The sequence below is a fragment of the Engystomops pustulosus genome, chromosome 2, assembly GCF_040894005.1.
Source record: "Engystomops pustulosus chromosome 2, aEngPut4.maternal, whole genome shotgun sequence".
Lineage (NCBI taxonomy): Eukaryota > Metazoa > Chordata > Amphibia > Anura > Leptodactylidae > Engystomops > Engystomops pustulosus.
Window position 1 is genome coordinate 254,153,475 of NC_092412.1, and position 288,358 is coordinate 254,441,832.

General features: G+C 43.1%; 4 protein-coding genes and 1 long non-coding RNA gene across 14 annotated transcripts in view; 2 read left to right on the plus strand and 3 right to left on the minus strand.

The window, feature by feature from the left end:
• Positions 1-4,070: 4,070 nt before the first annotated feature.
• Positions 4,071-69,405, plus strand: STYXL2 (serine/threonine/tyrosine interacting like 2). Its single transcript, XM_072138891.1, has 6 exons — positions 4,071-4,211; positions 16,361-16,492; positions 40,014-40,108; positions 56,223-56,454; positions 62,434-62,651; positions 65,216-69,405. Exons 2-6 carry the CDS (start codon positions 16,380-16,382, stop codon positions 67,936-67,938), a joined length of 3,381 nt encoding a protein of 1,126 aa, XP_071994992.1. The 5' UTR covers positions 4,071-4,211; positions 16,361-16,379; the 3' UTR covers positions 67,939-69,405.
• LOC140119651 (uncharacterized) lies at positions 32,381-98,111 on the minus strand. 6 transcript variants are annotated; one of them, XR_011853412.1, is made up of 4 exons: positions 95,457-95,517; positions 91,012-91,105; positions 62,555-62,643; positions 32,381-32,578 (listed from the first exon to the last, which is right to left on the minus strand). It is a non-coding gene; the product is annotated as an uncharacterized lncRNA (long non-coding RNA). The 6 variants fall into 6 exon arrangements; XR_011853411.1 differs by lacking the exons at positions 32,381-32,578; positions 95,457-95,517 and adding exons at positions 40,006-40,151; positions 98,001-98,111; XR_011853414.1 differs by lacking the exons at positions 32,381-32,578; positions 95,457-95,517 and adding exons at positions 40,006-40,151; positions 97,321-97,431.
• On the plus strand, positions 95,626-181,851 carry POU2F1 (POU class 2 homeobox 1). Of its 4 annotated transcripts, XM_072138892.1 has the most exons (16): positions 95,626-95,715; positions 148,880-148,942; positions 149,047-149,147; positions 151,923-151,976; positions 159,818-159,934; positions 165,817-165,996; positions 166,072-166,198; positions 167,229-167,323; positions 168,489-168,662; positions 170,102-170,243; positions 170,817-170,962; positions 172,577-172,756; positions 173,821-173,932; positions 175,276-175,603; positions 176,716-176,804; positions 177,696-181,851. In XM_072138892.1, exons 1-16 carry the CDS (start codon positions 95,661-95,663, stop codon positions 177,995-177,997), a joined length of 2,265 nt encoding a protein of 754 aa, XP_071994993.1. In that variant the 5' UTR covers positions 95,626-95,660; the 3' UTR covers positions 177,998-181,851. The 4 variants fall into 4 exon arrangements, with proteins under 4 accessions (XP_071994993.1, XP_071994995.1, XP_071994994.1 ...); XM_072138894.1 differs by lacking the exon at positions 159,818-159,934; XM_072138893.1 differs by lacking the exon at positions 151,923-151,976.
• Positions 181,852-189,933: 8,082 nt separating this feature from the next.
• CD247 (CD247 molecule) lies at positions 189,934-278,405 on the minus strand. Of its 2 annotated transcripts, none has more exons than XM_072138898.1 (9): positions 278,345-278,405; positions 277,458-277,608; positions 214,226-214,329; positions 213,767-213,817; positions 212,205-212,276; positions 199,798-199,827; positions 199,156-199,209; positions 192,155-192,196; positions 189,934-191,973 (listed from the first exon to the last, which is right to left on the minus strand). In XM_072138898.1, the coding sequence occupies exons 2-9, from the start codon at positions 277,510-277,512 to the stop codon at positions 191,914-191,916; spliced, it is 468 nt and encodes a 155-aa protein (XP_071994999.1). In that variant the 5' UTR covers positions 277,513-277,608; positions 278,345-278,405; the 3' UTR covers positions 189,934-191,913. The 2 variants fall into 2 exon arrangements, with proteins under 2 accessions (XP_071994999.1, XP_071994998.1); XM_072138897.1 differs by having other exon boundaries at positions 199,798-199,830.
• Positions 278,406-286,403: 7,998 nt separating this feature from the next.
• CREG1 (cellular repressor of E1A stimulated genes 1) overlaps positions 286,404-288,358 on the minus strand; it is a 7,881-nt gene continuing 5,926 nt past the window's right edge. Inside the window, exon 4 of the mRNA XM_072138899.1 lies at positions 286,404-287,669. Coding sequence (XP_071995000.1) covers position 287,669 — 1 coding nt within the window. The 3' untranslated portion in view covers positions 286,404-287,668. The remainder of the gene's footprint in view (positions 287,670-288,358) is intronic.

Here is a 288,358-nt window from a genome sequence, read left to right on the forward strand (position 1 = left end):
GGTTCTGGTTGTGTTTCTATGTAGAAATATTGCTTCTGCTGCTGTATGTATGTAGTGAGATTGGTTCTGGTGCTGTATGTATGTAGTGAGATTGGTTCTGCTGCTGTATGCATGTAGTGAGATTGGTTCTGGTGCTGTTGCCATGTAATACATTTATTTATTTTATAGTTTCGATGCACCAAGTTTTGCTATATTTATGTTTTTAACATGAAGCATCAGGTCATTTAAAAAACGGTAGTGTTTTGTCGCAGCCACAATCTCTTTACAGCCCAGGACCCGTCATAGTCTTAATCTAATGTATACAATGGGGCAGATGTATCAAGCTGTCTAAGAGTAAGAATGTTCTTAGTTTCCCATGGTAACCAATCACAGCTCAGCTTTCATTTTATCAGTACTCATGAATATTTTAAAGGGAAAGACAGCTTGATAAATCTGCCCCAATGTGTTGTAGTATAAGATGGGAAATTAATGTGGACACAGAAAGACTGTTCTATAGAAGCAGCAGGGGGCGCTATTCTAACATTCCTTGAATATCTGAGGATAGAAATTTAAATTAGGGTGAATTTATCCATAAGCACTATTGTACATGAGATGACACCTTTAATTATTTTAGGGGGTGTGGTCTACTTTTAGAATGTGATACATGTATCATTTACAGTTTGAAGCTTCATCCTCTTCATTCCTCTTGGGTTTTCCGGATCCCAGGTCCTCTCTATATGATGTGCAGTGTCAGCAGATTTAGGTGGAGACCCCCTTTAAGTGAACTTCTTGTATAGTAACTGATCTGCAGCTTCCAAGGAAAACGTGAAGGGTCGCCCTCATTTACATAGGAGAAAACACTTAACCCGCTGGCGAAATTTATGCAAAGCAGAATTAAATATGCAAATATATGCAGAATTATTTAAATGCTTCCCCCTTCTCACTGCTCACAGCATAACCTTATAATATAAGGGTCAAACAATAGAACTAAACTGAGCACCGCACCCAGCTTTCCAGGCATCCTGGATTGTGATTCACATTAGGCAGGCCTGGCAAAGCTGGGTGACATATAATATTGCTGACATCACCTTTATCTCCTGAGTGATCAATGTCATCATCCTAATAGTTTACCCAACTTTTCCAGAATCCTAAATGTCAAACCTGCCTACAAATGAGCTGATCTATAGTTTCTATGCCACTCATAGACTCGTGCACAGACCTAAACTAGAAAACTAAATGATTACCACCCAGCTTTTCCGGACTCCTGATTGGTAAAAAAGCACTAAAAAGTAACCTGTAGTTCTAATAGGGACAGTAGTGAACATGTCTAAAGGAACATAGGAATTGCCACCCAACTTTCTCAGGTACCTGAAAGGCAAATCTATCTAGAAATACAGTCGTAGCCCCGAGCACAACTTCACTTTATGTGTAGTAGAAAATGGGATTAACAGCAACTACCAAAAACACAATCCCATTACACGAGCTGCTCCTCTTGCTATAAAAACTGCACTAAATGTGAATATAACAAAAAATCCTTAAAAAAAAAATCTCTCTTATCTCTTATTTTTAGAAATTTTTATACCTCAAAAAAGGTGAAAGTATAAAAAAAATAACCTATTGTAAAATGTTCATTTCCCTGCGATGTCCCTGCTTATTCCTGGGCCGCACAGTGTGACCTTATTACAGGGAGATAACTGATTACAGGGGAGAGGTCCCAGTGATTGCTGCTCCTTATCACCGCTCACACATCACTTGTTGTATCCCGGGATTGTGGGGGAGGGGCACTGCCACTATTTATATCTAATAATGCTGCTACCAGACACTATGGTTCTGAGACCACCAAAGACCCCGACTCATGTCCCAGGGCTCTGTAATATACAGGGACTGGTGGTCAACATAATTCCAATTGCTATAAAGATGAACAGAAATGTTCTTATTACCCCTACATGTAAATGGAAAATATAATATAATACTGCCCCCTATGTAAAAGAATATAACTACTATAATACTGCCCCCTATGTACAGGAATATAACTACTATAATACTGCCCCCTATGCACAAGAATATAACTACTATAATACTGCCTCCTATGTACAAGAATATAACTACTATAATACTGCCCCCTATGTACAAGAATATAACTACTATAATACTGCCCCCTATGTACAAGAATATAACTACTATAATACTGCCCCCTATGTACAAGAATATATCTACTATAATACTGCCCCCTATGTACAGATATATAACTGCTATAATACTACCCCCTATGTACAGGAATATAACTACTATAATACTGCCCCCTATGTACAGATATATAACTGCTATAATACTGCCCCCTATGTACAGGAATATAACTACTATAATACTGCCCCCTATGTACAAGAATATAACTACTATAATACTACCCCCTATGTACAAGAATATAACTACTATAATACTGCCCCCTATGTACAAGAATATAACTACTATAATACTACCCCCTGTGTACAAGAATATAACTACTATAATACTGCCCCCTATGTACAAGAATATAACTACTATATTACTGTTCCCTAGGTACAAGAATATAACTACTATAATACTGCCCCCTATGTACAGGAATATAACTACTATAATACTGCCCCCTATGTACAAGAATATAACTACTATAATACTGCCCCTATGTACAGGAATACAACTACTATAATACTGCCCCTATGTACAAGAATATAACTACTATAATACTGCCCCCTATGTACAGGAATATAACTACTATAATACTGCCCTCTATGTACAAGAATATAACTACTATAATACTGCCCCCCTATGTACAAGAATATAACTACTATAATACTGCCCTCTATGTACAAGAATATAACTACTATAATACTGCCCCCTATGTACAAGAATATAACTACTATAATACTGCCCCCTACGTACAGGAATATAACTACTATAATACTGCCCTGTATGTACAGGAATATAACTACTATAATACTGCCCCCTATGTACAAGAATATAACTACTATAATACTGCCCTGTATGTACAAGAATATAACTACTATAATACTGCCCCCCTATGTACAAGAATATAACTACTATAATACTGCCCTCTATGTACAAGAATATAACTACTATAATACTGCCCCCTATGTACAAGAATATAACTACTATAATACTGCCCCCTATGTACAAGAATATAACTACTATAATACTGCCCCCCTATGTACAAGAATATAACTACTATAATACTGCCCCCTACGTACAGGAATATAACTACTATAATACTGCCCTCTATGTTAAGGTATAAAACTACTATAATACTGCCCCCTATGTACAGGAATATAACTACTATAATACTGCCCCCTATGTACAGGAATATAACTACTATAATACTGCCCCCTATGTACAGGAATATAACTACTATAATACTGCCCTCTATGTACAAGAATATAACTACTATAATACTGCCCCCCTATGTACAAGAATATAACTACTATAATACTGCCCCCCTATGTACAAGAATATAACTACTATAATACTGCCCTGTATGTACAGGAATATAACTACTATAATACTGCCTCCTATGTACAGGAATATAACTACTATAATACTGCCCCCTATGTACAAGAATATAACTACTATAATACTGCCCCCTATGTACAGGAATATAACTACTATAATACTGCCCCCTATGTACAAGAATATAACTACTATAATACTGCCCCCTATGTACAAGAATATAACTACTATAATCCTGCCCCCTATGTACAGGAATATAACTACTATAATACTGCTCCCTATGTACAATAATATAACTACTATAATACTGCCCCCTATGTACAGGAATATAACTACTATAACACTGCCCCCTATGTACAAGAATATAACTACTATAATACTGCCCCCTATGTACAAGAATATAACTACTATAATACTGCCCCCTATGTACAGGGATATAACTACTATAATACTGCCCCCTATGTACAAGAATATAACTACTATAATACTGCCCCCTATGTACAGGGATATAACTACTATAATACTGCCTGGAGTTGTGCTGTGTATATAGTCTGTGCCCCCTCCCCCGTGGTCTCCGGTCCCTGGCATTCCTTGTGAGGACACATATCGGCAGCCAATGCCGGGCTGATACTAAATTTAGAAGCCACAGTTGGAAGTTTGGTGTGAGGGTCTCCGGGTCCTTCGTGTGTGAGTCGACACTTCTAGTCCAGGGTCTTCACAGATTGCAGGTAAGTGTTCCTGTGGTGGGGTCTGTCCATGCTGAGGAGTGGTGCCCGCCCTGTGATGGCAGCTCCTGAGGGTACATGGATTATAATGCAGTGTGATGAAGGCCCCGTCCTCCTCCTCGCTTGGCTGCTCGTAGCCCGGCCACCTGTCTCCGGCCCTCAGAGTCTTGTCACCCCCAGCTGCCCGGGTTGTCACAGTCTCCGCTCCTCAGTCCCAGACCTCGGCCGCAGTTTATATCGTCCTTATATTTGATGAGGTTGGCGCGACGCCTGCCCCATCTGATTGGAATTGGCGCCAGGTTTTGGTTTATCGCGGGGGCCCCTGAGATCTGGATAATGATACAGAATAACGCAACAATGTATCATCTTCAATGTGAGGCTTTTTTGCAAGCGTAGTCGTAGTCATGGTGACTTTTCTGCCAAAAAAAGTTACAAAGTAGCAAACAATCTGTCATCTTCTATGAGAGAAGATGTCATCACATAATTATTACACATTTGGGTATGATGCAATGCTATGACCCTGTGACATTACTATGAGCATATCTAGGGGAGATGACTGTATATTAGATCAGTGGTTGGGGCCAGCCTCGCACTGTGGCACTATGCTGCTGTAACTATGGGCGACTGCTGTGTGTATCCCGTATAAAATAGAGCGCAGTATTATACAACCGTTATTACAGTTATATCGTTTGTGTATTACGATTTCTATTGTTTTATATCTCTAAGGATAGATTTCATTTTTAATGTTCTATATAATATATTACATTAATGTATTCAGTTGTGATATTACACACAGTGATGTCACAGTACAGGGGATAATACACACAGTGATGTCACAGTACAGGGATAATACACACAGTGATGTCACAGTACAGGGATAATACACACAGTGATGTCACAGTACAGGGGATAATACACACAGTGATGTCACAGTACAGGGATAATACACACAGTGATGTCACAGTACAGGGAGAATACACACAGTGATGTCACAGTACAGGTATAATACACACAGTGATGTCACAGTACAGGGGATAATACACACAGTGATGTCACAGTACAGGGAGAATACACACAGTGATGTCACAGTACAGGTATAATACACACAGTGATGTCACAGTACAGGGAGAATACACACAGTGATGTCACAGTACAGGGATAACACACACAGTAATGTCACAGTACAGAGATAATACACACAGTGATGTCACAGTACAGGGATAATACACACAGTGATGTCACAGTACAGGGATAATACACACAGCGAGGTCACAGTACAGGGATAATACACACAGTGATGTCACAGTACAGGGATAATACACACAGTGATGTCACAGTACAGGGATAATACACACAGTGATGTCACAGTACAGGGATAATACACACAGTGATGTCACAGTACAGGGATGTCACAGTACAGGGATAATACACACAGTGATGTCACAGTACAGGGATAATACACACAGTGATGTCATAGTACAGGGGATAATGTACACAGTGATGTCACAGTACAGGGATAATACACACAGTGATGTCACAGTACAGGGATAATACACACAGTGATGTCACAGTACAGGGATAATACACACAGTGATGTCACAGTACAGAGATAATACACACAGTGATGTCACAGTACAGGGATAATACACACAGTGATGTCACAGTACAGGGATAATACACACAGTGATGTCATAGTACAGGGATAATATACGCAGTGATGTCACAGTACAGGGATAATATACGCAGTGATGTCACAGTACAGGGATAATACACACAGTGATGTCACAGTACAGGGATAATACATACAGTGATGTCACAGTACAGGGATAATACACACAGTGATGTCACAGTACAGGGAAAATACACAGTGATGTCACAGTACAGGGATAATACACACAGCGATGTCACAGTACAGAGATAATACACACAGTGATGTCACAGTACAGGGGTAATACACACAGTGATGTCACAGTACAGGGGTAATACACACAGTGATGTCACAGTACAGAGATAATATACACAGTGATGTCATAGTACAGGGATAATACACACAGTGATGTCACAGTACAGGGATAATACACAGTGATGTCACAGTACAGGGGTAAAACACAGAGTGATGTCACAGTGCAGGGATAATACACACAGTGATGTCACAGTACAGAGATAATACACACAGTGATGTCACAGTACAGGGATAATACACACAGTGATGTCACAGTACAGGGATAATACACACAGTGATGTCACAGTACAGGGATAATACACACAGTGATGTCACTGTACAGGGTATTATACACACAGTGATGTCACAGTACAGAGATAATACACACAGTGATGTCACAGTACAGGGATAATACACACAGTGATGTCACAGTACAGGGATAATACACACAGTGATGTCACAGTACAGGGATAATACACACAGCGATGTCACAGTACAGGATAATACACACAGTGATGTCACAGTACAGGGGATAATACACACAGTGATGTCACAGTACAGAGATAATACACACAGTGATGTCACAGTACAGGGATAATACACACAGCGATGTCACAGTACAGGGATAATACACACAGTGATGTCACAGTACAGGGATAATACACACAGTGATGTCACAGTACAGGGATAATACACACAGTGATGTCACTGTACAGGGTATTATACACACAGTGATGTCACAGTACAGAGATAATACACACAGTGATGTCACAGTACAGGGATAATACACACAGTGATGTCACAGTACAGGGATAATACACACAGTGATGTCACAGTACAGGGATAATACACACAGCGATGTCACAGTACAGGATAATACACACAGTGATGTCACAGTACAGGGGATAATACACACAGTGATGTCACAGTACAGAGATAATACACACAGTGATGTCACAGTACAGGGATAATACACACAGCGATGTCACAGTACAGGGATAATACACACAGTGATGTCACAGTACAGGGATAATACACACAGTGATGTCACAGTACAGGGATGATTGTGCTGTGACTTTTTGCTGCTTATCTCACCCCAGATATCTTCAGCCTCCTACAGCACATCTCCACACTGTACCCTTATAAATACCACAGTCTTACTGTATAATGACCCCTGCATAACATCTATGCCCACACTGTGCCCCCCCCCCCCCCCCCCCCCTCTGTATATAAATTTTAATAGATACTTTACACTTGAATAAATTAACTAGAACAATATAAATTGTGGGCACTAAATTAATGAATATGTGTTGAAAGTTTAAAAACATAAACCCCTTTGCTGTATATACATACATATATATATATATACAGTATATAAAGAAGTCATAATCAACAATTTAGCTATTGCCACAATCTCTCAAACTACAAAATTAAATGTTATCCCATATGGTGAAAAAAAAGTCAATCATTGCTTTTAACTACCCATAAATACATGGGGAAAAGTGATAAAAGGTTTTAAAACATAAGAAAAACTTTATACATTATGTATGTCTGTGATCGTACTGACCCAAAGAATAAAGGGGAGGTTTCATTTGGACCGTATTGGGAAAGTTGTAAAAATCAAGGGGTATATTAATCAAAAGTGTCTGAGAGCAAAATTGTTTCAGTTGCTCATATCAACCAATCAGAACTCAGCTTTCATTTTATAAAGGCCTGTAGGAAAATGAAAGCTGAGCTCTAATTGGTTGGCATGAGCAACTAGAACAAATTTGCTCTTAGACACTTCTGATAAATTTCTCCCCCAAATACAAGTAAACTATGGGGTAGATTTATCAGAAGTGCGTGGGGTACTATTTTGGTTGCTAATCAGCCAATCAGAGCTTAGGTTTCATTTTAGAAACTGCTGTGGGAAAATGAAAGCTGAGCTCTCATTGGTTGCCATGGGTAAGGCTGGTGGCACACGCGGCGCTTTGAACCCGTTTTTGGGCCGTTTTTAAGCAGTCCGTTGAAAAACGCATGCGTTTTTGACCCGCTTTAATTAAGATATTGGTAAAACCGGTCAATAACACATGCTTTTTTTTTAACAGACTGCTTAAAAACGGCCCAAAAACGGGTTCAAAGCGCCACGTGTGCCGCCAGCCTAACCAGGACAGTTCCGTATATAGAAACTTCTGATAAATCTCCTCCATAGATGCAATTTCACTGCATTTTTTAAATTTTTTTTCAGGCTTCCCAATACATTGCATGGAATATTTAATGGTGCAGTTACTTAGTACCAACCTTGTAAATGAGGAAAAGTGTGACAAATAAAAAGCGTAAAAGTTAGAGAGGGGTTAATGTTGGACCCTGGCGTTACATAAAGTACCTGAGGTGAGGAGGTGACGGCGGGCGGCAGCGCTATTAGTGCGGGAGGGGATTGTTTACCCGAGTAAATGTGGTTTCTATGAAGGCAGAGAGCGGGATCAGCAGCGGACACTGCCTGGAAACACCGCAGCCCCTAGCAACGCGCACCTAAAAATGTGCGGGTAAAAATATCCATGGCCACCCCCACCCCCCCTTCCCAAACCACTGATAGCGGCTGCCTTACTACATGGTTATATACATCCTAGAAGCTGCTCATAGAGACTGGTCATTTACCGGATCTACAAGCCGTTCACTGGCAGGATACAGACAATGGGGCTCATTTACTAAGGGTGATGTCACACGTGGTGTTTTTGGGCCGTTTTTAGTTAGTGCGTTTTAGTAAGTACGCATCCATTTTAAAAAAAAAAACTTTTGTCCGTTTTAATTGTGCAAATTTGGAAAACCGGACAAAAACGCATGCGTTTTTTTTACGATCTGAAAATACACTAACTAAAAACCCAAAACGCCCTAAGGGTCCGCGGAGGGCATTTTCATCGGGTTTCCCGTCGATTTCCGTTTTGCGCCGCATTGTTTTGCACGCGATCGGATTTTGGCGCATCGGCGCCAGCTTGCACGCGACGGGGGGGCGTGGCCGTCGGACGATCTGACGGATTCGGACAACGCGCAAGATTTAACATTTAGAATTGTGTCGCAAGACACGCACTTACAAGCACCGGAAAGAAGAAGGTGAACTCCGGCGGAACTGAGCGTAGAAGCGACGGACGCACGATCTTCATGAATCGCACCAGACTTCATCCTCGTTGGACCGTCCGAATCGGGGATCGCGACAGGACCGGGTAAGTAAATTTGCCCCATAGAAACTCTTCTATAAGATACTTCCACACTCCGCAAGGTCCACCAACACAGGATACAGGCTGCCATAGACAGCTGCGGCTACCCTGATACCCCGAAAATAAGACCTAGCGGCCGTCACTGCTGCGGCTCCCCCCACGCCGCACATACATATTAGTAGATCTTTTAGCTGCTGCAAGAAGTTGTGAATTACTGGGATAAAATCACCGGCCGTTACATCGAAAATGCGCTACAAGCAGCTACAAGAAGGGCTCATCCAAGGAAAGTGCTAAACGTAAGAGACCGGGGCTAATGATTCTAAAAAAAATGGAGTCACAAGAAATTCTGGATGAAATTCAGGGTTTGGAGAGATATGGGAATGTTAGAGAAGCTGTTGATATGATGGTATATAAATAATGTTGCTTTTTGTTCATAAACACCAGGATCGGTAAATGTACCAGAGATTGTTGTACATGGAGACAGAGGCACAAGACTTTCTGGATGGAAGTCAGATGTTTATGCTGATGTCTGTGATGGCAGGATACAGTATAGTAATACAGGCAGACCCCGGGTTATGTACAAGATAGGTTCCATACTGTAGGTCTGTTCTGAAGTTGAATTTGTATGTAAGTGGAAACTGTGGGGCTCATTTACAAAGGGCTCCGCGGCCGCACTTTCATCGGGTTTCCCGACTTTTTTCGTTTTGCGTCAAATTCCGCTGGGATTTTGGCGCACGCCATCGGATTTCGGCGCAATCGTGCGACGGAAATCAGGGGTTTGGCCGACGGAAAACCCGACGGATTCGGAAAAACCGCGGAATTTAAAAAAACGAAGGGGCAGATTTACTTACCCGGTCCGTTCGCGATCCAGCGGCGCGTTCTCTGCGCTGGATGCGGGTCCGGCCGGGATTCACTAAGGTAGTTCCTCCGCCGTCCACCAGGTGGCGCTGCTGCGCTGAAGTTCCCCGGAGGCGCGCTGGAATGCCCTGAAATTCACCGGCCTATACCTGATGAAGGTAAGTGTAATTTTCGCGACACATTTTTTTTCTTAAATGCGGCGGTTTTTCCGAATCCGTCGGGTTTTCGTTCGGCCACGCCCCCCGATTTCCGTCGCGTGCATGCCAGCGCCGATGCGCCACACTCCGATCGCGTGCGCCAAAATCCCGGGGCAATTCAGGGAGAATCGGCGCAAATCGGAAATATTCGGGTAACACGTCGGGATAACGCGAATCGGGCCCTTAGTAAATGACCCCCGAAGTGTGTTGCAAAATCAAGCACTCACATGCACCGAGAAGAACGAGGTAAACTCCGGCGGACCTCGGCGCAGCAGCAACACCTGGTGGACATCGGGCACACGACCTTAGTGAATCGGAGAACGCTCCGGTGGATCGCAACAGGACCGGGTAAGTAAATGTGCCCATGTATATTTTATAATTGTAGGTCCAGACAATATAGTTTTTTTGCCCCAGTAACAATTGGAGTTTCAAATTCTTTTGCTGTAACGGGACCAAGGATTATCCATAAAGCTTCATTACAGACACCTTACAGCTGATCATTGCAGCCTGAGACTATAGTCACATCCAGAGAGGTCACCGTGGGCAGAGGGGTCCGTCTGTAACTAGGGGTCGTCTATAAGTCGGGTGTCCTTAAGTAGGGGACTGCCTGTAAATGTACATTTTTTGTTCAATAATAAATGTGAATTCTTTTATATAGAAAAATAAAATATCCCCTCGTAATAAGACCTGATGCGTCTTAAGGAACAAAAATTAATACAAGACACTTATTTTTGTGGAAGCGCGGTAGTATAGTATAGTCATGTATTTCCCTTATACTATTATAAGGATCTACTATCCAAGTGGGGCAGCAGTATGTGCTGCAGTTTCTTGACCCATTTTCATAGTCATCACTTAAAGGGATTTGGAATTACATCTGTGGAAGGGTCTGAGTGAGAAGAGGAAGGACCCAGAATGTGACTCAATCTCTAAATGAAAAGCAGAAAACATCCCCTTATACAGAACTGTCTGTGCACCTCTTCTACCCCATGTCTGACATGTAACGGTATGGAAGAACCCAATCTGTAGACTATATTCTGCTGCTACATAACCAGGCATGACTGCTGTATCTTCAGTATTATACTGCACAAAGAAGGACCTTCCAGAATCACATGGTACTTGGGTCCTTCAGCTGTAGATGTCATGACTACATAGATTAAAGGGGTCGTCCACTTTCAGAAAATATTTGATATGGTTTGTGTAAGGAAAAGTTATACAATTTTCCAATATACTTTCTGTATAAATTCCTTACAGATTTTGAGATCTCTTTTTGCTATAGAAAGTTTCTTGTGCGATACTAACGGCTCATGACTTTTCCTTACACAAACCATATCAAATATTTGCTGAAAGTGGACGACCCCTTTTAGTGTATTACTGTTTTCTGTTCTGTTGTGACACATTTGTATGTTGTCTGGTGCTATGCTCACTCGCTAGGGCGTTGGACTGGAGCTCATAGTGTGCGAGCATGTACAAAGAGCCAATAACCAAGGTAATTATCAGCGCTCTACTCCTCAGACAAGTTATTAAACTTTGGATAAAGTTCATAAGTAGTCTACAGTCAGGAGCAGAGGAAGTTCCAGGGTACCTCCTGCTTTGAAAACCCCAAATCATGGCTCCGCAGGGGACTCAGAGCCACTCCTGTGCCCGATGTCCACAATGGCTCCTATATGAGTTCGGGTAGACAAATAGAACAGGTCACCTAGTTATGTGGTAAAGAAATATTTATCAAGCTACTCACAAAATATCCTTAAAAACACACAAAATGTCTTTGCAGACCTTAGGAACTTTGCCCAAACCAAGTTTCGCCTCTTCTAGCATCCTCTGCGGCATCAAAGGGGATTGCGCCAAAGGAAGCTGGAAGAGGCAAAACTCGCATCCGGCCAGATACATCAAGAGGCTTTAACCAGATCCATAGTTTTGCACAGGGCCGTAGTTTTACACAGGTGCGGGATGGGAACGCCCCGAGTCATCCCCCTCCACCGGCCAGTCACAAGTTTAATCGCAAATTATTGCACTGCGCAAGAATTTGCTATTAATTCACTGCTTCACCTGTGTAGAAGGAGTGATAAATCTCCTCCAATGTATCTAACCGGACTCATATCTGAGCTTTTGTGGACAATGGGCACAGGATTGGATTTACTTCTACTGAGGAGCCACTGTTTTAGGTTTCCAAAGCAGGAGAGACCCTCTACCTTCCTCTACTCCTGATTGTAGAGGGCTGGTGAGAAATCCCAATCTCTGGTAGAGTAACTAACAACTTTTAGCACTGATGCTCACCTCGGTTATAGCCAATTCCTTGGGGCTTTTAGAGTGAGCCCCTTTTAGTTGCTCCATCCATTTGGCTGACCCCAAAACTATGTCTAAAGAGCCACCCATGGAGAGGTTAAGTGGGATTCATACTGCACCAATTTACCCGCTGGTTGCCATTGTTTTCTGTGAGGGGGGGGGGGGTCATAAACCTGGCCTTGGCCAACGCAATAGAGTGCAAGAGTCTGCATGTATATGACCCTAGTGCAGGGGGAAGGAGTCACCATTACTGTAGCATAACCCAAAAAAACATCCATTCCCCCATCACACTACACGACAAAGGACCCCCAGAGCAACACAAGACATTTCAGTTATCAATCTGAATGAGGATAATGCAGGTGAGGCTTGTGTTTTTCTTCTAAAGGGTTTTTTTAATGCTTCTCTGGTGCCCCCGCATTGTCATATTCCCCCCAGCGTTGTGAAATGATGGCAGCCGCCTCCCTTACAGCCCGTTGTCTGCTTCGGCAGCAGTTATAGCAAATGGCAGTCCTGCGGTAAGCGTTACCAGGGGCCGCATTACATTGCTATTCACATTCCGCCTGCTGTGCTGTGTCGCTGACGCTTCCCTATGGGGGAGATTGAGTCCGCCGCTCGGCCCTGACAAGTATTTATGAATCCTCTCTGCCCTGTTTTCCTCTGACATTCCCTCTACGGTCGTTCGGCGAACACAGAACGAGGCGTTCGACTCAGAACAGCTTGACTTAACATCCCAGAGCTGGAGACGAGTCCCCGCAACGTGACGCTTTGAAGACTGTCCTCTCTGTCTCTTCAGCGGCTCTTCAGATGTCTCGACAAAGCGCGGCCTCTCGCTGGAGCGGCGCCGATCGCCTCTTAAAAAGCCCTGCGGCAGGAAACGCGTTGTGTCACCGCTGAATATCTCATGACTGGCTCGGGGTTGAAATAGAAGTGAACTTCAAACTAAAAAATGAAAAGCCTTGTCTGGTCTGTGTAAGAGGAGCCAACGCCAGGCGAGGGACCTGCTGCAGCTCCCAAGATTGTGGATGAAAAATAAAGAGTATGAAATGACAAAACAAAGGGAAGGAACATCGGAGCCGCAGTAATCGGCGAATTAGAGAGCTACGGACTTGTTACAAAAATGTAAATAGGAAAAAAGGTAGGGAAGGGATGATACACAGAGGTGTGAACAGGGGGGCGAATAAGAAAAAATTAAATAAAATGACTTTACTTAATGTCCCTTTAGGTGCCGACAACTCTGTGACACTGATAACTGTCATCAGAATAACTCAATGGGGCTTATTTACTAAGGGCCCGCGGGATTGCGATTCCGTCAGGTTTCGCGAATATTTCCGAGATTGGCGCCAGCATGCACGCGGCAGAAATCGGGGGGCGTGGCCGTCGGACAACCCAACGGATTCGGACAAACCGAATTTTAAAAAGAATTGTGTCGCAAGATCAAGCACTTACATGCATCAGGAAGAAGCAGGTGAACTTTGGCGGACCTCAGCGCAGAAGCGACGGATGCACTAACTCGGGCGCACGGGCTTAGTGAATCGCGGCAGTTCCGAATCCTTGTCGGACAACACACCGCGGGATCGCGGCAGGACCGGGTAAGTAAATGTGCCACAATGTGTCTGCAAGGAAATAGAATCCTAAGAATCATCAATATCATATTAATGCGCTGAATTAATAATAAATTAATAGGATCCGTCAACAGCCATCAGTATCCATCATACAACACCCCAGGCACAATAGGGCTCATTTACTAAAGCCCCTTCCACACTTGCGTTGCAGATCGCGTCAGAGTCTGATCAGGATAGATCAGTGTTTGGTCAGTGAAAAACTGACATTTTTCTTCAGAGTGCAATCAGTTTTCAGTCAGAGTTTGTTCAGTGTCTCAGTTTTTCACACGCATTTTCAATGCAATTTCAATGCGTTTTTCACGAGCAGATAATGCGTGTGAAAAGGACTCAGGACTGAGATTGATCTTTTCAATGGCAATTGATGCGTGATTTGTGCCGAATTGCCCCGGGTTTTTGGCGCACACGATCGGATTGTGCCGCATCGGCGTTGGCTTGCACGCAACAGAAATTGGGGGGCGCGGCCGTCGGACAACCAGACGGCTTCGGAAAAAACGCGGAATTTAAAAACTAATTGTGTCACAAGATCAAGCACTCACAAGCACCAGGAAGAAGAAGGTGAACTCTGGCGGACCTCCACGCAGCAGCGACTCATGCAGGAACTGGGGCGCACGATCTTAGTGAATCACGGCAGTTCCGAATCCTCATCGGACAACGCACCGCGGGATCGCGACAGGACCGGGTAAGTAAATGTGCCCCAATGTGTCTGCAAGGAAATAGAATCCTAAGAATCATCAATATCATCATAAGTATAATAATTATCAACTATCAGTATCATTAATTAGCAAAATCAGTTATAATTCTTAAAGATTTTGGCTAATTACCATAATTTTCCTCGAACCTTTAATCATTCTCAATTACCACGATCAATAATTATTATCAGAGCCCATTATCAGCATCATTAATTAACATCAATTATCAGTTACCATATCATTATCCTCGGCATCAACAATAACGATCAATTATTATCCTCAATTAAGTGAATTACTAATATGAATTATCATGTACAATTAACGTAATCAAGTTTTGTTATCAGTTATCAACAATTAGTATCCTCAATTATCATCAATTATTGTCCTCAGTCATCAAAGGGAATCACTATTAAATATCATGCCCAATTCACATAATAAAAACCCAGAAATAATAATTATTATTATTATCAATCATCATTATCAATCCACTGATTATCCTCCTCAATTATCCAAACTAATAAAAATGATCAATTGCCATTCTCAATTACTATAATTAACACTATCTATTATCAATTATCGGTACCACCTTTGATCATCGACATGAATAACCATCATCAAATATCATCCTTAATCATAATACTGATTCACCATCAATTATCGAAGCACATAATCAATAATCAGTATACCTTGTAAACAATAATCATCACTCGTTAGTATTGTCTTTGTTCATGAACAATGGCCACCCTCGATGGGAAAAATGAATTACCCCCATCAATAAATTTGCACAATCATCAAATACCATAATCAATACCTGTTTTCATCCTCAATCCTCATCAATAATCATTATCAAATATCTCTCCCAGTCATCAGTAATCATCATTATCCAAAACATCACCATACAATTATCATCATGATCCTCATTCATTTCTGATTGTTGTCAGTGTATAGAGACCTCTGATGTCTATCACAACATCTTAGGTAACAGATGGGTCTGTGGGACCCCATCAGAACTGTATGGGGGGGGGGGTCTTCACTTTCTAGCTGAGCAACATGAATGCAAAAGCAGAAAAGAATTGCAATGCCACCTATAACCACAAGATGGTGGTGTAATTCATGTGATCAATCAGAATATTCACCCACTTTCTTTATGGCACTGTTGTGAATCTGAAGCCCCTCCCTTTGCAGCTTTTCTGGGGCCATTTAACAGTATTTTACTACTAAATGTTATTCTGTGGCCCCCATCAGATGCTGTTAGACTTCCAGCAGGCAGCATGATGGGAGTTGTAGTTTTGCGGACGCTGGAGGCTGCACTGTTTATCAATATGGATACATTTCGTACACATAAACTTTCCTTTATTCCTTTTCAGGTCTCTACAGTGACCCTCCATGGCTTCCGGCCAAGACCAAGACAGTGAGCAGGTGGTCCCTGATGAAAATGAAGACGTCAATGATGTTTTGGCCGTCCAGGCCCGATACCTGCGCAGCCCTTCCCCCAGCAAGTGAGTAACCTGGACCACTGCAAAATGTAAAAATATTAGTGGGACACTTATGGGCAATGAATCTTGATGGCATGGCCCAAGGGGTATCTTGGACAAGAGATAATTCACACGTTGCAGGCTTGGAACAGTACGAGTATTACGTGTTATTATAGAGAGATTCCTATTACGCAATATTTCAATAATTTTTGTAGATCTCTGCTAGCTGTCAATGAATAGAAACACTCTTGTTTTATTCAAGAGGCTGGAGATATATTCTGACTTAAATATAAGAATGTTTATTAGAGTTTTATCCTCCTGTGATGACCTGTAACAGAGTCATAGACATATTTTTGTGCAGCAAACACCCCGAAAACCTGCCCCATCAATTATTGCCCCAAAAAGTACAATTGTTCCTCCTGTGTGCCAGTGTAGAGTCCTAGCTGCTGTGAATTGAAGCAAAACTTCTGCTGTGAAAAGCATTCTGTCTGGCTCTAGATGTAAACATGAATGTTCTTGTCCACTGACAGCAAGCAGAGATATGTCCAACTAGTTAAATCTGTTACTTCTAGCTTCTCACGACCCCCTGCAGACTGCCCACGCATCCCCTCAGCTTTAAGCAATGATATATATTGTGGATATATATTCTGTCTTTTTACGTGCTGCCACGCCGCAAAAAAAGTGTAGTTTAACTAAAAAAATCACTAGAAAAACGGAGCTGCAGACCCCAAAAACAGTGTTTGCTTTCAGAAAATGGCTTGTGACCAACCCAAAAAAAAAGTTGCTGCTTGCCAACAACCTCCTATGCCCATCTTGTACATATTGGGCAGGTATGGTTACTAAGTGGAGCTTAGCAACAGTCAACATGGCCGCCATTACAGGGTCGCTTAAAATTATTTGACCCTTAAGATAGAAATTTCTTGTTTTCATACCAGGAACTTGGATTAAGTGTACTATGTGTGGAAAATGATATGTTGGGTAAAACAGACTCGGCCGACATATGTGGAAACTAATAAACACATAAAATGGAGGCACTGGCCTCAACAGCCAATCAGATTTCAACTTCCATCTTATTAGAGCAAGTTTGATCATGTAAGCCATGATCTGATTGGTCACTCTGGGCTATACATGCAGCACATCATGTTGACCGTAGTTTTCACTATTCAAGGCTCAATGGAGGCAAATTTAACCCTGTATAAGTGATGGCTGGAAGTTGTAGTTCTACAGCAGTCATAAAACATCCCAATATGTAACACAGGATAAACAGTGCTTGAAAATGTTTTCCACAAAAGCAAAAATAACTTCGTTACAATGGAATCTATGGGGCCACTCATATGTATGCAAATGTATTCACGAATATGCAAAACGGCCGTGACTGTGTCTCAGTGGCATAGCTTTGCATGTATAATTCTTAATTTGCATATGCTAATTACAGCGGGTGTTATATAAGGGGAGACAGAGATATATTTAGGTATTTGATGGCATCTGCACAATGATTCATTAACCTCTCTGTGGTTGGAAATATGTCCTAAAAATATATAATAAACTGGAAAAAATTAAAATCTGAACCTTTTCATATTAATATGGAAACAAACCTGCCTTTAATAGTAGTTATATTCCTGTACATAGGGGGCAGTATTATAGTAATTATATTCTTGTACATAGGGGGCAGTATTATAGTAGTTATATTCTTGTACATAGGGGGCAGTATTATAGTAGTTATATTCCTGTACATAGGGGGCAGTATTATAGTAGTTATATTCCTGTACATAGGGGGCAGTATTATAGTAGTTATATTCTTGTACATAGGGGGCAGTATTATAGTAGTTATATTCCTGTACATAGGGGGCAGTATTATAGTAGTTATATTCCTGTACATAGGGGGAAGTATTATAGTAGTTATATTCTTGTACACATGGGGCAGTATTATAGTAGTTATATTCTTGTACATAGGGGGCAGTATTATAGTAGTTATATTCTTGTACATAGGGGGAAGTATTATAGTAGTTATATTCTTGTACATTGGGGGCAGTATTATAGTAGTTATATTCTTGTACATACGGGGCAGTATTATAGTAGATATATTCCTGTACATAGGGGGCAGTATTATAGTAGTTATATTCTTGTACATACGGGGCAGTATTATAGTAGATATATTCCTGTACATAGGGGGCAGTATTATTGTAGTTATATTCCTGTACATAGGGGGCAGTATTATAATAGTTATATTCTTGTACATAGGAGGCAGTATTATAGTAGTTATATTATAGTACATAGGGGCAGTATTATAGTAGTTATATTCTTGTACATAGAGGGCAGTATTATAGTTGTTATATTCCTGTACATAGGGGACAGTATTATAGTAGTTATATTCCTGTACATAGGGGGCAGTATTATAGTAGTTATATTCTTGTACATAGGGGGCAGTATTATAGTAGTTATATTCTTGTACATAGAGGGCAGTATTATAGTAGTTATATTCTTGTACATAGGGGGCAGTATTATAGTAGTTATATTCCTGTACATAGGGGACAGTATTATAGTAGTTATATTCTTGTACATAGGGGGCAGTATTATAGTAGTTATATTCCTGTACATAGGGGGCAGTATTATAGTAGTTATATTCTTGTACATAGGGGACAGTATTATAGTAGTTATATTCTTGTGCATAGGGGACAGTATTATAGTAGTTATATTCTTGTGCATAGGGGACAGTATTATAGTAGTTATATTCTTGTGCATAGGGGACAGTATTATAGTAGTTATATTCTTGTACACATGGGGCAGTATTATAGTAGTTATATTCTTGTACACATGGGGCAGTATTATAGTAGTTATATTCTTGTACATAGGGGGAAGTATTATAGTAGTTATATTCTTGTACACATGGGGCAGTATTATAGTCATTATATTCTTGTACATAGGGGGCAGTATTATAGAAGTTATATTCTTGTACATAGGGGGAAGTATTATAGTAGTTATATTCTTGTACATTGGGGGCAGTATTATAGTAGTTATATTCTTGTACATACGGGGCAGTATTATAGTAGTAATATTCCTGTACATAGGGGGCAGTATTATAGTAGTTGAATTCCTGTACATAGGGGGCAGTATTATAGTAGATATATTCCTGTACATAGGGGGCAGTATTATTGTAGTTATATTCCTGTACATAGGGGGCAGTATTATAGTAGTTATATTCTTGTACATAGGGGGCAGTATTATAGTAGTTATATTCCTGTACATAGGGGACAGTATTATAGTAGTTATATTCTTGTACATAGGGGGCAGTATTATAGTAGTTATATTCCTGTACATAGGGGGCAGTATTATAGTAGTTATATTCTTGTACATAGGGGACAGTATTATAGTAGTTATATTCTTGTGCATAGGGGACAGTATTATAGTAGTTATATTCTTGTGCATAGGGGACAGTATTATAGTAGTTATATTCTTGTACACATGGGGCAGTATTATAGTAGTTATATTCTTGTACACATGGGGCAGTATTATAGTAGTTATATTCCTGTACATAGGGGGCAGTATTATAGTAGTTATATTCTTGTACATAGGGGACAGTATTATAGTAGTTATATGCTTGTGCATAGGGGACAGTATTATAGTAGTTATATTCTTGTGCATAGGGGACAGTATTATAGTAGTTATATTCTTGTACACATGGGGCAGTATTATAGTAGTTATATTCTTGTACACATGGGGCAGTATTATAGTAGTTATATTCTTGTACATAGGGGGAAGTATTATAGTAGTTATATTCTTGTACACATGGGGCAGTATTATAGTAGTTATATTCTTGTACATAGGGGGCAGTATTATAGTAGTTATATTCTTGTAAATAGGGGGAAGTATTATAGTAGTTATATTCTTGTACATAGGGAGCAGTATTATAGTAGTTATATTCTTGTACATTGGGGGCAGTATTATAGTAGTTATATTCTTGTACATACGGGGCAGTATTATAGTAGTAATATTCCTGTACATAGGGGGCAGTATTATAGTAGTTGAATTCCTGTACATAGGGGGCAGTATTATAGTAGATATATTCCTGTACATAGGGGGCAGTATTATTGTAGTTATATTCCTGTACATAGGGGGCAGTATTATAGTAGTTATATTCTTGTACATAGGGGGCAGTATTATAGTAGTTATATTCCTGTACATAGGGGACAGTATTATAGTATTTATATTCTTGTACATAGGGGGCAGTATTATAGTAGTTATATTCCTGTACATAGGGGGCAGTATTATAGTAGTTATATTCTTGTACATAGGGGACAGTATTATAGTAGTTATATTCTTGTGCATAGGGGACAGTATTATAGTAGTTATATTCTTGTGCATAGGGGACAGTATTATAGTAGTTATATTCTTGTGCATAGGGGACAGTATTATAGTAGTTATATTCTTGTGCATAGGGGACAGTATTATAGTAGTTATATTCTTGTACACATGGGGCAGTATTATAGTAGTTATATTCTTGTACACATGGGGCAGTATTATAGTAGTTATATTCTTGTACATAGGGGGAAGTATTATAGTAGTTATATTCTTGTACACATGGGGCAGTATTATAGTAGTTATATTCTTGTACACATGGGGCAGTATTATAGTAGTTATATTCTTGTACATAGGGGGAAGTATTATAGTAGTTATATTCTTGTACACATGGGGCAGTATTATAGTAGTTATATTCTTGTACATAGGGGGCAGTATTATAGTAGTTATATTCTTGTACATAGGGGGAAGTATTATAGTAGTTATATTCTTGTACATTGGGGGCAGTATTATAGTAGTTATATTCTTGTACATACGGGGCAGTATTATAGTAGTAATATTCCTGTACATAGGGGGCAGTATTATAGTAGTTGAATTCCTGTACATAGGGGGCAGTATTATAGTAGATATATTCCTGTACATAGGGGGCAGTATTATTGTAGTTATATTCCTGTACATAGGGGGCAGTATTATAGTAGTTATATTCTTGTACATAGGAGGCAGTATTATAGTAGTTATATTCCTGTACATAGGGGGTAGTATTATTGTAGTTATATTCTTGCACATAGGGGGCAGTATTATAGTAGTTTTATTCTTGTACATAGGGGGCAGTATTATAGTAGTTATATTCTTGTACATGGGGGCAGTATTATAGTAGTTATATTCTTGTACATAGGGGGCAGTATTATAGTAGTTATAGTCCTGTACATAGGGGGCAGTATTATAGTATTTATATTCTTGTACATAGGGGGCAGTATTATAGTAGTTATATTCTTGTACATAGGGGGCAGTATTATAGTAGTTATATTCTTGTACATAGGGGGCAGTATTATAGTAGTTATATTCTTGTACATAGGGGGTAGTATTATAGTAGTTATATTCCTGTACATAGAGGGCAGTATTATAGTAGTTATATTCCTGTACATAGGGAGAAGTATTATAGTAGTTATATTCTTGTACATAGGGGGCAGTATTATAGTAGTTATATTCTTGTACATAGGTGGCAGTATTATAGTAGTTATATTCCTGTACATAGGGGGCAGTATTATAGTAGTTATATTCCTGTACATAGGGGCAGTATTATAGTAGTTATATTCTTGTACATAGGGGGCAGTATTATAGTAGTTATATTCCTGTACATAGGGGGTAGTATTATTGTAGTTATATTCTTGCACATAGGGGGCAGTATTATAGTAGTTTTATTCTTGTACATAGGGGGCAGTATTATAGTAGTTATATTCTTGTACATGGGGGCAGTATTATAGTAGTTATATTCTTGTACATAGGGGGCAGTATTATAGTAGTTATAGTCCTGTACATAGGGGGCAGTATTATAGTATTTATATTCTTGTACATAGGGGGCAGTATTATAGTAGTTATATTCTTGTACATAGGGGGCAGTATTATAGTAGTTATATTCTTGTACATAGGAGGCAGTATTATAGTAGTTATATTCTTGTACATAGGGGGTAGTATTATAGTAGTTATATTCCTGTACATAGAGGGCAGTATTATAGTAGTTATATTCCTGTACATAGGGAGAAGTATTATAGTAGTTATATTCTTGTACATAGGGGGCAGTATTATAGTAGTTATATTCTTGTACATAGGTGGCAGTATTATAGTAGTTATATTCCTGTACATAGGGAGAAGTATTATAGTAGTTATATTCTTGTACATAGGGGGCAGTATTATAGTAGTTATATTCTTGTACATAGGGGGCAGTATTATAGTAGTTATATTCTTGTACATAGGGGGCAGTATTATAGTAGTTATATTCCTGTACATAGGGAGAAGTATTATAGTAGTTATATTCTTGTACATAGGGGGCAGTATTATAGTAGTTATATTCTTGTACATAGGGGGCAGTATTATAGTAGTTATATTCTTGTACATAGGGGGCAGTATTATAGTAGTTATATTCCTGTACATAGGGGGCAGTATTATAGTAGTTATATTCTTGTACATAGGGGGCAGTATTATAGTAGTTATATTCTTGTACATAGGGGCAGTATTATAGTAGCTATATTCCTGTACATAGGGGGCAGTATTATAGTAGTTATATTCCTGTACATAGGGGGCAGTATTATAGTAGTTATATTCTTGTACATAGGGGGCAGTATTATAGTAGTTATATTCTTGTACATAGGGGGCAGTATTATAGTAGTTATATTCTTGTACATAGGGGGCAGTATTATAGTAGTTATATTCCTGTACATAGGGGGCAGTATTATAGTAGTTATATTCTTGTACATAGGGGGCAGTATTATAGTAGTTATATTCTTGTACATAGGGGCAGTATTATAGTAGCTATATTCCTGTACATAGGGGGCAGTATTATAGTAGTTATATTCCTGTACATAGGGGGCAGTATTATAGTAGTTATATTCTTGTACATAGGGGGCAGTATTATAGTAGTTATATTCTTGTACATAGGGGGTAGTATTATGGTAGTTATATTCATGTACATAGGGGGCAGTATTATGGTAGTTATATTCATGGACATAGGGGGCAGTATTATAGTATTTATATTCTTGTACATAGGGGGCAGTATTATAGTAGTTATATTCTTGTACATAGGGGGCAGTATTATAGTAGTTATATTCTTGTACATAGGAGGCAGGGTTATAGTAGTTATATTCCTGTACATAGGGGGCAGTATTATAGTAGTTATATTCATGTACATAGGGGCAGTATTATAGTAGTTATATTCTTGTACATAGGGGCAGTATTATAGTAGTTATATACTTGTACATAGGGGGCAGTATTATAGTACAGTCATCGCACAGGAGATTCCCTTTACAAATAGACATACTCAGTACCTGGGAGGGGGAGGGGTGCTCAGTAGTGTCTGGATTTTATATTAAAACCAAGACAGCTCAGTAGGGTGGAAGGAGAGATAAGGAAAATGAAAATGTATGTCGCCATCCACTCCAGGCAGAGACCTCTCACAATCGAAGTGTAATCCTGCAGTCGGGAGACTTTGTTTTTCCTTTTTCTCCCTTGTTACTTTGCAGGTTATAGTTTTTATGTTGAAGTAGAAGCTTCACCATAAAGGGATAATTTCAGGTCCACATTTCCTACCAAACCTCTGATCATTCTGTATAGAAGCCTATAGAGCTTTTGTGAAGACATACAATGACCGCTGGGATTGTTGCATAACATCATAGCACCTTACATAGTGTTAGGGGTAACATATAGCGTCTCCTTTGACTGGTAGAGGGCTGAACAGTCAGTACTAACATATTGCTGCCCAGAACCCCGTAAAACATGGATATTCTAAGCTGAAAGCAGCTCGTCATTTATATAGAATCACAGGAACCAGTGATACATTATATCTACAATATATATATTAATATATGTACATTCAATATGAATATAACAGGGAGTCAGTACAATCTGTACATCTATCCCTTAAAGGGAGAGGCAGTTAGACATATAAAACTGAGCATATGTCATCAACAGGTAGGAAAAGTAAGGCAGTACTATCTGTGCTTATATAAATAACAGGGAGAGACAAGTAGGCAGTACTATCGGTACATATACAGAGAAGCAAATGGAGAGGTACCTACAACATCAACAGGTACAAATAGTACGTACTATCTAAACCTATATCACTTATAGAAGGATGTAGTTCTATCTGTGCTTACAAATAGGACTGGGAGGTAATACTATTTGCACTAACATTATGTACAGTGGAGACAGGGAGGCAGTACTATCTGTGGTTATTTTATGCAAAGGGAGAGACAGTAATATATATTCCTCTATTATCAATATGAAGAGACAAGTAAGCAGTACTATCTGTACCTACCTCATCAAAAGGGAGAAAGAGACAGTACTATCTGTGCTTATATACCTGAAATTACTGTGGAGCAGTAACATTCTTGCTAACATTATGGGAAGAAAAATGGAGACAACGCTATTTGTGGTTATATTGTGTACAAAAAGAGACATAAAAACAACACTACCTGTGCTAAGATTATGTTCAGCAACAGACAGGTGGCAGTACTATCTGTGCTTTTTATGTGAAGTCGTATAGTCGTATATTTCCCTGTATTATTAATATCAGGAGGAAAGTAGGCAGTACTAGCTGTACTACAAGGGAGATAGAAGGAGCTGTCAAATGTGTGCTAATAGTATGTAAGGGGAGAAACAGGCAGACATCACTATTTGAGCCAAAACTGTGTACAAAAAGAGTTAGAAAAATAGCACTATCTGTGCTAACATCATGATCATGAATAGACAGTACTATCTGTACCAGCATCATTATCATAAGAGGAAACAGAATTATCATTACAGACAGGAAGGCAGTACTAACTGTGCCTCCATCATGTACATGAATAGACTGTACTATCTGTGCAAGGATCATTATCATAAGAGGAAGCTGAATTATCTGTACATACAGGAAGGCGGTACTAACTGTGCCTTCATCATGTACATGAATAGACAGTACTATCTGTGCCAGCATCATTATCATACTAGGAAGCAGAATTATCTGTACAGACAGGAAGACAGTACTATCTGTGCCTTATCATGTACATGGAAAACACTTAGGCAGTACTGCCAGAGCTTACGTCATTTACATGGTGAAACAGGGACATAGTAATACCTGTTCTTTTACATAATTCAATTTTCCAGTAGAAACAAGGGGGTAGTAATATCTGTACCTTATTGTTCAGATTGTGTATTGGTAGACATTGCAATATATGGGCTAATTTCACTCAAAGTTGTGATCATTACAAGAGATTAGCACAACATTTACAACTTCTACCATGACACAAGAATTCCATCATTCTGGCAGTGTGACCCGATGGCGCCTGAGATGTCCTGGTAAAAGTCGCAGGGTGGTGGACGTCCATTCATCATGTCAAAATTACATTAAAAAGAGGCTCCAGCCATGTAGAAGCGAGGAGTCTGCTGCGGTCTCCATCCTTGCTCCAGAGTCAGTGTTTATTGCCGCAGATTATTGCAGTCACTAGCGCTGATTGTTTAACATCAAGCGGGAATGTTCCTAGTTCACATAACTCACAAGTAAAGGTTACCGCCACTATTATGTCTGCACTGAAGTTTTATGTGAGGAGGTGGAAGATACAATTGAACCATAAAGCATTGCTGCAGGCATTCTACTTGAAGGTTGGAGTGTTTGAAGCTGCAGAAAACTCATTCCATATGGAATGTGTGTGTGATACTGCCCCCTAGTGAGCAGAAATGGGAAGTGCCCATGCAAATCCTGCCCTTCATCACTCATTAGTATCAGATGTTACATTGTAGCCTCCAGTATAGATATAACAAGAGGATACAAATCATGTATCACATGGATAAAAGATACAATATCCTTTACATGGATATAAATGTATCGCTACGTAGTCGTGTAACTGAATAAGAAGCTGCAGAAGAACTTTCCACACAGGAGGAGACTGAAAGGCAGTAATATCTGAGCTTACATCATTAATAGGTAGAGCGGAGGAAGAAGTTCTTTATGTGCTGCAGATGAGGGGATCCAACATTCAAGTTCTGGTTTACCCACACGACCCAGACATACTGCCATCCCAACAGCCAGGGGTGTCCAATCAAAGCCATGGGTGGTAATTTGCCGGATTAGCTGATTGGCAATTTACCTGGATTGGCTGTTCGGAATCTACATAATTTACATAAGTAGGCATAGAGACAGTGATATCTGTACCCACCTCATTCATACAGAACAACATATGCGTGCACAGGTTCCTTTGAGCGTGCATGAGCACTGCACCAATCAGCTCCTGGGGCGGCGTCCAGTCACCGCATATATTCTATTTCCTCCAAGTCTTTTGGCTCTTGATTATCTTTTGTGCTTTTGCTGTGATTCTGACCTATTACTTGAAACTTTGGACTATTATACTGCCTTAAGATTTTGTATTCGCCTCAATCGTGAATTTTTTTTTTTTTTAATTTTACCTAACCTCGCTATTTGCCAGTCTGTCTCTCATTTGTTTGTCTTACTGTTCTGTTGCACAAATCTAGGGTAGGCACCGTCGCCCAGTTGTTGCAGGGACTGATAATGTGGGAAGCAGAGAGATCGCACTTCTTCTGTGTCTTAAAGAGAACCTGTCATCAGGAGCTCTTAGTGGCTCCCCCGCCCCCCATAGAGAATAGTGTACACATTGCCACACAGTTTTTATAGCAAAGCTTGCTTTTCTGAAAAAAAAAATGATAAGTTAGATCAAAGTTTACTTTTCTCTATGCAGAGCAGTGTCCCTAGTCCCCTGGGAGTGGCCAGTGTGGAGCGCAACCCCCCCCCCCACCCTCAGGAAAACTCTCCGTCATGCATCTATTTGAAATTAAGAAACCTCCCATGTCCCCCATATCTTCTCCCTATGTCACTTCCCCCCTCAGGATGTCACACATGTCTGCCCAATCCTCACTGGCCCCTTCCAGGGGACTAGGGACACAGCTCTCCATACAGAAAGGTAAACTTTCATCTAACTTATACTACAGAAGTATTACTATCTACATGGAAGGATAGTGAAAAAAGTATTATCTGTGCCTACATAATTTACATGGAAAGAGAGGTAAATAGTACTATCTGTGCCTACATAATTTACATGGAAAGAGAGATAAATAGTACTGTCGGTGCCTACATTATTTACATGGAAGGATAGGGAAATAGTACTATCTGTGCCTATATTATTTACATGGAAAGAGAGGTAAATAGTACTATCTGTGCCTACATTATTTATATGGAAAGAGAGGTAAATAGTACTATCTGTGCCTACATTATTTAAACGGAAAGGAAGGGAAGCATAACTATCTGTGCTTACATTACTTACTAGAGGACAGTACTATCTGTGCCAACAATTTACACAGAAAGACTGGAAAACCATACAATTCAGGCCAACATTATTTTATGATCTGTGCTCTCATCATGTTCCGGGGCAAGGAAGGGAAATGGTACTAATTTGTAACAATGTTAAAAAAAAGACAAGAATGCAGCAATAGTTGTGCCTTTATAATTTACAGGGAGGCAGTACTATCTGTGCTTACATCATTTACATTGTGGAGATACGATTGGAACTGTGGGAAGGCGGTGAAATACTAAACTAGATGAAGTTCTAAATGTGGAAAGGTTTTAACATGGGATAAATTAGTTATTTAATGTAGAGACAAGACATCGGTACTATCTGTGCCTTCAACATTTAAATGGTAAGAAAATATAAAATCTCTGTTTTTCTCATAGTGGACAGAAAGCAAACATCACACGATTACTGTAAAATCATTAGTGGTTATAATGGGCATCAACCATTGACTACCAGAAAGTAGGACTATCCCTTTAAGAAGAGACTGTGCAGCACAGTCACATGTGAGGCATCTATTTTTAATACCATGATATCAGCAGTGAATGTGAGGAATGAGTCACTGCTGTCAGTCACCGCACTATTTTAATGCTGCGCCTTCACCACCGCACTGCGACTTTAACACAGCAGTTAAAATAACAAAGCGATTTGCTCGCGGCGAGATATAGAAATTATGTATGCAAATATATGCATATTATTCACAGCAAATGTATTCAAATGAGAGCGGTACATGCAAAGATATGCAACTTAGATATGCAAAAATCTACCTAATTAACCTATTTAACTTATGGTGAGTGGATGGGGAAGTGTTTCATATGCAGAAATATGCTGGTCAGGGGCATTTACATATGCAGGGAAATTTACATATGCATGGAGGAACACTCATTTGCATATATAAACACTGGCATAATTTTACATAGATTATTGTGTGCCGCACTGTAATCATCCTGTCCTTAAAGGTCGCTCGCTGATTTACATTTTTAATAAATGAGCGACTGTAGTATTATCCTTCTATCTATAATATCTATTTATTATTCATATCTGCAGTCACTCTACATCTATCTGATAATCATCTATCATCTATCTTTCTATAATAATCTAATTATTATCTATCTTTCTATAATATCTAATTATTATCTATCTTTCTATAATAATCTAATTATTATCTATCTTTCTATAATATCTAATTATTATCTATCTTTCTATTGATCTATATCATATCTAACCATCTTATATCCATCACCTGTCTATCTATATAAAGATATTTCCTTTGATCTATTTCTCTTGTATAAATATCACACCTGTAGTGTTGATGCCGCCTGCATTGGGGACGCCCTAATCATAAATTACACACAAGCCCCTGCGCCCATCTATGCCAGGAGGGAACCTGCAAAGACTTCAGTGATTCTTTATTTTGCCAGATTTATGATGTGACCATAATTCAAGAGGGGGAAATGTCATTTTACTGCAGTAACTTTGTATCCCATATCTATCTATCTATCTATCTCCCTATCTATCTATCTATCTATCTATCTATCTATCTATCTCATATCTATCTATCTATCTCTCTATCTGTCTCCTATCTATCTATCTATCTATCTATCTATCTATCTATCTATCTATCTGTCTCCTATCTATCTATCTCCTATCTATCTCCTATCTATCTATCTATCTCATATCTATCTATCTATCTATCTCTCTATCTGTCTCCTATCTATCTATCTATCTATCTATCTATCTGTCTCCTATCTATCTATCTATCTCCTATCTATCTCCTATCTATCTATCTATCTATCTATCTCATATCTATCTATCTATATATCTATCTATCTATCTCCTATCTATCTCCTATCTATCTATCTATCTATCTATCTATCTCATATCTATCTATCTATCTCTCTATCTGTCTCCTATCTATCTATCTATCTATCTGTCTCCTATCTATCTATCTCCTATCTATCTATCTATCTATCTATCTATCTATCTATCTATCTAATATCTATCTATCTATCTATCTCATATCTATCTCCTATCTATCTATCTATCTATCTATCTATCTATCTATCTATCTATCTATCTATCTGTCTCCTATCTATCTATCTCCTATCTATCTCCTATCTATCTATCTATCTCCTATCTATCTATCTCCTATCTATCTCTCTCTCTCTCTCTCTCTATCTATCTACTATCTATCTATCTCCTATCTATCTATCTATCTCCTATCTATCTATCTATCTCCTATCCATCTATCTATCTATCTATCTCCTATCTATATATCTCCTATCTATCTATCTATCTATCTATCTATCTATCTATCTATCTCCTATCTATCTATCTCCTATCTATCTATCTATCTATCTATCTCCTATCTATCTCCTATCTCCTATCTATCTATCTATCTATCTATCTATCTCATATCTATCTAGAGGATAAAAGAAAAACAGCAGTCCTCCAAACAGATGGGGATGTAGAATGTATCATAGTTTGTGCGCCAGAATTCTGGCATATAAGCTTTGAAATTAACTTAACTTAATTAACTGCGCCAATTTCTTCCCCCTACGCCACCTTCACACCAAGTGGTGCGCCAGAGTGTGATAAAGGGTGTATCAGCAACAGTCTATTCATCCTCGAAAGAGACTGTTGCTGAAACGTTTCATAGAATAATGTAAAGTTCTGCACCTGGGGGCTAATAATCCAGATACAACATATGTCCTTGGGGGAGTAAATCTGAGAGAGTCCCAGGACCTGGGTGACAAGTAGATCATAGATTAAATAACAGCACAATGTCAATCAGCTGCCTCTAAAGCCAGTAGGATCTTGTCATATATCAGCAGTGGTATGGACTCTGGGGATAGGGATGTAATATTACCGCTGTACAAGGCATTGGTTCCGCTCACCTGGAATATGCCGTCCAGTTCTGGGCACCGGTCCATAACAAGGAGGCTCTGGAGAGGTTACAAAAATGATACAGGGGTATGGAGGGTCTCAGTCCTCAAGAGACGACTAAGAGGGAACATGATTCATTGATATAAATATATGAATGGTCCATACAGGAAAGTTGTTCCAGGTTCAATCACAGTAAAAGGCAAGGGGGCTGTAAGCTTATTTACTATAAGAACTGTGAGTCTGTGGAATAGCCGAGCTCAGGCGCTGGACACAGCAGGGAGAGGAGAAAGACTCAAGAAGGGTCTAGATGCCTCCTTACAGCAAAATAACACTGACAGTTATGTTATAATATAGAATTGTTTCCCTTAAATCCCTTCCTCATCCAATGGATATGTATCTTTTTTTGGTCAATCGTACAATCTGTAACTTTGTAACTTTTTAGCCACAAATCAGTGAATCTATAGCCTGTGGCACAGATTAAGGTCCCATATCTGGGTGATCGGTGGGCGGGGGGTTAACACTCAGCGTTTTTTTTAGTAAAACCCCCCCTGCCCCCTGGTTCTGTGATTGGTTCTGGTCCTAGGACCACAGTATTGCAGCTCAGTTCTAGCAGACAGCCATCCAGTTTTACAGCAGTTACAGTAAAGTGCAGCTCACGTGTATCCATAGGGATGAGGTTTCCATCACTGAGGGTGATGTGTGTATTTATATGGAGGGGTCAGATCTATGTAAACCCCGTGGGTCGGAACGCGTCGCCATGCTCTGACCTCTATGAATAGATTATGTCCTGGGCATCGTGTACATTGTTCTGGATATAAATGGAAGATGAAATAAATGTCGGACATTTTATGTATCCGGAGCTTTTTTCACTTTTCTTCTCCTTCTTTGTCCCTTTCACCAATTTCCAAACACTCATTTTATGGTCTGGAGACATAAACATCAGCGCGTAGAAGGTGAGGACTAAAACGTGTCTGACAGGGGGGGCACATACTTATCTCTTATATCCGTATTGTAATCAGCCCCATTAATCCCTGTCCCTGGTGGGATCAGCGTCTCCCCCTGGTCACACTTTCTGATGGCGGCCATAACACAGCAGATGCTTCATGGTCGATATCTCTACAGCCCTCAGGGAAGGATCCGCTCACCACACGGACACTGGACAGGACTTCCTGAGAGGTTCTGGATGTGCAGATCTATTATGTATCAGTATCATATCTATCTCCTATCTATCTATCTATCTATCTATCTATCTATCTCCTATCTATCTATCTATCTATCTATCTATCTATCCATCTATCTATCTATCTCCTATCTATCTATCTCCTATCTATCTCCTATCTATCTATCTATCTATCTCCTATCTATCTATCTATCTATCTCCTATCTATCTATCTATCTATCTATCTATCTATCTATCTATCTATCTCCTATCTATCTATCTATCTATCTATCTATCTATCTATCTATCTCCTATCTATCTATCTATCTCCTATCTATCTCCTATCTATCTATCTATCTCCTATCTATCTCCTATCTATCTATCTATCTCATATAAATCTAATTATCCAGTATTGAAAAAATATACACAGCTCAGTGTTTAACCCAAATTACTAACTACTAGATATTAGATTTAGAAATAACATGCTAACAATAAAAATTGAACATATGAATGTTCCAGAGTTTTTTATTTTACATAACTTTTCTAAAATTCAATTTTTGTTCGTTTATATATTTTTCCATATTATTTTTGTCACATTTGTGCACCATAAAAAATAATGATGCAAACACAATGCACACGGTATCATTTTCAGCAGCTTTTCTTTGATACATTCCAGGCTTTGGGCCCCACATGAACTTGTTTCAATATCCTCTAATGATCCTGGAAATAACAATAATAATTATAGTAATAATTGACACTTCTCTATATCCCATTTCTAAAATTCCAAATGGAAAAATTAATCCCTGTATTTTTTTTATGAATGTTTTATTTTATGCAGAAACATTACAATTAGTAATTGAGGTCCTTGAATATTTTGTTCTTTTTTATTTTTAAGTTACATTGTAAAAAGTTTTTCTTCAATGAAAAGTTTTAATAAAATCATTTTTTAAAAATAGTTTTTCCCATTTGTTCATCGTATCCAGTCCTAATTCCACATCCGCAGAATCTCACGGCGTCGTATAAGCCCCTCTTGTAATTTCTGCCTTTCTTGGCGGCTCGCGTTGGACAGAACGATATAAAACTGCTGTTATTTGCCGTTACAATGTGTCAGCGCCGAGTGGCTGATGTATCACCGGCCGCTGATGGATATTTCTCACACTTTTCTAGTTAAAAATCCTTAGGATTAGGCTTGGACTAAAAAATACACAACAACACAACACTACATGACATTAATACTCGACAATCCTTAGCATTTACCAAATACTCTAGGATTTCGGTTTCTTTTTCTCTATTTATACCTATTTATACATTTTTATATATAATCTACTTATTTGTTATTCTTAAATATCACATTTCTGTGTAAAGCTGAAATATTCCTCGAACCGTGAAATAGAAAGCATAAAATCTAATAAAATTTAAAAAACGACTTTTTTTTTTAATTTTATATTGTTTCCAATTATCTCTAAAATTGCTAAAATTAAATTTCACTTTCATGTTCTATATTTGAAATATATTTATTTTATTTATTCATTTTTCTTTTTTATACTGTATGTATCTTTTATCCTATACTGTATGTATCTTTTTTAAAAAAAAAAAAATTCCTTTTCTTTTTTGGTTTTTGCAAATTTTTTTGCGACTTCTCTGGCCGCACACTGGTTTCCCTGCTTTGCACCAAATTCATCTTCGAGCTGCGCCTGCTGGATGATGTTGGCGCTTGATGTATCACTGATACATCAAAGAAAAATGGGCAAATACACTCCAGTCCCCATCAGTTTTAGGAGACTGTTTTGTACAGGTTGCGCCAAATATTGCGCAAGATTCAGAAAAAAAGAGTAAAAACTTGTGCAAAAAATTCTCAATTATCTAAGTGAAAATAGGCAATAGATAAATCAAAGAGCAGGAGTACTAAAAAAAAAAAAAAAAAGCAGGTACAAGTTGCAAGACTAAGATACATCTACCTGCTCCTATATGATTTTTTATTATAATATTTCACTCTTATTTTCTATATTTCTATTATATTTTATATATTACATATTTATTACTATATTAAGCAAAATATTTATTTTTATTAGTCTTTTCTATTATATTATATCCTAATAATTATTAATTATTATTATTATTATGATCACCACCTAATTTAGATATTTTTTTTCCATATGCTATTTTTATTCTATATTTTGTCATTTAAAAAAATTATTATATATTTTATATATATATATATATTATTTTCAATATAATATATTAACATATAAATATTTTGACAACTTCAAAAGAATTATCTTAATCCAAAAAACACGTAAATAAGTAGAAAATGCTGCAGTTTTTGTAGGACTAATAAAACAATAATAGTATTACTTAAAATATATAAAATATAGTAATAATATAAAAATCATAAAAAATCCTATTAGTTATGTTTTTTTTTAAATTACAACCCAAGTGGAAGATTTCTTACAGCAAAGCAAAAAACAAACCAAAAAAAAAAAAAAATATGTGGCATTTTCTGCCCTTTAATTCTCTTCTGGGCTAAAAACGCAAGATGAGGCGTCCATCTCCGAACTCCCAGAATGCTTTGTGAATGACATGAAAAACACAAGGCTTGATGATCCTTCCCTCTCGACCTGTATCCAGATGGCTACCCTGGTATCGATCCGCTGGTAATATATAACATGATGAATGTGGAGGCTATTTCTGTCACCTTGGATACGGAAACCACCGGCGCTCGCTGATTGAATCCCCTGCCATTATTTTCACTGCAGAAACAGGTTTTATTTTTTGGGGGGATTTTTTTTTTTTTTTTATATTTATCCTTCTGATATGTTTTTGTACCAAGGTTGCATATATCAGCGAGCAGTTTGGCGGTCGTATAATTGGGATTTTTTTGGATTATTGCTGGGGGGGGGGGGACCGTGAAATAAATAAATACATTACAATAGCAAAGAAAAAAATGATGAAAACAGGAGAATTATTACCGGCTAATGGAGTTGGGTTCTATTTTTTTTTTTAGTCAGAAGCCGGAAGGTTAACCCTTTACCGAAAGTAGCACCGATAACAGTCACAGATATGGACATGTCTGGATATGTGTAGATATATCTTATAAAACACAGGGTACAGGCGGATTTTTTTATCATATAAGACCCTACGTGGTGGATACATTATAAAAAGGAAGAAATATTTCAGAAACATAAGACATTGTAAAATGATGAATAAAAAAATGATACAAAAGTAAGATAATTATGAGATGGATTGTAGATAGATACATACAATGTAGACAATATATCGATATGAGAGAAACAGATAGACAGTAGATACTTAGATGTGAGGAGGAAGGATTGCATTCTGAAAGAGAAAGAAACAAAGAGAAGAAAAAAAGAACAAAAAAGGTAGGAGAGAAAGCAAGAAAGAGATAATAGTAATAATAATAATAATTCCTTTATTTATATAGCGCACACAGATTACGTAGCGCTGCGCAGAGCTTTGCCAAAGAGAGAAAGAAAGGAAAGAAAGAAAGATGTACAGGAGAGAAAGAAATGAAAGGTAGGAGAGAAAAAATAAAGAGAGAGTGAGAAATCAAAAGAAATGAGTGAGACAAAGAGAGAGAAGAGGAGAGAAAGAAAAAAGAAAGAAAGGCAGGAAAAGAGAAAGAAGACGAAAGAAAGGCCAGAAAGGATAGATAAATAAATGACAGGAATAGAAAGGGAGGAAGGAAGGAAGGAAGGAAAAAAGATAGATATATAGGAGAGAGAGAAAAGAAAGGTAGGAGAGAAGGAAATAAAGAGAGTGAGAGATCAAAAGAAAGGAGAGAAAGAGAAAGGAGACAAAGAAAGAAAGAGAAAGAAAGAAGGAAAGGAGAGAAAGAAAGGAGAGAAAGACAAAGAAGGAAAGAAAGAAAGAAAGAGGAGAGAAAGAAAGGAGAGAAATGATAGATAAATAAATGACAGGAATAGATGAAGGAAGGAAGGAAGGAAGGAAAAAAGATAGATATATTCGAGAGAGATAAAAGAAAGGTAGGAGAGAAGGAAATAAAGAGAGTGAGAGATCAAAAGAAAGGAGAGAAAGAGAAAGGAGACAAAGAAAGAAAGAAAGAAAGAAAGAGAAAGAACGAAAGAAAGAAAGAAAGAAAGAAAGAGAGAAAGCAGGGAGACAAAGAAAAAGAGAAAGGAGAGAAAGAAAGGAGAGAAATGATAGATAGATAAAGAAAGAAAAAAAAAGAAACAAAGGAGAGAAAGAAAGAAAGAAAGAAATTGGGATAAGTACAGAGAGGAAATGGATATGACCAAAGTTCTTTTTTTACATTTGGAATAGATAGAAGAGTTTAATAAGAGCTAAAATGTAACAAAATAAGAGAAAAAGATTTGTAGAAAAATAACTAAATGAGATAAATTTAAAGATAAGTGGAAATATAACAATTTTGATATTTACGAGATAGAATACAGAACAATAGTTTATAGATACAGATACAGAGATAGATATAGAGATAGATATAAGATACAGACACTACGTGTTGGTGGATATTTCTGACCTCCGCAGACAATAAGCCGCGAGATCTTCTATTTCTTATTTTCTTGCAGCTTTTTCCTGATGATAAACGTGATTGGCCATTGTGACTTTTAACTGTAAAGCAAAGAAATGTTGCCATGGTAACTGCTAATGCAATGGAGGGGGCAAAGTCACTGCTGACCACGGGACTTGTTGGCTGCGGCTTTCATCTATCATCCTGAGGTCTGTGTATAACATGTCACAGGTGTCCCTGAGCTCATACCTGGTCCTGTCTCTGCTGCACTCACCTGCTGCCAGGGGCTTGGGGTTTGCTTTGTGGCTGCTGCAAAGTATAAACAAGCTCCTCGAAGATGATCCCCTTTGTGTGTTGGATCAACACTATAAGAACTAACTGTTAAGCCGCCATCATGGCCCGAGGCAGGACATCAAAAATACAGGACCAAAATAAAGACAAATAACCACACCCCACCCACAAAAGACCCCCAAGATGGATACAGACCCCAGACCTCCTGTATTATAAGGACCAAACCCCAAAATATAGACCCCAGTCCAGAACCTCTAAATACAGACCCCAGACCAGAACTGCTAAATACAGACCCCAGACCATAACCTCTAAATACAGACCCCAGACCAGAACCTCTAAATACAGACCCCCGACCATAACCTCTAAATACAGACCACAGACCATAACCTCTAAATACAGACCCCAGACCAGAACTGCTAAATACAGACCCCAGACCAAATTCCAACATATAGGACCCAGAAGAGAACCTCTAGATACAGACCCCAGGTCAAACTCCAAAAATCTGATCCTCAAACAGGACCTCTAAATACAGATCCCAGCCCAAGTTGCAACATACAGACCCCAGACCAGAACCTCTAAATACATTTTCCAGTCTACTCTTCAAAATACAGACCCCAGGCCAAACTCCAAAATGCAGACCCAAGACCAGAACCTCTGAATACAGACCCCAGACCAGAACCTCTAAATACAGACCCCAGACCATAACCTCTAAATACAGACCCCAGACCATAACCTCTAAATACAGACCCCAGACCATAACCTCTAAATACAGACCCCAGACCAGAACCTCTAAATACAGACCCCAGACCATAACCTCTAAATACAGACCCCAGACCAGAACCTCTAAATACAGACCCCAGACCAGAACCTCTAAATACAGACCCCAGACCAGAACCTCTAAATACAGACCCCAGACCATAACCTCTAAATACAGACCCCAGACCATAACCTTTAAATACAGACCCCAGACCATAACCTCTAAATACAGACCCCAGACCATAACCTCTAAATACAGACCCCAGACCATAACCTCTAAATACAGACCCCAGACCATAACCTCTAAATACAGACCCCAGACCATAACCTCTAAATACAGACCCCAGACCATAACCTCTAAATACAGACCCCAGACCATAACCTCTAAATACAGACCCCAGACCATAACCTCTAAATACAGACCCCAGACCATAACCTCTAAATACAGACCCCAGACCATAACCTCTAAATACAGACCCCAGACCATAACCTCTAAATACAGACCCCAGAACATAACCTCTAAATACAGACCCCAGACCATAACCTCTAAATACAGACCCCCGACCATAACCTCTAAATACAGACCCCAGACCATAACCTCTAAATACAGACCCCAGACCATAACCTCTAAATACAGACCCCAGACCAGAACCTCTAAATACAGACCCCAGACCAGAACCTCTAAATACAGACCCCAGACCAGAACCTCTAAATACAGACCCCAGACCATAACCTCTAAATACAGACCCCAGAACATAACCTCTAAATACAGACCCCAGACCATAACCTCTAAATACAGACCCCCGACCATAACCTCTAAATACAGACCCCAGAGCATAACCTCTAAATACAGACCCCAGACCAGAACCTCTAAATACAGACCCCAGACCAGAACCTCTAAATACAGACCCCAGACCAGAACCTCTAAATACAGACCCCAGACCAGAACCTCTAAATACAGACCTCAGACCAGAACCTCTAAATACAGACCCCAGACCAGAACCTCTAAATACAGACCCCAGACCAGAACCTCTAAATACAGACCCCAGACCAGAACCTCTAAATACAGACCCCAGACCAGAACCTCTAAATACAGACCCCAGACCATAACCTCTAAATACAGACCCCAGACCAGAACCTCTAAATACAGACCCCAGACCAGAACCTCTAAATACAGACCCCAGACCAGAACCTCTAAATACAGACCTCAGACCAGAACCTCTAAATACAGACCACAGACCAGAACCTCTAAATACAGACCCCAGACCAGAACCTCTAAATACAGATCCCAGACCATAACCTCTAAATACAGACCCCAGACCAGAACCTCTAAATACAGACCCCAGACCAGAACCTCTAAATACAGACCCCAGACCAGAACCTCTAAATACAGACCCCAGACCAGAACCTATAAATACAGACCCCAGACCATAACCTCTAAATACAGACCCCAGAGCATAACCTCTAAATACAGACCCCAGACCAGAACCTCTAAATACAGACCCCAGACCAGAACCTCTAAATACAGACCCCAGACCAGAACCTCTAAATACAGACCCCAGACCATAACCTCTAAATACAGACCCCAGACCATAACCTCTAAATACAGACCCCAGACCATAACCTCTAAATACAGACCCCAGACCATAACCTCTAAATACAGACCCCAGACCATAACCTCTAAATACAGACCCCAGACCAGAACCTCTAAATACAGACCCCTGACCATAACTTTGAAATACAGTCTCCAAACCAAATGGCAAAAAACAGACATGTGAACTTTGGACTATGAAGATTGCAAAGAAAAACAAAAACACAACCCGACCCCCTACATAATTACAGAAATGCCTAATACCCCCAACCTTTTCCTACATTAACCCTCCATACCTGACCCCATAGTTTAAAAAGGGATGACCAGCAAAAAAAAAGATAAAATGCGTTCATATGATATTGGCACGAAAACACATAAAGTATTTCAAAACGTTGATGTGTCACATGAGTTTTTTATTGTCCGGAAGCTTCTCAGGGACAGTCTCCTCTCAGCACTCACACTGCTCCTGACATTCCTATTACAGCTTATATTATAATATTGGAATTCATAGATTTTTATGGTCTAGAAGCCTCACATGATCTTCTTCATACCAGGCACCGAATACTGGAGCATGGATATACAGGCAGTCCTTGGGTTACGTTCTGTATGTTTGTTCTTAAGTTGAATTTGTATGTAAGTTGGATCTGTATATTTTATCATTGTAACTACAGACCAAAATTTTTGGTCTCTGTGACAATTGTATTTTTAAAAATTTTGGATTGTCATAAGAACCAGGATTAACAATAAAGCTTAATTGCTGACACATTTAATAACTGTTACAGCTGATTATTGTAGCCTCGGGCTAAAGTACAGTAATTACCAATATCCAGAGGTCCGTTTGTAACTAGGGGTCGTCTGTAAGTCGGGTGTTCTTAAGTAGGGGACCGCCTGTATCTATATACCTCTATCTACTCCTTTATATCTCTACAGTCTCAGGACATTATTTTGTATTTTCCTGTAAATTCCACTGGTTTTCTAAAACAGTTCCCTTGCGTTTGTACCTGCAGCTTCTCCATGGTGTCAGACGCCTACACCGAGAGCATCTTCATGGAGCCGATCCACCTGTCATCCGCTATCGCCGCCAAGAAGATCATCAGCGAAGGTAACGTCATGCAGGACCCTGGGGTATCAGGACCAACGAGCATCTACATAGCGGAGAAACCTATAGTCTATCATATAGCATGGATGTGTAGGACTGAGATAGATAGAAAGAAAGATAAATGATAGATACACGGGGTACGGAAAGTAGTCAGACCACTTTATATTTTTCAATCTTTGTTTCATTGCAGCCAATTGGTAAGATCAAAAATGTTCTTTCTTTGCTCATTAATGTGCCCTCTGCCCCCCCAGTAATGTGCCCTCTGCCCCCCAGTAATGTGCACTCTGCCCCCGCACCAGTAATGTGAACTCTGCCCCCCAGTAATGTGCCCTCTGCCTCCCAGTAATGTGCACTCTGCCCCCGCACCAGTAATGTGAACTCTGCCCCCCAGTAATGTGCCCTCTGCCTCCCAGTAATTTGCCCTGTGCCCCTCACTAATGTGCACTCTACCCTACAGTAATGTGCCCTCTGCCTCCCAGTAATGTGCCCTCTGCCCCCCAGTAATGTGCCCTCTGCCCCCCAGTAATGTGCCCTCTGCCCCCCAGTAATGTGCCCTCTGCCCCCAGTAATGTGCCCTCTGCCTCCCAGTAATGTGCACTCTGCCCCCCAGTAATGTGCACTCTGCCCCCCAGTAATGTGCCCTCTGCCCCCCAGTAATGTGCCCTCTGCCCCCCAGTAATGTGCCCTCTGCCCCCCAGTAATGTGCCCTCTGCCCCCCCCCCAGTAATGTGCACTCTGCCCCCCAGTAATGTGCACTCTGCCCCCCAGTAATGTGCACTCTGCCCCCCAGTAATGTGCACTCTGCCTCCCAGTAATGTGCACTCTGCTCCCCGTAATGTGCCCTCTGCCTCCCAGTAATGTGCCCTCTGCCCCCCAGTAATGTGCACTCTGTCCCCCAGTAATGTGCCCTCTGCCCCCGAGTAATATGCCCTCTGTCCCCCAGTAATGTGCCCTGTCCCCCAGTAATGTGCCCTCTGTCCCCCAGTAATGTGCCCTCTGTCCCACCCAGTAATGTGCCCTCTGTCCCACCCAGTAATGTGCCCTCTGCCCCCAGTAATGTGCACTCTGCCCCCCAGTAATGTGCACTCTGCCCCACAGTAATGTGCCCTGTGCCCCCCAGTAATGTGCCCTCTGTCCCCCAGTAATGTGCCCTCTGTCCCCCAGTAATGTGCCCTCTGTCCCCCAGTAATGTGCCCTCTGTCCCCCTGTAATGTGCACTCTGCCCTCCAGCATTGTGCACTCTGCCCCCCCCCAGTATTGTGCCCTCTTCCCCCCAGTATTGTGCCCTCTGCCCCCCAGTAATGTGCACTCTGCTCCCCTGTAATGTGCACTCTGCCCCCCCGGTAATGAGCACTCTGCCCGCCGGTAATGTGAAATCCTACCCCTAGTAATGTGCCCTCTGCCCCCCCCCCCAGTAATGTGCACTCTTCTCCCCTGTATTGTGCCCTCTGCCCCCCAGTAATGTGCACTCTGCCCCCCCAGTAATGTGCCCTCTGCCCCCCAGTAATGTGCACTCTGCCCCCCCAGTAATGTGCGCTCTGCCTCCCCCAGTAATGTGCACTCTGCCCCCCCCCAGTAATGTGCGCTCTGCCTCCCCCAGTAATGTGCACTCTGCCCCCCCCCCAGTAATGTGCACTCTGCCCCCCAGTAATGTGCGCTCTGCCTCCCCCAGTAATGTGCACTCTGCCCCCCCCCCCCAGTAATGTGCACTCTGCCCCACCCCCCAGTAATGTGCACTCTACCATCTTGACAGTGAAAAAGTAGAAATGTAGATATTTTTGTTAATTTATTAAAAAAGAAAAACTGAAATATCATATGGTCATAAGTATTCAGACCCTTCAAAGGGGCAAAGCGCACATTACTGGGGGGGCACATTACATGGGGACAGAGGGCACATTACTGGGGGGGCAGAGTGCACATTACTGGGGGACGGAGGGCACATTACTGGGAGGCAGAGGGCACATTACTGGGGGGCAGAGGGCACATTACTGGGAGGCAGAGGGCACATTACTGGGGGGGCACAGTGCACATTACTGGGGGGGGCACAGTGCACATTACTGGGGGGGGCAGAGTACACATTACTGGGGGGGCAGAGTGCACATTACTGGGGGGCAGAGTGCACATTACTGGGGGGGCAGAGTGCACATTACAGGGGGGGCAGAGTGTACATTACTGGGTGGGGCAGAGTGTACATTACTGGGGGGCAGAGTGCACATTATTGGGGGGTAGAGGGCACATTACTGGGGGCAGAGTGCACATTACTGGGGGGGGCAGAGTGCACATTATTGGGGGGCAGAGTGTACATTACTGGGGGGCAGAGTGCACATTACTGGGGGGGCAGAGTGCACATTATTGGGGGGGGGGGGCAAAGTGTACATTACTGGGGGGCACTGGGCACATTTATAAGCAAAAAAAGTTAGATTTTTTATCTTACTAATTAGCTGCAATGAAACAAAGATTGAAACATTTAAAGGGGTCTGACTACTTTCCGTACCCGCTGTATATTACATACAGAGATCAATGGATAGGAGATAGATAGGAGATAGATAGATAGATAGATAGATAGATAGATAGATAGATAGATAGATAGATATGAGATAGATAGATAGGAGATAGATAGATAGGAGATAGATAGGAGATAGATAGATAGATAGATAGATAGATAGATAGATAGATAGATAGATAGATAGATGATAGATAGATAGATAGATAGATAGATAGATAGATAGGAGATAGATAGATAGATAGATAGATAGATAGGAGATAGATAGATAGATAGATAGATAGGAGATAGATAGATAGATAGATAGATAGATAGATAGATAGGAGATAGATAGATAGATAGATAGATAGGAGATATGAGATAGATAGGAGATAGATAGATAGATAGGAGATAGATAGATAGATAGATAGGAGATATGAGATAGATAGATAGATAGATAGATAGGAGATAGATAGATAGATAGATAGATAGATAGATAGGAGATAGATAGGAGATAGATAGGAGATAGATAGATAGATAGATATGAGATAGATAGATATGAGATAGATAGATATGAGATAGATGGATAGATAGATAGATAGATAGGAGATAGATAGGAGATAGATGGATAGATAGATAGATACATACATACATACATACATACATACATAGGAGATAGGAGATAGATTGTAGATATAGACAGATTTTATAAAACTCTCTCCAAAATCAGCAGTTCTTCCTTTTTGCCCCACTTTCTCTCCCTGGTCTTATCGGTGCCTCCCCACCCCCTTCATGGCAGACAGTAATTTATTCTCTCAGGGGGGCAGATTCCTTCCTGACCTCTCCCTTAGCAATTGAGTTAATTTTGGAGGTCGCTCGCCCCTGCAGTGTAATTTGTGGCAGGTAACCAGCGCTACCAGTGAGTGTGAGAAAGGCATGTGTAATGTCCCCTCCTCACAACTTTCTGCTGACTTCATGTTCAGTTCAATAAAGATTATAAATCTACAGGAAACACTACATTCTCCATCAACAGAATAATATAATCTTCATTTCTAACAAGCATGTGTTACACTCCAGAGCTGCATTCATAATTCTGCAGGCTTCAGATGTAATCTCTCAGCATTCTCTTCTTGCATTATTGATATACAGAAATGTCATTTATATACCAGACACTACAGAGTCATGTAATGTTATACAAAGTAACTGGGGCAACTCCACAGGACTGTGAGTGCAGGATAAGTACTGATCTTGAATTACATCCTGTATTATACTCCAGAGCTGCACTCACTATTCTGCTGCTGGTGTAGTCACTATGTACATACATGACATTACTTATCCTGTACTGATCTTGAATTACATCCTGTATTATACTCCAGAGCTGCACTCACTATTCTGCTGCTGGTGTAGTCACTGTGTACATACATGACATTACTTATCCTGTACTGATCCTGAGTTACATCCTGTATTATACCCCAGAGCTGCACTCACTATTCTGCTGCTGGTGCAGTCACTGTGTACATACATGACATTACTTATCCTGTACTGATCCTGAGTTACATCCTGTATAATACTCCAGAGCTGCACTCACTATTCTGCTGCTGGTGCAGTCACTGTGTACATACATGACATTACTTATCCTGTACTGATCCTGAGTTACATGCTGTATTATACTCCAGAGCTGCACTCACTATTCTGCTGCTGGTGCAGTCACTGTACATACATGACATTACTTATCCTGTACTGATCCTGAGTTACATCCTGTATTATACTCCAGAGCTGCACTCACTATTCTGCTGCTGGTGCAGTCACTGTGTACATACATGACATTACTTATCCTGTACTGATCCTGAGTTACATCCTGTATTATACCCCAGAGCTGCACTCACTATTCTGCTGCTGGTACAGTCACTGTGTACATACATGACATTACTTATCCTATACTGATCCTGCGTTACATCCTGTATTATACCCCAGAGCTGCACTCACTATTCTGCTGCTGGTGCAGTCACTGTGTACATACATGACATTACTTATCCTGTACTGATCCTGAGTTACATCCTGTATTATACACCAGAGCTGCACTCACTATTCTGCTGCTGGTGCAGTCACTGTGTACATACATGACATTACTTATCCTGTACTGATCCTGAGTTACATCCTGTATTATACTCCAGAGCTGCACTCACTATTCTGCTGCTGGTATAGTCACTGTGTACATACATGACATTACTTATCCTGTACTGATCCTGAGTTACATCCTGTATTATACTCCAGAGATGCACTCACTATTCTGCTGCTGGTGCAGTCACTGTGTACATACATGACATTACTTATCCTGTACTGATCCTGAGTTACATCCTGTATTATACACCAGAGCTGCACTCACTATTCTGCTGCTGGTGCAGTCACTGTGTACATACATGACATTACTTATCCTGTACTGATCCTGAGTTACATCCTGTATTATACTCCAGAGCTGCACTCACTATTCTGCTGGTGCAGTCACTGTGTACATACATGACATTACTTATCCTGTACTGATCCTGAGTTACATCCTGTATTATACCCCATAGCTGCACTCACTATTCTGCTGCTGGTGCAGTCACTGTGTACATACATGACATTACTTATCCTGTACTGATCCTGAGTTACATCCTGTATTATACTCCAGAGCTGCACTCACTATTCTGCTGCTGGTGGAGTCACTGTGTACATAGATGACATTACTTATCCTGTACTGATCCTGAGTTACATCCTGTATTATACCCCAGAGCTGCACTCACTATTCTGCTGCTGGTACAGTCACTGTGTACATACATGACATTACTTATCCTATACTGATCCTGCGTTACATCCTGTATTATACCCCAGAGCTGCACTCACTATTCTGCTGCTGGTGCAGTCACTGTGTACATACATGACATTACTTATCCTGTACTGATCCTGAGTTACATCCTGTATTATACACCAGAGCTGCACTCACTATTCTGCTGCTGGTGCAGTCACTGTGTACATACATGACATTACTTATCCTGTACTGATCCTGAGTTACATCCTGTATTATACTCCAGAGCTGCACTCACTATTCTGCTGCTGGTATAGTCACTGTGTACATACATGACATTACTTATCCTGTACTGATCCTGAGTTACATCCTGTATTATACTCCAGAGATGCACTCACTATTCTGCTGCTGGTGCAGTCACTGTGTACATACATGACATTACTTATCCTGTACTGATCCTGAGTTACATCCTGTATTATACCCCATAGCTGCACTCACTATTCTGCTGCTGGTGCAGTCACTGTGTACATACATGACATTACTTATCCTGTACTGATCCTGAGTTACATCCTGTATTATACTCCAGAGCTGCACTCACTATTCTGCTGCTGGTGGAGTCACTGTGTACATAGATGACATTACTTATCCTGTACTGATCCTGAGTTACATCCTGTAGATCTTTTATTTTATATAAAAGTAAAAAACATAACAATACAAACCAAACATAATATACAATATATACAATCTTACCTGCTGGTCCAGCCACATTCACTCCTAGCAAAACAATAACTTACAATACACCGAAATGAATAACACCAAATACCACAACCCCCACCCAACCGATTATCACAACCTAAACCAATAAACAATAAGACAAGCCACACCCACAAATAAACATAAATGACTATAAATATACATAAACCCACCCCACACCCTCTAATAACAAACCACCCCACACCCGTTTTTTTTTTTTTTTTTTTTTTAAATATATAATAACAAATACACACATCACTACACTAAACTAAATCCCTCGCCCGCACCCTCCCCTTCCCCCCAGACACTGGTCTAACGTCCAAAGTTTGCGTTAAGTAGTCCAGACCAGTGCCCAGGGTCGTTCATAAGTCCCACCACCATCACCCCCCTCCCAACCTAACACTGTGTCCCAAACCCCACTATATACAATATATACAATATATACAACATAACATAAAGAAAACAGAATACAAATAAAACCTGAACAACATAAATACAAACCACATAAAGCCCAGGTTCGGCGCCTGCAAGCCCAACATCACTATAACCTCAGGACACAAAACAAAAATCTACAGTGTCAGCTTCAGCCCAACACCAGGAGAGGAGATGACAGACTAAGGGACACTAAAGGAGAACCCCCTCCAAAGGAGAGAGGCCCTCCCCGTGCCCAGCCTCTCATACTCCAGAGAGCGCACCTTCACCAGGTCACCCAGAATGTTCCTAACCACCTCATCCACCGGGAGGGTTTTACGCTGCGTCGATACTAAACACCGTGCGTTCCACGTGTGGTACCTGACCACTAGACTAACTAAGAATAACGTGCAGCGGTCCCGGCCACCCAGGCCTCTGAATGCTCCATAGGCCCACTCCGCATAGGAGAGACCGGCCAACCCGGGCCAATGGATGGAAGCGCCCACCCGGTTGTACACCTCTGTGTTAAAGGGGCACTGAAGCAGGAAGTGGTCCATGCTCTCCAGCAGGCCACCGCACTCCTCCCGGGGACAACCCCTTTCCTCAGAGCTCCTACACTTCAGATTGTCCCTCACACACAGCTTTCCATGGAAGCAGCGCCAAGTCACGTCCCAAAACTTCAAGGGGATCCTGATGGAATTCAATAAACTCAAACCCACCCCCAGATCCCGACTTGGGCAATCCCTGAGGGCCAGAGGCTTCTGGAAATGGGTCAACAGAACCCTCTTGTCAAGGAGCTTCCTCGACATGGTCCTGATCTCCCACATTCCCAGACCCCACCGGCGAATCACCTTCAGAACCGGGGTAGCGTAAGCCGGAAGATGCCCATGCGGTGTACGGAGATCCTTCACTTGCCCTCCTGTCTCCCATTCCTGGAAGAAAGGCCGAAACCATCCCCTACAGGAGTATACCCACGGAGGAGCCCTCTCTTTCCAGAGGTTTGCTACATTGATCTTAAGAAAGGTATTCACTAGGAACACCACAGGGTTGACCATACACAACCCTCCTTGTCTCCTCGTGCGGTAAGTAACCTCCCTCTTGATAAGGTTCAGCCTATTCCCCCATAACAGCTGGAAGAACAGACTGTAGACTCGAGTCCAGAGGGGCTCTGGCAACATGCACACACTGCCCAGATATATCAGCAATGGGAGCATGTAGGTTTTAATCAGGTTAACCCTTTCTCTGAGGGTCAAAGACCAACCCTTCCACTGGTCCACCTTCTGAGCGGCGATCTTAAGCCTGCCGTCCCAGTTTTGCATGGGGTAATCCCCCTGGCCAAATTCGATGCCGAGAACTTTGGCAGAGTCCTGGGGCCCTGGAAGAGTGTCCGGGAGATCAAAGCCTGGACCTCCCTCTCCCAGCCAGAGACTCTCACACTTATCCCGGTTGATCTTGGACCCAGAAGCCTCTGAGTAGCGGTCAACCTCTGACATCACCCATTGCGCCTCCCCTCCCGAGGACACGAAAACGGTGACATCATCAGCATACGCTACCACCCTTAGAGTGGCTTCCGGTGCTGCCCGATCCATCCCGACTCCCACCAACGGCCCACGATCAACCCTCCTAAGGAATGGGTCAATCGCGAACACGTATAAAAGTGGGCTCAGAGGACAACCCTGGCGAACACCAGACCCGACCTCAAAAGAGCGGCCAATCCAACCGTTCACAAGCGGGAAACTCTCTGCCCCTGCGTACAAAACTTTCAGCCAATTGACAAACTCCCCCGGCAGGCCATACCTCAGAAGGACAGACCAGAGGTACTCGTGGTCAACCCGATCAAACGCTTTTGCCTGATCCAAGGACAGCAAGTACCCCTTCCAGTTACCAGCCCTGCCCTGCTCCACTGCCTCCCGGACACAAAGCACAGCACTAAATGTACTGCGGCCTGGAACAGAGCAGTGCTGGGTCCCCGAAAGGAGCCGGGGCGCAAACTGCACCAGCCGATTAAACAGCACCTTTGCCAAAACCTTTCTGTCCGTATTGAGAAGCGTTATGGGACGCCAGTTCTCAATAAGAGATCGGTCCTTACCCTTTGACAGGATGATCAGGGCAGACCTCCTCATTGACTTCGGCAGAGTGCCCGAGGAAAGACACTCATTGAATACCTCAGTCAAGAGGGGAACCAAGGCGTCCTTAAAGGTCTTATAAAACTCAGATGTTAAGCCATCCGGACCTGGCGATTTCTTGAGGGCGAGCCCTTCAATCGCCAGGCTGACTTCCTCTTCCCTGATCATCTCTGTCAAAACATCAAGAGAGGGGTCTACTCCTGGCTCAGGGACAGTTTCAGCCAGGAAAGCCGACATCACATCCCGATCTAGATCCTTCCTGCCCAAGAGGTGCGAGTAGAAGGATCTGACGACCTCCAGAATCCCTGATCTGGACCTTTTCAGGGATCCCGTACTGTCAACCAGTCCTGTGACAACTTTACTACTCACTGACATCTTGCAGTTTCTGTAAGGGTCGGGCGAGCGGTATTTCCCGTAATCCCTCTCAAAAACCAAAGATGCGTGTCTATCGTACTGACACCTCTTCAGCAAGGATTTCACTCGGGAGATGTCCTCACGACTACCTCCAGTCGAGACGAGATGCTCGAGTTTCCTCCTCAGGCCCTGATACAGGCGGTACCTGTCCAGGCTCCTGAGGTTCGAGAGCTGGCGGAAGAATCTCGCCACCCTTTTCTTGAGCATCTCCCACCACTCTGACTTACTGCTACAAAGGCCCAGCAATGGTACCTGGCTCTGAAGAAAGTCCTCAAAGGATTGTCTGATCTCCGCTTCTTCCAGGAGAGACGAATTGAGCTTCCAGTAGCCTCTTCCCATCCGGGGGGTCTCTGTAACATTCAGAGAAAACAAAATTAGACAGTGGTCGGAGAACTCCACCTCAACAACGGACACTGCTGAAGAAATGGCTTCCTCCTTTAAATAAAACCTGTCTATTCTAGACCTGCAGCTACCCCTATAATAGGTGAACCCCGCGTGGCCTGGGGTGTGCCGGATGTGGACATCCACCAGGCGAGCCTCACTAGCTATGCTATTAAGAGCGACGCCATCATAAGTCAGCTTGTCTCTGGAACCTCCCCTATCCTGGGACCTCGTGACAGCATTGAAGTCCCCTCCAAAGACCACCTGCCGACTTGTAAAAAGGTAGGGCTTGATCCTCATAAAGAGACACTTCCTGTCCCACTTGGACTGGGGACCATAGATGTTAATTAGGCGAAGTTCTTGTCCCTTCATGAGGACATCAAGGATCAGGCACCTCCCCATTTCTAACTCAATAACTCGTCGGCATTCTACCGGCGCGGTAAAAAGGACCGCCACTCCGCTATACGGCTCGGCCGCAAGAGACCAGTAGGAAGGCCCGTGTCTCCATTCCCTCTTAGCTTTAAACACGGCCGCCAAATCCGGCAGCCTGGTCTCCTGCAAAAATAAAATGTCGGCTTCAACACGGCCGAGAAAATCAAAGGCCGCAAATCTAGCCGCATCAGACTTAATGCTGGCGACATTAATGGATGCCAGCGTCAACGGAGTGGGTGCCGCCATCATGAGTGATTGAGTTAGACGGCTTTCTTTTTACCCATCTTACCACCACCCTCGGGAAATGAACACCCCCTTTTTAGACATATTGTGGTGTCCATCTCCCTCACCTCCGATGCTTCAGGGGCAGATCCAGGACCTGCCCCCTCATCCTCGTCTCCAGACTCTGGGCCAGTCTCCCCTCCTGAGGACCCTGACTCCCCAGGGGGAGACTCGGCACCCCCTGCAGGCTCCGCCACCTCTGGCCCTTCACCCTCAGCCCCTCCATCGGCAGGAGAGGCTCCATCCAGGGCCAGGAATCGATTTGAAAGTTCGACCAGCGGGGGGTCGGTTGCTCCTTCCTTGGGTACCTTAGTCAGGGTGGGAGAAGATCTTACACCTCCCTTCTTTTTACCCTTTTTCTTCTTTTTGGCGCCACGCTTACGCTTTTCCTCTAGCCACGCCCTATTATCCTCGTCCATACTCTCATAATGGGAGGAGTCTGAGGACGTGGCACCTTCCTCTCTCTCGATCCTCCTGACCTCCTCATCCAGTACATCATCCCCTGGGGCCTCAGCGACAGGTGAGGTCTCCAGGAGAGCGCCAGAGGTTGTCCCAGCAGCCCGAGACTCCCCCCGCTCTCTCTCCTGTTGACGCTTCTCTAGACGCCTTAGCTGGGCTGGCGTCTTTTTCCTGTCTTTCTTCCCTGGCCCCTCCATTCCTCCGCCTTTGCTAGTCCCCTCCCCAGCAAATTCAGCCTCATGGCTTTCATCCGCTGAGGTTGAGCCCGCATTAGCGAAGGAAAGAGGACAACGACTGTATGGGTGACCGAGATCACCACACAGGTTACACCTAATCTGCCCTGTACAGGATGCAGCGAGATGGCCGACACCCCCACACAACGCACACTTCTGCACGGTGCAGTTTGCGCTGAAATGTGTGGGGTCACCGCACCTGTGACACAGCTTAGGCTGCCCCCGGTAGAAGATCAGGATCCGATCCCTCCCCAGGAAGGCTGATGAAGGGATGTGGGCGACTGAGTTACCTGAACGCCTCAACTTCACCATGAAGGTCCAGGCCCCTGACCAGATACCATACTCATCTCTATTTTTCTCGGGTACTCCCAGTACCTCTCCATAACGATTCATCCAGGTCATGATGTCAAAGCAAGATAGTGATTCGTTACGGGTAAGAACGGTCACTTTCTTGAGTTCGCTCTGGCGGGACACTGCTTGCACAGCAAAGTCCCGCCACTCGGGCTCGTTGTATCTCAGCTCATAGTTGGACCAGAAGAGCTCAAGCCCCTCCGGCCGAACAAAGCTGATATCAAACTCAGATGTACCATAGGGATGGATCAAGGCAAAGATGTCAGCCGCCTTGAAGTCCATCTTCAGCAGCAGCTCAACTACCCGTGCCCGAGGGGGACACACATCACTGCCACGCCACCGAAGACGGACCACATTCCTACGGTTAGCACCCGGCCCGGTTGTCGGGAGCGACCATGATGTCTCCCTGCCTCTTTGCTCTCGGAAGGCAGACAGGCCGTGCCTCTCTATCCAAAACGACAAATCAACCTCCTGCCCCGCTACATTGATCGTCCTTTCTCCCTTCTGTAAGGCCTGCAGGAGGCGCCGTTGCAAAAAGCCGTCCCCAGAGCCCAGAGACGAGGATGATGGAACCCTACTTCCCCCAGCAGCGACACTGGCATAGCTCTTAATAGGAGCCGCCACTGGGGGAGCAACCGGACCAACCCCTGCACCCACCACATTAATACTACCCACCTCCATGCCACTCGCACCACCAGTCACTCCATCACTCACTCCCATAACTGGTAACGGTTCTGCACCACTCACTCCACTCACACCAGCCACCACAACATTACTGACACCATTCACACTGGCTGGACCAGCAACAACATCAGGGGACATGACCACCTCCGCATCTTCGGGCACAAGGGACGGGGGTCCCCTCGCAGAGCATCGCCCAAAGGGGACCCAAACTCTTGTCACACTTGTGCCCTCCGCATCATCGGTAGCAGATGTTATTTTGCTTTTCCTGGGGCTTGGAAACAATCGCCGCTGCTCTTTAGCCGGTGTGAGGCGCCGCTGATCTCCGGTCTGCACAGAATTATCATTATCCCCAACACCGACACAAAACAGTACTTTCTGTTTGGGAGGTCCTGAGCTCTCAGCCTCAGCGACCCCTCCACACTGCCGCCGCCCCTCAACTGGGTGATCAGCGGCAACAGCATGAAGAGGCGCCGAGGCACGAAGAGGCACCGGAAGCTGCCACCAGTGCCGGGCTATCCCCCCCTCCCACTGGGGGACGCACCACAGCACCGGATTTTGTTGGTATCGCCACATCCGAGCTGCCCTTACTGTCCGGCCTTGCGGCCGATGCCTCCCCTGCTCCCCCACTGTTACCACAAACAGAGACGGAGCCCATCGCCACATCAGATGTCACACCTGTAATCTCCCTGCACCTTTGCACCGGGTCCACTGCAGAACTCGGGGGGGTTTGGGTAGCAGGGCTTGCACAGTGAGCTGACCCTGCGCTTTGCCCGGGGGGGTGTACAGGGAGGGGGGTAAAGATGAAACGTACCTCTTCTTGCTGCTTTGGCCTGGTCTTCTTACTCTTCCTCCGGCTGCTCCCCCCAGCGGCTTCCTCTGGGAGTTCATCACCAAACGAAAAGTTCTGCATGCGCACTGGGGACTCGAGCAGCCGGATCTCTGCCATGAGCGCCCCTCCCTGGCTGCCGGTGTCACTGTCCTCCCCCGAGCGAGGTGTTACTGCTGGCTGTCCTGCAGGGGGCCCACTGCACGAGGCCTGCTGATCTTCCTGCAGGCCGCCAGGTGGGAACTGCTGCTCGTTATCATCATCATCATCCTCCTCCACCTGGCTCGCAGGCTGCAACCCCATCAGCCTTTGCTCTCTGGTATCAGCCATCTGAGCAAATCGGTCATCATTAATCAGTTTTTCCTTAAACGGTCCGCTGTTATCACAAATAAAGGTCTTTCTTTTTGTCAGCTTGTCAATCTCTGCCTTTAGGTGATTAATCTCTCCTTTAACCTCCGTCTTGCGCTTCTTTGGCGCTGTGTTTGCCCTGGCGCGGGCACATCGCAGCTCCTCCCGGAGCCTCCTGATGGTCTTGGTCGCCTCTTCGTACTCACAGAGGTGGCTCTGGACCCGGGAGGCATAGGTGGATAAAGACTCCCGGGGTCCCTGCACCGCCCAGCCTCCCCCCGCATGGTCATCCTTACCTCTGTGAGCACTCCGCTTCATAGCTCCAGCCCCGGAAGGACCGCTCTCACCCGCACCATCATGGATATCCAGGTTCTTGCTGCGCCGCCTCACACCGGACTCAGGGGGAGCAGGAGCAGTATTACTACGACTCCTGGTGGAACGTCTCACCCCTGAGTCCTCCATAGCACTGGCCGGTTCCTGGCTACCCCTGCCCCCCGCCGGCCTGGCCCGGGAAGCAGGAGCCTGGGGCTTGCCGCTCTGGCTCATGCCTGGAAACCCACCCCCTCCCTGGGAAGGGAGAGAGCAGGCCCCAGGTGGAGGTGGATTATTCCTGGAGCTCAGAGCAGCAGCAGCACACAGCCTCTCACAGCAACAGACAGAGCTTAACGATGTAACGAGCTCCAGAGCTGCACTCACTATTCTGCTGCTGGTGCAGTCACTGTGTACATACATGACATTACGTATCCTGTACTGATCCTGAGTTACATCCTGTATTATACTCCAGAGCTGCACTCACTATTCTGCTGCTGGTGCAGTCACTGTGTACATACATGACATTACTTATCCTGTACTGATCCTGAGTTACATCCTGTATTATACCCCAGAGCTGCACTCACTATTCTGCTGCTGGTGCAGTCACTGTGTACATACATGACATTACTTATCCTGTACTGATCCTGAGTTACATCCTGTATTATACTCCAGAGCTGCACTCACTATTCTGCTGCTGGTGCAGTCACTGTGTACATACATGACATTACTTATCCTGTACTGATCCTGAGTTACATCCTGTATTATACTCCAGAGCTGCACTCACTATTCTGCTGCTGGTGCAGTCACTGTGTACATACATGACATTACTTATCCTGTACTGATCCTGAGTTACATCTTGTATTATACCCCAGAGCTGCACTCACTGTCCCTTGGAGTTGTCGCAGTGCTGGGGGCAGTTACTTTGTATTACATGACTTTGTAGTATCAGGTAATGGGAATGTATCGGGGTACGTGGAGACTTCTGTAGTATCTGTGTCAGACTGGGCAGAATTTATCTGCAGGGATATTAGGGCTCGGCACTGAGGGGCGTCTCAGGGACTTGTATCTTGGGGTCATTACTTTATGATATTTCGGGTGAGATGTTCTTAGAAGAAGTTCCTGACACTTTGCCCTTAATGCAGTGAAATAAATATCGGACGTCTTCTGCTCCGCGGGAAATTCTTCACCAATTTTATCCCTGAGATCCTTCAAATCAAAGGCGACATATGCGGCCGGTGCCGAGCGCTGGGGATCTTTGATGTCTCCTTCCAGTCCCTCTTCTACTTACACAAAATACTTCTGACACCCTGAGAAGTAACGACATGGAAGAGCCGGATGGCGGAGAGTCAGAGACCTCGACTGCACTTACCCGGCTCTGACAGCCAAAAAAATCTCGGAAGATTCTAAACTTTCAGGGATTCCGGAGTTTCTGGGATGTTGTGGTCATATAAGAGCCAATGTAGAATCCTTGTGAGTGTTTGGACCAGTATATAGAGACAGTACGATTCATACCAGTCTTATCTTGCTGACTGTTTCCAGGTAGTAATTGCTCCTTGCTTATGGTTTTCAGGTAGCAGCGGTATCTTATTATCTTGTTCTGCTTCGGAATAGCATCTTGTTGACAGATCTTGGAAAGCAACAACATCCTATAGACAGTATTCTACTTACTAATAGTTCCTTGTTGACTGTTTCCACCTTATTGATGGTTTTAAGATATCGACAGGAACACTATGAAGGTTTTTTTGTTTCCAGATATTGATTTTCAAAAAGAATTTAGTTGATGTTATATCAGTTATATTGTTTACAGTTCTTAGGTAGCATTAGCATCTTGCTGATGGTTTCCAGGTAGTAAAAGTATTGTAATGGTTTCCACAGAGGAATATTATCTTGCCAACAGTTCTCGGGTGACATAAATATCTTTCTGATGGCTTCCAGTTACTAATAGTATCTTTCTTAGAATTCTCAGGTAGCATTAATCTCTTGCTGATGGTTTCCACATAGGAATATTTTCTGGCTGAGAGTTGTGAGCTAGCGTAAGTATCTTGCTGACGGTTTCCAGTTAGGAATAGTATATGGTTGATTGTTTCCAGTTAATGATGGTATATCCTTGATGGTTTCCAGTTAAAAACAGAGTCTTTTTGATAGTTTCTATAGTTTAGAATTTTGGGTAACCCCAAAATCAATATCTTGATGACCGGTTCCAGAAAAACCAAAATAAAGTATATTGTTGATGGTTTCCAGGTAGTAATATCATCTCAGTGATGAATGATTATGGAGAGTCTGGATGCTGCTGACTACAGAAACCTGCGTCAGAGGCGGAGCTTCACTTTAACAATTTTCTCAAAAAGTCCATTACGATTTTTCATGTGTTTCATTTCCCAGTCATTTTTATGATTTTCTTCACCATCAGTTTTGGGCCGTTTTCCAGGAAATAACATTAATTCCGCTCATTAATTGTCTGATTTTCTGCTTTTTTTTGCCCCCACTGCTGAGATCATCTCTATGTCTGGTATCAGGGCGTCAGAGACAATATCTAGATAATTCTAGAAACATAACCTGGGATGAGCCAAGGTCATGGTTAAAGGGGAAGTACTGGACAGTCTCTGACCCCTCAAATGCTTCACTGGTCCAATATTTTTGGCAAGTATAGAAAAAACTTTCTATACCTGCTCTGATTGGAGGAGACCTGTGAAGGTGACCGAGCCCCACACTGCCCCCTGCTGACCCTGGGTATTGGGTAACCATAGGGATATAGTAGTCTAGGTGGGTAAGGGGGTCCACAGACACTTGTTGGACTGGAATCTTCTATGTATCATTTATCTGTTGTATCCATCTTAGAACTGAAGACCAAAGAGGTGAAGGTGGAGCCCATGAGCCCGGGGCTCCTGGAGACGGCCGAGCAGCTCCTTGTGGAGGACCTCTACAACCGAGTCAAGGAGAAGATAGATGACCGCAGCTTGTTCAACACCCCCTGTGTCATGGACCTGCAGAGGGAACTCCTGAAGGACCATATGGAGTCTCCACTCAATGAGGTCGATGAAGTTTGGCCCAATGTCTTCATCGCTGATAAGTGAGTCTACAGTGAAAATAGATGGATGGATAGAGAGCTAGATAGATTATAAAGAAATGAGAGAGAGATGGAGGAAAGGATAGATAGATAGATATGAGATAGATAGATAGATAGATAGATAGATAGATAGATAGATAGATAGGAGATAGATAGATAGGAAATAGATAGATAGGAGATAGATAGATAGATATGAGATAGATAGATAGATAGATAGATAGATAGATAGATAGATAGATAGATAGGAGATAGATAGATAGATAGATGGGAGACAGATACATAGATATCTATCTATCTAGAAAATGTAAAAAGCGGACAGCACTCCAAGTAGATACATAGGAGATAGATTAATAGATAAGTATGAGATAGATAGATCAAAGGTGAAAATAGATGGATGGAGGATAGAGACTAGATAGATTATAAAGAAATGAGAGAGAGATGGAGGAAAGGATAGATAGATAGGAGATAGATAGATATGAGATAGATAGATAGATAGGAGATAGATAGATAGATAGGAGATAGATAGGAGATAGATAGATAGATAGGAGATAGATAGATAGATATGAGATAGATAGATAGGAGATAGATAGATAGATAGGAGATAGATAGGAGATAGATAGATAGATAGGAGATAGATAGGAGATAGATAGGAGATAGATAGATAGGAGATAGAGAGATAGGAGATAGATAGATATGAGAGATAGATAGATAGGAGATAGATAGATGGGAGACAGATAGATAGATATCTATCTATCTAGAAAATGTAAAATGCGGACAGCACTCCAAGTAGATAGATAGATAGATATGAGATAGATAGAGAGATAGATAGATAGATAGATAGATAGACAGATAGATAGGAGATAGGTAGATAGATAGGGGATAGATAGATAGATAGATAGGAGATAGATAGATAGATAGATAGATAGATAGGAGATAGACAGATAGATAGGAGATAGATAGATAGATAGATAGATAGATAGATAGATAGGAGATAGATAGATAGATAGATAGATAGATAGATAGATAGATAGGAGATAGATATGAGATAGATAGATAGGAGATAGATAGATAGATAGATAGGGGATAGATAGATAGATAGATAGATAGATAGATAGATAGATAGATAGGAGATAGATAGATAGATAGATAGATAGATAGATAGATAGATAGATAGATAGGAGATAGATATGAGATAGATAGATAGGAGATAGATAGATAGATAGGAGATAGATAGATAGATAGATAGATAGATAGATAGGAGATAGATAGATATGAGATAGACAGACAGATAGATAGATAGATGGATAGATAGATGGATAGAAGATGACGCAGGATAGACCGGGAGGCCTTGCATTGCTGACTGTGGTAGAGTCCATGTTATAGGGGGTCCTTCTATTCAGTGACAGTCCATGTTATAGGGGGTCCTTCTATTCAGTGACAGTCCATGTTATAGGGGGGTCCTTCTATTCAGTGACAGTCCATGTTATAGGGGGTCCTGCTATTCAGTGACAGTCCATGTTATAGGGGGTCCTTCTATTCAGTGACAGTCCATGTTATAGGGGGTCCTTCTATTCAGTGACAGTCCATGTTACAGGGGTCCTTCTATTCAGTGACAGTCCATGTTATAGGGGGTCCTTCTATTCAGTGACAGTCCATGTTATAGGGGGTCCTTCTATTCAGTGACAGTCCATGTTACAGGGGGTCCTTCTATTCAGTGACAGTCCATGTTTTAGGAGGTCCTTCTATTCAGTGACAGTCCATGTTATAGGGGGTCCTTCTATTCAGTGACAGTCCATGTTATAGGGGGTCCTTCTATTCAGTGACAGTCCATGTTATAGGGGGTCCTTCTATTCAGTGACAGTCCATGTTACAGGGGGTCCTTCTATTCAGTGACAGTCCATGTTACAGGGGGTCCTTCTATTCAGTGACAGTCCATGTTACAGGGGGTCCTTCTATTCAGTGACAGTCCATGTTTTAGGAGGTCCTTCTATTCAGTGACAGTCCATGTTATAGGGGGTCCTTCTATTCAGTGACAGTCCATGTTATAGGGGGTCCTTCTATTCAGTGACAGTCCATGTTATAGGGGTCCCTCTATTCAGTGACAGTCCATGTTATAGGGGGTCCTTCTATTCAGTGACAGTCCATGTTATAGGGGTCCCTCTATTCAGTGACAGTCCATGTTATAGGAGGTCCTTCTATTCAGTGACAGTCCATGTTATAGGAGGTCCTTCTATTCAGTGACAGTCCATGTTATAGGGGGTCCTTCTATTCAGTGACAGTCCATGTTATAGGGGGTCCCTCTATTCAGTGACAGTCCATGTTATAGGGGGGTCCTTCTATTCAGTGACAGTCCATGTTATAGGGGGTCCTTCTATTCAGTGACAGTCCATGTTATAGGGGGTCCTTCTATTCAGTGACAGTCCATGTTATAGGGGGTCCTTCTATTCAGTGACAGTCCATGTTATAGGGGGTCCTTCTATTCAGTGACAGTGCATGTTATAGGAGGTCCTTCTATTCAGTGACAGTCCATGTTATAGGGGGTCCCTCTATTCAGTGACAGTCCATGTTATAGGGGGGTCCTTCTATTCAGTGACAGTCCATGTTATAGGGGGTCCTTCTATTCAGTGACAGTCCATGTTATAGGAGGTCCTTCTATTCAGTGACAGTCCATGTTATAGGAGGTCCTTCTATTCAGTGACAGTCCATGTTATAGGGGTCCTTCTATTCAGTGACAGTCCATGTTATAGGGGGTCCTTCTATTCAGTGACAGTCCATGTTATAGGAGATCCTTCTATTCAGTGACAGTCCATGTTATAGGGGGTCCTTCTATTCAGTGACAGTCCATGTTTTAGGAGGTCCTTCTATTCAGTGACAGTCCATGTTATAGGGGGTCCTTCTATTCAGTGACAGTCCATGTTATAGGGGGTCCTTCTATTCAGTGACTGTCCATGTTATAGGGGGTCCCTCTATTCAGTGACAGTCCATGTTATAGGGGGTCCTTCTATTCAGTGACAGTCCATGTTATAGGGGGGTCCTTCTATTCAGTGACAGTCCATGTTATAGGGGGTCCTTCTATTCAGTGACAGTCCATGTTATAGGAGGTCCTTCTATTCAGTGACAGTCCATGTTATAGGAGGTCCTTCTATTCAGTGACAGTCCATGTTATAGGGGTCCTTCTATTCAGTGACAGTCCATGTTATAGGGGGTCCTTCTATTCAGTGACAGTCCATGTTATAGGAGATCCTTCTATTCAGTGACAGTCCATGTTATAGGGGGTCCTTCTATTCAGTGACAGTCCATGTTATAGGGGGGTCCTTCTATTCAGTGACAGTCCATGTTATAGGGGGTCCTTCTATTCAGTGACAGTCCATGTTATAGGAGGTCCTTCTATTCAGTGACAGTCCATGTTATAGGAGGTCCTTCTATTCAGTGACAGTCCATGTTATAGGGGTCCTTCTATTCAGTGACAGTCCATGTTATAGGGGGTCCTTCTATTCAGTGACAGTCCATGTTATAGGAGGTCCTTCTATTCAGTGACAGTCCATGTTATAGGGGGTCCTTCTATTCAGTGACAGTCCATGTTATAGGGGGTCCTTCTATTCAGTGACAGTCCATGTTTTAGGAGGTCCTTCTATTCAGTGACAGTCCATGTTATAGGGGGTCCTTCTATTCAGTGACAGTCCATGTTATAGGGGGTCCTTCTATTCAGTGACTGTCCATGTTATAGGGGGTCCCTCTATTCAGTGACAGTCCATGTTATAGGGGGTCCTTCTATTCAGTGACAGTCCATGTTATAGGGGGTCCTTCTATTCAGTGACAGTCCATGTTATAGGGGGTCCTTCTATTCAGTGACAGTCCATGTTATAGGAGGTCCTTCTATTCAGTGACAGTCCATGTTATAGGGGGTCCTTCTATTCAGTGACAGTCCATGTTATAGGGGGTCCTTCTATTCAGTGACAGTCCATGTTATAGGGGGTCCTTCTATTCAGTGACAGTCCATGTTATAGGAGGTCCTTCTATTCAGTGACAGTGCATGTTATAGGGGGTCCTTCTATTCAGTGACAGTCCATGTTATAGGGGGTCCTTCTATTCAGTGACAGTGCATGTTATAGGGGGTCCTTCTATTCAGTGACAGTCCATGTTATAGGGCAGTGATGGCGAACCTATGGCACTGGTGCCAGAGGTGGCAATCAGAGCCATTTCTGTGGGCACTCAGACCATCACCCCAGGACAGAGTTCACCAAATCTTGCAGCAGTCCCAGGCAACTTGAGTGACACTTCATTGGCTGTTTGTAACTGCGGGAAAAGTGAGAAGGTGATGACAGAACTGCATCATCTTTGTAGGTCATCCTGCTGGACCCACCATTCTTTCTCTACAGAGAGACCCTGGAGAGAAGCTACAATGAGAGTCTGATTTGCCCTCCTTCTTTCAACTGTATTGGTGGCCTCAGGGGGTCGATACGATTGAAAGATGTGGAAGAACAGATATCTATAAGTTAGTGCTTAAACTGCCATGTTGGCACTTCACAGTAAATAAGTGGATTTTGGTTGAAGTTTGGGCACTCTATCTCCAAAAGGTTGACCATCACTGTTATAGGGGGTCCTTCTATTCAGTGACTGTCCATGTTATAGGGGGTCCTTCTATTCAGTGACAGTCCATGTTATAGGGGGTCCTTCTATTCAGTGACAGTCCATGTTATAGGGGGGTCCTTCTATTCAGTGACAGTCCATGTTATAGGGGGGTCCTTCTATTCAGTGACAGTCCATGTTATAGGGGGTCCTGCTATTCAGTGACAGTCCATGTTATAGGGGGTCCTTCTATTCAGTGACAGTCCATGTTATAGGGGGTCCTTCTATTCAGTGACAGTCCATGTTATAGGGGGTCCTTCTATTCAGTGACAGTCCATGTTACAGGGGTCCTTCTATTCAGTGACTGTCCATGTTATAGGGGGTCCTTCTATTCAGTGACAGTCCATGTTATAGGGGGTCCTTCTATTCAGTGACAGTCCATGTTATAGGGGGGTCCTTCTATTCAGTGACAGTCCATGTTATAGGGGGTCCTTCTATTCAGTGACAGTCCATGTTATAGGGGGTCCTTCTATTCAGTGACAGTCCATGTTATATGGGGTCCTTCTATTCAGTGACAGTCCATGTTATAGGGGGTCCTTCTATTCAGTGACAGTCCATGTTACAGGGGTCCTTCTATTCAGTGACAGTCCATGTTATAGGGGGTCCTTCTATTCAGTGACAGTCCATGTTATAGGAGGTCCTTCTATTCAGTGACTGTCCATGTTATAGGGGGTCCTTCTATTCAGTGACTGTCCATGTTATAGGGGGTCCTTCTATTCAGTGACAGTCCATGTTACAGGGGTCCTTCTATTCAGTGACAGTCCATGTTTTAGGAGGTCCTTCTATTCAGTGACAGTCCATGTTATAGGGGGTCCTTCTATTCAGTGACAGTCCATGTTATAGGGGGTCCTTCTATTCAGTGACAGTCCATGTTATAGGGGGTCCTTCTATTCAGTGACAGTCCATGTTATAGGGGGTCCTTCTATTCAGTGACAGTCCATGTTATATGGGGTCCTTCTATTCAGTGACAGTCCATGTTATAGGGGGTCCTTCTATTCAGTGACAGTCCATGTTACAGGGGTCCTTCTATTCAGTGACAGTCCATGTTATAGGGGGTCCTTCTATTCAGTGACAGTCCATGTTATAGGGGGTCCTTCTATTCAGTGACAGTCCATGTTATAGGGGGTCCTTCTATTCAGTGACAGTCCATGTTATAGGGGGTCCTTCTATTCAGTGACAGTCCATGTTATAGGGGGTCCTTCTATTCAGTGACAGTCCATGTTATAGGGGGTCCTTCTATTCAGTACCAGTCCATGTTATAGGAGGTCCTTCTATTCAGTGACAGTCCATGTTATAGGGGGGTCCTTCAGGATTGTTATCACATGACACGCAGGTCTTGCTGCTGTATTACAGGAGTGTGGCAGTAAACAAGAGCCGGCTGAAGCGCCTGGGCATCACCCACATCCTGAATGCCGGGCACAACACCACCGTCTACACCGGCCCCAACTTTTACACCGGGATGGAAGTTCAGTACCTGGGGGTGGAGGTCGACGACTTTCCTGACTGTGACATCTCCAAGTTCTTCCGTCCGGCTGCGGAGTTCCTGGATGAAGCGTTGCTGACCTACAGGGGTAATATTCCGTTACAATGTATCAGCACTATGTGGAAATCTTGTCACTTATTGAAACTGTCCCAAAAACCAGGTGGAGTTGCTGACTGCCTGTGACACGCTGCGTGTTGCTGCACACAGCGCAGACTCTCTCCTCTCCTGGGTCTCACACTTTGGGTCTCTTTGGCACCAGATTTCAGAATGATCTGGCCACAAGCATATAAGTCCCAAATGTCTGAGGATGCACGTACAGTATAATACCCACACTCCACCCTCTTACAGTAAAATACCCCCAACCTTATAGGACAACACAATATAATGCCCCTAGTGGCCACCTGGTATAATGCACCCTTGTGCCCCCAAAAATGTATAATTCCCCCCTATTGTGGGCCATATAGTTTAATGCCGCCTAGTGGTTACCATAATAATAATGCCGCCTTCTAGTGGTATATATTATATTAAATAATATTTAATGCCCTCTTGCTTTTTAAACATCCTCCCTTGTAGCCTCCAGTAATCCACTACTACATGTATGCAGCTTTGGATGTGAGTGGAGCATAGGACAAGAAAAGTCCTACAGACACATAGATAGATGAGTATAATATTTTCTGAGTTTCGTTCCCCTTTGTATTTTCGGGAGAGGTGATACAATCCGGCCATTCAGTTCTCCTCACCACAAAGTGGACATCGGCCCCTTCCCAGTTATGGGGGCCCCACAGCCCCAGACGGGGGATAAAAATAACCTGCCACAGAGCGGACTTCATGATGAATCATCCGGCTGCAGCGGTATTTTAGGAGTAACAATAACAAGGCATAAAAATATAAGTAGAGTATAATAATACAATGCACGGGCCGGGGGGGGGGGGCATGTATTACACTCCTGTACCCCAGCAATACACAGGCAAGGGGGGATTGTGTGCCTGCTCTGATGAAAAGATAGACAGATAGATATGACATAGATTAATGGATTGGTAGGAATGAAAGACAGATTGGTAGATAGAAGATATATAGAAATATATAAGATGAATAGATAGTTTGGAGATAGATAGATGGGTGAATGGACAGACAGACAAGAAAGATTAATAGAGATAAGAGAGAGATAGATAGATAGATAGGAGATAGATAGATAGATAGATAGATAGATAGATAGGAGATAGATAGATAGATAGATAGGAGATAGATAGATAGATAGATAGGAGATAGATAGGAGATAGATAGGAGATAGATAGATAGATAGATAGATAGATAGATAGATAGATAGATAGGAGATAGATAGATAAGAGATAGATAGATAGTAGATAGATAGATAGTAGATAGATAGATAGATAGATAGATAGCTAGATAGCTAGATAGATAGATGGATAGGAGATAGATAGATAGATAGATAGATAGATAGGAGATAGATAGCTAGATAGATAGATGGATAGGAGATAGATAGATAGGAGACAGATAGATTGATAGATAGATAGATAGGAGATAGATAGATAGGAGATAGATAGGAGATAGATAGATAGATAGGATATAGATAGATAGATAGATAGATAGATAGATAGATAGATAGGAGATAGATAGATAGATAGATAGGAGATAGATAGATAGATAGATAGATAGATAGATAGATAGGAGATAGATAGATAGGAGATAGATAGGAGATAGATAGATAGATAGATAGATAGATAGATAGATAGGAGATAGATAGATAGATAGGAGATAGATAGATAGATAGATAGATAGATAGATAGGAGATAGATAGATAGATAGATAGATAGATAGATAGGAGATAGATAGATAGATAGATAGATAGATAGATAGATAGATAGATAGGAGATAGATAGATAGGAGATAGATAGATAGATAGATAGATAGATAGATAGATAGATAGGAGATAGATAGACAGATAGATAGATAGATAGGAGATAGATAGATAGGAGATAGATAGATAGGAGATAGATAGATAGGAGATAGATAGATAGGAGATAGATAGATAGATAGATAGATAGATAGGAGATAGATAGATAGATAGATAGATAGGAGATAGATAGATAGATAGATAGATAGATAGAAGATAGATAGATAGATAGATAGGAGATAGATAGATAGATAGATAGATAGATAGATAGGAGATAGATAGATAGATACTAGACTTAGTATGTTATAGGTTTCTAGTATCCTCCTTGTGTTTTCACCTTCTAAAAGCTTCAGGAATATAAATCATTTCTTGTCAGAGACCTGACCCCGTGTCCACAAGAGCCGGCAAAAATAGCATTGTCCTTGTCCTATGAAGCGGTAGCTGCATTATGGACAATGGAAGACCCTCAGGCCATATGTTCTGTCAGATATTCTCAATCCAGGCTTCGTTTTAAGATTTCTTCTATACCAGGAGTGAATTACTGTTTCTTATAGCCACAAATGTAGAGAACATACGGACATCATTGGTTGCAAAATTCTGATCTGGATTTCTAATTGTAACACCCCTGCACCCTATGGCCCCCATCTAAGTGGTAGATTCTGAGGATCAATATGATGTGAACATTCTAAAAAATGGAACATTTCCAAACAATAACCTTTGATATTCTCTCGTTGTAGGTAAAGTTCTGGTGAACAGTGAGATGGGGATGAGTAGGTCGGCCATCCTGGTCGCGGCTTATTTGATGATTTTCCACCACATGACCATCCTCAAGGCCCTAATGACCTTACGCAAGAAACGAGCCATCTACCCCAATGATGGTTTTATCATGCAACTTCGAGAACTCAATGAACAATTACTGGAAGAACGTGAATATTCTGATGGAGGAGATGACGACGATACAAATAGTCAAGGTTCGGTCATAGAAGCCAAGACACACTCTATAGTTGTGGAAGAAGAAGATGGACAGAGCAGCATCATGGGAGCCAAAGTCCACTCAATTACCTGTGAGGAAGAGGATACAACTAGCATTATGGGAAGTGCCATGAGCATGGCGGGAAAATCAAGTATTGTGTCCAAGCAGCCAACACTCATTGACGAAGATGAGGAGGAGAAGATCTATGAAGAATGGAGAAGAAAACAAGGACTTCCGCCAAGGGAGATACCAAAGAAAGAAGATGGGCAAGACCTGAAACTTCCAGAAGATGGAGAAGTGAGTGACGACCAACTGAGACAAATGATTTATAACTGGCAGAAGGAAAATGCTAAATATCATGCCCTTGACCCTGGAGATGAGGGAAGTTCCATGATGAGTGGGAGATGTTATTCTCCAAGTGAAAGTAGCGATATTGAAAGTGTCACCTCACAGGAAATTCGGATGTTGAAGCAACAATTTGAAGCAAGTCGAAGAAACCTGATGACCAGAGGACGTTCCGACTCTGTTTCGACTGACAGCACATGGGATATTTGGAACCAGCGGCTTATGGAAATTGAGAAGGAAGCCATAACGAAGAGTGACGAGAAGGACAAGAAGAGGGAGAAGGATATGGATGAGGAAAGTCTCTGCTCGGAAGCAAGCTCCTTGTTCAATTTTTGCAAAAAGAACAAACATAAGTTGACTGCTCTGGAAAGGTGGAAGGTGAAGAGGATTCAGTTTGGGTATCACAAGAAAGACTCTGAAGCATCTGATTCCCAAAACAAAGCGGAGAATGGAGAGAAAAAAGATGAGGATCAAATGAGTCAATCAGATGTAGACGTATCAGCCTACCAGGCGTGGAAGCTGAAGCACCAGAAGAAAGTAGGCAATGAGAATAAGGAGGAAATTGTGGAACTGACCAAAGGTGAAGACACTGCAAGTATCAAACGCAAACAAAGGAGGGCGGAGCTTTTAGAACGTTCTAAGCAGACACTGGAAGAAAGCCAGTCTGTCTGTGGCTGGGATAATGAAAGTTCCATAAGTGGTAGCATCCCGTTATCTGCTCTGTTTCATATTGCACCTACATCTAGCGGTGGGAACGACGCAGCCTCGGTGCTGAGCATGCAAAGCAATAGATCCCGTCAGTCCCAAGCTAGAAGTACCGCTAGCCAAGCACAAGTTCCTACAGTCCTTCCAACAAACTTACCACCCGGGGCAGATGCCATTAACATTGCCGGTATTCAGAACTGGATTGCCAACGTGGTGAACGAAACCATTGCTCAAAAACAGAACGAGATCATGATGATGTCCCGTGCCTCTTCAGCAATGAGCACGGCATCTGGAGATCTTGGAAGAAGAGCAGATGATGAAAGATCCTCCATACTTGGTGCGGCAGGAGGTTCATGCCTCTCAGGTTCAGGTTTTCAGCAACGTGACTTTAAAAGCTCAGACTCCGTATTGTCTTACAATTCTTCCGTCAACTCAGCTGCAGGTATACCGAGTGCCAAGAGGAAAATTAACCAAACAAGCGTCCCACTCTTTGGACTTTATATGGATGATGTGGATCTGAAAAAGCTCAACCAGAAAGAAAATGAAATGCGAGAAGAGTTGACGGAAAAATTGACCCAATACCGGAAAGAAAAAGTAGTCACTGATAACATGCGGAGCTATACCTACAGAAAGAAGAAGGCCAAAGGTACAGAAGAAGATGAAGAAGAAGACAAAGGAAGTGCTCTAAGCTCAAAATTCCAAAGTTCTCGATTGTCCTCAAACCAAGAATGGAAAAAATCTGAAAAAACCTCCTATTTGGGTAATCTTGGTCATTCCTCCAGCGCCAACTCCACAAGTTCAGATTTGGATACGAATATAAGTAAATGGCTCAGTGGTGTAAACACAGAAAGGACGTCAGTGTCTCGGAATGAAAGATCTTATGAGAGGTCGAGAAAGTCAGAACGTGAGCAAGAAATGGATTCTCAAGTCAATGGCTACTCCAGGAAGTCATCGGAGTGGGAGAAAGATGGTTCTTCATCATTTCAGAGCTACAGAGACACAACCAGGTCCGCTTCAAGATTTTCAATGTCTTCTGAAGAAGAGTACGATCATTCCCGGCGCACTAAGGTCTACGGATCCCAAAGCCCTGAGCCCTATCTTAGTGACCACTCTCAAGAAGGAAATAGGTTGGGAGATGCGGATCTTCTGAGCACAAGACAGCCTAGGAGAAGTTACTTAGAGGATGGTGAAGATTCGAACATCTCTGACACGGTGGATCTGGGCTCCAAGAGAAAATTTACTTCAAGGCTCAACACTGATGATGATGACGAGAAGAGTGACCCCTTAGAAAGTAGCAGCTCTGGAGGAAGATGGTCTCGGAACAGAAAGACCAAAGAAGAAACAGAAGACATGGATGATGATGACGTCATTGCAGCATGGAGGAGCCGACAGGAGGAGATGAAGACGAGGCTCAGGAGACGCAAGGAGGAGGATTAAGGATTCAAATTGTAATATTGTATCTAGAAGTCCTCCTGGACACAGTAGATTAGAAGGAAATACATGCAATAACTGAAGCCGACTTTGCATTTTCGAGCTCCCCAGTCTTCCATTACTGCTCGTTGTGCCCTTTAAGCCCCATTGCCTTTTTTTAAACAAGTCTTAAAGGCATTTTCCGATTTTAAGTAGAAAAAGTTCTGTAAAAAAAAAGTGTATAAAATTCTACATTTTTTATTTTAGTTACAAGATCTCTGCTTGCTGTCAGTGAATAAGAACATTCTTGTTTTCCATTTGAAGGCAATGACCCTGCTATTGTCCCGCTCTCGGCTGAGAAGTGGAGACAATGTTATCCAATCTAGACAATGCTCTATAAGCTTAACATATTGTCAGGACACATCTAAGGTAGCTTGCTTCAATGTATTAGTGTTTAGTATTTAGCTCACAGAGCACTGCCTAGTCTGGATACATAGGATACGGCTTCTGAATAGAAACATGGGTACTGCCTAGGCCAGACAATGCTCTATGAGCCAAACGACTTTGACTGCCGATTAATACATTGTGCAACTGCTGCTGATGTGTTTAGCTCACAGAGCATTGCCTAGACTGGATACAATTGTCTCCACTTTTCAGCTGCTCTGGTTCCAGACTGTTTAGTTCACAGAACATTGCCTAGACTGGATACATTTGTCTCCACTTTTCAGCTGAGTGCAGGACTAGCTATGTCAAGGGTTGTTAGAATATATCGTTCTGGTTCCAGGCTGTTTAGCTCACAGAGCATTGTGCAGACTGGATACTATTGTCTCTACTGAGAAGAGTTCTAACTATGTACAGGTTTGATACAATGAATCAGTATGAAGCTCAGGCTTTTTGGCTCACAGAGCATTGTGTGGATGTGATACAGTTGTCTCCAATTCTCAGGTGAGAAGGGGAAAAGTTATGTAAAGGGTTAGTGCTTTTAAATATATCTAACAGGGTTGTCATTCACTGACAGCAATCAGAAATGTTAAAAACTGGCGAGGAATTGAAACAGAAACTGTTTACATAAAGTACATTGATTTAGCTCCATTTATAGAACAATGGAAAATCCCTTAGAGCAATCTGAACCAAACAATATTGTAATATAGAATAATCTAGTCCATTATGCTTCCACCCATAAGCCAGAATCTGTGACCCTATGTATAACTACAGTGTTGTACGGCAGGTTCTCCATCTTGCATTATGTTGGATCCTCAGAATACAATAATATGACCAAGCAATGATAAAAAAGTGTTGGCTTTCAGGAGCTGCCTGACACCAGGAAATTGCTCTCTCCTTCCCCTTCAATGAAGCATCCAGCAAATTAAATAGGAAAAGAAGAAGCGACTGTTACTTTTATTTGACCTTGTTATTAAATTTCTTCATTTTGTGTTGCAAAATTTTTAAATGTCCCTCCTCTGCCCAATAATAAAATGATACAGTGCTCAGAAAGTTCCTCTGCTCTTTACGTGGTGTTTTGGACTAATATATATATATAAAATATGGCAAGTGTTTACCGTAGCTATTGTGGAGTGATGTAGGGGGTCATATTTACCCAAAAAGGAACCTATGCAATTACAGGGTGATGTCATCTGAGGTCCTTTACCCACTAACATTTGCAAAATGTACCCCATGTATGTAGCTGATCACAAACAATCACTGTAGCCTGCATGACGACTGCAGTGATTTCATGTGATCAGATACATACATGGGGTAGATTTTGTAAAATGTTAGTGGGTAAAGGAAGTTAGGTGACATCACCCAGGTCACATGATATGGTGAGAAGGAGGCAGCATGGGGAGGAGTAGAAGGTGAGCAAGAATGGGAGGACACGCCCCCTCTGACTGCTACAAGTTGATTTGTATGGGGAAGTAAGGGAAAATTTTTATCTAAAAGAAGGGAGGCATTTAGTCAATAGGGAACCTGTCACTAGGTGTATTTGTGAAAAATGTGGCGACAGGTTCTCTGAAAAGCAATGGCAAAGGAGGGAGGAATACATTTAATTCTCTGTCATTGGTAGTGGAGCTATAAATTAGGGGGCCCTCAGATATAACATTGCAGGTGCCTGGGAAATACCCCCTGGAATTTACAGGTACAAGAGATGACTTCCTTGTCACTTCCTCTGTTACTTTATGTACAATCCAACGTCTTCTGTATCTACTTGGATTGGTACATACAATGGAGAACGAGCACAAATGTATCTAAATTCTACATTGTAGCGTTCCAAAGGAATGCTGGGACAAAGAGAGATCTAAAATATGGGAAGGTGAATTATATAACTATATATATAGATGTATAGTATATAGACTATGTGATTTTCATTCCAAGCCAATGGAGAACACCAAAAAGAACACCCACCAGTCGGAACGCCGTATCCTTTATAAAACACAATGGGGCAGATTTACTTACCCGGCCCATTCGCGATCCAGCGGCGCGTTCTGTGCGGTGGATACAGGTTTTCAGGCGATTCACTAAGGCAGTTCCTCCGACGTCCACCAGGTGGCGCTGCTGCGCTGAAGACCATCTGAACGCGCTGGAGTTCACGATCCTATTCCTGGTGAAGGTAAGCGTGTGTCCCGCAACACTTTTTTTTTTTTAAATGCAGCGGTTTCTCCGAATCCGTCGGGTTTTCGTTCGGCCACGCCCCCCGATTTCCGTCGCGTGCATGCCGGCGCCGATGCGCCACAATCCGATCGCGTGCGCCAAAAACCCAGGGCCATTCAGGAAAATTGGCACGAATTGGAAATATTCGGGTAACACGTCAGGAAAACGCAAATCGGGCCCTTAGTAAATGACCCCCAATGTCCAGAAGCAGGTGACACACATTTGGTGTCTCTCGTCATCCGCCTGAACTTCTGCTTTTCTTATTTTCTGCTGTTTTTTGATGTTCTTTCCCTGACAAGGCCCCTAGATTGCCGTGAACCACAGCCGGGGAGATCTGATGTTCAATTAGGCGAGAAGGAACTTGCAGTAAAGAAAGGAGAAGGCAGGAGCTCGCAGAAGGAGATAACGATCTCCGTCCCCCCTCCCTTCTATCTGGAGTAAGAGGATTAGCTCAACTTTTTTTTTTTTAGTACTGCGGCAGTAATGCAAGGAAATATCTCAGCCCTGTCACAACCGGCAAGAAAACAGTAGGGTGGATGGGGAACAAAACTTGCCTGTCCTCCATCTATGCCACCTGCTTATTACCGCACCAATGTATCCGTGTACCGGAGCCGGGGCTGAGACTCGTGGACTAATAGATCACCATTCATGGCCCCGTACAATGTATGTTACTGGAAAAGCTTTGATTTTGAGATGTAATCCTAAAAGGACAAGCAGCAAAGCTCCGTTTTCATTCTTCAGTCCTGTGGACTTGCTATAAAGTCAAGAGCAGCCACAAAAGGCCATAAAAATTACATCTATTTTTGGATAATTTTGATAAATTTTGGTGAAATCAGACAATTATTTGACAGCTATGATGACTTACTAAATAATAAGGGGAAGAAATAATTGTATGTATAAATTCCCCTCTCCTATGCCCCAACATCATCACACACGACTTAGATCTTGGCTCAGACTTGTGATCCTACTATGACCATATTTTAAGAAGTAAGTTTGGTACTCTAGAAAGATTAGAGACTTGGTGGCTATATATAATTTATAAAGCTGAGTGTATGTGTGTGTACATATAAGTGTGTATGTATGTATCTATATATGTGTGTGTATATATAAGTTTGCATGTATGTGTGTATCTATATATGTGTGTGTATATGTGTGTATATATGTATGTGTGTATGTATGTACAGGCGGTCCCCTACTTAAGGACACCCGACTTACAGACGACTCATAGTTACAGACGGACCCCTCTGCCCACTGTGACCTCTGGTGAAGCTCTCTGGAGGCTTTACTATAGTCCCAGACTGCAATGATCAGCTGTAAGATGTCTGTAATGAAGCTTTATTGATAATCCTTGGTCCAATTACATCAAAAAAATTTTAACTCCAATTGTCACTTGGGCAAAAAAAAAAAATTTGTCTGGAGCTACAATGATAAAATATACAATTCCGACTTACATACAAATTCAACTTAAGAACAAACCTACAGAACCTATCTTGTACGTAACCCGGGGACTGCCTGTATCTATATATGTATGTATATGTGTGTGTATGTATATGTGTGTGTGTATGTATGTATGAGTGTATGTGTTTGTATGTATGTATATGTGTGTGTTTATGTATGTATGAGTGTATGTGTTTGTGTGTGTGTGTATGTATGTATGTGTCCACTAAAGGAAGCTGCACCGTTGTGTTTACAATCACCAAATGTTGCACAGCCGCTCTCTGTGATGTCTACGACCAGGGTTTGAGTCTAAATTTTCACCCTGCGGTTTCCAAAATCCACTTATTGCCCTCCATATACAGGAGCCATTGTCTGCTGCTGCTGCTGTGGCAGTTGGAAGCTGAGCCGTGATTGGTTGCTGTTCTGCCACAGGTCATTAATATGAGCTCTGATTGGTTACTATAGGCAATGAGAATAAGATGCTTATGTGTGAGGTAAGATGCATAGGGATACACAGATAGGGGGTAAAACTGTTCCAGTTGCCCATGGAAACCAGATCAGAGATCAGCTGTAATTTTATAAACAGCTGTGGGAAAATCTGATTGGTTGCCATGGGCAGCTAAAACAGTTCTGCGCTCAGAAACTTCTGATAAATCTCCCCATAGACAAAGTGACAGTAAGAGACACTCACTGAAAGAGACGGTCAGAGAGAGTCACTGAAATAGACAGTCTAAGACAGTCATTGAAAGAGATGGTCAGAGACAGTCATTCACAGAGACGGTCAGAGACAGTCACTCACAGAGACGGTCAGAGACAGTCAGTGACAGGCAGAAAGCACACTGAGCGAGTCAGATAGAGAAATACATATAAAATAATTTTGTTAACCATTTCTATTTTGTTATAGCGTAACAGCAGTTATTTCCTATCCTGGGCAGTATAAAAAGCTAGTATATATATATAAATATATATATATATATATATATATATATATATATATATATACACATATATAAATATAATCAAAATAGGGCCATTTAGTGCAGCTCCCAGCCCCCACCTTTGTGCTCCTGTACAGCGCCTCCCTCCTGCTCCTTCACAGAACAGAGGTCACAGCCTGGTGAACTGACCTCAGTGGGGGAGGGAGGAACTGTACAGGAGCAAAAAAGTGGGGGCTGAGAGCTGAGGAGTGTGCAACACAAATAGGTCCATGTTGTTTTTTGAAATGCATCCAAACCAAAGCCCAACTCGTGGGACTACACAGAGGATTCTGTTAGGGTGCAAGGTAAGTTATAACACACAATTATATATGCGTCGAGAAAGAAGAAAGGCAGATGTGCAATACAGGTGTAATGGGCTCCTGTAAACAGTCCTTGTTGACAGGTTCCCTTTAAAAATGGAGTAAAATAAAAACTTACAAAAAGATCCAACAGCCTCTGTCTAGGCCTTTGTCTTTCCTCTCTCACTCCTCCCCTCTCCATAGACATACATGGAGAGCTGTAATCTGATAGTTTAGTAAAGACCGAGCTTCAGTTCAGGAGGGAGAAAGTGGAAAGGAGCCTTATAGGTGGAGAAAGACGCCTTTTGCTCTGATAAGATATGGTACAGATTCTGACACTCGCTTGTTCTATTGATTAACTAGAAGATGAACTATATTTAATAGCTCCTACACAGAAGCCTGACCATAGGTGACCCGTCAGGGAGGTGAAGGTTCACCTTTCTACACTTTCCACTGTAAAATATTGTCTCCAAAGTTATATGCAAATCAGCTGGAGAGAGTCTCTTTTTGCTGGAACTTGAGTCAGGCTGTAAGCAGACTGCAATAACTTTGGCTCTACAGAATCTACAACCATGCTTCTGGTGTCGTTTTAAAGATGAAAACGCAATACAGGCAGTCCCCGGGTTACATACAAGATAGGGTCTGGAGGTTTGTTCTTAAGTTGAATTTGTATGTAAGTCAAAACTGTATATTTTATAATGGAAGTTCTAGACAACTTTTTTTCTTTTGCCCCAGTGACAATTGGAGTTTCAAAATTTTTGGTGTAATTGGACCAAGAATTATCAATAAAGCTTCATTACAGACACCTTACAGCTGATCATTGCAGTCTGGGACTATAGTAAAGCATCCAGAGAGCTGTACCAGAGGTCACATGGGGCAGAGGGGTCCGTCTGTAACTATGGGTTGTCTGTAAGTCGGGTGTCCTTAAGTAGGGGACCGCCTGTAGTATCACAGACATAGTTGGAAAAGTGAGCTGCAGATAAAGATTCCCGCAACGTCTTTAACTGCCTTTGTCTAAGGTTTTATTACACAGAACCACAATTCTGATGCGATTTTGAAATCCATTCACATCTTTAAAACAACACCAGAACCATGGTTTTAGGTGCTACAGAGCCCAAGATAGAGGTGTTTGAGTCGATAAATTTTCGTCACTCTCTAACGAACGGCAACCATTGAAATCAATAGGGCAGAACTGTGGGGTCCCAGACCCCAGACCTATACATTATATCACCGCTTATTAGTCTACGTCATCTGCAGTTCCCATAACACATGAATGGCGCAGAAGATTCCAGTATAAAACCGGCCCATTATATCGTTCTAATTAATGAGCCCCCAATTAAGAAGTAACAGTCCAAGAAGGGTGAAATAACCTCCGGCGTGAGCACAACGAGCCCGGGGATTTTTATATTCATTCTTATGGAAATTCGGCTAATCACGCAGATATCTACTGACTTAAGGACGTTTAGGGGCAACAAGCTGTGACTTTTTAATGATGGAGGAGGATTCTTGATGCCTTCGGAGTGTTATTAGAAGAAGTAGCACTGCAGAGAGGAGACAAATGAGGTTACACCTAGGACAGTTTAAGCAAATGATGGAATAATGGGTCCAACATTCGGGATGCACCTTCCATGGAGGGAAATCTACCACCAGGATTGGCCATAGTAAAGCAGACACACTTACATTATGGTGTGTTACCTGGTCAGGATCTGTTCTTGTTGTAGGTTCTCGAGCCTTGGTTTCTGCCAAAAAACAGGTTTTACAAATATGCAAATGAGCCTAAAGGGCTCTGATCAGGGCCGGCGCCAGCACTGGGCATACAGGGCGAGTGCATGGGCCCAGAGCTGCTGGGGAGGGGGGCACAAAAGTCTGCAAATAAGGAATCCATGGGAGAGATGGGGACTGTATCTAACTGTATCTACCACTAACCTATAAGCGTGTCTGCTTCACTATGAATGAATCTGCTGGTAGATTTCCTTTTAAAGGGAACCTGTGATCAGCAATTGGTCTAATAAACCACTACCTGAATATTGTCAAGCAATGTGACACCTTCAAGTTATAGTTTCTTTCATGGCCCAGGTTGGTGGCATCATCCAGAAAATCAAAATTTGAAGTGAGATGTAAATTGGTTCTATAAAGTCAAGGGGGCGGAGAGTTAAACATTGAAGTCAAGGTGGTGAACGCTGGACGCCTCCTCCACTGTGATTGACATTGTGCTTCGGGAGATCTAGTTAGTGATGTCTCTGGATGCAGGACCATCAATTAGAAAGAAGGGGGGCTTTATGAGGAAGAGAGAGCTTGACTTCAGTGTTAAAATCTCCGCCTCCTTGACTTTATACAACCAATTTACATCTCACTTCAAAGTTGATTATCTGGATGAGACCACCACACTGGGTCATAAGCGAAACATAATCTGGAAGGTGTTCAGCTGCTTTACAACACACTGGTAGTGGTTTATTAGGTCAATTTCTGATGACAGGTTCCCTTTAAGTAACACTAGAGCTAGGACTATTCTTCTTAGTAGATTGGAAATTACATTATAGCAGGGGTGTAAGTTATCACTCAATTAATAAATTCATAAATTAATTAATAAATAGTCTCACATCACTCCTGTGCTTTCCTTCAAAGGTCCGACACTACTTGTAACAGTAAAATTCTCAAACAAGTAAGGCACGTACCGGTTCTCTTAAAATCAGAAGGTTTGTACGCCAGTTTTGATGAATCTGCCGCACTCCACAGGCAGTTTGCACTACTTTTTATAAATATGACAAATTTACTTACCCATCCCCTGCGATCCCGGAAAGTGCATTGTCCAACCAGAATGCACATCTTCCGCGATTCACTAAGATCGTGCGTCCATTTTCCTGCATGTGTCGCTTCCCCGCTCAGGTCCGCAGGAGTTCACCTTCTTATTCCTGGTGCATGTCAGTGCTTGGGTGCAACACAAATTTAAATGTTACATCCTGTGCTCAGTCTGAATCAGACAGATCGTCCGACGGCCACGCCCCAGATTTGTGTCACATGAAAGCCGGGGCCAATGCGCCAAAATCCGATCGTGTGCGGCACAATCCCCAGTTAAATACCTGTCCCAGTGGTGCAAATCCAGAAAATTTTGAAAATCCAATGAAAGTGTTATCGCGGACCCATAGTAAATAAGCCCCAATGTTTTCTGCTGCAGGAGTTGGACCTCTCAGAACCTTCTTCAGCAACGCGTGATTTCCTTCATTTCATTCATCACTCAACCAGCAGCGATTTCCATGCAGGACAATGATCTGCTAGTTCAGCGTGGAAACAGTTAAACCCTTTTTTCCTCCGGTTTTTGCAGAATTGGTGAAAAGTGAAAGTTTTCTGCGTGGAACGGACGGGTTTAACATGAAGTAAAGCTGCTTAGTGGCTGTGACTCCATACACTGTGTAATGTTATTGGAGGCTCTTAATGGGATGACTGGATATATGAGGTATCTGCGGGTATAAGACTCGCCGCCCGGCGCCGCACTGAGGCTTAATGCTGGATTTTATGCCAATGTATGGAGAAAAGGACAATTTCCAGGAGTGAATGAGAAGCTTGCGAGGACTTAGCATATAGAAGGCTATGGAGGCGCTTTAAGAGGAATTTCCACCCAAAATGTATTTATACTCCGATACAATCAGCAGCCGCGTCCGGATAGAAGGAGAACATTCCGAGGAAATCCGACCCCTAAATACATTGTCCATGGTCACAAAATGTGCAACCATAATGCAAAAATAAGTCCCCGAGTCAAGTCCTCGCTCATTGTTATATCTTCTACTGCAAATACTGTGACATCCAACATCAGCACCAGTCACACAGGGGTACAGGGGCTGCAGGGGTACCTGGGAGGGGGGTTCAAAGACCCCTCTGTCATGCATCATAGGCTGCTACTGATCTTGCAGAGTAACGATCATTTGCATATACATATATATATATATATATATATATATCTATCTATCTATCTACACTCACCGGCCACTCTATTAGGTCCACCATGCTAGTAACAGGTTGGACCCCCTTTTGCCTACAGAACTGCCTCAATTCTTCGTGGCACAGATACAACAAGGTGCTGGAAGCTCCTCAGAGATTTTGCTCCATATTGACATGATGGCATCACACAGTTGCCGCAGATTTGTCGGCTGCACATCCATGATGCGAATCTCCCGTTCCACCACATCCCAAAGATGCTCTATTGGATTGAGATCTGGTGACTGTGGAGCCATTTGTGTCCAGTGACCTCATTGTCATGTTCAAGAAACCAGTCTGAGATGCTTCCAGCTTTATGACATGGCGCATTATCCTGCTGAAAGTAGCCATCAGATGTTACAGGGTACATTGTGCTCATAAAGGGATGGACATGGGCAGCAACAATACTCAGGTAGGCTGTGGCGTTACCAAGGGGCCCAAAGACACCATGACACCACCACCACCAGCCTGAGCCGCTGATACAAGGCAGGATGGATCCATGACACCACCACCACCAGCCTGAGCCGCTGATACAAGGCAGGATGGATCCATGACACCACCACCACCAGCCTGACCCGCTGATACAAGGCAGGATGGATCCATGACACCACCACCAGCAGCCTGAGCCGCTGATACAAGACAGGATGGATCCATGACACCACCACCACCAGCCTGAGCCGCTGATACAAGGCAGGATGGATCCATGACACCACCACCACCAGCCTGACCCGCTGATACAAGGCAGGATGGATCCATGACACCAGCACCAGCCTGAGCCGCTGATACAAGGCAGGATGGATCCATGACACCACCACCACCAGCCTGACCCGCTGATACAAGGCAGGATGGATCCATGACACCACCACCAGCAGCCTGACCCGCTGATACAAGGCAGGATGGATCCATGACACCACCACCACCACCAGCCTGACCCGCTGATACAAGGCAGGATGGATCCGTGACACCATCACCACCAGCCTGACCCGCTGATACAAGGCAGGATGGATCCATGACACCACCACCACCAGCCTGAGCCGCTGATACAAGGCAGGATGGATCCATGACACCACCACCACCAGCCTGAGCCGCTGATACAAGGCAGGATGGATCCATGCTTTCATGTTGTTGACGCCAAATTCTGACCCTACCATCCGAATGTCGCAGCAGAAATCGAGACTCATCAGACCAGGCAACGTTTTTCCAATCTTCTACTGTCCAATTTCGATGAGCTTGTGCAAATTGTAGCCTCAGTTTCCTGTTCTGGCACCCGGTGTGGTCTTCTGCTGCTGTAGCCCATCTGCCTCAAAGTTGGACGTACTGTGCGTTCAGAGATGCTCTTCTGCCTACCTTGGTTGTAACAGGTGGTGATTTGAGCCACTGTTGCCTTTCTATCAGCTCGAACCAGTCTGCCCATTCTCCTCTGACCTCTGGCATCAACAAGGCATTTCCGCCCACAGAACTGCCGCTCACTGGATGTTTTTTCTTTTTTGGACCATTCTCTGTAAACCCTAGAGATGGTTGTGCGTGAAAATCCCAGTAGATCAGCAGTTTCTGAAATAATCAGACCGGCCCTTCTGGCACCAACAACCATGCCACGTTCAAAGGCCACAAATCACCTTTCTTCCCCATACTGATGCTCGGGAGAACTGCAGGAGATTGTCTTGACCATGTCTACATGCCTAAATGCACTGACTTGCCGCCATATGATTGGCTGATTAGAAATGAAGTGTTAATGAGCAGTTGGACAGGTGTACCTAATAAAGTGGCCGGTGAGTGTATATATAATACTCTGCATTCAGGTGCATCATGGGCGGGGCTAAAACGTTCAGTGCACTCTGTCAATCAAGTTTGAATGAGGTGCTGAGTGATGATCACTGCTATAAGTCTACCAATTGGACTGGGTTTGTCCTCTGGTTTAACTCATTCATGGATGAGGCTGTAAGGCGTAGGAAGGTGGGGACCCTCAGTTTAGCAGTGGGTCACTCCCATATAATAATAATAATTCTTTATTTATATATCGCCTACAGAATACGCAGTGCTGCACAAAGCATGTCAAATCGGTCCCTGTCCCCTTGGGGCTCACAATCTAAACAACCTACCAGTATGTTTTGGAGTGTGGGAGGAAACCGGAGGACCTGGAGGAAACCCACGCAAACACGGAGAGAACATACAAACTCCCATATAGGTGCGGGAAACAGTCAGCAGGGAGGAAAAGGCAATAACTTTGCAGGAACTAGGGGTCACAGCATTAGAAAGGTTGAGAACCACTGCTGTAGGGCGTGAACAAACATGGATTGGATGGGGATTTAAAACTAGGTGTGTGCGCTGGCCCTTTAAGGAGCAGCAGATGTATGTTGGTAAGTTACCTATAGGTGGCACTAGAGAGGCAGATTGTCATTCTATGAAATGGCTAATTTGGATAATATTTCCCATGGTTCATTGCAAGTTAATTCTCCATGATCAGAAGCCCCCCGAGTCTCACCAGGAGAGTTGCGTCAGTTTTATACTTGACTCAAATTTCCGTATTCACCTCTAATGGGAGAGGCTGGTCCTTTTTATAAAGACCCCCTGAGATGACTAGAGGGGGTGTTTTTGGCCATTGGGTGACCCCTTTTTGAGGTGGCCAAACATCTAGATCTAAGTGAAAGCCAAGAGCGTTTGAGCCGTTTTTGCTCCTCGGCAAAGGGACCCCATTGGAGGGTCTTCTGGCTTGAGGGTTTAAGGACCCATCTCTTATTTGAATGGACCTTTGTATGCACCGCATCCTTCTGTGATGTAAAGCAAATGGGACCCCTACGTTAAAGGACTGTATGTAAATGAGCCTGAGGGGCTCCGGGCTCTATAGGTGTTAATGGACAGTCTTTCATCCTGGTGGTAGATACAAAATTACAAATCGCAAACAAAAGTCAATAAACAATAAACACAAAAAATAAAAATTCCCTTATATTTCTATCATGGGATAAATCCCTGTTTACTGACACGAGACGCTGCCTAATTGTCGCTGGCGAGGTTTCCGGTTGATCTCCACTTGTTGCCTATTGATCTGTGTCCTGTAGCAGATAACAGAGCACTTTAGGAGCTGGAAATTATCTGAAATATATTTTGTGACAACTAATGAAAAGCATAATTACTGCTCGTAGCAAAAAAAAAAATCAATGCGGGTGTCAGCGAGCGAGTAACGTGGCTAATGTCACCCGGAGAGAGGGAGAGCGAGGGAGTCTGGGAAAATCCTCCGCATACATTGTAAGCCTTGCCTGCGGTGAGGATCTGTTACATTGTATTCCGATGATTCCTGTAATTGCTAACCGATAATCAGGTGCTAAGAAAGTTATATAGGAAATCACAGGGGCCGCGGACGATGAAGCTTTTATGGAGGGTTTACAGCTGTTCCTGGTTTATGGTTAGGATTCTGGCAGCCGGTGACATACACACGTGTTCCCAATAACATCTCATACACAGATGGAAGTTCTGCCTGTAATGTTATATCACAGGACCCCCCTCCATCGATAAGCACTGGCTGCAGAATCTGTAAACCTATCATCTTTGGTAAGTGTCTCTTGTTTGGCTAATTCAATGGAATCTCCTGGAAACCATCAGCAAGCTGATATTAAAGGAGACCTACCATCAAAATCCATCCTGATAAACCAGGGACATTACTCATAGATCCAGGCACCGGGACTGTGGTATCTTCTTATATTTGTTATCCATGGCCTCCTTCCTTCTAGAATCAACTTAACTTAAAATTATGCTAATGAGCCTGAGACGTGCCATAGCTTCACAGGCTGTTACACTGTCTCCACCTCTCTCGTAGCACTTAGCACTGTGTGGGAGGGGCAAGGGTTCCTGCTAACAGCCTGAGAAGCCAGAACATGGAGGGGCTTTGGTAACCCTCCCCAGAGCCCTTCCGGCTCATTAGCATGATTTTAAAAGTTGATTTTAGAAGGAAGGAGGCCATGGATAACAAATATAAGAAGATACCACAGTCCCGGTGCCTGGATCTATGAGTAATGCCCCTGGGTTATCATGTTTGATTCTGATTTCCTCTAAGCTCCTTACGGCTCTTTAACAATCAATCAGTCCCATATAACATGGTAGAGGTGGCGGTCCTCCTATCCTCGTAGACCCCTGTGCAGCTTTAGGGATTGCACACTGCACATTATGCAGGTAGCCCCATTCTCTGATGTAGAAGTTTTGTTCAAATTCCTCACCAAATATAAGCCAGAAATCAAAAGTATCACAAAAAAAATCACTTATAGTACACTCATAGTAATAATGCTCCCAGCTTAAAGGGAAACTGTCAGGAAAAAACATATTTTTAAAAACTACTATGGCAAAGTTGTGCAACCATCCCTAAATTTTTCCCCGTAATGCCTATAAACTTTCACATGCTGTTCCTAAAGTTATCTAATCATGGATGCAAATCACCCCATGTGAGACTGCGTCCTCCGTGCTGAGTCCGGCATATTCATATGTCTCCTCCACAGCCACACATGAGGGAGGGGGAATGAGGGAGCGGATTTCTCTTCAACAAGTCAAATACAGCCAACGTTTTTCTCATTCCTGAGGGAGAAGGGAGCTGATATCTCTTCAACCATTCACACAGAGCCACTGTATCTCATTCCTGAGGGAGGGGGGAAATGAGTGAACTGATTTCTCTTCAGCGAGACACACACAGTCAATGTCTCTCTCATTCCTGAGCGAGGGGGGAATGAGGGAACTGATTTCTCTTCAGCGAGACATACACAGCCAATGTCTCTCATTCCTGAGGAAGGGGGGAACGAGGGAGCCTATTACTTTTCACAGAGTCACACACAGCCAACGTCTTTTGCATTTCTGCGGTAGAGGGGAATGAGCAAGCTGATTTCTCTTCGGTGAGTCACACACAGCCAAACCCTCTCTCATTCTTGAGGGAGAAGGGAATAAGGGAGCTGATTTCTCTTCAGCGAATCATACACAGCCAACTCCTCTCTCATTCTTGAGGTAGAAGGGAATAAGGGAGCTGATTTCTCTTCAGCGAGTCACACACAGCCAACTCCTCTCTCATTCTCGAGGGAGAAGGGAATAAGGGAGCTGATTTCTCTTCAGCCAGTCACACACAGCCAATGTCTCTCTCTCATTCTAGAGGGAGAAGGGAATAAGGGAGCTAATTTCTCTTCAGCCAGTCACACACAGCCAATGTCTCTCTCTCATTCTAGAGGGAGAAGGGAATAAGGGAGCTGATTTCTCTTCAGCCAGTCACACACAGCCAAAGTCTCTCTCTCATTCTAGAGGGAGGTCAGAATGAGGGAGCTGATTTCTCTTCAGCGAGTCACACAGCCAACTCCTCTCTCATATCAGAGGGAGGTCGGAATGAGGGAGCTGGGCGGATTGAAGAGAAAACATGCACCTTGTGAAACTCCTGCCAATGTGACAGCAACTTTTAGTGATTTTAGCTTGACCTGAGATGTGGATTTTGATACAAAAAATAAAAAGACACAATAAAAGACTTTTGTAAAAACCTACTAGTGGGTACAATTAACTTCACCTAAACCCTGTCATGTGCTCTGGTGCAGCCCCTGGGTTTTCTGGGCTGTGATGACATCATTGACCCACATTCTCCTGAGCTACAGGTCCGTAGTAGCCAGTATGATACGGGGGCACATGGCGCAGGGGGCTATAAGCTCCAGTCATTTACCAGTTTTGATCAAAAAGCAAACCCTCAGTCCCCTCCCCAGGGGGCGCTTCTATACAAGCCACAAAGTGACTGTTTTCTCCAAATATACAATATTTTTCAATAATATTTTTTCAATCCTGCATGAAAACACGTGCACTGAGGCCCGACATTATATATCCCACATCCTCTATAAACGTCTGACAACTATTCACAACATATTAAAACAAGTAACAGAACTTTATTTGTCCTCATGGGTAAATATTCTGAACATCCTTAAAATAAAGAAGATTTAAAGGAAATCTACCACCAGGATGAAGGAGTATAAACCAAGCGCACTTACATGCTGGTGTGTGACCCCTCTGGCAGGATCCGCACTTATTTTATGCCCTTGCTTTTATGAAAAAAATGCTTTACAAATTATGCAATTGAGCCTAAGGGGCTCCGGGTCCCATAGCTGTTAATGGAGCCCCTCAGGCTCATTTGCATTATTTTTAAAGCCTTATTTTGTAAAAACAAGAGTATAAGGAGCTAAAATAAGAGCAGATCCCGCTAGAGGGGGCACAGACCAGCAGGTAAGTGCGCTTGGTTTACAATCCTTCATCCTGGTGGTAGATGCCCTTTAACAAAAAGAAGAAGGAAGAAAAACAGGAAGAAGAGAAAAATAGTGGAAAAGTGGGGAAAAAAAACAACTAAAAAAAATAATAAAACTCAGGCTGAGACAGGAAAAAGAGGGGAAGAAGTTCCCTCCTCTGTGTCACACATGACCCTGATCCCGGAATAATCCGGCTGCATTTTAGAAGATAAGCGCGGACTCTGTGGCGGATTTAGTTTTTAATTTACAGGTGTGGGTCTGCGGTGCGGTCTCCAGCCGGCGGTGGGCTCTCGGCCTGGGGGATTGCATTGCAGACGTCTTTTCAGCTTATTGTGTGGGAAGATTTGAGAATGTGCCAAATACATCTGACAGTCCTGCTGTCTAATCATAAGGTAGGACGCCGCACGGGCCGCGCTCACACGAGATGGCGTTTTCCTCTTTGCTATTAGCTCAAGCACAGCTCAGCATCTTCGTGTTATAAAACCACAGTCCCCTCTAATGGAAAATATATTGTATTGGCAGAAAAAAAAAAAACATCCCCTTCATTGCGTTCCAGCCGTTCTCCGGCGGGATGAACTGAAAAATTATTTAAAAATTTTGTACAGCGGTTTCTACGCTTGTCTTACCTGGAAATGCAGCTCTTCAAAGGCTCATTGGAGGACGTGTATCTTTATTGACATCTATTTTTCTCTGTTTATTTTGCAGGTTTTTTGCTTATTGGGACATTTTTGGTGCATTTTACCAGGGTCTTAAGAAGAAAGCATGTGGGCGTGTCGGTGGCAGTGTTCCTAAATGTATCTTTCCAAGACAGGTGTTTTATGAGTTCTGAAACTTTTTGGAGAGCAAATTAGAGACTCTGTAGGTGCAAAACTACCGTATTTTTCGGACTATAAGGCGCAAAAAAAAATCCTTTGATTTTCTCAGAAATCAAAGGTGCGCCTTATATTCCAGTGCGCCTTATATATGAACCGTACTTACAGACAACAGCTGCTTTGAACTGTGCACAGGTCTGCCACCTGCTGGTCATTCATCCTTATAATCCGGTGCGCCTTATAATCCAGTGCGCCTTATATATGAACCGTACTTACAGACAACAGCTGCCTTGTACTGTGCACAGGTCTGCCACCTGCTGGTCATGCATCCTTATAATCAGGTGCGCCTTATAATCCGGTGCGCCTTATATATGAACCTAGACATTTAGGCAGGCATTTATTGATGGTGCGCCTTATACTCCAGTGCGCCTTATAGTCCTAAAAATACGGTAAGTTAAACTTCCCCCATTTATAATTCCATACATGCACCTAAAATGTTGCAAATGAAAACAAAAGATACAGGTGCCCCAGTGTGTGTTATAGCTGAGATGTACCAGAGATGAAGTGTATCATTGGGGGACATGTATCTTAATTTCGACCTGTTATTTTCTCTTCTTTTTGTGTGTTTTTTTTTTTTTTTTTTTTTAATTGGGACTTTTTGGGTGCATTGTTGCGACTATCATAGTTATACAGTTGAAAAAAAGACATGTCCATCAAGTTCAACCAAAAGGGTCTTAATAAGTTAGCCCGGGGGTGTGTCTTTTGTAGTGTTTCTAAATGTATCTTTCCAAGGCAGATGTTTTCTTTTTTATAGGATATTAGAGACTTTTTAGGTGCAAAATGAAGTACAACTGACCCCATGCGTAGTTCCATACATGCACCTAAAAATTTTTTTTAAACATTAAAAAAACATGCAAAACAGAGACAAAAAAAAAAAGATAAGAAACCTTCTGAACCCACAAGCCTCTCACTCAGCCAAACCAGTTCCCTACGCTGTACTGAGGAGACCCAATCAGGTGGAAACATTGTACAGTTGGGAATCTGTTTCTTCTGGAATAGATATACAGGTATTGAATTTGTATGTAAGTCGGAACTGTATATTTTATAATTGTTACCCCAGACAAAAAAAATGTTGTTCTCTGTGACACATGGATTGTAAAATTGTTGGACCGTCATTAGAACCAGGATAACAATATAGCTTACTTGTCGACACCTTTGATAACCGTTACAGCTGATCGTTGTAGCCTAAGGCTAAAGTACAGTAAATTACCAACAGTGAATTTAGAAAGATACAAAGATACATAACACTACTACGGTATGCCGACCTCAGCCAGCTTTAAAAAAAAGTTGCAATTGTGAACAATGATACATGTGCCCCATTGAATATAAAACTATACTATGCAGAATTATAAAAAGTTGCAAAAAGTTGGACGCATCACCATTAGGTGGCAGCACATAGACACATGGGCGAGTAACATCTGGTGACAAAGTATCACCAAATTGTGTTGTCTTGATAAAACTGGTCATCTGGTGCCCCTTCCATGTGTCCCCTCATGGGCAGGGGTAGGGAATGGCACCTCTGTATGGCTGGTTACAATGTATGAAAATGTAACAAATATGTTTCAGAAGGGGGAGACTCCGGAAGAGCAATCAATACCCTTGGGTGCTCCATGTACTTTCTTACGCCTGATTCTGGGATCACAACCTGGCACTGATCAATGTCCGGGGGAGGAGGTGCATGAGTATAAGAACGTATGAGGAATTTGGGGTCCGGGGTCTTTATATTGGTTAAGGACTATCTCCAGTGATAGGGTTGGTCTTGGGACTGTATGAAGTGGGTGGGGGGGATTGGTCTGGGGTCTGTATCCACATCCTCACACTTTTGCTCTTAGCTCTATGTACTGAGCTGCTCAACAGCCCTTCAGCTCTGCTCTGAGTGACGGCTGAAATATTCAACCATAATCCAGTTGCAGCTTTTACTTAGAGCAGAAAGGCAAGGCTGTGGAATAGCACAGCACAGAAAACACAGAGCACAGCAGTGTAAGGACACCAGTGCACTTGAAGAAGCTGCAATCCTAGAATATAAATCCATATTTCACAGTCCTGCTGCTACTAAAAACAAATAGAAATACTGTATATACAGATCTCTCCAGGGCCAATACCTAAAACTGTCTGCAGAGAGCACAGCAGTGTGAGGACACACCCCCAGTGCACTTGTAGTAGCTACAACCCTGCACTATAAATCTATATGTCATAGTCCAAAAACATACACAAATGTATTATTGCACAGATTTCCAGGGCCAATACCAAACACAGCCAAGAGTTTATTGCAGAGAGCAAAGTAAACAGCAGTGTGAGGGCATACTCCCAGTACAATTCTGGGAGAGTAATCCAGTTTTTAGCTACTCACAACATACAAAACGGTATGACTGCACAGCTCTAGAGGGACATTAGCTAATGGTGTTTGTAGAGAAGACAGCAGTGTGAGGACAATATACACACTGTCCATTCTGCAGAGAGCACAGCAGTGTGAGGACATGCCCCCAGTGCACTTGGAGAAGCTACAATCCTGGAATATAAATCCATGTATCACAGTCCTGCTGCTACTAACAACACACACAAAGGTCTGATTACACATCTCTACAGGCACAATACATAACACTGGCTGCAGAGAGCATAGAGCACAGCAGTGTGAGGTCTGATTACACATCTCTACAGGCACAATACATAACACTGGCTGCAGAGAGCATAGAGCACAGCAGTGTGAGGTCCGATTACACATCTCTCCAGGGACAATACATAACACTGGCTGCAGAGAGCACAGAGCACAGCAGTGTGAGGTCTGATTACACATCTCTCCAGGGACAATACATAGCACTGGCTGCAGAGAACACAGAGCACAGCAGTGTGAGGTCTGATTACACATCTCTCCAGGGACAGTACATAACACTGACTGCAGAGAGCACAGAGCACAGCAGTGTGAGGTCTGATTACACATCCCTCCAGGGACAATACATAACACTGACTGCAGAGAGCACAGAGCACAGCAGTGTGAGGTCTGATTACACATCTCTCCAGGGACAATACATAGCACTGGCTGCAGAGAGCACAGAGCACAGCAGTGTGAGGTCTGATTACACATCTCTCCAGGGATAATACATAGCACTGGCTGCAGAGAGCACAGAGCACAGCAGTGTGAGGTCTGATTACACATCCCTCCAGGGACAGTACATAACACTGGTCGCAGTCTATATGGTCCTATCTGCTGATATATTACAATTAATTATATTACGGTAATTAAAATTAATGCAGATATTTATTTGATTGATTTGGTGTCTTCCTTAAATGATTTAAAATAAAGCAACCCCTGGGCCGATATCCTCTTATATATGGTCATAATAGAATGTAAGCGTCCCCTTTAAAAACTGTCAGAAGCTGGATACGAGGCGATGTATTAAACTGCAAATGAAAGAAAACGTCAAAAGCTTCAAAAAAAACCCCTTTAAAATTTTTTTTTTTTTTACAATGCTGACACCTTTTGTGTCCGGCTTCCTAAAAATGAAAAAGCATCCGGATACAATGGGAGAAACCGGAGGTAAAGAAGTGTCTCTTTTTAGAGCGCTGGATTCACAATCGCCGGCACTCAAATGAAAATTCTCTCGTCATCGCAATTGTTGAAGAGAGTCTGCTGCAAATGTGTCGCCGCAGCATGTGGAGTAACCGGAGCACGCCTCTGTATAAGATGAAGGTATCTGCTATAATGGGCTATCTATAACCATCTGCCGACACGGCGCTTCTATTTATATTATAATGTGCAGGTAATACCGCCACATTATACCTGAGCCGTACTGCCGCGGCGGTGAGAGCCGCTCTTCTCGAGGGGTCGGCCCAGGAATGATCTGTTATTACAGGAACTGTTTTATACAAATACACAGGAATAAAGCGCCGCTCATGAGACGCCTCGCGGGAGGGTCGCTGAACCGCCGCGCTGAATGCTGCCTATTAGGCGAGAGCGCCATCATTTCCTAACGCTGCAAATAAAGTGACAGTGACAATGGAGATGTGTAGTCTGGAGGAGGCGGCGCGCTCACCCATATTATACCGCTAGATGTATTGTCAGGGATGTAAATGGGAGAGGGTAATACATAAGTGACTACAACAGAATTACAAGAAGACACCGAGATGACACCTGTATGAAGAGACACTCTACATATCATACATAACAGATACACCACTTACCCGGTGCTCACATCACAGGGGAACACCACAGTATTATAGTAGTTATATTCCTGTACATAGGGGGCAGTATTATAGTAGTTATATTCCTGTACATAGGGGCAGTATTATAGTAGTTATATTCCTGTACATAGGGGGCAGTATTATAGTAGTTATATTCCTGTACATAGGGGGCAGTATTATAGTAGTTATATTCCTGTACATAGGGGGCAGTATTATAGTAGTTATATTCCTGTACATAGGGGGCAGTATTATAGTAGTTATATTCTTGTACATAGGGGGCAGTATTATAGTAGTTATATTCTTGTACATAGGGGCAGTATTATAGGAGTTATATTCCTGTACATAGGGGGCAGTATTATAGTAGTTATATTCTTGTACATAGGGGACAGTATTATAGTAGTTATACAGAAGAAAAAGGTGGTATCATCGGCAACAGGCAAGTGAAGTAAAAAAGCCAAACTTTATTTCCAAAACATCATTAAAAAGTGATCACTGGGGAGAGAAAAATGGTTACGCGTTTCGGACCAAAGAAACAAGGTTCTTATTCATGGGCAGTATTATAGTAGTTATATTCCTGTACATAGGGAGCAGTATTATAGTAGTAATATTTCTGTACATAGGGGGCAGTATTATAGTAGCTATATTCTTGTACATAGGGGCAGTATTATAGTAGTTATATTCTTGTACATAGGGGGCAGTATTATAGTAGTTATATTCTTGTACATAGGGGGCAGTATTATAGTAGTTATATTATTGTACATAGGGGGCAGTATTATAGTAGTTATATTCTTGTACATAGGGAGCAGTATTATAGTAGTTATATTCTTGTACATAGGGGGCAGTATTATAGTAGTTATATTCTTGTACATAGGGGGCAGTATTATAGTAGTTATATTATTGTACATAGGGGGCAGTATTATAGTAGTTATATTCCTGTACATAGGGGGCAGTATTATAGTAGTTATATTCTTGTACATAGGGGGCAGTATTATACTAGTTACCGTATATTCTTGTACATAGGGGGCAGTATTATAGTAGTTATATTCTTGTACATAGGGAGCAGTATTATAGTAGTTATATTCTTGTACATAGGGGGCAGTATTATAGTAGTTATATTCCTTTACATAGGGAGCAGTATTATAGTAGTTATATTCTTGTACATAGGGGGCAGTATTATAGTAGTTATATTCCTGTACATAGGAAGCAGTGTTATAATAGTATGGAAAAAGATACTCCCAAATGTCACTGGACTACTACAAGTTTTTAGTGATTAGCAGTGCAGAACCCTTCATCACCGCTGGCAAATCTTTCCACATTTTCTCTCCCTTTTGTGCCAACAGCTGTAAAACCTGTCTGTTCCATAGTTTGTGACCTTTGTAATAAATGTAATCATAAACTTTCTCAATAAATGGTGCGCACCATCTCTGATCCCTGGAAGTAGAACTTTCTGTAAGTTTCTATGTTGCTTTGTTCCATTTCACTTTATTGAGATTTTTTTTGCAGAAATTTCTCCCATCATCCCATTTATCTGAATGGGTTTTACACAGATCCTTGCACCTGGTGTAGAAATCTCCTATTTTTTAGTTGGGAGTCACAGATGTTTATGCAATAAATCTGCTGTACTTGATCATACCCTTCAGTCATAACCATGGATACATTCATCTAGAAACAGCGCCAGCCCTGTCCTCAGGTTTTGCCTGGTACTACAGCTTAGCTCTACTGAAGGGAATTTAGCTGTGTTGCAATAGCACATAGACTTGTGGAAAGGGGTGGTGGTGATTTTGTAATGGGTCCTGCCTCTTCACACCTTAAACATTGTATGGTTGTATTCTCCTATAGATGTGACTTCTCTGGCCTGTGATGTAGAACCAGAACTCACCAACGTGGTCAACCCCTTTAAGTACAAATACCAGTATTGTGCATTATATACATATGTGCGATGGGCATAACCCCATTATCCTGGTAGATGTTTTTCTGGTAGACCCTGGGTGTGATGTGCTATATACAACATTACTGTACAGCCGGTCCCCTACTTAAGAACACCCGACTTACAGACGACCCCTAGTTAAAACCGGACCTCTGGATGTTGGTAATTTACTGTACTTTAGCCTTTGGCTACAATAAACAGCTATAGCAGTTATCACAGGCATCTGTAATTAAGATTTATTATTAATCCTGGTTCTAATGACAATCCAACATTTTTAAAAGCCAATTGTCATTGAGACCAGAAAAACTGTGGCTGGGGTTACAATGATAAAATATACAGTTCCAACTTACATACAAATTCAACTTAAGAACAAATCTACAGAACCGATCTTGTACGTAACCCGGGGGCTGCCTGTACTACATAAAATAGACAAGATTACGATGATAAACTACGGAAAGGTGCCATATAAAGCTGACGCAGGTACTGTGTCAGTCTTTCCTGTAGTTCTTGCATTCTGTTCACACTAATAAAACAATTCCCACTCACCTGAAGCTTCAGTCCAGAGTGTTGTGTGTCAGTCTCTACTGTCCTTCTGTCATTCTATTCATTAATGCAGAATCGCATGAGGAACAGTAGTAACCTATAAGTAAGAAAGTGACATTATTAACAATGGGGTCTGTGACTACTATCTATCTCCAAGGGGATATGGATATTCAGCAGTAAACAGAACAAAAAATTAAAGGGGTAGTCCATTTATATACCATACTGGTGCTTATCAGATAGAAAAGAGACTGCCACACTGGTCTGCGGGTAACTCTGCCTACTCTGCCTCTTTGGCAGCATATATTTACCTGGCGCTTCTGTGAGAACCACAAGTCTCAGCAGGACCAATTATAAGGCACATATTATAAGCAGCTGGGGGGGAACTACAAGTCCCATCATGCACTGATAGATGTACACTTATGGACGGAGTTGTACATGAAGTATTAAACCCTTCTATTAGCCGGCACAGGATTTCAGCAGCAGTCTTTGCTTCAGAGCTGCGCTCCACTTCCACTTATGTTTGACAAGATGGAGACCTGTTCCTGGTCACCCAATCACAGATGTGGATAAGATATAAAATAATGGAAATCATTTTTTTACCCATAAACACCGATTTTATCCCAATGTTATGGAACTAATTTAGCAAAAAAGAGAAAGTAGGCCCGGTAACCACGGCAACCAATCACAGAACAGCTTAAGAAGAGCTTTTATTTGTTGTTAGGGACATTTCAGAAAGTTTTCTTCTTCAGATAGGGCTACAAGGGACAGTTTTAAGAGCATTAACAAGGACAGGGTGCGAGTATCAGATTGATTCTTAGCGGATGTCCCTGTCATGAGGTCCTGACTAAATCCATGGTTCTTTTTATTAAATATGCCAGTTGTACCCCGTTACCGGGAAGGGACGAGTACATATGGAGTCCATGTCCCCTATTACATAACACCTGAGGATGTGCCCACTCTTATGGGATTCAGCAAGGTTCTATGCCCGATTTTATGCCTCTTGTCGATTTTATGTGCCGCCATATTGTGCCCCATAGACTACGGACCGATAGGGTGAAATATCTCTTTAATATGGCACATAATGAGGGATTCAACACTTTTTTAATATTGAATCCAGTAGCGAGAACGTCTGTATCAAGGGCTTAATGGGATACACTATGGTGCCATATAGTGCTATACGGGATATGATGTCACATGTCTCGAGGAAGTAAGAAAACTTTCATTACACAGGACCTTAGGGTGATGGCACACGTGGCGTTTTGAACGCATTTTTGGCCCGTAAAAAAAAAAACGTGTAAATTTTTTGAAAACGCATCTGTTTTTGACCAATTATCCTAATTCAAACTGGTCAAAAATGCATGCGTTTTTCAAAAACACATGCGTTTTTTGACGAACTGCTTAAAAACTGGCCAAAAACGCGTTCAAAACGCTATGTGTGCCATAACCCGTACCCGTAGTAATTAGCACACTATGTGACCATGCAGAACGAACTATAATGAGATGGCCACCTCATATATCTGACATCCACCCTGGTTGGGTGATATAGCGGGCAAGTCAATTGTAATGTGTCCTAGTATTGTACATGGTCCTTTTCTAATAGGGTCCCTACTTATGGTACTTGGCATATGGTGCTCTTAGGCTGGCGTCATACAACCGTACTTGGTCTGTGAAAACCAGTCTGTGTTTGGTAAGACAGTGCTGGGGAAGGGAGTCCTTTGATCATAGCGTATTCTTTTCACGGACCGCGCATGGTCCAGTGCTTCCGGCCTTGTGTCACATGAATATTATTTTTGGCCTCGTGCTTTTTTTTTTTGGCACACTGACTGATTAATTTCAAAGGACCCATGCACATGCGCGTGTTTCACGAATCCGTGTGGAGGTTGTAGAAATTCAGAACAGGCCTCATTCCTGCCCATGTTTGTAGTTCTTACTGAAATGTATGGAAAGATGAAAAATTCGGATGTGACACGGGTCTCATCAAATGTCCGTATTAGCAGAGCACTTGCCTGATAACACAATCATGTGACCCTGGGTTGGGAAAAAGTTGGTGACATCATTTGCCAAACTTCCGTTTTCTGGGGGTCAGCAAAGCCGGATGACATATCGAGGACATAAAGACCATTTTTTTCAGGCATACAGCTCAGTAACGGATTGCACTCTGATGTTATATGGACCGCAAAAACGGAGACCCAAGAACAGTACAGGTAGTGTGCAGTAGCTTTAAAAGATGGCTGCTTAATTCTATAAACAGCGCCACACTTGTCTGTAGGTTGCGTCTGCTATTGCAGCTCAGCCCTACTAAAAAGAGTCTTAACTATAATACCAGAAACAGACCGTGTACATGTCCTGGCACTGTTTTTATATGAAAGCTCTTTTTCAAGCCCTATGGGAGGTTTCAGTCTCTATTTAAAAAAAAGACCATTGTATGGACATATAGCAGCACAGAGAACTGCAAATCTATACAACGTATGATGGCGATATAGTATAGTCGTGGGCATACGGCGCCGTACTGTTCATTTCCTGAGGGAATCAGCTCCAGTATACGCTACGATGCGCTTCATGTGGTTTTTGAATAATATATATATACTTATATATATATATCACCCCTTGGGGCTATAAAGTTTAATAACCTCTTGGCGCCCCACAAACACAAAGGGTTAATAAAGAAACTTGTCGCAGCTGCTCGGATCCCTGCACAAAAGAGCCAGTGATTGTGGGAAGAAGAATTCGGATTTTCTTTCTCTGTTCCCCACCACAATAGGTAAACAGTGCACGATCCTGGTACAAGTGCTGACACGACCGGCGGCGGGCAAACACCAGCACCAAGCTCTGCGGGGAACACAAAGCAGCGCTGGGACTACTAGACCCAGCAGTAGTTAAGGCAATGCTGTTCTTTCCTATCATTTCCATTCAGTTCTCCTACCGTGCAGAACCACAAGTCCCAGCACGTCTAGCCTGGTTTTAAATCAGCCCCACCCCAAGCTGGTGCTGCACAGGTGGACGCAGAACCAAAAGTCTCCGCACAACCTTCTACCCTGCAAGTCTAGACAAGGCATTAGTACCACTGGGCATCATGAGACTTGCAGTCCCCCACAGCAGTTGCATTAGTGCTGCACAGCTGGTTATGGAATTACAAGTCTCACAATGCCTCTGTAGCTCACAAATCTGAGTGCATGATGAGACTTGTAGTCCCCTCCAACCGGTGCAAGTTATGCAAACCACTTTTAGTGCTAGTTATGGAACCAGAAGTCTCAGTCAGTTTGTAGTCCACCAAAACCACTGCTCAAGATTATATAGCCAGACGTCCCGGCATATAAATATCTCAAGGTTATAAATCACCAGTAATAAGTGAATGCGGAGAGTTTTAGCATTTGGTGCCACGAGTCTCGATATAATCTACAAATTTCTCAATTGTGCTTTCTGAAACTTGTAGTCCTCTATTTGGATTGTAGAACTAAAAATTCCCAGAATTTTTCTCTGGTGCTGGGATATGTCATACTCCATAGAAGCTCCACAGTGGAACTACAAGCGCCAGCATGTCTCCAGCTCACTGACCTCCGTGGTTATAAGTGGATGCTGAGACTTGTAGTTCTCTAAAGTTCCTTTACAGCAGGAAACCAGGTTTACGTGTGTTATTTGAACAAGCCATAGTTAAATAGACTTATTAATGGATGCTGAGTCTTGTAGTCCTCCAAATTCCTGATCACAAATCCTAACCACTGGGTATTAGATCTTGCTGAGACTTGTAGTCCACGGTTATGGTACCAAAAGTACATGCCGTTGATATGCAAAGCTGGTTGTGAAACCACAAATCTGAGAGCATGATGGGACTTGTAGTCCCCCTGTAGATTATAGAATCAGAAGTGCCAGCATAGGAGTAATGGAGAATGAAGAGATTTGTAATATTTAGCTGCTCCTTATTGTGGAACCAGAAGTATCAGCAAGCATATCACTGGTGAATTACATGATGAGACTTGTAGTCCTTCTACATTCACCCATCAATTCACTGTCCAACCACAAGTCTCAGCATGCCCCACCAGATTACATGTCACCAACAAAGCATGCTGGGAGCTGTAGTCCTTCATTACTGCTGCAGATTGTGGTACCACAAGGCCCAGCAGACTCTACCAGATTACAGATCAAATAGTGGATGATGGGACTTGTAATCCTCCAAATAATAGAAAAACACACTTTTATGTGCATGCTGGGACTTGCAGTCCTCCATTTCTGCAGCTCACCTTTTCCAACAATTCATCTATTTGTACCCCACAAAGTACGTGAATGCTAAGACAGGTTGTCCCTAACATGTGCTAAAACTGCATCGCCCGTGACACCCCACATAATTTGAAGTGCACGCTGAGACTTGTAGTTCACCATCCACCTGGTGCGCATGCGCCCTTGCCTTCCTCCCTTGACCTCATCGTCCAGAGCAAACGAGCCCCACCCACCTGCGAGCACCTGCACCGCTGACTGACTGACAATGGCTGTGGGCGGGGTACTGGGATACTGTTACATTTGTCTATTTTAAATAAAGTACATTGAATAAGAAGAGAGAGAAAAAAAAAGCGTCCCTCCTCGGCCGCGGGGAGGGGGGCCGCGCGGGGGGAGGGGGAGGGATTAGCGGCCGGGCGATTTTGGTTAAAATATTCAAAATGGCGGACGGAGGAGCAGCGAGTCAAGATGAGAGTTCAGCAGCAGCGGCAGCAGGTAATCATTACCGCGTTTTACATATTCATATTCATACACACACGGGCGACTTAGCATAATTTATTAGTACTCCGGATTATTATAATTAACGTCAGGGGTGGGGGGGAGGACGGTAAACACACCGGATCCCGGGGAGGAAGGAGGATGAGAGCCCTCAGCTACACAGCCCGCTGTGCGGGGACAGGGAGCCGGCCCGAGCCGGGGGACAGACGGGGGGCCCCGGGAACAATGAGGACCGGGAGCCCGGGGACATCACCTGCCGGGGGGGGGGAGCCCGAGCATTATAGCCATTATTACATCACTGCCGTGTATTATGTGTATATTATACCTCTGCTTTGTATTATATGTATCATCACCTCACTATTATATATTATATGTATTATTACACCACTACTATATATTATACGTGTTATAACACCTCTACCGTGTGTGATTTCTCCCTCACTACTATATATTATATGGTATCACACCTCTGCTGTGTATTATATATTATTACCTCACTACTATGTATTATTACACTTCCACTATAAGTTACCTGTATATTATGCAGATTATTACACCTCTACTGTGTAAAACATAGATATATATCATAGATTATTACACACCCGCTGGATATTATACAGCTTATTGCACCTCTATTGTCTACTGTATATATTATATTGACTGGATTATTAAATCGCCCTGTATAGTATATGGGTTATTACAGCGCTGCAGTATATTATACATACATGTAGTATTACATCCCTACTACATATTATACTGCGTATTACAGCGCTACAGTATATTTATGTGTAGTATTACGTCCCTACTTCATTATTACAGCGCTCTTGTGTATTCTATATATTATTACACCCCTCTGTACCACTAATGTACATTATTGCAACCCCTGTATATTATACTGATTATTATATCCCCACTACCTGTTATACATGCTGGATATAAGGTTACATCCCCTGCATATCATATGTTATGTGTCTAATAGTCTACCTTATTACATTGTGTATTAGTTACACATGATATAGAATATATAGGGGATCACAATATTCTATGAATCACTTGTGTTATTCCACCTGTACATATATTATATCTCACAGGTTTTATGGAATATATGATGTTGTGTATTTCATCCCCTTGTACGTGGCTTGTGGATGCGCCCCTATATAATACACCCCACTATATAATACATGCCTGTGTATATCCATCCTCTATCACTTGCCTCGTTATGACACCTAAGGGCTTGTAATAAGGCTCTGGAAAGATTATATTATAGAACACAATATATATCATGTAGACATGTGATATCGTTAGTGTTTTATATATAAATATTTTGTAAACCTTATTGCAACACCTTCTAGATGATATATAATGTTTATAAAGTATTGTGTAGGACTTAACCCCTTGTTATTCATGCATGTGTTTTATCACACACACAGATACATTATACTAGAATCTCCCTCTATTAGTGTGTTGTATGTTATTATAGCTCGTGCTATAAAGGTATATTACATCACACCCCTGTCATAGATCAGCGGCCTCATTACCCCTCCCCTTATGTTACACGGCTGCTTATTATTCCACCCCTTGTATATTATATAACCTCATTACCTTCAGTGTATTGTACATAGTGTGGACCCCCGTAGTACGTCAGTATTATGTGCGCGCACATCTATATACACCTCTACTCCATCTTCTCTTCCTGTAGATTGTATATAATGTCTTCACCCTCTTATTATCCGTAATTACTGCAGGATCACTCCCATCATCCGCCCGTCCCTGGTTGTATTATATATAGCTCTATATTTGTCACGTATGACCAGCGCTGTGTAATATTGGCCTCCATGAGGCTGTCACATGCGTCCTCTCTCACGTCTCTCGTAGTTTTGCTTAGTTACAATCTTTTTGGGGAAAAAATTCTGTATATTTTGGCACAATGTAATAATCAATATGGAGATTATGTTGGTGTATTACCCCACGGCTCCAGTACCATGTGTGTGTATATATAATGAGTGGTCTCTCCATGCCCCTCGCTATCGCCTGATCACTTCTCCTCCTCATTACGAATAATCTAGTACTATTCCGCCTCCTGTGACCTATCTGCCCCCTCCTCATTATTACCACCATTAATATTCCCACGATTATCCCCCAAATCTCCTGCCCCTCCCCCATCTACCGCGTTATTACCGGCTGCCAGGCCTTGCGCGTGTCCCTGTTGGTCGCAGCTTTGCCCTCTACGACTTGTCTTATTATTCTGTTGGATTTGTTATAATGACACTGGGAGCACCTACCTATGGGGTACACAGCTGGGCATGCGGTGCGCTTCATCCATACAGATTGTTCATGGGAGTCCAGGGTGCAAGAGAGGAGAGAGCGGGGGGCTTGGTGATGGCGCTGGTCTGTGCTGCAGGGGAACATAGGGGAGATGTGTATATACCAGTATAACGTCTGTGTAACTGTTGCATTGTTTGTTACAATTTATTGTTCTTTTCAATGTGTGAGATTGGAGTAAAAATCTGTACGTTTTAAATCTGTTTTATGCAACATTTTGTGACTTTATCAGATTTTTGCAGTAATGTAACAACAAATGATAAAATGTTCTATGTTTCTCCCTGGATGTGATGGTGAGGTGCGGGGTCTGGGCTTAGGATGTGTCTGGATAAGGTTCTATCTTTTCCCCCTCGATTTGATGCTGCAGTGCGGGGTCTCGGCTTGGGATTTGTCCGTATTATGTTGCTACTTCCCACCCTGGATGTGATGGTGAGGTTTGGGGTCTTGGCTTAGGATGTGTCTGTAATAGGTTCTGTCTTTCTCCCCCTGGACATGATGCTGTGGTGCGGGGTCTTCTGTCCCCCTTGGATGTGGTGCGGGGTCTTCTATTCCCCTTAGATGTGATGCTGTGGTGCGGGGTCTCGGCTTGGCATGTGTCTGTATTATGTTCTATCTGTCCCCCCTGGATGTGATGGTGTGTTTTGGGGTCTCTTCTTGAGATGTGTTTGTATTATGTTCTTTCTCTCCCTCCGGGATGCAATGCTGTGGTGCGGGGTCTCGGCTTGGGATGTGTCTGTATAAGGTTTCATCTGTTCCCCCCCCCCCCCCCCCCCTAGATGTGATGGTGAGTTTTGGGGTCTCGGCTTGGGATGTATTTGTATAAGGTTCTATCTTTCCCCCCCGGGTGTGGAGCCGGGTCTTGGCTTGAGGTGTGGTTCTATCTTTCCCCCCTGGATGTGATGGTGAGTTTTGGGGTCTCGGCTTGGGATGTATTTGTATAAGGTTCTATCTTTCCCCCCCGGGTGTGGAGCCGGGTCTTGGCTTGAGGTGTGGTTCTATCTTTCCCCCCTGGATGTGATGGTGAGTTTTGGGGTCTCTTCTTGAGATGTGTTTGTATTATGTTCTATCTTTCCCCCCGGGATGTGATGCTGTGGTGCGGGGTCTCGGCTTGGGATTTGTCTGTATAAGGTTTCATCTGTCCCCCCCTAGATGTGATGGTGTGTTTTGGGGTCTCTTCTTGAGATGTGTCTGTATTATGTTCTATCTTTCCCCCCTGGATGTGATGGTGAGTTTTGGGGTCTCTTCTTGAGATGTGTCTGTATTATGTTCTATCTTTCCCCCCCTGGATGTGATGGTAAGGTGCGGGGTCTCGGCTTGGCATGTATCTGTATTATGTTCCAGCTTTCCCCCCCTGGATGTGATGCTGCGGGGTCTGACAGCTCCTGCCTGTTCCCTGCATGTTCTTAGCCCTGGATTTCCTCCCCCTTTGGTCCTTCTTCTTTTACATATTCATTTCGGTGCTCCAGGTTTAGCATACTTTTTAAAGGGACCACAAGTCTGGTGAATGGCCCCGTAGCTGCTGGCTCCCTGTAGTGGGAGGGGGTGCTGGCCGCTCCCTCATTAGGGGATCTGCAGGGTGATGTTTGGGCCGGTGAAGGTGACACATGAAACACTTTATATGTTATTCTGCGTGGCCCAGAGTCGCGGTCTGTCTCTCCCTCCACCTTCTCCCTTGTACGGGGCGTTCCCAGTTCCACCAGTAACCAGTACGTTACAACAAAGCTTTAGCCGCATGGATGACATTCATGGAGGGGGGGAGACATGTAGGAACCTGTAAAGGGAAAAAAAAAATCAGACTAATCGTCGGGTTCCTAGGCCCGATCCTGGCACATAAATGGCTGAGCTGTAATTAATAGCTTCAATCACTGGGACAAAGAGGTGGATTTCTCCGGGGTCAGAGGGCACGGTGCAACATTTTTATTATGGCGGCTACGTGGATATGGGTCGGCAACGGAACCCGGGTTATACTGTACCGTTCTCGTTTTGGATCTTGGCAAAGCAATTTGATCCTAAAGGGAAGGGTCGGTGTATTGTCATGGAGGGGTGATGTCCCTTCTGTCAGCGTTGTACCGGGGTCAGTACTTCATTAACCCCTTCCTGGGCAGCGGTCGTGAACGTCAGATATTGATTACGTGCGCCGGACTTTTATGGTATAATATGTGGGTGATGGGTTTGTCCTTTATTATGATTTTGTAGCTTTTTTTTTTTTTGTTTATTCCTTCATTTTTTTTTTAATATGGCGACCGCCTGCTCGTATTTCTGATGTCGCTACGGACAGACGAAGGTGACGTCAGAGGACAAATGGGGGGTTAGATTCTCGCTCCTTTGAAGCGACTCTGGTATCCATATACTTCAGTACCCGCAGTCCATGACGAGTTTTTGTTTCGGACATCACTGTATTTGTTGCTTCCTGTTCACACGCAGCAGATTTGTTGCAGAAATATCTGTGATTGAATATCCCATGTACCTGCAGAACCAGTACCTGAAGAACCCTGGGTCTGGATGAATATGATAGCTGTTCCTGCCTGTGACTATCCCCTTTGTGTCAGGGCCATGCAGAGATTTTAAAGGGATGGTCGGGGGGTAATATAAGAGGCAGTCACCCATCCAGTTTTGCTTACTGGCTCTTAAAGGGGTTGTCCAGGGGTATAAAAACATGGGCATCCAGCGTCATGGGTTGGTCTTCTTTTGCAGCGGAGCTTTGCTGATTCAAACTGCAATACTATAAACAACCTGTGGACAGGTGTGGCACTGTTTCTGCTAGAATAACCCTTTTAAAAATTCTTGTTTCCTCCTATCCTACCCAGCTTTGCAGAATCTGTTGTGTTGATCATCCAGAGCCCCCTGGTTCATATAGTGAATGCAGTAAAAAAAACCTGAAGACTTACAGGAAAGTGAATGTGACGGCATGACCCGTCCTGTGTAGGTCTACAGACGTTACTGTCATGGTGGCCACATGTAGTTATTGTGTAAATTGTATTATTTCTGTGTGTGATACATTGTCTGTGGATATTCTGGACCAGTTATATACCACAAATGATTAGTTTATGGATCTAGCGGCTGATTTCTGGCAAAACTCAAATCGAGCAAAAAAAAAAAAAAATCAAATCCCTGTTCCCCAGCCAGGCGCGATGTGCTGCAGGCCTGCAGACTCCATAATAGAATCCCTGTGTAGCGCCAGGCTGCCTGTAATAATAACGTATGTGGCTGCGCCTGCCCGTAACGAGAATGGATGACACGCTGGTCATTTGCGGTGACCTTGGAACTCTGCTTACGCTTTTTATTAGCAAAATAATAGGTTGGCTTTTTGCTTTTGTTGGGTGAAATCTGACAACCCATAATTAAAATGAGGCCCCTGCTGTGCCCGCCAGGAGAGGGGACATCCGCCACCATGGCAGGGCAATGCAGCTGGCGACAAACTTCCAGCACTGCACCGACTATAGCTGGAAATATAAACTTACTGTAGGAGTCATGTATACACTGACTATAGGGGGCACAATATATATATATATATATATGGGATGTATACACTGTCTATAGGGGAGATGTATAAGGAGGTGTATACAGTGACTATAGTGGAGATATAAGGGGGTGTATACACTGACTATAGGGGAGATATAAGGGGGTGTATACACTGACTATAGGGGAGATATAAGGGGGTGTATACACTGACTATAGGGGAGATATAAGGGGGTGTATACACTGACTATAGGGGAGATATAAGGGGGTGTATACACTGACTATAGGGGAGATATAAGGGGGTGTATACACTGACTATAGGGGGCACAATATATATAAGGGAGTGTATGCAGTGACTATAGGGAGCACAATATATATATAAGGGGGATGTATACACTGACTATAGGGGAGATATAGAAGGGGGGATGTATACACTGACTATATGAGAGATCTGTATTATGGCTGCATGAGCCAAACCTGCATCTCTAGTTTGTTATGCAGTGGGAGAGATGGATTTTTGCCATTTGGGCCTCTCAGAAAGCTGGGTGACAATCCCTGTAGCACCCGCTATAGTCTCCCATCAGGTGCTGCGGGGGGTTATGCCCTGTGCGCCAGGGATACAATGGATCGGACGTGTTCTCCTGGTTACATTGTTACTTATTTTGGCCGGTGATGCCCGGGGAGGAGGACACGTGGCTGGTGCCGGGCTATGACTTGTGTTGGTCACTTTGGTGACGGGTACACGATGCTGGTGAAGAGGGTACAGAGGCTGCAGGGGGTTAATGTGAGGACGCTGGAGGGTTAACTGGATGGAGCAGGGGCTGCAGCAGTAGCGGGTGTATTATGCCGCAGGTGCGGTGCCGGGCTCGGGGCTGCTACAGGGGTTACCGGGCAGGGTTGGGGCAGCGGGTAGGCGGCTGTTGTGGTGCCGGGCTCGGGGTTACAGGGCTGGTGCTGCGGCACTGATGGTGGAGGCCGGAGGATTCCGGCGCAGCGCCGGGCGGCAGAGGGTTAATGAGGGCGGGGCGTGATCTGAATAAACATGTCCGGGTGCGGGGGGAGGAGGACATTATTGTAATGGCGCCCTCCCCCGGCCGCTCATGTATAGTAATGACTCCGCTCCTCCCGCCCTGTTTATATCCGCTGTGCGGCCCATGTGCTCCGGATCCCGCGCCGCAGCACAGCGCCCCCTGCCGCCCCGCAGCTATTGTCCTCTGCTGTCAGCCGCTGTACTCATCGCATTCACATGGCGACTTCTGTCCATGTCAGATGCGGCTCTAGTTATCGGCTCCGGGGGCTGCAGCTTTAAATAGTGGCCTGTGCAGCTGGATGGCGGAGGAGAGCGCCCCCTACCTATGTACAGGAGCACTGCTCTGCAGGTGAGGCCCAGTGCACCACTGAGCGCCCCCTACCTGTGTACAGGAGCACTGCTCTGCAGGTGAGGCCCAGTGCACCACTGAGCGCCCCCTACCTGTGTACAGGAGCACTGCTCTGCAGGTGAGGCCCAGTGCACCACTGAGCGCCCCCTACCTGTGTACAGGAGCATTGCTCTACAGGTGAGGCCCAGTGCACCACTGAGCGCCCCCTACCTGTGTACAGGAGCACTGCTCTGCAGGTGAGGCCCAGTGCACCACTGAGCGCCCCCTACCTGTGTACAGGAGCACTGCTCTGCAGGTGAGGCCCAGTGCACCACTGAGCGCCCCCTACCTGTGTACAGGAGCACTGCTCTGCAGGTGAGGCCCAGTGCACCACTGAGCGCCCTCTACCTGTGTACAGGAGCACTGCTCTGCAGGTGAGGCCCAGTGCACCACTGAGCGCCCCCTACCTGTGTACAGGAGCACTGCTCTGCAGGTGAGGCCCAGTGCACCACTGAGCGCCCTCTACCTGTGTACAGGAGCACTGCTCTGCTGGTGAGGCCCAGTGCACCACTGAGCGCCCCCTACCTGTGTACAGGAGCACTGCTCTGCAGGTGAGGCCCAGTGCACCACTGAGCGCCCTCTACCTGTGTACAGGAGCACTGCTCTGCTGGTGAGGCCCAGTGCACCACTGAGCGCCCCCTACCTGTGTACAGGAGCACTGCTCTGCAGGTGAGGCCCAGTGCACCACTGAGCGCCCCCTACCTGTGTACAGGAGCACTGCTCTGCAGGTGAGGCCCAGTGCACCACTGAGCGCCCTCTACCTGTGTACAGGAGCACTGCTCTGCAGGTGAGGCCCAGTGCACCACTGAGCGCCCTCTACCTGTGTACAGGAGCACTGCTCTGCAGGTGAGGCCCAGTGCACCACTGAGCGCCCCCTACCTATGTACAGGAGCACTGCTCTCCAGGTGAGGCCCAGTGCACCACTGAGCGCCCCCTACCTGTGTACAGGAGCACTGCTCTGCAGGTTAGGCCCAGTGCACCACTGAGCGCCCCCTACCTGTGTACAGGAGCACTGCTCTGCAGGTGAGGCCCAGTGCACCACTGAGCGCCCCCTACCTGTGTACAGGAGCACTGCTCTCCAGGTGAGGCCCAGTGCACCACTGAGCGCCCCCTACCTGTGTACTGGAGCACTGCTCTGCAGGTGAGGCCCAGTGCACCACTGAGCGCCCCCTACCTGTGTACAGGAGCATTGCTCTGCAGGTGAGGCCCAGTGCACCACTGAGCGCCCCCTACCTGTGTACAGGAGCACTGCTCTCCAGGTGAGGCCCAGTGCACCACTGAGCGCCCCCTACCTGTGTACAGGAGCACTGCTCTGCAGGTGAGGCCCAGTGCACCACTGAGCGCCCCCTACCTGTGTACAGGAGCACTGCTCTGCAGGTGAGGCCCAGTGCACCACTGAGCGCCCCCTACCTGTGTACAGGAGCACTGCTCTGCAGGTGAGGCCCAGTGCACCACTGAGCGCCCCCTACCTGTGTACAGGAGCACTGCTCTCCAGGTGAGGCCCAGTGCACCACTGAGCGCCCCCTACCTGTGTACAGGAGCACTGCTCTGCAGGTGAGGCCCAGTGCACCACTGAGCGCCCCCTACCTGTGTACAGGAGCACTGCTCTTCAGGTGAGGCCCAGTGCACCACTGAGCGCCCCCTACCTGTGTACAGGAGCACTGCTCTGCAGGTGAGGCCCAGTGCACCACTGAGCGCCTCCTACCTGTGTACAGGAGCACTGCTCTGCAGGTGAGGCCCAGTGCACCACTGAGCGCCCCCTACCTGTGTACAGGAGCACTGCTCTGCAGGTGAGGCCCAGTGCACCACTGAGCGCCCCCTACCTGTGTACAGGAGCACTGCTCTGCAGGTGAGGCCCAGTGCACCACTGAGCGCCCCCTACCTGTGTACAGGAGCACTGCTCTGCAGGTGAGGCCCAGTGCACCACTGAGCGCCCCCTACCTGTGTACAGGAGCACTGCTCTGCAGGTGAGGCCCAGTGCACCACTGAGCGCCCCCTACCTGTGTACAGGAGCACTGCTCTGCAGGTGAGGCCCTGTGCACCACTGAGCGCCCCCTATCTGTGTACAGGAGCACTGCTCTGCAGGTGAGGCCCAGTGCACCATCAGTTGTATGAAGGTCTTGCGCCCCCCCTGGTTAGACATGATGGGAGGAGTAGTCATTAGTTAGTCCCTGGTTGGAGCTCCGCATTGCTCTGCAGTGTATGTGCCGGCTTGTATTGGGAACCCAGATCCATAGAAGAAGTTTGGGGGTGGGGGCAGAAGTGGGCACTAAGATTTATACCACCCTTTGGTGGATGTAGCTGTCCTCCAGGGCCTCGTGTCTCTGCTCCCAGACCTCCAGCTATACGCCGTCTCTACCACTGCAGACGCCTGTGATGAACTTTTGCAGAAAATATCGGCCTGGAAACCTCTACAACAATTTTCTGGTCTCAAATGGTTCATAAGAACCCAAAATGGAGCTTGTAAAGAGATCAGACATGCATCTTCTCCTCCCCGGCCGCTCATGAGCCGACTGCTGGGAGCGCCGGGCGCAGTCACTGAGTCACGCCGAGACCTGGTGCCGCACGTTCATTCTCCTGCAGAATGTCTCATTTACTGCTCCTTAGTGTTAGGAATATCGATTGCGAGGGAAGATGTCGCTGTGGGCTGGCAGCGCTCGGCTGGTGAATCATTGCTATCCCCCTTCTCACAGCATTGGGGGTAACCTAATGGTCACTGGTGGGGCGACCGATAACCCAGCGGTCCTGTCCCCCCCCCCCCTTTAATAAATATAGCAACAGGTGCCTAATGTGTCCTGCTCCCATTCACTGACAATACATCTCCTATTCCCGTAGGTGTCGGCCTCACAATCCATCAGTGTCCTGGCTCAATCCGAAGCATTTTCCGACACTTTTAGTTTATTTTTAGTTTCTAAAGTTAGAAAACTCCTCCTTTCTGTGCGCGCAGACGTCGTGCCCGCAGACAAAAGGTATTTATAGTCAAGGGATCGTCTCCTATGTAATTATCTGCGGGTTTATCAATTCTTTCTATATGGGAAGCATCACAGCAATTATTAACCCAGTCAGAACCGGGCACCAGCCTGAGCTTTATGCTCCTGCTCCACAATCTGTATTGTTTCTAGATAATTCAGGCTGCATCCAGTCTCCTCTAGAGGGCGCTGACCGTATACAGTGTTATTGAGGCGATTGTATGCAGTATAGCTTGATTAGCGGCTATGATCTACTATCTCCAGTACACAGAAAGTAGAGGAGAATCGGCACCATAACACTCCCTATAGGACGTTATAGAGAAGTACCGACCTGTACTGATGGGGATGAAGCACTTGGGGTGCTAACTTACTAGCACTGTCTCTATGATGCAGCCTGGGCCATGGTGATAAGTCTAGGTTACACCAGATTAGTGAACCTGCCCCAGTGTATACAGTGAGCACCCCCTAGTGGCAGCTACAGGCAGGCAGAATTTAGTTGAGCTTTATGGTTATGAAAGGTTCAGAGCTTTGCTTTTCTAACCCAAGTTCTATATGATGTTCTGTGCCTTGGGTTATCCTTCATCCAGGTTCTGGGGATGTCGCACGGCTCCTTGTAGTCTCGGTCAGACATGTAAAGGTAGAATTCACAAAGAAACTTGTAGCCGCTCATAGACGGCCACTTTCTTTGTGCGCCCTGCGCTCGGGTGATCAAAGCTCCCCACCAGCTGGTACTAAGATTCTCCGATTCTTTTTGTATCCCCCCCTTTTATTCTGGTCTATTAATAGAGGCTAAAGAGGAATTTCCTATTCATCTCTGGAGGGTTAAGGCTATAAACGGCACAGAAGGGGCAAAGCTACAAAAAGCCCTGTGCCACATTGTGGCTATGAGTATCTTAAGGATCTGCAACCTGAAACAAGTATGCATGCTGGGAGTTGTAGTACATTAACAGTTGGGGGGGGGGGGAGGTCTGCGGTCGCACAAGGTTGTATAGAAGGTGCGCACATACTTCATTTTACCATATTTATGATGCTATGAGCCCCTGCACTCCAACCCCAGGACGTTACTACATCACAGGGGATGCAGAGACCTGTAGCGTCATAGAGAACTATAGTGGGACAGTGTTTGGCTGTGTGAATATGTCCTTATAGTTGTCTGCCCATGATACTGACACCCAGCAGAATATCCGCAGGTTACAGATGCGGAGTGTTCTTGAGCCCCCTGAACCTGTATAGATCCACTTACAATATTCCTGAAGTGTGACCTCTGTGGTGCACTAAATAATCAGCAAAACGTAGAGAAATTCTGCGTCCCTCGGCGCATATGAATCGAATACACAAATGGCAGTTCAGACCGACACACACAACCGGTGCAGAAAGAATCTGTGGAAAGCTGGGTGACGTCCTCCTGTACTCGCCCAGGAGCTGATTATTAGGATCTAATACTTTTTTATCCCCCAAGAGGAAACTGCCCTTTAAGTAAAATGGATGAGTAAACAGAGGGATTGTCTTTGGCGGATTCCTACAAGCGCCTTCTTGTGTTTGCTCTGTGGGCTCGGCCCCCTCCAGTGCTGTTTGTTTTGTTGCTCGCCTATAGACACTGTAGGACAAGTGATGGGAGGGTGGGCTTGTCCCCTTTGCCCTGTGGAGCCCACCCTGCTCGCCCAGACTGGCCAGATTTGCGCAGTAATTGCTGTGAGACTTGTTATTTGGAGATGGATTTTTTTTTTCCCCCTTTTCTTAGTAGAAAGGTCTCGTCCTCCCCCTGGTTCGGGGTCCATTATTGCATTCATCTTTTCTCGGCTGGGCTTGGTTTGAAGTCTCTCCTCGTGGTTACCCCTTTGTGGATAGACGTATGTGGGGGTCACCTCTATAATTGGGGAGTGTCTGGCGTTTTCACATGGTACGTTGTGCTCACCAGACCCCAAATAGCTTTTTTTGTTGTGAATTGTAAGAACGTCTCTTCCCTTCCTCCCTCTCCCAGCATGCTGTAAAGCCATAAAAAAATAAATTGGAAAAATTGGTTATTGGTCCCTTGTACGCTCCTCAGTAAACGCCAAATATAACGAGAGAACAGAACATCGTTCAGCTGGCAACGGTAAAATATTTCGCCACTTAGCGACTAAAGTTTTAAGTAGAAGTCGACCCCCCCGATTCTGGTTCAGAAAACGCAAGGACAGCTGAGGATTTGACTGCAGTGGCCACTACAGGGTGAGAGTGGTATTACATAACTCATGATGTCTATGTGAGACCCATTGGGGCACATTTACTTACCTGTGTGACGAAGTTCATTGTGCCGCCATTCACTAAGATCGTGCACCGATATCCTGCATGTGTCACTTCCCCGCTCAGGTCCGCCGGGGTTCACCTTCTTCTTCCTGGTGCATGTAAGTGCATTGTCCGTGTATAATGCGCTGTGCGGGGAGTCACTAAGATCCTGCGCCCGATATCCTGCATGTGTCGCTTCCCCGCTCAGGTCCCCGGAGTTCACCTCCTTCTTCCTGGTGCATGTAAGTGCATTGTCCGTGTATAATGCGCTGTGCGGGGAGTCACTAAGATCCTGCGCCCGATATCCTGCATGTGTCGCTTCCCCGCTCAGGTCCCCGGAGTTCACCTTCTTCTTCCTGGTGCATGTAAGTGCATTGTCCGTGTATAATGCGCTGTGCAGGGAGTCACTAAGATCCTGCGCCCGATATCCTGCATGTGTCTCTTCCCCGCTCAGGTCCCTGGAGTTCACCTCCTTCTTCCTGGTGCATGTAAGTGCATTGTCCGTGTATAATGCGCTGTGCGGGGAGTCACTAAGATCCTGCGCCCGATATCCTGCATGTGTCGCTTCCCCGCTCAGGTCCCCGGAGTTCACCTCCTTCTTCCTGGTGCATGTAAGTGCATTGTCCGTGTATAATGCGCTGTGTGGGGAGTCACTAAGATTGTGCGCCCGATATCCTGCATGTGTCACTTCCCCGCTCAGGTCCCCGGAGTTCACCTTCTTCTTCCTGGTGCATGTAAGTGCATTGTCCGTGTATAATGCGCTGTGCGGGGAGTCACTAAGAACGTGCGCTCGATATCCTGCATGTGTCGCTTCCCCGCTCAGGTCCGCCGGGGTTCACCATCTTCTTCCTGGTGCATGTAAGTGCATTGTCTTTCAAAAGATTTTGAAAGTTGAATCCCGCGCTGAGTCCGAATCAGTTGGATCATCCGATGGCCAGCCCCTCGATTTCTGTTGCATGGAAGCAGCGCAGTGACGCCAAAATCTGATCGTGTACGACACCATTCCAGCACAGACACCTGTTATATACCTGTCCAAGCCTTGCAATCCCCGAAAAAGGTGCACAGTTTGACGAAAGTGCAGCTCGCGACAAATGAGCCCCAATTAGTTGGGGTTTCTCAAGATAAATGATGACATTTGTTGAGGCCCCTTCCCTTCTCCCATCAAGATCCATCATCATAAACCAGGGATATTTACTCATAGGTCCAGGCACTGTGACTGGTAATCGTCTTATATATTATCCAAGGCTTCCTTCTAATATGAGCTTTTTAAATTCTGCTAATAGGCCATAATGGCTCCAGGGGTTGTTACCAGAGCCTCCCCCTTTGCTCACTAAACACTTCCTCCTTCTTCTGGCTGCTGTGCAGGAGCACTTCCCCCCCCCCCCCCCCCCCCCTCTTCTGCTATGTGAAGCCTTCAGGCAGAGAGGGAGGAGGAAACAGTGTAACGGCCTAGGAAGCTGCAGCCCAGGGGGCATTCTGGCTTATTAGTATAATTACTAAAGTTGATTTGAGAAGGAAGGAGACCATGGATAATTAATCTAAGAAGATTCCCGGTCTCGGTGCTTGGATCTGAGTAATGCTGGAGAGTCGGTTACATTTGTATTCAGCTCAAATTAGCCGTTTCCATTTTGCTGTTACATTGTGTCATCTCTGTTGCTATTAAGAATTTCATTAATCTTCAGAATCCTCATCCATTCATGAGCTTTAGGTTATGGCTCTTAGTACAGCCTAGTCTATAGTGTAGTGCCTGACGTGGCTGATACCAGGGAGCAGTAGCCTGCATTTCTAGCTAATGGCCATTTTTCGGGGTTAGTGCCCCCGTTTAGTGCAGCGCAGACACATAATGTATAGTGTTTGGTGCAGTGACATAGTATAGGTGATATAGTCGCGCTGCCGGCCCACTGTGTTTGCGGATCAGAGCCTTGGCGCGGCTGCTCTTACCTTCACATGCCCGCTGCTTCAGGGAATCAAAGGCTCGGGCAGATGAGAGGCGGCAATGGTCACTGAGCGGGGATTGAAGGCGTCTGATGGCTGCTTTGAGGTTTTGTGAAGAGAGACGTTTTGAAGACTTCATAGGTTAGAGGCAGACGCTCACAGACCTATATTGTATGGAGGGGGTTGTGCTTTCCTAATTCTCAAGGCACAGGGAGAACCTGTCAGTGCAGAGGTGAAGGGGGAGTGCTCACCGAAGACCGGTCAGAAGGGGGCGCCATTGGTGTAGATGGAAAGAGGACCCCACAAGTCCAGGGGTATCCCAGTCACAGCAAGTTACATAAGGGAACTACATGGGGGTAATGGGGCTCCCATTTATTATAGATTAATCCTTCCTAATAAATGGAGGAGCGTGACGCACGTAGGACCATTCCATGCAGAGGGGGCAGTGGGACCTCCTGATCGGTGGGACCCCTGTAATGTTACCCTTATTATCCCATTCTGAGGATAGAGCAGAAGTTATTGGGGAACATCCCTATCGGGGGGTTATATGTTTGGTCTCTTTGTGTGTGTGTGTGATATTGTATCATCCGTGTTCCGGCCGCTGCGTGATACAATGTATCCTGCCGCCTCGGATTTGCATTGTGTCTCATTGCTTATGCCTGACGCCTTGTGAAATCCTTCCCAGTGATGAGAAGTAGGTGTAGAAGTATTCTTGGAGGAATTTTCTATTACAAGCAGGTTATTGTTGTAGCATCAAACAGATTTGTCAGGGAATTTCCATGTAGGAGAGGAAGGCTGGTGGCAGTGGTGTTATCCAGGTTAAACACTAATGTATTCACTAAAAACTCATTCTGCCGCCTGCTGACACCGTGCGCAACGTTATATTACACATCTGTCTGATGCCGACAGCGCTTATTACATGCAGAGAGATACAAGATGTCATACAATGCGCTGATCCTTCCATGGATAAGAGAGCAGGCGGCCCGTGACTTGTCACTTGTGAGGTTCTAATCATGTGGAAGATATTACTAAGATCTACACAGTTACATCCTGTATTATACCCCAGAGCTGCACTCACTATTCTGCTGCTGGTGCAGTCACTGTGTACATACATGACATTACTTATCCTGTACTGATCCTGAGTTACATCCTGTATTATACCCCAGAGCTGCACTCACTATTCTGCTGCTGCTGCAGTCACTGTGTACATACATGACATTACTTATCCTGTACTGATCCTGAGTTACATCCTGTATTATACCCCAGAGCTGCACTCACTATTCTGCTGCTGGTGCAGTCACTGTGTACATACATGACATTACTTATTCTGTACTGATCCTGAGTTACATCCTGTATTATACCCCAGAGCTGCACTCACTATTCTGCTGCTGGTGCAGTCACTGTGTACATACATGACATTACTTATCCTGTACTGATCCTGAGTTACACCCTGTATTATACTCCAGAGCTGCACTCACTATACTGCTGCTGGTGCAGTCACTGTGTACATACATGACATTACTTATCCTGTACTGATCCTGAGTTACATCCTGTATTATACCCCAGAGCTGCACTCACTATTCTGCTGCTGCTGCAGTCACTGTGTACATACATGACATTACTTATCCTGTACTGATCCTGAGTTACATCCTGTATTATACTCCAGAGCTGCACTCACTATTCTGCTGCTGGTGCAGTCACTGTGTACATACATGACATTACTTATCCTGTACTGATCCTGAGTTACATCCTGTATTATACCCCAGAGCTGCACTCACTATTCTGCTGCTGGTGCAGTCACTGTGTACATACATGACATTACTTATCCTGTACTGATCCTGAGTTACATCCTGTATTATACCCCAGAGATGCACTCACTATTCTGCTGCTGGTGCAGTCACTGTGTACATACATGACATTACTTATCCTGTACTGATCCTGAGTTACATCCTATATTATACTCCAGAGCTGCACTCACTATTCTGCTGCTGGTGCAGTCACTGTGTACATACATGACATTACTTATCCTGTACTGATCCTGAGTTACATCCTGTATTATACCCCAGAGCTGCACTCACTATTCTGCTGCTGGTGCAGTCACTGTGTACATACATGACATTACTTATCCTGTACTGATCCTGAGTTACATCCTGTATTATACCCCAGAGCTGCACTCACTATTCTGCTGCTGGTGCAGTCACTGTGTACATACATGACATTACTTATCCTGTACTGATCCTGAGTTACATCCTGTATTATACCCCAGAGCTGCACTCACTATTCTGCTGCTGGTGCAGTCACTGTGTACATACATGACATTACTTATCCTGTACTGATCCCGAGTTACATCCTGTATTATACTCCAGAGCTGCACTCACTATTCTGCTGCTGGTGCAGTCACTGTGTACATACATGACATTACTTATCCTGTACTGATCCTGAGTTACATCCTGTATTATACTCCAGAGCTGCACTCACTATTCTGCTGCTGGTGCAGTCACTGTGTACATACATGACATTACTTATCCTGTACTGATCCTGAGTTACATCCTGTATTATACTCCAGAGCTGCACTCACTATTCTGCTGCTGGTGCAGTCACTGTGTACATACATGGCATTACTTATCCTGTACTGATCCTGAGTTACATCCTGTATTATACCCCCAGAGCTGCACTCACTATTCTGCTGCTGGTGCAGTCACTGTGTACATACATGACATTACTTATCCTGTACTGATCCCGAGTTACATCCTGTATTATACCCCAGAGCTGCACTCACTATTCTGCTGCTGGTGCAGTCACTGTGTACATACATGACATTACTTATCCTGTACTGATCCTGAGTTACATCCTGTATTATACCCCAGAGCTGCACTCACTATTCTGCTGCTGGTGCAGTCACTGTGTACATACATGACATTACTTATCCTGTAGTGAGTGAATGTACAAAGTGACTGCTCCATTGGGATAACTGTTCCGTTTAGCTTTGCAGGATGTCTGGGTTCTTGCCTAAAGCTTTCTTCTGCAATCAGATATTTAAGGGGTTTTCTTAGGGTGCAGCTTTGGTTTAGTTAGGTGACACCTTTTTCAAGGAAAATTAACACTATTAATGGAGCCAGGCACCGTGACTTTGTTAATTTTCTTATGTGTCATCCATTACCTTCTTCTTTCTAAAATCAAAATTATACTACATAACCAGACCGGTCCTGAGGGACATGTCCATAGCCCCTTTGTGCTGTAGCTTCACAGGCTGTTACACTGTCTCTTCCTGTTCCCCCCCCCCCCCCATTGTCCAATATAATCTCTCACAATGGGAGGGGGAAGAATGCTCTCTGTGAGCTGATGTCACAACCAGGAAGTGCCCCCCCCCCCCCAATCACATCATAATTCGCTTTATCTCAAATCTCATTTTATATATAACACTATTTTTTGTCAGTAACTTTAAAATTAAGCTTTAAGGGATTCCACACTGCCCCCTGTGGGAACTTCATAACCGGTGCAATGTGTCTCCAATGCTGCTGTACAGAGAGCAGGTAGCACCATGGGCGATTTTCAGGTATCATATCCTACTATTATATCTTACAAGTTGTGAATATCCCTTTAATATTGTAAGTTTGTGCTGTGCCTAAAAGTTCCTATTGAAACCACAGGATGAATGAATTGAGCGCCACCTCCCCAGGCCCAGGCTCCCTCCTCCCAGGGGGGGGGGTTACAGAGGCCTTTATTCCAGCATGTAACACTGGTGGAGCCCCTGGAACATCAAAGGGGATGATTTTAGCTACACTGTATCGCGGTGGGGAGGAGATTGGGAGGAGGTACTGACTGAGCTCCTGTTCTCATTACTGGAGGCATCAGCACAGTCACAGAGATGAAAGGCTCCACCGACTGTGACGCCCCCCAAAAGTTCATCACACGCCCCTCTCCTTCCACCACCCGACCCCTTTTATCATGTGAAGCAAATAACTTTTTCTAAAGAATCAAACCTTTAAGTAACTTTTTGTAAAAACTGTAAATGCTTTTCTCATTCTCTTTTGGGTTCATAAATGCAAAATGTGTTTTCCTCTCCAGTTAATTCAAAGCTAAACTCAGGATTCTGCAAAATATTTGACATTTACAACTTTTAATTTTTTTTAGTTTATTGTTCCAATATTAAATATTTTAATGCAATACTGTCCATGGCTATTGGGCCAGAGTTTGGACACTCACTTAATTGTCTGCTAGTTGTCCAAACATGACCTTACTTCTCCTGAGTTACATCCTGTATTATACTCCAGAGCTGCACTCACTATTCTGCTGCTGGTGCAGTCACTGTGTACATACATGACATTACTTATCCTGTACTGATCCTGAGTTACATCCTGTATTATACTCCAGAGCTGCACTCACTATTCTGCTGCTGGTGCAGTCACTGTGTACATACATGGCATTACTTATCCTGTACTGATCCTGAGTTACATCCTGTATTATACCCCCAGAGCTGCACTCACTATTCTGCTGCTGGTGCAGTCACTGTGTACATACATGACATTACTTATCCTGTACTGATCCTGAGTTACATCCTGTATTATACTCCAGAGCTGCACTCACTATTCTGCTGCTGGTGCAGTCACTGTGTACATACATGGCATTACTTATCCTGTACTGATCCTGAGTTACATCCTGTATTATACCCCCAGAGCTGCACTCACTATTCTGCTGCTGGTGCAGTCACTGTGTACATACATGACATTACTTATCCTGTACTGATCCTGAGTTACATCCTGTATTATACTCCAGAGCTGCACTCACTATTCTGCTGCTGGTGCAGTCACTGTGTGCATACATGACATTACTTATCCTGTACTGATCCTGAGTTACATCCTGTATTATACCCCAGAGCTGCACTCACTATTCTGCTGGTGGTGCAGTCACTGTGTGCATACATGACATTACTTATCCTGTACTGATCCTGAGTTACATCCTGTATTATACCCCAGAGCTGCACTCACTATTCTGCTGCTGGTGCAGTCACTGTGTACATACATGACATTACTTATCCTGTACTGATCCCGAGTTACATCCTGTATTATACTCCAGAGCTGCACTCACTATTCTGCTGCTGGTGCAGTCACTGTGTACATACATGACATTACTTATCCTGTACTGATCCTGAGTTAAATCCTGTATTATACTCCAGAGCTGCACTCACTATTCTGCTGCTGGTGCAGTCACTGTGTACATACATGAAATTACTTATCCTGTACTGATCCCGAGTTACATCCTGTATTATACTCCAGAGCTGCACTCACTATTCTGCTGCTGGTGCAGTCACTGTGTACATACATGACATTACTTATCCTGTACTGATCCTGAGTTAAATCCTGTATTATACTCCAGAGCTGCACTCACTATTCTGCTGCTGGTGCAGTCACTGTGTACATACATGACATTACTTATCCTGTACTGATCCTGAGTTACATCCTGTATTATACCCCAGAGCTGCAGTCACTATTCTGCTGTTGGTGCAGTCACTGTGGGGAATTCATTAAGAATGGCATTTAGAATGCCAGTGTTAAAACTCCCCCTGTTAGTGATCCTGCGCCCATATTCGCTGAGAAGCTCTTGCTCTAGTATAGTCACAGCTGGAGACAACCTTGGCGACCCCACCCTGTCTCTGCCCCCAAGGAGCTACAAGGAATCTTTCCCCACTGTGTACATACGTCACCCTTAGAAGAAATCTGGGCACTGCTCAAAATTGTTTCCCGATTTGATGATGTTTCTCGCCAGTTTGCAGATTCCACTTTGTGTCTGTGCCTCTCATTTTGCGCAGGTGGCACTTAACTCTCAGGGCAGATTAGGAGCCGCTCATTGGCACATAATACCCAAAGCGATTAAAGCAGAATGAGAACTTGACCCAGTGACACCCTCGCCTCCGCCGCCGTCTCCTAGAGTGACGGCTTCTTATTACACCGCCGGCTCATAGAGACACAAAGGTGTAAAATTGGGCACAGACCATTCCTGAGACACAAAGACGAAGACTATGTCCCCAGAATCTGCGGAGAGTCACAATAAGATGCCAACTGGATGATAACAGGGAACAATAGCTTTATAGCTGTTACTATATAGAAGAGTTTTATAGGAATTGCCCCTTTTACGAGACAAAACAACTAAAAGGGAATTTCCGGAGCCTTCTATAATGTGCACAAAAAAAGCCACCGCAACGTGATGTCTGGTCTGCAGATGCTTTATGAGGAAGAGTATCTCTTGTTCCCAAAAAATACATCTAACCCTAACACTCCTTTTAGGGTTAATAAAATTGTAACTCTTAGCATACCTGCTTCCACTTTTAAAGGGGTTGGTAATGATCGTCTGAGCAGCGATCACCTGATCGCTCCAGGTCCCTCTTGCAGGTTTTCAGCTGCTTGTTTGTGCTGCAGCAGCCACTACAGGCGGGATGTGGTATTACATGTGCAGAACTATTGTAGGCAGGGGGTTACTTGTTAGTTCATAAAGATTTTAGCCGCACCATTGGGGGTCTTTTAGGGTTTATCTTGCTTGACATTGAGGTCACTCGTCACACCGTCCTGTTTACTTACATCTGTTCTATATGGAATCGGATCATCATCCGGGTTTCTGGTCACCATAGTAACTGACACGGCCAACAATGTAAAAGGCTTTCTGCTAGGAAACATCGCGTAGCTTCTCGGATCTTGATTCGCTGCCATGTTTTGCAAGGGCAAAGTTGTCAAAACAAGTGCAGCGACTAGTCTGCTGCGGCCAAGTCTGCTGCGAACTAAAAACATGATCTGTTTCACCCAGAAATAAAAGACTGATATCATCCAAAGCCCAGAAGAGAACCTGACGCGTCCGTCACGAGAAAATATGTCTGGATGGTTTATGATAAGTGTGAGGGGACTGTGTACTGCGTGACTGGTCAGTGCACTGAAGAGCAGCCTCTCTTAAAGGGATCCTGTCAGCAGGTGTCACCTTACAGACTGCAGCAAGTGTTATGTATTGTCCCTGGAGAGATGCGTAATTGGACCTTCGTGTATGTTGGTAGCAGCAGGACTGTGAAATATGGATTTATATTCCAGGCTTCTAGCTTCTCCAAGTGCATTGGGGGCGTGTCCTCACACTGCTGTGCTCTTAGCTCTGTGTATTGCGCTGCTAGAGATTGGAAAGCTGGGTAGTTCTAAAGTAGCACACAGTGATATGCCTGGTGTGATATAAGCCATCCCCAAATCTATGGTTCTGTATGGTGATATATTAAAGATAAGAATCTCCTCTTTAATCAGGGTTGGGGGTTCTGTGATCTACAGAACCCCGGGATACAGGCGGTTAAACACAAAGATGGAAATGCCAGTTGCAGATAAAGATCCAATTCTATAACTGTTTGCATCTTGATGATATTCTTATCTTTATTATGACACCAGCAGCATGCTTCAAGGTGCTACAGAACATCTACATCTGATGTGACTGTCCCTCTGCGGGAGATTTCACATGAGAGGGACATTTCATCCCGACTTGAGAGGGCTGGCAGGTTAATGGGGATAAAATCTGATGACGGGTTCTCTTTAAGGTAAGTCACAGCGGCTAAAACTGGTTTCCTGCAAAATGTCTCTAAAAGCATAAAAAGAAAATAAATCTCCAGGACACTCGCTACAAAAGCAACAAAATGAAAGAAAATGTGTTGAGCGCTTTTAGCTCGGCGGTGGCGGGCGCGCTGAATGTGGTCACGTGACCTGACGCATTGCGCAGCCCCAGTTTTTTCCATTTTGGTGAATGTCAGGAGGAGGGGGCCGCACGCTCCCCTCACAATGTCCATTTTCTCCCCTTTTAGAAGGAGAATTTGTTGGGAATGTCAGCCGGCGGCCGGCCCTTTGTGTCCGCTCTAACCCCTACTGGGATTTTCCTGTAGCAGATGGCCCTATGCATCCTGCAAGTCATTGGCTGTGATGGGGGCAGGGTCACGGGGGTCTCGTCATTGTGACCCCTCTCTGGGTCTGGCATTGACACGGCCTCATTATGCCCCCACCCTTCTGCTGTTTGACCCCCTCGCTTATCATATGCAGGCGCTCAGCCGGGGAAATCATTACTAAATATTCAGTGTCACCGTATCTAATCCTGTTACTGACACAATAACCTATGGAAAGACCCGAAATAACGTACACATTTTATGGGATGCCCCACTGGTCCCATACACCGCTGTCTGTTACTGACTCCTACGTGGAGGTAATTTGAGGTTTGGGATGGGTTAAAAAGCGTAAGATCAATCAATTTTGCCCCTCACCTGGTAAAGTCTTACTATAGTAATGATAGGGAAACCGTCAGCAGGTGGGACCCTACAGACCACAGTCAGTATTGTCCCTGGAGAGATGTGTAATCAGACCTCTGTGTGGGTGTTAATAGCAGCAGGACTGTGAGATATGGGTTTATATTCCAGGATTGTGGCATTGGGGACGTGTCCTCACACTGCTGTATACCCAAAGGAGCCGGGTATTTATATTCCAGGATTGTGGCACTGGGGACGTGTCCTCACACTGCTGTCTACTGGGGATTTTGCAGCCCAAAGGAGCCGGTTATTGTCCCATTGTGTACGATGTTAGTAGCACCAGGGCTGTGATATAGAGATTTATATTCTAGGATTATAGAGACGTGTCCTCACACTGCTGTGCTCTGTGCAGTCTATTGCCATTGGGCAGCTATTGTCCTTGCCAATGCCAATGTCTCAGCTGGATAGTAATGGACGGGCACAATGTCTCGGCTGGATGGTAACGGACGGGCACAATGCCTCGGCTGGATGGTAACGGACGGGCACAATGTCTCGGCTGGATAGTAACGGACGGGCACAATGTCTCGGCTGGATAGTAACGGACGGGCACAATGTCTCGGCTGGATAGTAACGGACGGGCACAATGTCTCGGCTGGATAGTAACGGACGGGCACAATGCCTCGGCTGGATAGTAACGGACGGGCACAATGCCTCGGCTGGATAGTAACGGACGGGCACAATGCCTCGGCTGGATAGTAACGGACGGGCACAATGTTTCGGCTGGATAGTAACGGACGGGTACAATGTCTCGGCTGGATAGTAACGGACGGGTACAATGTGTGGGCCGGATAGTAACGGACGGGCACAATGTCTCGGCCGGATAGTAACGGACGGGCACAATGTCTCGGCCGGATAGTAACGGACGGGCACAATGTCTCGGCCGGATAGTAACGGACGGGCACAATGTCTCGGCCGGATAGTAACGGACGGGCACAATGTCTCGGCTGGATAGTAACGGACGGGCACAATGCCTCGGCTGGATAGTAACGGACGGGCACAATGCCTCGGCCGGATGGTAACGGACGGGCACAATGCCTCGGCTGGATGGTAATGGACGGGCACAATGCCTCGGCTGGATGGTAATGGACGGGCACAATGCCTCGGCTGGATGGTAATGGACGGGCACAATGCCTCGGCTGGATGGTAATGGACGGGCACAATGCCTCGGCTGGATGGTAATGGACGGGCACAATGCCTCGGCTGGATGGTAATGGACGGGCACAATGCCTCGGCTGGATGGTAATGGACGGGCACAATGCCTCGGCTGGATGGTAATGGACGGGCACAATGCCTCGGCTGGATAGTAACGGACGGGCACAATGCCTTGGCCGGATAGTAACGGACGGGCACAATGCCTCGGCTGGATGGTAATGGACGGGCACAATGCCTCGGCTGGATGGTAATGGACGGGCACAATGCCTCGGCTGGATGGTAATGGACGGGCACAGGTGTCGGGTGTGCACAGGTGAGAACATTGGAGACGCCCACCCACTTTAAAAGTTGATAAATAGTAAAGGAGCTGGTTCCTTGTATAACCCCGGACCCTGATCCGGCCGCAGGTGCACATAGAGCAGACGCTTCGGTATTCCTGACGGGATCCCAGTATATGGGACGGACCCCCCCATCCTAGTGCGTTACGTGCACCATGTGGCATAGATATTTACAGGTTCCCACTAGAACTAGGTGCAAAGTGTTTCTAGTGGTATCCCATTTCATAAGCTATTTCAACAAGAGGAAGAGGTTTAACTAAAAGAGGCGTGGCTTCATCTGAACAGGAAGCAGAGAGTACAGAGCACAGCAGTGTGAGGACACGCCCCCAGAATCTACAATCCTGGGATATAAATCCCTTTGCTGGGAAACTTTTTTTTTTCATCTGTAATCTCACAAGGATGATGCCATGTAATGCTGGTGACTCACATTACTACTCACCGCTGGGAAAACACCAGGAAAAAATCCCAAAACAGCAGAATTTTTTTTTTTTTCCTTTTCCTCAAATAAATCAATGTGATTTGTGTGTAACTACAACGCCTGTGTGTTTTTTGTTTTTTTTTTTTTTAAATTAGATTTTTTTTCCCCTCTACTATTTAATGGGCTTTGCTTGAATTTTTGATGAATGGTTCCCATTTGTATGGAGCCACCTTAGCACCCAGCGGAGGGTCACCGGGGTCACATCCGGGCGCTGGACGCAAGAGATGCCAGAAATAAGAACATTTCAGCAGAAACAAGTTTGGTCAAGTTTTTTTTTTTTTTTTTTTTGGCTTCCAGAGTCCGGTGCCTTTAGCCAGGCGTGATTGATGCTTGAAAAGTGTTTTTTTTTTTTTTTTTTTATAAGGAAATTCGTTTGAAGGCTTTTTCTTTTATTCCCCTTCCTCCCATCCCCCCCATTCTTTTTTCCTCAGAGCCTGTCAAGTTCAAGAGCAGCTCAGATGCCATGAATTAAATGAAGCACAAAAGGGGAGAGGAGACCCTTTTGAAGAACAAAGAATTCCTATTAGGCTGCCGTGTTCTCTCCTGACCAAAGGCGCTCCCTACACGGCGGCCATTGTTATCCCCATTGCCTGCGCATATGGTGAATACAGTAACCCCCGCTACTCACCTCCCGCACTACATCTCCGGGATCTGCTTCTCCTTCATTTGTATAGTCATTTAGTCATTGTGTGCAGATCAGTGTAACCCCCTCCACCCTCCCCTCAGTGGCCTCGTGCACCACCTTGTATGTGCCACCAGAGAGGGTCCCCCATTATACCGTATAACTCATCGCCTATACACAGAAAGGGAGCAGAAGACTGAATATAACTACTATAATACTGCCCCCTATGTACAAGAATATAACTGCTATAATACTGCCCCTATGTACAGGAATATAACTACTATAATACTGCCCCCTATGTACAAGAATATAACTACTATAATACTGCCCCCTATGTACAAGAATATAACTACTATAATACTGCCCCCTATGTACAAGAATATAACTACTATAATACTGCCCCCTATGTACAAGAATATAACTGCTATAATACTGCCCCTATGTACAGGAATATAACTACTATAATACTGCCCCTATGTACAAGAATATAACTGCTATAATACTGCCCCCTATGTACAAGAATATAACTACTATAATACTGCCCCCTATGTACAAGAATATAACTACTATAATACTGCCCCCTATGTACAAGAATATAACTGCTATAATACTGCCCCTATGTACAGGAATATAACTACTATAATACTGCCCCCTATGTACAAGAATATAACTACTATAATACTGCCCCCTGTGTACAGGAATATAACTACTATAATACTGCCCCCTATGTACAGGAATATAACTACTATAATACTGCTCCCTATGTACAAGAATATAACTACTATAATACTGCTCCCTATGTACAGGAATATAACTACTATAATACTGCCCCCTATGTACAGGAATATAACTACTATAATACTGCCCCCTATGTACAGGAATATAACTACTATAATACTGCTCCCTATGTACAAGAATATAACTACTATAATACTGCTCCCTATGTACAAGAATATAACTACTATAATACTGCCCCCTATGTACAGGAATATAACTACTATAATACTGCCCCCTATGTACAGGAATATAACTACTATAATACTGCCCCCTATGTACAGGAATATAACTACTATAATACTGCTCCCTATGTACAGGAATATAACTACTATAATACTGCTCCCTATGTACAAGAATATAACTACTATAATACTGCCCCCTATGTACAGGAATATAACTACTATAATACTGCCCCCTATGTACAGGAATATAACTACTATAATACTGCCCCCTATGTACAGGAATATAACTACTATAATACTGCCCCCTATGTACAAGAATATAACTACTATAATACTGCCCCCTATGTACAAGAATATAACTACTATAATACTGCCCCCTATGTACAGGAATATAACTACTATAATACTGCCCCCTATGTACAAGAATATAACTACTATAATACTGCCCCCTATGTACAAGAATATAACTACTATAATACTGCCCCCTATGTACAGGAATATAACTACTATAATACTGCCCCCTATGTACAAGGATATAACCACTATAATACTGCCCCCTATGTACAGGAATATAACTCCTATAATACTGCCCCCTATGTACAGGAATATAACTCCTATAATACTGCCCCCTATGTACAGGAATATAACTCCTATAATACTGCCCCCTATGTACAGGAATATAACTCCTATAATACTGCCCCCTATGTACAGGAATATAACTCCTATAATACTGCCCCCTATGTACAGGAATATAACTCCTATAATACTGCCCCCTATGTACAGGAATATAACTCCTATAATACTGCCCCCTATGTACAGGAATATAACTACTATAATACTGCCCCCTATGTACAGGAATATAACTCCTATAATACTGCCCCCTATGTACAGGAATATAACTACTATAATACTGCCCCCTATGTACAAGAATATAACTACTATAATACTGCCCCTATGTACAGGAATATAACTCCTATAATACTGCCCCCTATGTACAGGAATATAACTACTATAATACTGCCCCCTATGTACAAGAATATAACTACTATAATACTGCCCTCTATGTACAAGAATATATCTACTATAATACTGCCCCCTATGTACAGGAATATAACTCCTATAATACTGCCCCCTATGTACAGGAATATAACTATTATAATACTGCCCCCTATGTACAGGAATATAACTACTATAATACTGCCCCCTATGTACAGGAATATAACTACTATAATACTGCCCCCTATGTACAGGAATATAACTACTATAATACTGCCCCCTATGTACAGGAATATAACTACTATAATACTGCCCTCTATGTACAGGAATATAACTACTATAATACTGCCCCCTATGTACAGGAATATAACTACTATAATACTGCCCCCTATGTACAAGAATATAACTACTATAATACTGCCCCCTATGTACAAGAATGGATGTGGATCCCCTCTTTTCTATAATGTCAGATGTTGTACACTGTGTGTAGTATAGCGCCCCCTGTGGATGTTTCTGTGGTGTTGTATGTAAATGTTTCCTGATACTGTCTTGTTGGATATTTGGGCTCCTTTGTGTAGCGGTGTATGATCTGTGCCAGTAGGGTTAACGCCAACGTGCCATAGGGATGCGGCATCTGCCGGTTCAGTCATCTGTTATATTATCCAATTACTGGGTGAAGCCTCCAGTCTCCCGCTGCTCCTGACAACCTGTGGCAGCGGCTGTGAATGTGGATATCTGGGGATCTGTGGAAGTTTCCATCCTCTCCTGCATCGCACACATAATTGTGTTTATTTCTACTTTTGATCGGATGAATAATGCAGAGGATTTAAAGGGCCATTCCCCCCACTTTACGACCGCGTCGAGTTATTACACCCTATTTGGATTTTGATTTAGACCATTCTGCAGCACATTATGTCTGACTAATTACCGGGCCGTGACCAATCAGGATCCCATCGATGAGTCCATTCCGGTACCTTCTCCGCAGCGACCTTCTCCCTATAAGCATCTTGTACGGGGCTCATCTCCATGCTCGCGGCTTTATGCCTCGTTCTATTATTTGGTATTAGTGTACGTGCAGTCAGTACTATTTATACCGCTATATCACAGAGATGATGCTTTGTGCTCCAGGACTTGCATCTTTCTATCTCTTAGGACTCCATAGACTGCTCTTTGTGCACCCTTTTATGCCTCGGTAGCACCCTGAGGCCGTGCAGAACTGTCATAGTCCCGTGTTACACTCTGGGGACTCCCTGTCCCTCTGCTCTGTTCCGCCGTCAGTCTGGGCTGTTTAGGATTCCGTTGTTGCTCGCAGTAGTCAGCGACAGGCGCTGCGGAGGCGCGTGTGTACCCGGCGTCTACGCTGACACTTAAACGAGCGGAGGTTTAGAGTCTCCTCACATCTTGCTCGCGGTTCGGAGACGAGCTACACGAGCGCTTGTGATGCGATCCCCTGGGCTGTCATGGGCGCACACGTTTCCCACATCAAAGCCTCCTCCGGCAGACAAGACTTGTTGGCGATGAGGCGCCCGCCGACTTCCAAGACGCGCAATCCGCTTTTGAGGGGCACAGCGAGGAACGTGTAAGGCGCTGCCCCGCGCACTCGGCGGCTCGTCTTCTTCTTCTTTACTTTGCCGCTTCTTACTCTGCGCCAAGTGTAAATATCATTAATATTTCAGGGACTTTGCAGCGAGTTTTTCAGGGCACAGAAGGACTCGGGCGAGGGTGGGGGTGGGGGGGATGTAATGCAAACATTTCTGGGGGTATGGATAAAGCTGGAAGGAGCTGACCCAATTAATAATCCACAATAAACACTCATCTAATATTGAACAATGACTTATTTACCCGTCTAAACTGTGTGCCTTCTCAATAGAGACTAAAGGGGAACTAGGAGCCGGCTCCATCATGGTGCGTGCTCGCCCTGCGCTCCTTTACAGGACACCTAGTAAAGTAAATACGATGGTAGCTTCCTACTAACACCCTGAGCCCTAAACTATCTTTCCCCAGTCCTATAACAATACATAAGCTGATCAAAACTCTATTTTACTGAAATGCAAATATTCGGCAGAGGCTACTGGGGCGTGGAGTAGCCTCTCCGGGTCTGTTGGAGCAAAGGCTACTCCACGTCCCAGTAATCACTGCTGTGCTGCCACCTTCCAGGTCCTCGGAGGGCTCCTTCCCGGAGGTGCCTTTAGTGCCAGAGTCTGACATAATCCTTGAAAGCACAGGGAGGTGTGCAGGAGCATAATGAGGAAGCGGAAGGAGACAGGACAGCAGAGGCTACTGAGGTTTGTTACCAGGGGCTTCTGCTGAAATTTGGAATACTAGTTCAAGTTTAGCCCCTTAAGGAAGCAGGGTTTTTCGGCTCATTTCTCGCTCTCCAACTTCAAAAATCCATAACTTTTTCATTTTTCCGTGTACAGACCTGTGTGAGGGCTTATTTTGTGCGTAACAAATTTTACTTTCCCGTAATGTTATTTATTTTAACATGCCGTGTACTGCGAAGCTGGAAAAAAATTCCAAATGTGGAAAAATTGAAAAAAAAAAGGCGACGTCACGTTCTTGTGGGCTCAGTTTTTACCACTTTCACTCTTCACTCCAAATAACATGCCTACTTTATTCTTTGGTTGGGTGCGATTTATACAGGTTTTATTGTGTTTTAATACATTTTCAAAAATTAAACGAATGTGTACAAAAAAGAAAAAGAATTTTTTCCATCTTCTGACGCTAATAACTTTTTCATACTTTGGCGCACGGAGATGTGTGAGGGGTCATTTTTTGCGAAATGAGGCGACGTTTTCATTGCTGCCATTTTGAGGTCTGTGCGACATTTTGATTATTTTTTATTTCATTTTTTATGTGATGTAAAAAGGTGTAAAAGTCGCATTTTGGACATTTGGGCGCCATTTCCCGCCTCGGAGATCACCGCCGCCCGTAACCGTTTTTATAATTTGATAGATCGGGCATTTTGGGACGCGGCAATGCCTAATATGTTTGTGATTTTTACTGTTTATTATGTTTTATATCCGTTCTAGGGAAAGGGGGTGATTTGAACTTTTAATATTTTATTAATTTTTTTTTATTTTTTAAACCTACTATGGTAGGTCTCTCCTACCATATACTGCAATATTACAGTATTGCAATATATGGCATTTTTGCAGGTCATACATTACAATGAGCCACTGGCTCATTGTAACGAACCTGCATAAGCCATGTAACCCCGTGTCAAAAGAAGACCCGAGGCTACCATGGTAACCGATCGGCGCCCCCCGATGACGTTCGGGGGCGCGGCAATCGGAAAAAAAGTTGGCGTCGCCCGCGCGCCGCCGTCTTTTAAACGGGTTAATAGCCGCGATCGGTGCAAGCACCGACCGCGGTTATTAGCGGTGGGGGTTTTGTGCAAAATGCAAAAACCCCCCACCTCTGTATGAAGAGGACTCAGCCCGTGAGCCCTCTTCATACATCCCTTATACCTCTGCGCAGTAGAGCTACGGCGCAGAGCGTTAAGGGGTTAGATCAGTTTAAGAAGTGTTATAGGAAAGATAGCTTAAAGGGATTTTCCCATGAAAGAAAATTCTCACATTTCAATCCCCCAGTGATGTTACACAGTGAAGATCATTTTAACCCCTTTTGTTACAATGTTACAGTGTTCTTGCTGTTTTGGCTCCTGTCACTCCCTAGGCTGCTCAGTGTAAAATCCCAGGGTGTGGGCGGGGCCTCTCTAGCAGACACATTACTGTATTATCCATGTAGTTCTGTGGGGTGACAATGTGGTTACATTATCAGGGTACAAGGTGTATATGCACTTTCATCCGGCTTCTGACATTGTACAGACACACTGACACATGGAGAGAGATGAGACAGATGAGAGGTGCATGAGATTACACAGAGGCTGATGGACCATTACACTGTTACACGGTGAGCTCTGCTACATCTCACAGATCTGTGCCTGCTTCCCCCTTTCCCCGGATCACTTATCTCCTTGTAGTTTGCAGCCTCTCTCTCTTTGCTCATGATCTCCTAGCAGGAAGTTAGTGTCTCTGAGCTCGGAGAATGTGATATTTTGTTATCCTGAGTACATGTCTTTGTGGGAATACCCCTCTAAGGCTTAGGGTTTTAGTAGGAACCTACCATTGGACATATCCTAATAGGTAGATCCCTGATGGTAGGGATCCCTGTACAAGTGGATGGAGCGCAGGTCCAGCTTGTGCAACCGTAACTTCACAAATTCATTTTGTTAACTTGGTGACACTGAACACAACTTATTTTGGTGACTGCAGAATATACGGTATATACCCCGGGCACAGAATTGACCGTTGTCATCACAAAAACCTGTTTTATGCTGACAAAAGTATTGGCTGCACAGAATGTATTTTGTCCCATCGCACAAGTGAAGTTTTGCGTCACCAAATCGAATTGTTTGTTGCACAAAATGTTATTTAGCGAAACTAAATGTTGCGTTATTTTGTCAAAAGAGATTTCAACAAGGAAGCACAGGCCCGTCCAGGGATGGGATTCACCTGCATGAAGCGGAGATCTTCCCCCCCCTGCTGTGGACAAGCAGTCCTGGACCTCGTGGCCCATATCTAGTCTGTTGGTTGTGGCCCGATTCTTCCTTGTGTAGTTTCCAATTAGTTCCAAATCTAACATCACTGCTGACCCCTGGTGGCCATGCCCTGGTATGTTACATCTAGCAAGCAGATTTTCTTTTTTCTTTTTTTTTTTTAATGTCACTAATTAATTTTTGGGATGCGAGTCGCTGGGCGTGGAGCCAGGGAGCTACAGGACACATCAGGGACAACTTCATGTTCCAAATCTTTGATCTTGGATGGTCGTGTGAGAGGAGCTTGGATGACGTCCTCACCAGAAGGAAGCCAGGGGTATCTATGGATGCAGACATAATCTGATCGGAGCAGTAGGGGGCGCTAGTGCATCTTGTGCTGTATATGCTATGCCGATCGTTGGGGTTTCCATGCACTTTAAAGGCTAGGGTGTATGATTCGGTGGTCTTTAGCCTCCGGGTGCATTCACACGTTCAGTTTTTCAGAAGCAGTTTTTTAGTGGCGTGAAAATAGAGTAGGAGGAGCTTCTCTCAATGATCTGAAAAACTCAATGTGTGAACGCGCCCTCAAGATTCCCAGTGACCTATCTAGTAACAGGGCCTGGTGCTAGGATATGATGGGGTGTCCTCGGGAATACCATGTCTGATGATATGGAATCTTTTGGATGATAAGGAATCTTTGAAGACCTGGGTATTATATTGAGGGACGCCTATAGGAACATTCATATGGAGAAATCTTTGAGGAAGTTCACATGATCTGGGGGAATCTTTGAGTATGTTGAGCTGGCACCCCCATACTACATCTCAGCCTTTTCTAACTGATCCGCACTGCACCTCGGCCTCCTCCTCCCCCAGTCGCCTCTGTACTGCACCTCGGCCTCCTCTGTACTGCACCTCGGCCTCCTCCTCCTCCAACCGCCTCTGTACAACACCTCGGCCTCCTCCTCCTCCAACCGCCTCTGTACAACACCTCGGCCGCCTCCTCCTCCAGCCGCCTCTGTACTGCACCTCGGCCTCCTCCTCCTCCAACCGCCTCTGTACAACACCTCGGCCTCCTCCTCCTCCAGCCGCCTCTGTACTGCACCTCGGCCTCCTCCTCCTCCAACCGCCTCTGTACAACACCTCGGCCACCTCCTCCTCCAGCCGCCTCTGTATTACACCTCGGCCTCCTCCTCCTCCAGCCGCCTCTGTACTACACCTCGGCCTCCTCCTCCTCCTCCAGCCGCCTCTGTAATACACCTCGGCCTCCTCCTCCTCCAGCCGCCTCTGTACAACACCTCGGCCGCCTCCTCCTCCAACCGCCTCTGTACAACACCTCGGCCTCCTCCTCCTCCAGCCGCCTCTGTACTGCACCTCGGCCTCCTCCACCTCCTCCTCCAGCCGCCTCTGTAATACACCTCGGCCTCCTCCTCCTCCAGCCGCCTCTGTACTGCACCTCGGCCTCCTCCTCCTCCAGCCGCCTCTGTACTGCACCTCGGCCTCCTCCTCCTCCAGCCGCCTCTGTACTACACCTCGGCCTCCTCCTCCTCCAACCGTCTCTGTATTACACCTTGGCCTCCTCCTCCTCCAGCCGCCTCTGTACAACACCTCGGCCTCCTCCTCCTCCAGCCGCCTCTGTATTGCACCTCGGCCTCCTCCTCCTCCAGCCGCCTCTGTACTGCACCTCGGCCTCCTCCTCCTCCAGCCGCCTCTGTACTGCACCTCGGCCTCCTCCTCCTCCAGCCGCCTCTGTACTGCACCTCGGCCTCCTCCTCCTCCAGCCGCCTCTGTACTGCACCTCGGCCTCCTCCTCCTCCAGCCGCCTCTGTACTGCACCTCGGCCTCCTCCTCCTCCAGCCGCCTCTGTACTGCACCTCGGCCTCCTCCTCCTCCAGCCGCCTCTGTACTGCACCTCGGCCTCCTCCTCCTCCAGCCGCCTCTGTACTGCACCTCGGCCTCCTCCTCCTCCAGCCGCCTCTGTACTGCACCTCGGCCTCCTCCTCCTCCAGCCGCCTCTGTACTGCACCTCGGCCTCCTCCTCCTCCAGCCGCCTCTGTACTGCACCTCGGCCTCCTCCTCCTCCAGCCGCCTCTGTACTGCACCTCGGCCTCCTCCTCCTCCAGCCGCCTCTGTACTGCACCTCGGCCTCCTCCTCCTCCAGCCGCCTCTGTACTGCACCTCGGCCTCCTCCTCCTCCAGCCGCCTCTGTACTGCACCTCGGCCTCCTCCTCCTCCAGCCGCCTCTGTACTGCACCTCGGCCTCCTCCTCCTCCAGCCGCCTCTGTACTGCACCTCGGCCTCCTCCTCCTCCAGCCGCCTCTGTACTGCACCTCGGCCTCCTCCTCCTCCAGCCGCCTCTGTACTGCACCTCGACCTTCTTCTCCGTCCAGCCGCCTCTGTACTGCACCTCGACCTTCTTCTCCGTCCAGCCGCCTCTGTACTGCACCTCGACCTTCTTCTCCGTCCAGCCGCCTCTGTACTGCACCTAAACCTCTAAGACAAGGTGACAGCGCTGCTTGTGCTTGGTGCCATTTTCTAGGGGGCCCCAATCTGCTCACAGGCCCCGTGTAGACCGCCTTTTCTGACATATGTCTTGCTATGGAGCCTCCAGTGCTTTCCCTACAGAATCGCTAACCTGGTCCATGTTTGTTCTGGTCAGGTACACGGCGGGTCTATTTCGCAGTGACGGGTGCATGTGAAATTGTCTCTTTATGTAAAAAGATTGGGAAAATAAAGACGTCGGCCGCTGGTCACGAGAGACATCATCGTATTAATCATCCTAATACAGGGGTCTGCGATCTTATAGCGCCAGCGCTTCAGGGCGATGCAGAATTAATGCAAATAATCTATTAGCGCTTGTTTTGCCCGGGGACACGGCGGGCGTCTTATAACACATAACCAGGAGGAGATCATTCCAGCCGCGCACCAAGCAAATGTCAGCGCCACTTTATTTCTAGAGCGCCGACCGCCAATTTACCGCTTACACCAGGGACGCCGAGTGATGGTTACACTGATAGGATGCTCCGGACAGAACTCCAGCGCTTAATCATCGGATTTACCGGATCACACGTCAAGTGTCTCCTCTAGTATGTGCAGGAAATCGGCGTCTTTCTCCTTAAGAACAGGCGCTATTGTCTTATTCTTGGAGACATCTGCTGGTTTATAGGCATTGTGGTGTTTCGTGTTTATTGGGGTACAAAGGGATTTATTCATTTCATTACAGGGGTCCTTAGAGCTGGCTGAGCGCTTCAGCTGCAGTACGACCTACCGAGCACAGCGCCACACATTGTATAGTGGCTGTACGTAGTATTATTACCGTTTTAGACCCACTCACCTGAATGGGACAGAGCTGCAAATGATCCACGGGATGAATGGACGCTGCTTCTATAGCCTGAACACAGATTGTGTTTAGTATCGCAGCTTTGTGTAGTGTAAGATGACTTATGGTAGTGGTTAAGCGTCTGATTCTTTAGGGTCCGACTAATGAGACCTTCAGTGTTCAGGAGAATTGGGATCTGCAAATCTGCTAAAAACCTGCTGTAGGCCTCCTCACCATACTATATTTTATATTAGCTTGTGTGCAGTGTATTATCAGAGTAAGAAGAGCTGTAGTATAAAGTATAGCGGAATAGTTGCAGTAGTAACAGATCCTCTGCTGTGAGATGGTTAGCACACAATGTCTAGAATAGCTGCCGTAGTAACAGAGCCTCTGCTGTGAGAAGTTCAGCTCACAATGTCTAGAATAGCTGCAGTAGTAACAGTTCCTCTGCTGTGAGAAGTTCAGCTCACAATGTCTAGAATAGCTGCCGTAGTAACAGAGCCTCTGCTGTGAGAAGTTCAGCTCACAATGTCTAGAATAGCTGCAGTAGTAACAGTTCCTCTGCTGTGAGACGTTCAGCTCACAATGTCTAGAATAGCTGCAGTAGTAACAGAGCCTCTGCTGTGAGAAGTTTCGCTCACAATGTCTACAATAGCTGCAGTAGTAACAGCGCCTCTGCTGTGAGAAGTTTCGCTCACAATGTCTAGAATAGCTGCCATAGTAACAGAGCCTCTGCTGTGAGAAGTTTCGCTCACAATGTCTAGAATAGCTGCAGTAGTTCATTTACACAATCACTTTGCTGCTGTTACAAAGTATCAGAACTTTCCCTCTTACAATGTATCGATCACTTGTATCACCTTGTTGTCATGACGACACATGTGCATCCAGCCTGTACAGGGCACAGGTCAGCTCTGTGTAGAGTTGAGCTGAGTTGAGCTGCAGTTCTCCTCTCCTCCTGTGAGTGTCACTCGTCTTCGGGTGCTGCTGTGTCCATTGACCAGAGCCTTCATCTTGTCTTGGGTCTCTCCATCTCCTCCTCTGTTAGCGCTGCACATAAAGCCTCGGGCCCGGATCTGCAATGTGCCGGAGGCAGAGCCCAGGCCTCATCCGTCCATGTGAGGAGATCAGAGGCGCCGGTGACCTGCCTCGGGCAAGGAGACAACAGGTGGAGCCGCCACAGCAGCACATGGGCATTTAAGGGCATTTCTATACCTGGCTGCACAGCAGGGGAACGTTTCTAACATCACACGGATTTTACACATACAAAACCCTGAGATAAAGGGCCGACCCTCGCCCTCTGCCTGCTTATTAACCCCTTGGGTACAGCCGGGAGTGGTCAGTTATGTTCTCGGAATCCGGTTCTATTATTTTCAGGACCCCTGTTTGCTGTCAGTGAATATTCACACCAGAATCCAAGTGAAAAATCCTCTGTCCTGACAGTTTGTCACAGTGTATCAGTGCCAGCAAATCCTACAGAAGAGCACACATTTTTACATTGTCTCTCTCAACTAGATATGACTGAAGCAAAGACTGTAACAGGTTACACCATTTGTGTGCTGCTTGTAGCGAACCAGCTCCTCAGCATTTTCAAGATCTCTGATCGCTGCCAGTGTATGGGAATATCCTCAGTGTCATCCATAAAGTGCACTGGGCTTGTCCTCACACTGCTGTGCTCTCTGCAGCCAGTGTTTGGTATTGTCCCTGGAGAGATGTGTACTCAGACCTTTGTGTGTGTAGCAGCAGGGCTGTGGTATATGGGTTTTATATTCCAGGATTGTCGCTTACTGGGGATGTGCTCTGTGCAGGGAGGTGCTCCTTTCCTCTGCCTTGATTAAAAACTATAATTGGCTTCTGGTTCAATACTACAGCAGTCACTCAGCACAAGGTAGGGATTATAAAGCAGTTCATTGTGCAGAACCAATTGCACAGCAGTGTGAGGATAAACTTCCCTAGTGCATATGAAGAAGCCTGTTGCACAGCCCTGCGGCAACTAACATCATACACAAAATATATCCTTTTGTGTATGTATTTTTATTCTGGGATTGTATTTGGAAGGGAAAGGGGGGGGGGAGTTGCACACTGCTGTGTCCTTGGCTCCCTGCAGTGAGCTATCCCTGTGTAGCCCTCTGACCCGCTGTGATTTGATGTTAAGATTCAACCAGAAATGTGTTCCATATTTTACTTCATATACCGTCATATACAGCGGTATGTACATCTCTCTAACAGTGGTGGCACAGAGCACAGCAGTGTGAGGACACGTCCCTAGTGGTACAATCCTGGCATATGAGTCCATATATCACAGTCCTGCTGCTACTAACAACCTACACAAAGGTCTGATCACACCTCTCTCCAGGGACAATGCATCACACTGGCTTCATCGTCGATATTGCCGGCGCCGTCCCTTTTAATCCGTACATTTGGTGACTATGGATTACGGACCAGCAGCGATTTCCTGGATTTCTTTCCCAGTTTCCGTCCCCAACTCAAACCTGCGATTGCCAAGGACCCTGCGCCCATGTCTGTGCCGGTGCGGTGGCAGAGGAGTGTGAAGCCGCGGCTCTCCGCGCTCTGCAGCGCCAGCTTCTGTCTCTGCCACGCTTTCATTTATCTGCGCCTGTAGAGAGCTGGCAGCGGCGTGAATACGGAGCGGGGAGATAGTCGGGCATCTGCCGAGAACATCTGCTTAACCTTTACCTCTTCCAAAATAGACAAAGCCGGGGCCAAGGGCGGCCAGGAGCCGGGCGCTGATTAAATGGCTTCTGCACAGACGGACCCCTAACAAATGCATTGGGTTTTATCTTTCACCTCGGTGCACCACGTGGCGGATTTATTTTATTTTTATTTTGTGTTAAGTGGGTTTGTGTGAAACGGGATGAAGCTTTATTTCACTCTCCATAATGGAACGTTAACGAAATGTTATTGATTTGTGTCGGCGGCCCTGATCTGTAACACACGAGAGCGCTGCCAGCTCCAGGGGGGATTATGGACACCAGGAGAAAATCAGCAAAATTCTCCTTGTATTAGGAATGGGTTTTAGGAGCTCGGTGTGTTATTATAGATCTATACAGAAAACCTATGTATAAAGGTATCTGCTTGCTGTCAGGGACTGCACATCTTTCTCGTTCTTGTCTCGTTACATTGTTACAATGTATCAGTTTTGCTGTAATATGTTCTGCCACAGTTTAATTCGCAGGGAAATGTTACAATGTATCAGTGTTGGTTTTATATGGTCTATGCTGAGGAGGGGAAAACAGAGGGAAAAATTGTATGTACGCAATTAAAGGGGTGTTATAGGATGGGTGTGTGATCACAGGGATCCCCAGAACACACAAGCACAGGGGTCCTTGAGTCACATGCAAGAACCCCCTATTCCCATGATGGGCGGAGGTCCTCGTGGGTGACGCCCACCTTTCAGATGCTTCATTCTATATGCTAGTGGTGCCTAATTGTGGGGGTCCACCCGGGGCTATAACCTTTTTGCTGCCCAAGGTGAAAATTTATAGGGAAGCCGTCAGCAGAAATTGACCTAATAAACCACTACCAGTGTGTTGCCACTAGTGTGTGTCTAAACACCTTCCAGATTATGACCCAGTATGGTGGTCTCATCCAGAAAATGTACTTTGAAGTGAGATGTATATAAAGTCTCAAAGAGGCAGAGATTTTAACAATCAAGTCAAGCCACCCCCCTCAGGGCTCCGCAGTCTGCCGCCTGAGGCAGTATTTTCATCCCTCCCTCCCTAATTGGCGGTGTGGCCCTGGGTCCATCACTAGGACCTCCATCAGTCACCAGGACAAGGGACCTTGAGTCATATGCAATCTCCCCCCCCCCCCCCCCCAGGAGTCCTAACCACCACAAGATATGGTTACTAAATACCTTGCGTGAAAGGAGGAGCTGCACTCGCTTGAAACGCTCTATTTATATAGGGTGCAAGGGATGTAACTTCATCATCGCTGGGGATCCCAGAGTCTCATCACTGCGGTTCTGACCACTTACACCACAAATCATCCAAAGTGTTTTGGTTTCTTAGTTGCCTTTGGGCTCTGGGCATCTGCATGTGTATTACCAGACCTGCCATTCATATTGGGAGCACAAGGAACCATCATCTTCATGACGGCATTGAGACACTTATTTCCTATCCTACAATTCCCTTATGTCTCTAGGTCCATTACTGTGAGCCAAAGGTGACAGTTGCTGGTGTCCAGGAGTATCTAATCACTTGGGGTCCCACTATGGATCCCCCACAATTACAAGATTGCAAATGATTGACCCCCACTCCATTCACTTCTGGTAGCTGGGTGCAGAGTTTGCCTAAGGATACTTTCACATTGGCGGAAGTGCAACACTGTTGCGCTTTGTCTCTGTATCTGCAAATAAAAAAACTGAAGGTTTTAATGTCGTCCTGAAGACCTCACACCCGGTTTCTCAAGCTCCTGAGTGAAAAAAAAAACCTGAGGTTTTTTTTTTTTTTTGGGCACCCATAGACTTCTATTGGCTTCCATGATCCGCATCCATGAAAAACCGAGGACGAGTTTCATTTTTTTTCCCCCTGACAATGGATCGTTGATAATACAAGCCAATGTACATACTCCCATAGAAAACAATGGCTTTGTGAGGGTTCCGTGGAAATCGCTGAAACACGGGAGCCGTATGAAAGTGACCATTCAGGGAAACCAGGGGACCCGCTCCTCTTAAAAACCCTTTTTAGGTTTGATCTAATTAAAGGATGTTTCCACCTTTTGCCACTTCTGTAATGTTCCGATGCAGAGAACGATGTATCTCTATGGTTACAGACTACAAACAAAACCCTGTGTAGTCTGTTCCTGCAGCCCTGCCACCTGTACCATGGAGATGCATGGATGTGAATAGGAGCTGCATACACAACATTATCATTCATTTATTTCTTTTCTTTTTTTATGGCAGTCATGATCTTGTTATATCCTCTAGGACCTTGCTGCCTATGAATGTTACATATATAACTAGGGCCGGAACCGGGGGTCGAGTAGTGGGCCGGGCTTTTAGCATCTCATCGTGCGGCCGGGCTCGGTGGGTGGCGAGGCTGAAACCCAGACCACAAGCCGCTCTGTGATTACATAATTACATCCTTCCCTCCACCAGATTCTTCATGGTAGCGACTAATTAGACTATTAGTGGTCCTTGTGTCAGCGATCTCCTGCCACCGGGGGCACCAAAACTTTACAAGTCCTCGGAGCCGGACCTTCCTCTGCCCACCCTGAGCTAATGGTCCAGAAGCTCCTCTTGCTTTGTATCAGACCCCACAGATCCACCGCGTGCACCACAATACGGATTATCGGTAATTGCATTCACGCGGCGGCCGGGGTCCGAGGGGAGCGCAGCCGTGGATGCAGAAAAATAACATGAGGTTTCGGAAACTGGCTCCTGCCAGGTTTCTATATACGTCTCTGGATGTGCTGACTGTGCAGGTTTACATAGAATCCGAGCCCTTGTTATAGAACTGCCCCCCCCCCCCACTCTGAGTAATAGTTATTTTGGAGATTTTGTGGTTTACAGGAGATTTACTTAAAACTTTAAGTCCTTCTTCTTTTTTCTTTTTTCTTTTTTTTAATATCCAACATTTTGTGCTGCATTAACTTTTTAATGGTTGTCTAACACACCGCTACGAATCTCCTGTGGGGACATAGGCTGAAATTAGACATATTAGACTTTCTGTAGATGCCCCTAGGGGGGGCTCAAGAGCTTACTGCAAAATGTATAAACAGGACATGGGTGACTCCCCCTTGTGGTGGCCAAATGTAATCCGGAAATACAGAATGTTCTGGTTTAACCCCATGATCTATACGGGGAATTTGGAGCTTATTCTCATGAAGGTCCATGGTCTGTGAAGATTTAGAACAAGCATGGAACTTATCTTGCAGAATTACAGTTGCAGCTCTGGGGTATAATACAGGATGTAACTCAGGATCAGTACAGGATAAGTAATGTCATGTATGTACACAGTGAGTGCACCAGCAGCAGAATAGTGAGTGCAGCTCTGGGGTATAATACAGGATGTAACTCAGGATCAGTACAGGATAAGTAATGTCATGTATGTACACAGTGACTGCACCAGCAGCAGAATAGTGAGTGCAGCTCTGGAGTACAATACAGGATGTAACTCAGGATCAGTACAGGATAAGTAATGTCATGTATGTACACAGTGACTGCACCAGCAGCACAATAGTGAGTGCAGCTCTGGGGTATAATACAGGATGTAACTCAGGATCAGTACAGGATAAGTAATGTCATGTATGTACACAGTGACTGCACCAGCAGCAGAATAGTGAGTGCAGCTCTGGAGTACAATACAGGATGTAACTCAGGATCAGTACAGGATAAGTAATGTCATGTATGTACACAGTGACTGCACCAGCAGCACAATAGTGAGTGCAGCTCTGGGGTATAATACAGGATGTAACTCAGGATCAGTACAGGATAAGTAATGTCATGTATGTACACAGTGACTGCACCAGCAGCAGAATAGTGAGTGCAGCTCTGGGGTATAATACAGGATGTAACTCAGGATCAGTATAGGATAAGTAATGTCATGTATGTACACAGTGACTGTACCAGCAGCAGAATAGTGAGTACAGCTCTGGAGTATAATACAGGATGTAACTCAGGATCAGTATAGGATAAGTAATGTCATGTATGTACACAGTGACTGTACCAGCAGCAGAATAGTGAGTACAGCTCTGGAGTATAATACAGGATGTAACTCAGGATCAGTACAGGATAAGTAATGTCATGTATGTACACAGTGAGTGTACCAGCAGCAGAATAGTGAGTGCAGCTCTGGAGTATAATACAGGATGTAACTCAGGATCAGTATAGGATAAGTAATGTCATGTATGTACACAGTGACTGCACCAGCAGAATAGTGAGTGCAGCTCTGGAGTATAATACAGGATGTAACTCAGGATCAGTACAGGATAAGTAATGTCATGTATGTACACAGTGACTGCACCAGCAGCAGAATAGTGAGTGCAGCTCTGGGGTATAATACAGGATGTAACTCAGGATCAGTACAGGATAAGTAATGTCATGTATGTACACAGTGACTGCACCAGCAGCAGAATAGTGAGTGCAGCTCTGGAGTACAATACAGGATGTAACTCAGGATCAGTACAGGATAAGTAATGCCATGTATGTACACAGTGACTGCACCAGCAGCAGAATAGTGAGTGCAGCTCTGGGGTATAATACAGGATGTAACTCAGGATCAGTACAGGATAAGTAATGTCATGTATGTACAGTGACTGCACCAGCAGCAGAATAGTGAGTGCAGCTCTGGGGTATAATACAGGATGTAACTCAGGATCAGTACAGGATAAGTAATGTCATGTATGTACACAGTGACTGCCCCAGCAGCAGAATAGTGAGTGCAGCTCTGGAGTATAATACAGGATGTAACTCAGGATCAGTACAGGATAAGTAATGTCATTTATGTACACAGTGAGTGCACCAGCAGCAGAATAGTGAGTGCAGCTCTGGGGTATAATACAGGATGTAACTCAGGATCAGTACAGGATAAGTAATGTCATGTATGTACACAGTGACTGCACCAGCAGCAGAATAGTGAGTGCAGCTCTGGGGTATAATACAGGATGTAACTCAGGATCAGTACAGGATAAGTAATGTCATGTATGTACACAGTGACTGCACCAGCAGCAGAATAGTGAGTGCAGCTCTGGGGTATAATACAGGATGTAACTTCTAGAATGAAGCAGACATTTCTTTATAACCACCTACAACCCTTAGGAATTTTTCATCCTTATTACCATTCGCCTCTATAGCGATGTTGGTGGCACGCCTGTACCACAAGAGCTTACGATCTACCCACCCATCACTGTGATGCACTTATTAGTCTATTAATTAGACTCAAGCTCCATGCAAATAGACTGAAACTAAAGCCACACCCCCAGCGTTGCATTACACCCACGTTCCGCCATTGTGCTGCCATTGAGGGCTCTTGCCTTATTGTAATTCCTACACAACGCGGGGAGTTCTCTGCATTTCATTGCCGCCGGGAGATTGTAAAAGAACATAATATAAGGCATCTAATGAGCGCTTCCCCTTTAAGAAACCCTTCAACCATTACTTTGAAAGAATCAGAAGTATTCCTATTATTGTAATCTGTAGGATTTCCTCGGCTATAGACTGTGCCCATAAGAGCAGCACTGAGCCCACACCCGCTAACAGCCTTGTTGTGAGGGGATTAGCCGAGAAAGGAATGTAAAAGACTCGCTTCAAGACTTTGTATTCTGCTTTGTAGAGTGTCTGCCGGCTCCCCGTCCTCTCCGCAGCTCCGCTCCGCGCTCTTATGACTTGTAATTGGACGGCTTTGTGCAAACTCTTCTCCCTGCTCTGCATGTTCTCCTGCACATCTAGCAGAGCCCTTCACACGCACCCCTATAGCACCGTACACAGAGCATAGACATAAGTGGGAAATATAAGGGGAGGAGTTACATCCTGTATTATACTCCAGAGCTGCACTCACTATTCTGCTGGTGCAGTCGCTGTACATACATGACATTACTTATCCTGTACTGATCCTGAGTTACATCCTGTATTATACTCCAGAGCTGCACTCACTATTCTGCTGGTGCAGTCGCTGTACATACATGACATTACTTATCCTGTACTAATCCTGAGTTACATCCTGTATTATACACCAGAGCTGCACTCACTATTCTGCTGCTGGTGCATCCATGACATTACTTATCCTGTACTGATCCTGAGTTACATCCTGTATTATATACACCAGAGCTGCACTCACTATTCTGCTGCTGGTGCAGTCACTGTGTACATACATAACATTACTTATCCTGTACTGATCCTGAGTTACATCCTGTATTATACTCCAGAGCTACACTCACTATTCTGCTGCTGGTGCAGTCACTGTGTACATACATGACATTACTTATCCTGTACTGATCCTGAGTTACATCGTGTATTATACCCCAGAGCTGCACTCACTATTCTGCTGCTGGTGCAGTCACTGTGTACATACATGACATTACTTATCCTGTACTGATCCTGAGTTACATCCTGTATTATACACCAGAGCTACACTCACTATTCTGCTGCTGGTGCAGTCACTGTGTACATACATGACATTACTTATCCTGTACTGATCCTGAGTTACATCCTGTATTATACCCCAGAGCTGCACTCACTATTCTGCTGCTGGTGTAGTCACTGTGTACATACATGACATTACTTATCCTGTACTGATCCTGAGTTACATCCTGTATTATACACCAGAGCTACACTCACTATTCTGCTGCTGGTGCAGTCACTGTGTACATACATGACATTACTTATCCTGTACTGATCCTGAGTTACATCCTGTATTATACCCCAGAGCTGCACTCACTATTCTGCTGCTGGTGTAGTCACTGTGTACATACATGACATTACTTATCCTGTACTGATCCTGAGTTACATCCTGTATTATACCCCAGAGCTGCACTCACTATTCTGCTGCTGGTGCAGTCACTGTGTACATACATGACATTACTTATCCTGTACTGATCCTGAGTTACATCCTGTATTATACTCCAGAGCTGCACTCGCTATTCTGCTGCTGGTGCAGTCACTGTGTACATACATGACATTACTTATCCTGTACTGATCCTGAGTTACATCCTGTATTATACCCCAGAGCTGCACTCACTATTCTGCTGCTGGTGCAGTCACTGTGTACATACATGACATTACTTATCCTGTACTGATCCTGAGTTACATCCTGTATTATACACCAGAGCTACACTCACTATTCTGCTGCTGGTGCAGTCACTGTGTACATACATGACATTACTTATCCTGTACTGATCCTGAGTTACATCGTGTATTATACCCCAGAGCTGCACTCACTATTCTGCTGCTGGTGTAGTCACTGTGTACATACATGACATTACTTATTCTGTACTGATCCTGAGTTACATCCTGTATTATACCCCAGAGCTGCACTCACTATTCTGCTGCTGGTGCAGTCACTGTGTACATACATGACATTACTTATCCTGTACTGATCCTGAGTTACATCCTGTATTATACACCAGAGCTACACTCACTATTCTGCTACTGGTGCAGTCACTGTGTACATACATGACATTACTTATCCTGTACTGATCCTGAGTTACATCCTGTATTATACACCAGAGCTACACTCACTATTCTGCTGCTGGTGCAGTCACTGTGTACATACATGACATTACTTATCCTGTACTGATCCTGAGTTACATCGTGTATTATACCCCAGAGCTGCACTCACTATTCTGCTGCTGGTGTAGTCACTGTGTACATACATGACATTACTTATCCTGTACTGATCCTGAGTTACATCCTGTATTATACACCAGAGCTACACTCACTATTCTGCTGCTGGTGCAGTCACTGTGTACATACATGACATTACTTATCCTGTACTGATCCTGAGTTACATCCTGTATTATACCCCAGAGCTGCACTCACTATTCTGCTGCTGGTGTAGTCACTGTGTACATACATGACATTACTTATCCTGTACTGATCCTGAGTTACATCCTGTATTATACCCCAGAGCTGCACTCACTATTCTGCTGCTGGTGCAGTCACTGTGTACATACATGACATTACTTATCCTGTACTGATCCTGAGTTACATCCTGTATTATACTCCAGAGCTGCACTCACTATTCTGCTGCTGGTGCAGTCACTGTGTACATACATGACATTACTTATCCTGTACTGATCCTGAGTTACATCCTGTATTATACTCCAGAGCTGCACTCGCTATTCTGCTGCTGGTGCAGTCACTGTGTACATACATGACATTACTTATCCTGTACTGATCCTGAGTTACATCCTGTATTATACCCCAGAGCTGCACTCACTATTCTGCTGCTGGTGCAGTCACTGTGTACATACATGACATTACTTATCCTGTACTGATCCTGAGTTACATCCTGTATTATACCCCAGAGCTGCACTCACTATTCTGCTGCTGGTGCAGTCACTGTGCACATACATGACATTACTTATCCTGTACTGATCCTGAGTTACATCCTGTATTATACCCCAGAGCTGCACTCACTATTCTGCTGCTGGTGCAGTCACTGTGTACATACATGACATTACTTATCCTGTACTGATCCTGAGTTACATCCTGTATTATACTCCAGAGCTGCACTCACTATTCTGCTGCTGGTGCAGGGGTTAAACCATCTGCACAATTAATGAGCACAAAAAGGTTGTTAGATATTTAAAGGACATCTACCACCAGGATGGACTGTATGCAAATGACCCTGAGGGGCTCCAGACTCCATTAATGCCAATAGAGCCTAGAGCCCCTCAGGCTAATTTACTTACAGTCCTTCATCCTGGTGGTTATAGGAACCTGGAAGAGTCCTGGGAGGGGCTTTGGGGGGCTCAGACTAGTTTGGCTCTGTGGTTCTATATGTGTAGTATATTTACCTTGTATAACTTATCGGATCTTTCTCTGATTGTTGTTCTGGTTCTGCCTCCTATAGTCCAGTGAATCAGTCGTACCGTGATATTAGACAGACTCGGCTCTGCTGCATCTGTGCTCATCCAGTAAACTTTCTCTTCCATAGAAGTTTCCGGGGGTCTCGGTCTCCCCCCTCCCTTCGTACGATTCTCTGGTTGGGTCAAGAAAAGCCAAATCCACTGGAAGAAAAAAAAAAGTCCTTCTCTTCCCCCGTTTAATTATTATGCTGGCACTCAGGAGATAATTTCGCCCCCCCCCCCCCCCCTGCACTTTCCTCCCTGGCTGCCGAGCTGCTTGGAATGTTTGCGCTAACCAATTAATATGCAAATGAGCTGATAAATATTTATGCCGCGGTTTAAATTATGCAGGGAGCGCTTTCAGTGTACTCTGCAAATGAATTGCTCACGGACTTCAAAGTGCTGGCTGCTGCGCTAACGAGGGGAGATTTGCATAAGGCCCTAATCAGCCGCATACTGATTAAGCTTCATTATGGAAACTGCCAGCTGCAATCTTTGTTTCTATTTTATTACAAAAAAAAAGGGGAACTTTTTCACGCTTCAGTTGCCTTGACAATGTCAGAGCGAGCGGCGGCGGAGGCTCCAACTCCACACGGCAAAACTCAAGTTTTCGGTCTTCGCCTTGGCCACGGCTATGGTGTAGCCCCCCTGTAATATCTGTTACTTCCACCGGACCCCCCACCCTCCTCCGTCTCTTATAGTCTTATTAGGCAGATTCTTCCTTCCACCTGTTCTGGATCCAGAAGCGCGCGCTCCGCCATGCTGGACTGCAGTGAGTATGCACTAGGTGGGTACCGCCTGAGCACTTTTAATATGGAAATCGCTGGGGGGGGGGGGGGTGCGGTGGTGACTGTGCACGGGCTAATAGCATATGTAGCAGCCGCAGGATGGACGGAGCTGCCCAGATCAGGCGTGGGAGCAGGAAGATGTCGCCATCCTTGTCATTTATCGCTTTTTATACGTTTTTTGGGATTTCGAGGACTTGCAAATGTGTTCCTCCTGCATGCGCTATTGTTCTCTGTTATCAGCCTGTGCAGAAATAGACACATGGAGTTTATCCACTTACTCTTTCCTGGCACTTGCTATGTGTGAACGTAGTTTTTACATGAGCGCCGGAGCATCGTGATCGCCGTATAAGATTTGGGGGAAGAGGGGTGTTTGGTATTGGGATAAAACTTCTCATCAGCTAGTTGGGTTTGCAGCGATGTCTGGCTGCGTTCACACAAGGCGTTGATAATAAATGTAAATTGTGTCTATGCTAAACGCACTGTAGATACAAAGTTTGTGCATAGTAAAACGCATCGTGTGAATGAGGCCTTGTCGGGGTTTGCACCGGTCCTGTGTTAGTGGATCACGTTTGTAACCGCAGGTATTAAATAAGGGACTGACACATTAAATTGCAGTTTTCCTATTGGAAGATGAGGGTCGGCAGGAATCGGTGACATCTATTTATCGCTCTCCCACCGTGTCAGGCATGAGCAGCCGAGCCGGAGATTGATATTCATGAAACGGGATGGATGATTTGATCGCGTCTGGTGTCGGCTCTGCTGTATCTGTAAATTGCGAGCACTTTGTGCAGGCAGCAGCCGAGGACGGGCACAGCTTGTAGCTCTAGGTGCCAGTTCTCTCTCGTTGACAGTGGTGATGGGCATCAGATGGCACTTGGATCTTCAGGGGTAATTATAGGAAAGGATGAAAATTCAGCATGTCCAACCCATCTTTCCTCAGCAACATTTATTACTCTGGGTCTTCTGGTACCTGCAAACTGCCGACACCGTGGATCATGTTCATGGGTGTGATGTATCCAGTAGGGCTCTATTTTTTAAGCGCTACCATGATCCAGTATCTCCTGTAGACTGGTAATTTGTTTTTAACGGAATCTCAGCACATTGTACATAGTGTCCTATCTGTAAGCTGAATCTTATAGAGCAGGAGGAGCTGAGCAGATTGTACATAGTGTCCCATCTGCAGGCAGCATGTTATAGAGCAGGAGGAGCTGAGCAGATTGTACATAGTGTCCCATCTGCAGGCAGCATGTTATAGAGCAGGAGGAGCTGAGCAGATTATGCATAGTGTCCTATCTGCAGGCAGCATGTTATAGAGCAGGAGGAGCTGAGCAGAATGTACATAGTGTCCTATCTGCAGGCTGCATCTTATAGAGCAGGAGGAGCTGAGCAGATTGTACATGGTGTCCTATCTGCAGGCAGCATGTTATAGAGCAGGAGGAGCTGAGCAGATTGTACATAGTGCCCTATCTGCAGGCAGCATGTTATAGAGCAGGAGGAGCTGAGCAGATTGTACATAGTGTCCTATCTGCAGGCAGCATGTTATAGAGCAGGAGGAGCTGAGCACATTGTACATAGTGTCCTATCTGCAGGCAGCATGCTATAGAGCAGGAGGAGCTGAGCAGATTGTACATAGCGTCCTATCTGCAGGCAGCATGTTATAGAGCAGGAGGAGCTGAGCAGATTGTACATGGTGTCCTATCTGCAGGAGGAGCTGAGCAGATTTTACTTGAAGTTAAGTCTGAAGACGAATGACAAAATCTAAATAAAACAAACCCCTGTAATGATATTGAGTTTTTAGCATTGTTCATCCTTGCTGATGGTTTCCTTTTGGTTGCCTATAATGCACACGCAGCACTGATGTAGGAGTCTTGCTCTATTCCTTGTTGCTTCCATCCAGCAGACCACAGGTTAATATGTTCATCCTTCTCCGCGATGTGCAGGGAGAAAATAGATGGTTCAGCTCACGCGTTTTATATTAAAACAAGACCCCGGCCCGGATCCTCATCTCCCCAGGTACCTGCTCTGCGGATCTGTGCACTACCTGGCGGCTTTATAGGAGCGTCCTGTCATAGAATAGGTTTAATGTGATGAACTGTATACAAGACCCGCAGAGAATAAGTCATCGATGTCCCGTGCAGCCGCCAATTACTGAGGAAGAGGAAGGAATATACGGAGCACGGACATGGGGCCTCCTCATAGACCTCCCCTTATTATACCGGGGTTAATGCAGTGGAGTCTGTATTGATGAAGGCATTAAATAGAGACTCAAGGGCAGGAGATTCACAGATGGAGCAATGCTGAGCTGTCATGTATACTCATTGTGGATTCATTGCCTTAATATACTGCAGCCCTATGTAAGAGAGTAGCATCAGCCACATACATCTATAACCATAGGTCATAAATAAGTGGACCCTACTATTGTATTTCTGTATAAACTTTCTTAATAAGACTGCAGTGAATATATTGCTTATTTTAATAACAAAACTTTAACTACTATAATACTGCCCCCTATGTACAAGAATATATCTACTATAATACTGCCCCTATGTACAAGAATATAACTACTATAATACTGCCCCCTATGTACAAGAATATATCTACTATAATACTGCCCCCTATGTACAGGAATATAACTACTATAATACTGCCCCCTATGTACAAGAATATAACTACTATAATACTGCCCCCTATGTACAAGAATATAACTACTATAATACTGCCCCCTGTGTACAAGAATATAACTACTATAATACTGCCCCCTATGTACAGGAATATAACTACTATAATACTGCCCCCTATGTACAAGAATATAACTACTATAATACTGCCCCCTATGTACAGGAATATAACTACTATAATACTGCCCCCTATGTACAAGAATATAACTACTATAATACTGCCCCTATGTACAGGAATATAACTACTATAATACTGCCCCCTATGTACAAGAATATAACTACTATAATACTGCCCCCTATGTACAAGAATATAACTACTATAATACTGCCCCTATGTACAAGAATATAACTACTATAATACTGCCCCTATGTACAGGAATATAACTACTATAATACTGCCCCCTATGTACAAGAATATAACTACTATAATACTGCCCCCTATGTACAGGAATATAACTACTATAATACTGCCCCCTATGTACAAGAATATATCTACTATAATACTGCCCCTATGTACAAGAATATAACTACTATAATACTGCCCCCTATGTACAAGAATATAACTACTATAATACTGCCCCCTATGTACAGGAATATAACTACTATAATACTGCCCCCTATGTACAGGAATATAACTACTATACTACTGCCCCCTATGTACAGGAATATAACTACTATAATACTGCCCCCTATGTACAGGAATATAACTACTATAATACTGCCCCCTATGTACAAGAATATAACTACTATAATACTGCCCCCTATGTACAAGAATATAACTACTATAATACTGCCCCCTATGTACAGGAATATAACTACTATAATACTGCCCCTATGTACAGGAATATAACTACTATAATACTGCCCCCTATGTACAGGAATATAACTACTATAATACTGCCCCCTATGTACAAGAATATAACTACTATAATACTGCCCCCTATGTACAAGAATATAACTACTATAATACTGTCCCCTATGTACAAGAATATAACTACTATAATACTGCCCCCTATGTACAAGAATATAACTACTATAACACTGCCCCCTATGTACAAGAATATAACTACTATAATACTGCTCCCTATGTACAAGAATATAACTACTATAATACTGCCCCCTATGTACAAGAATATAACTACTATAATGCGGCCCCTATGTACAAGAATATAACTACTATAATACTGCTCCCTATGTACAAGAATATAACTACTATAATACTGCTCCCTATGTACAAGAATATAACTACTATAATACTGCCCCCTATGTACAAGAATATAACTACTATAATGCGGCCCCTATGTACAAGAATATAACTACTATAATACTGCTCCCTATGTACAAGAATATAACTACTATAATACTGCCCCCTATGTACAAGAATATAACTACTATAATGCGGCCCCTATGTACAAGAATATAACTACTATAATACTGCCCCCTATGTACAAGAATATAACTACTATAATACTGCCCCCTATGTACAAGAATATAACTACTATAATGCGGCCCCTATGTACAAGAATATAACTACTATAATACTGCCCCCTATGTACAAGAATATAACTACTATAATACTGCTCCCTATGTACAAGAATATAACTACTATAATACTGCCCCCTATGTACAAGAATAAAACTACTATAATACTGCCCCCTATGTACAGGAATATAACTACTATAATACTGCCCCCTATGTACAAGAATATAACTACTATAATACTGCCCCTATGTACAAGAATATAACTACTATAATACTGCCCCCTATGTACAGGAATATAACTACTATAATACTGCCCCTATGTACAAGAATATAACTACTATAATACTGCCCCCTATGTACAGGAATATAACTACTATAATACTGCCTCCTGTGTACAGGAATATAACTACTATAATACTGCCCCCTATGTACAGGAATAGAACTACTATAATACTGCCCCCTATGTACAGGAATATAAGTACTATAATACCGCCCCCTATGTACAGGAATATAACTACTATAATACTGTTCTCTAAAATAGCCATATACATCTCATTATCAGCTTGAAATACCGCTCCAGTATTCCATTAACTTTTTGGGTTGCTTTACATTTTAAAGATCTCTGCTTGCTGTCAGTTAATGAGAATGTTCATGCTTGAGACCTGTCTAGAATATCTGTGGCTGAATGTTGGATACAATTGTATCACGTTGATTCCCTCCTAGACTCCAGCGCTACTTTGTTACAATCTATCATTGGCTGAGTTTCCAGAGGACTGGTCGTATCATCCTCGCTTTATAGCACTGCTGAAAATATCTTGCTTCGGTGCACACCTGCTACTCGCTTTATGGCACTGCTGTAAATACCTTGCTTCAATGCACACCTGTTACTTTCTGGAGTCATTTCAAGAATTGTGCATCTCAGCTCCGGAAACACAAGACCTTAAGTTATTAAAGGAATCATCACTAAAATTACTGAAACGTCACTGGACTGAGACAGGGGAATGAATATCTCCTCACTTTGACCTTTTGGCCGTTGTAGGGACTATTTGCAAGTGCTCCACCTTTGTATTCAAGATTTAAGTCATTGGGGGGGGGGGGGGGATTAAAACTCTTATCCGTTGCTAAAACCAACCATTATGCTATATGAGGGGTGTGGTTATACGAAAGGTAGTTATTTCACACAAGGAGGTGACTCTGCTGACCTCGCTCTCTAAAGATGAGATCAAAGTGAACTGACTCTGCTGATGGCGTCCCAATGTATAGAGCAAAGCTGATGGGAGAGCTGCGGGGACCTTGGGGTGTCGGTCTGAGTGTGTGTAGGGATTTGTTTCTTTTCATCAAGATTAATAATCCAAATATTTATCCAAAGATTTGAATTGTGCTTTTGTGTAATCTTGGACTCGGGGGCGGAGCATTGCTGAGCAGGGGGATACAGAAAATTCTACTGTACTATGCACTATACAGAAAATTGTTGTGGCCGCTTCTGTAATGACTTTGTTATCCTGGGACATAACTAGAGTCATTCTACAAATTTTGTAAATGATGAAAAACAACATTTTATTTGATTAATTTTTACTTATAATAAAAAATTTTTCTTTTCCTTTCAGATGCAAGAATGAACAATCCGTCAGAAAACAGTAAATCAGCGGAGAGCGGGGATGGAAACACAGGTAGGTGCCCACTGTGTATGAGCACTGGGGGAAGGGGGGAGATGTAGGTGTACCCTAAAAGAAATTGAATAAAAAATACTTAGCAGAATTGGTTCTGTTTGCAGGCACACAAACGAATGGTCTGGACTTTCAGAAGCAAGCAGTGCCTGTGGGGGCGGCCATCTCATCAGCCCAAGCACAGGCCTTCCTCGGACACCTCCACCAGGTGAGAGAGCAGGACGTGAGCTCTTGTAGCTCCAGCACAATCACAGGCGCCCCCACCTGTCCACTGGTTGTAGCTGGTATTGCAGCACAGCGCCAATAGAGGAAATGCACCAAAACTGCAATAAACGATACAACCGACTGACAGGTTGGGGAGCTGTTTCTGGGAGAAGCCATGTTTTTCCAATCGTGGACAAGCCCTTTAAGGAGGCTTTGTGCATCTTTGCAGTTGTAGCCTCGTGAATATTTGGCTAGTAAATATACTCAGTAACGACAGTGTTGGAATTTTTGCTATTTCTTGTTGCGTCCAATGACGTTGGATAGATGCACTGGCCTGTATTTTAGGATGTGCCTGTTCTTGATGTTCCTATCTCTCATCTCCGGCATCTTCTTAGGGAAGGATTTGTACGTTGCACGCTGATGGTTGGAGTCATGAAGGTTGTGCACGTTCCTCAGACTTGGAGGATGTTCAGATCCTTGAAGACTGGAGGCTTTGTCCCTTATGTGTCTCCTCTGAGGGATTAGTGGAATCAGCTCGATGAGCTTGTGTCATGATGGGGGTCTCTGTCCACCACTGCTGAGACCTACATGTGGCCGACTTCCAGTTGGTTATGAGGGTTCTCCCATTTGATTACCCGATGGCTTATGTTTAGGATCCCTGGTGACCTACAAGATCCCCTAGTTGTGGGGTGACTAGGGGGGTTTGCTAAAGGACTCCATGGCGGAAGTATAAGTAAGCAGAGGGTTAGGTCGCTGTAGCAGGAGACTTATATGGTGACCTCTCCAGCGCCTGCATTCTTGTAATGAAAGGTGGGGGGGGGGGGCTTTGATCATAAAGTAATGGTAGTACCTGCTTCCAGTAAATTATAGACATTGTCATGAAAAGTAGTAAAATATACTTCCTGTATCGATTCCTCCGTGTTCTCTGCTTGCTGTCATTCTATTGGAAGCTTAATTGTGGATAAACACAGGTGCCCCGGTCATGTGATGTCACACAGGTGCACGGCTCGTTATATGTGACTATTTCAAGGGTGCACAACTTTTTATATTAGAGTAATTCGAATAAGGACATAACAAGCCTTGTACCTGTGTGACATCACATGACCAGGGATTGAAATAATAATAATCATAATTTTATATAGTGCCATTCTATTCCGTAGCGCTTTACAAACCACAGGGGACAAATCCAAATATAATAAAACATGACAGAGCACAAACAGTCATATGGAACAAAATGAGTGAGGTCCCTGCTCGCAAGACTAAGGCTATATTCACACTGCCGTTGCCCGCCCGTACCGTACCGTACTGTAGCGGGCAACGGCAGTGCACGGGGAGAGGAGGAGGAGGTGAGCGCAGCTCACCCCTGACCCTCCCCATAGGGATGTATGGGGCACGGCGTCTACTACGGATAAAGATAGGACAGGTCTCCCGTAGGGTGCCGTGCGCCCATTGCTGCCTATGGGGGACGTATATCGGCCGTATATACGGCGGCCGTATATACGTCCCCCATACGTCAGTGTGAATATAGCCTTACAGTCTATGGGGATGAATTGAGCGACGCAAGAGGTGAAAAGCTATAATGGTCCAGCCGCCATGCACATGTGTGACATCACATGACCAGGGATATGTAGAGCCGTGCACCTGTGTGACATCACATGACCAGGGATATGACGAGCCGTGCACCTGTGTGACATCACATGACCAGGGATATGATGAGCCGTGCACCTGTGTGACATCACATGACCAGGGATGTAACGAGCCGTGCACCTGTTTGACATCACATGACCAGGGATATAACGAGCCGTGCACCTGTGTGACATCACATGACCAGGGATATAACGAGCCGTGCACCTGTGTGACATCACATGACCAGGGATATGACGAGCCGTGCACCTGTGTGACATCACATGACCAGGGATGTAACGAGCCGTGCACCTGTGTGACATCACATGACCAGGGATATAACGAGCCGTGCACCTGTGTGACATCACATGACCAGGGATATAACGAGCCGTGCACCTGTGTAACATCACATGACCAGGGATATAACGAGCCGTGCACCTGTGTGACATCACATGACCAGGGATATAACAAGCCGTGCACCTGTGTGACATCACATGACCAGGGATATAACGAGCCGTGCACCTGTGTGACATCACAGTACCAGGACTGCATGGAAATATGCAAGAAATAAGCAATGAAGCTTCCTATGTAATGGCAGCAAACTGACAAAAAGGGAACAGGAAGGAATTACCGCTAATACAGAAAATAATATTGGAGAATTATAGGACTTTTCATTCCATAAAACCATCAATGCACTTATAAGTCAAAAGTTGGGTGTAGATGCAGGGATCCTGATCGGTTACTAGGGTAACGGGGCTTTTGTGCTCTTCCTATCATCGCTCCCCATAAACCTTCTATAGAGGCAGAATTTGGAGTATGGAAATGGAAGAATGGGTCCCCTCACTGTGATTGGCTGACAGGAGGTGGTGAACAAGTGACCACGCAATGGGAACCGTAACCTCCTAAATGCTCCCAGAAGTCATTTCAATAGACAATGTGCACAACCGGCCCCTTGTTATAGTCCTTATAGTCCTGGAAGCAGACGGCTCCACCAGTAGTACAGTGGCCAGACACGCTCACTGCAGGATCTGTAATACAGGGCGTTGGTGGAAGACTAGTGATATTTCAGTGTGTCCCCTCCCCCCTGCCATAGCGTGCCCCTGTGTGAGGCGTCGGACCTGCACTCACCGTGTGCTGTGTTTGCGCTGTATTCTAGGTCCAGCTCGCTGGCACGAGTTTACAAGCCGCTGCACAGTCCTTAAACGTACAGGTAAGAGTTGTCCTGCCGCTCCGGTGCTGTAATCCATAGCGAGCCGCCTGAGGCACTGCGGATATTACCCGGCCCGCTAACCAATAATCCCCGTATTACGGCACTTCTGACACCGATCCGCGCAGTTGTTACGGTTATGGATTACAGTACGTTGGTGCGAATGCTGCATGCAGGAATGTGCCTGAATAATCATGTGGGAGGTTTATTCCATTTATTTGGGGTTTTGTCTTTTTGCATTCGTTATGGCCGCTGTGCATGCGCTTGGGCTGCTGTTCTGATTTCTTTTTCTGGGATAGTTGGGCTAAAGCTTTGACTTTTCAGCAAATCTGATAATAATCATGACCTATGATTGATAAGACTCGCACTAGTGTGATGGAGAATCAGATGGGTCCATTCCATGTAAGCCGAGGAGTAATGTGAACGGGGCCCAAAGATGTTGCAAAACTTGGATTATCTAAATTAACAACCACAGGCAAGAAGATGGGTCCTGGCTTCAAGGGGTGTTGGCGACTCTTATACTGGGATGAATTGTTGCTGGGATATGTACTGTGATGCACATGCTGTGGTACCCTTAGGTTAAAGGGAATGTACCATCCATCCTGATAAACCAGGGACATTACTCATAGATCCAGGCACCGGGACTGTGGTATCTTCTTATATGTGTTATCCATGGCCTCTTTCCTTCTAATATCAACGTTTAGAATTATGCTAATAAGGTTTAAGGCCTCCTGGGGGTGTTACCAGAGCCCCTCTGTGCTGCAACTTCTCAGGTTGTTACACTGTGCGCAAGCACTTCACCCCTCCCTTTGTATGATGTGACATGCCGAGGAAGCAGTGGGAGACAGTGTAACACCCTGTGAAGTGGCTGTATGGGGGGGGGCTCAACTAATGCACCCAGAGCCCTTCTGGTTTATAATTGATTTTAGAAGGAAGAAGTCCATGGATGACGCATATAAGGCGAGCCTGGCCCCACAGGAGCTCTAGTGGTGGTCGCTTGTCACCCAACTTTCCAAGGATGAGGTCTGGAAATGTCCTGAGATGCGGACAGCTGTCTGATGTCTTTTGTCGTCTCCTCGGGAACTAATGAGCAAGTTTTACATCTGCAAACACAGAGCGTCCGGATGAATGGGAGAGCGGCATACCGGGGCCACAGGACCCATCTCCTGGCAATGGGGGCCACGGACGGTGCCATGCTCCGCTTCAGGCTGGTCTTCTCATAATATTTCCTCAGCAACCATACAATTCACTGACTCTTGTAACCAGAGCCCCCCCCAGATGTAACCAGAGCCCCCCAGATGTAACCAGAGCCCCCCAACTACTCTCTATTCTGCTTCTAGCACTTAAGTAAATGTTGTAGGTTGCCATGTGCCCTCCCCATATAAAGGTGCCCCCTACTCTTGGTTGTAGTGGTCTATTGTTTTACCCCGGGCGGGGATGCGGCTGATACTTCTCTTACCTATTACTACAATGGATCCCACCGCCGCCCCCCAAACGGCGCTGAAAAGAAGGTAGAGCCGTCACCATCCAGCTACAGTGACCTTCCATTTTCAGTGAAAGAAGCTCGAAAATTGTCTGTCGTTGCCATGGTAAACTTTTTTTTTTTTTTTCTCCTGGCCTCCCAGCCCCCCCCCCCCCCCCTTCCCCTCCACTCAAGGGGGGATGTTGGCAAACAGGCAGCATCTCCGGAGCAGAATGTTTACTGTCCTGGACTGTAATTATCTCCCAATGACTGGCAGAATTAATCAGAGCTGTATGTTAATTTGCCCGCGCTGCAGTCCCCGAAACAGGTGCTGGGAAATATGCAAATTAATGCAGAATTCACCGCTTTTAATTACCATAAAATGCGCAGGCTCCCCTCCTGTCATCTATTCCTCTATCCTCCTGAATACAGCTTTATACAGTAGTGACTACAACACACACAGCCATAAAGTTACCAGAAAGTATAGAAAAGTCCTGGATACACCCATAACTTTCCTCATCCACAAGAATATAACTACTTTAATACTGCCCCTATGTACAGGAATATAACTACTATAATACTGCCTCCTATGTACAAGAATATAACTACTATAATACTGCCCCCTATGTACAAGAATATAACTACTATAATACTGCCCCCTATGTACAAGAATATAACTACTATAATACTGCCCCCTATGTACAAGAATATAACTACTATAATACTGCCCCCTATGTACAAGAATATAACTGCTATAATACTGCCCCCTATGTACAAGAATATAACTGCTATAATACTGCCCCCTATATACAAGAATATAACTACTATAATACTGCCCCCTATGTACAGGAATATAACTACTATAATACTGCCACCTATGTACAAGAATATAACTACTATAATACTGCCCCCTATGTACAAGAATATAACTACTATAATACTGCCCCCTATGTACAAGAATATAACTACTATAATACTGCCCCCTATGTACAAGAATATAACTACTATAATACTGCCCCCTATGTACATGAATATGACTACTATAATACTGCCCCCTATGTACAAGAATATGACTACTATAATACTGCCCCCTATGTACAAGAATATAACTACTATAATACTGCCCCCAATGTACAGGAATATAACTGCTATAATACTGCCCCCTATGTACAAGAATATAACTACTATAATACTGCCCCCTATGTACAAGAATATAACTGCTATAATACTGCCCCCTATGTACAAGAATATAACTACTATAATACTGCCCCCTATGTACAAGAATATAACTGCTATAATACTGCCCCCTATATACAAGAATATAACTACTATAATACTGCCCCCTATGTACAGGAATATAACTACTATAATACTGCCCCCTATGTACAGGAATATAACTGCTATAATACTATCCCCTATGTACAGGAATATAACTACTATAATACTGCCCCCTATGTACAGGAATATAACTACTATAATACTGCACCCTATGTACAAGAATATAACTACTATAATACTGCCCCCTATGTCCAAGAATATAACTACTATAATACTGCCCCCTATGTCCAAGAATATAACTACTATAATACTGCCCCCTATGTACAAGAATATAACTACTATAATACTGCCCCCTATGTACAAGAATATAACTACTATAATACTGCCCCCTATGTACAGGAATATAACTACTATAATACTTCCCCCTATGTACAAGAATATAACTACTATAATACTGCCCCCTATGTACAAGAATATAACTGCTATAATACTGCCCACTATGTACAAGAATATAACTACTATAATACTGCCCCCTATGTACAGGAATATAACTACTATAATACTGCCCACTATGTACAAGAATATAACTACTATAATACTGCCCCCTATGTACAGGAATATAACTACTATAAAACTGCCCCCTATGTACAACAATATAACTACTATAATACTGTCCCCTATGTACAACAATATAACTACTATAATACTGCCCCCTATGTACAGGAATATAAATACTATAATACTGCCCCCTATGTACAAGAATATAACTACTATAATACTGCCCCCTATGTACAGGGATATAACTACTATAATACTGCCCCTATGTACAAGAATATAACTACTATAATACTGCCCCCTATGTACAGGAATATAACTACTATAATACTATCCCCTTGTGTGTGTCAGTGATCTGTGTGGACACTTGTTAGTTACAGATCTCTGTCCCCCTGTCCCTCTGTGTTGCCTCTGGTTGGTGTTGCGGTATATTACATGCGGTATGGTGGTGAGCCGGTGTGATTTTGCTGCGCGTCTATACATTTCCCGGTCCCAATCACTCACGTTATGACATGTAAATGGGAGTCTGCAGGCGGAGCGCTCCCTGGAGGAGAACATTCATGAGTGTTAATGCTTTTCTCTCGGCCAACAAATCAATTTTATCTCCTGTTTGATGCACGCTCCTTGTGACTGCAAAAAAAAAAAAGGCTTCATTAGGCAAAATTAGGCGGCACATTTAAAGGGCCTGGTCACTGAGGATACGCCTAAACTTCTCAGAGGCGCAGTGTGTTTATACTCCAGAGTTTTAAGAGTTAACAAATTGTTTTTGTAATTGTCGTCCCTTTAAGTGTGGCTCCTCCCCCTTCAGAGCTAATGAATATACATCAGATTTACCTTTTCTTATTCTTAAAGGGTCTGTCCATTGACAAACCCTAATTAGAGACTTTTATTTGTAAGTGAAGGGACAAGACCACCAAGGATATTGCTAATGGTCTTCATTACAAATCTGCCCTATTGTCTGTACGGCTCTCATTTAGACTGATGCGTCTCCATGGTAACAGACTACAAACAAATCTTGTGTAGTCTTACCCTGCGCTGGGCTTCATATAACTTCATCCTTGTTATACTTGTCTGTCGAGAGAGAGTGACCCCCTGGAGGACAGGATCAGACCACACAGACTGTATTTGGAGTCTGTAAACATGGAAACGCATAGCTCGGCATCTGAGCTGTATACATAAAGCAATAGATGTCTTTTAAAGTCCGAGTGTAGTTACCTTACAGCTTTGTTTACCTCCTTTTCTGTAGTCTGTAAGGGCTACAGATGGTTAACTGACGAATCAGACTACACGGTTTGTTTGTAGTCTGTTACCATGGAGTTCTGTAGCAGGTGAAGAAGCAAAGCTGGAAGAAATTTTTGGATTTTTAAAAAAAAAATTTTTTAAAGTTGTCAAGATGGAGCATGGTGACGTGATGTGACTACGCATTGAATAAGTTTGTAGTCTGTTACCTTGGAGACCCATAGTTCTGCATGGGAGCTGTGATTTTTAACCAATATATTTTTATACCAATATTTTTTCCATCAATTGATTTTTTTTTTATTTTATTTTTTTTAATTTTTATATTTTTTGTTATTGAATGAATCAAAATAAATAAACCCACCCTATAACAAGGTTTCATTTTGCGTTCTCCAAGCCTGATATCTAGGGTCAGAAATGGCCCAATCTCGTAAGAGTGCGGGCGCGGAGCGGATAAGACGCGGCGCTCCGTGTAATGTGATTGCAGCTGAGAAGTCTATTAGTAATAAGTGGCCTTGTCTCGGAGCAGATGGCTACTTATACAGCCATCAGATACAAATATCATGTCACCAGCGGGGCATGTCACGCTAACAGCCTTACCCGCGCCTCATTCAATTACCCGCACAATGGCGGAAGCCACGTTACGTAATTACGATTTGTTTCAGCCCATCATGTAAATAACTCCTGACGAGATAAACCGCGACACTGCCTCGCTCTGACACGGCCATTATTATATGGTTACACTAGGGGAGCACAGTGACCTGTAATCTGCTGCCCCCCCTCTGTAGCCAAATATAGCGATACATTTAGTAACAACTTCCGATCCATAGTGTTACAATCCTGCTCTGTCTTTATTAGATCTGCTTGCTGTTGATGAATGCTTACAGACCAGGTTAGATCCAAAGGACCTCGTTAGATCCTCGTTCACCAACAGCAAGCAGATCTAGTGAAAGCAAAGAGAAATTGTAACACAACCTACCCATGGTGCATTGTGCAAAATACTTAAAGGACATCTACCACCAGGATGAAGGATTGTATGCAAATGAGCCTCTATGGAGCATGGAGCACCACAGGCTCATTTGCATACAGTCCTTCATCCTGGTGGAAGATGCACTTTAAGTAGGCTGCGCCCACACGGGGTTGCTGCGCCATCTGTCCATGTCCTGAGAAGTACAGTTCTTCACAAAGCTTTCACACTCGTGTGACGTGACCAAAGTGTCCCATTCACTGACAGCTAGCTGCTTTGAAGAAAATCTTCTTGTATTTGTTATCCATGGCTCCCTTCCTTCAAAAAATTATGGTAATGAGTCTGCCGGGCTTCTGGGTGTGTTACCGGAGAGCTTCACAGACTCTTACACTGTGCAGGAGCACTTCTCGCTCCCAATGTGTAATGTTACGTTGGGAAAAGGTGGTGAAGTGCAGCAGCCTGTGAAGCTGCATCAGGGAGGGACTCTGGTAACACCTCCAGGAGCCCTTTGGGCTCATTAACATAATTATAAAAGTTGATTTTAGAAGGATGGAGGCCATGGATAAGAAATATAAGAAGATACCGCAGTTCCGGAGCCTGGATCTAGGAGTAATGTCCTTTGGTATAGTGTAAATCAGAAGTTTCCATCCACTATATGTGATGATCTGATATGAAATCCTAATAAACCTTTCAGATTTTAGATCGCCAAAATCCCGTATGTTTGCCGAATGCCAGATTAACAATGAACAATTTTTTTTCTTAAAGTAATTTTTATAACTTTCCTCCTAGTCCGAGGTTTCCATACACTAAGATTGCGGCGCCTCCATTCGATTTGGGCCGGCAATTTTGTAGATTTGCATTAAATAGAATAACAACTAGAATGTGAAGATGCTCAACAACTCGAATACGGGGAGATGATTGGGGGCAATAGACTGACCCTGGTATCACAGGGCAATAACAATGACTAAGGAGAGTAAAATATGTCACATCAAAAATTCTCCAGGTAATATCCATATGAGATTCCAAAATATAGCGGTAATGTAGATTGCTCCTGTGTGTTGGAAATATTGTTTTTATACATAAATGAATTTGTGATATATTATTTCCGTACTTAAAAATATCCATTAATATCGCGTGGACGCCCCCCCCCCCCCCCCCCCCGCGATCATCGCACTTGTGGTGTTCGGATTTACATGTCCATTTATTAATATATATTTTTATATACCGTATATACTCGAGTATAAGCCGACCCAAGTATAAACCAAGGCCCCTAATATTACCACAAAAACCTGGCAAAACCTATATTTTTTTTTTACTCGAGTATAAGCCGAGTTTGGGTTTTCGGCACATATTTTTGTGCTGAAAAACTAGGCTTATACTCGAGTATAAGCCTCGGATTCATCCAGAGAGAAATCCGTTCAGAGACTCTGGTGCACGTGGAATTTTTTTTCTTTAGCCCCCAGCGTTGCGGAGTAATCTGTGCCCGTTGCATTTGGCACCCAATTTGCTAATTAGGCTCAGTACTGTTAGGTGGGTGGTGCCAGTCTGTACGCCTCTGCCCAGAACCGCCCACCTGACAGTTGGTATCCTAATTAGCATATCGGGTGCTGGAAATAACAACGCGGAATGCTCGGAACCATGGGGGGCGGGGGCTAGAGTCTGAATCATTGGAGCGTCACCTATCAGAGGGCGGAAAGAGGTGAAGGTGGCGATGGGTCGTCTTTAATAAGGGTGAGACCTATTGAACGCCGAGTGTATTTAGAAAGTCGAGATTTATAGCAAATAGTAGAAAATATAAAGATCTCTGGGGAAGAGGCATACCATGCCTCATGCCTCGGGCGTCTCTACTTTCTTGTGACCGGTTCATGCTGCAGAGTGCCCCATATATACTAAACTGACTAATCTAGGGCTCTGACCTGGTGTAATCCCATCAGATTTCTCCAATGCATCTACAAAACCACTTCTGTGTCTCCATGGTAACAGACTACAGGCACAAGTTGTGTAGTCTGACCCTGCAGTCATGTGTCCTTATCTCTTGCTGCTGAGAAGATGTAGAGAGAAATGATGGGGTTGACCGCTGACTGCGAGATCCGACCTCACAGGTTGTAATTTGTAGTCTGTAAGTGGGGGAACACATTGCTGAGTGTGGGAGCTGTATACGCTGGATGTTTGTTCTAAAGTGATGTTGCAAAAGTATTGATACCGTTTACCGGAGGTAAACCGGCTGGTGGGCAGCGGTAGGGGGCAGCTGGATCAGCAGTATTTCACTATTTTTGGCATGAATGGTTTATGTATGGGTAAAGGGGCGCACAGCTTCTCTGAGTAATCAGGTCTTCTATGTTATAGAAATTCAAAGAAGAACCTGGGGAGCCTCCGCAAGCAGTCCAGCCCTCCCAGCAGCCCTCCCTGCAGGCGGCCATACCCCAGACACAGCTCATGGTGGCCGGTGGACAAATCACTGGGGTAAGAAAACAGATAAAATGTCATCTGTAGTGGAACGGATCCAGGCAGACAGTCATACCGAGGGGAAATGGGGGGAAACATAACCTACAATGATGCCAACCATGTCACAAGGTGGCGCTCTACATCATGGGTAGCACAACAACCTCTGACCTCTAGCTCCAGCCTTAACGATGGAAAGAAATGCATTGTGGGATGGTTGTGATTTATTTAGTTTCTGTGTGAGTGCATGCTAGGTGATTTTCATTGTATCACTATATGTACCGTATTTTATTGGGCACCTCTTACGATAAGGCACAACCCCAGATTTAGTCTCTGCAACGTTCACTCACTCGCCCACGGCTCTGCTGCCAACGGTCACTCACTCGCACGCGGCTCTGCTGCCACCGTTCACTCACTCGCACGCGGCTCTGCTTCCACCGTTCACTCACTCGCCCACGGCCTTGCTGCCACCGTTCACTCACTCGCCCACGGCCTTGCTGCCACCGTTCACTCACTCGCCCACGGCTCTTCTTCCGACCCAGTCCAAGCCAAAACTTCTTCTCCGACCCAATTCCCTGGCAGCCCAAAAGTGTGTAAGGACCTTGCAGTGACGCAGGAAGCATGTGATCAGCCGCAGGCTGCTGACATCACTCTAGGTCCTGCAGTAATCCTCATGTCTGGGTGCGACCAGGAAAGGGGGTGAGCAGAGCAATGTTCTGCTCTCCTGGAGATTGTGTCAGTGCTTCACCCAATCTCCAGGACTGAGGGTCTGAGCGTTCTGATCTTCAGACTATGACACACGGCCACTTTTTTATTTAATCTTTTTTTTTTTTTACTTCTAAAAAGTTTCTCTAATACTGTATTTTTGGGACTAATTTTTTTTTTTTTCAATTATAATTTGAGTTTTCTATAGCTTTCAAAGTTGGAAAGAAAAAACCTTTATGCTTCCACTCTGGGGTATTTGGCCCCTGCACTTGTAGCATGGCAGCCCACAGACCTGAACTAGTCATGTAGTACCTTATTCCACCAGCAGAGGCCACTGCAGGAAGTTGTGTGTGTGGCTTGATAAGATCAGCTGTCGATCAGGGATTCCTGGAGGCAGAGCCTAAATCATAGAGAGAACACTAGTGGTGACAGCTCCTGTCTGGACATCTGTGATCCCTTCCCAGGAATAAACTTCTCGGGTGTTGCCTAAGCTCCCCCCCCCCCCCCCAGCAGAATAGCCCCTTAAAGGAGAGTGTGTGTATGTATGTATGTATGTATGTACGTATGTATGTATGTGTGTGGGTTTTTTTTTTTTTTTTTTTTTTGAGAACTGGGATAAGTTCTGTCATCTCCACAGATTGACGCCTGAAATAATTAACACTTCCAGACGTTGCAGTCATCTGTTCCCCGGGCCTGTGCCAAGTGTGTGAAACGCGTGGGGTTACAATCTGTCGAATTGCAATGAAAAAAATGGAAAGAAAAAGTTTGGTTTGGCGGTGGGGGGGGGGGGAGGGAGAGTAACAGTGTGGCATTACCCGTTCTCACTCTCATGTGTAGGATCGGGAGCCAGATTATTGTTGCCATGGAAACGGCGTGATTGTAAAAATGTAATTAACATTAAAGTCTCCAATGAAATGTATCGGATGATTATTCCTGGACTGAATGTTTCCCATGATGCATCATCTCCAGCCCCATCCCCGTATAGGATCAAGGTGTCCCCTTCAGAGAGGATCGGACATACTGAAATCGAACAGGCCCTGCCCCTCCATTTTAGTTGGGACAATAGTTGGTTGTCCAATCATCAAAAATGTATAAACAATGACTGGCCGTGGGCGGCTGCTGCTATTGTACCCGATGTGCTTGTATCAGAAAGCATCGTCTGCTCGGCTCTAGCTAGTGAGTCACTTTCCTTCTCTGTCTCTGAAGCTGCAAGTGGTTGATTTTGGGAGCGGATGCGCCCCCCGCTCTCCTCACTCAGCGTCCTGTCGTGTTTATTCATCCACAATGAGACGAACGTCGCAGGAGCCGCCGCTGCAGCGTTATTATACAATTGTAGCTGATAAGTGTCAATGAGCCGGCAGCGGGGGGCGGGGCGGGAGAAGCGCGTTAGTATCTTGTCGGCAGAGCTGCTGCGGCGCCTCGGTGCAGCGCAGATCTTCTCCTCTCTTGTAGTCAGAGATTTTGCACACGGAACAAGTGCGCCCCTGGTTTTGAACACTAAACCCTTCTATAAATCTCTTCGTAGATTCTGATACAATGTTGATAAAGCTGCAGATTTGTCCAGGGCATCGAAAAGAAACTAGTTGTGTACGCAGCTCCTATGCGGGGTCATGTGTAGGATCCTGCACTCATTGGAGATTTACCTGTTTTCCAATTTACCAATTTTCAGGAGATCAAGCCCCAAAATAATGGCAATTCCGGAATTACTATTGTAACTCCGCCTCCAGGGGCGCTGCGGGCAATGCAGTCGGTTGGCGTGGGGCGTCCCTGCCCCTCGTCTGTGCACTCGCTGTAGCAGATCTATGCCAGGCAGGTCAACACAACCCCCTACCCGCTAGGACAGGGGCTTTCATAATATGTGAGCGCATGATAAATGGCCCCCCAATGTTTGTAGGTCACAGAGGCAAAGCAAGACGGGTAAGAACTGACAGCCGGATCTGACTACGCAGACCTGTTTGTAGTCTGTCACCATAGAGACACCTAGAACTTACCAGACTATACCAAAATAAAATAAAAAAAGTTGTTTTTTTTTGTTTTTTTTTTCTTACCCAATGCTATTTGCAATTTTGTGTCCTTTGTTTTTTTTTGTGTGTTTTTTTTTTATTTTTTTTTTTTTTTTTTTACATAAGTGTACATACCTTTTTATATTGGTGCTCCTGGAACAAATAACCCGAAAATATGGCAGGAATTGTCGTCCGTAGGATCCCTATGTATAAGTAATACGGAGGGGCTCTGGTAACATCCCCCTCCATTTGCATAATTATAAAAGTTGATTTTAGAGGGACGGAGGCCAATGATGGACTTGGGAGTAAATTGGATCCTACAACACGCGTAACGTGTACACCAGGATCTTATATTAACCCTCTTAAACCTAGACCTCGGCATTGTAGACCCCCTGTCAATGGAGGGCAGTTGCAAAATCGCCAAATTTTCCGACTTTTTGTACAACACCCCCTTCCCCCTCAGCTCTGAGCAGGCTCCACCCAGTTCTCACTCCTGTCGTTTAACTTCTTCGAAAAGTTGCAGAGACCTCGTGAACGTCTACTCCAGGTTTGTCACCTCACTTAACACCGCTCCGTGTTTTCCACTTCCCGGCGCACTCTAAGAAGCCGCCGCTGCTGCCGTTTAATGCTTTAAGTGTTTTTGTTTAAAGCGCCCGGAGCCCAGAGCTGTAATTTCCTCTGCGCTCCCCACTGCCTGACGCCCCGCACCCCCCCCCCAGCACCCGCACAAGGTAACAATCTGGGGCCCCGAGCCGCTGTTTTCTTCACGCTGCCATTTTTGTATGTTATGAAAAATTATACATATTTTCCACACTCTTCAGCTCTCGTCTCTCAAGAACGATCTGGAGAAGAAGAATTTCAATGATTCTGAGATCGGAGACTCGACACGACCTCCGTGTTTTCTTATTTCTCACCCAGAGTATAAAAAAAACAGGCGGAAAATGTGTTTTCTTTTCTACAGGTTATAATCCTCCTGCCGCTGCTTTACTTCTCCTTAGATAAATGTAATGTAATACCGGAGCCTTAAAGGGATAATCCCTTGGGTACTGCAGCCAGTGCTATGTATTGTCCCTGGAGAGATGTGTAATCAGACCTCACACTGCTGTGCTCTGTGCTATCTGCAGCCAGTGTTATGTATTGTCCCTGGAGAGATGTGTAATCGGACCTCACACTGCTGTGCTCTGTGCTCTCTGCAGCCAGTGTTATGTATTGTCCCTGGAGAGATGTGTAATCGGACCTCACACTGCTGTGCTCTGTGCTCTCTGCAGCCAGTGTTATGTATTGTCCCTGGAGAGATGTGTAATCAGACCCGACACTGCTGTGCTCTGTGCTCTCTGCAGCCAGTGTTATGTATTGTCCCTGGAGAGATGTGTAATCAGGCCTTTGTGTCTGTTGTTAGTAGCAGCAGGACTGTGATATATGGATTTATATTCCAGGGTTGTAGCTTCTCCAAGTGCACTAGGGTGTGTCTCCTCATACTGCAGTGTACGGTTTGGGAAACTTTTATCATAGACCTTTATGCCCCAGTTATTTGTTAAGTGTTGGTCCTCTAGGAGCCGCGTCTACCTCGAAAACAATAGCTCAACAAGACGACCCCTGGTCACCACATCTAGTATGATAACCCTCCACAATAATCTCTGGATGTCCTGCAGCTCGATCCCCAGTGATAATCTGCAGGGAGACTTGTGTTATCATTGTCCTGCAGCGCCATCACAGGCAGAGCAAGGTATTACATGCTGCTCGTCCAGACAGAACCTGCCTATGTAGACAGGTTGTGGCCCCCAGGATCGGCTCGTATTCACCAGCCTAATGGCTCTGCGTTGTGTGAGAAGAAATCCTTGGGTGGTGCCACATAAGTGTTTGTTACGGCTCGTACATGGGTGGCAGCCGCCGTCCTTGCAGCCTCTTAGTGCTGTATTTTCTGATGCACTTCACCCATTGTAAGGATTCACACAACACAAAGACCCTGAAAAGGATAATACAACGTGTTATTATATGGCGGTATCAAAGCCGCTCTCCAAAGTGTCTGGGGAAAGGGATGAGATCACCTGCCATACATTAACAGCTTCTCATTGTATTGGGGTCTGTAAAAGGGGGCAGCGTTAGAGCGGGGACATTGCATGCGCGCTCGGGGGCAGAGGACAACAGAAAACTAAGAGAGTTTGTGCAATGAACTGTAGGTTTATCAATATGGAGCTCTCAACCTCGGACTCACTGCGTCTGTATTCTGCATTTACTACCATGGCTGAACTTTGTGGGTCTATTGAAGTTTGTCCCTCCTCATGGCATTGTATACTGTGTTTCGATCAACTTTTTGAGGATGCCTAACTTTCTGATCTCAGTTGTTTCAAGCAACTGAAGTGGGATCTGATCAGGATAGGTTTTAGTTTTGCAGTGTAAAGGTAAATTCACATGTAGCAGAATGCTGCTTTATAATCTGTTGAAGTTTGTCCCTCCTCATGGCACTGTATACTGTGTTTCTATGCAGTTTTTGAGGATGCGTAACTGTTTCTGAGCTCAGTTGTTACAAGCAGCTGAAGTGGGATCTGATTAGGGTAGGTTTCAGTTCTGCAGTGTAAAGGTAAATTTACACCTGGCAGAAGGCTGCTGTATAATCTATTGAAGTTTGGCCCTCCCCAAGGCATTGGGGAATGTGTTTCCATCAACTTTTTGAAGAACGGAAACTATTTCTGAGCTCAGTTGTTACAAGCAGCTGAAGTGGGTTTGATCAGGATACATTCCAGTTCTGCATTGTAAAGGTAAATTCACACGTAGCAGAATGCTGCTGTATAATCTATTGAAGTTCGGCCCTCCCCAAGACATTGGGTAATGTGTTTCCATCAATGTTTTGAGGAAGGGAAACTATTTCTGAGCTCAGTTGTTACAAGCAGCTGAAGTGGGTTTGATCGGGATACATTCCAGTTCTGCAGTGTAAAGGTAAATTCACACGTAGCAGAATGCTGCTGTATAATCTATTGAAGTTCGGCCCTCCCCAAGACATTGGGTGATGTGTTTCCATCAGTGTTTTGAGGAACGGAAACCATTTCTGAGCTCAGTTGTTACAAGCAGCTGAAGCGGGTTTGATCAGGGTACGTTTCAGTTCTGCAGTGTAAAGGTAAATTCACACGTAGCAGTATACTGCTGTAAACATGTAGTAGTATGTGTACTGATGGCTTTTGTTGCTCTCGTTTCCAGTTAACACTGACGCCGACCCAGCAACAGTTGCTCCTACAACAGGCGCAGGCACAGCTGCTGGCAGCCGCCGTACAGCACTCCGCCAGTCAGCAGCACAGTGCCGCTGGCGCCACCATCTCAGCCTCTGCTGCTACTCCAGTGACACAGATACCTTTCCCACAGTCACTACAGATTGCACCGGTCAGTATCTTTTATGTGTTATGTGGGAAAATAAAATACATGGAATTGTGTCTTATTTTTATTCTTTTTCTTCAGGATCTGCAACAGTTGCAGCAACTTCAGCAGCAAAATCTTAACTTGCAGCAATTTGTATTGGTGCATCCGACGACCAACCTGCCGCCAGCGCAATTCATCATCTCACAGACGCCACAGGGGCAACAAGGTATCAGACCTCATTTCCTATGTCATCCATAGGGTCATGTATCACCTGTGCCGAAGACCTGTGGAGTATTTGGAGAGCTGCGCCTTCCGTAGTGTGTGGTCATAACCTAAAAGAACAGAATTCATCCGATCTTTAGTCTTTCAGCTTAATGATATTTGTATAGTGCAGGGGCTGATCATACGTGACTGGACAGATGTGTAATCGGACCTTTGAGTATGTTGTTAGTAGCAGCAGAACTGTGATCTATGGATTCATATTCCAAGTGCGCTAGGGGTGTGTCCTAACACTGCTGTGCTCTGTCCTCTCTCTAACCACTGTTACTCACCCCATGTTGTGTGTTAATGGCCCTTACTGAGTCGTACGTGGTGGTTATTGGTAATTTGAGCTTTGGGAAGGGTAAAAAACGTAAGCTGATTTGTCTACTCACCTGTTAGAGACCCTAACATAATGTATATAGACCATAGCAGCTTCTTAAAGGGATCTGGCAGCTGGCGTGACCCCCACAGACTGCAGCCAGTGTTGTGTATTGTCCCTGGAGTGATGTGTAATCAGATCTTTGTGTATGTTGTTGTTAGTAGCAGCAGGACTGTGATGTATGGATTTATATTCCAGGATTGTAGCTTCTCCAAGTGCACTGGGGGCGTGTCCTCACACTGCTGTGCTCTTGCTGCAGTTTATACCCAAAGCAGAGGAGGAAGGTGATGCAGAAAGGTATTGTGGTGCAGCTCTCCAGGGCCAGCACTCCACATGGTTAGATGAGGATGATGACTGATGGCAGCCATTACTACACCAGTCATCTGTCATCTTCCATCTGCAGAACCTTAGGGGTGCCAAGGGTTATATTAGGAAGTGACCGGGCAGAATAATGTGATTATCGGCCTTGGATACATTTATACCCATGCCCTTTATTAGCACGGTGGTCCTGGTGGGTCAGTGGACACTAGAGTTTTGCGGTTGTTGCCTCCGGAATATAATGAGAGGTTGAGGATGTTCTGTGCTACGTCTTACCATCTCTCTTCTCTCTCTCCAGGCCTCCTGCAGGCACAGAATCTCTTAACACAGCTACCTCAGCAAAGCCAAGCCAACCTCCTGCAGTCTCAACCAAGCATCACCCTCACCTCACAGGTCAGCGCAGCAGCGTGCCCCCTACATAGACACCGCCACAGCCCGAGCCGCTGGTGACATCGATCATAAGCCGCTTCTACAGCTGTAACAAAAGATGTAGCAGAGCCGAGTCTGACGCTGGGGTTTGCATTAAATTTTCAGTGTTCCTGCACCCGGTGCACGCCCAAACCAAGGCAAATCTGCAGGGAACTCATGCAAATTTACTGATGGTCTCCTTGCAGATTTTGGTGTAGAAATGACACAGAATTCTCCCCCGTAAATCCTCGAAAATATAGTGAAGAAAATCTGCAGTGACTGTATTGCACATGGGATCAGCGCAGATCTGAGTGCTGGGCGCTTCCTGTCTGCATTCACAGTTTGCATTTACACTGTGTTTACATTGTGTTAACATGTTTACATAAATACATTGTTAACATAGTGTAAATACACTTTGTGTTTGCAGCCTGCACATAGCTTCTGCAATGACATTTGGGGTTAGTGTTTTTTATTTTTGTGGGTTTTCGGCAATGATGCGCCACACAAAAATGCTGATAGGAGGCAGAGATCAGCTTTCTGCCACAGTTTGAGCAGCAAAATCGCTGATGCCTCACGGCAGGTGAAGGCACACAGTCCACATGCTGAACCATGGTGGCAACCAAAACCACTGTGTGAACCAGACCGTAGAAATGTATATACTGGATTTGAAACGTTGTAACAATTTAGGAATTCCGTAGGGGATAACAATGTAATTAGCGAAGGACGGTAAGGAACACTGAGTGGGCCCTGGGCAGTCGTGAGTAAGAACAGGGGGTTGTCAGGATGAGCATGTGTCCATCCAATTCTATGGGAGTGGTTGGAGATTGCTGAACACAGCGCTCTGGTATCCCGACAATTATATTGATGGTCAGATACCGCATGCACATATTGTTGTTCCACTCACTAGTGAGAAATGGACTCCATTCTGCCGCTCGCTGGGGGTCCTGTTATCATCACCAATCAGATTGTTATGCCCTATTCTGTGGATAAGGGGGTAACTTTCTAAATTGGCCATGCAGGTTATTTCTCATTGATTTCGATGCTGTCATAATCCACAGCAGACGGGATCATACGGCACAATCTATATCCGCTGTAGTCTTCTCCATAGGTGATATTTACCAGGCCGCTTCTTCTTCTTTCCCTCTTGCAGCCAGCAACCCCCACACGCACAATAGCTGCGACCCCTGTACAACATCTTCCACAGAGCCAGACAACACCAAAGCGAATCGACACTCCGAGCCTGGAGGAGCCCAGCGACTTGGAGGAGCTCGAGCAGTTTGCAAAGACTTTTAAACAAAGACGCATCAAACTTGGATTCACTCAGGTAAGTGCAGAGTACTCCGGGGGGTGGGGTGCAGCACATCTCATCCCGGCGGGGGGCCCACTTAACATCCTGATCTCACCAGCACCCCCCGTCTGGGGAGACATCACTTAATAAAAGGCTAGCTCTTTCCTTGCCCTATAGTTTAAAAGCCTTGGTATTTTTCTCAGCATGGCCCCTGCTCTTACTTTAGCGCCGCGCCGCTCGCCCCCACAAGCTTTTTCCCTGCATTTCAGGCTTTAAAGGTTAATACTCCTAAAAGCAGCCGGCGAGTGCGTAACCTTTACCGCCTTCAGTGCGCCTCCTAAGTGTGTGCGACTTTTGTGGGATTTTACGGTGGTTAGATTGTCTATTCAATGTCCATAGATATGAAGGAGCCGCATTCATGGCACCTGGACCAGCGGAGGGAGGGGGGGTAGGGAGGCAGATTTTGGGAGACTCCTTGTCCTTGCAGATCTTCAGTCTCCTCCAGTCCGTTGGTGAATTGGCACCACCCAGTGGTGGGAGCGTTCACATACTTTACATACAAATGTATGCACAGCTGGATCTGAATGACTTGTATTTCTTCAGAATTGTGGTTTAATTTTTTTTTTTAAAGTCTTTTTATTTTTTTCTTATTCGAACATGTAATTAAAAAAAAAATTTAGCATCATTTTCATAGGGAACCCATGACATTTTTCATAAATACAGCTAGTGACAGGTTCCCATAGAGCCCAAACTAAATGCCCCCCTTCTTTTCCCCTCACATCCCCATTAAGTCAAGTTTTTACTTAGGATACAGCCATATCTAGCAAGAGTCTGAGGGGTGTGACCTGCTCAGTCCAGCAGCTGTTCACCATGCCGCCTCCTTCTCACAATTCAGCACTTCAGGCGATGTGACCAGGGTGACATCCTTTACCCATTAACATTAGCAAGATGTACCCCATGTATGTATCTGATCACATGAAATCACAGCAGCCTGCATGGAGAATGAGGAGGAGAAGTCCATGGAGGCTGCTGTGATTTCATGTGATCAGATACATACATGGGGTACATCTTGCAAATGTTAGTGGGTAAAAGACCTTAGATGATGTCACCCTGGACATATGACATGAAGGGTGAGAAGAAGCATAAGGCATGGGGAGGACTCGCTAGACTGAGCTGAGGAGACCACGCCCCTCTGACTCGCTGCTGCCTGTCAAGAGAACATTGATTTTATGTGGATGTGAGGGAAACAATTTTTTAGCTAAAAGAAGGGGGTCAGTTGGAGGGGGCTCATATAAATTATTTTTTTTAGGATTTTTTTTTTCTTGTTGTTTATTTAAAATTGCAAGCAAATATTTAAATTCTGGATCATGTTATATCGGACACACACAAAGGCCCCTTAGTATAAGCTACAGGAGGGGGGTCAGAGGTCGCCTTACATCCTATTAACACCCTGATAACTTTCTCTTCTCTCGTAGGGTGATGTGGGGCTTGCTATGGGCAAACTCTATGGAAATGACTTTAGCCAAACTACTATTTCTCGCTTCGAAGCCTTGAACCTCAGCTTTAAAAACATGTGCAAATTAAAGCCTCTCCTGGAGAAGTGGCTGAACGATGCAGGTGAGTGACCCGCCGGAGACCCCCAGGACGTGGCGGATGTGCATGACGGGGGGGGGGGATGGAGCCACATCTGGATTTCACATGCTGAATGGTTCTTCTTAAAGTGGTAATGGAGGATGGAGTTGCACTTTAGGAGGAACCCGTCAGCTAGGCTCTTATGTGACGTCCCTCTCCTGCAGCCCTTGACATGGGTAAATCTGGGCTACTACACCTACTACTGGCTACTACACCCTACACCCCCACCCCATGGGCACGAGATGACGTCACCAGCGATGATAGATCCCGGACTAGACAGAAGCCGGCCTAGACAAAAGGCACTGACCAGCAGGACTCTTTAGAGAGACTCCACCCCCATGACTCTTTATCTGATATTCCAGTGACTTCTAATGTAAAATTACTTGGCCAGGATACCAGACCCCAGTGCAGGTTTGGTGTCTAAATCCTGCTGACAGATTCCCTTTTAAGGCCTTCCCATATCCACTCACTGTAGAAAAAGCTGCAGCTGTTATGTATTGAGGCGTCCCCCCAACTCATGGAAATCTAGAAATGACAAGCATCTCTCTTCTTCTCCAGAGAACATCACGTCGGATTCCGCTCTTTCGAGCCCCAACGTTATGAACTCCCCAGGTCACGGAATGGAGGGGCTGAACCGCAGGAGGAAAAAACGCACCAGCATAGAGACCAACATACGCGTGGCCTTAGAGAAGAGTTTCCTGGAGGTCAGTGCTGGAGGGGTAAAAAAAACTACTGCTTATAATATCTGCTGTACTGAGAGGGGTCACACACTAACACCCCAACTCTGAGGTCCTGCTAGTGTGTCCACATCTCATTACTGTAGGGTGTAGGGTTATCATTACTCATGCAGACTTTGATGTGTGCTGGGTGTGCAAGTATGTGCGAGTGTGCACATTACTTAATATGGGGGTGTGCATGGGTGAGCACATTAATGTGGGTGCAGGTATGTGCGAGGGTGCACATTAATGTGGGTGCAGGTGTGTGCATGTATGTGCGAGGGTGCACATTAATGTGGGTGCAGGTGTGTGCATGTATGTGCGAGGGTGCACATTAATGTGGGTGCAGGTGTGTGCCTGTATGTGCGAGGGTGCACATTAATGTGGGTGCAGGTGTGTGCCTGTATGTGCGAGGGTGCACATTAATGTGGGTGCAGGTGTGTGCATGTATGTGCGAGGGTGCACATTAATGTGGGTGCAGGTGTGTGCATGTATGTGCGAGGGTGCACATTAATGTGGGTGCAGGTGTGTGCATGTATGTGCGAGGGTGCACATTAATGTGGGTGCAGGTGTGTGCATGTATGTGCGAGGGTGCACATTAATGTGGGTGCAGGTGTGTGCATGTATGTGCGAGGGTGCACATTAATGTGGGTGCAGGTGTGTGTGTGCATGTATGTGCGAGGGTGCACATTAATGTGGGTGCAGGTGTGTGTGTGCATGTATGTGCGAGGGTGCACATTAATGTGGGTGCAGGTGTGTGTGTGCATGTATGTGCGAGGGTGCACATTAATGTGGGTGCAGGTGTGTGTGTGCATGTATGTGCGAGGGTGCACATTAATGAGGGTGCAGGTGTGTGTGTGCATGTATGTGCGAGGGTGCACATTAATGAGGGTGCAGGTGTGTGTGTGCATGTATGTGCGAGGGTGCACATTAATGTGGGTGCAGGTGTGTGCATGTATGTTTCGAGGGTGCACATTAATGTGGGTGCAGGTGTGTGCATGTATGTGCGAGGGTGCACATTAATGTGGGTGCAGGTGTGTGCATGTATGTGCGAGGGTGCACATTAATGTGGATGCAGGTGTGTGCATGTATGTGCGAGGGTGCACATTAATGTGGATGCAGGTGTGTGCATGTATGTGCGAGGGTGCACATTAATGTGGGTGCTGGTGTGTGCATGTATGTGCGAGGGTCCACATTAATGTCGGTGCAGGTGTGTGCATGTATATGCGAGGGTGCACATTAATGTGGGTGCAGGTGTGTGCATGTATGTTTCGAGGGTGCACATTAATGTGGGTGCATGTATGTGCGAGGGTGCACATTAATGTGGGTGCAGGTGTGTGCATGTATATGCGAGGGTGCACATTAATGTGGGTGCAGGTGTGTGCATATATGTGCAAGTGTGCACATTAATGTGGGTGCAGGTGTGTGCATGTATGTGTGAGGGTGCACATTAATGTGGGTGCAGGTGTGTGCATGGATATGGATACGGCTGTGCACCTGAACCTCTAACGTTGTCATCAGAATCGCTCAGTTTGCATGTGACACCCTAGAAAACCCATCACAGGTCTGCAGCCTCTTCTAACCATCCGTTTTCTGACACAGAACCAAAAGCCTACCTCGGAGGAGATCACCATGATAGCTGACCAGCTGCACATGGAAAAGGAAGTGATCCGTGTTTGGTTCTGTAACCGGCGTCAGAAGGAAAAAAGGATCAACCCTCCCAGCAGCGGCGGATCCAGTAACTCTCCCATTAAAGCAATGTTCCCTAGTCCGACTTCTCTGGTAAGGATTCAGGAGGGGCCCCTGCATTGTCGCCTTTACATGATCTCTACGATATTATATCTGAAGTAGACGACACATAATATATAATGTACATTGACAGCAAGCAAACCAGATGACAAAGCAGGCGAGGAAGCTGCAGAGCTCCAAATCCTCTGCATAGAAGTATTCTTACAGCCTTTAACCACCACTAGAGGGAGCTCAATGAATACAACTTTCTCATAGAATGTAATTATAACCCAGTATGCAGTAAGCTCCTGAGCGCCCCCCTGTGGTGTGCAGTGACCACAGATGTATACACTTGCTATTGCGTTACATTTTAGCGGGATCTATGTACATTCTGCTTTATTTTATGGTGTCCCTGGAGTGAACAGGTTAAATTGTGCAGTATTCTAGTTTTTTTCCCCCCCATGTTCTGATCCCTTCTATCAGTCTGCAGTTCCCGGCAGCGCCATATTGTAATGAATGATTTATCTTGCGCTCTGCATCGGGCCACAGGTTATAAATACCCGCGGGTTTTATGGCTCCGGCCGTTCACTTGGGGTAATTGAGCGGCAGAGAGCAGGTGGTCGCTGTCAATGAGTAACTGCACACGAGGCCGCACGATTCACCCGACTGCACACGTCGTAACGCGGCAAATGGCTTAATGGCAGCGGCGCTGCTGGATTGGTGTCAGGTGTGCGCTCCCCTCCCCCGCCCAATAAATCTGCACATCTGCTCCGGAGTCACTGCTACTCAGGAATGGAGCCAGATATCTGCTGCAGAACTGTAAGTGTCTGACATACAGGACCTATACAAAGCATGTGGGATCGGAACACGGAACGCTGCTGTCTATTAACCTGTATGTAACATGTGGAAGGGGAGGGGCGGGGAGTCGGTGGACCCCCATAGCACTTGATATCTCACCAGAATCAGTGGTAGGTACAGTACATCTATCTCTAATCAGTGTTATCCCCAGACCTCAGGTCATTAGATATAGTAGCTCCAGCAAACATCGGGACAGAGTTATTACCTTTCATCTCCTTAACTTGTCCTGAGCTCTGATGTTTCCATTGTTTTTTTTTCAGGTGGCCTCAACACCGAGCCTTGTGACGAGCAGCGCAGCGACCACATTAACCGTGAACCCCGTGCTGCCATTAACCAGCGCTACAGCAGCCGTGACCAGCTTCTCTGCCACAGGTACTGATCCGGAGTTACATCCTGTATTATACTCCAGAGCTGCACTCACTATTCTGCTGCTGGTGCAGTCACTGTGTACATACATGACATGACTTATCCTGTACTGATCCGGAGTTACATCCTGTATTATACTCCAGAGCTGCACTCACTATTCTGCTGCTGGTGCAGTCACTGTGTACATACATGACATTACTTATCCTGTACTGATCCTGAGTTACATCCTGTATTATACCCCAGAGCTGCACTCACTATTCTGCTGCTGGTGCAGTCACTGTGTACATACATGACATTACTTATCCTGTACTGATCCTGAGTTACATCCTGTATTATACTCCAGAGCTGCACTCACAATTCTGCTGCTGGTGCAGTCACTGTGTACATACATGACATTACTTATCCTGTACTGATCCTGAGTTACATCCTGTATTATACTCCAGAGCTGCACTCACTATTCTGCTGCTGGTGCAGTCACTGTGTACATACATGACATTACTTATCCTGTACTGATCCTGAGTTACATCCTGTATTATACCCCAGAGCTGCACTCACTATTCTGCTGCTGGTGCAGTCACTGTGTACATACATGGCATTACTTATCCTGTACTGATCCTGAGTTACATCCTGTATTATACCCCAGAGCTGCACTCACTATTCTGCTGCTGGTGCAGTCACTGTGTACATACATGACATTACTTATCCTGTACTGATCCTGAGTTACATCCTGTATTATACCCCAGAGCTGCACTCACTATTCTGCTGCTGGTGCAGTCACTGTGTACATACATGACATTACTTATCCTGTACTGATCCTGAGTCACATCCTGTATTATACTCCAGAGCTGCACTCACTATTCTGCTGCTGGTGCAGTCACTGTGTACATACATGACATTACTTATCCTGTACTGATCCCTAGTTACATCCTGTATTATACTCCAGAGCTGCACTCACTATTCTGCTGCTGGTGCAGTCACTGTGTACATACATTACTTATCCTGTACTGATCCTGCGTTACATCCTGTATTATACCCCAGAGCTGCACTCACTATTCTGCTGCTGGTGCAGTCACTGTGTACATACATGACATTACTTATCCTGTACTGATCCTGAGTTACATCCTGTATTATACTCCAGAGCTGCACTCACTATTCTGCTGGTGGTGCAGTCACTGTTTACATACATGACATTACTTATCCTGTACTAATCCCGAGTTACATCCTGTATTGTACTCCAGAGCTGCACTCACTATTCTGCTGCTTTTGGTAGCAAAATATGTTATAAGCACATGAGATCTAGATTTATTATTTCATTATTTTTATTCTGTGTTCTGCTTTTATTTGAAAAGGCACAACAGGAACACCCACAGCCAACACGGCGACCGTGATATCTACTGCACCCCCAGTCTCCTCTGTCCTGACGTCTCCATCTCTGAGCCCTTCCCCATCCGCATCTGCTGGAGCTACAGAAACGTCCAGCGCAAGCGAAACTGGTACAACGCACACCACCTCCGCCCCCATCACCTCCGCCATGAGTTCTGGCCCAGTGGTGGTCACTACATCTGGAATCCACACTGCGGCCGCCTCAGCACTACAAGGAGCCAACGCAAGCCTAGCCGCCATGGCCGCCGCTGGTCTCAACCCAGGCCTGATGGCATCCTCACAGTTCGCTGCTGGGTAAGGGTTTATTTTTGTAGTTGTGTGTTCACACACATTCACACACCTGATCCAATTCCATATGGATCGAGGATGTGTCCTTACGTCTGCGTAGGGATTCAACTTGTTTGAAACCTCTTCAGACACCAATGGGACAACGTTCCCGGTTCGGAACTTTAACGTTCCCGGTTCGGACCTTTAACGTTCCCGGTTCGGACCTTTAACGTTCCCGGTTCGGACCTTTACCGTTCCCGGTTCGGACCTTTACCGTTCCCGGTTCGGACCTTTAACGTTCCCGGTCGGCATTATCCTAGTTATCCCTAGACTCCCACATTTTTATCAAATTTTACAGTATTGAGTTATATTACGCCATTAATGAAATTTACCATCAAAATCCATCCTGAGGGATCCAGGCACGGTAACTGTGGTATATTTTTTTTATCCTTCCTCCTAATATCAACTCTTCTAATTCGGCTAATGAGCCAGCAGGGCGTTACCTGAGCCCCTCTGTGCTGCAGTATAGCTGTTACACTGTGCAGGAGCACTACCTCCTCTGTGTGAGAGGGGGAAGTACTGAGGTAGACAGTGTAACAGACTGTGAAGCTACAGCACGGAGGGGTTCTGGAAACAAGCCCCAGAACCCTTCTGAACTCTTTAACATAATTGTAATAGTTGATTTTTAGAAGCAAGGAGGTCATGGATAACAGATATAAGAAGATACCAAGTCCCGGTGCCTGGATCTAGTAATGTCCCTGCTTTATCAGGATGGAATCTAATGGTAATTTTCCTTAATTTTTTTTCTCATTAGTCGTTAATAATCTAAAAACCTCTCCTGCGATGTTTCTTCCTTGCGATACATCGGTATTGTAGAGACAGTTGCTTGTTACATTCTTGCTATTCCTCCGCCTTCTGCTCGGACAATGGCCCCCGGGTGTGTGTGACCCCGGGGTGACTGCATGTGATTATGCATCTTCCTGTCCTCGTGCCTCAGAACGTGGAGCATCTGCCGGCTGTCATACGTATGACGCGTGTATAACGCGCTGTGACACGCTCCCTTTGTTTCGGGATGGGGGGGTTTGTATTGTTCTCCATTATGTATGACTGATGTGGTTTTCTATGTCTTTTGTTCGCAGAGGAGCCTTATTCAGCCTCAATCCGGGAACGCTGGGCAGTGCTATTAGCCCGGCTCTGATGAGTAACAGCACGCTGGCAACAATACAAGGTCAGAGGGGCCACGCTTGTAGCGGGAGGGGGGGTGGGCGGGGGCATCCATAATACTAATCATATGCGGACACTACTACGGCGACCAACCCACCACCGCACCATCACTACACATAGAAGTCAGAAGAACACAGACTGATCGGGTATAAAAGTTGCAACAATTTATATACATTTGTCAGATAGAACATCCATAACGCAGCAGAATTCTTTTGAAATTCTAAAATTTTGCGCTAGTTAATTTCGTACGATCTCCACCGCCAATCTGTTACAGAGCACCAAAAACCTCTGCTTAGATACTGAACTATATGGTGAACACTGGCACCACTCATTGGAGAAGGGGGTCAGGAATCGTTTAGTGAAGAGAGCTCGGTGCTGCCCACATGTAAGCCCCGCCTCCTGGGCACCAAAATATATTCCACGTCACAATCCCTTCAAGTCACATTCCGATCTGTGGTGTCAAAAGTTCCTGAATACAGATATGCAGACCCAATGTTTCCAATCGGGTTCCTCTCACGAGAACCGGACATATTGCTGGCCGACGAGCCAATCTGGTAAATTAACACCCCTTGTAACTAGCCATGACTATGATTGGCCAGGAGGGATTGGCAGTTCGGCAATATGTCTGGGTTGCGCAAAACAAACCCGAACTGAAACATTGTGTCTGCTCATCTCTTTTCCTGAATATTTTACTTTGAGCTCCCCCTAGTGGTGGCTGCATGCAGTCAGGTTTTTATCAATCAATTTCATGACTTTGCTTTGGGGAGTGGTGGGGATTGCAGTGTTGATAAAGGGTTAAAAAAATTATAAAGCTTGAGCATTTTATTGTGTTTTCTCCAAAATTTTTTACACTTTACCATCATTATTTTTTTTTTCTCTTGTTTGTACCGAATAGCTTTGGCATCTAGCGGATCTCTTCCAATAACATCCCTGGATGCTACTGGAAACTTGGTGTTTGCCAACGCAGGAGGAACCCCTAATATAGTGACTGCACCCCTGTTCCTCAACCCTCAAAACCTCTCTCTGCTCACCAGCAGCCCGGTCAGCTTGGTATCGGCGGCCTCCGGAGGGGCAGCGACGCCCATCACAAGCCTTCACGCCACCTCCTCAGTCGACTCCATCCAAAACTCTCTCTTTACAGTGGCCACTGCCAGCGGAGCCGCTTCCACCACCACTTCAGGCTCCAAAGCACAGTGAGCCGGGGGCGAAGGGATCGACCAGTGATCGACCAACCCAACGATAAAAACCTGGTGCGTTGCGTTCTCTCCCGGGGAGAATGGGAGAGTCCGACACGGCAAATTCATAAAAAGTCAAGAACAAATAACAGATGGACATTTTGCCTAATTTTATAACAAACGATCTCTTTTCAGGATAAGCCACTGATCAGAGAACTTTCTAACCAAAAATGTAAAAAAGGAAAAAAAACAAAAAAGACAAAAAAAAAAATTCACATACGTTTAGAAAAAGAAAAAAAAAATTATCACAAAAAAAAGTGAAAGGACTACTTATCATTTCCAGCAGTCTCTCATGGACAAGGTAAAAGGTTTGGTTGTTGAAGCAAAAGGAAAGAAGGAAAAAAAAAAAATCGGATATTGGAAATGGGAATTTGCTTTAGTCGGAATCTACTTTTTATTATTATTATTTTCTTTTTTTTTTTTTTTTTGTAATTATCATTTTTGTACGGGTCTGTTGTACAGACCTTTATGTCATGCAAGGTGTTTATAGTCATATCGAAATGTTGGGGGTTCCTTTTTTTTCGTAACTGGTACAATTTTAGGCGGGCCTGTATTACTGATGTTTTTGTTTTTTTGTCTTTTTTGGCCAATTTATTTCTTTTTTATTAACTTTGGTCCCTGACTTTAAAAGGTGTTGGACCCTTCTGATGGGAGGACGTTGTAGTTGGTGGCATTTTGGTGAGAAATATCGGGTAAAACTTCAGCAATATGAAAAAAATACTACCGATCTCTGCTCAATCACTGGTGACCACACCCAGGGGCGGGACACTAGGAAGCCATAGTAATATCCATCAAACGTCTGGCGGAAGCGCTAGCAACATAATCTGTAGCATTGGTTGTGCTAGCTATGAAATGGCATCGTCCGCAAGCGACTTTAACCTATGAGCATTATTCCACCTTCCTGCAACTTTTACTGAATAATAGGGTCTTGTGATGCTTTGCTTTGGGGTTAAGTGATGGTCGCAAATAAACGCAACCATATATTGCTTAACATTTTTGCATATAACCTATAGGGATGACAAACTTTTGTAAAAGTTGCAGGACTGATAGGAAGCAGTAAAAGTTGACTGACGGTGTAAAACAATGTTCCAGGACTAATTGATGTCCGTGATGTGTGCAAAGCATCAGCTCAGAGATCTGATTACAGGCCTGAATGATGAAACCTTCTCCCCCGCCCACCAGCCCGGCAGGTTTGTTTTTTTTTTTTACTTATATTTTTGATTTTGTGGCCGCTTAATACAGACCGGAATCAGACTTGGAAATGGTAAAACGTTCCCCACCTTGCGGCTTCTTTGTTGCTGGGAATGACTGGAGCAGCAGCTGGAGTGACAAAGGTTGCTTGGCTTATTGTGTTAGGCTTTGTTGTTTCGGGTCGGGGGGGCAGGGGGGTTTGAGCCTCTTTGCACACATCATAAGGGCCCGGTGTCCCGGTGATTGAGCGCGCTCAGTAGAGACGTCAATAAGTTATGATGTAGGGACCAGGTGCTTGCAGCGTGTGCGGGATCTGCCTCTTCTATCTGCGAGCCTGGAAGTAGTTCACTTATCCGTAGGATTTCTGTATTTCCCTTTTCATTCATTTTACTGCTCTAAGAAAACCAAAAATTTTTGAGTGAATGACAGTGATGCAGACTGGATCGCTGCCCTGCAGTTCACACTACTAGGCCTTTTGCATGGGGTCGCCTTGTGCCCGCTATCCTACACGGATGTCCAGCTCTCCTGTGTAGAGGACATCCCCCCCCCCCCTCGGACTTCTGGTGGGGGGGGGGAAGATCTTGAAACGGGCAGAAGACTTTTTTTCTCGACTCGATTCTTCGTTTTTGCCTGTAATTCCTAATATAGCAATTTCTCCGTCTCTAACTTCGATAGACTAGTGAACTGCGAGCAGTCTACTAACCCGTGTCACCCGACCTTGTGCACGTGTGTGTGTGTGTGTAATGGTTTTTTTTTTTTTTACGTTGTTAAAAATATACTTTAACCTCTTCCATGCTGCAGAAAAGCCCGGCACGCCGCCGCCTTCTGTACACGTGTGCGCGCGCGCCCGTCGCTGGCTTCTTCCCGCAGCAGAGGACGGTTATCGAAAAGCTTGAACCAAAGTCAATTTCTAGCAAGCTGCTGTACTAATGGACTAGTTTTGCGTTAAGTGCAGTTCAGACGCAGTGAGTGACAAGATAGATGCTACTGACAATTTATTTCAGTTTTGTTTTGTTTTTTTTTCACGGTGGGGGGGTTTAATTTTATATATAAATGTTGCTGCTTTTGTAATTTTTTTTTTTTTTTTTGTGTTCGAGGCAAACTCTAATTTTATGGGGGTGATTTCCATGTGTAAATACTAGAATTTTTGAGTCCTGTTTTTGAGCACCTCTGTTCCTCCCTTCCTCTTCCATAACATTCTCGTAATCCCCACTGGTAACGTCAACTTTGCATTCGTAGATTTGGCGAAGTAGTTGTCGAATTAAATTTTTCCTGATTTTAGGTCGTCTTGTTCTATAGACATTGTCTATGCTTGATATCGCCCCGAGCTGCCTCTAAGCCTTTCAACCAAAGTTACTGTCGAGGTACCGCCATGGTCCTCCAAACAGGGCTACCCCTTTAGTCTTGTGATCCAAATTTGGAGATTCTCGTGAATCTTTGTTGCAGGCGTGGAACCAGGGTCTGTTGTAAAATTTGCAATACTTTTGAGCCTTCTGGAAGGCTCAGGTCAAGGGACCGCCATGGTCTCCATCTACACCCCTTATAGTAAGATATGTGTGATTGGGTTTTGGAGATTCCCCCTTAATCCTTTCTTGATTAGGAGCTGGTATGGTCTGTATCCAGGTCCACTAAGGTTAAAAGAACACCAGTGGTCTGGGATGTTCTCCAAAAATAATGCTCTCCAATGGCCATGTTCTTCACCTAGACTGGCCAACTATAGTAGAATAGTATTGTAGCTGGCTTGAGATGTTCATGATCGTTAGATACTGTAATGGTGTCCAATGAGGCTCACTGTGGTTGGATAATTGGCACTCGAGTGGTGGTTCTGGTTCTTCTGAACCTTTTTTGCCAAGGGAGTACTGGCTTTCCACCAAGGATGAGTATAGTAAAGTAGTGGTGTAGTTGGGACAGCTGGTAGGGTCTTGTAGATATACCTGACCTTTAGTTGTAGATGATCATGTACTCTCAAAATGAGGTGAGTATAGTAAAATACTCAGTGTAATTGGGTACAGACCACGGACTTCCCATGGTAGACCTGATTTGTCCCATGTCCATCTCCACCATACTCCTCTCCCCATTGACGTTGTATACCAAAGGATAAATGATGCCCCATGTGAGTTCTCCGTTTTTCTAGATGGTTACACTACTTACTACGAGTACAGATTAGTACATACTTTGGATGGAAGGGAAACCGTATGTAGATTCCTATTTTCCAACACTTGGGGCCATCAAAAAACCGAAGAAGCTTCAACTCCGATGACTTAAATTCTCGTCTTTAAAGGCTTTGACAAAGCCTTATGCACTAGGCAATCCACCAAACGGCAAGAGTCGTCCATTATGGGCTTAACAGAAAGTCCACCATGTAGCCAGAGGTCAATCCAAAAAGTTTCAAAATGTAACGTTGTGCCAGTGGGGACTACATTCCTTTCCCTTCCATTTTCGAAACAAAACCTTCCTCTGAAGTCCATCGCATTTTTAAGTTATTCTCCCGACACGTCGTCCTCTTTATGTTCTCATGGCAGCTCCTTCATTGTCCAGACGAGTCTCTGGCCTCCTAAGAAAAAAAGAAAAATACCTCAACTCCTCTCGACTTTGACAAAGACGGGCTCAGAAATTCTGGGGGGGGGGGAAAAATAACTAAAAATCACAATAATAATGTAATTCTCATCGGAGAACTTTTGCTTCTAAATTACTGCATAGTTGTCTTATTTTTTCTGTATACAAGTCTTGGTTTGGGTTAAGGGAACCGGAAATGGGACGTAGAAGGATATAGTACAAAAGGGTATTTTTGCCAAAACTTGGTCGGATTCAGCCGAGAGCTCATTATGATAGGGCTGCATCTGGTGGTGGTCAGAAGAAGGGGTTAGCACCTACCCATCCCATCCTCCTACTTCACCACTTCCCTATTGGCTTTTATTTAGGGTTTCGGAAGAAGTTTTTTTGTTTGTTTGTTTTTTTTTTTACTGTTACAAAACTATATTGGAAAATATAAGTGATGCATCTTATAGTTGAACTGGGAGAACAAAAAAAAACGAGAAAGAGGTTCCTTGATTTTTTTTTTTTGTTTTGTTTTTATTTGCATTGTAGCGCTCCCAACCTGGTATCGTCCTTTGCCGATGTTTCGGATGCGGAGTTTAGGGTTAGCGGAATGACTAGACCTCCTTTTGTATAGTAGTGCAGCTACTAAGCCTATCTTTACCAAAAAAAGAAAACTTTCAAAAAGTTGAAGGGAAGTGAAGCCGGTTTGCCTCATCGCACCTGAGCTTTTTGTGGCCAAGAATCCAAATACTGTGAGATCCGTGGAGTCCTTCTCGGGGGCTGGCGTCCTTCTCGGGGGCTGGCGTCCTTCTCGGGGGCTGGCGTCCTTCTCGGGGGCTGGCGTCCTTCTCGGGGGCTGGAGTCCTTCTCGGGGGCTGGAGTTTATATTGTGTTCGTATCGTAAGTGTGTAACGTAGACGTCTGGGAGGTGCGGAAGGGATGCGTCTCTCCCGAACTCACGTCTATTTAACGTCCCTCGGCCAGGAGAGGCGGTGGCCTTCAGAAGACATTAGGGGCTTATCTATTACCAAAAATAAGATGACCACTCCTCAGTGGGTACAAACCGGCATCAGAGGGTTCGGTCATCGGGTTTCGGACCGCGGTTGCCTCAATACACTGAAAATACTGCAAAGATGTGTCCAGAGTCTTTATATCCTAATCGTGTCGTTTCCAAACCTTCAATATTTCCTTCAGGAACTGCAATTCCAAAGATTGTGTAATTATTCCTGTGTGTGTCATGTCCAAGTTTTTTATTTTTTTATTTTTTTTGTTTTTACTCTTAACAATTTAATATTTTTTTTATTTTTTTGTTCTTTTCGATATTGTGGTGTCTCTTGGTATGTGTAAAAAAAAAAAATAATCGCTTAAGACCAAATTACAAATTGTAGGGCTACCTGACAACTCAAGCTATAGATATATACAGAGATTTTCGAGACTTTTTGTAAACACTCCGGCTTTTTTTTTAACTTTTTTTTTTTTTTTTTTTTTTTTTTTTTTAAGTCAAAGTATTTATTAAGTAATAGTCCTAAAAAAAAAAGAGGGAAGAGAGTGTGTGGTGGGGGTGTCTTTTCCAGTACTGGAGTCTTGGTTGGCAATATAATAAACCAGAAAATGACCATTAAAAAAAACAGACTGATTTAGGAAGGAATTTTTTTTTTTTAGATTGTCTTTTTGAATTTTTTTTTTTTTTATTCTTCACGTAAAAGCTTTATTAACATGTTTGCTTTGCAAACGTGCTGCAAGTGGTATTAATTCATGTTTGACTCAAACGAAGAGCTCGATTACAAGTGCGACTATGATTTATAACGAATTCTCTACACCAAGCATAGCGGGAAACATGGAGGTCAAAAAAATGTGAGAAGATGGAAAGGAAAAAAAAAAATTTACGTGGCCAGTCAACATTTTACATAAACTTTTTGTTTATCTACTGTATTATTATAGGTTTTTTTTTCCCTCCATTTACGTAGAATAAATATTATATTATTGTTTCATAGTTGACCAAAAATTTAGTTAATTTACAAAAACATTTTTTTCCTTTCCCTCTCTTTCAGTTGAGTCCACTGAAGGGTGCGGGGGTGCGCTCTACATTATTGGTACAGGGGCTGTTGTATACCTCATTTTAGAACTTTCTGACCGAGGGGTTTGCGTTAACTTTTTGTCTAGAGTTGTCAACTGTGTAGCAACGTGTGACCGCCATTGTAACCGGGAGGTCCGATACTAGGACAAGTTTTGAGAGTAGTGGTTTTTCTAGCTTTATTTATACGAGGATGTGTACAATATGGCGGCGGAGTTCAGTTGCCTTTTTTTCCTCCTACCAAAGGGTAATACTCTCAAAAGACGTGTAGAGCGCGAGCGTGTCATGGTCCACTTGGTTACATTTCATAGAGACTTGACGAAAACCATCGTCCTCTTCGTTCTTACTCACACTGGTTTATTTCTCAAGCTTTACCAAAAAAAAATTACAGTGAACGAAAATAAAATGCAAAGCTTTTCCCCGGGGTTTGTGGACAATCTCTCGTCTCAACATCTGGTGGTAAGGAGTCACGAGAATGTAGCAATTCCCGTATCCCTCTGTCTTTCTTGCCGCGTCACTGTGCTGCTCTTTAACGCCAGAGAGGGGGGGGCGGGGTCGGTTTCTTTGTCTCGTTTTGCTAACTGTTTTTCAAAGTTTTTTTTTTTTTTTCCAGCCAAACCAAAGATTTCTCTATGATTGTATGAACTCAAAACAAACAAAAAAAAACCAAAAAGAAAAACTGTTGGAAAAATGACAACAATCTCGGTTCCCCGGGTGGAGGGGGGTAACTTTTTGAAGACCTAAAAGTCTTCGACTTGGGAGACAGAGCACTAGGAAGCTTTGGTCGGCCATTGAGCGTTCTAGGTATTGCCATTGGCTACGACCACCTGGTAGATCTCCTGGTGCTTTGTGCTCCTGAAGAAGACCCCCGTGACCTGCAGATAAAGCTGGTACGTTATTGGCTGCTCTGATTGGGGGTTTGTTCACCCTTCCAGGGCCGGAGCGTCTTGAATCCCAAAAAAGAGCAATGCATATACCAAGACGTCTCCACCCTGTTGGGTTTGACCCGTCATGGGCCGGGTGATGACTTCTACACGTTGAGGTGCACTTGTTTTTTTTCATATTTTTTTAAATTTTATTTCTTCTCCTTTTTTGCGTTTCTCGTCCACGAATTTATTCTACGACTACTATAAATTTTTTGAAATCGGATCACCTCTCGATCGCAAAGCTTTGCCCTCATTTCGCATTTCTGCTTTCTTCTCGGCACCACGTGCAACTATGCATTGTATTTCTCGATTTAGTTTTTTTTGGTGTGCTAGGCTAGGTAGATGCCTGTGATTTTTTTTAAAAAGACAAACATGGGGGGGGGGGGGGGACTTTTTTTTTTTTTTTCGAGAGGGGGGGGTTGGGGTTGTCTCAAATGAAGGAACTTTTTACATGGATGTTTTTATTCTCAGTTGATCATGGGGGTGTTTGGTCGTTGGGTCATACAAGCTCTATCCCAAAGCGAAAAAAAATCCAAATGTTTAATAATAATAATAATAATATTAGCCTGATGCAGATACCAAAGATAATTTTCTTTCCCGCAGAACCTTAGACTTGTGTATAAAGTACTATGACCCAGCACTTGCATTAGTCTAACCTCAGTAATTCCAAAGCTTAGATGTATATTTTGATATATTTCTGGGATATTAAAAGAAAAAAACTCAAAAAAAGAAAAAAAAAATTTAAAAAAAAAATTCAGAGTTGATGTTGAATTTCTCGTTTGTTTCAGTGTAATGCTCTTAAGAAGTCATAGCATGGAGATTAACTGACCGTCTTACTCTTAGTAGTTTGAGATAATAGTATTTTTGTATGTTTTTGGGTGTGTCTGTGTATGTATTAACATAACAGTTTTCACTGCCTAGATGTTCATATTAAAGGTTAAAAAAATTAAAAAATAAAAAAAAAAAAAACGACGGAAAGTTCCAAACGTGTACATAATTATTCAGTGAGAAGAACGTCATCGATGTACCTGCCTCTGGTCGCATTTTACACTGATTTAAAAAAAAATATCCATTTTCAAGGGAATAACAGTTGACATTTTTTTTTTTTTTTTTTTTAAAGAGACCGTTCCCCATGTTTTGTTTTTTTTTGTTTGTTTTTTTTTGTGAGTTTCTATGTACCGTCTTTGGTTTCGATGTGGTGTGCAGCATACACCTGTTTGCTCATGGTTTATTTATAGCCTCTTTCCCGTGTTTTTTTTTGTTTTTTTGTTTTTTTTACGCTAACATTTTTTATGTTTTATACAAATCTGTTGGTCAGTAGATATCTCGCTCGATACTAAACGTAGGAATCGTCTGGTCAGACACTAACCGTTCACCATGTACATAGCTAAACTGACCAAATTGTGAATTCTTTATAGATTTTTATTTTTTTTCGCATCTGAGATTCTGGGCAACTGTCTCTTCAAAAAAAAAAAATTAAAAAAACTTTTTGAAATTTTGAAAATAAACTGTCGGCTCCTGAGCGAGCCGGATCCTTGGACGATCATGTAGACTACAGTGAATCGGGATAAATGGTAGAATTTTTTTTTTTTTTGTGTGACCTGCATTTGTCTGCTGTAATTTTTTTATATATATTAAACTTACTGTAACTGTACAGTTCATTTCTGTTGTAAACATCATTAAACCATTTTTTAAGTGTTTTAACTTTGTGTGTGATCATTTTTTAATTTTTTTTGGTTTTCTGCACAAAAGAGAATCACACTGGTGATTGGCCGATCCATCTCACTGTCCTTCATTATTTATCCAAAATAGCAATGGAAGAAGTGGTGAGGAAGTATAAGAACTTTATTGGGTAAGTTCCTCATTTCTGTTGTTTTGTTTATTTAATACTCAATTTTAAATCCTTTAGAGAAAAAAAAATTCTGAAAATGTAAAGATCAGTGACTTGTTTTTTATTCCCATTTTAAAACTGAAATGAGACAATAACATAAAATCTTATCTCGGCTTTTCTGGAAACATCTGGAAAATCCAAAAGCTTCGGACCATTTCACGTTTTGTGCTAAAATAAAAAAAACTTGCGTTTTCCTTAAAGGGAACCTGTCAGCACATTTGCACATATACAGTCAGTGACAGGTTCCTATAGAGCTCTAATAACTGACTGCCCCCTTCTTTTAGCTAAAATTGTTTTGCTTACATCCACATAAATCACCTTTTATCTCATATTACTTGGCATCAGAGGGGGCGTGTCCTGCTCATCTGGCCCCTCCCCTTTAATACTCCTGATGCCTTATAATAATAATATAGGGCCTACAGATTATGCAGCGCTGCACAGCCCCATGGGGACAGGGACCAATCTAAACAACCTACCAGTATGTTTTGGAGGGTGGGAGGAAATTGGAGGATCCGAAGGAAAACCACACAAACACGGAGAGAACATACAAACTCTCTGCAGATGTTGACCTGGGTTGCATTTGAACCCAGGACCCCAGCACTGCAAGGCAGAATTGCTAACCACTCAGCCACTGTGCCGCCCTGCTTACTGGTCACAGTTCATGTCATGTGAGCAGAGTGACATCATCTCAGGTCCTTTAGCCTTTTAACAATAGCAAACTGTGCCCCATGCATCTGACCACATGAAGTCACAGCAAAACAAAAAGAGAATATTGTACAGCTTACCGTCCGTTGGCTTCCACACGTGCTGGAGATTCACACTTGCGTTTGCGTAGAACTTCAATCGTGGAGAAAAAAGAAAACTAAACTCCCAACAGTGTGAGATAAAAATCCTGTCTTCTTCTGAAGAACCTTTATTTCAAGTCATATCCAGTAAAACCTAGCAAGCACTTTCCCAAAAGTGTGCACAACGAGGAACCAAAGCCTACGTGTTTCTGGTCCTCAATGCACCCTTAGTCATGACTAATCTCTCATTGAATGCACTGGGGTAAACTCCCACGCAACACCCACGTCACCTGACCCAGGAGTAGCCAAAGAGCAGGATTTTTATCTCACACTGCTGCAGAGTTTTGTTTTCTTTTTTTTTTTCTCCATGAAGTCACAGCAGCCTCCCTGGACTTCTACTCCTCTCCATCCTCCATGGAGGCTTTCATGCAATCACATACGTGGGGTACTGTTTGCTAATGTTAGAAGGCTGAGAGACCTGCGATGATGTCACTGGTCACATGTCATGAATGTAACGCAAGGCACCGTGTAAAGAAATTGACACAATATTTCTCATCTGTAAATAGCGTTTTATATGTCTGTAGTTGAATATTAGCAGACGGTACAAGGAGACAGAGCAGTGATATGAAGAGATACAGAGCTGTCAGTCACAATAATGGGGCATGGCTTACTGCCTGAAAGAGTCACAGACACCAGACATGAGTCACAAAAGCTAATTTGCATATCAGAAAAACGTCTGTAATTAAGGTACAGGGTGACCTGAGGAGAGAAGAGGCTGTAGATCTCGGAGAAATTCATAGGTAAGAGGGGGAGACAACTGCCTGTAGAGCTCATAGGCAAGAGGAGGAGAGAACTTCCTGTAGAGCTCATAAGCAAGAGGAGGAGAGAACTTCCTGTAGAAGTTAGCCGGGGAAAAAGTCTCATTTTCTGCCGATTTGTAACAGTGTGCCAGGTACGTTGGCTCATCCCGCAAAAAAGTTACAGCATGGAAAAGTTATAAGCATCAGAAAATGGCGCAACAAAGAATTTTTTTAAAAAAAATCTAGTAAAACCTACTTAAATTTGATTGTACAAACCCAAAGAACAAAGAGGAGGGAACCCCCCAAGAAAATGGCACAAAGGTTTTTTTTTTTTTTCTTTCCGTCAATTTCAAAAAAAATTTTCTCTGGCTTCCCAGTACTTGGAATATTAAATACTGACGATAGAAAATACAAACACTTACACAGAAAACAAGCCCCCATAACCGCTCGGTACACGGTTAAATCTCGAAACTTAATCTGTATTATATAATATACTGCAGAACATCACTGATTCTAAGAGTTCGGACCCCCTTTGGTTCAAATACTATAAGGAGCTTAAAAAAAAACAACAAAATTTTATAAAATATAAAAAAAACAATTCACATCACTGCGTTCAAATAAAAATAAACAGAACTATACATGTGAGGTGTCCCCCGACCCAAAATACCCGATGTATCAAAATATGACGATTACCCCTCACCATGAACGTCATGAAAAATAACATCCAAATTTACACTATTTGCAACAGTGGTGTTTTTTTTTTTTTGGGGGGGGGGGGGGGGAGATGGGCAATTCCACCCTATTTGGAATTTTTCTTCCAGCTTCCCAGGACATGGAAAACATTATAAAATGGTGCAAAAAGAAAGTCTAATTAGTCCCTAAGATAACAAGACCTACAGTCACTTTGTAATTGGAAAAATCTAATTAAAAAGGTACAAATTGTGGAAAGTCAGGAGTGAAAAATGGAAATGCAACCCCCCCCCCCAAAAAAAAACAAACAAACAAACAAACAAAAAACTGGTCTTGAATGGGTTAAGTACTTTCTTTAGATAGGAGGTAGCATTGATTTGAATGGTTACATGTAATTCTCAGTTTCTCCTGTAGTGGCCACTGCTGGGAATTGATCAGTTGATCGTAGTCGTAGTCGTGTTCAATCACATGAACAGATTTTCAGATTTTAGAAAACTTCCGTATGATAATAGTCGTCATTCTGCTTTTTATGCAGCATGTAAATGACATTAAACACAGAGATACAATATATCTAATACAGGAAGGAACTATATACAGACAGGAAGAAGATCAAGAACCGGCAAGAAGAACGGCGCCTTAAAGGTAATGTTCATGAAAGTCGCCTCATTAATACCAGCGCTCATCATCTGAGCAAAAGTTGTCACAGCCCCGCCCCTTTATGTTCGGTTGTGATGTCATTTTGCTCACGACTGTATCCATCCAGGCCTCACGTCCTCTCCCAGTTACAAAAGATCTCAGAACATTAATACCATAAGAATATTATTAAAAAAAAAAAAAAACCTAAAAAAAATCTTTACTAAAAATGTAAGTAAAATTATCAATCGGGTTATTCTAAACTAAATAGAAAATTTACGTGTAAAGGGAAGTTTTTTTTTTCTTTTTTTTTTTTAAAAAGCCATAAAAACCATGAATTTGGAATTTACATTTATTTGTAGAACCTTTTAGAACCTTCACCTTGTGACCTCTCTTTCTATAAGAGATTTTCAGAATATCTGGACTTCTAGAAATTTTGATTGCAAAAGAAAATCAAATAAATATTGCAGAAAAAAAAAGTAAAATACTTTATTAAAGCAAAATAATACATCAGTGCGATTGACCGCTTAAAAGAAATCTCCCATCAGAATCCGTCCTGATAAACCTGGGACATTACTCATAGATCCAGGCACCGTGGGCTCGCTCCTTCTAACATCTTTTATAATTACCAGGACCCCTCTGTGCTGTAGCTTCACAGGCTGTTACACTGTCTCCCCGTCCTGCACGTTCTCTCCCTTAGCACTTCCCCCTCCCTGTGCCTGATGTAATCTCACATAGCGGGGAAGTGCTCCTACACAGTGTAACAGCTTGGGATGCTACAGCACTGAGGGGCTCTGGTAACACCTCCAAATGGCCCATTAGCATAATTTTAAAAGTTGATTTTAGAAGGAAGGATTTTAGAAACAAATATAAGATTACTGTGTAATGTCCCTGCTTTATCAGGATGGATTTTCATGGTAGTTTTCCTTAAAGATCTAAAATGTAAACTACACCTTATACTTTTATGTTATATTTTTGGGGGGAGGGATCGGCGCTTCATTCTATAAAAATGAAGAAGATGGTTACATAAAAACAGCACAGAAAACACTTGTAGCGCCATCTCCAGGGACGTCATGTTCTGGACCCTTGGTGCTAGGTCCATCTGCAGCTGTACAGGTCCTAGCGTCCAATATGGCCGTGCATTAGGTGTAAGGCTGCCGGACCCCCTGCGGCCCCCGCACTATATACATTGTAGCACATCTATTAAGATCCACATATTTATACCCTGAATTACGGTCATTTTATTTCATTTTTATTATTTTTTTTTTTATTCTTTCTTTTATGTTTTATACCTGAAGAACATCTATTATGCACTTTATATTCTGCAGATTTGGCTTCCGGAAAGTTATTTACAGCAAGAAATTAATTTACAGTTCGCTAAAGCCGCACATAGACGGGATGAGGGAGGGTGGTCCTCACACGTACCCTCTCGCCTCTATGGCTTTTATATCCTACGTGACTCCATACTACTTGCATTTGTTTATTTTGTTCTGTTTTTATCTTTATACTCCAGTCACATCCAAAGCTGCATCACAATCCATCCTGATAACCCAGGGACATTACTCAGAGATCCAGGCACCGGGACCGTGGTGATCTCCTTATATCTGTTATCTATGGTCTCTACCCTTTTAAAATCAATTACCCTCCAGAGCCACATGGGCTCTAGAGGGTGTTACCAGAACCTCTCCGTGCTGTAACTTCACAGGCTGTTACATTGTACAGTAGCACTTCCCCTTACTACTGTGTAAGATTATATCAGGCAGAGGGAGGTGAGGGTTGAGAAAGCAGAGGAGAGTGGGAGACAGTGTAACAGCCTGTGAAGCGGAGGCACGGAGGGGTTCTGGTAACGCCACCATAGCCAATCAGGCTCATTAACATAATTTTAAAAGTTGATTTTAGAAGGAAGGCAGCCACGGATGACAAATCTAGATCCAGGCACCAGGACTGTGGTACTTTCTTATGAGTAATGTCCCTGGTTTATCAGGATGGATTCTGATTTGGTTTTAAAACTTTGATTTATCTGAATTGGTTTCCCGCTGTGTCTCCCACAATACATTAACATTAGAAAGTTCGCAGAATCTCGTATGTTTCTTCTTTGAACGTGACCAGAGTAGAACGTTTTATAACTTATAATCAATATAGTTTTTTTTGCAAAAATTTTCATAAATTTAACAAAAATTTTTCATGAATGGGTTTCCACTATGTCATGTGACCGTATACGGATCCAGCTCTTCTATAACCTGGGATGTATTGACTTTTTTTGTTTGTTGTAAAATTAATTTAACAACTTTATTTAATAATGTAAAAAAAAAAAGTTTTTTTTTTTTCTTGAAATCTCCGTCTTCAGTCGTTAGCGCAGCGGCTGCATCTGCAGCGCGTCGTACGTGTCCCTCTGGGCTCCGCTTAATCCCTGAAGGTAAAAAGTATAAAAAAAAATTGATATAATTTTGTATCCTAAAAAAAGATTTTAGATTTTTTTTTTTTTGTAGAAAATGAAAACATCTTCAAAAGGAAAGCAGACGGAATTTATAAGTAAAGAAATTGGTCGCTGTTCACACAACGATACAAGAATTGGAAATATTGGATGTTACCTGATAGACCACGTCCTGCCCCTTCCCTTTTCTTCTCGGTTGCTGGAAAGAGAAAAAAAAAAACACAAAACATTCCCTTAAGTTGTTACATTGTAAATATGTCGACCAGATCCGCCCCCTGTAATGTATCCGATACCGGAATCTTCCCTGGTTATGGAATGTTGGGCAAAGTATCCGGATCGGATCATCAGGTTAATCCCAATTAAACTTTTTACATTTGTTTTTCATAAATCAATTGTACAAATGACGACAAGAAACTTATGTTACGTGTTATTCCATAACTTATTCATCAATCTCCTTTCCACTTAAAGGGAACCTGTCACCAGGGACCTCATTTTCACTAAAGACAGGTTGCAGAAGCCCTTCACACCAGCAGTGCAAATCTGCCTGTGCCTTTTATAAGCATTTGCATTACAATATACTGTAATTGCATGTTATAACTTACCTCTCATCCTGACAAAATCCTGGGGTAGTCCCAGGGGTTGGGCTTTGGTTCAGATGCATTTCAAAAAACATAATTTGCCTTGTGTGTTGCAGACTCCTCTGCTCTCAGCCTTTGTGCTCCTGTATTGCTCCTCCCACCTGCTCCTTCTCAGAGGTCACAGCCTGGTGTGATGACATTGGTAGGGGAGGGAGGAGCTGTACAGGAGCACAAAGGTGGAGGAATCTGCAGCACAGACAAGTCTCTACTAAATTCCCTCTTGCTATTACATTGACAGAGGCTCAGTGAGGCGTCACAAGACACAGTCTATGGGGAGGGGAGGGGGAGCTGTGAGTCCCAGCATCTCAGTCTCCTCCCAAATGTCACATAACGACCAGTAATGGTATTGAGCGCTGGAATACCGATCCCTACAAAGTCGTCTGAAGGCGCCGTCCACTTTGTGTTGTGTCTCGTTTCCTTATTCAGGTCCACAAGATACCAGAGCAGGCGACAAAATCTGAGAGTGGCCCCCGGATTCCATATTCCTGATATTTTGAGTTAAAAGATATTGGTCATGTGACCACCGATGACGATCCACCAGCACAGTGCCCCTGCTGTTACACAGGTAGGTCACCAGATGATTTGTATGGCCACTTATCCCCACTGATAACTTTATAGAATTTTGAGGTAAGTCGGCATAACTAGGTGGTCACAAGGACCATCCAATGGATATATAAGGGGGGGTGTGTATATTTTGGATGCCACCCTTGCCCCGTGCTCATGATGAGCGAACCCAAAAGTTGGGGTGCAGCCGCCTGATCAGGACACAGACATTACTAGTTGCTTGTGTCAATTTACCGGATTTGTCCAGGTCAGACGGTCGAAGCCAAACCCAAGCGTTGCGTCCGCTCATCTCTAGCGCTCAGTCCACATCCCGGCCTCCCCCGCTCCGGCGGCTTCTGATTATTATTGTTCGGTTCCTCTTCTTTGTCGCGTCTTTCTCCTCTTCTTCCCCTGATACTTGTACATCGCAATAAACATCTTTCCTCAGCGTCTCGGTGTCAGTGAGATATAGAGCGCACTCTGCCGTCCCGCTCAGCGCAGCCTCAGATTATAGATATATACTAGAAAACCATCCGACATGATCAAAATAAATGGCTGAGCCCCCGGGGGCCCCATCGCCGGCCCATCGCTCCCCACGTTAAGAGCCCGACATCAGACAACGGCCATTATTCATTCTGAGAGGCTTCAGAGGGAAAGTATCAAGAAATAGAACTTTAAGAGATGATTGTTCTAAACGTTTCGTCTTCATCCGTCTCCTCATTGTCTGAACAAAGAACACAAATCTCTAGGAGATGTTATAATGTAACAGTCTGACTACAGAGACCCAGAGCCGATGCCATATGGCCAGGAAATGTAGGCGCTCTGCTTCAAGGTCATGTGAGAAGGTCAGGGGTCAGCATGGGCGCTCTGACCTCTCTGTGACTACACCCCCCATACACAGTGAGCTGCCATGTCCTGTGTGTCCTGACACCTTTCTATCATAGCCAGCAGTGGTCAGGGGTCAGCATGGGCGCTCTGACCCCTCTGTGACTACACCCCCCATACACAGCGGGCTGCCATGTCCTGTGTCCTGACACCTTTCTATCATAGCCAGCAGTGGTCAGGGGTCAGCATGGGTGCTCTGACCCCTCTGTGACTACACCCCTCATACACAGCGAGCTGCCATGTCCTGTGTGTCCTGACACCTTTCTATCATAGCAAGCAGTGGTCAGGGGTCAGCATGGGCGCTCTGACCCCTCTGTGACTACACCCTCCATACATAGCGAGCTGCCATGTCCTGTGTCCTGACACCTTTCTATCATAGCCAGCAGTGGTCAGGGGTCAGCATGGGCGCTCTGACCCCTCTGTGACTACATCCCCCATACACAGTGAGCTGCCATGTCCTGTGTGTCCTGACACCTTTCTATCATAGCCAGCAGTGGTCAGGGGTCAGCATGGGCGCTCTGACCCCTCTGTGACTAGACCCCCCCATACACAGTGAGCTGCCATGTCCTGTGTGTCCTGACACCTTTCTATCATAGCCAGCGGTGGTCAGGGGTCAGCATGGGCGCTCTGACCCCTCTGTGACTACACCCCCCATACACAGCAAGCTGCCATGTCCTGTGTGTCCTGACACCTTTCTATCATAGCCAGCAGTGGTCAGGGGTCAGCATGGGCGCTCTGACCCCTCTGTGACTACACCCCCCATACACAGCGAGCTGCCATGTCCTTGTGTCCTGACACCTTTCTATCATAGCCAGCAGTGGTCAGGGGTCAGCATGGGCGCTCTGACCTCTCTGTGACTACACCCCCCATACACAGCAAGCTGCCATGTCCTGTGTGTCCTGACACCTTTCTATCATAGCCAGCAGTGGTCAGGGGTCAGCATGGGTGCTCTGACCCCTCTGTGACTACACCCCCCATACACAGCAAGCTGCCATGTCCTGTGTGTCCTGACACCTTTCTATCATAGCCAGCAGTGGTCAGGGGTCAGCATGGGCGCTCTGACCCCTCTGTGACTACACCCCCCATACACAGTGAGCTGCCATGTCCTGTGTGTCCTGACACCTTTCTATCATAGCCAGCAGTGGTCAGGGGTCAGCATGGGTGCTCTGACCCCTCTGTGACTACACCCCCCATACACAGCGAGCTGCCATGTCCTGTGTGTCCTGACACCTTTCTATCATAGCCAGCAGTGGTCAGGGGTCAGCATGGGCGCTCTGACCCCTCTGTGACTACACCCCCCATACACAGGGAGCTGCCATGTCCTGTGTGTCCTGACACCTTTCTATCATAGCCAGCAGTGGTCAGGGGTCAGCATGGGCGCTCTGACCCCTCTGTGACTACACCCCCCATACACAGCGAGCTGCCATGTCCTGTGTGTCCTGACAACGTTCTATCATAGCCAGCAGTGGTCAGGGGTCAGCATGGGCGCTCTGACCCCTCTGTGACTACACCCCGTCATACACAGCGAGCTGCCATGTCCTGTGTGTCCTGACACCTTTCTATCATAGCCAGCAGTGGTCAGGGGTCAGCATGGGCGCTCTGACCCCTCTGTGACTACACCCCCCATACACAGCGAGCTGCCATGTCCTGTGTGTCCTGACACCTTTCTATCATAGCCAGCAGTGGTCAGGGGTCAGCATGGGCGCTCTGACCCCTCTGTGACTACACCCCCCATACACAGCGAGCTGCCATGTCCTGTGTGTCCTGACACCTTTCTATCATAGCCAGCAGTGGTCAGGGGTCAGCATGGGTGCTCTGACCTCTCTGTGACTACACCCCCCATACACAGCGAGCTGCCATGTCCTGTGTGTCCTGACACCTTTCTATCATAGCCAGCAGTGGTCAGGGGTCAGCATGGGCGCTCTGACTCCTCTGTGACTACACCCCCATACACAGCGAGCTGCCATGTCCTGTGTGTCCTGACACCTTTCTATCATAGCCAGCAGTGGTCAGGGGTCAGCATGGATACATATTATAGATACTGCAGATGTTACAGAGACTCAGATGTGATGGATATTGTAGATAAATATATATACACAGATATTAGGTAATGGATTGTGTCGGATTCCGCTCTGTACATGTCGTTCCCGTTGCTTTCTGTTACAATGTGTTCTCTCGGTCCTGACTTTCTCGTGTAATTAAGAGTAAACAGCCGACATTCGCTTTTCATTCCGAGACCCGGATTCACTTTAGCAAATACATTACTTTCAATTCCATTCTCCGGTGAAACCTGTGTTATTCCCTCGGGAGATTTTCCTCACCGTTACCTGGGAAAATTACAGGTTGTTTATTACCATGACATTAGCGGAGCCGCGGGTAACACGGATATCACCAGGAATATTCTCCTTACATACCAAAGATTTCTGATTTATTTACAAAAAATTTGTGGAATAAAAATACAAAATTAGATGAAAGTAAATAATATCAGATTTTTGATTTGTAAATTCTTGCATTTTAAATTTGTTTTCAGGTGTAAAAATTAAAAAAATGTAAACCAAAAAAACGAATTGTAAAAAGTTTCTTTTTAGAAATAAAATGTTAAATAAAATAAAGTGTTAATTCCGTTTTTTTTACGACCCCCTTCCATTGGTTCAGTGACTGGGAGGGGCTGACATGAGGGGTGGAGTTTGTGTCTATCGGGGGAGGGCTCCGGTTGCAGAGGAAGACACAGATATCTGATTTTATTACAATAATTGTGTATTTTTTATCATTTACAGACGGTTCCTGCCTCTGTCTGCTCCAGAACCGGGATCAAGTGTAAGTTTGGACTCTTTATCAGCCATGTTCCTACAGACGACTTCCCGTACATGACTTATAGAGGCAGGATAGCGCGAGCCGGTGACGTGAGCCGGGACAGGATCTGCTCCTAGTGGGTTTTTTACTGTGAAATGTGTCGGATCCACGATTGATAAGGCACGAGAGAGAAATAAGCGTCAGACCCGTCCGGCCAAAACAGAGATTTATTGATCCAAAGTTTAGGCCAACCCAATGCGGCTCCTCAGGAGGAATCTCTTTGTTGTGGCTCTAATGACTTGCGGAGGTTTGTGAGATGATTTTTTTTTGTTTTTTTCTTTAAGTTCTTAACACAAAGTATTTTAGAGTGACAAAAATCAGGAAGACGAAGCTCGTGAAAGTCACAGGTACAATAATTGGCTCATCTTGAATCTTGGCTCCTCTATAGACCAAGGAGAGAAGAACAGACAAGACGTAGAGGCCGGTCATGGCCAACACAAAGCTGATGCAATGAGGACATCAGTGAGTGGGAGAATATGAGGACCACCTCGAGGATGACAGTATGAGGACCCTATGGCTATAACTCCAACATGAAGACTATCATAAGACTGAAATCATGGGGGACACTGTGAGGGTGCCATCATAAGACCATCATGAGGCTGACACCTAATGGACATCTGTGACATGGATATCACAAGGACTACCGTAATGCTACCACTACAAGCACAAGGGTTACACTATGAGGACCACTTAGAGCATGAAGGCTCCTTGACATGAACTCTAGAAGAACCTCTATATGGTTGATATCATTGAGACCACTGTGCAACTAGAAGGACCATGGTATGGTTGCCACTAGGAGGATGATCTTGAACATGGCCCTATGGGGACCATTTCGAAGATCACACTATTGGGTGACGCCAAGGACCACAATGAAGAAGCCACCACAAGGACCATGGTATGGTAGCCACTAGGACAGTGATGGCGAACCTTTTAGAGGCCGAGTGCCCAAACTACAACAAAGACCCGCTTATTTATCGCAAAGTGCCAACACAGAAATGTAATTTGTGATTTATACTCCCTTCTCTGTCACAGTTTTCATTGATACCAGCACCGAGGACACCAATAAAGCAGAAAATAGTCCCAGTTACAGCTGTCACTTCAAAATACCTCTGTGCACAGCAAGTCCTGGGCTGTCTGGGACTTCAGGAAGATACCTGGAGTCCTCTCTGGTGATGGCCTGAGTGCCCACAGAAAGGGCTCCGAGTGCCACCTCTGGCACCAGTGCCATAGGTTAGCCATCACTGCACTAGGAGAACCACCTTGAACATGACACTATGGGGCCACAGTGAGGGTGTTGATACCAGGATCTCCATGTGGATGATGCAATGAGGGTGAGGGTGACACTATCAGGACCTCCATGTGGATGACACAAGAACCACATGAAGGAGCCACCACAAGGACCATGCTTTGGTTGCCACTATGTGCACCACCATAGTGTACCCCTAGGATAATTACCTTGCGGATGACTTTATGAAGCTGGTGAGATAAGATGGCCACTGGTGTGTAAGGAAAGGATTTCTGGCAGCATTACTGAGCTGAGTTTCTGGTACAGTGTACATTGTGCTGATTCTGTACACCTCGGACAGATGGTGCAGTATTTTCTCATTTCCTCTGGTGGGATAAAGCAGAGGCTGCTCGTCTTCCGCGTCTCCTTGTGCCCGCTGTGCCATCTGCCGTCTTACTAAACATACTGCACAGCGGAGACCCGGGGCACATAAAGTACCGCAGAGCCGGGAGTGCCGGGCACCGGCCGTACATAACACACTGTGCTTTATGTCCTCGTAATAATAATACACTGTAACGACACAACCTCCAGCGCCAGCCAGCCGCCTGCACAATGTACCGCCATATAACATACTGCGCCCAACATGGCAGCCACAGACCTTCTATATAATATGTCATTTTCTTTTTAGTCATCTCCAAGATCTGTTTTGGTTGTTCCAAAATCTTTACGGATACGAATACGTCTCACAGCTGGAGGTTTGTTACAATAATATCCAGTAGTTTAGACATCGATATCACCGATCTCTTTCCTGCAGATGTAACAGGACAAGTCAAGAGACTTGTCTAAACTGGATACAAATGTAACAAACCAACAACTGAGAGAAGTTTTAGTCTTTAGAACATTTAAGGGTTCTTAGTTCTTATTCACTGACAGCAAGCAGAGATATGTATCCGCGCTGGAGACATATAAAGCTGTCAACTTTTGCTCTTAGAATCTGATGGAAATGTCACCGACCTGCTTGACCCTGATGTCGCTGTAGGGATCGTTCATCTTGTCTTTTTGCAGACCCTGAAATGTTACAGACAAAAATATTCAGTGGGGATCGAAAAATAGGAGACAACTAAACTCTTGTCCAAGGAGAATATGTGCAATATGCTTGGAGAACATCTCACACTGCTGTGCTCTCAGCACTGGGCATCAAAATGCTCTATGTTCTGAGTAGAAGCTGTGCCAGGGCTTCTGGTTTCATACTACAGCAGTCGCTCAGAGCAGTGAGGAGGGGCTGTGGGACAGCACAGTGCAGAGAGCTAAGAGCACAGCAGTGTGAGGACACACCATTTGTGTGCCAGCTTCCCCACTGAAGGAGATGGAACAAGTAGCCCATAAGTCATTAGTTCTGTACATTATCTATATCAGATGATGTTTCCTATGCAGTTGTTGAGCGCCGTATGGAAGTATCACCATAGGCACCGATTGCCGGATGTATTTATGGACGGTGATCCCTGGCAAACACCAGGTACAATATTGAAGCTTCTATCCAGTTATTTTGTTAATGCCGCAGAATATTCTAGATCTTTTGTGATAATTCTGACTATATATAAATATATATCACTCCCATCTTCCACACAATCTCCAAATAACCACAAAGATACTTACATGGTAGATGGAATTATCCGGACTCCTCATCTGCTGCAGGGGAAACCAAAGGTTCATATCAGAAAGGTTGAAGTTACATTTGTAATGATTCTAATAATTATTATTGTTAATATGTATAAGATATCATTTGTATTAACTATTAGAAAAAAATGTAAAAGATATAGTAATGATTAAAGTTAGGCCCTATCCACAGCCCGATCTCTGTCAGCTCCATAGAGATGAATGGAGCAGAACGGTCATGCGAGGCTGATGGTCAGGAGGGGCCGGGATGTCTGCAGTGTAATAATATCACATGTTATGGATGATACATGGTACAGGGTCAGGAGGGGGCGGGATATCTGCAGTGTAATAATATCACATGGTATGGATGATACATGGTACAGGGTTAGGAGGGGCCGGGATGTCTGCAGTGTAATAATATCACATGGTATGGATGATACATGGTACAGGGTCAGGAGGGGATGTCTGCAGTGTAATAATATCACATGTTATGGATGATACATGGTACAGGGTCAGGAGGGGGCAGGATATCTGCAGTGTAATAATATCACATGTTATGGATGATACATGGTACAGGGTCAGGAGGGGCCGGGATGTCTGCAGTGTAATAATATCACATGTTATGGATGATACATGGTACAGGGTCAGGAGGGGCCGGGATGTCTGCAGTGTAATAATATCACATGTTATGGATGATACATGGTGCAGGGTCAGGAGGGGCTGGGATGTCTGCAGTGTAATAATATCACATGTTATGGATGATACATGTTACAGGGTCAGGAAGGTCCGGGATGTCTGCAGTGTAATAATATCACATGTTATGGACGATACATGGTACAGGGTCAGGAGGGGCCGGGATGTCTGCAATGTAATAATATCACATGTTATGGATGATACATGTTACAGGGTCAGGAAGGTCCGGGATGTCTGCAGTGTAATAATAGCACATGTTATGGAGGATACATGGTACAGGGTCAGGAGGGGCCGGGATGTCTGCAGTGTAATAATATCACATGTTATGGATGATACATGGTACAGGGTCAGGAGGGGCCGGGATGTCTCTGCAGTGTAATAATATCACATGTTATGGATGATACATGGTGCAGGATCAGGAGGGGCGGGATGTCTGCAGTGTAATAATATCACATGTTATGGATGATACATGGTACAGGGTCAGGAGGGGCTGGGATGTCTGCAGTGTAATAATATCACATGTTATGGATGATACATGGTGCAGGGTCAGGAGGGGCGGGATGTCTGCAGTGTAATAATATCACATGTTATGGATGATACATGGTACAGGGTCAGGAGGGGCTGGGATGTCTGCAGTGTAACAATAGCACATGTTATGGATGATACATGGTGCAGGGTCAGGAGGGGCGGGATGTCTGCAGTGTAATAATATCACATGTTATGGATGATACATGGTACAGGGTCAGGAGGGGCCGGGATGTCTCTGCAGTGTAATAAGATCACATGTTATGGATGATACATGGTACAGGGTCAGGAGGGACCGGGATATCTGCAGTGTAATATTATCACATGTTATGGATGATACATGGTACAGGGTCAGGAGGGGCCGGGATGTCTGCAGTGTAATAATATCACATGTTATGGATGATACATGGTACAGGGTCAGGAGGGGCTGGGATGTCTGCAGTGTAATAATATCACATGTTATGGATGATACATGGTGCAGGGTCAGGAGGGGCCGGAATGTCAGTAATGTAAAAATATCACATGTTATGGATGATACATGGTACAGGGTCAGGAGGGGCCGGGATGTCTCTGCAGTGTAATAATATCACATGTTATGGATGATACATGGTACAGGGTCAGGAGGGGCCGGGATGTCTGCAGTGTAATAATATCACATGTTATGGATGATACATGGTACAGGGTCAGGAGGGGGCAGGATATCTGCAGTGTAATAATATCACATGTTATGGATGATACATGGTACAGGGTCAGGAGGGGCCGGGATGTCTGCAGTGTAATAATATCACATGTTATGGATGATACATGGTACAGGGTCAGGAGGGGGCAGGATATCTGCAGTGTAATAATATCACATGTTATGGATGATACATGGTACAGGGTCAGGAGGGGCCGGGATGTCTGCAGTGTAATAATATCACATGTTATGGATGATACATGGTACCGGGTCAGGAGGGGCAGGATGTCTGCAGTGTTATAAGATCACATGTTATGGATGATACATGGTACAGGGTCAGGAGGGGCCGGGATGTCTGCAGTGTAATAATATCACATGTTATGGATGATACATGGTGCAGGGTCAGGAGGGGCTGGGATGTCTGCAGTGTAATAATATCACATGTTATGGATGATACATGTTACAGGGTCAGGAAGGTCCGGGATGTCTGCAGTGTAATAATATCACATGTTATGGACGATACATGGTACAGGGTCAGGAGGGGCTGGGATGTCTGCAATGTAATAATATCACATGTTATGGATGATACATGTTACAGGGTCAGGAAGGTCCGAGATGTCTGCAGTGTAATAATAGCACATGTTATGGAGGATACATGGTACAGGGTCAGGAGGGGCCGGGATGTCTGCAGTGTAATAATATCACATGTTATGGATGATACATGGTACAGGGTCAGGAGGGGCCGGGATGTCTCTGCAGTGTAATAATATCACATGTTATGGATGATACATGGTGCAGGATCAGGAGGGGCGGGATGTCTGCAGTGTAATAATATCACATGTTATGGATGATACATGGTACAGGGTCAGGAGGGGCCGGGATGTCTCTGCAGTGTAATAATATCACATGTTATGGATGATACATGGTGCAGGATCAGGAGGGGCGGGATGTCTGCAGTGTAATAATATCACATGTTATGGATGATACATGGTACAGGGTCAGGAGGGGCTGGGATGTCTACAGTGTAATAATATCACATGTTATGGATGATACATGGTACAGGGTCAGGAGGGACCGGGATATCTGCAGTGTAATATTATCACATGTTATGGATGATACATGGTACAGGGTCAGGAGGGGCCGGGATGTCTGCAGTGTAATAATATCACATGTTATGGATGATACATGGTACAGGGTCAGGAGGGGCTGGGATGTCTGCAGTGTAATAATATCACATGTTATGGATGATACATGGTGCAGGGTCAGGAGGGGCCGGAATGTCAGTAATGTAAAAATATCACATGTTATGGATGATACATGGTACAGGGTCAGGAGGGGCCGGGATGTCTCTGCAGTGTAATAATATCACATGTTATGGATGATACATGGTACAGGGTCAGGAGGGGCCGGGATGTCTGCAGTGTAATAATATCACATGTTATGGATGATACATGGTACAGGGTCAGGAGGGTCCGGGATGTCTACAGTGTAATAATATCACATGTTATGAATGATACATGGTACAGGGTCAGGAGGGGCCAGGGATGTCTGCAGTGTAATAATATCACATGTTATGGATGATACATGGTGCAGGGTCAGGAGGGGCAGGATGTCTGCAGTGTTATAAGATCACATGTTATGGATGATACATGGTACAGGGTCAGGAGGGGCCGGGATGTCTGCAGTGTAATAATATCACATGCTATGGATGATAAATGGTACAGGGTCAGGAGGGGCCGGGATGTCTGCAGTGTAATAATATCACATGTTATGGATGATACATGGTACCGGGTCAGGAGGGGCAGGATGTCTGCAGTGTAATAATAGCACATGTTATGGATGATACATGGTACAGGGTCAGGAGGGGCCGGGATGTCTGCAGTGTAATAATATCACATGTTATGGATGATACATGGTGCAGGGTCAGGAGGGGCTGGGATGTCTGCAGTGTAATAATATCACATGTTATGGATGATACATGGTGCAGGGTCAGGAGGGGCGTGATGTCTGCAGTGTAATAATATCACATGTTATGGATGATACATGGTACAGGGTCAGAAGGGGCCGGGATGTCTCTGCAGTGTAATAATATCACATGTTATGGATGACACATGGTACAGGGTCAGGAGGGGCCGGGATGTCTGCAGTGTAATAATATCACATGTTATGGATGATACATGGTACAGGGTCAGGAGGGGCTGGGATGTCTTCAGTGTAATAATATCCCATGTTATGGATGATACATGGTACAGGGTCAGGAGGGGCCGGGATGTCTGCAGTGTAATAATATCAAATGTTATGGATGATACATGGTGCAGGGTCAGGAGGGGCGGGATGTCTGCAGTGTAACAATATCACATGTTATGGATGATACATGGTACAGGGTCAGGAGGGGCCGGGATGTCTCTGCAGTGTAATAATATCACATGTTATGGATGATACATGGTACAGGGTCAGGAGGGGCCGGGATGTCTCTGCAGTGTAATAATATCCCATGTTATGGATGATACATGGTACAGGGTCAGGAGGGACCGGGATATCTGCAGTGTAATATTATCACATGTTATGGATGATACATGGTACAGGGTCAGGAGGGGCCGGGATGTCTGCAGTGTAATAATATCACATGTTATGGATGATACATGGTACAGGGTCAGGAGGGGCTGGGATGTCTGCAGTGTAATAATATCACATGTTATGGATGATACATGGTACAGGGTCAGGAGGGCAGGGATGTCTGCAGTGTAATAATATCACATGTTATGGATGATATATGGTACAGGGTCAGGATGGGCCGGGGTGTCTGCAGTGTAATAATATCACATGTTATGGATGATGCATGGTGCAGGGTCAGGAGGGCCGGGATGTCTGCAGTGTAATAATATCACATGTTATGGATGATATATGGTACAGGGTCAGGATGGGCCAGGATGTCTGCAGTGTAATAATAGCACATGTTATGGATGATACATGGTACAGGGTGAGGAGGGGCCGGGATGTCTGCAGTGTAATAATATCACATGTTATGGATGATATATGGTACAGGGTCAGGAGGGGCCATGATGCCCGCAGTGTAATAATATCATGTTATAGATGATACATGGTACAGGGTGAGGAGGGGCCGGGATGTCTGCAGTGTAATAATAGCACATGTTATGGATGATACATGGTACAGGGTCAGGAGGGCCGGGATGTCTGCAGTGTAATAATATCACATGTTATGGATGATACATGGTACAGGGTCAGGAGGGCCGGGATGTCTGCAGTGTAATAATATCACATGTTATGGATGATACATGGTACAGGGTCAGGAGGGGCCGGGATGTCTACAGTGTAATAATATCACATGTTATGGATGATACATGTTACAGGGTCAGGAGGGTCCGGGATGTCTGCAGTGTAATAATATCACATGTTATGGATGATACATGGTACAGGGTCAGGAGGGGCTGGGATGTCTGCAGTGTAATAATATCACATGTTATGGATGATACATGGTGCAGGGTCAAGAGGGGCCGGGATGTCTGCAGTGTAATAATATCACATGTTATGGATGATACATGGTACATGGTCAGGAGGGGCCGGGATGTCTGCAGTGTAATAATATCACATGTTATGGATGATACATGGTACAGGGTCAGGAGGGGCCAGGATTTCTGCAGTGTAATGATATCACATGTTATGGATGATACATGGTACAGGGTCAGGAGGGGCCGGGATGTCTGCAGTGTAATAATAGCACATGTTATGTATGATACATGGTACAGGGTCAGGAGGGGCCGGGATGTCTGCAGTGTAATAATATCACATATTATGGATGGTACAGGGTCAGGAGGGGCCGGGATGTCTGCAGTGTAATAATATCACATGTTATGGATGATACATGGTACAGGGTCAGGAGGGGCTGGGATGTCTGCAGTGTAATAATATCACATGTTATGGATAATACATGGTACATGGCACAGGATCAGGAGGAGCCAGGATGTCTGCAGTGTAATAATATCCCGTGTTATGAATGATACATGGTACAGGGTCAGGAGGGGCCGGGATGTCTGCAGTGTAATAATATCCCATGTTATGAATGATACATGGTACTGGGTCAGGAGGGGCCGGGATGTCTGTAGTGTAATAATATCACATGTTATGGATAATACATGGTACAGGGTCAGGAGGGGCCGGGATGTCTGCAGAGTAATAATATCCCATGTTATGGATGATACATGGTGCAGGGTCAGGAGAGGGTGGGATGTCTGCAGTGTAATAATATCCCATGTTATGGATGATACATGGTACAGGGTCAGGAGGGGATGTCTGCAGTGTAATAATATCACATGTTATGGATGATACATGGTACAGGGTCAGGAGGGGCTGGGATGTCTGCAGTGTAATAATATCCCATGTTATGGACGATACATGGTACAGGGTCAGGAGGGGCAAGATGTCTGCAGTGTAATAATATCACATGTTATGTATGAAACATGGTACAGGGTCAGGAGGGGCCGGGATGTCTGCAGTGTAGTAATATCACATGTTATGGATGATACATGGTACAGGGTCAGGAGGGGCAAGATGTCTGCAGTGTAATAATATCACATGTTATGGATGATACATGGTACAGGGTCAGGAGGGGGTAGGATGTCTGCAGTGTAATAATGTCACATGTTATGGAGGATACATGGTACAGGGTCAGGAGGGACCGGGATGTCTGTAGTGTAATAATATCCCATGTTATGGATGATACATGGTACAGGGTCAGGAGGGGCCGGGATGTCTGCAGTGTAATAATATCACATGTTATGGATGATACATGGTACAGGGTCAGGAGGGGCCGGGATGTCTGCAGTGTAATAATATCACATGTTATGGAGGATACATGGTACAGGGTCAGGAGGGGCTGGGATGTCTGCAGTGTAATAATATCACATGTTATGGAGGATACATGGTACAGGGTCAGGAGGGGCTGGGATATCTGGATGATACATGGTACAGGGTCAGGAGGGGCCGGGATGTCTGTAGTGTAATAATATCCCATGTTATGGATGATACATGGTACAGGGTCAGGAGGGGCCGGGATGTCTGCAGTGTAATAATATCACATGTTATGGAGGATACATGTTACAGGGTCAGGAGGGGCCGGGATGTCTGCAGTGTAATAATATCACATGTTATGTAGGATACATGTTACAGGGTCAGGAGGGGCTGGGATGTCTGCAGTGTAATAATATCACATGTTATGGAGGATACATGGTACAGGGTCAGGAGGGGTCGGGATGTCTACAGTGTAATAATATCACATGTTATGGAGGATACATATTACAGGGTCAGGAGGGGCCGGGATGTCTGCAGTGTAATAATATCACATGTTATGGATGGTACAGGGTCAGGAGGGGCCGGGGTGTCTGCAGTGTAATAATATCACATGTTATGGAGGATACATGGTACAGGGTCAGGAGGGGCCGGGATGTCTGCAGTGTAATAATATCACATGTTATGGATGATACATGGTACAGGGTCAGGAGGGGCCGGGATGTCTGCAGTGTAATAATATCACATGTTATGGAGGATACATGTTACAGGGTCAGGAGGGGCCGGGATGTCTGCAGTGTAATAATATCACATGTTATGGAGGATACATGTTACAGGGTCAGGAGGGGCCGGGATGTCTGCAGTGTAATAATATCACATGTTATGGAGGATACATGTTACAGGGTCAGGAGGGGCCGGGATGTCTGCAGTGTAATAATATCACATGTTATGGAGGATACATGGTACAGGGTCAGGAGGGGTCGGGATGTCTGCAGTGTAATAATATCACATGTTATGGAGGATACATGGTACAGGGTCAGGAGGGGTCGGGATGTCTACAGTGTAATAATATCACATGTTATGGATGATACATGGTACAGGGTCAGGTGGGGCCGGGATGTCTGCAGTGTAATAATATCACATGTTATGGATGATATATGGTACAGGGTCAGGAGGGGCCGGGATGTCTGCAGTGTAATAATATCACATGTTATGGATGATACATGGTACAGGGTCAGGAGGGGCCGGGATGTCTGCAGTGTAATAATATCACATGTTATGGAGGATACATGGTACAGGGTCAGGAGGGGCCGGGGTGTCTGCAGTGTAATAATATCACATGTTATGGAGGATACATGGTACAGGGTCAGGAGGGGCCGGGGTGTCTGCAGTGTAATAATATCACATGTTATGGAGGATACATGTTACAGGGTCAGGAGGGGCCGGGATGTCTGCAGTGTAATTATATCACATGTTATGGAGGATACATGGTACAGGGTCAGGAGGGGTCGGGATGTCTGCAGTGTAATAATATCACATGTTATGGAGGATACATGGTACAGGGTCAGGAGGGGTCGGGATGTCTACAGTGTAATAATATCACATGTTATGGATGATACATGGTACAGGGTCAGGTGGGGCCGGGATGTCTGCAGTGTAATAATATCACATGTTATGGATGATACATGGTACAGGGTCAGGAGGGGTCGGGATGTCTGCAGTGTAATAATATCACATGTTATGGAGGATACATGGTACAGGGTCAGGAGGGGCCGGGGTGTCTGCAGTGTAATAATATCACATGTTATGGATGATACATGGTACAGGGTCAGGAGGGGCCGGGATGTCTGCAGTGTAATAATATCACATGTTATGGATGATACATGGTACAGGGTCAGGAGGGGCCGGGATGTCTGCAGTGTAATAATATCACATGTTATGGAGGATACATGGTACAGGGTCAGGAGGGGCAGGATATCTGCAGTGTAATAATATCACATGTTATGGAGGATACATGGTACAGGGTCAGGAGGGGCCGGGGTGTCTGCAGTGTAATAATATCACATGTTATGGAGGATACAGGGTCAGAAGGGGCCAATGGAGTTTTCACCTTCTTCCGGATCAGCGCTGCAGGATTATAGGTTTGCTATGATACATTGAGATACAGTTAGAGGCGTCTGGCCTTTCTGTTATCTGTATGTGCTGGATGCTGTCGCTCCGGTCTTTGCCTCTTATTGACAGAAATAGCTGTAAATCTCTGCTCCCCGAGTACAAAGCTGCTCGTCACTCAGACTCTGCACTTCAAAGCCCGGGAAGCTTTTTGTTGTTTGTTTTCCCTGGTTTCTGGTGCCGTGTGATGTATCTGAGCCTCGGCGTCTCCCCGTACCTGCAGCTCCCGTACCTAGACGCGGGCGGGAGACATCACAGGGCGACGCTCTGCGCCTTCACACAGCCGGGACACTCTGAAACCTCAGGAGAGATTCCCATCATCTTTCTGATTCCCAGAGGTCCTCACACATCTTCTCCTTTCATCCGGGTGCCAAAAAGTCTGTCCAATTATCTCTAACTGCACAATCCGATGTTCAAGGACAATGTCCGCCAGGTGGTGACCCAGAAAGACCTGACCACCGCAGACACGATGCTTAGCGAGGGAGGTGACCGCAGTCTGATGGTCACTATCTAGGACCACAGTAGGAGAGATGTCCTGCATGCAGATCTTCACCAGATCTTTCAGGTTTTGGGGCTGTCAATGGGCAACAAGAAGATCTTTCACAGATTTTGGATTGGGTTGAGGTCTCCGTGATTTGGAGCCGCTCCTTAGTTGTCCTGGCCGTGTGTTTCGGGTCATTGTCCTGCTGGAGAACCCAACCACGACCCATCTTCAATGTTCTTGCTGAGGGAAGGAGGTTGTTGTGATGCATGGACCCATCCTTCCTTCTATTGGTGCACTGGTCCTCTGCTCTTTCTCCCCAATCTCTGATGTCTCCACCCCCATGCTTCACGGTTGGGATGGTGTTCGTAGGGTTGTCCTCATCCATCTCCTTCTTCCAAATACGCGAGTGACGTTGATAACCAAAGGTTTTGGTTCCATCTGACCACATGACCTTCTCCCGTGCCTCCTCAGTAGGGAACTTCAAATGGGGCCTGGACATGTGGCGGTGAGAGCAGGTGGACCTTGTGGGTCCTGCAGCATATAATCCATGGTGGAGTAGTCATCTATGAGACTGTGTTCCCAGCCGGCTTCAAGTCATTGGCCAGGTCCTCCAGTGTGGTTCTGATTCTAGATCTTCCACACCCGACAAGACGAGATTTTACACAAAGCCCCAGATCGAAGAAGCTTGACCGTCATCTAGTGTTTCTTCCATTTTCTGTTGTTGCCTTATCACAAAGCTGCTGCTTATTGTCCTGTATCTTTGGTCGTGGCGAAGATGGAACATAATTGACTGATTATATGGAGAGACGTCGTTCATACAGGTGCAATTAATAAATGTAAGGAGTGCAGTAGAGGAGGAGCTACAGGTAATGAGTGCAGAGTAGGAGGAGCTATCGGTAATGAGCGTAGAGTAGAAGGAGCTACTCATAATGAGTACAGCATAGGAGGAGCTACAGGTAATGAGTGCAGAGTAGGAGGAGCTATCGGTAATGAGCGTAGAGTAGAAGGAGCTACTCATAATGAGTACAGCATAGGAGGAGCTACAGGTAATGAGTGCAGAGTAGGAGGAGCTACATGTAATGAGTGCAGAGTAGGAGGAGCTATCGGTAATGAGGGCAGAGTGGGAGAAGCGACATCTAATGATTGCAGAGTAGGAGGGGCTACCAGTAATGAGCGTAGAGTAGGAGGAGCTACCCATAATGAGTACAGCATAGGAGGAGCTACAGGTAATGAGTGCAGAGTAGGAGGAGCTTCATAGAGAAAAACTAACAGCATTGAGAGAGCCAGAATTCTTGCTGGTTGGCCGGGGATCAAATACTTATTTCATGCAATAAAATGGCCATTATTTTAATGCAGGAATTTATTAATAAATTAATTTATTTACAAATTGTATAATGTGATATTGTGAATAATGTGGAAAAATCTGCAGCGCAACAAATACTTATTATTTCCACTGATAGGTAGATATATAGGTGATGATAGATAGATATGAGATAGATGGAGAGAAAAATACATAGGAGATATACTGTATAGATAGGTAGGTGATAGGTGGATACGTAGATAGATAGATAGATAGATAGATAGATAGGAGATAGATAGATAGATAGATAGATAGATAGATAGATAGATAGATAGATAGATAGATAGGAGATAGATAGATAGATAGGAGATAGATAGATAGATAGATAGATAGATAGATAGGAGATAGATAGATAGATAGATAGGAGATAGATAGATAGATAGATAGATAGATAGGAGATAGATAGATAGATAGATAGATAGATAGATAGATAGGAGATAGATAGATAGGAGATAGATAGATAGATAGATAGATAGATAGATAGATAGGAGATAGATAGATAGATAGATAGATAGATAGATAGGAGATAGATAGATAGATAGATAGATAGATAGATAGATAGATAGATAGGAGATAGATAGGAGATAGATAGATAGGAGATAGATAGATAGATAGATAGATAGGAGATAGATAGATAGATAGGAGATAGATAGGAGATAGATAGGAGATAGATAGATAGGAGATAGATAGATAGATAGATAGATAGGAGATAGATAGATAGATAGGAGATAGATAGATAGATAGATAGATAGATAGGAGATAGATAGATAGATAGATAGGAGATAGATAGATAGATAGATAGATAGGAGATAGATAGATAGATAGGAGATAGATAGATAGATAGATAGGAGATAGATAGATAGATAGATAGATAGGAGATAGATAGATAGATAGATAGGAGATAGATAGATAGATAGATAGGAGATAGATAGATAGATAGATAGATAGGAGATAGATAGATAGATAGATAGATAGATAGATAGATAGATAGATAGATAGATAGATAGGAGATAGATAGATAGATAGATAGATAGATAGATAGATAGATAGGAGATAGATAGATAGATAGATAGATAGGAGATAGATAGATAGATAGATAGATAGGAGATAGATAGATAGATAGATAGATAGATAGGAGATAGATAGGAGATAGATAGGAGATAGATAGATAGGAGATAGATAGATAGATAGATAGATAGGAGATAGATAGATAGATAGATAGGAGATAGATAGGAGATAGATAGATAGGAGATAGATAGATAGATAGATAGATAGATAGGAGATAGATAGATAGATAGGAGATAGATAGATAGATAGATAGATAGATAGATAGATAGATAGATAGATAGATAGGAGATAGATAGATAGATAGGAGATAGATAGATAGATAGATAGATAGATAGATAGATAGATAGATAGGAGATAGATAGATAGATAGGAGATAGATAGATAGATAGATAGGAGATAGATAGATAGATAGGAGATAGATAGATAGATAGATAGGAGATAGATAGATAGATAGATAGGAGATAGATAGATAGATAGATAGATAGATAGATAGGAGATAGATAGATAGATGGATAGATAGGAGATAGATAGATAGATAGATAGATAGGAGATAGATAGATAGATAGGAGATAGATAGATGGATATGTAGGTAGGTAGATGAGATTATATTTCTGTACATTACTCACTCGGTTCATTCCTTTTTCGGTGTCTCCCCCTCTATTCATGCCGTAACCTCCCTGGGCTCCAGGTTTAATGTCCTGGAAGATATGAGACGTGTTGGGTTATACGGGGAATTTCCCAGAGCCCCCTGTTTTATCTTTAGACCCTATTATAGGACCCCCAGCTGGGAACAGGTGACCTGTGGCTCGCACCAGTCAGTGATGCGCTGCTCAGTGGATAAGTAGTCATTGTAGTAGACATTGGGGCTTATTTACTAAAGGTCCTGCGGCAGGTTTTCCGAATTAGTCGGGGATTGCGCCGCTGGGACAGGCGTTTAAAAGGGAATTGTGTCACAATCGCTCCGGCTTTCACGTGACAGAAATCGGGGGGCGGTCCTTCGGACGATACGACGGATTCAGACAAACCGCTGGAATTAACTTAAAAATTGTGTCGCAAGCCATGCACTTACATGCACCAGGAAGAAGAAGGTGAACTCCGGGGACCTGAGCGGGGAAGCGTCACATGCAGGAAATCGGGCGCACGATCTTAGTGACTCCCCGCACAGCACATTATACACGGACAATGCACTTACATGCACCAGGAAGAAGAAGGTGAACTCCGGGGACCTGAGCGGGGAAGCGACACATGCAGGATATCGGGTGCACGATCTTGGTGACTCCCTGCACAGCACATTATACACGGACAATGCACTTACATGCACCAGGAAGAAGAAGGTGAACTCCGGGGACCTGAGCGGGGAAGTGACACATGCAGGATATCGGGCGCACGATCTTAGTGACTCCCCGCACAGCGCATTATACACGGACAATGCACTTACATGCACCAGGAAGAAGAAGGTGAACTCCGGGGACCTGAGCGGGGAAGCGACACATGCAGGATATCGGGCGCAGGATCTTAGTGATTCCCCGCACAGCACATTATACACAGACAATGCACTTACATGCACCAGGAAGAAGAAGGTGAACTCCGGGGACCTGAGCGGGGAAGCGACACATGCAGGATATCGGGCGCACGATCTTAGTGACTCCCTGCACAGCACATTATACACGGACAATGCACTTACATGCACCAGGAATAAGAAGGTGAACTCCGGGGACCTGAGCGGGGAAGCGACACATGCAGGATATCGGGCGCACGATCTTAGTGACTCCCCGCACAGCGCATTATACACGGACAATGCACTTACATGCACCAGGAAGAAGAAGGTGAACTCCGGGGACCTGAGCGGGGAAGCGACACATGCAGGATATCGGGCGCACGATCTTAGTGACTCCCCGCACAGTGCATTATACACGGACAATGCACTTACATGCATCAGGAAGAAGAAGATGAACTCCAGGGACCTGAGCGGGGAAGCGACACATGCAGGATATCGGGCGCACGGTCTTAGTGAATCTACTGCCGGAGTCCATGATCGTCGGACATTCGGAACTCGGGAACTCCTGGGGCTGGTAAGTAAATGTGCCCCAGGTCACCCAGGAGGTGGTGAGAGCAGCCGGGAACACGTCTTTCCTCTATTAGGGGTTCACTAACTTCTAGTCTCAGGATGAGACAGCCCAATACTCACTGTGTAGTTATCATCATTCCCATCTTTGTGCCCCGGTCTGCGCTTTACCAACTGAAGAGAAAGAAACGAATTATACACAGAATAAAATACCAAATAAATCAAAACCACCTAATAGAGAAGCGAACCCCAACCTTCACTAACTGCAGCGATCAGTATCCAGTGTGTACATGAGCGGAACCACTACTTCTGCTCATTATGTATCTATAATCTACAGACCTGTCTATGCTGCTGGAGGGAGACCTACCTGCTGTGACTCACTGCTGCCCCCTCCCCTCTCCATAGGCTATGTATCTGTAGTCCTGTCTATGCTGCTGGAGGGAGACCTACCTGCTGTGACTCACAGACACAACTTTATCCATCTAACACCAGGATTAAACACTGTATGCAAATTAGCCTGAGGGGCTCCAGGCTCCATAGGTGTTGATGAGCAATACATTCCCAATATAAAACGGCTCTTACCTTTTCTCTGAAAAACAGCGCCGTAACAATGATCGCATAAATAAACAATATACCGTCCAAAAGGTAACAGTATTTGGGATCGTTCAAACCAAAAAACTGTGCGTCTGTAAGAAAAATGAGAAAAAGGTCATTTGTATCAGGAAGTTTATTTTCTTGTACATAGGGGGCAGTATTATAGTAGTTATATTCTTGTACATAGGGGGCAGTATTATAGTAGTTATATTCTTGTACATAGGGGGCAGTATTATACTAGTTATATTCCTGTACATAGGGAGCGGTATTATAGTAGTTATATTCCTGTACATAGGGGGCAGTATTATAGTAGTTATATTCCTCTACATAGGGGGCAGTATTATAGTAGTTATATTCTTGTACATAGGGAGCAGTATTATAGTAGTTATATTCTTGTACATAGGGGGCAGTATTATAGTAGTTATATTCTTGTACATAGGGGGCAGTGTTATAGTAGTTATATTCTTGTACATAGGGGGCAGTTTTATAGTAGTTATATTCTTGTACATAGGGGGCAGTATTATACTAGTTATATTCCTGTACATAGGGGGCAGTATTATAGTAGTTATATTCCTGTACATAGGGGGCAGTATTATAGTAGTTATATTCTTGTACATAGGGGGCAGTATTATACTAGTTATATTCCTGTACATAGGGGGCAGTATTATAGTAGTTATATTCCTGTACATAGGGGGCAGTATTATAGTAGTTATATTCCTGTACATAGGGGCAGTATTATATAGTTATATTCTTGTACATAGGGGGCAGTATTATAGTAGTTATATTCTTGTACATAGGGGGCAGTATTATAGTAGTTATATTCCTGTACATAGGGAGCGGTATTATAGTAGTTATATTCTTGTACATAGGGGGCAGTATTATACTAGTTATATTCCTGTACATAGGGGGCAGTATTATAGTAGTTATATTCCTGTACATAGGGGGCAGTATTATAGTAGTTATATTCCTGTACATAGGGGCAGTATTATATAGTTATATTCTTGTACATAGGGGGCAGTATTATAGTAGTTATATTCTTGTACATAGGGGGCAGTATTATAGTAGTTATATTCCTGTACATAGGGGGCAGTATTATAGTAGTTATATTCCTATACATAGGGAACAGTATTATAGTAGTTATATTCCTGTACATAGGGGTCAGTATTATAGTAGTTCTATTCCTGTACATAGGGGACAGTATTATAGTAGTTATATTGCTGTACATAGGGGGCAGTATTATAGTAGTTATATCCTTGTACATAGGGGGCAGTATTATAGTAGTTATATTCCTGTACATAGGGGGCGGTATTATAGTAGTTATATTCCTGTACATAGGGGTCAGTATTATAGTAGTTATATTCTTGTACATAGGGGCAGTATTATAGTAGTTATATTCTTGTACATAGGAGGCAGTATTATAGTAGTTATGTTCTTGTACATAGGAGGCAGTATTATAGTAGTTATATTCTTGTACATAGGAGGGCAGTATTATAGTAGTTATATTCCAGTACATAGGGAGCAGTATTATAGTAGTTATATTCTTGTACATAGGGGCAGTATTATAGTAGTTATATTCCTGTACATAGGGGGCAGTATTATAGTAGTTATATTCTTGTACATAGGGGGCAGTACTATAGTAGTTATATTCTTGTACATAGGGGCAGTATTATAGTAGTTATATTCCTGTACATAGGGGGCAGTATTATAGTAGTTATATTCTTTTACATATGGGGCAGTATTATAGTAGTTATATTCTTGTACATAGGGGCAGTATTATAGTAGTTATATTCCTGTACATAGGGGACAATATAATAGCAGTTATATTCTTGTACATAGGGGCAGTATTATAGTAGTTATATTCTTGTACATAGGGGGCAGTATTATAGTAGTTATATTCCTGTACATAGGGGGCAGTATTATAGTAGTTATATTCCTGTACATAGGGGGCACTATTATAGTAGTTATATTCCTGTACATAGGGGGCAGTATTATAGTAGTTATATTCTTGTACATAGGGGGCAGTATTATAGTAGTTATATTCTTGTACATAAGGGCAGTATTATAGTAGTTATATTCTTGTACATAGGGGGCAGTATTATAGTAGTTATATTCTTGTACATAGGGGCAGTATTATAGTAGTTATATTCCTGTACATAGGGGGCAGTATTATAGTAGTTATATTCTTGTACATAGGGGGCAGTATTATAGTAGTTATATTCTTGTACATAGGGGGCAGTATTATAGTAGTTATATTCTTGTACATAGGGGGCAGTATTATAGTAGTTATATACTTGTACATAAGGGGTAGTATTATAGTAGTTATATTCTTGTACATAGGGGGTAGTATTATAGTAGTTATATTCTTGTACATATGGGGTAGTATTATAGTAGTTATATTCTTGTACATAGGGAGTAGTATTATAGTAGTTATATTCCTGTACATAGGGGGCAGTATTATAGTAGTTATATTCCTGTACATAGGGGCAGTATTATAGTAGTTATATTCCTGTACATAGGGGCAGTATTATAGTAGTTATATTCTTGTACATAGAGGGCAGTATTATAGTAGTTATATTCTTGTACATAGGGGGCAGTATTATAGTAGTTATATTTTTGTACATAGGGGGCAGTATTATAGTAGTTATATTCTTGTACATAGGGGCAGTATTATAGTAGTTATATTCTTGTACATAGGGGGCAGTATTATAGTAGTTATATTCTTGTACATAGGGGGCAGTATTATAGTAGTTATATTCTTGTACATAGGGGGCAGTATTATAGTAGTTATATTCCTGTACATAGGGGGCAGTATTATAGTAGTTATATTCCTGTACATAGGGGCAGTATTATAGTAGTTATATTCTTGTACATAGAGGGCAGTATTATAGTAGTTATATTCTTGTACATAGGGGGCAGTATTATAGTAGTTATATTCTTGTACATAGGGGGCAGTATTATAGTAGTTATATTCCTGTACATAGGGGGCAGTATTATAGTAGTTATATTCTTGTACATAGGGGGCAGTATTATAGTAGTTATATTCCTGTACATAGGGGGCAGTAGTATAGTAGTTATATTCCTGTACATAGGGGGCAGTATTATAGTAGTTATATTCTTGTACATAAGGGCAGTATTATAGTAGTTATATTCCTGTACATAGGGGGCAGTATTATAGTAGTTATATTCTTGTACATAGGGGGCAGTATTATAGTAGTTATATTCCTGTACATAGGGGGCAGTATTATAGTAGTTATATTCTTGTACATAGGGGGCAGTATTATAGTAGTTATATTCCTGTACATAGGGGGCAGTATTATTGTAGTTATATTCTTGTACATAGGGGGCAGTATTATAGTAGTTATATTTTTGTACATAGGGGGCAGTATTATAGTAGTTATATTCCTGTACATAGGGGGCAGTATTATAGTAGTTATATTCTTGTACACAGGGGGCAGTATTATAGTAGTTATATTCTTGTACATAGGGGGCAGTATTATAGTAGTTATATTCTTGTACATAGGGGGCAGTATTATAGTAGTTATATTCTTGCACATAGGGGGCAGTATTATAGTAGTTATATTCTTGTACATAGGGGGCAGTATTATAGTAGTTATATTCCTGTACATAGGGGGCAGTATTATAGTAGTTATATTCCTGTACATAGGGGGCAGTATTATAGTAGTTATATTCCTGTACATAGGGGGCAGTATTATAGTAGTTATATTTTTGTATAGTAATATCATATTAATTACATTTTTCTACTTGAAGACAAGACATTAGAAACCTCGGCCTCTTCCTGGAGGACGTTGTATGTGTCTTGGTGTGTGGCCTCTGGTGGTTCCCTGCTTTGGTTTAGTAGAGTTTTGTTATGCCTCATCATCCAATATATTTGTTGGAGAACTGATATGTAACCGTACTCTATTGATAGGAAAAATACAAACCTGTGTTTATTTAATAACGCCCCCCCACCCCGCCTTTAATATCTCCCCAAAATATCATCCTCACAGATAACCCATATGGGGCTAATATTTCTGTGATGTATTAGATCCGGAGAGGGGATACATAGGTATCATCACTGTTGATGATTTCACTTATTTTCTAGGGCATGAATTGATTGCCAAAGCCCCGCCCCTTTAACGTGAATTTCTAAAAATGTATAAACATATTAAATTCCTTTTTTTTTTTTTTACCCAATTTTAATCCTAGGCTTTTATTTCATGATTTTACCCAGACACAATACTTCATTTACAAGCGGATCAGTTGTGTTGTGTAGAGCGCGGTTACAACATCTGCGCCGCACAACACCGAGGTTTCCTGTTCTGCATAATCAGGCTGGGAACTTATCTACCCGACATCTGCTCATATACGTGACGTAGATTGTATAGGGGGAAATCATTCATTATAGTGAAAAAAAAAAAAGTTTTTACATTAAAGTTTAGAGATAATTTACAAAAAGAATTTAAACATAAAAGGAAACTTTGTGTCGTCCCCATATGGATTTTATTATGGTGAGATATCGCTGCTCCGAACTATGTCACTTTTTGGATTTTTTTTTACATTTTCAGGTATTTATTTCGTTTTTATATGTTTTTGTATACAGATGGTCCCCTACTTAAGAACACCCGACTTACAGAAGACCCCTAGTTACAAAAGCACCTCTGGATATGGTCATTTACTGTACTTTAGTCCCAGGTCAAATTATCACAACAACCAAAAAAAAAAAATTTGGCTGGGTTTGCTATTGTAAAATATGCAGTTCCGACTTACATACAAATTCAACTTAAGAACAAACCTACAGAGCCTATCTGGTACATAACCCAAGGACTGTCTGTATATTATAATAAAATTTTTTATAAAAATAATAAAAACAAAGGAACACCGGCTGCAAAGTTCACGACCAAAGGCAAAACCAAATTTGGTGAAAATTACAAAAATTTCAAATTAGTAGCCACAAGGTTAACTGCCCAGGAGAAAGTTAAAATGTAAAAAAAATCATTATAATAAAAAAAAAAAAAAAAAAAAATTAATTATTTATTTACGAACAAAAGACCATCCTGGGCCAATAGGAACAATGCACAACATAAAAAAAAATTCTGATCATAGCAAGAAATGATCTAATCTCTGATGTTCTTTAATGAATTGTGTGGAATGTAACAATTTGTAACTTTTTTTTTTTCATTTCCCAAAAATAGATAATTTTTTTTTTGGGGTGTGGCAACAGAAGTAAAAATGAAAGAGTTAATAAAATCTCTTTTTTTTTTTTTTTTTTTTAATTTACCCTTTTACTTTTGTTTCAGCAATGGTCACTACAATGAAGAATAATCCAAATGATAAATATTGGGAATATAATCTGCTACATTGTTACATTCCGCCTGTAAATGTACGAGGTGGAACTTCTGAAATGTGTCTAAAGGGCCAAATCTCCTTTTCTCTTATAAGTTTTCATGTATTTGGGGAATGTTTATTATTATTTGTGATGTTCAATCTTTATTCCAGTTACTAGTTTAAGAATAAAGAACCAATCCTGGGGATTGGATCTCAGCATTAGGCTTTGTTCACATCTTGCGGTGGGGACATTCAAGGGGTGAAAATATAGTTCACTTTTTTATTGCGATGAACACTGTCTGATGTGCCATGTATCTAAGCCTGCTGTGTGATACTGTCTGATGTGCTGTGTATCTAAGCCTGCTGTGTGATACTGTCGGATGTGCTGTGTATCTAAGCCTGCTGTGTGATACTGTCTGATGTGCTGTGTATCTAAGCCTGCTGTGTGATACTGTCTGATGTGCTGTGTATCTAAGCCTGCTGTGTGATACTGTCTGATGTGCCGTGTATCTAAGCCTGCTGTGTGATACTGTCTGATGTGCCATGTATCTAAGCCTGCTGTGTGATACTGTCTGATGTGCCGTGTATCTAAGCCTGCTGTGTGATACTGTCTGATGTGCTGTGTATCTAAGCCTGCTGTGTGATACTGTCTGATGTGCTGTGTATCTAAGCCTGCTGTGTGATACTGTCTGATGTGCCGTGTATCTAAGCCTGCTGTGTGATACTGTCTGATGTGCCGTGTATCTAAGCCTGCTGTGTGATACTGTCTGATGTGCCATGTATCTAAGCCTGCTGTGTGATACTGTCTGATGTGCTGTGTATCTAAGCCTGCTGTGTGATACTGTCTGATGTGCTGTGTATCTAAGCCTGCTGTGTGATACTGTCTGATGTGCCGTGTATCTAAGCCTGCTGTGTGATACTGTCTGATGTGCCGTGTATCTAAGCCTGCTGTGTGATACTGTCTGATGTGCCATGTATCTAAGCCTGCTGTGTGATACTGTCTGATGTGCCATGTATCTAAGCCTGCTGTGTGATACTGTCTGATGTGCTGTGTATCTAAGCCTGCTGTGTGATACTGTCTGATGTGCCGTGTATCTAAGCCTGCTGTGTGATACTGTCTGATGTGCTGTGTATCTAAGCCTGCTGTGTGATACTGTCTGATGTGCCGTGTATCTAAGCCTGCTGTGTGATACTGTCTGATGTGCTGTGTATCTAAGCCTGCTGTGTGATACTGTCTGATGTGCCGTGTATCTAAGCCTGCTGTGTGATACTGTCTGATGTGCCGTGTATCTAAGCCTGCTGTGTGATACTGTCTGATGTGCTGTGTATCTAAGCCTGCTGTGTGATACTGTCTGATGTGCTGTGTATCTAAGCCTGCTGTGTGATACTGTCTGATGTGCCGTGTATCTAAGCCTGCTGTGTGATACTGTCTGATGTGCCATGTATCTAAGCCTGCTGTGTAATACTGTCTGATGTGCCGTGTATCTAAGCCTGCTGTGTGATACTGTCTGATGTGCTGTGTATCTAAGCCTGCTGTGTGATACTGTCTGATGTGCCATGTATCTAAGCCTGCTGTGTGATACTGTCTGATGTGCCATGTATCTAAGCCTGCTGTGTGATACTGTCTGATGTGCTGTGTATCTAAGTCTGCTGTGTGATACTGTCTGATGTGCCGTGTATCTAAGCCTGCTGTGTGATACTGTCTGATGTGCTGTGTATCTAAGCCTGATGTGTGATACTGTCTGATGTGCCATGTATCTAAGCCTGCTGTGTGATACTGTCTGATGTGCTGTGTATCTAAGCCTGATGTGTGATACTGTCTGATGTGCCGTGTATCTAAGCCTGATGTGTGATACTGTCTGATGTGCCGTGTATCTAAGCCTGCTGTGTGATACTGTCTGATGTGCCGTGTATCTAAGCCTGATGTGTGATACTGTCTGATGTGCCTTGTATCTAGGCCTGATGTGTGATACGGTCCAATGTGGCATGTATCTAAGCCTGAGGTGTGATACTGTCTGATGTGCCTTGTATCCAAGCCTGATGTGCCATGTATCTAAGCCTGATGTGTGATACTGCCCAATGTGCAATGTATCTAAACCTATTGGGGGTCATTTACTAAGGGCCCGATTCGCGTTTTCCCGACGTGTTACCCGAATATTTCCGATTTGCGCCGCTTGTACATGAATTGCCCCGGGATTGTGGCGCACGCGATCGGATTGTGGCGCATCGGGGCCGGCATGCGCGCGACAGAAATCGGGGGGGCGTGGCCGAACGAAAACCCGACGTATTCGGAAAAACCGGCGCATTTAAAAAACGAAAATGTGTCGCTTGGGGAGCGCTCACCTTCACCTTCTATGGGATGGTGCATTCCGGGGCGTTAAGATTATTTTCGGCGCTGCAGCGCCACCTGGTGGACGGCGGAGGAACTACCATCTTAAATCCCAGCCGGACCCGAATCCTGTGCAGAGAACGCGCCGCTGGATCGCGAATGGGCCGGGTAAGTAAATGTGCCCCATTGTGTGATACTGCCTGACGTGCAATGCATCTCTTTTCCACTGTGTGATACTGTCTGCGGTGCCATGTGTCTAAACCTATTGGGGGTCATTTACTAAGGGCCCGATTCGCGTTTTCCCGACGTGTTACCCGAATATTTCCGATTTGCGCCGCTTGTACATGAATTGCCCCGGGATTGTGGCGCACGCGATCGGATTGTGGCGCATCGGGGCCGGCATGCGCGCGACAGAAATCGGGGGGGCGTGGCCGAACGAAAACCCGACGTATTCGGAAAAACCGGCGCATTTAAAAAACGAAAATGTGTCGCTTGGGGAGCGCTCACCTTCACCTTCTATGGGATGGTGCATTCCGGGGCGTTAAGATTATTTTCGGCGCTGCAGCGCCACCTGGTGGACGGCGGAGGAACTACCATCTTAAATCCCAGCCGGACCCGAATCCTGTGCAGAGAACGCGCCGCTGGATCGCGAATGGGCCGGGTAAGTAAATGTGCCCCATTGTGTGATACTGTCTAAATTTCCATGTATCTAAATCCAATGTTTGATGTGCAATCTCTCTAAGCCCATTGTGCGATCCTGTGAGCCGTGTATCTAAGCCTCTGGTGTGATACCACCATACTACAACTTGTAATGGGTAAAGAAGGATCCTGTTCCTATAGGTCTGCGCCCCCGGATATTCATATCATATAGTTGTGTCTGTCCAGATTACAAGGGGTTAAACAAGACGAATGGGGCTCACAATCTAAACAACCTAACAGTATGTTTTTGGAGTGTGGGAGGAAAGCAGAGGACCCAGAGGAAACCCACGCAAACACGGAGAGAAAATACAAACTCTTTGCAGATGTTGACCTGGGTAGGATTGGAACCCAGGACCCCAGCGCTGCAAGTCAGAAGTGCTACTCACTCAGCCACCGCGCCGCCCCCTAAGTGCTCACAAAATACCAACATATACCATCCTAAATTTCCTAAATGGGTCATTAGTTACTCTGGTCGTGGTGATTCTGGACCCCGTGGTTCTGATTTTGTAGCTACAAGTTATGGATTCATAGATAAGCATGAACTGACATTCAAAGGCTCGGGCCAAGAACAGCATTTATGGGTCAGTACAGAACCTGAAATAGACCCATAGAAAACAGGCGTACAAGCCCTAATAAATGTCCCGCATTGTCTGCTCTGGGGTCTCCGGTATTATTGTCTTCATGGGGTCTCCAGTATTATTGTCTGCTCTGGGGATCTCTGATATTATTATCTGCTCTGGGGTCACCAGTTTTATTATCTGCTCTGGGGTCTCCAGTATTATTATCTGCTCTGGGGTCTCCAGTATTATTATCTGCTCTGGGGTCTCCAGTATTATTATCTGCTCTGGGGTCACCACTAGTATTATCTGCTATGGGATTCTCCAGTAATAGTCTGCCCTGGGGCCTCCATGATTATTGTCTGCTCTTGGGAGCACTACTATTATTATTATCTGCTCTGGGGTCTCCAGTATTATTATCTGCTCTGGGGTCTCCAGTATTATCATCTGCTCTGGGGTCTCCAGTATTATCTGCTCTGGGGTCTCCATTAGTATTATCTACTATGGGATTCTCCAGTAATAGTCTGCTCTGGGGTCTCCAGTATTATTATCTGCTCTGGGGTCTCCAGTATTATCATCTGCTCTGGGGTCTCCAGTATTATCTGCTCTGGGGTCTCCATTAGTATTATCTACTATGGGATTCTCCAGTAATAGTCTGCTCTGAGGTCTCCATGATTATTATCTACTCTTGGGAGCACTAGCATTAGTAATGTCTGCTCTGGGGTCTCCATTATTATTATCTGCTCTGGGGTCTCCATTATTATTATCTGCTCTGGGGTCTCCAGTATTATTATCTGCTCTGGGGTCTCCAGTATTATTATCTGCTCTGGGGTCTCCATTAGTATTATCTACTACGGGATTCTCCAGTAATAGTCTGCTCTGAGGTCTCCATGATTATTATCTACTCTTGGGAGCACTGGCATTAGTAATGTCTGCTCTGGGGTCTCCATTATTATTATCTATGATCTCTGGTCTTGGGGAATCCATTGTTATTTTCGGTCTTGGGTCTGTGTTGTTATCTATTGCCTGGTCTGGGGTGTGTATCTGTGTTGTCTGTAGTATTTGCTTTCTAGGTTAGTATTTATTGCTGTACTGTGGTATCTGGGGCAATATTTAGTCCGCTGTTGTGGTAATTGGCGTTTCGAGGATGCTGGATACTGGTTCAGCCCTTTGATGTTGAGCGGTAGAACAATGCAGTCCTTGGCCCGAAATAAAAATTGTGCACCCCCTGGTCTACACCTTGGGACCCCCACTAATCGTGAGACTACATGAGTAGTGTACAACGTAGATCCCTCCCTGTACTGCATATTACTCATTCATCCGTATGAAAGATCTAAAAGGGCCTGAGGTCAGAGGTCATGCTGTTGTCAGCGCCCCCAAGAGGTCAGGGCTAGGAATTCATCTTGTGCGGCTATGTTTTAGGAATTTGGGAATTCTGTTCAGCGCCGGGCTTCTGTCTGCTGTTGATACTTACCGTACCTACAGGTCCTGGAGCAGAGCTGCCGTGTGTGACTGCTCGCTGTGGGGTTGTGGTTGACCTGATATTAGACGTCACATTCGGCCGTCCGAGTCCTCGCTGCCGAGAGACGACAAACCACAGAGCAGAGCGAGGCTGACCGTGTCACTTACAGGAAGCGGCCTCTCCTTCCTTACCTCCATATACAGACACGGAGGTCGCAATAGTAATAATAATGTAATAATTCTTTATTTATATAGCGCACACAGATTACGTAGGGGTCCCTGTCCCCATGAGACTCGCAATCTAAGCAACCTACCAGTATGTATTGGAGTGTGGGAGGAAACAGGAGGTCCCGGAGGAAACCCACGCAAACACAGAGAGAACATACAAACTCTTTGCAGATGGACCCCAACGCTGCAAGTCAGAAGTGCTACTCACTCAGCCGCCGTGCCGCCCAATGACCGAAACATCGTAACGTTTCATCTCTTGTACCTTCTGTTCACACAAACTGATAAGACTTATGGGCTGAAATCACAAGAAGCTCATACAGAACAATAGAAAATTCTTGGTGAGCGTCTCCATAGTCACAGGAAAAGTCAGACATGAGAGTAACATGAAGCCTCTGCCGACTCACAGTCACCCCCCTCATTATGTGTCCTGAGGGTCATCAAACAGGTCGGGGGGTCAGGGGTCAGTCTTTATCTCATATCTATCCATCAATCTATACATTTACTTTATCAACTCTATCTATGGTATTTATCTAGATATTTTAATATGTAAGGTTAAAAGGAAACCTACCTCTGGTGGCAGGTTCCTCTAATCTATAGTAGGATGGCCCTTTTTAGGGCCAATCCTTTAGTCCCCCAAATCTTTTATAATTTTTAATGGCCCTAATATGCAAATTTACTAAAGAGGCTATTGGGACGTGGAGGAGCTGGAGCTGAGGCTACACGGCGCGGCTACTCCACGCCCCAGTAGCCTCTTTCGTCCTGCCTACTAATGTATCTTCAGCGCGCAGCTACTAAGAGCGTTGTGCACTTGTCCATGAAGCCGGGTTCTGCGCGTGCACAGAGCGCAGTCTGGCAGCTGTGCGGTCTCGTCTCTGCAACCGGAACTACTGTGCATGCGCAGAACCCAGCTTCACGGACAATGAAGATGTCAGGGTAGGAGGATCAAAGAGGCTACTGGGTCATGGAGTAGCCGCGCCGTGTAGCCTCAGCTCCAGCTCCTCCACGCCCCAGTAGCCTCTTTAGTAAATTTGCATATTAGGGCCATTAAAAATTATAAAAGATTTGGGGGACTAAAGGATTGGCCCTATAAAGGGCAATACTACTATAGATTAGAGGAGCGTGCCACTGGATCTACCTAAATATGTAGATCCATGGTGGTAGGTTTCCTTTAACGATCAATCTCATATTTACAAATCTCCTATCTATCTATCTATCTATCTCCTATCTATCTATCTATCTCCTATCTATCTATCTATCTATCTATCTATCTCCTATCTATCTATCTATCTCCTATCTATCTATCTCATATCTATCTATCTATCTCCTATCTATCTATCTATTTCCTATCTATCTATCTATCTATCTCCTATCTATCTATCTATCTATCTCCTATCTATCTATCTCCTATCTATCTATCTATCTATCTATCTCCTATCTATCTATCTATCTCCTATCTATCTATCTATCTATCTATCTATCTATCTCCTATCTATCTATCTCCTATCTATCTATCTCCTATCTCATATCTATCTATCTATCTATCTATCTATCTATCTATCTATCTATCTATCTCCTATCTATCTATCTATCTCATATCTATCTATCTATCTATCTCATATCTATCTATCTATCTATCTATCTCATATCTATCTCCTATCTATCTATCTATCTATCTATCTATCTATCTCCTATCTATCTATCTATCTCCTATCTATCTATCTATCTCATATCTATCTATCTATCTCCTATCTATCTATCTATCTATCTATCTATCTCCTATCTATCTATCTCCTATCTCATATCTATCTCCTATCTATCTATCTATCTATCTATCTATCTATCTATCTCCTATCTATCTATCTATCTCATATCTATCTATCTATCTATCTATCTCATATCTATCTATCTATCTATCTATCTATCTATCTATCTATCTCATATCTATCTCCTATCTATCTATCTATCTATCTATCTATCTATCCATCTCCTATCTATCTATCTATCTATCTCCTATCTATCTATCTATCTATCTATCCATCTCCTATCTATCTATCTATCTATCTCCTATCTATCTATCTATCTATCTCCTATCTATCTATCTATCTATCTATCTCCTATCTATCTATCTATCTATCTATCTCCTATCTATCTATCTATCTATCTATCTATCTATCTATCTCCTATCTATCTATCTCCTATCTCATATCTATCTCCTATCTATCTATCTATCTATCTATCTATCTATCTATCTATCTCCTATCTATCTATCTATCTATCTCATATCTATCTATCTATCTCATATCTATCTATCTATCTATCTATCTATCTCATATCTATCTCCTATCTATCTATCTATCTATCTATCCATCTCCTATCTATCTATCTATCTATCTCCTATCTATCTATCTATCTATCTATCTATCTATCTATCTCCTATCTATCTATCTATCTATCTATCTATCTATCTCCTATCTATCTATCTATCTATCTCCTATCTATCTATCTCCTATCTATCTATCTATCTATCTCCTATCTATCTATCTCCTATCTATCTATCTATCTATCTATCTCCTATCTATCTATCTATCTATCTATCTATCTATCTATCTATCTATCTCCTATCTATCTATCTCCTATCTATCTATCTATCTATCTATCTATCTATCTCCTATCTATCTATCATCTATCTATCTCCTATCTATCTATCTCCTATCTATCTGTAATTGCAAGAAGAAATCAACAAAACGAAAAAAAAAAAATCTGTAACAATTTAACTTTTGCAGAACATCTGTAAATATGTTTTACCTAAATTCACTAATAAAGTAAACAAATATCAATCAATTTAAAGTTGTTTCTATTATCCTGACGTTTATCGCATCATCCAGGAGCCGCAGCAAATTGTTTCCAGTAGAGGAAAACTCATTTTAAAAGAAAAAAAAAAACTTTCTCTGTATTTTTATTTTGTTCAGATCAGATAATAAGAGAGCAGCGAGCGGCGGCCCCCGAGACTCGAGTAATTTACAAGTATTAGAGCCAAATGGTTTGTTTCCTGTGAACACGTAGTAAGAGACAGACGCCTTCATGTCAGGGGCCCAGAGTTACATCACTGCCGCTGCCCATTACATATCAGGGATGAAAGAGCACAAAAACTTTACAAAATACATTTAAAAATAATTCTAATTATATTTTTATTCCAATCATAATTTTAAAAAATCATGTGGCATAACTCTAAAAATGTTTTATTTATTTTTATAGATTATATATTTTATAAGGGTTAAGGGGGATTTTGCATATAATTATATATTTTTGATTTTGATTCCCGTATATGTTTTTTTTTTTTTTTTTTAAGTTTTTTGGATTCAGTAATTTATTTGTTACTTAGCAAAAACTGCTGCAGAGAATGTGGGGGCGTTTGAGGGGATTGAAAAAAAATGTAAATACAAATAATTTAGAGATGAATAAATGGAAAAAAAAAAAATCTACGGCAATATATAAAGGTTATTAAAAAAATATATACAATATTAGTCTTTGCCCCAATTCTGCAGATTTTTCCGCTGTATTAAGAGGTGAGCACAGGTTACAATTTTTAAAAAAAATTTGGGAAACAAATAATATAATTTATAGTTTCTAGTTATCAGTGCAAATAAAAAAAAAACCCACAAAAATGTTATAATTGTATAATAACGTTATAGAAAAGTAATAGAATATTATATGTAAACGAATATTATATAATTTATGGCTTTGACTATTATGAGTAATTATGAGACACACATCTGTAGGTAAGCGTCAAAAAAAATATAAACAAAAGTAAGAAAAAAATAAAAAGTAATTATTGGCTCATAATGTGGATCAAGTAGGTGCTAAAAAAAATAAAATATGAAAAAAAAGAGAAAAAAAATTGCACAATAAGTATAAGAATAATTCTTGGCTCATGTCATAAGAAATCTCAGTGGCTCAGGAGTTAAAGTTTTATTTTGAAAAATTAAAAAAAATTAAAATAATAAAAAAAAATAATTAAAAAAAAATAGAATAAAAAAAAAAAAGTAATCTAATTGTTTCCTCCACTTCTACAAGTCCATTAGGTACATGACGGGCGGGTACAGGGTAGATACAGGACACGTCTGAGCTGTGACTGTGCTGCACTGGAGGAGGGGTCCTTTGTGCGGGCGACATATTCATATAACGTGACAGACGCTGGGGAGTCAGGGGTCGGCCGGCATTTTATTTTATTCCAATAAATATTTCATGAGTTTTCCAGACGCAGCAGCGAGAGAGGTCATAGACTGAGTCGGCAGAGGCGCATCCATCAGACCACAGAGGAGGGGGAGATGAATGCGCCTCATCCCATCTTTATTAGGGAGATGCAACCAGAGGTGCAGGGCCCCATGCAAGACCTTCCCAAGGACCAGCAACTAGAGAGGACCATTGATGGTCTCCAATGTCATAATGGTAACATTGTAACCCATCAGACACCAGGTCCTGGGTGTGATGGCAAACATTGATCCCCTATAGCTACACCCATCACCCGGCTGAGATTATTTGGCCCCACTGTTCATCAGCCCCTAGGACGAAGCTTCTAGATCCAGTACAGAGTTAAAGGTTGGACCCACCAGATCCCATGATTCTTCGGTGGGCCAGACTGACACTAGATACACACCAGTCACATATAGTTCAGAATTTTAGGCCTAAATATATAATTCATCACAAAAAAAATCTGTACACACTGCCAAAAACTTTGGTAGAATCTGATTAATTTTGGTGAAGATTCCGAGAGGACTGGGAACGCTACATGGTGTCACAAGGTCCTATGACTTGGCAGCCCAGGGTCCTTGTTCTTATACCAGGTGCTTCCAAACAACCTCACATAATGAACACTGAGTGCAATCTGAGTACAGCGCCCCCATGCCAAAAACTGGCTCCTGTAATGTTAAACAGTATCAGGTGAATGTGGTGCATCTCTAAAGGGGTTGTTCCAAGTACCCTATATACATAGAGTAGGTGGTGACCACCATAGTGGTGAGGACCGGATCACGAGCTAGGGGGAGCCAAACCCCCATTGTAGCTACTGCTGGGGGTCTCCATTTATTATATCTGGATCCCATTACCTGCATATTTAAGATAACAATAAAACTTGAGACAACCCCTTTAACCTGGAATGTTACCCGTCTGCCCTCACCATTCACATACTGAAGCTACTGGAGATTTAAGCAAATTGTTTCAAAATGTAGCACCTGGTAAATCCGACCACATCCACAATATCATCTACTTCTATAAACTGCAATAAAGAGAGTAACATTGGAACAAGTCACAGTATATAACTTTCTGATGCCAGAATTCTGGAGGCCAATGTACAGCGATAGGAATAACCACAAGGCAACAAGGAAAAGAGAACAGAACGACAAATACCAAACCAATCAGTGACCTGGTCTTGTTCAATTCTCAGAAATACCAACGTATGCAAATAATAATACCGTAATACAACACATAAATACCATTGTATAGTCACATATAACAATATTGATATCTGTTCCTGTACATAGGGGGCGGTATTATAGTAGTTATATTCCTGTACATAGGGGGCGGTATTATAGTAGTTATATTCTTGTACATAGGGGGCAGTATTATAGTAGTTATATTCTTGTACATAGGGGGCAGTATTATAGTAGTTATATTCCTGTACATAGGGGGCAGTATTATAGTAGTTATATTCTTTTACATAGGGGCAGTATTATAGTAGTTATATTCCTGTACATAGGGGCAGTATTATAGTAGTTATATTCTTGTACATAGGGGGCAGTATTATAGTAGTTATATTCTTTTACATAGGGGCAGTATTATAGTAGTTATATTCCTGTACATAGGGGGCAGTATTATAGTAGTTATATTCTTTTACATAGGGGCAGTATTATAGTAATTATATTCCTGTACATAGGGGGCAGTATTATAGTAGTTATATTCTTGTACATAGGGGGCAGTATTATAGTAGTTATATTCTTGTACATAGGGGGCAGTATTATAGTAGTTATATTCCTGTACATAGGGGGCAGTATTATAGTAGTTATATTCCTGTACATAGGGGGCAGTATTATAGTAGTTATATTCCTGTACATAGGGGGCAGTATTATAGTAGTTATATTCTTATACATAGGGGCAGTATTACAGTAGTTATATTCCTGTACATAGGGGGCAGTATTATAGCAGTTATATTCCTGTACATAGGGGGCAGTATTATAGTAGTTATATTCCTGTACATAGGGGGCAGTATTATAGCAGTTATATTCCTGTACATAGGGGGCAGTATTATAGTAGTTATATTCCTGTACATAGGGGGCAGTATTATAGCAGTTATATTCCTGTATATAGGGGGCAGTATTATAGTAGTTATATTCCTGTACATAGGGGGCAGTATTATAGTAGTTATATTCCTGTACATAGGAGGCAGTATTATAGTAATTATATTCTTGTACATAGGGGGCAGTATTATAGTAGTTATATCCTTGTACATAGAGGACAGTATTATAGTAGTTATATTCCTGTACATAGGGGGCAGTATTATAATAGTTATATTCATGTACAAAGGGGCAGTATTATAGCAGTTATATTCCTGTACATAGGGGGCAGTATTATAGTAGTTATATTCTGGTACATAGGGGGCAGTATTATAGTAGTTATATTCTTGTACATAGAGTGCAGTATTATAGTAGTTATATTCTTGTACATAGAGGGCAGTATTATAGTAGTTATATTCTTGAACATAGGAGGCAGTATTATAGTAGTTATATTCCTGTACATAGGGGGCAGTACTATAGTAGTTATATTCCTGTACATAGGGGGCAGCATTATAGTAGTTATATTCCTGTACATAGGGGGCAGTATTATAGTAGTTATATTCCTGTACATAGGGGGCAGTATTATAGTAGTTATATTCTTGTACATAGGGGGCAGTATAATAGTAGTTATATTCCTGTACATAGGGGGCAGTATTATAGTAGTTTTATCCTTGTACATAGGGGGCAGTATTATAGTAGTTATATTCCTGTACATAGGGGGCAGTATAATAGTAGTTATATTCCTGTACATAGGGGGCAGTATTATAGTAGTTATATTCTTGTACATAGGGGGCAGTATAATAGTAGTTATATTCCTGTACATAGGGGGCAGTATTATAGTAGTTTTATCCTTGTACATAGGGGGCAGTATTATAGTTATATTCCTGTACATAGGGGGCAGTATTATAGTAGTTATATTCTTGTACATAGGGGGCAGTATTATAGTAGTTATATTCTTGTACATAGGGGGCAGTATTATAGTAGTTATATTCTTGTACATAGGGGGAGTATTATAGTAGTTATATTCCTGTACATAGGAGGCAGTATTATAGTAGTTATATTCTTGTACATAGGGAGCAGTATTATAGTAGTTATATTCCTGTACATAGGGGACAGTATTATAGTAGTTATATTCTTGTACATAGGGGCAGTATTATAGTAGTTATATTCCTGTACATAGGGGGGCAGTATTATAGTAGTTATATTCCTGTACATAGGGGGCGGTATTATAGTAGTTATATTCCTGTACATAGGGGGCAGTATTATAGTAGTTATATTCCTGTACATAGGGGGCAGTATTATAGTAGTTATATTCCTGTACATAGGGGGCAGTATTATAGTAGTTATATTCCTGTACATAGGAGCAGTATTATAGTAGTTATATTCTTGTACATAGGGGGCAGTATTATAGTAGTTATATTATTGTACATAGGGGGCAGTATTATGGTAGTTATATTCTTGTAAATTGCCTTTCAGGTCTAGTGTCCGCTCCATGTCCATGGATTATTTTGCCTTTAAATTTTTTTCCTCCCTCATCTCTGATATCTATGAGAATGGGCCTGATGGGATTTGGGTAGAGGGATTGAAGCAATTTCTGTTCTTATCATTGAGGGAAGAAGTTTTGTCTGAGTCATTGGTTACATAAGTTACCGTCACCTGGAGATGAGACATATTTCCGGATATTCCGTCTCTCCGCCCTTCCCGGTGACGCTCCGCAGGCCGGTGCGATGCTCCACATATTGGGACTTAAATCACTGCTCCCGGACGTAAAAGCCTCGTTTTCTAATATCGTTCTATGTGGCCACTGGGACTCGGCTGTGATTAGCCACTTGACATCTGTCACGTTGTAAACTGGACTCTCTGCAGCCGCTGCCGACATTAATAAGACGGATTGTACGGGGCGCGGGGAGTAATGGAATAGGAATAATTCAGGATGATGCAGAATCCATAAAGATGTTTATGTGGAGAGGCGGCAGCACTTATATTAGACATATAGACTATGTATTAGCTGCATTACATACAGGAGATGTGTCCTACAGGATGAACTTGGGCTTCTAAGAACATTCTTTAATATATCCTATTATTTTATAAAGGGGCTCACTAGTAATTTACCCGAGCAACGTGTGTGGGATCTAGCGGCTCCATGTGGGCAGCACATTAAATATAATGGACATGTTGTAATGCTATGTTTCCCCTCTGGGGGTGCTGTGTGGAGTATGTGCAGGTTCCATCAGACATTAGAGTCAACCTTAGGGAAAACAGTGACCTTGTGCTATCAAAACAGAGGCTTACATCACTATAGACCGGCTCTCCTCTATTATGCAGGAACCCCGACCCCAGTGTTATACCAGCTATACATATATCATTATATACAGGAGATCCCCAGGTTATACCAGCTGTACATATATCATTATATACAGGAGATCCCCAGGTTATACCGGCTGTACATATATCATTATATACAGGAGACACCCAGGTTATACCGGCTGTACATATATCATTATATACAGGAGATCCCCAGGTTATACCGGCTGTACATATATCATTATATACAGGAGATCCCCAGGTTATACCGGCTGTACATATATCATTATATACAGGAGATCCCCAGGTTATACCAGCTGTACATATATCATTATATACAGGAGATACCCAGGTTATACCGGCTGTACATATATCATTATATACAGGAGATACCCAGGTTATACCGGCTGTACATATATCATTATATACAGGAGATCCCCAGGTTATACCAGCTGTACATATATCATTATATACAGGAGATCCCCAGGTTATACCAGCTGTACATATATCATTATATACAGGAGATCCCCAGGTTATACCGGCTGTACATATATCATTATATACAGGAGATCCCCAGGTTATACCGGCTGTACATATATCATTATATAAAGGAGATCCCCAGGTTATACCGGCTGTACATATATCATTATATACAGGAGATCCCCAGGTTATACCGGCTGTACATATATCATTATATACAGGAGATCCCCAGGTTATACCAGCTGTACATATATCATTATATACAGGAGATACCCAGGTTATACCGGCTGTACATATATCATTATATACAGGAGATCCCTAGGTTATAGCGGCTGTACATATATCATTATATACAGGAGATCCCTAGGTTATAGCGGCTGTACATATATCATTATATACAGGAGATCCCCAGGTTATACCGGCTGTACATATATTATTATATACAGGAGATCTCCAGGTTATACCGGCTGTACATATATAATTATATACAGGAGATCCCCAGGTTATACAGGCTGTACATATATCATTATATACAGGAGATCCCCAGGTTATACCGGCTGTACATATATCATTATATACAGGAGATCCCCAGGTTATACCTGCTGTACATATATCATTATATACAGGAGATCCCCAGGTTATACCGGCTGTACATATATCATTATATACAGGAGATCCCCAGGTTATACCGGCTGTACATATATCATTATATACAGGAGATCCCCAGGTTATACCGGCTGTACATATATCATTATATACAGGAGATCCCCAGGTTATACCAGCTGTACATATATCATTATATACAGGAGATCCCCAGGTTATACCAGCTGTACATATATCATTATATACAGGAGATCCCCAGGTTATACCAGCTGTACATATATCATTATATACAGGAGATCCCCAGGTTATACCGGCTGTACATATATCATTATATAAGGGAGATCCCCAGGTTATACCGGCTGTACATATATCATTATATACAGGAGATCCCCAGGTTATACCGGCTGTACATATATCATTATATACAGGAGATCCCCAGGTTATACCGGCTGTACATATATCATTATATACAGGAGATCCCCAGGTTATACCAGCTGTACATATATCATTATATACAGGAGATCCCCAGGTTATACAGGCTGTACATATATCATTATATACAGGAGATCCCCAGGTTATACCGGCTGTACATATATCATTATATACAGGAGATCCCCAGGTTATACCTGCTGTACATATATCATTATATACAGGAGATCCCCAGGTTATACTGGCTGTACATATATCATTATATACAGGAGATCCCCAGGTTATACCAGCTGTACATATATCATTATATACAGGAGATCCCCAGGTTATAGCGGCTGTACATATATCACTATATACAGGAGATCCCCAGGTTATACCGGCTGTACAGATATCATTATATATAGGAGATCCCCAGGTTATACCAGCTGTACATATATCACTATATACAGGAGATCCCCAGGTTACACCGGCTGTACATATATCATTATATACAGGAGATCCCCAGGTTACACCGGCTGTACATATATCATTATATACAGGAGATCCCCAGGTTATACCGGCTGTACATATATCATTATATACAGGAGATCCCAAGGTTATACCGGCTGTACATATATCATTATATACAGGAGATCCCCAGGTTATACCAGCTGTACATATTTCATTATATACAGGAGATCCCCAGGTTATACCGGCTGTACATATATCATTATATACAGGAGATCCCCAGGTTATACCAGCTGTACATATATCATTATATACAGGAGATCTCCAGGTTATACCAGCTGTACATATATCATTATATACAGGAGATCCCCAGGTTATACCAGCTGTACATATATCATTATATACAGGAGATCACCAGGTTATACCGGCTGTACATATATCATTATATACAGGAGATCCCCAGGTTATACCAGCTGTACATATATCATTATATACAGGAGATCCCCAGGTTATACCAGCTGTACATATATCATTATATACAGGAGATCCCCAGGTTATACCAGCTGTACATATATCATTATATACAGGAGATCCCCAGGTTATACCAGCTGTACATATATCATTATATACAGGAGATCCCCAGGTTATACCGGCTGTACATATATCATTATATACAGGAGATCCCCAGGTTATACCAGCTGTACATATATCATTATATACAGGAGATCCCCAGGTTATACCAGCTGTACATATATCACTATATACAGGAGATCCCCAGGTTATACCGTCTGTACATATATCACTATATACAGGAGATCTCCAGGTTATACCGGCTGTACATATATCATTATATACAGGAGATCCCCAGGTTATACCGGCTGTACATATATCATTATATACAGGAGATCCCCAGGTTATACCGGCTGTACATATATCATTATATACAGGAGATCCAAAGGTTATACCAGCTGTACATATATCATTATATACAGGAGATCCCCAGGTTATACCAGCTGTACATATATCACTATATACAGGAGATCCCCAGGTTATACCGTCTGTACATATATCACTATATACAGGAGATCTCCAGGTTATACCGGCTGTACATATATCATTATATACAGGAGATCCCCAGGTTATACCAGCTGTACATATATCATTATATACAGGAGATCCCCAGGTTATACCGGCTGTACATATATCATTATATACAGGAGATCCCCAGGTTATACCGGCTGTACATATATCATTATATACAGGAGATCCCCAGGTTATACCGGCTGTACATATATCATTATATACAGGAGATCTCCAGGTTATACCAGCTGTACATATATCATTATATACAGGAGATCCCCAGGTTATACCAGCTGTACATATATCATTATATACAGGAGATCCCCAGGTTATACCGGCTGTACATATATCATTATATACAGGAGATCCCCAGGTTATACCAGCTGTACATATATCATTATATACAGGAGATCCCCAGGTTATACCAGCTGTACATATATCATTATATACAGGAGATCCCCAGGTTATACCAGCTGTACATATATCATTATATACAGGAGATCCCCAGGTTATACCAGCTGTACATATATCATTATATACAGGAGATCCCCAGGTTATACCGGCTGTACATATATCATTATATACAGGAGATCCCCAGGTTATTCCAGCTGTACATATATCATTATATACAGGAGATCCCCAGGTTATACCAGCTGTACATATATCACTATATACAGGAGATCCCCAGGTTATACCGGCTGTACATGTATCATTATATACAGGAGATCCCCAGGTTATACCAGCTGTACATATATCATTATATACAGGAGATCCCCAGGTTATACCAGCTGTACATATATCATTATATACAGGAGATCCCCAGGTTATACCGGCTGTACATATATCACTATATACAGGAGATCCCCAGGTTATACCAGCTGTACACATCACTATATATAAGCTTTCATTATTAGGGCCCGGCAGCAGGTTCTGGAGCTCCTGTCAGTTACTTTGTGTCCAGTGTATACGGCGTATACTGCTGCTGCCTGTACTGAGATGTGTGCGGGGGATAGGACTTTCATGCCGCCCCTGAGCCGCCGGTGTCTGATCAGCCGCCTGACGTCTCTGTGTCGTCTCTTCTAATCAAATTGGAAGATTCCGACCAAAATCTCAGCTAACAAACAATGTAACAATGTAACAAAGTAACAATGTAGCAGCAGATTCTCACAGAAAGTTTTTCATTTTTTTTTTTCAAATTGGCTCGTGGTGTCAGTTTTTATCAATTTTACAATCATTTTCTCCTTCTTCTTTCTTTCCTTATTTTTTACACATTTTTCTCCTATATTCTTCCCCTCACCTGTAGTCAGTCAAAAACAAAATTTTTTGTTTTAGAAAAGTTTTAGAACTTTTGAGGATTCATTTCCGATCTGGTTCTAATAAGTTTACGCCTGTTTTAAGGATATCCAGCATTTCGTGCAGAACTAATTTTGGGGCAGTTATTTGTGCATTTTTTCTTTTTAGTTAGATTTCTTTTTCACTTTTATTTATTTTATTTAATATTATATTTCACTCTCTGTTATATTTTATAAAATTGTTTTACATAAATTCACATTGACAGTTGTGATTGTCTGGACCAATCAGCAGCCTCCTAACACCAGAATCCTGGCGATCACGTGATGCATCACAAGACCACTGGAAGCAATAAAGGCAGAGGACATCATACGGAGCTGCTGCCATATTTGCTGGGTCGTCTGTGCTGCTCAATTGTGACAGTACATATGGATCTGATGAAGCATCAATGATGAACCAACATCTGTATTATAAAGAAGGAACAGATATCACTGGATCCAATATTCACAATAGTTGATGGTCACAGCATCTCCTCCCTCCTCTTCCCCTTCCTGCAGGAAGGAACAGATAACACAGGATCCAATATTCACAATAGGTGATGGTCACAGCATCTCCTCCCTCCTCTTCCCCTTCCTGCAGGAAGGAACAGATAACACAGGATCCAATATTCACAATAGGTGATGGCCACAGCATCTCCTCCCTCCTCTTCCCCTCCCTGCAGGAAGGAACAGATAACACAGGATCCAATATTCACAATAGGTGATGGTCACATCATCTCCTCCCTCCTCTTCCCCTTCCTGCAGGAAGGAACAGATAACACAGGAGGAGGATATATTCACCACCTATTCACAATAGGTGGTGGTCACAGCATCTCCTCCCTCCTCTTCCCCTCTAAGCAGGAAGGAACAGATAACACAGGATCCAATATTCCCAATAGTTGATGGTCACAGCATCTCCTCCCTCCTCTTCCTCTTCCTGCAGTAAGGAGCAGATAACACAGGATCCAATATTCATAATAGGTGATGGTCACAGCATCTCCTCCCTCCTCTTCCCCTCCCTGCAGGAAGGAACAGATAACACAGGATCCAATATTCCCAATAGGTGATGGTCACAGCATCTCCTCCCTCCTCTTCCCCTTCCTGCAGGAAGGAACAGATAACACAGGATCCGATATTCCCAATAGGTGATGGTCACAACACCTCCTCCCTCCTCTTCCCCTCCCTGCAGGAAGGAACAGATAACACTGGATCCAATATTCCCAATAGGTGATGGTCACAGCATCTCCTCCCTCCTCTTCCCCTTCCTGCAGGAAGGAACAGATAACACAGGATCCAATATTCACAATAGGTGATGGTCACAGCATCTCCTCCCTCCTCTACCCCTCCCTGCAGGAAGGAACAGATAACACAGGATCCAATATTCACAATAGGTGATGGTCACAGCATCTCCCCCCTCCTCTACCCCTCCCTGCAGGAAGGAACAGATAACACAGGATCCAATATTCACAATAGGTGATGGTCACAGCATCTCCTCCCTCCTCTACCCCTCCCTGCAGGAAGGAACAGATAACACAGGATCCAATATTCACAATAGGTGATGGTCACAGCATCTCCTCCCTCCTCTTCTCCTCCCAGCAGGAAGGAACAGATAACACAGGATCCAATATTCACAATAGGTGATGGTCACAGCACCTCCTCCCTCCTCTTCCCCTCCCAGCAGGAAGGAACAGATAACACAGGATCCAATATTCACAATATCTCCCTCCTCTTCCCCTCTATGCTCTCTGCACCCATAAAAGTCACATAAATAGACTTCCTGTGTGATTATTGTTTATATTATATATAGCACCAGTAAGCAAGTTTTTTTCAGAAGGGAAGATACTCATGTAGCAGATCAGAGAAGACCAGAATTGTCTCAGAAATCGATTGACACAATCACATCTGTCATATCTCTTGCGGTTCAGAGGTTATCACCCCAGGGTCCTAGTTGCAGCTGCACATATATAGAAGTTGAAGAATCTTTGTAATTGATATTATCCTGCGTTAGCATGTTATAGAATTTTTTCTGGAACAAAAAAATGAATGTCCATCAAACTAATGGAGGCGGGGAGTGATTGAAAAGGGAATCCTAGGATACAGACAATATACTGTGTACTTATAGTGGAAGTGAAAGCTGCCGGGGCTGTGTGCAGACATCAGATGTAGAGAGACCTCCGCCACATCCTGTAGGGGAGCGTGAACCCATCTACACCTGAGGAGCCCCCAGCACGGAGGAAGGTGGAGGCTCAGATCTACTCATCTATAGACTGGGGCGACTTCATCTTCAGGTTTCGTTTTCAATGAGGTCTTTTTTTGGTGTATTTTCTCCCATTAGGGCAAAAGCGGAATCTATGGATTATATGTAAGAAATTCCCATGGGAAGATCCCTGTTTTGTTATGCATGCATGCAGCACTCTCCTCCATTCAGGTATGTGCTATCCTTCTCTATTAGCCCATGTGCACCTCCTGCTAAGGCACCTCCCACTAAGGAGGAAGGTGCCTGAGAATAGGGTTCCTGGTTTTCTAGATTCTTCCTACTGACTGTTTCTCGAGCTCTAGACTTTTGCTCAACTACTGATGTATCACACTGTCCAGTGCACAAGTCTTCACTGGAAATTACCTACATCAAGACCAAGGGTTGGCTCCAGGTTTCAGCAGGCCCCTGGGCGACAGAGCCTCATTAGGCCCTTTTTCAGTGAACTTATGTGGCGGCATTAAAAATCCAGAAACTAAAGCAGTTTCCTGTCCTCAAATATTCCCTAGTTTATCATCCCAAACAGCCCCTCATGGTTATTTTATAAAAAGCCTCCCAACCCCCAATGGATTGATTAGATACAGCCCCCTTACCCTCAAGGATTACATATGTACAGCCTTATTTGCCGCCCCCCCCCCCCCCCCCAGCAGCCCTGGGCCCCAGAATTTGCCCAAGGATGCCCAGTGCTGGTGCCGGCCCTGTCAAGACCACTTCCAGATGTAAACTCCCCGCAAATAGCACCGATCCCTATAAAGGGGTTGAAGGGTGAAACCTGGGGAGGTTCCTAGTGGGTCCAAAGCACAACTCCTAACTCATCACTTCACTTTTTTCCTTACTTACTCCTTAGTTTTCTTGTAGGTCCTTAGCACATTGTACCCAGTATCCTGAGACCCTGGCACTTATCCTTTATATGTCATACTATTACTTATGGATTACCTGGACCTCCCTGGGGAGGGGAGTCTATTCCAGTCTAGGCTTCCGGTTTATAGGGTGTCCTACTTTTGAGATGATCATCAATCAGTGTTACTAGTAATAGTTCAATTTCCCTAAAGTGCCTCTGCAGGGGAGATGGAGAAGAGTCGCCTCTGCTGCGGAGGAGAAGAGTCACCTCTGCTGCGGAGGAGAAGAGTCACCTCTGCTGCGGAGGATACGTTCAACCGAGTCACCAGCCTCAGAAATTGCAGGTAGCAGCAGTTCAGATTAGAGAACAGGTCACTGCCGCACAGAGGTCTTGCAGCAGACACATCTCTACAACAACTGGTAAAAGGAGTGGGGGGGGGCTTTTCTGGTGACACTTTGGGTGTGATGGTGTGGGGGGGGGGGCTGCTGGTGACACTGTTGGGAATGTATACTGAACCAGCATGGCTAACACAGTATCTTGCAGCGGCTGCTATTCCAACTGGTTTGCGTTTAGTTGAACCATCACTTATTTTTCAACAGGACAATGACCCCAAATGCACCTTCAGGCTGTGTAAGGGCTACTTGACCAAGAAGAAGAGTGATGGGGGCTACACCAGATGACCTGTGACCTGGCCTCCACAGTCGCCAGACCTAAAGCCAATCCACATGGTTTGGGGTGAGCTGGACCGCAGCGTGAAGTCAAAAGGGCCAACAAGTGCTGAGCATCTGAGACTGTTGGAAGACCATTTCAGGTGACTACCTCTTAAAGCTCATCAAGAGAAGCCAAGACTGTGCAAGGCAGTAATCACAGCAAAAGGACCTGGAATATAAGACAGATTTCCAGGTGTTTCACACTTTTTTGGTAAGTCTATAATTCCACATGTGATAATTCATAGTTTTGATACCTTCAGTGCGAATCTACAAATTTTATAGTCATGAAAATACAGAAAACTCTTTGAATCAGAAGGTGAGTCCAAACTTTTGGTCTGTACCGCACATCCAGTGACTAGAAGCGGAGGAACCCTGAACGGGGGACTCCGATATCCTCCACTACCTAAGGACTGCCATCAAGGTCCAGCAGTCCTAATGGTAACTCATTGCTAGACCACTAGATGGGAGCAGTGAGCACAGACGAAAGCTCCTCCCAATGCAAAGCTCCTCCTCTACCTGTGCTCTAACACAAGGCATGATGGGAGAATGTAAGATATACTAGACATGACTTATTATTGACATTTTATGAAGTATTTCCTGGTCAGTATCACCGACGTCAATATCAATTGTGGGTGGAGTTGCCCTTTAAATATTAATAAAATTGTTGAAACACTAAATCTGAAAAAGACAAGTTTTATCCGGTAACAATTCGGCCCGATCGCCTAAACTTTGCCTACATGACAATTTTCCTGCGAAATGTCAGGTTCCAGATTTCCCTCCTGATGTTTGTAATTTCACGAGACGCTACGGGAAAGCGAAATGAGCGGAAAAATCCGTGCATCTGCCATCCCGGGCGCATTGGTGGACATACATAAGTGCGGGTTAGGATTTTTAGGTATGAAATGGTTGTAAATTGCCCCGTTATTAAAGAAATTGTCTGCTGTTGGTAAATTGTAGCACTTAGAGCTCCAAAAATATAACATTCATGATGTCTTTCAGCCGCGATCTCTCTCTCTCTCTCTCGTCTCTTATGTCTATTCAATTTACTGTAAGTGACCGCCTGTAATTTCAGGATGGAAGGAGCTCTACAAGTAACACATAAATATGGGCCAGCGGGGGAAGACAGAGGGTGCACTATACTCACCGGGCACTAGGGGCAGCGTAGAGTTAACATGAATAGATTATTCTGTAAGTGAGCGGTCATGTTAAAGGGGTTATCCGGGTTTAAAATTTTTTTTATGGCCGGGCTGGGGAGGGTTAGTTAAACATAATAAACATGGACTTACCTCCTCCGGCGCCGCCGATGTCCTGCGCCGCGGTCACTTCGTTCCGTGCCCCTGTAAACAAACAGGGGCACGGAAGCCGCGCACAGGGAGCTTCCGGTCCGCGTTGTGGACGGCTCCTCCCATCCGTCCCTATCTCTCAGCGTTGTAAGCGCTGGGAGATGGTGCGCATGGGAGCATCCGGCCGGCCGGAAGCTCCCTGTGCGTTTTTCTACTGAAACCGGCGCACGGAGAAGACGGGCCGCGGCGCGGGACATCGGCAGCACCGGAGGAGGTAAGTACATGTTTATTATGTTTAAATAGCCCTCCCCAGCCCAGCCAGAAAAAAAAATGTTAAACCCGGATAACCCCTTTAAATAAAAATATCCTCATACAAGTCACAGGAGATCACAGGACAGTGCTGCAGTGTATTTCTCAGTTTTCTGTGTAGACTGGGACAGGACAAGCAGAGTTATATTATCATTAGAGAACAGGGTCAGCGGAGTCATCTCATAATGATTAGAGGACAGAATTGGCAGAGTCATTTCATGAGAATATAGGGTCAGCGGAGTCATCTCATTATTATTATTAACGGTCAGAGTCAGCAGAGTCATTTCATTAGCTCTAGAGAGCTTATTATTAGAGTCGTTTCATCATCATTAGTGGGCAGGGTCAGTAAAGTCATCTTATTACTTACCCTAATCTTTAACATTAGTAAGTTGAATCTCATTATCATTAGTGGGCAGGGTCAGCAGAGTCATCTCATTATCATTAGTGGGCAGGGTCAGTCGAGTCATCTCATTATCATTAGGGGGCGGGGCAGCAGAGTCATCTCATTATCATTAGGGGGCAGGGTCAGCAAAGTCATCTCATTATCATTAGTGGGCAGGGTCAGCAGAGCCATCTCAATATCATAAGACAGCAGAGTCAGCAGAGTCATCTCATTATCATTAGTGGGCAGGGTCAGCAGAGTCATCTCATTATCCTTAGTGGGCAGGGTCAGCAGAGTCATCTCATTATCATTAGTGGGCAGGGTCAGCAGAGTCATCTCATTATCATTAGCGGGCAGGGCCAGCAGAGTCATCTCATTATCATTAGACAGTGGGGTCAGCAGAGTCATCTTATTATCATTAGTGGGCAGGGTCAGCAGAGTCATCTCATTATCATTAGTGGGCAGGGTCAGCAGAGTCATCTCATTATCATTAGTGGGCAGGGTCAGCAGAGTCATCTCATTATCATTAGCGGGCAGGGTCAGCAGAGTCATCTCATTATCATTAGTGGGCAGGGTCAGCAGAGTCATCTCATTATCATTAGTGGGCAGGGTCAGCAGAGTCATCTCATTATCATTAGTGGGCAGGGTCAGCAGAGTCATCTCATTATCATTAGCGGGCAGGGCCAGCAGAGTCATCTCATTATCATTAGACAGTGGGGTCAGCAGAGTCATCTCATTATCATTAGTGGGCAGGGTCAGCAGAGTCATCTCATTATCATTAGTGGGCAGGGTCAGCAGAGTCATCTCATTATCATTAGTGGGCAGGGTCAGCAGAGTCATCTCATTATCATTAGTGGGCAGGGTCAGCAGAGTCATCTCATTATCATTAGTGGGCAGGGTCAGCAGAGTCATCTCATTATCATTAGTGGGCAGGGTCAGCAGAGTCATCTCATTATCATTAGTGGGCAGGGCCAGCAGAGTCATCTCATTATCATTAGTGGGCAGGGTCAGCAGAGTCATCTCATTATCATTAGTGGGCAGGGCCAGCAGAGTCATCTCATTATCATTAGTGGGCAGGGCCAGCAGAGTCATCTCAGTATGATAAAAGATCAGGGAGAGAAGAGTTCTCTCAATACAATTAAAGATCAGGGTCAGCAGAGTCATCTCATTACCATTGGAGAACCCAGGTGAGCAAAATTCAGCCCTTAAACAAAAAATTTTATTACCCCCAAAACTTTTAGTATTCCTGGAGGCAATTTCTATAAAGTGACAACTAACAGATGGACTTGCCCCTCCACAACCTACCCCCCCCCTCCTGCATTTTCTCACATGTGCTAAATATTTCACATAATATTTCCAGAGCCTGAATATTATCTACCTGGGCTGGAAAGATCCGTCTCATCTGTCAGCCGCTACCTCCGGGTGCTGGAGATCGGCGCACATGACAGGCCCCCGTATTCCTGGGACTGGATGTTTGATCTTGTTTAAATGAGAACCCAGGGGACTGAAGAGCCGATTCCTGATAGTGAGATACAGGCGGAGGTAGACAAAGGCCCGGAACATTCTACAGCGAGGGGCCGCAACATTCCCTGTAAACCCTGATTAATCCCTTTATATGAGATAGGAGTCGGACGCGGCGGCTTATGACGTGGACAGGACAAGATATGTACGGAATATCTCACTTTCACACTCACCCGTAATTCCCGTTTTATCACCTGTCAATCATACTTAGTCTCTCCACCACCCAATAATTACAGGCGGCTGTCAGGACGCAGCTGGGGGGTCACTGGGTGGGGGGTAGGGGGTCACGTAATGGCCGGGAGACACCGACAACAGGAATAAAGAAATTCAGCTTTTAAAATGCTAATAGTGAAGGTTTTCCTGAAGGGGATGACGGAAGTTTTATCTGTGAAGCTAAAGTGACGAGTGGCACCTGGTGTACAAATTATCTATAGAGGAGACAATAAAGAACAAGCAATAAATAGCCAACACTACCCCAGCTGAGGAAAACATGATAGATGGATAGATAGATAGATAGATAGATAGATAGATAGATAGATAGATAGATAGGAGATAGATAGATAGATAGATAGGAGATAGATAGATAGATAGATAGATAGGAGATAGATAGATAGATAGATAGGAGATAGATAGATAGATAGATAGATAGATAGATAGATAGATAGGAGATAGATAGATAGATAGATAGATAGATAGATAGATAGATAGGAGATAGATAGATAGGAGATAGATAGATAGATAGATAGGAGATAGATAGGAGATAGATAGGAGATAGATAGATATGAGATAGATATGAGATAGATAGATAGATAGATAGATAGATAGATACATAGATAGATAGATAGATAGATAGATAGATAGATAGATAGATAGATAGATAGATAGATTGGATATAGATAGATAGATAGATAGATAGATAGATAGATAGATACATAGATAGATAGATAGATAGAAGATAGATAGATAGATAGATAGATAGATATGAGATAGATAGATAGATAGATAGGAGATAGATAGATAGATAGATAGATAGATAGATAGATAGATAGGAGATAGATAGGAGATAGATAGGAGATAGATAGATAGATAGATAGATAGATAGATAGATAGATAGATAGGAGATAGATAGATAGATAGATAGATAGGAGATAGATAGATAGATAGATAGGAGATAGATAGATAGATAGATAGATAGATAGATAGATAGGATATAGATAGATAGATAGATAGATAGATAGATAGATACATAGATAGATAGATAGAAGATAGATAGATAGATAGATAGATATGAGATAGATAGATAGATAGATAGATAGATAGATAGATAGATAGGAGATAGATAGATAGATAAATAGATAGGAGATAGATAGATAGGAGATAGATAGGAGATAGATAGGAGATAGATAGATAGGAGATAGATAGATAGATAGATAGATAGATAGATAGATAGATAGATAGATAGATAGATAGATAGGAGATAGAAGATAGATAGATAGATAGATAGATAGATAGGAGATAGAAGATAGATAGATAGATAGATAGATAGATAGATAGATAGATACATAGATAGATAGATAGATAGATAGATAGATAGATAGATAGATAGGATATAGATAGATAGATAGATAGATAGATAGATAGATAGATAGGATATAGATAGATAGATAGATAGATAGATAGATAGATAGATAGATAGGAGATAGAAGATAGATAGATAGATAGATAGATAGATAGATAGATAGATAGATAGGAGATAGATAGATAGAGAGATAGGAGATAGATAGATAGATAGATAGATAGATAGATAGATAGATAGATAGATAGATAGATAGATAGGAGATAGATAGATAGATAGGAGATAGATAGATAGATAGGAGATAGAAGATAGATAGATAGATAGATAGATAGATAGATAGATAGATAGATAGATAGATAGGAGATAGATAGATAGATAGAAAAGGAGAAACGTTGCTACACATGGAATAAAAGGAAACTACTTTTTACCACAATTGGATGTTGGAGTGCTGCTTACTTTCAAGTTTTATACCAATGGAGGACCTCCACCCAGTCCTAACAGCCTGCACCCGCCTTGTTTGATTTAACTTATGTGTGCTGCTTGAACTTTCTATCTCTAGATAGATAGATAAATAGATGAGGTAAACTGATGACAGATTTGAGATCTGGGTTGGAGATGGGTCAGTGAAAATCAGTTAAGCATAGCCTATACTCCTTGTCTCTACACTCATTACACTCCAGGAGCACAGACAGAAGCCACCTATTACATGAAGAAGAAGAAGATGTCTCTGCGGAAAGTTCTGTGGTCAAAACAGAACACAATGAAAAGACAATAACATGAGATACGTCCTGCACGTGTGTTTCTATATCTTCACCGCTGACTTGTCTGTCCTGAGTCACAGCAAACAAGGGCAGCAACGGCGGAAAACTACAACCCACAGCGGACGAGAGGATTCCACCATAATCTGGAAGCGTGAGAGTGATTCTCATAAACTGACAGTGATTTCCACTCAATAAGACCGGACACATACACAAACACGTGACCCGAAGATCCGATAAGAGGAAGTAACACAGAACTGTACAGATCTATCAAAGAAGAAACACTCCGGAATAGACGAGATATGAAATGTTTGCTGGGGTTTTAGCGCATTCTATACCCGGCTACGTGTCGGGTTCTCTGCCTTTGTTTCGTTCTTTTATCATTTAGACTTTTTGGGACTTTTTGCCCTTTTGTTTGTCCCCCCAGACATCACCCTTGTTGTGCTGCGTAATATTAATCTAAACTTCAAAAGATAGTTTTCATAGATAGTTTATAAAAGTCCGTACTGCACGCCGATCGCGTAGCAGTCAGCCCCAAACCCCTGATGACGCCAGTTCGGCGAAACATGTCGGGTGGGCTTGGTTGAGCGGCACGTCTAAGTTTTAATTCAGCAGCAGTCAGTATATAGGCACAGGTCAATCTATTGTTATATAGTCTAGTGAGGGTTAACTAGAGGAATTACAATGCCCTGAATGGGGCAATCGATTATATAGGAATCATAAAGTTGGCTTCTATGAACACTCAACAGTGACATACAATACCCTTGAGTGAGAACTGATCCCTCTCCCTCTAGGAAACTGACATACTTTGTACCTCAGTTTAAGGAAGTGTCCTAGTAGTACTTATACATCTCAGTTCAATGAAGCATCCTAGTAGCATTCCACCCTATCGATCTGTCCCACTATTGCCTGTCTGCAAATTTTAAATGAGTTTTGGTTTTCTATGATGTCTTAATTTAATATCTAATAAAAGTTGAGTTTTATTACCCACCTTGGTGGCTAAAGGGTATTATTGGTCGCTGGCCGTGCGACTTTTTGAAGTTTGAATTAAGTAATTTAATTACCCAGCCACCATAGGAATATATACTAACGGGGCCCAAAATACCTTCCCCCTCCCTCTTGGAAGGGGAAATTTTGTTATAATAGCGTAATATTAATCTATCACATATCTATAATCTATTTATGTCTCCAATCTTTATATGTAACTTGTGTGTGTCATATAATCAGTCCAAGGCTCCACTGACACAGGCTGGGTGGGCACCTGTATATATCTATACAGGCGGTCCCCTACTTAAGAACACCTGACTTACATACGACCCCTAGTTACAAACGGACCTCTGGATGTTGGTAATTACTGTACTTTAGCCCCAGGCTACAATAAACAGCTGTAACAGTTATCACAGGTGTCTGTAATGAAGCTTTAGTGTTACTCCTGGTTCTTATGACAACCCAACATTTTTAAAATCCAATTTTCACAGTGACCAAAAAATTTTTGGCTGGGGTTACAATAATAAAGTTTACGGTTCCGACTTACATACAAACTCAACTTAAGAACAAACCTACAGAACCTATCTTGTATGTAACCCGGGGACTGCCTGTATATATATGTGCCCGTAGACGCCCGTACACAGGAAAATGATACAGCCTGCCGGCGCCATTTCCTATAGAGAGGGGTGAGCAGCGCTCATCCCTCCTCCTCTCCTGCTTGTCTGGGCTACGGCGGGGCGAGCACATATTCACATATATTGCAGATCTATCTTTCTATATATCCATCCCTTAAACCACATGTGATTCATATTCAACAGGTGAATTTATATTGACAAAGGCTTCAGATATAGAGGGCGAGACACAGAACTGGAATAAATCCACTTTTTCACAATTTTATGGTTTCCTGCCTATTTTTATATCTCATATGTATATCTCTATATCTTATATGTTATCTATCTATCTATCTATCTATCTATCTATCTATCTATCTATCTCCTATCTATCTCCTATCTATCTATCTATCTATCTATCTATCTCACATCTATCTATCTATCTATCTCACATCTATCTATCTATCTATCTATCATCTATCTATCATCTATCTATCATCTATCTATCTATCTCTCCTATCTATCTCCTATCTATCTATCTATCTCCTATCTATCTATCTCCTATCTATCTATCTATCTCATATCTATCTATCTCATATCTATCTATCTATCTCATATCTATCTATCTATCTCATATCTATCTATCTATCTCATATCTATCTATCTATCTATCTATCTATCTATCTATCTCCTATCTATCTATCTATCTATCTCCTATCTATCTATCTCATATCTATCTATCTATCTATCTATCTATCTATCTATCTATCTCTCTCTCTCTATCTCTCTCTCTCTCTCTCATCTGTGAGCCTCATATCCCCTGTTCTTCCTCCTCCCTGTGTATGTTATAGGTTGTGGGGTAATTATTATAATATGGTCGCTGCTGTTTCTTCCCTCCATGAAAGTTTAATATCCAGGCAGAGTGCACAGGACGAGCAGATCACACCCGAAAGTGGAAAAATATTAGATCTAATCCACACGGGGAAAAGGAGGATAAATGGCTGATTATTGCTTCTGCTGCTAAAATAAGTGAAGGGCAGGGAATTCTGGGAGGAAAATGGCTGACGAGGCAGAAACCAGGAGGCTGCACAATACACAGTGTCATGTCAGCAGCTGGGCAGCATAAGAGCAGTGTATCACACCTGATAGGCTTAGATACATCAGATCAGCAGTCAGTATCACACGTGACAGGCTTAGATACATCAGCTCTTCAGTTGGTATCACACATGACGTGGCATGTGTTGGGGCTACCAGAGGTAGTGATCTTGAGGGCCCATCCTTCAACCATAAAATACCATGAAAAATCACATCATGTAGGATGTATCATCAAAAAGATCTAATAATCTATAATATCGGAATCTTTCTATATGAAATAGATCATAATATCACATGATTACTCCATTCACTTCCCAATGAAGATCTTTGGGGCCCATTATAAAGTGTAAGAACCTGGGGCCCACCGGAGGATCCTATGAGGCTCTGGTGGGCCAGTCCGACACTGCACGTGATAGGCTTCATATCAGCATGATACATCATTTCAACTTATCCTTAGATACATCAACTTATCCTTAGATACATCAGATCAACATTCAGTAGCACGCATAGTAGGCCTCAATAGATACAATCATTAGACAGTGGCACACATCATAGACTTAGATACATTAAATTACATCAGTAATCAGTCTCACACGTGATAGGCCTAGATACATCAAATATTCAGTTGGCATCACACGTGATAGGCTTAGATACATCGACAGACAGAATCACACATAACAGCTTTAGATACTTCAGATCAATATTCAGAACCACATATTATAGGCTCAGGCTTAGATACGCGACAGGATTAGATATAACAGATAGTATCACATAAGGTTTAGATACAACACACCAGTGGGCGCGTGACACAACATATTCTACTTATTATGACTACAGCAAGATAAGATTACATATGTCCGCTTAGCAGACTGTATCACACATGATAGACTTAGATACATCAACAGAACAGGTATAATATAATTATATAGCTCAGCAGTTAATATCACAAATGATAGTCTTAGATACAGCAACTCAGCAGACTGTATCACACATGATATGCTTAGATACAGCAACTGAGCAGACTGTATCACACATGATAGGCTTAGATACAGCAACTCAGCAGACTGTATCACAGATGATAGGACTAGATACAGCAACTCAGCAGACTGTATCATACATGATAGGCTTAGATACAGCAACTCAGCAGACTGTATCACACATGATAGGCTTAGATACAGAAACTCAGAAGACTGTATCACACATAATAGGCTTAGATACAGCAACTCAGCAGACTGTAGCACACATAATAGGATTAGATACAGCAACTCAGCAGACTGTAGCACACATAATAGGCTTAGATACAGCAACTCAGCAGACTGTAGCACACATAATAGGATTAGATACCGCAACTCAGCAGACTGTATCACACATAATAGGCTTAGATACAGCAACTCAGCAGACTGTATCACACATAATAGGCTTAGATACAGCAACTCAGCAGACTGTAGCACACATAATAGGATTAGATACAGCAACTCAGCAGACTGTAGCACACATAATAGGATTAGATACCGCAACTCAGCAGACTGTATCACACATAATAGGCTTAGATACAGCAACTCAGCAGACTGTAGCACACATAATAGGATTAGATACCGCAACTCAGCAGACTGTATCCCACGTGATAGAATTAGACACAGATGCTCAGTTGACTGTATCACACATTATTTGATTAGATACAGCTCAGTAGACTGTATCAACAGATTTAGATAAAGCAGTTAAAAAGACCGACTCCTACTAGGCGCAGAGTTTTAGCAATGTGTTTAATGTATAGTATGCTTAGATACACAGGAGACATCACACAGGATAGGCTTAGATACACTGACTCAACAGAATACATGTCTGGATCACACATGTCTGTATACACCGTAGCGCACATGACCAGCTTAGATACAATACTCAGTAGACTGTATCACACATTATCAGCTTAGATACAACTCTCAGTAGACTGTACCTCACATGATAAGCTTGGATACAACTCTCAGCAGACTGTATCACATATTATCAGCTTAGATACAATACTCAGCAGACTGTATCACACATTATCAGCTTAGATACAATACTCAGCAGACTGTATCACACATGATCAGCTTAGATACAATACTCAGCAGACTGTATCACACATGATCAGCTTAGATAAAATTCTCAGTAGACTGTATCACACATGATAAGCTTAGATACAACTCTCAGCAGACTGTATCACACGTTATCAGCTTAGATACAATTCTCAGTAGACTGTATCTCACATAATAAGCTTAGATACAACTATCAGCAGACTGTATCACACATTATCAGATTAGATACAATACTCAGCAGACTGTATCACACATTATCAGCTTAGATACAATTCTCAGTAGACTGTATCTCACATGATAAGCTTAGATACAATTCTCAGTAGACTGTATCTCACATGATAAGCTTAGATACAACTCTCAGCAGACTGTATCACACACGATGCTCTGAAGCCTCAGGCCGTGGATTTCTAAGAGGGCATCTACTTTTCATTTTACAGCTTAAGAAGCTTGAGGTTGTATGAGCCTATGACAACTCTTCCTGTCATTTATATGACCCGGGGGCCACTTATATTAATTAATCCGGCAGGAGGAGAATATTCTAAAGTGACTTCCCTTTAATTCCTCCCCAGTTAGGGGTCAGTACTGTGCCCCCTGCCTATTGTCCTACCTATGACCTGTGACCCCCGGAGCGTGCTCAGTATTCAGAACCACAGCTGCTGCCTCCGACCTCAGCAGGAGAGGTGGAATATTCTCCAAAAAACTCCAACAGAAGCAGCAAGTCATTGATATTCATTGGTAGCTGTGAGCCCCCCCGCTATACGGGGCCATGTAATATCACCCTCCGCCTGCTGCAGGCCTACCGCCGCCGTGTCATAGATCAAAGGGGACAAACCAGCACGGAAATATAAAAATACAGAGAAATACAATTTTTTTTTAAAAGGCGAGATGAAATAAAAACCGTGAAAAAATTAAAAAAATTATAAAATAGAAGACTGTATAAAAACTTACAAAAATTGAAGAAAAATATTCAATTGTATTGCATTGTAGAAAACAAACTAAGACAAATTAGTAAATTATACCAAAATGATACACCCTTAAAAACTAAGCAGGCAAGTAAAAAAAATGTTCAATAGAAAATATTAGAAAAAAAAAATTGAGAATGTTTGAATTATACAAAAACTACATAACAGAAAGATGAATAATAGTATGAAAAATGAACATCATAACAAAGAGGATAAAAGAAACAATTAGAAAAACATTCTAAAAATACAATGACTGATGAAATGACAGAAAAAGCCAATATCAAAGAGAAGGAAGATATTCAACCAATTATTTAAAAGGTTAGAAAAAAAATTCCCAAAAATAAAAAAAAAAATAGATACATTTGACTCATGGACAAAATACTAAACAAAATGTAAAAAAATTACGATTGTTTCATTGTTTTCATTTTTATTTTACTTCTGCGGCGCGGAAATTGCGAAATAAATAAAAAATTTAAATGTGCAGGGATGAGGCTGCAAATACATAAATAAATAGAAAATGTAAAGTAAAAAATACAACAAAATGGGAAAAATGTGTTTCCTACAGTCAGTCTGACACATTGTAAACAGGGGAAACCTAAACATTGATTTATTTCATTTGTTTTATTATCTTGTTTAATATTATTTTTATTATTATTATTTAATAATTGTTTAATTATCTTGTTTATTATTTTTATTATTTATTATTTTTTTTAATAATTGTTTTATCATCTTGTTTATTATTTTTATTATTTATTATTTTTTTTTATAATTGTTTTATTATCTTGTTTATTATTATTTTTATTATTTATTTTTTTATTTTTTTTACAACAGGGGAAGCCTAAACATTGATTTATTTAATTTGTTTTATTATCTTGTTTATTATTATTTTTTTATTATTAATTTTTTAATAATTGTTTTATTATCTTGTTTATTATTATTTTTATTATTAATTTTTTTAATAATTGTTTTATAATCTTGTTTATTATTATTTTTGTTTATTTTTTTAATAATTGTTTTATTATCTTGTATATTATTATTTTTATTATTATTACCGTATTATTTTTTATAACAGGGGAACCCTAAACATTGATTTATTCCATGTGTTTTATCATCTTGTTTATTTCTTTTTTATAGCCTTTTTATTGTTTTTTTACATAAATTATTTTTCCTTTTTAATAGTTTTATATATTTATATATTTCAACTCCTTTTTGTTGTTGTGTTTTTTAATCCTTTTTTTTTTCTTCGTCACACGTCTGTTATTTAGAATTTTCTCCATTATTTTGGGGATTTGACCATGGACTGATTGCTACTAGCGCCTGGTGTGGTGGGGGCCGCCACGTGTATTTCTGCAACTACCCCTTTTCATTTCGGGGCTGTGATGATATATTTTCTATATTATGTCCGGAGCGACTTCTCTACTTATAAATAAATCCATAAAACATAATGTAATATAATGTAATGCGATGTATAAATATTGTATACATAATCTATGGAACATTCTATATATTATGTATGGATTTTATGTTTATCACATTTCCATACTGAATACATAAGGAGTCCACGTATAGCTGTCACACACGAGCCACGCTATAGATGTACGGAATGTTCTCGGAGCTGGTTACACATCAGGCAGCCCCTGACTTACAGACGGACCTCTGGATTCCAGGAATTTATAGAACTTTGGCCCTGGGCTGTAACGAACAAATGTAACAATGTGTCAGTAATTATGTTTATTGTTAACCCTTCTTTGTAAGACAATGCAAAATTTTGAAAGTCAAAAAAAAAAAAGATTTTTGGCTGGAGTTATACAAAACATACCAGTTCCGACTTACATACAAACCTACAGAACCCGTCTTGTACATGACCCGAGGGTTGCCTGTACTCCGCTGCTTACAAGGGAGGTTCAAATTTTAGGATGAGAATAATCTAACATCACTGGCAGATGGAAGAGCATGGGGTTGGATGATAGACTGAGATGAGAGAAGAGAAGTAGGGAGGTGCAGCGCTGTGCAGAGCTTTGGGGATGAGGGTGATTAATTGAAACTGTTTTCAAAAGGAGACGGGCAACCAGTGCAATGACCGGCACAGACTGGAGGCATCCGTGTAGCATTTGGTCTCACCTCTATCTATCTCATATCTAACATTGCTACATGAGGTCGAAATAATTATCTATTTTTTTTATTATTTTTTTTTCTTTCTAGATAATTTTCAGAGCAGACGTATTCTTTATATTGTGATTATTACAGTGTTTTGTATGTGATATATCAGTGACATCATCCTGGTCACATTTACTACATGTCCCCAGTGTTGGGGTGGAGCGGCGCTGAACTCTGTGTTATATATGTGATGGCGCCCGCAGCAGCAGCAGCGGTGATATTACATGTGATTATTATAAATAGTCTGTCAGTAATTCTATCCATCACATTACACTACACAGGATTATATTATTCAGTATTATGTCGTACAGTTGTATATTATGTTACACAGTTATATTAGATTATACGTTACTATTACGTAGTATTATATGATAGAATATTCTCTGTTGTGTTTGTATTGTACTATATATTCTATTACGTTCTATGTTATTCTTGCACCTGCAGCAGTTTTAACTCCGTCCTGTATTCCCCTATTAAAGGTTAATATTTTTTGCAGAACTTGTCTTTGTTGCTGTTGAAATCCCCTTTGAGCTGAGACCACAATTATTTGGGTCGTGTCGAAAACAGGGGCCCCGTCATCAGTGCGGAGAACACAGATGCAAAGTCACACTTTCCGCTAGGTTTGTGGAAAGTGAATATGAGAAAATACAAAGAAAACAAGCAGAGGAGAGACAGCAGCAGCCCTGCACATGCACACACTGCAAATATACCATCTCCTCACACTGCTGTGCTCTGTGCTCTCTGCAGTCAGATTCAGGTACTGTCCATGGAGAGATGTGTAATCAGACCTATGTGTATGATGTTAGTAGCAGCAGGACTGTGATATATGGATTTATATCCCAGTATTGCAGCTCCTCCAAGTGCACTGGGTCTGTTTCCTCCCACTGCTGTGCTCTGTGCTCTCTGCAACCAGTGCAATCTAATATCCCTGGAGATATTTGTAATCAGACCTATGTGTATGTTGCTAGTAGCAGCAGGACTGTGATATATGGGTTTATATTCCAAGATTGTACTGGGGGGGGGGGGGTGTCCTCACACTGCTGTCTCTCTAAATTCTCTGCACCTATTGGTCAGAACAAAAGCTGAAACAGACTTTTGAATGAACACTACAGAAGTTAGAGGCTGTCAAACAGCTCATTGCACAGAGCACTGCAGAGTGAGAATATATCCACAGTGTGTTTGTAAAAACTACATTCGGAGAATATAAATAGATGATTCACAGTCCTGCTGCTACTAACATTATACACAGAGGTAAGATTTCACACTTCTCGAGGGACAATACATAACACTGTCTGTCAAGAGCACAGAGCACAGCAGTGTGAGGATACGCCCCCAGTGCACTTGAAGAAGTTACAATCCTGGAATATAAATCCATATATCACAGTCCTGCTGCTACTAACAACATACACAGAGGTCTGATTACACATCTCTCCTGGGACATTACCCAACCCTGTCTGCAGTGAGCACAGCAGTTTGAGGATACTTGGAGAAGCTATAATCCTGGAATATAAATCCATACTTCACAGTCCTGCTGCTACTAACAACATACACAAAGGTGAATTTACATATCTCTCCAGGGACATTACCTAACATGGTCTGCAGAGAACACGGTCTGCAGAGAACACAGGGCACAGTAGTGAGAGGACCACGTCCCCAGTACACTTGGAGAAGCTACAATCCTGGAATATAAATCTATATATCACAGTCCTGCTGCTACTAACAACATACACAATGGTCTGATTACACATCTCTCCTGGGACATTACCTAACACTGTCTGCAGAGAGAACAGCAGTTTGAGGATACTTGGAGAAGCTATAATCCTGGAATATAAATCCATACTTCACAGTCCTGCTGCTACTAACAACATACACAAAGGTCTAATTACATATCTCTCCAGAGACATTACCTAACATTGTCTGCAGAGAGCACAGGGCACAGCAGTGAGAGGACACATCCCCAGTACACTTGGAGAAGCTACAATCCTGGTATATAAATCCATATATCACAGTCCTGCTGCTACTAACAACATACATAGAGGTCTGATTACACATCTCTCCAGAGACAATACATTACACTGGCTGCAGAGAGCACAGCAGTGTGAGGACACACATCCAGTACACTTGGAGAAGCTACAATCCTGGATTATAAATCTACATATCACAGTCCTGCTGTTACTAACAAAGTACACAGAGGTCTAATTACACATCTATCCAGGGACAATACAGAACACCAGCTGCAGAAAGCACAGAGCACAGCAGTGTGAGGACACACCCCAGTACATTTGGAGATTTTACAATCGTGGAATATAAATCCTTATATCACAGTCCTGCTGCTACTAACAACATACACAAAGGTCTGATTACACATCTCTCCAGGGATGATACATAACACTGGCTGCAGAGAGCACAGAGCACAGCAGTGTGAGGTCTGATTACACATCTCTCCAGGGACAGTACATAACACTGGCTGCAGAGAGCACAGAGCACAGCAGTGTGAGGTCTGATTACACATCTCTCCAGGGACAGTACATAACACTGGCTGCAGAGAGCACAGAGCACAGCAGTGTGAGGTCTGATTACACATCTCTCCAGGTACAATACATAACACTGGCTGCAGAGAGCACAGAGCACAGCAGTGTGAGGTCTGATTACACATCTCTCCAGGGACAATACATAACACTGGCTGCAGAGAGCACAGCAGTGTGAGGTCTGATTACACATCTCTCCAGGGACAATACATAACACTGGCCGCAGTCTCTAAGGTGAAAACCCTATGAAGCCTTTTCCACTCTTGTATCTGTATATGAGGTGATGTATAATGATACAGTACAGTCCGTAGACTATTGTGGTATATTCCGCAGCTCTTCTCCTCCTCCGCAGCTCCCGAAATATCCGTATTATTAATATGCTGTGAACCGTGATATGATCTCCCCACAGACGGCAGGACCCCCGCGCCCCCCTGACCTTAGGAATCTCACTTATGACTATTATAACTGTTCCGTCTGGGGTTTACTAAACCTTCCCGACTCTGCTCCCTCTGGGATTCCCAGCCCCAGCCCCTAAAAATATCTGGTGGTGTTCCCCCTGCAGGCATCTTTTTATAGGGTCGTCCGGAGTCACATGAACTTTGCTGTGATTTCCCCGGAGAAATCCGACTCCCGGTAATCTAAATGCATGAGCTGCGCAGGATCCTGACGGCGGATTATCAGTCTTCCCTATCACTGCCGACACTGACATCTAACTTCAAGGAGGATAGAAATTTCTTAGCGGAGTCTCCACCGATATCATATCCGCTATTTATCTCCTGAAATTCCCAGCCTGGACTCATTGGGGGTCATTTACTAAGGGCCCGATTCCCGGTTTCCCGACGTGTTACCTGAATATTTCAGATTTGCGCTGATTTCCCCTGTATTGCCCCGGGATTTTGGTGCACGCGATCGGATTGTGGCGCATCGGCGCTGGCATGCACGCGACGGAAATCGGGGGGAGTGGCCGAACGAAAACCCGACGGATTCGGAAAAACCGCCACATTTAAAAAAAAAAAAAGTGTCGCAAAACTTGCACTTACCTTCACCTGGTATCATGCATTCCGGCGGACCTCCGGGAACTTCAGCGCAGCAGCGACACCTGGTGGACGGTGGAGGAACTACCTTAGTGAATCTCCAGAAGACCCAAATCCACCGCAGAGAACGCGTCGCTGGATCGCGAATGGACCGGGTAAGTAAATCTGCCGCATTGTCTTCCTGTTCTATCTGCATATCTGTCAGTGTTCACTGTCATTCCGGAATTCTATTCATCAGTGGTTTAGAAAGACGACAGCATCTTCCAGTACTGCAAGCCGTAAATATGGAAATTCTGCTCCGATGTGGAGTGATCTAGTCATCTAGTAGCGGATTTAGAGAGAATCTGATGGAGGTGATAGTCTAATGCGCCCACTCCTGCCCAACGACTCATCCTGAAAGTAGATGTGATGCCTTTTAGATGGGAGTTCCCTCCTTCCCCGCATACGTGGTAATTGCCCGACAAGATGTAGATTGTGATGAGAAACTGATATGGAAATATAAAAAAAAAAAATAAAAAAATTTGATGTGGAAACCATCAGCAAGCTGCCATTGACTGATCTTGATCTTGACTATTTGCCTCTAGTGTGATCAGTCCTGGATATTCATACACAAGGACTCCGCTTACATCATGTTATCAGGTTATTGGACAGAAAATCTATAATACATGCTGATGGTTTCCTTTAAAGAACATTCAATTAGTATTTATTAGGTCTACTGAGGTCAGTGCGCACACTCCGGGTAGGTAACTGAAGTATCTCTCAATGCACTGAACCAATGGCATAACTAGGAGAGACAGGGTCCCCTAGCAGGCTACTGCATGGGGCCCCCCTTCCTACTCAAAAATATACATATTAGTATACTCACACATAGAAATACACTCATGTGCATATACACATACATACATACAGCGCCCTATGCAACATGCTCACATACAGTGTATACAGACACCATATACACATCACAGATACTGCATGTATACATCACAGTATATGTTATATACCTATTATGCTGGACATGTGCTGTACAATATAGATATAACGGTGCACATCCTCCATTCTTTATTGTGTCAGGTCGGATGCTGGGGGCCCCTGACATTGTGGGCCCCATAGCGGCTGCTATGGCTGCTACCGCTGTAGTTACGCCCCTGCACTGAACATAAGAGAGTGACCCCAGATGTATGACTGTTTCCATGTGGCGTTCATATGTAAATCAAAGCTAGAAATCAGAAGACTCTACATCCCTCACTAACATGATGAGAGCACGGCCTAAGAATTAATATAAAGCTATAATATGATCTGGCATCAGCAGCTTACTGACTGTTTCCGTGAGACAAAACTAGACAAAACTAAAAATGAGATTGGTGACCCTCTCTGACAAACATTAGTCAAAGGATGAATATGAAACCATAATATGATCTGACATAAGTAGCTTACTGACTGTTTCCATGTGCTCAGTCCTGAGACAAAACTAGAGTTAAGAGTGGAGTCCTCAACATGATGTAAGCAGTCTAAGAGGTACATCCATAAAATGAACCTGGCATAAGCAACTTGCTGACAGTTTCCAGGAAGTTCTTAGACCAGAAATAAAGCTCGAAATCAGACTGGAGCCTCTTCCTCACAATCAGGGTGTGAACAGAGTCTAAGGCTACATTCACACTGCCGTATGGGGGACGTATATACGGCCGATATACGTCCCCCATAGACGGAAATGGGCGCACGGCGCCCTACGGGAGCGGTACGGTGCCGCACATGACATGTCCTATCTTTATCCGTAGTACGGCGCCGTGCCCCATACATCCCTATGGGGAGGGGCGGGGGTGAGCTGCGCTCACCTCCTCCTCCTCTCCCTGTGCACTGCCGTTGCCCGCTATGGTACGGTACAGGCGGGCAACGGCAGTGTGAATATAGCCTAAGAAAGAATAAAGAAAACTTAATATCATCTGGAACGGGCAGCTTACTGACTGTTTCCATGTACTGCTTGGATCTAAGACAAAGCCAGAGATGAGATTGAGGCCCTTTCTCACACATGTAATGTGAGAATAGTACAGGCAGTCCCTGGGTTTTGTACAAGATAGGTTCCATAGGTTTGTTCTTAAGTTGAATTTGTATGTAAGTTGCAACTATATATTTTACAATTGTAACTCCAGACAAAATTTTCTTTTGCCCCAGTGACAATTGGATTTTCAAAATTTTTTGCTGTAATGGGACCAAGGATTATCAATAAAGCTTCATTACAGACAATGTACAGCTGATTATTACAGCCTGGGACTATAGTAACGTCCAGAGAGGTCACCAGAGGTCACAGTGGGTAAAGTGTGGGGGGGGTCCGTCTGTAACTAGGGGTCGTGTGTAAGTAAGTGTGTCCTTAAGTACGGGACCCCCTGTATAAAAATGGATCTAAATTCATAATATGATCCAACATCAGCTGCTTGCTGACAGTTTCCAGCACTTTTCTTTGACGTTATAATAGGAAAGTAACCTATGTGTTGTTCACGTTTGCATTAGTTCTCACAATTTATAGAGGTGTGATATCGGCCATGTCGGGGAAGGGGGTGATGGCACCAGATGGACCCCATGTGAGGTAGGGAACAGGGGATTGGACATTTTGATAATCCCGTTGGGTGACTATAACCTCTGTCATGGGGGGTAAGAGGCAGAAAAAGTATCAGGTCTTCTTCCCTCTGGAGGAGAGCTGATTTGCATTTATTACCCATGATGCATTGCCTTAAAGCTGAATCTCCCCAAGTCATATAAGGGCAATACAAACATGATACAAAGGGAGGCACATGAATGGTATGAACCCGTCTCTTATCTCTGGTGGGCAGGATGGGGTTAACATTTCACACTTTAGAAATACACACGGGACCCATCTCCGGATCGCGTTACGACATCAAAGTCAACAAAGTGGGTTATCGGCAGTGACCTAAAAAGTGCTCACACTACAACATCAGCGGGGGATTCTCCACAACTAGGCCTCATCTACCCAATCTGTTGTCCCTAACAACCAACCGCAGCTCAGCTTTCACTTGTACAAAGACTTATGATAAATAAAATCTGAGCTCTGATTGGTCACTACAGCCAACAAGGCCCAAAATGCTGTTATTATAGGGAGGAAAGATTGAAAGGTTGTTCCTGAATATCTGACAACAAGGGAAAGCTACAGGATAAGTAATGTCATGTATGTACACAGTGACTGCACCAGCAGCAGAATAGTGAGTGCAGCTCTGGGGCATAATACAGGATGTAACTCAGGATCAGTACAGGATAAGTAATGTCATGTATGTACACAGTGACTGCACCAGCAGCAGAATAGTGAGTGCAGCTCTGGAGTATAATACAGGATGTAACTCAGGATCAGTACAGGATAAGTAATGTCATGTATGTACACAGTGACTGCACCAGCAGCAGAATAGTGAGTGCAGCTCTGGGGTATAATACAGGATGTAACTCAGGATCAGTACAGGATAAGTAATGTCATGTATGTACACAGTGACTGCACCAGCAGCAGAATAGTGAGTGCAGCTCTGGGGCATAATACAGGATGTAACTCAGGATCAGTACAGGATAAGTAATGTCATGTATGTACACAGTGACTGCACCAGCAGCAGAATAGTGAGTGCAGCTCTGGAGTATAATACAGGATGTAACTCAGGATCAGTACAGGATAAGTAATGTCATGTATGTACACAGTGACTGCACCAGCAGCAGAATAGTGAGTGCAGCTCTGGGGTATAATACAGGATGTAACTCAGGATCAGTACAGGATAAGTAATGTCATGTATGTACACAGTGACTGCACCAGCAGCAGAATAGTGAGTGCAGCTCTGGGGTATAATACAGGATGTAACTCAGGATCAGTACAGGATAAGTAATGTCATGTATGTACACAGTGACTGCACCAGCAGCAGAATAGTGAGTGCAGCTCTGGAGTATAATACAGGATGTAACTCAGGATCAGTACAGGATAAGTAATGTCATGTATGTACACAGTGACTGTACCAGCAGCAGAATAGTGAGTGCAGCTCTGGGGTATAATACAGGATGTAACTCAGGATCAGTACAGGATAAGTAATGTCATGTATGTACACAGTGACTGCACCAGCAGCAGAATAGTGAGTGCAGCTCTGGGGTATAATACAGGAGGTAACTCAGGATCAGTACAGGATAAGTAATGTCATGTATGTACACAGTGACTGCACCAGCAGCAGAATAGTGAGTGCAGCTCTGGGGTATAATACAGGATGTAACTCAGGATCAGTACAGGATAAGTAATGTCATGTATGTACACAGTGACTGCACCAGCAGCAGAATAGTGAGTGCAGCTCTGGAGTATAATACTGGATGTATCTCAGGATCAGTACAGGATAAGTAATGTCATGTATGTACACAGTGACTGCACCAGCAGCAGAATAGTAAGTGCAGCTCTGGAGTATAATACAGGATGTAACTCAGGATCAGTACAGGATAAGTAATGTCATGTATGTACACAGTGACTGTACCAGCAGCAGAATAGTGAGTGCAGCTCTGGAGTATAATACAGGATGTAACTCAGGATCAGTACAGGATAAGTAATTTCATGTATGTGCACAGTGACTGTACCAGCAGCAGAATAGTAAGTGCAGCTCTGGATTTACAGGATGTAACTCAGGATCAGTACAGGATAAGTAATGTCATGTATGTACACAGTGACTGCACCAGCAGCAGAATAGTGAGTGCAGCTCTGGAGTATAATACAGGATGTAACTCAGGATCAGTACAGATAAGTAATGTCATGTATGTACACAGTGACTGCACCAGCAGCAGAATAGTGAGTGCAGCTCTGGGGTATAATACAGGATGTAAATCAGGATCAGTACAGGATAAGTAATGCCATGTATGTACACAGTGACTGCACCAGCAGCAGAATAGTGAGTGCAGCTCTGGAGTATAATACAGGATGTAACTCAGGGTTAGTACAGGATAAGTAATGTCATGTATGTGCACAGTGACTGCACCAGCAGCAGAATAGTGAGTGCAGCTCTGGAGTATAATACAGGATGTAACATGGGATTAGTACAGATAAGTAATGTCATGTATGTACACAGTGACTGCACCAGCAGCAGAATAGTGAGTGCAGCTCTGGGGTATAATACAGGATGTAACTCAGGATCAGTACAGGATAAGTAATGTCATGTATGTACACAGTGACTGCACCAGCAGCAGAATAGTGAGTGCAGCTCTGGGGTATAATACAGGATGTAACTCAGGATCAGTACAGGATAAGTAATGTCATGTATGTACACAGTGACTGCACCAGCAGCAGAATAGTGAGTGCAGCTCTGGAGTATAATACAGGATGTAACATGGGATTAGTACAGATAAGTAAGCTACAAGAAGGTATAATATTACAATACAAGTTGGCCAACATTTATCATTTAGAAACTCATTTTATAGCAAAATTTTTGTTTTAAACTGCAATTTTCAGAAAATCTAATTTGCTGCCCTTGGGGCGACAATCTCCGTATGTAACACTATGTACAGATAATAGCTCCTTGTGCTGATGTCCCCTGCACTTAGCCTTGTCACAGGCATTCAATAATACTGTCATACACCAACCTGCCCCTGTGTGATATTATACACAGCAGTGAGGGCCGGGACACCACTGACCGCTGATCAATAGGAGAACAATCACAAGTGACAAGACTTACACAGCGGTCAATAAAGTCACTTCCATTCCGACAAAGTGCAGACAATAAGATGATATTACTCAGCATTGTCACACTGACACCCAGGAGGAACCCAATGACACAGCCCACATCCACTTTAATAAACAAGATTTCTTCATGATCCACTTGAATATATTTAATCCCTAGAGCTGTTTGTCTGATACACCAAGGCGCAGATCTAAAATAAAAGCTGCATAAAATTGCTTTAATACTGCCCCTATGTACAAGAATATAACTACCATAATACTGCCCCTATGTACAAGAATATAACTACCATAATACTGCCCCCTATGTACAAGAATATAACTACTATAATACTGCCCCCTATGTACAAGAATATAACTACTATAATACTGCCCCCTATATACAAGAATATAACTACTATAATACTGCCCCCTATGTACAAGAATATAACTACTATAATACTGCCTCCTATGTACAAGAATATAACTACTATAATACTACCCCCTATATACAAGAATATAACTACTATAATACTGCCCCCTATGTACAAGAATATAACTACTATAATACTGCCCCCTATGTACAGGAATATAACTACTATAATACTGCCCCCTATGTACAAGAATATAACTACTATAATACTGTCCCCTATGTACAAGAATATAACTACTATAATACTGCCCCTATGTGCAAGAATATAACTACCATAATACTGCCCCCTATGTACAAGAATATAACTACTATAATACTGCCCCCTATGTACAAGAATATAACTACTATAATACTGCCCCCTATATACAAGAATATAACTACTATAATACTGCCCCCTATGTACAAGAATATAACTACTATAATACTACCCCCTATGTACAAGAATATAACTACTATAATACTGCCCCCTATGTACAGGAATATAACTACTATAATACTGCCCCCTATGTACAGGAATATAACTACTATAATACTGCCCCCTATGTACAGGAATATAACTACTATAATACTGCCCCCTATGTACAGGAATATAACTACTATAATACTGCACCCTATGTACAGGAATATAACTACTATAATACTGCCCCCTATGTACAAGAATATAAATACTATAATACTACCCCCTATATACAAGAATATAACTACTATAATACTGCCCCCTATGTACAAGAATATAACTACTATAATACTGCCCCCTATGTACAGGAATATAACTACTATAATACTGCCCCCTATGTACAAGAATATAACTACTATAATACTGTCCCCTATGTACAAGAATATAACTACTATAATACTGCCCCCTATGTACAAGAATATAACTACTATTATACTGCCCCCCTATGTACAGGAATATAACTACTATAATACTGCCCCCTATGTACAGGAATATAACTACTATAATACTGCACCCTATATACAAGAATATAACTACTATAATACTGCCCCCTATGTACAAGAATATAACTACTATAATACTACCCCCTATGTACAAGAATATAACTACTATAATACTGCCCCCTATGTACAGGAATATAACTACTATAATACTGCCCCCTATGTACAGGAATATAACTACTATAATACTGCCCCCTATGTACAGGAATATAACTACTATAATACTGCCCCCTATGTACAGGAATATAACTACTATAATACTGCACCCTATGTACAGGAATATAACTACTATAATACTGCCCCCTATGTACAAGAATATAAATACTATAATACTGCCCCCTATGTACAGGAATATAACTACTATAATACTGCCCCCTATGTACAGGAATATAACTACTATAATACTGCCCCCTATGTACAGGAATATAACTACTATAATACTGCCCCCTATGTACAAGAATATAACTACTATAATACTGCCCCTATGTACAAGAATATAACTACTATAATACTGCCCCCTATGTACAAGAATATAACTACTATTATACTGCCCCCCTATGTACAGGAATATAACTACTATAATACTGCCCCCTATGTACAGGAATATAACTACTATAATACTGCACCCTATGTACAGGAATATAACTACTATAATACTGCCCCCTATGTACAAGAATATAAATACTATAATACTGCCCCCTATGTACAGGAATATAACTACTATAATACTGCCCCCTATGTACAGGAATATAACTACTATAATACTGCCCCCTATGTACAGGAATATAACTACTATAATACTGCCCCCTATGTACAAGAATATAACTACTATAATACTGCCCCTATGTACAAGAATATAACTACTATAATACTGCCCCATATGTACAAGAATATAACTACTATAATACTGCCCCCTATGTACAGGAATATAACTACTATAATACTGCCCCCTATGTACAAGAATATAACTACTATAATACTGCCCCATATGTACAAGAATATAACTACTATAATACTGCCCCATATGTACAAGAATATAACTACTATAATACTGCCCCCTATGTACAAGAATATAACTACTATAATGCACAATGAAACGAAGGTACTCCAGCACTCAGAATCTTCTTTAAAAAAATATTAGAATTTTTATTTAGTAAATATTAAAATTGCAAGGTCACATCCTGGCATATCATCCAAAAAAGAAAAGATCTACGCGTTTCGGACTAGTGTGCTTGCGTCCTTATTCATGATCTAAAAAATCATTGTGATCCTCCATCTTAAAAAAGAGGAGGAGGAAAAAGACCAGGTGAATTGGCTTGTAATCAGTTAAACACGTATATATGTTTTCATGTGGTTGCATTAATAGCAGGTTTGTACACAAAGTAAATTATGTCTGAATGTTTATCTGTATACTTTGATGAACTAGCATGTTTTGTCATGGAATGTATCTCTGCTGCCGTTATGTAAGGGTTAACTGATTACAAGCCAATTCACCTGGTCTTTTTCCTCCTCCTCTTTTTTAAGATGGAGGATCACAATGATTTTTTTAGATCATGAATAAGGACGCAAACACACTAGTCCGAAACGCGTAGATCTTTTCTTTTTTGGATGATATGCCAGGATGTGACCTTGCAATTTTAATATTTACTAAATAAAAATTCAAATATTTTTTTAAAGAAGATTCTGAGTGCTGGAGTACCTTCGTTTCATTGTGCATCATTCAGTCAACCGGCAGGACTGCCTTTCCGTGCACCGAGAGCTAAGGAGGAATAGGACCTCGTCTATATTGAGGATGCAGCTTATGTGAGTGAGCGGTGGCTTTCTTTCTATTGATAACTACTATCATACTGCCCCCCATGTACAGGGATATAACTACTATAATACTGCCCCCTATGTACAGGAATATAACTACTATAATACTGCCCCCTATGTACAAAAATATAACTACTATAATACTGCCCCCTATGTACAGGAATATAACTACTATAATACTGCCCCCTATGTACAAGAATATAACTACTATAATACTGCCCCCTATGTACAGGAATATAACTACTATAATACTACCCCCTATGTACAGGAATATAACTACTATAATACTGCCCCCTATGTACAGGAATATAACTACTATAATACTGTCCCCTATGTACAAGAAAATAACTACTATAATACTGCCCCCTATGTACAAGAATATAACTACTATAATACTGCCCCCTATGTACAAGAATATAACTACTATAATACTGCCCCCTATGTACAGGAATATAACTACTATAATACTGCCCCCTATGTACAAGAATATAACTACTATAATACTGCCCCCTATGTACAGGAATATAACTACTATAATACTGCCCCTTATGTACAAGAATATAACTACTATAATACTGCCCCCTATGTACAAGAATATAACTACTATAATACTGCCCCTATGTACAAGAATATAACTACTATAATACTGCCCCCTATGTACAAGAATATAACTACTATAATACTGCCCCCTATGTACAAGAATATAACTACTATAATACTGTTGATATTTGTGATAAGAAGGCATTGATGAAGTGAAGAACCTAAAATGTTTGTGTTGCAGAATCTACAGAAAAAAAGTTGTGGCCAGAAAAAGCTGACACGGTGGTCCAGGTCTTAGAAGATGTAGAAAACTCTGTATTCTGTACTGTCTTTACAGTACATGTGATTGGTTACATCTTATATAGCTGCCATGCCGTTGTTTCACTTTAGTCCAGTGTGTTATTTAATAAGACTCTTTGAAAGGGGGAAAAAAATGTTTTTTTTTTGCTGTTTGCCTTACATACAGCTTCATATGAAATGTGATGTAATTAGTTTAATTGAAATTTCTTTTATGTACCCATAAGATGTTATTGCAAATACATATTTAAAAAATCTCATGGTCAACTAGAGTTTGTTCTGTATTTTGAAGTTTCTTTAAATTTTTCATAGTAATTATAATAAATAATAATATTTTTTATCTACAGATTTATTGTATTCTATAGCTTTACTTTTTTTTTAATGAACCATGACGTAACTGTACATCATGATGTATGAAAAGGTTTCTAGGGGTGAGCACTCTTCATAGGTGGGTGTTTGCAGCACTCAGATTGCACTGCCATCTTGATGGGATCTATGAAGTCATAAGGGGAGGTGGGCAATGTTGGATAAAAACAAACAAATAAAATCATAAACATGTTAGTTATCCTGCATCCAAAAAGTCCTAATGTAGCAATATATAAAAACGGTTATTCCCAGCCCCGTAACTGAATATAGCGTCCAAATTTACAAAATGCTACATTTTTGCCATTGTGTAGCACATTAAATACATAAAAAGTGATCAAAAGTTTGTACAGTCCCCAAAATGGTACCAATGAAAACGTCAGCTCAACCCACGAAAAATGACACCTTACACAGCTCTGTACATTGAAGTATGAAAAAGTAATTTTTTTTTTTTTACAACAGGTTTTATGTTTTTAAATCTACCGTATTATTAAAACATGACAAAACATATATAAATTAAGTATCCCTGCAAAAGTACCGACCTAAAGAATAAGGGAGAAGTATCATTTGTAGCGCTCAGTAAAAACAGAACCCACATGAAAATGTTGCAAATGCGTTTTTTAATCAATTTCCATATTGGATTTTTTTCCCGCTTCCCACTACACATTTTATTTTGCATGAAAACAAACCCAAACGCAAGTTAGATTTAAAAAAAAAAAAAAGATAGATTTTTGAAAGTGGTAAGTGAAAAATGGAAGCACACAAATAAAAAGGGCTGTGGTGTTAAGGGGTTAATTTATTTTTTCATAATTTTTATTTTCAGCCTGTGGATTATGAAAGGAAACATTTGAACCCTGCACATCAGAGTCTAGAAAGTGTTATAAGGTTTTTGTACAATTATTTTAAAATTTTTTGAAGCCACTTCTGAATATAGTGGGCTTGGCTATGATGGCGAGATTATGTATGCCAGATTTTATCAAATACGACTTTTTCATACAAAATATCCCTAAAATTTTCCTACACTGACTCTACGACTTATAATACGTTTCCTAACATCTCAGGACAGAAGTGTAAGGCCCCTTCCACACTAGCGAGTGTGATGCGATGAACTCGCATCACACTCGCAACGCAAGCTGCCGGGAACGCACGGCCCGAACGCTGCACCGCGGGAGTGAACTCAGCATGTCAGTTCACTCCCGCGGTGCAGCGTTCGGGCCGTGCGTTCCCGGCAGCTTGCGTTGCGAGTGTGATGCGAGTTCATCGCATCACACTCGCTAGTGTGGAAGGGGCCTAAGGCCTCTTCGACACTTGCGTTGTAGATCACCTCAGAGTCCGATCAGGATAGATCAGTGTTTGGTCAGTGAAAAACTGACATTTTTCATCAGAGTGCAATCAGTTTTCAGTCAGAGTTTGTTCAGTTTTTCACGCGCGTTTTCAATGCCTTTTTACGCAAAGAACATGCGTGTGAAAAACACAAGTATGGAAGGGGCCTTAGACTGAAAGATTTGCCATATTTATCCAATATTAGGGGCAAATTGAAGCAGCGCAGAGAGAACTGACAGAAAATGTTTCCTTATGATGGATTCTACCCCTCTATTTCACTGTATTTCTGGCGTTTTAGTTTTAATGTGTGTTGTACCATTTTGTGTCGATGTAGCAGAGCTGTTTTGGTGGTTGAACAAAGACTCTGATCCCATAAGCTTATATTAGGACTGATATATTATACATAGTTTATGGTCAGTGGCTCCCCTATACACATTTTGCATTGAGGCCTAAGTTACACCTCAGACTGACTCTGGTTGCTATGGGTAACGAGGCCTACTTCTTCTCATAGGCAGATGTGTGATCCATAGCAAATGTTCTGACATCTGTAAATAGTCAGGACTGAATCAAACTGAATTAAATCTCTCATATTAACCACCAAGATTACAAAATGGAGGCAGTGACCTGACTGGTTGTTATGGCGACGTAATACAACATGGGGGATAAAATGGAAGCTAATCTACTAAAAGAAATGTCCTTTTCCACTTATTTTTAATAATATTATTTGGTGGTAATCAGTAATATCTAATGTAGTCCTTGTATTTTTACAAATTTTACAATTTGGTGTTGTATAGATGTCATACATAGTGGTACACAGCATAGGACCAAAAGCGCTCCTTTTGCCGCCATAGTGGCGCTCTCCATACTGATCTCCTGTGTATGGTCCACGGCATTTATTATTAGTCTTCATTCACACAGGCATCCAGACTTCTATTTCTGAGGTAAACATGTACAGACAATATGGTTGCTATGGGGCCTGCAGGAAGATGAGGCCTAACTCGCCTCAGTATTGTCCACAGAAACAACCTATGGGAGCAATGGTTGTCAGTGTTTGAGGAAAGAGTAAGATATATCAGGTCCTCTTGTCATAGTCCACAATACTAGGCACCATAAAGGGGACCCTTAATTTCTATGGAGGTACCTGATTGAGACAGAAGCCTGTCCTAATACTAATCCTCCTCACTGGAGTCCATCAGAAGCTAAAAAATGGCAATAAACTAAAATCATATTATGTTTTATGTAAATAGTCTTGAAAGAAATATGCCTCGAAAAAATTAGTCAGAAAATATTAATCCCGCCATAGGATACGAATCAACAAGACATGGAAGCCCAATACAGAGTGCAGGAAATTGGGGTCTCTTAAACTGAGAGAGACTGATTCACAATGATATACGGCATATACATGAGGCCACCTATGGCGTCTCTTTGTGCACTTATAACACTTTCTTATGTGGTCACATAATAGGAGTGTAACTCCATGTCACCCCCAACCCAGTACAAAAACAGAAACAGGGCCCCTCAATTATAATGCTTCATGTGTGGTATGAGGCCTATTGTATTACCCCAGGGCCAGGGGCGTAACTAGGAGAGGCTGGGCCCCATAGCAGATTTCTGCATGGGGCCCCCCTACCCCTTATAATATATATATATATGGCAGGCACACGTCGGGCGCGCTGGAGAGGAGGAGAGGTGAGCGCGGCTCACCCCTCCCCTCTCCATAGAGAATAGAGCCGCATGGCCGTTCTTACGGCCATAGATAGAGCACGCTCTATCTCTTTTGCTCAAAACAGTGAGTACTCGTTGTGCTCACCGTGCCGAGCCCTGGCGTATAGAAGCTTATGGGGGAAGTATATCCGGCAGCAAATCTGCGGCCAGATATACGTCCCCCATATGTTCTTGGGAAGGTACCCCTATACAGACATGTTTATACAATTACACACATTTATACACTGATATATACACACCTTTATATACACACATAAAGTTCTACTCTCGTATACTCACACCCTTATACATACAAGCATTCACTTATACACACATTTATACACTCATATACATTTATACACTAATACACAGAGTATATACAAACTCATACAATATACACATTATATACATATAATACATTTACAATACACACACAAATATATATATACATACATACACAAATACAGTATACACTGATCATATATACACATACATGCAGGATAAAAACACCATATACACACATGCTGCTATACATACAGAATATAAACATACATTCAGTATATACAGCATACATACTTACCACATACAAAACACACATCATATATATATATGCTAATATAAATACATGCATGTAAAAATACAGTATTTGCTTCAATGCATTTATACACAGTATATACATGTATACACAGTATATATACAATATACACACATATACACAGTATATATACAATATACACACATATACACAGTATATATACAATATACACACATATACACAGTATATATACAATATACACACATATACACAGTATATATACAATATACACACATATACACAGTATATATACAATATACACACATATACACAGTATATATACAATATACACACATATACACAGTATATATACAATATACACACATATACACAGTATATATACAATATACACACATATACACAGTATATATACAATATACACACATATACACAGTATATATACAATATACACACATATACACAGTATATATACAATATACACACATATACACAGTATATATACAATATACACACATATACACAGTATATATACAATATACACACATATACACAGTATATATACAATATACACACATATACACAGTATATATACAATATACACACATATACACAGTATATATACAATATACACAGTATATATACAATATACACAGTATATATACAGTATATATACAAAATATACACAGTATATATACAGTATATACACAATATATACACAGTATATATACAGTATATACACAATATATACACAGTATATATACAGTATATACACATTATATACACAGTATATATACAGTATATACACATTATATACACAGTATATATACAGTATATACACATATACACAGTATATATACAGTATATACACATATACACAGTATATATACAGTATATACACATATACACAGTATATATACAGTATATACACATATACACAGTATATATACAGTATATACACATATACACAGTATATATACAGTATATACACATATACACAGTATATATACAGTATATACACATATACACAGTATATATACAGTATATACACATATACACAGTATATATACAGTATATACACATATACACAGTATATATACAGTATATACACATATACACAGTATATATACAGTATATACACATATACACAGTATATATACAGTATATACACATATACACAGTATATATACAGTATATACACATATACACAGTATATATACAGTATATACACATATACACAGTATATATACAGTATATACACATATACACAGTATATATACAGTATATACACATATACACAGTATATATACAGTATATACACATATACACAGTATATATACAGTATATACACATATACACAGTATATATACAGTATATACACATATACACAGTATATATACAGTATATACACATATACACAGTATATATACAGTATATACACATATACACAGTATATATACAGTATATACACATATACACAGTATATATACAGTATATACACATATACACAGTATATATACAGTATATACACATATACACAGTATATATACAGTATATACACATATACACAGTATATATACAGTATATACACATATACACAGTATATATACAGTATATACACATATACACAGTATATATACAGTATATACACATATACACAGTATATATACAGTATATACACATATACACAGTATATATACAGTATATACACATATACACAGTATATATACAGTATATACACATATACACAGTATATATACAGTATATACACATATACACAGTATATATACAGTATATACACAGTATATATACAGTATATACACAGTATATATACAGTATATACACAGTATATATACAGTATATACACAGTATATACACAGTATATACACAGTATATACACAGTATATACACAGTATATATACAGTATATACACAGTATATATACAGTATATACACAGTATATATACAGTATATACACAGTATATACACAGTATATACACAGTATATACACAGTATATACACAGTATATATACAGTATATACACATATACACAGTATATATACAGTATATACACATATACACAGTATATATACAGTATATACACATATACACAGTATATATACAGTATATACACATATACACAGTATATATACAGTATATACACATATACACAGTATATATACAGTATATACACATATACACAGTATATATACAGTATATACACATATACACAGTATATATACAGTATATACACATATACACAGTATATACACAGTATATATACAGTATATATACAGTATATACACAGTATATATACAGTATATACGTATATACACAGTATATATACAGTATATACACATATACACAGTATATATACAGTATATACGTATATACACAGTATATATACAGTATATACACATATACACAGTATATATACAGTATATACACATATACACAGTATATATACAGTATATACACATATACACAGTATATATACAGTATATACACATATACACAGTATATATACAGTATATACACATATACACAGTATATATACAATATATACACATATACACAGTATATATACAATATATACACATATACACAGTATATATACAATATATACACATATACACAGTATATATACAATATATACACATATACACAGTATATATACAATATATACACATATACACAGTATATATACAATATATACACATATACACAGTATATATACAATATATACACATATACACAGTATATATACAATATATACACATATACACAGTATATATACAATATATACACATATACACAGTATATATACAATATATACACAGTATATGCATATAAATACATATATACATACAGATAAATACATCTGTATATACTTACCTTTTAGGAAGTTTGGGGGCTGTGTGGGTGTTCAGGCAGGTGTCCAGATGCGGGGGGGGGGGCGAGCGGGGGAATGGGGGGGCGCGAGCGGGGGGGGGGCGCGAGCGGGGGGGGGGCCGAGCGGGGGAAGGGGGGGGCCGAGCGGGGGAAGGGGGGGCCGAGCGGGGGAAGGGGGGGCCGAGCGGGGGGGCAGAGAATCAACTGTGCCGCCCTGCAGTCTGATGAGCGGGCAGGTCAGGGAGATGAGGGGGGCGGGTCAGAGAGGTGGCTGGGGGCGGGTCAAGGATATGAGCAGGCAGGGATCCCGGAAAGAGGCGGGCGGGCTCAGGAGACGTGTAGATGCACAGAGAGGGAGGGAGGGGCCCGGGGGCACGATCCGGCACTGCAGCCCCGGACCACTTACCCCAGGCCGTGGCAAAGCACTGCAGGGAGCGTGCATCCCCGGGCCCCTGAACCTCACGGGCCCCGTAGCAACCGCTACGGCTGCTACGGCGGTAGTTACGCCACTGCCCAGGGCCCAGGACCAGGGTGCAATAACAATGTTCTCACCCTGTTACTTAAGGTGTCTAGTTCAGTAATTTACCTATAGGGTATATGTATATTTAGGGTATGTATAAATATGTTATGTATTGTAGGTGGGCTGCTAGGTCTATCTATCAGGCAGTATGGTTTCCTTATAAGAGTATGGGAAGTACCTATGGGATAAGTACGAATATTCACAGGTAAACTACGTACATTACCTCATGTAAATGACAGTGCTGATAGAGACACAGGAAACATACACACATCATGAGTAACTATACTATCCTATATGTACAATATGGGACCCATGAAACTTTAGTGCCCTATAGTAAACTATAATAGGACACAAAATAGGTAAAGTTTACACTATGAGATACATTTTCTGTATGTAAATTAATGACTACAATGTTTCTAAATTGTGATATATTCTAGATTATAGAATTCATATGTATATACAACACTCAGTAGGTTCCCCAAAATAAATTATGATATTAGTAGATACGCCATAAGTAGATAACCATATCAATAGCTACCCCTAGTAAATTACGATTTCGGTCAATACCCTTTAGGTAGATAACCATATCAGTAGCTACCTCAAAGTAAAGTACAATGTTAGTAGATACCCCATAGGTAAATAACAATAACTACCCCATATTAAAAAATGATATTGGTGGATTCTCCCTTGGTAGACAACAGTATCAATAGGTTCTCTACAGGAAATTACTACAGAGATGTACACAATACCTCATATGTAGTCAATATTGTAAAATCCAATATGTAATTACCCTAAAAGTGAACTACAATACTCATTGATGAGATAACCTATATACACTATACATAAACTTTGATAGTCACGGGTCTAGTGTCCAATAGATGGAATTGAGTATAGGAAGTTATATGTAAACTAGAATGGTGATAAATAATCCACAGTAAATCCAAACTATACAATAAAACACAGAAAGTAGGTCCCAAAATGAGGTCCCAGCACCCAAAGGTAAAGAAGAGCACCTATAAATACATATAGTACTCATACCCACCATATAGGGCCTTTATGTGCAGAGTGGACATTACAGCACTGATCATCCCAAAAAATGGCATAAAATACAAACCTATCAGTCCCTTATAAGCGGAAACACCCAGAATCTTCTTAGAATGAGGTAGGAAGCGCTATGTGTTCACCTTATCACGCTTCATCCCAAAATATATTTTAAAGAAAGATACAAAAATGTAATAAATAATTTTAGAAAAATTCAAAAAGTTTCTCCAAATCTTAGTCGGCATGATGATTATGACATCCTGATATAAGGTGTGTCGGCTCAGACCGGAACGCAGGCCAGACACTTGCTCCGAGAAGTGAAAACATAAAAGACGCATAAAAGTACACAATGCGACACAGTAAATTGTACGATAAAAAAAGAGGAAAAAGTTACAAAAAACAAAGTTTGAGGATCGGTTTAGGGGTTGGATGTTACCTGCTATGGAGAGGTGAGTGTGGAGGCAGGCGGAGAGGGCGATCCACTTGGACATGATGGCGACTCGTGGTCCCTCTTTGTTGTAGTAGTCGTTGTCACCTGCTCGGAGCGCAGCTTTTGGCTTTTTCACCCACACGGCTCTGCCACTGAGCTGCACAGGAAGTGGAATATCTAAGACACCGTATATACAACCTGCCGCTCATCTACTAGCACACAGTCATAGACCACACTCAGGATCTCCGCCTGCTCTCATCAGCCCGGACTCCAGGAAGTTTTATTTAACTTGACGCGTCTTTATAACAATGGCATGAACTTACTTTGTTTTTCATGTTCATCCTGAGCTGCCTGGTTCATGAAGAGAATGCCAGAGGTGCAGTGAGGACTGACACAGGCAGTACTTAATTGGAGAAGGGTGAAGTTGTAGTCATATTGTCCAGCCTTTTGCACTACTGAATGAGGTCAGTGATATTTTTCGTATTTGTGCATTGCATGGCTGTAATATATTAGAGCCCCAGGATGATATCATGTTGCGACTATATGGCGGTATTATTAGAGCAATGTATGTTACGTACTACATGGATGGATTATGTGAAGATATTTTGGCTGATATGTCTATGATCTATTTATATATCATCTATCTTAGACCAAATAAATCAGAGATTATCTCTTAGTTGTGGGACCCCTGATCATGTGACCACCGCCATACCTTGTGAGTACATTGCAGTTTCTTAGTATATAAGAATATTATAGACAAAGCTCATGTTTTGGCGCCATCTAGTGCACATGTAGAAGAAGGCAGGACATTTTACAGGGTTGTCCACTTTATGTTTTTGTAATGTGTTGGGGGGCAGGATATTAGGTTACTAGTGATCCATGCTGCTCATTACCTTCTATGTCATCTGGTTGTTCATGCCGACATCCCTGGTCCATAGGACGTCATTCTCTAACCTACAAGCAGGAAGGACAATAGGGACAGGATAAAACAGAGGGAGGTAGAAAGAATAATGGAGAATGGAAGAGAGGGGAAAGGAGAAAAGGAGGTTAACAATGGACAATACAGAACAGGAAGAACAATAGGATGGAGTAAGGTATAATTAGGGGGGCACAGCGGACAATTAAAGCAGGACTGATAATAGGCAGGAGGATAGACAATACAGAGCAAGGTGGTCAAGAGTAATAGTGGATTATAATATAGGCAGAATGGGTGGTAGCGCGGGGGCCCAAGCCTTCTGGGGGGCACATGGTCACCTAAATTACCTGCCAAATTTTATACTCAGACCTTCCCCCATGGAATAATTAACATCTACATAACAGCTATTTCCATTCCTTGAGAAGCCTGATTCTAGTGATTCTAGTACCAGATCTAGAAAGTGATTTCAGACTTGTAGGGGCTATAATATTCATACAGCGCAGGGCCCATGGCTGTCTTAATCTGCCCCTGGTCAAGAGGGGGGTAGACAGAATAGACAATATGGGGGAAGATAATACAGAGCAGGATGGACAATAGGGAGAGGTGGGGAGATAAGAGGGAGCAAAATGGACAAGAGGGAGAGGAAAGGATAATACAAAGCAGAATAGGCAAGAGGGAGCATGAAGGATAATACAGAGCAGGTTTGATAAGAGGGAGAGGGAAGGATAATACAGAGCAGGGTGGACAACACATAGAGGGAAGTAAAATACAAAGCAAGATGCACAAGACAGAGGTTGAAAGGATAAAACAGAGCAGCATTGACAAGGGGCAGGAAAATACAGAGCAGGATTGACAAGAGATAGAGGGAAAATTATACAGAGCAGGATGGACAAGAGGGAAGGGGAAGAATAATACAGAGCAGGATGGAAAAGAGAGTGGGGGTGATATTACACAGCAGAATAGACAAGAGGGAATGGGAAAGGATAATACAGCCAGAGCACCCCCCTGCTAATATGTGGACATCCCTGATGCCAGGTCCATAGGTTGTCATTCTTTAACCTATTACTGCAGAACGTAGAAAGGACAATACAGAACAAGAAGGACAATAGGAATCAGGAAAGTATAATTAAAGGGCATGGTGGAAAATAGGAAGAATGATAGAAAATACAGAGAAGGAGAGGGTGGGAGGGTAATACATAGTAGAATATACAAGAGAGAGGGGAAAAGGATAAGACAGAGCAGGATAAACAAGATGGAGGTGGTAAGCATAATGTAAAGCAGGGTGTACCCGAGGGAGGGGGAAAGGATAATACAGAGCAGGATGCACAAGAGGGAGGGGGAAGTAGAATACAGAGCAGAACTGATAAAAGGGAGAAGGATAGAGAATACAGAGCAGAATTGAGAAGAGGGAAGGATAATACAGAGCAGGATTGACAAGAGGGAGGGAAAAGAATAATACAAAACAGGATGGACGAGGGATGGGTGAAGTTTAATACAGAGCAGGATGCACAAGAGGGAGGGGGAAGGATAATACAGAACAGGATTGACAAGAGAGAGGGGGAGGATAATACAGAGCAGGGTTGACAAGAGGGAGGGGGAAGGATAATACAGAACAGGATGGACGAGGGATGGGTGAAGGATAATACAGAGCAGGATGCACAAGAGGTAGGGGGAGGATAATACAGAGCAGGATGGAAAAGAGAGAGGGGGAGGATAATACAGAACAGGGTGGACAAGGGGGGGGGTAATACAAAGCAGGTTTGACAAGAGGGAGGGGGAAGGATAATACAGAACAGGATGGAAAAGAGGGAGGGGGAGGATAATACAGAGCAGGATGGAAAAGAGAGAGGGGGAGGATAATACAGAACTGGATGGACGAGGGAGGGTGAGTGGATAATACACAGCAGGATGGGCGAGGGATGGGTGAAGGATAATACACAGCGGGATGCACAAGAGGGAGGGGGAGGATAATACAGAGCAGGATGGAAAAGAGGGAGGGGGATGATAATACAGAGCAGGATGGAAAAGAGGGAGGGGGATGATAATACAGAGCAGGATGGAAAAGAGGGAGGGGGATGATAATACAGAGCAGGATGGAAAAGAGGTAGGGGGAGGATAATACAGGACAGGATGGAAAAGAGCCAGAGCAACACCCTGCTCAAATGCCGACTTCCCTGACCCCGGTCTATAGGACGTCATTATGTAACGTACAAGCAGGAAGGACTATAGGGACAGAATGGACCAGAGGGAGGTAGAAAGTATAAGGCAGGATGGAAGAGAGGGAAAAAAGAAATGGAGGAAAAAGGAAGTAGGAAACTAGAATTAAGGGGGGGCAGTGGACAATAGGGAGCAGGACTAATAATAGGGAGAAGGATAGACAATACAGGGCAGGGTGGAGAAAGGGGGGATAATACAGAGTAGAATAGACAAGAGGGAGGGGAGAAGATCATTGGCACCAGAATAGACAAGAGGGAGGGGAAAGGATCATTGGCACCAGAATAGACAAGAGGGAGGGGAAAGGATCATTGGCACCAGAATAGACAAGAGGGAGGGGAGAGGATCATTGGCACCAGAATAGACAATACTGAGAAGGAAGATAATACAGGGGCATGAAGGATAAATGGGAGGAGGCAACATTATATCTGTATGGTGCTTCTATCTGTAGATTGTGCAGATGATGTATTGTTATTGCACTTTATTACCCTATTATTAAGCTGCTGTATGACGTTATTATTCATACACTATATGGCGGGTTATGGTAATGCTGCTATTACATGCAACATAAATGTGGAAAGATGTCTCTTCCCTGCATTGTGTGTATTTATCCTTCTATTGTCCAGGAGAAGAAAGATCGGATTGCATAATTTTTTTTTGCAGAAGTGAAGATAATCTATTTATGGATCTCATGTGATTCGCTTACAGTGATTTTTAAGTTTTTGCTTGCAAGAAGCGACTTTACTTCTACTCTAATCACATAAAGTTCTCTATTCACAGTACCAATTGTTTATGCAGTAGAAGATCAGTAGTACCGTGATGTGTCCATATATACAGGACAGGAGTAGTAGTACTGTACTGTGCCCATATATACAGGATAGGAGTAGTAGTACTGTGCTGTGCCCATATATACAGGATAGGAGTAGTAGTACTGTGCTGTACCCATATATACAGGATAGGAGTAGTAGTACTGTGCTGTACCCATATATACAGGATAGGAGTAGTAGTACTGTGCTGTGCTCATATATACAGGATAGGAGTAGTAGTACTGTGCTGTGCCCATATATACAGGATAGGAGTAGTAGTAATGTGCTGTGCCCATATATATACAGGATAGGAGTAGTAGTACTGTGCTGTGCCTCTATATATATACAGGATAAGAGTCGCAGTACTGTGCTGTGCCCATATATACAGGATAGGAGTAGTAGTACTGTGCTGTCCCCATATATACAGGATAGTAGTATTACTGTGCTGTGCCCATATACACAGGATAGGAGTAGTAGTACTGTGCTGTGCGCATATATACAGGATAGGAGTAGTAGTACTGTGCTGTGCCCATATATACAGGATAGGAGTAGTAGTACTGTGCTGTGCCCATATATACAGAATAAGAGTAGTAGTACTGTGCTGTGTCCATATATACAGGATAGGAGTAGTAGTACTGTGCTGTGCCCATATATACAGGATAGGAGTAGTAGTACTGTGCTGTGCCCATATATACAGGATAGGAGTAGTAGTACTGTGCTGTGCCCATATATACAGAATAAGAGTAGTAGTACTGTGCTGTGCCCATATATACAGGATAGGAGGAGTAGTACTGTGCTGTGCCCATATATACAGGATAGGAGTAGTAGTACTGTGCTAATATATACAGGATAGGAGTAGTAGTACTGTGCTGTGCCCATATATACAGGATAGGAGTAGTAGTACTGTGCTGTGCCCATATATACAGGATAGGAGGAGTAGTACTGTGCTGTGCCCATATATACAGGATAGGAGTAGTAGTACTGTGCTGTGCCCATATATACAGGATAGGAGTAGTAGTACTGTGCTGTGCTAATATATACAGGATAGGAGTAGTAGTACTGTGCTGTGCCCATATATACAGGATAGGAGTAGTAGTACTGTGCTGTGCCCATATATACAGGATAGGAGTAGTAGTACTCTGCTAAGATCATATATGCAGCTTTAGATGTGACTGGAGTATAAAAAGTATATAAAATCTTTTATCGCTCAGGGATCCAGTCAGTGTGAAATAACATTTTTTCAACGCTCTGATTCCGCCGAGGCATTTTTTAGAGATTGGAAACATGTGTACAAAGAAAATAAAATACTTCACAGAGCGTCGGAATCGATATTCAGTCACCGCAAACCGCGGGAGGATTCCCGATCAATAGCTGCAATGCCACAGAGATTACAGCCGCTATTGACAATCCCTCGTACGGACGCTTTGTGCCGAGAGAAATTAAGTTTTCTAATTACATAACGGATACATTCCTCGTGGCAGGAAACAATCCCCTGACAAGGGCTCCCCCGCCGCCATCGACCTGCCCGCAGAATATCATTATTATCTAGTGCTGGGGTTCATTGTGCTAACAAAAACACATATCACAAGTAGCGATGACTTCCCTGGGTCCCCATTTATTATATTATCCACCCCTGACCCTCTTCTCTGGCAGCAGAATGAGCAGCTGGCGCCAAATCTTAACCCAAAATTAACCATTACTGACATCTGCCTGACTCCTATAGCATGGACACCACAATGTAGCAACTAGTATCAAATATTAACCTGTAGCTGCCAAAATGTATCAAACTTCATCTACTTAGAGCAGACCAGGACATTGTACAGCCCGAGGGCCACATCCGGCCCTCTAACATCTCTGACCGACACCCGTGTAGTTGTTGATGGGGGAGGAGCTCACATTTTTCATTAAATAATGATGTAATTAGGTCCTCTGTGTTTTTATTCAATAATGGTCATGTTTTATTTACAGTTTTTTTAATGTAGGGATAGTATATTTATACTGTATCAGTATATAGGTATTGGGTAGAACCCGGGTTGGGTTGTCCCCAAAAGTAACATCATCATAAGCTGTGACATCATCTATTGTCAGTAGTGATGTAATGATGGGTCAGTGTTATCTATATAGAGGTCATTGTACAGGGAGGAGGAGATAAGCTGTGACATCATCTATTGTCAGTAGTGATGTAATGATGGGTCAGTGTTATCTATATAGAGGTCATTGTACAGGGAGGAGCAGGAGATAAGCTGTGACATCATCTATTGTCAGTAGTGATGTAATGATGGGTCAGTGTTATCTATATAGAGGTCATTGTACAGGGAGGGGGAGGAGATAAGCTGTGACATCATCTATTGTCAGTAGTGATGTAATGATAGGTCAGTGTTATCTATATAGAGGTCATTGTACAGGGAGGGGGAGGAGATAAGCTGTGACATCATCTATTGTCAGTAGTGATGTAGTGATGGGTCAGTGTTATCTATATAGAGGTCATTGTACAGGGAGGGGGAGGAGATAAGCTGTGACATCATCTATTGTCAGTAGTGATGTAATGATGGGTCAGTGTTATCTATATAGAGGTCATTGTACAGGGAGGGGGAGGAGATAAGCTGTGACATCATCTATTGTCAGTAGTGATGTAATGATGGGTCAGTGTTATCTATATAGAGGTCATTGTACAGGAGGGGAGGAGATAAGCTGTGACATCATCTATTGTCAGTAGTGATGTAATGATGGGTCAGTGTTATCTATATAGAGGTCATTGTACAGGGAGGAGGAGATAAGCTGTGACATCATCTATTGTCAGTAGTGATGTAATGATGGGTCAGTGTTATCTATATAGAGGTCATTGTACAGGGAGGGGGAGGAGATAAGCTGTGACATCATCTATTGTCAGTAGTGATGTAATGATGGGTCAGTGTTATCTATATAGAGGTCATTGTACAGGGAGGGGGAGGAGATAAGCTGTGACATCATCTATTGTCAGTAGTGATGTAATGATGGGTCAGTGTTATCTATATAGAGGTCATTGTACAGGAGGGGAGGAGATAAGCTGTGACATCATCTATTGTCAGTAGTGATGTAATGATGGGTCAGTGTTATCTATATAGAGGTCATTGTACAGGGAGGGGGAGGGGGATAAGCTGTGACATCATCTATTGTCATTAGTGATGTAATGATGGGTCAGTGTTATCTATATAGAGGTCATTGTACAGGGAGGGGGAGGGGATAAGCTGTGACATCATCTATTGTCAGTAGTGCTGGGTCAGTGTTATTTATATAGAGGTCATTGTACAGGAGGGGAGGAGATAAGCTGTGACATCATCTATTGTCAGTAGTGATGTAATGATGGGTCAGTGTTATCTACATAGAGGTCATTGTACAGGGAGGAGGAGATAAGCTGTGACATCATCTATTGTCAGTAGTGATGTAATGATGGGTCAGTGTTCTCTATATAGAGGCCATTGTACAGGGAGGGGGAGGGGATAAGCTGTGACATTATCTATTGTCAGTAGTGATGTAATGATGGGTCAGTGTTATCTATATAGAGGTCATTGTACAGGAGGGGGAGGAGATAAGCTGTGACATCATCTATTGTCAGTAGTGATGTAATGATGGGTCAGTGTTATCTATATAGAGGTCATTGTACAGGGAGGGGGAGGGGGATAAGCTGTGACATCATCTATTGTCATTAGTGATGTAATGATGGGTCAGTGTTATCTATATAGAGGTCATTGTACAGGGAGGGGGAGGGGATAAGCTGTGACATCATCTATTGTCAGTAGTGCTGGGTCAGTGTTATTTATATAGAGGTCATTGTACAGGAGGGGAGGAGATAAGCTGTGACATCATCTATTGTCAGTAGTGATGTAATGATGGGTCAGTGTTATCTACATAGAGGTCATTGTACAGGGAGGAGGAGATAAGCTGTGACATCATCTATTGTCAGTAGTGATGTAATGATGGGTCAGTGTTCTCTATATAGAGGCCATTGTACAGGGAGGGGGAGGGGATAAGCTGTGACATTATCTATTGTCAGTAGTGATGTAATGATGGGTCAGTGTTATCTATATAGAGGTCATTGTACAGGAGGGGGAGGAGATAAGCTGTGACATCATCTATTGCCAGTAGTGATGTAATGATGGGTCAGTGTTATCTATATAGAGGTCATTGTACAGGGAGGGGGAGGAGATAAGCTGTGACATCATCTATTGTCAGTAGTGATGTAATGATGGGTCAGTGTTATCTATATAGAGGTCATTGTACAGGGAGGAGGAGGAGATAAGCTGTGACATCATCTATTGTCAGTAGTGATGTAATGATGGGTCAGTGTTATCTATATAGAGGTCATTGTACAGGGAGGGGGAGGAGATAAGCTGTGACATCATCTATTGTTAGTAGTGATGTAATGATGGGTCAGTGTTATCTATATAGAGGTCATTGTACAGGAGGGGGAGGAGATAAGCTGTGACATCATCTATTGTCAGTAGTGATGTAATGATGGGTCAGTGTTATCTATATAGAGGTCATTGTACAGGGAGGGGGAGGAGATAAGCTGTGACATCATCTATTGTCAGTAGTGATGTAATGATGGGTCAGTGTTATCTATATAGAGGTCATTGTACAGGGAGGGGGAGGGGATAAGATGTGACATCATCTATTGTCAGTAGTGATGTAATGATGGGTCAGTGTTATCTATATAGAGGTCATTGTACAGGGAGGGGGAGGAGATAAGCTGTGACATCATCTATTGTCAGTAGTGATGTAATGATGGGTCAGTGTTATCTATATAGAGGTCATTGTACAGGGAGGGGGAGAAGATAAGATGTGACATCATCTATTGTCAGTAGTGATGTAATGATGGGTCAGTGTTATCTATATAGAGGTCATTGTACAGGGGGGGAGGAGATAAGCTGTGACATCATCTATTGTCAGTAGTGATGTAATGATGGATTACAGGTACTAAGCTGCACATAGTATTTCAGGATGTCATGTAAATACTTCATTCACCTTTACAAAATCGTCTGTTAAAAATATAACTTTATTTATAACAATACAAATCATGACATTCAGGATCACAAAGCGCACGTAGCGATCCTCGTTATTAGTGAGTGCAATTATTCTGATTCAGTTTCCCAATGATGAATATTAGTGCTTATTGCTGTTGCATAATCCCCATTGGTCACACTACAAGTCTCAGCAAGCCCTGGCCTCACATCGGCCTCCTAGGACTAGTCAGCACACTTTTGCTCAGGTTGATAATTGTCTGTGCTATAAGTAGATTGTGACAATCCCCTCATCGTCTGATCACTGCAGGAAGCCCCAGCAATCAGGTGTAATCTGTGGATAAACCTAAAACTTATAATTATCAAGACATCTGCTTGCTGTCAATGACTGAATGTTAACAGGATCGTCCCCAAAGACTAAAAAACAGCCCTGACGTACTGCAGTTGCCACACAGATGTGGGTTTGTTACTATGTATCACTATTGTTAAAGTAAATCTACCATCAAACTCCAAACCTGATAAACCAGGGACATTACTCCTAGATCCAGGCACCGGGACTGTGGGATCTTCTTATATTTGTTATCCATGTTCTCCTTCCTTCTAATATCAACTTTTAAAATGATGCTCATGAGCCTGAATGGCTCTGGGGAGGGTTACCAGAGCCCTTCCATGCTGCAGCTTCACCGACTGTTACACTGTGTAGAACTCCTCCCTCCCACTGTGTGAGATTAAATCAGGCAATGGAAGGAAAAAAGTGTTGAGGGAGAAGAGGGGGGTGGATAGACAGTGTAACAGCCTGTGAAGCTACTGGTTTCTGGTTACATTAGCATAATACATTTGATTATGGAAGGAAGAAGTCCATGGATAACAGATATAAGGAGATACCACAGTCCCGGTGCCTGGATCTATGAGTAATGTCCCTGGTTTATCAGGATGGATTGTGATGGGAGATTTCCATTAACCCCCTATGTACAGCAGCACCAGTCTATCTGCGGTCCTGGATATGGGGCTCGTAGCTACTATCCGCACTAAATCGCAGCACCAACCTGCAGCTGCGATAACAGGACAAGGTTAGGGTGAGATTTCACTCCCGAAAATGCCTTTTAATTGACGGAAATCAGCGATCTCAATAACGGACGACACACAAAGTCTATACGAAAGCAGTAGAATCCCTTTAAGATAAGATCATGTATTGCAGATCACATGGAGAAGAGGCACTCCGGCATCAGAACTTGTGGGTCCAGGCACAGAGAATCGGGATTGTGGGACGACATCAGATCCTCTGGAAAGAAAATACAAGACGTGACCACGAGGATGACCACGGGCTCCCATCTGTGCTGTAGGGGGTCAGATGTGATAGCACAAGCCTGGGCTTTCATTACCGTGACTGCCAATATTGCCACATCCTGCAGGGGGCAGCATGACTCAGGATAGTGAACCATCCATGAAGACGTCTGAAGTGTTGCCTTCAGGTCTCCCTAACCCCCCCCCCCCCCCGACTGTGGTAAAATGTGTGTAGAATTTAGAACTTTTAGAAGGTACATTCTCAGAGCCCCTCCATGGTGTAGCTTTACAGGATGTCACGCTATGCAGGAGCACATCCCCCTCCCACTGTTTGGGATTACATCAGGCAGAGGGGAGGTGCTGAGGGTGCAGGGAAAACGGGAAACATAGTATCTGTGAAGATAAAGCACAGTGAATCTGGTAACACTACCAAAGCCTTTCAGGCTCATTAGCATAATTTAAATGGACAAATACTACAAGGATGAAAGACTGTAAACCAAGCACACTGACATACTAGATGTACCTCATGTGGCAGGATCTGTTTTTCTTTAAACTTCCTATGCCCTTGTTTTTAAGCAGAAAAAAACGCTTTAAAAATATACAAATTACACTGTCTGGAGTTCCTCAGGCTCATTTGCATAATTTTAATAAACCTTAAAAAAGAAAAAAAAAAAACAAAACAGAGAA

Excerpts from the sequence above, each read along its gene's own strand:
- CD247 (XM_072138897.1), bottom strand. The coding sequence starts at position 277,512 with ATGTCCAAGTGGATCGCCCTCTCCGCCTGCCTCCACACTCACCTCTCC. Across the intron at positions 214,330-277,457 it reads CACTCACCTCTCCATAGCAG|ACGCACAGTTTTTTGGTTTG; the intron begins GTAACATCCAAC and ends TTTTTCTTACAG. Across the intron at positions 199,831-212,204 it reads CCGAAAAAGGAATGAACCGA|CAGATGAGGAGTCCGGATAA; the intron begins GTGAGTAATGTA and ends TTTCCCCTGCAG.
- POU2F1 (XM_072138892.1), top strand. The coding sequence starts at position 95,661 with ATGGCGGACGGAGGAGCAGCGAGTCAAGATGAGAGTTCAGCAGCAGCG. Across the intron at positions 165,997-166,071 it reads AGTCACTACAGATTGCACCG|GATCTGCAACAGTTGCAGCA; the intron begins GTCAGTATCTTT and ends CTTTTTCTTCAG. Across the intron at positions 170,963-172,576 it reads TAGAGAAGAGTTTCCTGGAG|AACCAAAAGCCTACCTCGGA; the intron begins GTCAGTGCTGGA and ends TTTCTGACACAG.
- STYXL2 (XM_072138891.1), top strand. The coding sequence starts at position 16,380 with ATGGCTTCCGGCCAAGACCAAGACAGTGAGCAGGTGGTCCCTGATGAA. Across the intron at positions 16,493-40,013 it reads CGCAGCCCTTCCCCCAGCAA|CTTCTCCATGGTGTCAGACG; the intron begins GTGAGTAACCTG and ends TTGTACCTGCAG. Across the intron at positions 56,455-62,433 it reads AATGTCTTCATCGCTGATAA|GAGTGTGGCAGTAAACAAGA; the intron begins GTGAGTCTACAG and ends GCTGTATTACAG.